At 44.4% G+C, this 276303-nt stretch overlaps 2 protein-coding genes and 3 pseudogenes across 12 annotated transcripts; 2 read left to right on the forward strand and 3 right to left on the reverse strand.

Moving 5' to 3' along the window:
• The first annotated feature begins 202 nt into the window (after window positions 1-202).
• Window positions 203-44011, forward strand: SRL (sarcalumenin). 7 transcript variants are annotated; one of them, XR_012493245.1, is made up of 8 exons: window positions 6642-6911; window positions 30481-31458; window positions 33882-33983; window positions 35033-35128; window positions 38122-38238; window positions 38952-39185; window positions 40757-43851; window positions 43939-44011. XR_012493245.1 is itself a non-coding variant. In XM_074323174.1 (7 exons), exons 3-7 carry the CDS (start codon window positions 33947-33949, stop codon window positions 41566-41568), a joined length of 1296 nt encoding a protein of 431 aa, XP_074179275.1. In that variant the 5' UTR covers window positions 203-373; window positions 5030-5208; window positions 33882-33946; the 3' UTR covers window positions 41569-44011. The 7 variants fall into 7 exon arrangements, 4 of the variants coding, with proteins under 4 accessions (XP_074179275.1, XP_019571036.1, XP_019571034.2 ...); XR_012493247.1 differs by having other exon boundaries at window positions 6841-6911; window positions 30481-32590; XM_074323174.1 differs by lacking the exons at window positions 6642-6911; window positions 30481-31458 and adding exons at window positions 203-373; window positions 5030-5208 and having other exon boundaries at window positions 40757-44011.
• A 5529-nt stretch (window positions 44012-49540) lies between these two features.
• Window positions 49541-213087, forward strand: ADCY9 (adenylate cyclase 9). 5 transcript variants are annotated; one of them, XM_074322811.1, is made up of 17 exons: window positions 49541-49916; window positions 51432-51469; window positions 51831-52297; window positions 52891-53012; window positions 53922-54007; window positions 54735-54871; window positions 82839-82916; window positions 98449-100185; window positions 178574-178764; window positions 190582-190686; window positions 191685-191902; window positions 194337-194439; window positions 195264-195472; window positions 199712-199871; window positions 200815-200963; window positions 203570-203611; window positions 208729-213087. In XM_074322811.1, the coding sequence occupies exons 8-17, from the start codon at window positions 98493-98495 to the stop codon at window positions 209918-209920; spliced, it is 4062 nt and encodes a 1353-aa protein (XP_074178912.1). In that variant the 5' UTR covers window positions 49541-49916; window positions 51432-51469; window positions 51831-52297; window positions 52891-53012; window positions 53922-54007; window positions 54735-54871; window positions 82839-82916; window positions 98449-98492; the 3' UTR covers window positions 209921-213087. The 5 variants fall into 5 exon arrangements, with proteins under 5 accessions (XP_074178912.1, XP_074178913.1, XP_019571024.2 ...); XM_074322812.1 differs by lacking the exon at window positions 54735-54871; XM_019715465.2 differs by lacking the exons at window positions 51831-52297; window positions 52891-53012; window positions 54735-54871.
• LOC109436707 (non-histone chromosomal protein HMG-14) lies at window positions 64124-67383 on the reverse strand (annotated as a pseudogene).
• Window positions 158150-159688, reverse strand: LOC109436704 (small ribosomal subunit protein uS10; annotated as a pseudogene).
• A 24370-nt stretch (window positions 213088-237457) lies between the features above and the next one.
• On the reverse strand, window positions 237458-238442 carry LOC109436706 (annexin A1; annotated as a pseudogene).
• Window positions 238443-276303: the final 37861 nt, after the last annotated feature.

Consider the following 276303-nt stretch of genomic DNA (forward strand, 5'->3'; position numbering starts at 1 on the left):
CACCAACAGGTGGCAGGAGTCAGGGGCGCAGCTCGGCCCCGCCCCTTCCAGGGCTGGCCCCACCCACACCCTCTTGGCGCGCATGCTCTGGCTCAGGCCCTCTTGCGCGCTCATTTGGCTCCGCCTCCACGCCAGGCGTCCGCGCGCGCACACGCATGCCTCGCGCGGAAACGCCTTAAACATGCGGCTCCAGTGTGTCTCCCGCGCCGAGGCGCTCGCCCACTTCCGCGGTTTTGGGTTCTGCCACCCCCGCCCTCGCACTCCGCCCGGCTACGCGGTGTGTAGCTCCAGGTGGTGCGGCCGCCGCTGCCAGGCGGAAGTCCAGCCCGCCGCGCACGTGACTTAGGACGGTCTGGAGGCCGCGGTAGAAAAGGTGACTAATTTTAAGAACGTGTTTAATTAATTTTAACCCATAGTACCCGAAACATTGTCATTTCAGTACAGATGAAGAAAGTAAGAAACAACGAACAAAGAGTTTTTTTCCTGCCTATCCTGGAAGCTGTAGAAGTGTTGCTATGGCCACACCTCCGTGGGGGCGCCACCGGTCCAGGGTCGGGAGCCAGGCGTAGGGCCGCCGGGTCCGGGTCGGTGGCAACGCGTGGAGTGGCGTGTGTCCAACCCCGGTGTTCTGCAGCAGTGTAGACACTGGCCTGGGAGGAGGAAGAAGTGAAGATGTGGGAATGGGCTCTTACAGGACTTCCAAGTCATGCTAAGAAGCGTGACTGTTTTTGTGAAAGGGAGGAGAGACGTGATCAACCCAATGTCAACAAACGCGTTTTAAAAACCTTTTTTATTGAAGTACTTCTGTATAACATAAAACTTAGAAGAGGGAGTATTTTCACAAACTGAATATACAACCATGTAGCCAACACCCCACCAAGTCACTCAGTGCTTTTTTTTTTCTTTCTTTTTTTGAAGATTTTATTGGGGAAGGGGAAGAGGACTTTATTGGGGAACAGTGTGTACTTCCAGGACTTTTTTCCAAGTCAAGTTGTTGTCCTTTCAGTCTTTGTTTGTGGAGGGCGAAGCTCAGCTCTAGGTCCAGTTGCCAAGTTGCTAGTTGTAGGGCGCGGAGCCCACCATCCATTGCGGGAGTCCAACCAGCAACCTTGTGGTTAAGAGCCCACTGGCCCATGTGGGAATCGAACCGGCAGCCTTCGGAGTTAGGAGCATGGAGCTCCAACCGCCTGAGCCACCGGGTGTCCCACTAAGTGTATTTTTTTTTAACTTAAAAAATTTTTTGGAAATACTTTTAGAAATGTACTGGGCGGTCCTGTGTACCCTTCACCCAGCCTCCCCGAGTGAACATCTTGCATATCTACATTACAACACGGAAACCAGGCAGTTGCTGTTGAGGCAGCCCATGAGGCTTATTCAGATCTTACCAGTGTTACATGCTCTCACTTAAGGGTGTGTACGTAGTTCTGTACCGTTTGCACCAGCAATGTGTGAGAATTTTGAGTATTCTCTGCATCCTCACCAGTACTTAATATTGTCAGATTATGTATTTTTTAGCCATTCTGGTAGGTATATAGTGGCATCTCACTGTGGGTTTAATTGTTATCTTAATGGATTCGTTTTGTATATTTTAGATGCTCATAAAAAAATCACACAGTACATAGTTAATTCTTGAACAACATGGAGGGTTAGTGATGCTGATCGCTCAAGCAGTCAAAATCCGTGTATAACTTTTTTTTAAAGATTTTATTGGGGAAGGGGAACAGGACTTTATTGGGGAACAGTGTGTACTTCCAGGACTTTTTTTTTTTTTTCCAAGTCAAGTGGTTTTCCTTTCCATCTTAGTTGTGGAGGGTGCAGCTGAACTCCAGGTCCAGTTGCTGGAGGGCACAGGTCCTAGTTGCAGAGGGCACAGCCCACCATCCCTTGCGGGACTCAGGAGTTGAACCAGCAACCTTGTGGTTGAGAGCCCATTGGCCCATGTGGGAATCGAACCAGCAGCCTTCGGAGTTAGGAGCACAGAGCTCCAACCTCTTGAGCCACCGGGCCGGCCCCATGTATAACTTTTGACTCCTCCAAAAATTAACTACTATTGTTCCTTGGTATCCATGGGGGTTTGGATACCAAAATCCGAAGATTATCAAGGCCCTTATACAAAATGGTGTAGAACAGGGATGGCCAGATGGCTCAGTTGGTTCAAGCACAAACTCTCAACAACAAGGTTGCCGGTTCAATTCCCGCAAGGGTTGGTGGGCTGCGCCCCCTGCAACTAACACTGAAAATGGCAACTGGACTTGGAGCTGAGCTGCGCCCTCCACAACTAGATTGAAGGACGACTTGGCGCTGATTGGTCCTGGGAAAAACACACAGTTTCCCTTCCCCAATAAAAATCTTAAAAAGAAAAGATAATAAAAATAAAAGGGTATAGAACAATGCCTGCAAGTCGACCCTCCACACCCTGGGATTCCCAATCTTGGATCGAACATACTGTCTTTGATTGTGGTTGGTTGAATCCAAGGAGGAGAAATCAGGATATTGGGGGGCTGATGGCGTATTAGGGCCAACAGTATATTTATTGAAAAAAAATCCGTGTGTAAGTGGATCTGTACAGTTAAAACCATGTTGTTTAACTATGTACTAGGGGTGCCAAAAAAATGTGGACACTTTGGTCAACGTTGCTCAAGCACTAGTTCACCATAATCAGAAGTATCTGGACGCTGACAGTAACCACTCTGAGCACCTCTTGTAATTGCAGAAATCAAACATGACTTGTATTCATCTTTGGTTATCGGTATATATTGAGTATTACAGTTTTACTACAGTTTTCCTTTCTTAAAATGTGTATATATATTTTTGGTACCCTCTGTATACTCTTTGGCTTTTGCTCACTGAGATTCATTTGTTGTTTTTGTTTATATCAGCAGTTTGTTTGTTTTTATTGTTAAGTATATTCCATTGTATGAATATACCACAGTTTGTTTAGCCATTCACCTAATGATGGACATTTAGGTTGTTTCCAATTTGTGGCCACTGGGAATATTTTAGTAGGTACTATTCCCGGAATAGATTGTGGCAATTCCCCCTCCGCTACCAGTGTGTGAGGTGGTCAGGTGGCAGTGGAGGAGAAGATATGTCCTAAGCATGTGGCCATTGACCGTCTTTGGTGGTGGTTTCTTTGGGAGGGGGCTGGACATTCTTGGTTCCTGGTGTCCTCCCTGCCCTATTTTAAGGGTCTTTCTTAGAGGTAAACCTTATGGGAAATGTCTGCTCCCATGTTCTCAAGGATGGTTACATTATACCATGTCCTCTTTAAGACGAGTCTCAGAAGAAATTCCTGTCGAGTCTCAGTAGCAGAAATAATTTCACTTCTCCTGAGCAGTTGGTTTGTTCTTATTTTAAGGACACTGAATTGGCAAGTGATCAAGTTACACACATGTGAGGGACTTACGTATGTAGTGCCATTTGCTTTTGTATCAGCCTTGTGAATGCCTCCAGTTTGTGTGCTTGCGTTTGCGTGGTTTTCTTCTACTGTTACTTCCAATGATTGCTTTCTTGCTGTACTTTATGAGTACTTGGGACCCATCTTTAATGCTTTTGTGGCACAGGGGGTTATAAATGAACGTCCCTTGTATTATGATTTGGGGTTGTCTTTGGCAGCTGAGTAGTTGCCCCAGTTCTGTGAGATGTTTAAAGGGCTGTCTAGTAGAATGGGGGCCCTTCTTGTGACCTTGGCCTCCTTAGTGGTTGATTAACTGGCCTCAGACCAGTATGGAAAGCACGTGCAAATCCTCCAGCTGCCTCTTGTTGCTGGCTGGCCGTGAAGTCCTGAGTCTCGGATTTTGTTGGCTCTGGCCCCACCTTGTCGCGCCTGAGTCCATCCCATTGTCCCTTTATCCAGCTGCCCCTCTATGCTTTCCTGGATGCTCCTGTCCCTGTGGCATTTGTCTTTTTCACTCTTGAATTCTGCTTGCCCTCTCATGCCCTAAAGTTTCTGGGCTGGGGTGGGGTTAGCACCATCCGCTGCCTTGGTCCCCTCTCTTTTCCTGCTCTGCTGAGTTGCGGGTTTCTTCTGTTGATTGACAAGAGCACGTGCTGACCTAGAGAGGGGGTAGGATTGGGGGCTGCTGAGCAGGACCAGTCCTAAGTCTCACAACTGTAGAAAGGAATGTGCTCCCACACCTGCTCTCCCAACACACCCCTGGTGTTGAAAAGGAGCTAAGAGTGACAGCTGCAGAGTTTCCTGAATTAGGGGGCTCAAGTCACAAGTCCCCCCCTGGGCGCAACCTGTCTCCGTGCACAGCCTCAAGATCAAATTAAAGAGGAAATGGAAAAGTGATCAGAGAAGGCCGCAGGTACTGCACATGTACCAGAGATTAGTTTGTTGATACTTCTCTCTCACATTGCCTCTCGCCCTATGGAAGACACAAAGGATGCTCTGAAAATTTCTGTTGCAAAGAGAATTGACAAAAATCTCCTGTTCCCTTGTAGGTAGAAGGAAATGTCAGTGGGTCTGGCTAGGCACTGGAAGTTATTAGGGGCCTGCTTATTTGAGATCAAGGGAGAGGCGGTCTCCATTACCCATGGGATCCTTGTGGTACGTGTTCCTGGCTTTGGGAAAGTGAGGTCGCAGGTGGAGAGGAACACTGGTTTGTTCTAGACCTCACGTCGTATTCAAAACAGCAGAGTTGGTACTCACTGGTAGTGAGTCCCCTGTCACTGGAGGTATACACAAGCTGGATACATACACAGTCTGACAATTAAGTTTGTGAACTTGTTACAATGGTGTTGCTAACCTTTTTGTGATATCAGAGGGATTATTCATTATGAATTTGTACCAACTGGACAAACAGTTAACCAAGTTTACTATTTGGAAGTGCTGAAAAGGCTGCGTGCAAAAGTTAGACGACCTGAACTTTTCGCCAACAGTTCATGGCTCTTGCATCACGACAATGCACCAGCTCACACGGCACTGTCTGTGAGGGAGTTTTTAGCCAGTAAACAAATCACTGTATTGGAACATCCTCCCTACTCACCTGATCTGGTCCCCAGTGACTTCTTTCTTTATCCAAAGATAAAGGAAATATTGAAAGGAAGACATTTTGATGACATTCAGGACATCAAGGGTCATACAATGACAGCTCTGATGGCCATTCCAGAAAAAGAGTTCCAACATTGAAGGGTGGACCAGGTGTTGGCATCGGTGCATAGCTTCCCAAGGGGAGAACTTCGAAGGTGATATTCAGCAATGAGGTATGTAGTACTTTTTCTAGGATGAGTTCGCGAATTTAATTGTCAGGCTTCATATAACAAAACCAGTTTCACCACAGGCTAATTGATACAAACAAAAGTTAAGTTCCTACGGCATGTTGTCAACATAACGAAACAACATTGAAGGAAACGTTATTTGAGGTCCTGCTGTATATCCAACACAATGGAATACTACTCAGAATAAAAAGGAATGAACTACTGATATATGCTACCACGTGACTAAATCTCGGCATAATTATGCTGAGTGAAAGAAGCCAGATAAAAAACACAACACGGGCATGATTCCATTTATATAAAAATCTAGGAACTGCACACTGTGTACTGACTGTCGCTCAGTGGTTGCCTGGGAGGGTAGAGGGAGGGACTATGAAGGGACAGGAAGAAAATTTGGGAGGAGGAATCTTTGTTATTTTGATTGTGGTTATACACACATGTGAAAATGTACCAAATTGTACACTTTGAATGTGTGTTATTTTCTGTATGTTGATTACAGGTCAATAAAGCTGTTTTAGAGGTAAAGCGCACAGACGATACCTTGGTGCTTTCCAAGGTGGCCGACTACTACCCGCACAGTGACACCCTCCCCCAGCCAGGCAAGCCAGTGTCTCCTTTCCCTCAGCCTCATACCCTGTTTCCCCGAAAATAAGACCTAGCCGGACCGTCACCTCTAATGCGTCTTTTGGGGCAAAAATTAATATAAGACCTGGTATTCTATTGTATTATATTATACAAGGTCTGGTATTGTATTATCTTATTATTATATTATGTTATGTTGTATTCTATTGTATTCTATTAGACCGGGTCTTATGTTAATTTTTGCTCCAAAAGACACATTAGAGCTGATGGTCTGGCTAGGTCTGATTTTCGGGGAAACACGGTAGAACTGGTTCTCAGGGGCCATCACATGCTCTTTGGAAAATTGCATCAAATAGTACATTGTAAAGGCAATGGAAGGTTTGGGAACCTCGCCACTGGAAATGGGTTTCTGTCCCTCCACCCTCTGACTTACATCACATCTTCAGACGGTCTCCTAGCTCCCCCGCTTTCCGCCCTCGTCAGCATTCTGTCTCTTCCAGAGACCTGGGAAGCTTAATCTAGCCATTGACCTCAAAAAACTTCGAGGGTTTTCCTTAACCATTAGGGCTTTACCCTCCTGACCTTTGGGGAGGGGCTGAAACAAGTCAGTGGCTCTCAAATAGGATCCTCGTTACTTGACTCTACAACTCCCTCGAGCAGAAAATGGAGGCATGTCAAGGTCACTGACTTGCTGCAGACTTTGGATCAGCTTCTTGCAGGTACTGCACTAGACTCACGCTCCTAATTCCCAGACCTAACTGAAGGGACGAACCGCTGCTCACCCCCCTCATCCCCCCACCCCGTGACCCATGTCATGTGACTCCAGGGCTGCTGGGGAAAAGACTCCAGCAGAGGCCCTGCCTTCTGGGGCCTGGCAGCTGGCACAGCAGTGACAGTGAGCCCCCGAGTGGCCTCGCAGGGTCGGCACTGCTTCCCCATCACGTCTGCCCAGTTGCCCTAGTGACTGTGTGACCCTTCTCCCCCGCCCTCGCTACCACCAGCCCTATAAATAGAGGCGAGGAGCAGCTGGGCTCTCTTGGCAGTCACCATGAGGGCACTGGTCCTGCTCTGCTGCTTCGTAGCGTCGCTCCTGCTCCCAGGACAAGCAGGTAAGACCCCACCCCGTCAGCCCGGTCAGACTGCAATCTCCAGTCCTGCTGTGGGGGGCTGGGTGGTCGGTGGAGGATGAGGCCTCTGATTCCTGGGGCTGATGGCTGGTCTCACGTCATTCCCTTTCTCTCCTCCCCGGGGGCCCAGGAGAAAGAACTGGGTGTGGAGAGAATCTGAGAGCAGTCAGGGGGCTCGTGGGGAGACCAGAGGAAGTGGAAGCAGTGAACTGAGGTGCAGGAAGCTGCAAAGCCTGAGTCAGGGGCCATAAAGAAGGTCTGGCCAGTAGATGCTGGGGAAGAGGACCCCAAAAGTCAAGACTAGAGGAGCTTCCTAGCTGGACAAAAGAAGCTGATCTTGGAGCTGGAGGGGCCCCTGGAGGTCGTAGAGTTGACCTCCCACCTGGTGGAGAGCTGGCGGGGCCTGGCTTTGCCTGACTGAGGACGGGGCTCCGCTGGGCGGTGTTGGGGGTCCTCTGGGGAGCAGTGGGACAGAGGGGGTTAGTTTAGGATGGGATGGAAATAGAGTCGGGGATTGGACTGGAAACTGAATTGGACACAAAGTTCAGAAGAGGAAAGAGGACTGTTCTGGAGTCAAACTGGGCTCGGCTGGGCTTGTTAGAAGGGGCTGGGGGATTGGGTGCCATGGTTTTCCTTTGACGTCTCAGCACTGTGTGTGGAAGAGGCAGCTCTGGTTACAGCACGGAGGTTATTTATAGGTGTGGAGGCGATACCAGAGCCATTTTGCCACCTTTCTGTTCCTGAGATTCCTGGGGTTCGGTTCCCCTTGGGGATGCTTCAGGGGTGCTCTGTGGACCCCTCCCCCCAGGAATCTGGGACTCTGCTTTGTCTTTTCATGACTCTGCAGCCTTCATCTGCACTGGGACCATGGGGGCCAGAGCCCCAGCCTCTCTGATCTTGGAGGTTCTGTTTCTTGAGGTCCCAGCCCTAGCCAGGAGAGCAGGTGTCGGGGGCAGCAGAAGCCATTACCGGGAGTTAGAGACCAAGGGAGGCTCCAGCTTCGCATGTGCTGCTGGGCCCTGACCTTGTCTGCCCTTGTGTTAATTTGGGCTCCACGGGGCTGCAGTGGCTGGAGTGGTGAGGATTCCAAGCGGCTGTCAGGTGGCTAAGTATGGAAACAGCCGTGTAATTGGATCCTGAGCCCCAGAGACACTGCCACCCTCTCCCCTGTGCAGCCCCTCCTCTGCTCCCAGCCTCAGCTGCCACCTCGCAGATTCCACACAACAGGCTCAGGAACTTTTAGCCTTTTAAGGACATCCTTATCTTTCCTCCTAACAAGGGAATTGGACATCTGGAATGTTCCGCAGGCCTCTTTGGGATCTTGCTTGGGGAAAGGAGGCAGGCAGGTGCTTTGTGCAAAGATCCTCTCTCTGAATGCTCTTTCCTTCCTGGACTCCTCAGTGTGCCATGGCCTGGCTTCCAGGGAAGGGTTGTCCATCAGCGGGCAAGGTTCCCTCCCTCCTCACCCTGCCCACACCTGGCTGTGGGTTCTTACCCATGTGGATTTGATCACTACTTCAGTTGTAGGTTGTATACTCCTGAAGACAGCTCTCATGCACTCACTGGGAGGTTCCAACCATCAGGATGGCTTCTGCCCACCCCCATAATGACAGTTCTTCCTACTGGTTGATTTCCCCCTAGAATTGTGCCACCCAGTAAGTGCCACCCTGCTCACAGCCAGCAGCTTTGCTCTTGGACCCCCCATCCCACCGCTGGGTCCTCATTTCCATGCCCGTGTCTGCTCCTCGCTGGGTGGCAGGCAGATGTTCTCTCTCCCCCACCATTCATGCTTCCTGGGGGGACCCTACAGAGCAGCTATTCCTTCGATTGTCCCCGTGTTGCTTCCATGACCCTCTGAGCCAGGACGATGGGGCTCACAGCCTCCTCTTTTCATCTTCAAGTGAGGGACCAAGCGCAAGGACGCAGATGGAGCCACCAGGCCCCTGTCACCAGATGCTTGCCGACCCCTTGCCCCCAGTACTTTGTAACCACTGGGGGGACCTGGCCTCTGGACAGGCCTGCTCAAGAACTAGGGACGGCAGCCATGAGGCGAGTTTTGTTTCTTCATTGTCCAGGTAAGGGAGCGAAAGCCAGAGGAATGAAGAGCTGTGTTCAAGGTCAGGCAGTGAGTTAGTGACAGGCACGCCCAGCCCAGGGCTGTCTTACCCCACCTGGGAGTTCCCATCGCCCCTGGCAGCCCTGAACTACTCTCTATCTGTTAGAGCCAGGGCGTGTGAGGGGTGGGGGAGCGGCTGGCCTCGGGCTGCTTCCCTCAGGATGCTGTTGGTTCTGTGACATCTCAGAGGGTGGGGTGGGATGGAGGTGGCTGAGAAAACGTTTATTTGGGTTGGAGCTGTTGGCACTGGTCAGGCTGAATTCAGGACATCTTTGCTTCCTGTGCCTGCTGGATGCAGAGATTAGGGACCGACAAGGCATGGGGGTGGCTGTTCTGAGTATGCGCATACTTCATCCTCCAGCCCAGCTCTGGTCGCAGATGTGCAAGGCTGCTCTGGCCCTGACCCTAAAATCCCAATGGTGAGAGGTTGGTGCACACTGGGGCTAACCCACCCCTTCTTGAGAAACCAGGGTCCATGGTGACCACCAGGAAAGGTGCCCTCTCACCCACCCCAGGCTCGTTATTTCTAGAAGGAGGCCCATTCATGCTTCTCAAACAGGTCTGTGTAGCAGCTGTGGTCCGCCATGGGGAGGGCTGCTGAGAGAAAGTCATGCGCTGAGGAGTCCTGGGGCAATAGCAGACCCCAAAGCCTTTCTAGCCCCCTGCAAGCTGCGTCCCCATCAGGCTCCCGATTCCTAGCTCATGTGTCTGAATGAGCCCATAGGGAGCATTTAGTCCACTCCCCCAGCAAATCTGCGCAGTGCTAGTGTGGGATTCGCTAATAGAGGCATCCGCTCAGACGTGGGCGCCTTGCTTGGTGGCCTGTGAAATGGCCTTTTGGAAATGCTGGTTTTGCCTCATGTCTGGGTATGACAGTGAAGGTCAAACAGCCAGTTCATGGCAGGGCCAGACTGGAATTCAGGTCCCCTCACTCCTCGTTCAGTGCTTTTGACCACTTGTACACTCAGGAGGAGGTCCCCAGTTGGTGCTCATTGAAGTGTGGTGGGCTGGGCTGGAGCCTACTCCCTGTGGACACAGGAGGAAGATGGCTGTTCCTCCGCTGATTTGGTCTGGGGCTGAGGACAAGGCCTGGGGTCTGTGCCTCCTGGCCTGGAAGGGATGGCGGCTGGGGGCGTGGGAAGTGTTGAGGTCTGCTGCTGTGGATGCTGGGCTTAGCTCTCCTGGGCACCTTTCTTGCTCCAGATCCAAATCCCAACCCACTCACAGCACAACCCCTTCATTGAAATATTGCTGGAGTGTGCGAAGCCCATTCATTCCAACACCTTGCCACCTCTTATCATTCATCCATCCATCCCAGATTTGTTGCATACCTGCGATTTTCTAGGTGTGGTACTGGGGCAATTGAGATAGGCATTTTGTCCTTGCTGGGCTTACAGTCTAATAGGGGACACGGTGTCTTCTGCCTCAGGGCTGTACACGCACAGGTCAGACACAGGTGTCAGGGAGGAACAGGTGAAGTGAGGTGGGATGAAAGGGAGTGGGGAGGTTATTTTTAACTGAGTGGATCAGGGACTGTTTTATAGATGAGGGAATGTTTGAGTTAGATCTTGAAGAAAGTAGATTGAGACATGAAAAGATCGAAGGAAGAGAATTCCATGTAAGGGAACAGGATGAACAAACGCACAGTCAGGAAAGAGTGGAGCTCCGGGGAGAACCAGGAAAGGACACGTTGTTCCGCCGGGGATAAGGGCAGGCAAGAGGAGTGGGGGTCATGGGGACTCTCTCTGGAACGCTAGTATGGGGCCAAAGTGGGAAGGGCCTCGAGTGTTGGACTAAGGACAGGGCTTTGTCCTGTGGGTGGTGGGTAACCACTGAAGGCTTCAGAAGACTCCATCTGGCAGTTTGTAGGGAGGAGTAGAAGAAGGGGAGACCGATCAGACAACCGTGTCAGAAATGCGAGTAAGAGGGTGTGAGCTCGGGCGAGGGAGCGGGAAGGAGCCCTTGTGGATGTGTGCAGGTCATGTGATCTCACCGGAGAAGAAAACCAGGAACATAAGAGAAAAGAACAGCGTAAAAAAGTTCAGTTTGGGGCATGAATTTCAGGTGGCAGTTGAACATCTGGATGGAAAGGTGGGACTGGAGCTGAGGAGGACAGTCAGGTCCGGGGATCCAGAAATGTGATTCGTTTGGGTAAAGGTGAGGGTGAGGCTGTGAGACGACTGAGGGAGCTGTCGATTTCGTGAGTGGGAAGAGGAAGAAGATAAAATCACTTCAGGAAGAGACGGTGACCTGGCAGCCATGGGAAAGGATGCCTCCTAGGAGGGGCGGCCAATAGGATTTGGTGCCAGAGGTGCTGAGGAAGAGGAGACTCTGGCTTTGCCGCGCAGGAGGTCACTGACCTTAGGAGGGGCGTTTGTGTGCTTACTGAGGGCATGGAGGTGGCATATGCAGAAGGTGAGACTGAACATTGAGCTTAGGGGCATGGAGGACGAGAGTAAATGTGGGGGTGATGGGTTCGCAGAGGTAGAAAGTTTCTAACACGAGAGAAGACAAAGTGTGTTTGTGGACCAATGGAAAGGGGGCAAGGAAGCAACCGGGATGTCGGACGCTTGAGGAGGGTGGACCAGGTCTGACATAGGTCTGAGGGGACAATGCCATGGCACTGGAGAGCCCTCAGAGGGACACTGCCCATTCGAGGTGAACTCAGTCGCTCTGGTGCCAGCCCCCTTGTTGACCTAGGGAGTAGGGATTCTGGTCTACACTGGGGATTGCCTAGGAGGGCCTGGAAGGCCACCGAGGGGAAGGAAGCAGACTAATCGCCCAAGAACCCTGAGAGGTGGAAAGCACTGGAGACCAGGCTGAGAAACACTGGGCAGAGCCTGAAAGGCCAGAGGCCCAGGGTCGAAGTCAGTGAATCAGCATTTTAGTCACAGTGAACGTATCTAGCTCGCTGTTGGAGAGGCCCCCGCCCATCCAAGCCAGAAGCTGCAGAGAAGTAGAGGGCAGGATCTGACCCCATCGAAGACATTCATTCAGCAGATGTCCATTGGGTCCATCGTGGGAAAGGCGCTAGGTTTGGACTCAAACAGAATTAGTGACTTCAGTGGAAGCTGACGTGGAAGCACATGGCTCGAGTTGGCCAGGTGACCTCGGTTCTCATTCTTCCTTGTGGAGTGGAGACGGCCCAGGCTGAGCTTCCCTCCTAGGTGTTTTCTTGGCTGTGAGGACCCCCTTTCCCCCCATCCCCCACCCTCCTCCCCCACCATGGCCCATGGGTGGAGCTCATTTGGGATGAGGCTGCTGAGTGAGAGGGGTGAGTCTAGCCGATGGGCCGGCTTGTATTCTCTCTCACTGCCTGCTTTGGGGGTCCAACAGGGGCCCTCAGACTTGAGAGTTGGAAGTCTGTCTTTAGACGCCTGTATCAGTCCTGTTGGGTTTTCTCCCTCTTGGTGGCTCCCTTCCCTCTTCCCACACTGGCCCTGCTCTGTCCCCCATCCGAAGACACTGCATCAGCAAAGGCCCTGAAACTCATTCTAATGAAGGCCACTGGCTCAACACATAGACTGTCACTTTGCCAAATTACTTTTTGTTTTAAGGGAGTCAGAAGATTTTAGCTAAAGGAATGCATCTCTAATGTGAATTTCCCATTGCTTTGGTGGGCAAGGTCTTACCCAAAGTCCCTAGTTACGGTATTGAGGCCATAAGCAGTCTGCTGGTTCCCACCACAGAGGGGCGGAGCTATGGAGTGGGGCTTTCTCTCCCTGGTCTTGAAGGCACGGAGTGAGTGAGTGAATGAATGAACTGGAGCCATGGCGGGCACAGCTGCAGGCCTGCCAGACAGGACTTGCCCAGTCCTCTGGAGGCCCCAAATCGTTCTGGCACTCCTAGCCTTGGTGTCCTCATCAGGAAGCGAAGGGGGCAGCATAATTTAGCAAATGGGATGGGTCAGATTTAGCCGAGTTTCGGAAAACATTCTCCTGCTCTGTGTTGCCATTATTGGTTTCAGCCTCATACCTCACTAGCCCCAAAGGTGGTTTTTTTGCTCAGTCAGGGTCCTAGACACCCCTTCGCCCAAGGGACATGCCTGTGCTTTTCACTTCCTCTTCCTCCCTCTCAGAGGACTGTGGAGCAGCCTTTCCTGAGCTGCTCAGCCTCACGGTGGGGGCTTGGGTGGCGGAATTGACTCCTGCCTCTTAAAGCGGGCAAGCGATTAGGTCAGCCATTCACACCCTCATCTGGGGCCTAAAGCAGCCTCCTCCCGCACAGCCTCCAGCTCTTCTCTAGCTGGTTTTGGAGGGCAGGCTGTCACTCGCTGCCCAGGTGGTGGGTGTGCCCAGATTCCTGATTCTGAAGACCATGAGACTATGGTACTGGTGGGAGCTCCTGCCTGGTGCCATCCCAGGAGCCTTTTTTCCTGGGATCATGCCGTTGGGATCAGAGGAAAACAGTCGCAGTGGCTCCATCTAGCTCCAAATCCTGGGGCCCAGAAGGATTTCAGGCGGATGTTGACCCAGCCGCGTAGGCTTTCCAGCTCATTGCACGGCCTTAAGGGATGACAGGAGGCTTTCTCCTTTGACTCGCGGGTGGATGCCCCGTCCAGGTGCCCTTGTCCTTTCGAACCTCGAGAATACTTGGTCTCCTAGTCCTGTGTCAACTCAGAGTGGGTAAGGGCACAGAACGAGTGGGCTGGGTGGTCAGCCTTGGGGAGAAGGAAGGCTCAGTGCAGAGTCCTGGAGAAGTGGGAGATGTGGCTGTCCTTGGGGAGCCCACCTTGGGTCGGGGATCCAGAATGGACTCATGGTTGGGGTGAGGGGCAGCACCTGATCAGCAGGAGGCAACACATAGGGGGACATTACAAGACCTTCGAGAGAGGAGTGAGGCTGAGGCTGGTTAATCACTCAAGGTGGGCACTTGAAAGAGAGGCGGGAAAGGTGAGGAGATTTGTATCCCTCTCTGAAGGGTCCAGCTCTCCAGCAGGAGGCCACACTATGCCTCTTGTGAGGTTCTGGCGAGCCACACCGTGCAAGCCGGGAACGGGCTATGTCTCTGCCCCTAGGAGCTGACCTTCTATTTGGGGAGATGACATGCACTGAAAAAAAAAAAATGTAACTAACACCTTGCAGCTCTGGTTGGAGTTCAGGGAAGGCTGGAATGTTGGCTTCATGGAGGGGCAGGGTTCCTGCTGGACCGGGTGGAAGGGGACGATCTCTGGACTGTCAGCTCTAAGGGGACAGGAGCTGTGTGTTTGTTTAATTTACTTGCTGCTGTGTCACCAACCCTTAGCACGTGTTTGGCTCATTGAAGGCTCTAAACAATGTAGATGATTTATGCAGGAAGAGATGGAAGAACATCTAAAATGGTAATCAGAGCCAGGAGTGGGGACGCTCAGAGCATTGCACTGGCAGGGAGTGGATGACACCAGCTCTGGCTAGAATGTGGGGCTCCTGTTCAGGGGAGATCAGACAACCCTGATGGTTTGGGGCCCACTGCGAAGGGCCTTGAGTGCCAAGCGGCTCTCTCCCTAGGCCCTCAGCCTGTGCCCCTTGCAGTCAGCCCCTCCTGCTACTCCTCCCTCTCAGATATTTTTGGATCCTTCTAGAGCAGGGACTATATTCTGAGCTCAAACAGGTGCAGGCAAAATCTGGCCTGGAGTTCTGGGCCCATAGAAAGTGGGTTGCACTGGGAGCTCAGCCCAGAACCAGGCCAGGGCAGAGCCCTAAGGTTTGGGAGCCCCTTCCCTCCCCTCAGCAGGTGGCTGCCAAAACTGTGGCCCCTGGTCCTCCTCCAAGTGGCCATTCAGTTAGGACCTCCGCCAGCTCTGTTGCCGCCCATAGACTTTTCCCTAGATGGCAATACTTGACAAAGTCGCTGCCTTGAAAACCATGTCTGATGTGTATCTAATTCCACAGCTGCCTTCCCTGGGCACCTGTACCCACCAGAGAGTCTTCTAGCCACTTTGGTTATTACTTTTTTTGTTTTCCTGCATTTCCTCCTACCCTTTATTCTAAGTGTCAGGTAGTAGAAGATCATTTATTTCTCTGGCTTATCCCGGGAGGTCAAGACACGGACTGTTCCCTGGGACCTGGAGAAGCATCTGGAAAAATTAGGGAAGGGTAACAGCGCTCCCCGTGGCCTGGGGGAGCCCATCCTAGCCTCAGTCGCCCAGCAGAATGAGCCTGGTTACAAGCTGTGACAGGAATAGCAGTCCAGTGGCGAATCTACCTCTTTTTCCTGTCTTTTTGTGCCTCAGTTTCCTTTCTGAATTGGTGCATATGCTGGAGGCATCGCCACTCAGACCCCCTCACCCAAGGCTGCCCACACAGAAGAGCAGCCAACCAGGAGTGGGTTGAGGTGGGCACACCGGGCTTGAGGACACATTTGCCACCAAGCCCCTTACCATCTTCGCACCTGTTTTTTCACCCATAAATTGGGATAATAATACTTTGCCCTATTTACAGCATGGGGTTCTGTGACTAAAATAAGCAAACGGCTATGGGATGCTTAAAATGTTTTTTGATATCAGATACTTTTTAAGGTTAAAAGGACTCTGACAGTAATTATAGGCTATCACTGCTGTCAGTATTCCTGAGGCTTGACATCTGCCACTGGTTTCCTCAAATATCATGAAACACGAACAACTGGGGGAATTCATCAACACAGCTGCCCCTTCTCAGGACGGTTAAATCCTCGGGATTCTCTGTCCTCAACGAGCTTACAAACTAGGAGGGGAGACAGTCCCCACTCATGATATGAGTAGGGAACCATATAAGGCAGGTGTAATCAGGGGCTAAAAATAAGCAGCCTGAGAGCTCAGAGAAATGGGGAGCAGGTGGGGCAGGATGGGGCCTCAGGCTGGTGAAAACACCACCCACATAGTGGGGGAGGTGTCGGGAAGATTGCATAGGGCCAGGCTTAGGTGTTAGTTCCTATACTGTTTTCTTGGGGCCGCCAACGTGGGTGACTGAAACAGCAGAAATTCATTCTGTCAGTCTGGAGGCTGGAAGTCTGAATTCAAGGTGTTGGAAGGGTCGTGTTCCCTCTGAAGGCTCCAGTGGAGGAGACGTCCTGGCTCTTCCAGCTTCTGGAAGATCCTGGCAGTCTTGGGAGCTCCTCGGCTTGTAGATGCAGCTCTCCAATCTCTGTCCTCACGTGGCCTCTTTGTGTGGCCTCTGTGTGTCTCTGTGCGTCCTTTTCTCTTCTGATAAGGACACCAATGATTGGCCTTAGGGTCCACCCTAATCCAGTATGACCTCATCTTAACTAATTATGTCTGCACAGACCCTATTTCCAAATAAGGTCACATTCTGAGCTTCTGGGAGGACATGAATTTTGGGGCACACTCTTCAGCCACAACCGTTCCTTAGCCTTGGACCCAGACTATTGAGCTCTGAATGGATAGTTCTTGTCTCTCTCCTGGGTGGTAGTCTTCTACCAGGCACAGATAGTACCTGTTTCCTCAGTTCTCTCTGGCCCGATCATCCATGCGATTGCCCCAGCAGCTAATTTGAAGCTCTGCTGACACACCCAGAGCAAGTGTGTTGAATGAATGGATGGACAGCTGGCCAGGGCCCGGGAATTACGGGAGCAGCCGCCTAGCCGAGTGCTGATGCTGGGGAGGACAGTGGGGAGAATTTTCCAGCTCCCTGTTGGGTGTGCTCAGGTGCAGATTGAGTTGGAATTGGCACGTCCTGAGGGCAGGGTGGTCTGGTTCCCAGCGGGTTTGTGATGGAGAGAGCAGCCGGCTGAGAACCCGGAAACTCAGGCCTGCTGTGCTGTGCGACCTTAGGTGCAGCTCTCCCCTGTGTACCTCCACACCCAGCCCTTCACAGTCTCCTGCCACGGGCACAGCGCACAGCGCGGGGTGGGCTGGGGGGTCAGCAGGACAGGAGGCGTCCCTGCGGAAGCCACTTGGAAGCCTCCGAGCGGACCTTTCTCTGGTCCTGGAGTTTCGCATCTTGGCACTGCTGCCTTTCTGCTCCCGCCCCAGCAGCAGGGGCCCGCACTAGATGGGCGGGTATGTGGGGCGCTTCATGGAGTCATTGGGGGTCCCCAACCTGGAGTCTAGGTGTTGGGGCAGCTGTGGAAGCTGGTGCTTGCGGCTCTTTGTGGTTCATCCCAGTTCTAGAGAGCAGGGAGGAGGGCACAAGTGTTCAGGGTCTGCTCGCCTTCCCAGAAACGCTCACCAGTGAACCCAGTCTGTACTCCATAGCCTGGTGTGCTGCTCTCCTCTGTCCGGTGTGTCCCCCTGATCACGGCCACTGCTCTCTGTACACACTTGGCTTGGCTCCGACCCCAAATGCCCCGCCACCCGGGAACTCCTATATGTGATGAGCTCTGGGTCCCCATCCCTCCAGAGGGCGGAGCCTGCTGCCAGGAGGCAGTGCTGTCTTCATGCTGCCTGCCTGCCCTGCAATTAGATGCTGATGTCTTGAAGGGTAGGATCTTCAATGCAGGAGCCCAGGTCAGGGTTATCGCTGCAACCTGAGCGCGCGAGGCAGCTACTTCTAATCCTTTGAGGACAAAGAAATAGGCCTGGGCAGATTAAGTCACTTGGCCCGTGGGTATTTTTCCGGTTCTGAATTCCAGTCCTGAATTTCTTCTCTCCTGGAACTCTTTGCCACTGAGTTGAGGGAAGGCCTTATATTGTGCTACCATTGTCCATCCATCCATCCCGTAGTTGTTCTAGATGCTGGAATACAAAATCCGTGACAAACAGGAAACCAAACAAGTTGTATAGTTTACTAGATGTTTATGGGTGCAATAGAGAAAAAGAGACTGGGGAAGGGAGGTGGGGAAGGCTGGTTGGAAGACAGCATCAGCAGGGTGGTCAGGGAAGGCCTGGAAGAGAAGGTTTTGGAGAAAGAAAAGAATCAAAGACACTTTATGGGTTTTTTTTCCTAACAGCCATATTGAGATACAATTAATATACCATATAATTCACCCATTTAAATTCAAGAATATTTAGAATATTAAATATTGTACAATTCAGTAATTTTTAGTGTATTTGTAGATATATGCAACCATCAACAGTCAACTTTAGAACATTTTCCATCTCAAAAAGAAACTGTGTACCTACTAGCACCCACTCCCCATCCGCCCCTTCCACCCCTAGCCCCTGGCAACCACTAATCTCTATAGATTTGTCGATTCTGAACGTTTCATAGAAATGGAATCATCAGTATGTGGCTTTTTTGACTGGCTTCTTTCACTTAGCATGTCTTCAAGGTTCATCCACATTGTAGCATGCGTGAGTTCTTCATTTGTTTTTATGGCTGGATAATATTCCATTGTGCGTATAGATTAGGTTTTGTTTATGCCCTCATCCTTTGATGGACACTTGCATCGTGTCCGTCCTTGGCTACGCGAGTGGTACTGCTGGGAACCTCACTGTACATGTTCTTATGTGGAGCTATGTTTTTGGGAGATTTTATCTTAACATTAGAAAGACCTTATATTTTTGTATTACCTTACGGCTTTCAGAATTCCATCACATGTCATTTGAGCCTCACATTATCTGACACATAGTAGGTACTCCGTCAATAGCAGTGGAATGAAGGCACAGCAGACCTAGAGGTGGGCAGCATGCGTATTTTTCTTTTCTGTTTTATTGCTGATGAAACAGGCACAGAAAAGCTGAAATACTTGCTCAAGGTCCCACTGCAGGCTGGGGAGTAAACTTGGGTTCCTGACTCTGTCCTCTCTGCCCCTTCCTCCCCCAGAGTCGCAGGGTCCCCAGAGCTGTCCCCCCTACGGTGTACGACTGGGCAGCTCTGCCTGACCCTCAGGGTTGCATCTCATGAACAGGTTCTGTGAGGGCCTCCCACCATGGCCAGTCCTTCCTCTTTGTACCCTCCTTCCGGAATACACCCTTTCAGGGTAGTAAGGCCAGCTAGACACCAGACCCACGACACCCCTAGAACTGATGAGCACCAGCCCCTTTTGGCCACCCATGGCTTTGGAGGTGGATCATAGCCTGGGCCGGGGGTGGCGGCTGGCTTGGTATAGCCTCCAATAGGCTGGCTCCACCTTTTGCAACCAGTAGGTCTCTGGGGATGGGTATATGTTGACTCCTGTGGTCAAGGCCAAGGACAGTGGTTCTCAGATACTAGTGTGTGATAAGCACGTGGGCTCCTGTTAAAAGGGCAGATTCCTCAGGCCTTGCCCACCTGAGTGTGATGCCGAGGGTCTGCGAACAGGACCAGGAATGGACCTTTTCACTAAGCTCCTCTGTGATCCTTTTGCAAATGGCCTCGAGCCATGCCTTGAGAAGGGCTGACCCAGGGCAGGAGGCTCATTACTGTCGGGTGCTCTCAGGTCATCCAGCAGATGTTTCCCTGGGCAGGGATATCTGCCAGGCCCCACTGTGTACCCGCAATCCCACTGGGAACAAGCTGCAGGCCCTGGCCTCAGATCATTTGTGGGCACACAGGTTAAATGAAAGGGGTGACGTGCTGTGGGAACACAGAGCAGAGGCACCTCACTACTGAGGGGTCAGGAGGCCCCCAGGGATTGGGCCTCAAACCTGAGATCTGAAGTGGACGTCAGAATTATCCAGGTCCAGGGTGTCGGGGAAAGAACAGCAGTAGGGCTGGAGCTCAAGGAAACTGATTGGAAATGCCACGTGGACTGAAAGGATTTCTTACAGAATTCTGCAGGTGTTTGCTGGGTGAGTCTTTTTTTTTTTTTTTTTAAGCTTTTTATTGGGGAAGGGGAACAGGACTTTATTGGGGAACAGTGTGTTTTTCCCACGACCCATCAGCTCCAAGTCAAATTGTTGTCCTTTCGATCTTAGTTGTGGAGGGTGCAGCTCAGCTCCAAGTCCAGTTGACGTTCAATCTTAGTTGCAGGGGGCGCAGCCCACCATCCCTTGCGGGAGTTGAACCAGCAACCCTGTGGTTGAGAGCACGCGCTCCAACCAACTGAGCTATCCAGCCACCTGGGAGCTCAGTGGCAGCTCAGCAACAGCTCATTGTCTTCATTCTAGTTGTGGAGGGCACAGCCCACTGGCCCATGTGGGAATCGAACCGGCAACCCTGTTGCCCAGAGCTCACACTCTAACCAACTGAGCCACCCCTGTGCCCCTGCTGTGTGAGTCTTGATGCTCACGCTTTTCTAGGCCCTGTGGGGACATAAAGAGGCATTAGGCCAACCTCCTGTCCTGGAGGAGATGACGACCTAGAAGGGAAGTTAGGATACACGCACATGCCCCGAAGGTCACAGCCACACAGAGCAGGGGCTGTGTCACTTTGCTCAGTGTGGATAGTTATGGACACTGAGTCAGTGGGAGTCAGTGAGGGGACCCATGTGGCCTGGAGGGGTGAGAACTGGAAGGCGTTATGGAGGGTGAGAGGGAACAGGTGAGGCTGGACGTACAGAGAAGCCCGAGGGCGTTCCACGCAGGGGGTGGTGTGCGTCCCTGGAAGAGTTATTCTGGGCTGGGTTATGTCCCCCCAAAAGAAATGCTGAAGTCCTAACCCCTAGTGCCTCCGAATGCGACCTTATTGGGAATAGAGTCATCACAGAAGTAATGAGTTAATCTGCTAATGCCCTTATAAGAAAAGGAGGAATCACTGAACAGAGGCACAGAGAGAAGGCCATGCGTGATGAACAGAGATTGGACATGTGCATCGACAAGCCAAGGATTGCTGGGAGCTACCGGGGCTGGGAGAAGCAGGCAGGAGCCTCCCCTACAGCCTTTTGGGGGAACTCGGCCCTGCTGACACCTTGATTTTGGACCTGTGGCCTTCAGAACTGAGAGAAAACATTTCTGTTGTTCTAAGCCACCCAGTTTGTGGTGCTTTGTTGTAGCAGTTCCAGGACACTAATACATGGCCAGGCTCAGGCTTTGGTGCAGGGACTTGGGGCTCTTGTCCAGTTGGGGTTTGGAGGCCCTTTGGGCATTTGGCCTGCTAGACCCTCAGAGTAGGGCCCTCAGCACTGACCGGGTCACCCTGGGGACAGTAAGTGCAGAATGTACACCTGCTCTGGCCCCACCCTCTGCTCTGCCCTTGGCTTTCCCCTTTCCCCAGGGGAACCCCATGGGAACCACGGACTAGATGCCTGCCCTGGCTTTCTGCGTGGCCACCAGGCTGCCAAGGAAAAGGAATCGCCTTGTCTGGTTTTAGTATTGAAGAGACGAGACAGAACTCAGGCTCTAGGTGCCACTAAACCCCCGAGAAGGAAGCTGCTCTTGGGTTTAATTGCCTGTAATGATTCTCCCCGGGTGGGGATGTGCCGAGAGGGAACCTGTGGGAGGGCTTAGTGGTCTGGCCTCTGGGAAAGACGGAGTCTGCCACTTACCCGGGAAATGGTGGCCCATGTATCTGAGGTTCAGGGTTCTAGGCCACTTAGGGATACAAACTGAGAGCGAGTCTGCTCCCAGGTGACATGAGGTTTCTAGAACATTGTACCACAGAGTGACCTGGGTGTTCTAGATGACTTTACGTATGGCGTTCTAGCTCTGGAGTGATAACAGAGTAATAGATGGATTTGCTGGGAGGCTGTGAGAGTTTGTCTCATTCATGGAGCAGCAGGCAGGGAGATAGTCTTCTTTCTTTTCTCCTGTGACCCAGACTCTGGAGCGCTCTTCTGGCCCAGACTTCTTGTGGCCTCTGCGCTTGGGAACCAACTGTCCTTTGTCTCCTGGTGACAGAGACAGTAAGCTCCTTCCTGCATTCTTCTCCTGGTGGCACCGAGAGTACCTCAGATTAATGGCGAACACAGGGCTGGCTGGGGCAGGTGGCCTCTGGGAGCTGAAACTCCATCCTGGTCCTTCCCCAAATCTCTGTACAGAGCCCTGTTCAGGAAACCAGCCTGATGTCAGAGCCTTCGGTGGGCACCTGGGGGAGGCCATGTTTTATAGGAACAACTCAGGGAGCGGATGGGTGGTCCCAGGAACGCTGGGTCCCAGGGATAGGGCAAGATGTGAGCACAGAGGGTTAGAAATGTCAGGGACATGAGGAAGTCATGGCTGTTTGGACCCCCATGAAAGACCCGGGTGAGGGGCCTGGGGACCTTGTGTATCCAGCTTTGCCCCAGCTTGTTGGGTGACTTGTCTCTCTCTCGGTCTCGTTCCCCTCATCTGTGAAATGAAAGAGTTGGGCTAGTTAAATTTCCTCCCAGTTCTAGAAGTCTCTACCAGAAAAATAACTATAGAGCTGAATAACAAGACAAAGTTTGGGGTCAGAATGTCAGGACCCAGAAGTGGAGCCCATCTGTCATGAATTTGGGGAAGCCTCTGGGAGAGAAGGTGGAAAGATCTGGCGTCTTGGCGCCTGGACAGCAGATTTTCTGGAAGGGTCTATGGACGAGAGCACACAGGGTGGAATATTTGCTATTGCGGCCCCAACCTCTGCCCTTGGCTTGACCATCTCGGAGCAGACTTGGGGATGTGCAGTTTCTTTGGTTTTCTTGGCAGTTGCAGGTGAGATCTGCTAAGGACACCTCACCACTGAGCAGGTGTGCGGGAAGGGCTGCTAACTGGGGTGAAGGGATGCCTGTGGTCATGCAGGCCCGTGTGTGAGGCCTTCCAAAGCCATGAAAACATTAGCTCTGATTTCAGCCGAGCTGGACAAGCAAAGCGCTGCTCGAATGGGAGCTAGAGCCATGCTGGCTCCATCTTTGTGGCACGGTCAAAGCTCCATTCTCAAGGCCTGAGCTGGTTCTGAAGGGTATATTGTCTCTCTGCTCACTTATCATAAGGACCTGAGGCCACGCTGACACTACAAGAGGCCACACTCTGGCTGTGTCGCCTTTTCCAAGAGTCATGAAGGGCCCTCATCACTCTGCCTCCAGCCCGGGCCCCTCACTCATTCTCACAGATGTGCCCTGACGAGTGGGTCTGTTTAGATGTCCCCCTGAGTGTGCATTTGTGTTCTGGTGAAGGGCAGGATCACCTCGCTTCAGTGGCTGCATGGAAAGGGTCTGGGTGGTAGAGAGGAAGCCATTTGAGGCCTCAGAAGTTTCTGGGTGAGTCAGGACTGACTGACACTGGGAGTCAGTGAGTATAGTAGTTAACTTGGGGCTCAGCAGTATGAGATCTGGGCCCAGGAGTGTTGACAGCTAAGGCCTCTTCCTGTCCCAGGCCAGCTGGAACCTCACACAGAGAGCAGGGCTATCCCACAAGCGCCCATAGCTCCTCGTTTGAGCTACGTATGGCTGGGAGAAGGGGAGACAGAGCCCCAGGAAGAAAGACCTCTCTTGGCTCACTCACTGACCCCCCCAGAAATAGAGGGTCAAAGTTGTAGAAAGAAGGTGAGCCAACTCGACTTCTGGCCAAAGCTGGTTCTGATTTGGCCTACTCAGTGAACTTGGGATTTGGCCTGGTATCTTTGCTCTTCTAGGAAATAATTATTATTATACCTGACATTCATAGAATGCTTTTAAACGTCACTTGCTGTTTAAAATACTCCAAAAGCGTTGGCAAAGCAGGTGCTGTTGCCTGCATTTTGTGTGGGTGAGTGGAGTTGGGTGTAGGCAGAGTGAGGAACAGTTCAAGGTCACATTGCTGATTAGTAAGAGTAATGAGCAGGGCCAGGCTCTCCTGACTTCTAGCTGCATCCAGAGAGACCAGTCTGGTTCTGGGACGTGTGGGAAAGGAAAGCCCTGAGATGTGATCCTTGCCCAGGCTAGGGAAGGTGTCAGATCTATTTCCGTGCTTGGAATCAAGCAGACATCCTCCAGCTTCCCTGGGTTGTGGGTGAGGGTCTAGTCTCATTGTTCCCTCCACCTGCCAAGCCCATGACAGCCCTGACCTGAGTCCACGGTTGGGACATTGGGGACCAGACTCCTTTGGCTCCCAGTGGTTCTCTCTCTGCCTGGTGCCCCAGAGTTAAATCATTGACCTCCCAGAGGTCATCCTCGCAGATCCCAGGGAGATTCTGTTTCTTTGAGTGGGAGGTGGGGGGAAGCCAGCCACCTGCCTCAGTCTGTCTCAGAATCCAGCCTGCATCTCTCCTTCCTTCCTTTCCTCTCCTGCCTACCTCAGCCCCTCCAGATGCAGGAGCTGTTGCCTCACACAGAGAGCTGGAACCTCAAGCTCCTGCAAGGATTTCTGTTCCCGGGAACATGGGGTGCTCCACAGGGTATCCCTTTAATAACTGAGTCACACCGAGGAGTTAGGGCTTTATGTGTCACTTCTCCCAAAGGTATTTGCCGTTTGAAATCCATGCTCACCCCCAGTCAGGAATCCCCTGGGCATCAATGACAAGCCTGTGAATATACAATGGTCAGGGATTGTGGGCACTTCCTCTGTGTCTCCCAGGAATTAGAGGTGGGACGGAGTGACGTTATCTGTCAGTTCTCTGGACTTTATGGGTTCAAAACAATTGTCTCGAAGTCTTGAGCGTTCTTTATCCAGGGAGGAAGGAGAGGACAGACTAAGAAGTCGCTGTCCCCAGGCACCTGTACCTCCTCGGATTTCTGGCGGGCAGTGGCCGTGTGCTGGGAAAGCTCTTGGGACTTAGGGTTGGTGGTGAGCTGGGTTCTAGAACTAGCCTGCTGCTTACTAGACTGACTACCGTGTTTCCCCGAAAATAAGACCTAGTGGACAGTCGGCTCTAATGCGTCGTTTGGAGCAAAAATTAATATAAGACCCGGTCTTATTTTACTGTAATATAAGACTGGGTCTTATATTAATTTTTGCTCCAAAAGACGCATTAGAGCTGATTGTTTGGCTAGGTCTTATTTTCGGGGAAACATGGTAGCTCTTGGGACAACCACTTATCAGGGTTTTAGGATCCTCATTGGTGAAATCAAACTAGCTGGTCTGCGAGGAGGTCCCTTTTGACTCTCAGCCCCATGTTCTCTCTGATGGGTGCCATTGTCATTGTATCCTAGCCACTGGGTGAATCATTGTTGGGCTCAAGTCCAGCCGGGGACAGGCTGTCCTGGTGGGATTAGCCTTGACTTTAGGAGCTTGGCAAGGAGGCCAAAGAACCTTCCAAGAGTGGCTGCCTTGTTCACTGCACCCTGGTCCTCTTGTCTGGGGAGAAGAGGTAAAGGCCAACAGAATGGCAAGAGAGAGGGCCTCAGGGGTCCTGGGAGGATGTGGGCAACCCGTGCCTCTTGCAAGCACTTCCTTTCTAAGGTCCTTTTCAGCATCAGCATCTGCAAAGCTATCTCAAGGCTCATCTAAGAAGTGAAAGAACAAGGGATTCTGAGTGGTGAGCATTTATTCTGTAAATAAGGGCAAGAAACAATGTGATGAAGAGACCGCTGACCATTTTCCCAGTCCAGGAGTGTTCAGAGACAAGATCTAGAAAATGCAAGGGTCAGTCTGCCCGCTCCGGCTCTGTGATCACTGTTTCTGAAGTGCTTGCAGTTGTATTTGAGGCATAGCTGACGAGATGTCCAAGTGTGAGTGGAGGACAGCTTGGTGACAGACGTGGGACCTCCTGGATGCCAAGACTGGGATCCCTGACTCCCTGAGACAGATATGTCCTGGGGTAGAACTAGAAAGTGATTGTCCCCCTGGAACTTTATTACTGATGACTCATTTGCATGATTGTGTGTGAATAACAGTCAGAGGTACTTTTTACCTGTGTGTGACTTTAGACTCAATAGTTTTAGTTCAAGTGTAGGAGAAGTCCTGTCTCAGCAGACCCTTAGAAGTGTGTGCTAAGGAGACTCGGACAGTTTGGAATTAAGTTTACATTCAGTTCCAGCAGGGTGGAATAAATTTCGGCACCTTGAGGTGGGCTCAAAACAGGTCAACAAAACTCTATTCTGAATAGACCTCTGCTGCCAGTTTTGTGACAGACTCCCTGATATTTGGTCCTGAGGGTGGTACAAGCCGTGGTTCTCCAGTGTCGGTGTTCCTCAGAATCACCTTGTGAAACACCACATTCACACTGACCTGGAGACTGGGCATCTGTCCTTGGAAAGTTCTCAGGTCTCGGATGCCACCCCCACGTGGGCCAGGGAGCTTTGTTTTTTTCTTGGCCTGAGTTCTAGCCCATCCTTAGAACAACTTGACTTTCCTGTATCTGCTTCCTCATCCTTGCATTCCCTGCCTCAGAGGACTGTTAGGAGGATGAAAGAAGAAGAACATGAAACTACTTTGGAAAACATGAAGTTCTGCATGAAGGCGAGACATGGTCTATCTCAGTGCCTGGCACGTGTTGATCAGCAAAGTGAAAAGATACTGTGAGGGTGGCTCCTTGGGATGTTGGAGAAGATGACCGAGAGGAGGCTAGAGGAATTTTTAGGGAGGAGGTGGGGGAAGCAGGAGCAGGGGTTGTCAACCACCCACCCCCTCCTTAAGCAGTGGGACAGACCCAAGTAGACCTGCTAGACAGGAAGTACAAAGGAGTTGGCTAAACCCCAGCTCCTTCATCTTCCCTCACCTCCTAGTCACTTCCATGGTCCCCTAGCCCTTCATGGGACATGGTTTGCAAACTACTTGGGAGCAGAAAGAACTCTAGACTAAGAGCCATGAACTTATGCTCTGTTTCAACCCTACCCCTGACCTTGGGCAAGTCTCTAAGGTTCCCCTGCCAGAGCATCTTCCTCTACAGTTGGACCCACTAAGGAAGGCCCTTGGAAACCCCACAGTTCTCTGAGTCTGTGTGAAAAGTGCTTTGGAATGAGTTAGGAAATGGGAAAATAATCAGGTGTTTGGTTGGTGGTGGAGAGAGGAAAAAGGGGACTGAACCTAGGGTTACTGCTGAGGCTGTGGGTGGGGGGAGAGGCTGAGGCTGACCCCAGAAGAAAGGCTGATGATAGAGAGGGAGCCCTCCACTGGGAGAGAAAGCGGAACTGGTATATGCTGTGCTCTACCCAGGGCAACAGCCTGTCAAGCATATGGTCCTTCGCGTGGCCTCTGGTGCTGAGCTGGGGGCTTGCTATTCATGTACCCTGATGTAAGCACCCAGGCTTGTGTGAGGCTGAGGTGGTGGCCCTGGCAGCAGCAAATACAGTACGGTACTGCATGTCCTGCGAGAGACCAAGACTTATCTTACCGGGCACTCAACCCATCCAGGGTATCCTGGGTCTTCTGGACCCTCCCTCACCTCCTCCCCCAGGGGCCAGTGGAGGGCTTCAGAGAGATGCCAGGGAGGTCAGGGAGGGAGGGAAGACACTAGATTTGATTTCACAGAATTGAACTGAGTTTAATCCGAGGCTCCTGAAGCCTCTAACTGTGCCTCCCAGAGGAGATTGAACCCAATGGCACAGCTGCTTCTTGAGAATTGAGCTCTGGGGCCCAATAGCACAGCGTGTTGCATTGAGAGACTTTGTGTCAGAGAAGTTATTTTTAGCCCAGGAAGGAAGGTCACAGGGCATGAAGCTAACACCCTCGGTCTTTTTCACTCCAAATTGCTTAGCAAGAGGTCAGGGGCAGCTTGGCACTAAATCATAAAAACCAGGGAAGAGTACAGATGTAAACATGTATACACACATGGACGCTTGACTTCCTTCCTGTCCAGGGCCTAGGAGTGGAAATATACAACACTGTGAAGGTCATGGTAAACCCCCCAAATCTGGGGTCCTCATTTCCCTTAGAACTATGTAGCCCTCTCACCCCCATCAGGATCAGACGTTGTCTTGAGAATATTGGAAATGCCATAGGTGATCAGATCCAGTCTGTCTGCCATCATCATCCATCATCATTACTATCATCACTATCACCATCACCACCATCACCACCACCACCACCAAAATCACCACCACCGCCACTGCCAACATCACCACCACCATTGCCACCAACACCGCCACCGCCAACATCACCATCACTACCACCACCGCCATTACCACTACCACCATCACTGCACTACCACCACCACCACCAACACCACCACCATCACCACCAACACCACTACTACCATCATCATCATCATCATCATCATCATCATCATCTGTGGAGGAAATGGGCCTGTGGAAGGTGCTGTGTTTCCCAGAGGAGAAGCCTTGACCACTGGCTATTCAAAGGCTAAGCCCTGGGTGACCCATCCAACTTGAGAGCCCCGAGTGGGCACACAAGTGTTGAGAGGCTGGGGTCAGGATTATTTGGCTTGTTTGCAGCTTTGGCTGCATGTTAGAATTACCCAATAATTTTTTGTTAAAGTCCTGATGTTGGGGATATACTCTAATTCAATCAGAACCTTTGAGGAAGAGGAGAGGAGTGGGACCCAAGAGCCTGGTGGTTCCAATATTCCGAGAACCACTGGTTTAGAGGCAGTTTTGTCAGGTAGTGTAGACCAGCGCCTCAAACTGTAATGTGAAAATGAATTGTTAAAATGCAGCTTCTGGTTCAGTTGGTCTGGGCTGGGGCCTGAGAATCTGCATCTCTACCAGGTTCCTGGCTGGTGCCAATGCTGTGGGTGCCAGGACCACATTCTGAGTAGAATGGGTATAGCACCCCCTTTTTTGTAGCTCTGGAGTTAAACGGCCTCAACCAGTTGCTGTGTGATGGGCGAGGCATTCAGTGTCTGATTCTGCTCCTCTCGTCTATAAAACACCTGGGTAAGAGTGAGACTTGTTTTACAGAAGCAAGTAAGATTCAGTAGGTTGAGCAAGATCAAGTAAATTAATGTTTTATATATAAAGTGCTTAAGCATTGCCTGGCACACTGAATAATTGTACAGATGTGTCTTATATGACATACATCTTGCTGCTCAGAGGACTTTTAGTCTCCTTGGGTTAAACCAAGTTCCTGCCATCAATTTTTCTCCAGAGGGTGGTGATGGGGGGATAGAGACGCAGGCAAAGGAATCAGTACATATAGGTGTTCAGGTGGTAATGAAAGAAAATTTTAATGAGTAGCCTCCAGCTCCCCCACTAAGGGACCACGAAGTCTTGTTGTACCCAGAGCTCACCACTGATCTCTTAGCATTTTCCGTGGGTCAGGCAGGGCCCCAGCCCTGGGAACAGAGGGAGGATTAAACTTTGGTTCACGATGCAGTGTGAGCCTGGAGAGAAGGTGCACGCAGGGAGGGGTGAGGTGCCTGTGGAAAGGGTGCCCGTGTGCTGCCCTACACAGTGGGGCATGGAAAGCTTGCACAAGGAATGGGTGGTTCTGGGTTCCAGTCGCCCATTAGCCAGACACCTGGTGTCTTGGGCAAGTCACGGACTTTCTCTTGACCTTCAGCTCTGAAATGTGGCTGACAGTAGTTTGAGGGAAGTTTGGATGCGGTCACACGCGGGAAAGTGCTTGGGGAAGTGTTTTATCGGCATACGGGGCTCCTTTATAATATAAGGCACCCAAAATTGCCATTCTTCTGAATTTGATAGCAGGTTGCATCTGTGGGGACTAATGGGAAAGCATTTGTTCCTGGTCCCTGGAGGCTGCCCCAGCTTTCAGGGCACAAGGTGTGTGGGTACCCTGAGGCAGAAGGGGTGCCCCAAGAAGTAGCTTTTCTTTGTTGAGGCAGAGATGGGAGGATAGGCTGTGGCCTGAGGGTGGGTGGGGGGTGTCTGTACCCAGCGGACTGGCGGGAGGCTGCTCCCTCAGAAAGAGTCCTTGTGAGTCAGGGAGCCTGGGGGCTGTCTCAGCTGCCCCAGGGCAGGCCCTGTGGCCCCTCATCCCCACGAGCCAGCAGTGTTTCCCCACCTTAAATAGGTCTCAGTCTGGTTGGGAGAGGGTGGAAGGGATAGGCTCAACCCTCTTCTGACCCCATTTTCCAAAGAAATTACACTTGTCTCTTGACAGAGGTCTCAGCACAGACTTGGCCCCTGCCTCTGCCTCTCCTGCTTTTTCCGCCCTGTGCCCTTAACTTCCTGGTAAAGCTGTCAGCCTTTAGAAGGGGATCCCCTCGGGAGGGGTTGGCTAAGGCCACCGGGAAGCCCTGGCCCTTCCCCTTTTGGATATCTCCTCCTCCTCAGGCCATGTCCCCTCTAATCTAAGGTAGCAAGGCCAGCAAATGCCTGCCCTTAAGGGAACAGAGTTGGATGTGTGACTTAGTAAGGCTGAGAGCCACAAGTAATCCCCTAAGTACTCTGCCGTGTAACCTGAGAGGACCTGGCCCGCACACGCCTGTTTGCACTCCTTTGCTGATAGCAGTATAAAAAGCACGCTGGTTAATGACTCTAGGAACTGACAGGGCATCTGTCCTATCTTGGAAAGATCTCCTGGTGAGCCCGGCGGCACGTGCCTGCATGCCTGTGGCAGGTTGAGGAAGGACTGGAAGGGCTCACCCAGGTGCCGTCCCTACAGTCATCAGGACCCAGCGGGAGGCGTAGTCGGGTCAGGGGCGGGACTCAGGAGTGGTCAGCTGCTCAGTCCTGCAGGGACAGGCAGTGGGTCTGTAACTCCCCCAGCCACAGGTCTTGGGAGGGAGCGGAATAACCCCGCCTCCCCCCCCCCCCCCGCCCCCACTACTTGCTGCACAGGGCAATTATGAAGACCTGGGAGGGTGGTGTATCTGACGTCAGGTCCACACCTCACTCCCGGAGGATGGGAGCTAGGCAGTTACGCTTTTGAGAAGCAAAGTTAGTGCCAACCCTGTGAAACTGACCAATCGTGTTCTAATCATTTAGAACTGCAAGTTTCTGCTTCGGGTGGCACAGAAGATGTTGGCAATTTGTTGGAGAATCATTTCTCTGCTGGAGACGCAAGTCTAGAGGAGAAGGAAAGGGCGCTTTATGCAGAGGCGGCCCCTCGAGAGAAGAACCTGCTCCTTCACTCCCCAGATGGCAGGGAGGCTGAGAGCTCGGAGAAGACTGCTGCTGGGGCCCCCACCGCCCCTGGCCAGGGCTCTGACCCCGAAGCCAGCCTCTCCAATGCCTCAGCCTCAGAGTCAGCTTCCTCCGGGGACCCTGCGGGGCCACGAGAAGCAAGTGCCCTCCTTTCAGAAGGGGAGGGGGAAACCGGGGAAGACAGGAGGCCTGAGCTCAGTGCAGGAGAGGGCCCTGCAGAGGAGGCAGAAGGACAGGCTGGGAGTGGTGCAGTCCCTGAGGAAGCTGAGAAATTCCTAGCGGACAGCCCCGTGCAGGGAGCAGCAGCAGGGGCCTCTCCTGACGCGGAGGCCGAGCAGGCCCACACGCCCGAGACAGCAGGCGAGGGCAGCCCAAGGCCTGATCAGGGGCCAGAAGGGCCAGATGGAGTCCTGAACATGAACACAGAAGCCAGGGAGGTGCCTGAGGACCAGGGGGAGCCGGGCCCCAGCCCAGCCACGGAGACAGGGGGTGCCCAGGAAGACCGCCCCCAAGAGGTCCAGGCGCCAGGGAGGTCCAAGGAGGACCCGGAGAAGGCCTCCTCTGAGGAAGAGGGTGGCAGCCACGACGAAGAGGAAGGAGGAGTTCCATCCCAAGAAGAGGCGGAGGACAGCAGCGACGGGGCTAGTTCAGAGGAAGCAGGGGCCTCCTCCGAGGAAGCGGGGGAATCCCAGGAAGCAGCAGAAACCCCAAGCGGTGGGGACGAGGGGGCCCAGCTGAGCTCAGAGGAACCGAATCCAGGGCCTCAGGGGGACGAGGCCCTGGAGGCCCAGGCAGAGGAGCCCGAGGAGGGACCTCAGGGTAGGGGACCCCGGAATTGCTCCGGCACTTGGGCAGCTGCGCTCTTCCTGGACGTCTTGTATGTAGTGGGACAGGCAGGGACAGGGTGGGGCGGGACAGCCCCAGCCAGCCTGGGTTTGTGGGTGGAGGCCCCATCCAGAGTACCCGGCCCAGGGGGGTGCCTTTGGGCTGCTTATGGCCTACTTCTTCCCAGTTTGGAGGGACCCAGTGAGAGGCCGCGCCATGGAGGGCCCTGAGGAACGTGGTCACTATGAGTTAAGCCCCACAGATGTACCCGTTAAGGTCCCTGGTGCCTTTCAATATGGCCCAGTGCCTTAGCCTGGAGGACAGGGACATGGTGGCAGGGTTTGAAGACCCGTACAGATTAGTGGAGAGATGGACGGGTGGGAGAGTGGTTTGGAAACCCTCATTGGTGGGCTAGTATCTGGGGCCTCCCTTAAAAGACTAGGCCATGCCAGGTGGAGTGAACTGGGACTAGGGTCAGGATCGCGGTAAGAAATCTCAGGCTGGCCATGACACCCATGTCCCACAGATATCCACTTGGAGCAGCAGCAGCCACCCACTCAGGACTGCGGGATGGGATGGGGGGAGGGCAGGGCCAAAACCACTGGGCAACATTGGCGATGTATCGAACCCTAGGCATGGCCCAGACACCCATGGCCGCATCTGCTTTGGATGCTGGCCTGGACCAAGAGCTGGGCTTTCAGGTGGAGCGACTGGGCTCAGTCTTCACCTTCCCATGTGGCTTCCTGTGGATTCCCCTGCGGCATTCAGTTTCCATACCACTCCTCAGCTATTTGCACCCTCCATAGTGGGAGGCCTGCAGGCAGCCAGCCCCTCCCCTCTTCCTGTCCTCCCTGTCGTGGGTCGGGTCAGGGCTGCCCGGGTCCTGAGCTGTTCCACGAGGCACATTAATTCTCTGCTTCCATCCCTGGTGGAACTAGTCTCCCTCTGCCCCACAGGCCTAAGTCCATCCCAGTTCTAATCACCTAAGATCCTTTGTGTAACCAACCCGGGTAGAAATGGCCTTTCCAGGAACCTGCAGGCGTTCATGGGCCTCTCTTGATGGTCAGAAGCAACAGTTGATCTCTCCCTGCAGCAGCTCCTCCAGCCCATGCCCTATGGCAGCCTTGTAAGTCTGATCAAATGCTCATTTGACCAGGTCAGGTGTTCGCTTAGACTCTCTCCCTGGTTTCTGGTGCTAGGATGAAATGCAGACCATACTGTTTCCCCCAAAATAAGACCGAGCCGGACAATCAGCTCTAATACGTCTTTTGGAGCAAAAATTAATATAAGACCCAATATATTATATTATATATTATATAAGACCCAGTCTTATACTATAGTAAAATAAGACTGGGTCTTATATTAATTTTTGCTCTAAAAGACGCATTAGAGCTGATTGTCCGGCTCAGTCTTATTGTCAGGGAGACACAGTAGGAATGGTCCTCTGAGGCCGTTCTTGGTCAGCCTCTGCAGAACTCCTGCTTCCCAGCCTGTACCCCTCACCCGCTGAGGCCCAGGCCCCCTTCCTGCTTCTTGCTAAACCACTCTCATCTCCTGTCCTGATCTTCATCTAATTAAGTCCTCACACTGTGTGTCTCAGCTCACACGTGGCCCCTCAGGGAAGTTTCCTGACCCCCTGCTAAGACTGACTTCCTAGGCACACTTCTTAGGCCCTCGTAGTTTCTGGAATCTTCCTTTCCATAGCCACATCACCGTTTGTCATTATTATATTACTTTTTTTGGGGGGTGGTGGTGTTAAAATTAATATGTTTAACCTAGTATTTCTAAAACATTATCTTTTAAGATGCAATCAATACAAAAATTATTGATGACATATTGATTATCTTTGTACTAAGTCTCTGAAATCCACTATGTACAACGCATCTCAATTCAGAGCAGCCACGTTTCCTATGCCCAACAGCCGCATGTGGCTTATGGCTGTCGTACTGGGAGCACCGCTCTGGATTTCTACCAGAGGCCTCTGATCATAAGCATTTAACTTCGACTCATTTCTCTCTATACTTACTTAGATAATCTTGCCAAACCCAGTCTTTAGCGGATTATTACATTACTTTTCAGAATATTTCTCCCCCTCTCCCCAGTAGACTATAACAAAATGCCACAAGGGTAGGAGCTGTGTCTCTTTGGGGCGTTGCTGTATTCCCAGCACAACGCTCGTTTCTTGGCACATCGCAGGTGCTCAGTATTTGTTGAATATATAGAATGGCTCGTGCTGCTTCACAGAAGTTGAGTTTGGATTCCAAAGTCCCTCCTACAGCCAGAACTCCGTTCATTTGAGCTTGGCAAGCCCTGGGCCAGCAATTCCCCAAGGCCCTGCCCTTGCCCATATTGAGGGGGCTTCGAGTCTAGCTGGCTCTTAGTAGTACCCTAACCCTGCTCTCTGCTTCTCTCCCCAGAAGAGGCGGAGGATGTGAGTGAAGACGCCCCATTGAGGGACCGCACCCACATCGAGAAAACTCTGATGCTGGACGAGGACAAGCCAGCTGATGATTACTCTGGTAACCAGAGGAAGAAGGAACCTGCTGGGGTTGGGGCTGGGGCTCTGAGGCAAGCGGGCACCCCAGGCAGGAGAGCCCTGGAGAGGGGGGGCTTCTTGGAGGAGGCTCTGTGAGCAGGGTCCACGGCTGGGGGGAGGAGGGACTCTAGATTCGCAGGGTGAGGTGATCCAAGCAGAGGGGCCAGCGAAAGGGTAGAGGGCAAATCCCAGCATTGCATACGGGGACAGTGCCAGCCTCCGGGGTGTGACCTGGAGGGGCCGTTAATAGAGTTCATCATATCTGCTTTGATTTTTAGTTTATAAAGCCCTTTCCTGCCCGGTATTTCATTTCAGCTTTGTAATAACCCAGGGCTTTCGGCGGGGCTTACCTGCTCCTCTTATGGAAGAGTTAGGGAAAGCTCAGAGCAAGGCAGTGCTTTGCTGTAGTGCACAGCTAGGAGGGGGCACGCAGGGCTGGGCTCTGGGAAGCCTGGCTCTCGGGCCCTCTCCCCACTCTGTGCCTCGCACTCTGGGACCCCCAGCCTCGCCTCTGTGAGTCGCTTCTTTCTGCAGTCATGCTCTTCCCAAGAAGACACTTGGGATGTGGCATCCTTCTGGGACACCAGGGGTTGTGGCCAGGGGCCAGGGAGGTGGTCCTTCAGGCCTGCTCAGCCCTCTGAGCCTAAGGCAAGCACAAGTAGAGGTGGGGCGCAGAGAGGAGAAGATGGGGTTCTCATCTGCCATAGAAAAAGCCTTCAGTTAGCTGCAGGCTGAGGCCGTGCTTCAGGATACACTACTGAGGAGGAGAGAGAGGACAGGGTCAGGTTGAAAAGAAGTATAGCCCAGGTGTTTCGGGGCTGGGAAGGGAAAGCCTCTGATTTAAAGATTTCTGAGGGTTGGGATGTGGACCAACTCCCTCCTCGAATGCTAATGTGTGGTACAGTTGCTGGGCTGCAGACAGCCCCGGCTCCCCACCAGGCAGGGCTGGAAGCTGCCCTGGGAGTGAGCTGGACCACAGGGGTTAGTCGTTAGCCTACCTGACACCCCCTCCCCCATCCCTCTCTGCCCCAGCGGTGCTGCAGCGGCTTCGAAAGATCTACCATTCGTCCATCAAGCCCCTGGAACAGTCTTACAGATACAATGAGCTTCGGCAGCATGAGATCACAGGTACAGCTCGTGCACCTCAAACGCACACCCTGTTTCCCTCCCCACCCCCCCCATGCCCACGTTGTTCCCGAGCTCCTTGCACACACGGAGCTGAGCTCTCCTTAGTTCTTGGAGAGCGGCAGAGACTTCAGCCACATGAGCCATCCTGTCACTGCAAGAGGGCCCCATAATTTGCACAGGGTTTTCCGGAGAGCATTTCATTTGTAAGGACTCACGCTTCAGTTTTGGTTTCCAAGGGCAGTGATGAGAACTTCAATCCGTTGTAGCTCAAGGGACCACAAGGCTCCCTGTTCATTTACGGATCGTCTCTTAAGTTCCCTGATTGGCCTGGATCCATTCTTCCTCCTGTTCACGCCTCCTAGTTGGCTTCCCTCGGGTCTGAATTCTTTTAAAATAATTAAGGTACACTTGTTGCCAAAAAAAAATAAAAATTTCAAATAGTGTAAAATAGTACATATTGAAAGATTAAAAACCCCTTTCCTGATTTCCAGTTTCTCTAATTCCACTCTGTGAGACTCCCACTGTGAAAATTTCTTGTGAATACATTTCTTCTGCATCCATTGAGCATATACAAGCATTTCTTGTCCTGTTCGTTTTATAGAGATGGGATCATATCATACAACTGTGTGTGTGTGTGTGTGTGTGTGTGTGTGTCTCCTCTTGCCCTTTCTAATCCTTGCGTGAATGTACCACACTGCACAACCACCACACTATGATGGAAAATGGGGTGTTGGCCATTTTCCATTTTTTTTTAATGTTATAAACACTACTATAATTGTTGCATATTACACGCAAATATATTTGTAGGATAAATTTTTAAAAGTGGAACACTGGAATTAAGCATTTTGATAGTGGTTGCCAAATTGCTTTTGGTTGCACCAATTTTCACTCACAGTGACAGTATATGAGAGCTCTTGTTTCCCCACTGGGATGCCTTTTTTAAGTGTTAGTTGTCCTTGAAAACACTAACAGTGGTATCTACTTGTTTGGATGGTGAGTAGCATTCCACATCTTTCTGTGTTAATTGGCTACTTCTCCATGATCTCACGTGATGCTCTTGATGGCTGTAAAGTGGGTAGGGCATTCTGGGGTTTCCCTTAGTCCTGCTTTCCAGAGGGACCTGTTGCTACCCAGGGTCACACAGCTGGAATTAGGGCTGTCATTCTCCCCTCCGGAGAATGCTCTGTTTCATGACTGTCTCTACTGTTTCTTGCAAGCTTAAGAGCAAACGATCCTCTTCGGCTTCGCAGAGGGAGTGCAGGTGTCGCTGTGAGGCTGCCGTGTCCCCTTTGCTTTCCTGTTCTTCACTCTTGCCTTCTCCCGCAGCCCTCAGACCTTGTGACTTGGCCCCAGAGGCTGCGGGGCTGCCCAGAGAATGGTGCTCTACAGGGAGGGTGTTTCTGCCTCCTGACTTCACTTTCCAGGCTTGGCTCCTCTCCCCTCATCTCCCGCCAGTGCCAGGACTCCGCTGTGCCCTTGGGCAGCCTCCTGTGTAACCTCCTCTCCTCAGGGTCTCACCTGCAGCCTCCTGCACGTACCAGTAACGCCCCCTGCTGCAGAGGGCTGAAACAGCAGCCAGGGAAAGCCCTGGTGGTGGTTTGTCTCAGCGGCCAGCTGAAGGTCCAGCTCCCTTTGGTGTCCCCTGGGCCAGGGTAAAAAAGACTTTTTGTAGAGTCTCTATGGCTATCCCTGGAGACTCCTGCCACCCCCTCAGCCTGCCTGACCCTCCCTGTCCCTGAGCTAGAAGTTGACACCCACAGAGATACCAGGGACTCGTGGGGCAGGGCCATGGTGTTACTTTCAGGCAATATATATGTGCCCATCATTTACGAGACACCATCTTGGTCTTGTAGGGCTTGGTTTCACCTTAGAGAAAGGAAACCAGCACATGAAGAAGCAAGGTGCAGAAAAGGAGGAATACTGTACTCCTTCTTCTCTGAAAAAGATGGGGAGTATTGCTTATACGTGCATAGACTGTCTGAAAGAATACGGAGCGGGTGTTACAGCCTAGGTAGAGTGCAGACAGGCGGGAGACTTTTCACTGTGTGTACCTTTTTATACTTTGATTTTTGAACCAAGAAATTACATAAAGTAAAATGGGAAAGACTAAATGAAAAACAAAATGGAGTGCCTACTGTTTTGAGGCCTGTCTGCCAGGATCAGAGAAACAAAAGGTCTGAGAACTTTAGGGACTAAATTATGCGGGGCTGAACCTGTATGGTTCAAAGAAGGGTTGAAATCGCTGGCACCTGAAAGCCAGCACCAAGGGTGTCTGCATCCCATGTCGCAAGCCTCTCCCCTTCCCCTTCCTGCCCCCTGGTTTTGAAAGCACTGGAGAATTCTGCTTTTTCTTCTTAGGGACCCCAACTGGAGTGGCCTATGCAGGTGTTCTCCCAAGAACCCAAGAATTGTCTGGTCAGTGCTTGGTCTTGGGACCTGGCAAACATGTCATGGACTTTGGAGGCTAATGTTAATATTTGAGACTGGCCCCAGAACCCAGGGTTGGGCTGAGGCTGAGGTGGGATTTCAAGAGACAGAGCTCAGGGGAGGGAGGCTGGGAATAGGCAGTGCCCAAGTCCAGGCCGCGAAGGTTGTATAAGCCTCTCTCATACCCTTTCTTCTGTTACCAAGCCAGATGGAAGCGTTTTCATGTGGCAGCTCTCTGCTCCCCTTTTATGAGCCCTTCTCTCCCAGATCTAAACCAGGAGGCCTCACCCAGAGTAAGCTCTGGGCTCACTTAGTGCCTCCTTCTAGTGCTGTGTGCCAAGGATCTGTGCAAGGCCCAAATGCTGTCTTCTGGTGTCTTTTAACTGGGTGATCACGTTTGCATAGCAAGAGATGTGCCACTGAATGCTACATGCTGTGCGGTCCAATGTAGAATCCCACAACTCAATTAGATGGACTGTCCTGGGATGCAATGTGAAGAACTGTTTCACTCCCACCATGAGAAACTTTGTTAGTTCACTGCCATCTCTGACTCCCACTGCCCACAGATGGGGAGATAACTTCTAAGCCAATGGTGCTGTTCCTGGGACCGTGGAGCGTCGGCAAATCCACCATGATAAACTACCTCCTTGGGTTGGAAGACACTCGCTACCAGCTCTATACAGGTAAGAGCGAGGTCTTCTTGTGTGTGATTCTTGGTATTCCGGTGTATGTCATATGGAGAAGCATTATGAAAAATCAAAACATTTACATATGTCTTCAATATAGTCATGAAAATCACATAAGAAACCAGCAGCTACACTTATGTTGATAGCAGCATTACTTACAATAGCCAAGAGGTGGACACAACCCAACATCCATCGAAAATGTAGCCCATCCATACAGTGAAATATTATTCAGCCTTCACAAGTAGTGAAGTTCTGATACACGCTACAACCTGGATGAATCTTGGGGACGTTATACTATGAAATAAACCGATCACAAAAGGATAAATATTGTATGATTCCACTTATAAGGCATCAAATTTGTAGAGACAGAAGGTAGAATGGTGGTTGCCAAGGAAGGTAAGAATCGGAAGTTAGTGTTTAATGGGCACAGAGATTAGTTTGCGGTGATGAGAAGGTTCTGGAGCTGGATGGTGGTCGTGGGTGAATGTGAATGTACTTCATGCTACTGAACTGTACACTTAAAAGTGGCTAAAATGGCAAATTTTATGTTACCTATGTTTTATTACAATAAAAAAAAGAAGTCACTAGCTTAGCAAACGTCATATCCGGTTCTTGTGGCAAACCCTCCCCGAAACATCCTGCTTACCCACTTGGCACCAGGTCTCTCCCCTGGAGGTACCTGTTTCCACTCACCTTGTGCCCGTGTGTAGGTGCTGAGCCCACCACTTCCGAGTTCACCGTCCTCATGCACGGGCCCAAACTGAAAACCATCGAGGGGATTGTCATGGCTGCTGACAGCACTCGGTCCTTCTCACCCCTCGAGAAGTTTGGCCAGAATTTCCTGGAGAAGCTGATTGGCATCGAGGTTCCCCACAAACTTCTGGAGCGGGTCACTTTTGTGGACACACCAGGCATCATCGAGAACCGCAAGCAGCAAGAAAGAGGTAGTTCAGTGCTCATTTCTGAACAGCGTGGGCTTTGTCTTAGAAAACTGTTTTCGACAGTGGGTGGTAGGCAGTCAAGAGAGAGGAAAAGTGGCCAGTGGTGCCCAAGACCAGGGGATGTGTTCTATGCTTCCAGCTCCTTCGCGTTGTCACCGGTACCACGTAGGTGTGGAGCACTTTGTCCTTTTACCTCCCCAAGGACTGATCTGCCTTGGAGATGATCATTATTTTCCCAAGAGGAAGCTGGTCTGTTAGTAGAACTCGAGGTCTGCTCGGGCTGAGCTGTCTTTGGGAGGCCCAGGCTGTCTTGTTTGATCAAGGGCTTGGATTAATTGGGTCCCAGTCCAGCTGTACTTGACTTCTGGCTAACCTGGACCTGGGTCGAACCTGACCTTCAATTCTTCCTACTTTACCAGGCCTGTTTCAACATAAGCCTGTATCAAAAGCCGTACTTGCCTTTAGATGGCAGGGGACTGCCACTTTGGACTTGGCAGGCACTAGGCTATGACCCAGAGCATTGACTGTTGCCATGACTCAGGGCTGTCTGCAGGAATGAGTCAGCACAGGGCATTTGTAGGAATATATGACCAGCTGGTTGATCTCAATTTATGGCTATCATTCCCATTTTGCTTATAACCTGACCCTGTTTTATGACTAGTAATAATATAATCACTAATAATTATAATAGTAAATTAACCTTTATTGCACTCATGTTATGCATTGGATAATTTTGTGCATTATTGGTTGGTTGTTGTAAAAAAATTCCCAAGACAGGTATTCCTAGTCTCTTCATTTGGAAATAAAGAGGGAGGGGGGATGGTAGAAGAAGGTAAAGGGGGTCACGTATATGGTGATGGAAGGAGAGCTGACTCTGCGTGGTGAGCACACAATGTGATATATAGATGATATGTTATAGAAATGTACACTTGAAACCTGTGTAATTTTACTACCGTTGTCACCCCAATACATTTAATTAAAAAAAAAAGAAGTTAAAGGAATGAAAATATATTGAGCACCTACTATGTGACTAGCAGTTTTAGTTAGGTGCTTTCCTGTATTTGTGGCAACGTAATAATCTTTATATCAACTTAGGCATCATTGGCATCTTGTCATTTTGTAGTTGAAATGCTACAGCTTGTAAGCATTCAGTATTCATCTGGCCAGTGACAAAGCCCAGCTCTCGCCTGGGTCTTATGCCAGGTCCGCATTTCTTTCCTAAATGATGATCCTGTCTTTCACGTCCTTCTAATTCCCTGACTTCTTTCCTTCAACGTCTTTGCCATTGCCCCGGATCTTCTTAGAGAGTAGGAAGATCTCCATTTAGAAAAACTATTTTGCTTCCCTGGAGCCTTGGATTCTCCTGTAGATTAAAGCAACGATCAGGCTGTTCTTGGTCAAGGTTGGCAACAGGCAGGAGATACGCAGTTAATTCTTTCAAAGTCTTTAGAAGCCCAGAAACTCCCTCATGCCGTTACTTCCTTGAACCTGCAGAATGGTTTGGTTCTGGAAAGAGGCACGAGGGGCCTGGGCTAATGCCTGCTCAGCCTGACCTCTTGCTCCCTCTCCCCAAGGTTACCCCTTCAACGACGTGTGCCAGTGGTTCATCGACAGAGCCGACCTCATTTTTGTCGTCTTTGACCCAACCAAGCTGGACGTGGGTCTGGAGCTGGAGATGCTGTTCCGCCAGCTGAAGGGGCGTGAATCCCAGATAAGGATCATCCTGAACAAGGCCGACAACCTGGCCACACAGATGCTCATGCGGGTCTACGGGGCTCTCTTCTGGAGCTTGGCCCCGCTCATCAATGTCACGGAGCCCCCAAGGGTCTACGTCAGCTCCTTCTGGCCGCAAGACTACAAGCCCGATACCCACCGGGACCTGTTTCTCAAGGAAGAGATCTCCCTCCTGGAAGACCTGAACCAGGTGATCGAGAACAGGCTGGAGAACAAGATCGCCTTCATCCGCCAGCATGCCATCCGCGTGCGCATCCACGCCCTCCTGGTCGACCGTTACCTGCAGACGTACAAGGACAAAATGACCTTCTTCAGTGACGGAGAGCTGGTCTTTAAGGACATTGTGGAAGATCCTGATAAGTTCTATATCTTCAAGACCATCCTGGCAAAGACCAACGTCAGCAAATTTGACCTTCCCAACCGCGAGGCCTATAAGGATTTCTTTGGGATCAACCCCATTTCCAGTTTCAAGCTGCTGTCCCAGCAGTGCTCCTACATGGGGGGCTGCTTTCTGGAGAAGATTGAGCGGGCCATCACCCACGAGCTCCCTGGTCTCCTGGGAAGCCTGGGGCTGGGGAAGAATCCAGGTGCTCTCAACTGTGACAAAACAGGGTGTGGCGAAACCCCGAAGAATCGCTATAAGAAACACTAGGTTGTTGCGTGGCCATTCTCGGGTTCCTGTTGGTGAATGAGCTTGTGTCCTGTCTGAGAAGTCCTGGTTTATTAACCCTCTGAGCCACACTGGCAAGAATCTTTATGCATCGGAGATTTGGGAGTTAATTTGAGGCCAGTGGTGGGGGAAGGTGTGGGTCGAGGGAGACGAGTGGAAACTGTGAATTATAGTATGCTTGTCTCGTTGCTTCCATTAGGGGGCCTGACTGAGGTAAGTCAGGCCACGCCTGCTTTTCCTGGGTCCTATCTCGGAGGGACAGAGAGCAGCTAAACTCTAGTGTATACTGAAGTAATGAGCGTTAATTAAGCTAAAAGTAGCGGAAATTCTTTTTTCCCCCATAAGCTGGGAAAATAGAGAAGACTTGAGTTCTGTAGGGCCACCCAGGTCCACTGTGGCCGCCTTCCACACACCCTTCTGTTTGTCCCCCAGCCCTCGGCTGTCTCCTCAGCTTGGGGTGACTTCAACAGGGGACAGTCTCTTGGGCCTGAATCACCCTGGGTTTTGAGCCTAACCCCGGGCCCTCTTCCCTGTTTCCTCAAGGGGTGAGGGGGATGGTTTAGGATGCCAGAACACTAAGAGAACAAGAGTTCCCAGGCTAGGAGAAGGATCTGCCTCCCAGTGCCATTTCTCTGGCGTGGCCTTTTAAGCCACCTGGGAAGCTCAGTCCCTGTACTGGCCCCAAGAGGAGGGTAAATGTTCCGTGTATTCAGGCAATTCACTGGAAGTGACTACAGTGAAAGTACTGGAAGGGCTCAGAGGGTTAATCGGTTTGCAGTGTGTCTTTGTCTATTGCATGTCTTGGAAAACTCGGACCCCAAAGGCGTTGGATTTCAGAGGGGACAATGGAGACCTTGCTCCTTTTCATCGGGGACTTCTCTGGGCAGCCCGCTTCTCCCAAATGTAAGAGGAGGCTGTTTCCACAGCTTCTCTGTGGAGACACTCAGCACAAGAGTCGTTCCTTCCTGGTTTTCATCACCATGACTTTTCCTTTCCCTTCTTCTCCATTCCCTGATGTGCCAACACTCAAAAAACTCAGAGTAATTTCCCAGGAGTCAGAACCAGCACCAGCCACTCGGTATCGGTGGCAACCAAGGCTGTACGTTCAGTTTCTCACCTGCACTTGGTGCTGATACCCACTGGATGCACCACAGGAAAGCCAGGGCCTTCAAATACCGACGAGTGTGGATGTGTGTGTATTATGTTGTCCAAGAGAGATTAGGGAGATAACAGATGCCACAGGGCAGAGCGAAAGAACTTGTGAGAGTCCTGCCTGGCGTGTGCCACCATGGAGGGCCGTGGGGGACAGAAGACGTGGGGGAAGACCCTGGAGTGAAGAAGCCAATTGATGAAAAGTAGGTGAGTGAACAGTCTGTGCAAATCCAGGAGACATGGCTCAGGGCTGCTCGGAGGGTCTCCTGCCTGGGAAGCCAGCCTCTCTCGGGAGCTTCACCAGGAGGCAGGGGTCAGGATCCGCCAGCACTAGGAAGTCATCCTGGACCAGAGGGAGAGGCACTTGGGATTAGGCAGTGGAAGCAAGTTGGTGATCGCGTTAGGTCCATGCGGAGAACTGCAACTTCGCAATTCCTGTTCCTCAGAATTATTAGCACTCTGGTGCGTGCTGCAACAGAGGCTGCTGCTTTTGGCTTTTTGGAGGACCTGGAACCTCCCACAAGAAAGCCAGAGGCCCCAAAGCCTCCAGGACATTGTTTCTAAGGACAGAACCAACCAGAGAAGAAAAGGGGTCTGCTAGGGACGTCCAAGGAGTCTGGTGACCAGGGCCTGACGAGCTGCTTTTCTTCTCATCAAAAACCAACCCTTGCCTCATCTCTCCATCATTTATCCTCTTGAGAGTCTGCCCTCCCACCTTGGTCCTTTAATGCCCCTTAATGCCCTCGAACTCCTCTTGGCATATCTGTGTTTCTTAGTGCAGTAGGGGAAATAAAATGTGCACAACTGTATGGGCATTTTTATAGCTGCTGATGTCACCATTGCTTTGGGGAAAGCAGGTGGAATGAGGCTAATACATTCATACAATATTTATATTTGCAGGGGTGACATTACCAGTGTGATCTTTTTTTTCCTTTTCTCCATTTTCCTTTTCTTACTCGTGTTCCTCTGCTCACTCCTTGACTCACGTTTTCTCTAACTGCTTGCAGGCTTGTCCGTCAGTCAGCTCGGGCTTTAAGAGCTGTTTTGTGCCCCGCGCTTTGGAGGATTTCAAACAGAATTCTGACTTTTGGGGGGATGGGGAGTGGGTTGGGAGCTGGGGGAAATTTAGGATCCAGAGATTCCCCCAAGAGGAGTATCTGTAAGTATTTGTGCCTGAACAGTTGCTGTTTCTCTCCAAAGCGGAACCTTTCCAATGTTTCCATTCTGATTTCATCAGGGAGAAAGTCTCAATAAAGTTCCAATCTCTCTTTAACACCTTTTACTCTCTGATTGTCTCCAGCCAGTTTAATCTCTTTATTTTCCTTTTATCTAGTAGAGTGTACTGATTTTCATCAAGACTTTTTAGAGGAGTTTTGGGTTCACAGCAAGACCAAGAGGAAGGCAGTGACTTTCCATATACCTCCAGCCCCCACATGTGCACAGCCTCCCCCGCTGTCAACACCCCCACAGAGTGGTACATTTGTCAGAATTTAGGAACCTACACTGACATGTCGTAGTAACTCAAAGTCCATAGTTTGCATTAGGGTTCACCCTTGATATACATTCTATGGGTTTGAACAAACGCATAATGACACGTGTCCACCATTATAGTGTCCTACAGAGGAATATCACAGCCTTAAAAATCCCATGACCCACCTGTTCATTCCTCCTGTCTCCTCCCACTCCTGTATAGTAATTTTTAAGTTACTTGGGGATAGACAGAAAATTTGAAAATTGCCCCCCCCACTTTCCTTCTTTTTTTAAAGATGTTTATTAAAATATAGCTAACATACAATATTATATCAGTTTCAGGTATACCCCTAGTTATTCAACATTTATGTACCTAAAGAAGTGGTCACCACGATAAGTCCAGCAGCCACCTGACACCGTCCCACGGTATCACACTGTTACTGACTACATTCCCTGTGCTGCATGTTACATCCCCCTGGCTTCATTTGGTTTATATCCCCTTGCCTTCTTTTCAGGTTTCCTCCTCCTAACCTCCCAGTGTCAAAGAGGACCCGTTCCCTCAGCGGCTATGAAATTAAGGCCTACTGCTGTATAATCGTAAACTCGAAGAAACACTCTTTAGCACCTGAGTTTGTCGCTCCCTCTGGCATCCCTACCAGTAGCCCATTAACAGGAGTTACTAAGATCTATCCTAAATCTCTCACAGAGGTCACTCAGGTTGTCACACCATTTGGGCCACGCCCTCAGCCACACAGCTGCCCACTTGGTACCTGAAGGCTCCAGTGGAGCAAGCCAGAAGGTCTGCCCTGAATTGAGGGATGGTGCCTCCCCTTGGTTGCTGCAGGAAGTGGTGCCGCCGTAGCATAACCCGGGCCTCCTGCCTGTACCTGTCATGAAACCTTCAGAGCAGAGCTCCTTTATTTTGAAGTTTTACCCCTGAGGTCCTCCAGAGGATATCACCACCCCAACCCCATGCTTGAGAGCATGTTTCCGAAAAGGAAAAGAGCTGGGTCCTGGGTTGGTGGGAGGTTGGACCACCACTGCTGGGCTCACATCAGAGGATGCAGGATTCCGAGGCCTGCCCACCTGCTCTGGGTTTTCCCAAGTCAGGAGGGGCTGAGCCTTGGGCTGGACGAATAGGGCAATGCAGTTCATTGCCTCCCTCTGTCTTGCTCTCCTCCTGATTAGGGGTACACAGTCCACAGTCTGAGCAGCAAGCAAGCTGACTTACCTAAGACCGCTGCTACCTGCCCACCACTGTCCCAGGCCACCTCTCCCACCCGGGACTGCAGCCAGCATTTTCCCTTGACTGGGAGAAGTAAGGAGCTTTTCCCTGGTAAAAGGGAAGGTAGGTGAGGTCTGTTTTGAAGGTAAATATAACATGCCAGAACCTGCTGGCATGATCAAAATTGGGGTATTTCAAAAGCCTCATACCCTACCATCTTTAGGTTAAGTCTGCTATCAAGGTGATAGGGAAACAACTTGGAGGAAGCAAAATCGACAACCTTTCTAAACAGGCAGGTGCTGTGAGGGGCTGAAGGAGCGTTTACGGGTACGTATGTGTATGTGCTCTCTGAATATATGGGGGTTGCATGTGTTTATACATATAGGGAGTATGCAAACACCTTCATGTAAAGTCTGTGTGTGTGGAAAGATGTGTATGTGAGTTTTTGTGCCCAAATGATGCCCGAGTACCCAGCACAGTGCCTGGGACGTAAGACTCATTACCTAGGTACCATCAGATGAATGAAAGTGGGTTTGGGGGGACTAGAAAGATGGGGTCTGTGCATTGTATGTTGTGTGGAGAGGGTCCGGGGGAACAGACATGTCGGGTGGGTGGGTGGGCATGGCTGTGAAGTAATTGTATGAATGATGTGGAAACTGATTAGGGGAGCATGTGTGTAGGCAGATGTGTGCGTAGGGTGAACCTGATACCCAGCCCAGGTGGAAACCCAGAAAGATTTCGGCCGTAGGAGGACATCCCGCCAGCCCCTAGGCTTTGCAGGAGTCAGATCCTACTTCAGGGAACTGAGGCTAAAGTCAGAGCCTTTGAAAACTTAAGTCCTGACAACATTGCATGCCAATTTCACTTTCTGTGACATTAGGCTCCGGCTTTTCCCAATCTAGGGAAAACTTAATTTTTCTTTAGAACACCATAAAAGCAATTAGAGAAGCATAAGAAAAAAAGTAAATGAGGGGCGGACGGGTGGCTCAGTTGGTTAGAGCAGAAGTTCTGGGCAATGGGGCAGGCGGTTCAATTCTCACATGGGCCAGCGAGCTACACCCTCCGCAACTAGAATGAAGTCAATGAGCTGCCGCTGAGCTCCTGGGTGGCTCGGTTGGAGCACATTCTCTCAACCACAGGGTTGCTGGTTCAACTCCTTGACTCCCGCAAGGGATGGTGGGCTGCGCCCCCTGCAACTAAGACTGAAAGAACAACAACTTGACTTGGATGGAGCTGCTGAGTCCTGGGAAAAACACACTACTGTTCGTTCCCCAGTAAAAAGTCCTGGAAATACACACTGTTCCCCAATAAAGTCCTGTTCCCCTTCCCTAATAAAATCTTTAAAAAATAAATGCTCACTTTAAAAAAAAAGTGAGAGCAGAGACATGAGTTCGCCTGTAGCAAAGGGGTATTCAGCAGGTTCTAAGGAATTCCCTGTGCCCACCTCTCATCTGGAAGATAAAATAATATGCATAAATGAGCATTTTCTGCATCTCCTGCCCTGTGTAACATGTTCTCTGTTTTCTCATCATATCAGTGGGAAAGGAACCGGCGTCTAGAGTACTCCCTCTGTGCCAGGAACTGGGCTATAGACTTACAGACATTACCGCAATTAAACCTTCAAAAATGCGATAATTCTAACAGCTGTGCTACAGGCCACACAGCGAGTGCCTTACGTGCATTATTTCATTTAATCCTCCCATTAACCCCACAGGGAGGGAGCCGTCCAGCAGAGACAAGAGCACAGACTCGAGTCACACTGCTTGGGATTCATCCTGGGCTCCACCACTCACTAGCTGGGCGGTTTAAGGCAAATGACTTCTCTGTGCTTCAGTTTCCTCACCTGTAAAACGGAAATACTAATAATCCCTCTCTCATGGTGTGGTTGTGAGGATTAACTGACAATATGCAACGTGCTTGAAATAGTACACAGCCCACAGAAAGCATTCAGTAAATGTTATTACTATTATTACTCATATTTTACTGATGAGGAGACCGACGGTCAGAGGGGTTGAGGTGATGGCATGTGTAAGTGGGAGGGTCAGAATTCTGTCTGCCGCCTGACTCACCCTACAGGTCATGCTAAGTTACCCAGGGTCATATTAGGTGACACTAGTCTCTCTGATCCCAAAGCCTTTCCCTCCTCTTCGCAAACTGGCAAAAATTCAGAATTGCCTGATTTTTAAAACAGTTGCTCAGCACCTTGAAGCTTGTTAGTAACAAAATTTAAACCACTTAAAAGTAATTTTCACTAGAACTGTTATTAAGGATTATTTTCTGAACAACAACAAAATACTTAAAAACGTAACTCCATTTCTCATTTGAGCTCCAGCACAATCATCTTATAAAATACATGGGGAATACATAGTATCCCTAAATCCAAATCCAATATGAGGAAACTGCATATCCAGAGAAATTGTCCATCCAAGTTCACTCAGCTGATACATGACAAACCAAACTAAAAGGCCACTTTGTTTTACCCATTCCACTATTTCTACTATATTCTATCACATTGATTTGTGTTAATCTGGGGCCTAGATGAAGTTGTAACAATACATTTTTCTGACACACTAAAAAGAGTGACTTTGTATTTGGAAGAGAACAAAAATAAGTGTTAGATATATTTCCATTTTCTCCAAACTTCTAGATTTTTTCCCACCACAACTTCAAAAGATTTGTAATTTTAACGAATTAATTCAGGCATAGTCTCTGCCCTAGGGGAGCTAACAATGGAATTAGGGATACAAGGCATGGAAATGCAGTGATCAGGGAAGTCCTCAGGGATGAAGCAACCACATTTTCCAAATGATAAATTGGGATACATGGTCTGGCAAAGGATTTTCTTTCTCATTTACCAATGCAAATATCTGAAAAGTCTGACCAATGCATATAGACTCTTAAATTTATGTAAACATTTAATAGATTGCCACTGTCAAGGAGAATTCACTTACATAACATCAGAACTCTCCTGAGAAAACTGAGACACCCAGGGGGTTATGAAGCTTGGGAAGGGTGTGGAATTCTAGCTCCACTTTGAAGGACGGGCAGGTTTGGAAGGTCAGAGACCAGGCGGATGGGTCATGGGAAAGATCAAGGACCCAGACTCAGAGAAAGAGACATCTGTGTGTCGCCGGTGAAAAATCAAGGTTTAGATGAGGTGAGTTTGGGAAAACCAGCACTTAAATGGAAGCCCAAGGAGTCTGGGATTGAGGTCACTGCAAGTTTCTGAAAGGAGGGGGCCATGAAGCGTCAGGGAAGGTCAGGCAGGCAGCAGACCTGGGGCTCACTGGAGAGGCGAGGACATGGCACCAAGGAGCCTATTTTGGCAACACTGACAGTGTCCCTCGGGCAGTACCCCTTAGATACGTGATCCAAACCGGCTGGATGGGGGCACTGGATTTCTGTCCTGCCCACTCCTAGGAGCTGGGAACCAGTTGCACGAGCCCCATAAGGCGGCAGCGGAAAGAAGCCCACCCTATTAGTCTGGCCCTACTGCTGGGCCCTGGGCAGACCCCAATCTGTGTACCTTCTCTAGACCCCTGGGACATTTAGGTCACTCCATCCCAGGTGGTCAGGGACAGCGGATGCGAGGACACGCAGGCTTGTGTGCCGGGGGCCAGATGACACGAGGCGGCTCCTGGCCCGCGGCCCCGGGTCTGTAATTGTCCGGGGCGGGCACCGGCTCCCGGCGGAGTCGGCATCCTGCGGGGTACGAGTCCCCGGGCCCGCGTCCCCACAGCGGCTGGGGGGCCTCATCCTTCCCGGATGAACTTTCACGCCTTCGAGGGGAAACGGAGGCCCCGTGCCGGGCAGTTCTTTCTGTACTAGGGTCGTGAGGGTGGGGGAGTCGGAAGCCTAGCCGAACTTGGCTTAGTCCCTCAAGCCCGACTCACGCACAAATGGCTATTCCTGGAGGGGCGGCGGTTCAACCGCTCGACTTTGCTTACCCATCAAACAACTACTGCAACCCCAACTCCGCACCGGGTCTCCTCTGCCGGAGCCCGCCCCGCGCATGCGCCCCGGCTCGCGGCCCCGGCCCCGGCCCCGCCCCCTGCCCTTCAGGGCTGCGCGCTCTCGAGACGGGCGCGCCAGGGCTCGCGCATGCGCACGCTCGCGGCGGCGCTTCCCGGGAACGTGGGTTATGCGCCCTGGGCAGGGGGACGGGGCGGAGGGGTCCCCTCGCCGCTGGCCCCAGGCTTCTCTCCCTCAGCTCTCACCGGCCTGGGCAGAGGCCGTCGCGAGGGCGAGGCTGCGGTGCGGACTCGCCACCCCAGCCCCTCTCTGTGCGCGTTTCGCCGCAGGACGCCCTGAGGGTGTCGGAAGTTTTGATTTGGGACCGGGAAAGGCCTTGAACTTGCTCTTTGTTGTTGTGTGATGTGAGGCCGCAGGTTTCTGGAGGCATTTGGGGAACGTGAAGAATGCCAAAGACAAATCGGGGCTGGCGGTGATTATGTTGTGGTTTGCACCTGCGGCCAGCCGTCAGGTAAAACAGGAACTGAGAATTTTAGGAGGTTACCCCGCCTCTCTTACTCCTTCAGAAACTCAGAGAAGCTGGAATCCAAACTGCCCTCCCCTCCTGCTGTTCAGGGCAGAAACCTAACCCTACCTTGCCCACTTTCCCCTACTTCTGGGTGCCAGTAGGTGGGAAAGCATTTAGGGCAGGTGAAACCCCTGATAAGTGGGGGCAGCAAGGGTGGTGTTAGAATGTCTTTCTGATGGCTCCTGGCTTTCCCTCAGTCACTCATTTCAGGAGCTAAAAGCACTTCAGAGATTCTTAATATCTCATCAAGTGGTTTTTAGCCTCTATTTGAAACATGTCCAATGACAGGGATCTCAGTCCAGGGCATTTGGCGTCTTCGGACAGGGTGCTGGTTTAGGTGGCTCCCTTTGCCCTAGTCGCTAGCTGTGGGATGGCATCAGCTTCCCCTTGCAGGCCTGTGGCGAAAGCCCTGAGGTCAGTGTGTACCTGCGTCCATGCTTGGACCCCCATCCGCTCATACTAGAACAGGGGAAGGGGCTTCTGTGGCTAAACCAGGTTTGACCAGTTAGTTGGTTAATGAAAGTAAAAGGAATTTAATTTTAATTTTGTGGGTTTTCTTGGCTCCTGCTTTGGAGTGGAGAGCTTTTGGGCATCTGATACCCAGGTGGCCCGAGAGGAAAAGGAAAGCCCTTGGAAAGGAGTTAGGTGATTCCTGGGAAAGAATGAATTTACATGGGGCTTCAGGCAAGCTGCTTAGCTGGTTAACCTGCCACCTGCACTAGGAAGCTTTATTCTCCTATTAGCATCCCTTTCCTGAGTTTAACTTCACAGAACACCCAGCAGTAGCAGGGAATTGTAGCATAAAAGAGCCATGAGGTCCAACCCATTTCTTTTTACACAAGAGGAAGCTGAGGCCTTCAAAAGGAAAGAGACTGGCCCACGGTCACAGAGCCAGCTAATGGCAGAGATGGGACTTGAATTCAGGTCTTCTGATTCCCAGGTATCCTCTTATTCTCCTACACGATGTATATTAGGGCCAGCAAAAAACATGGCACATTTTAGTTGGATAATTTGAGGCAAGGTACAGGGAAACGATAGTGAAATATTACGGGGTTAGTAACAGGAATCTTACCATCTCTATGCCTGGAGGCAGAGAGGCTGTGTGGAGGGTCATCTTCCTAGAACTGGGACTTTGGGTCAGGGGGCTCAGGAAGGCAGTTGGGGTTATAAAAACCTCACCTTCGCTTTCTCCCTACTGATCTGTCACGGCTCCCCGTGGACCAAACCCAATGGGAAGTAAGAGGGCAAGGGAGTCTTAGTCCATACAGGTCAATTTCTAGGGCACAGCACAGGGTGGAAAAAGAAGAATGTACTCGGAGGGGTAAATGAAAGATCTCCAGCATAACATGCAGTCTTCCTTCTGTTAATGATTTACACATCTTGCGCACTTACTGTGTGTCAAATATGTCCATTATCTCATTGCATCTTCCAATAAACCCCATTTTCTCCATTTGACAGATAAAGAAATGGACTAGTGAAACCACTTGAGGATGAAGGTATGAACCACCAAGCTGCCACCTGCCTCTCCAGAGTCTTGTGAATAGTATAGTATCTGTGGATGTTTGGGGAATGAATGAGGAGCAAACACAGGTAGGAGTCAATGAAAATCCTTTGCTGTGCCTCTTCTCCATGGGACCGAGAAGCTCAGCTGTTGGGATTGGAGGCTCTCTGCAGATGTGAGTCCCATGGCTGTTGGTATCTCTCCTGCCCGTTTGTAATAAGCCAGGTTATTCAGCTTAAAAGAGCAGGTATATAGATCTGATTAAAAAAAAAAAAAGAAGAAGAAACCTTTAGACTTTAGACTTCTTGGTTTTCCTAGTGGCGGATAGCTTTTAGAATTAAATTTTCTCCCTGCAGCCGTCTTCACCCACCCCCTGATTCCTGATGCCCCCATAATCTGGGCAGGGGCCCAAGGTGCTGCCTCGCTTCTCTGCTCTACTCCTCACAGCTCCACCCACCAGCTCAGTTCTGCTAATTGCATCACTGGTGCTGCTTCTGGAACACAGCGTTCTTCAGGGATGAACCAACGACCAGTGTGGTGGTGTTTTCCCAGCTCCCCTAAAATGGCCTGCTGTGGAGCAGAAGCTTCAGCTTAAAGGCACTGGGCTCTTTCCTCCATGCTTTCTCTTCCTTCACCATCTTTTCAGAGTCCCCTTTTACTGGCCTCTTCCTTCCTAGAGGGTCCCACAAAGTCTTTCATCTGTTGTTCACCACCCAAGCCCCTCAAGCATGGAAAAGGAATCTAATCATCACATGCTATGTGCCTGACAACTGCCGGATGCTTCATCTCTGTTATCTCACTTCATTCTGTAGCGATCTACTAGGTAGGGACCTCGCAGATGAGACAACCAAGACCTGAGATTACGTAACTTGTCCACACAACTATTCAGAGTAGAGCTGGCATGTGAACTCTGATCTAACTCCATGGCCCATCCTGGCACACTTCTCACCCGGAATAAACCCTGCTGCTCCAGTCTTGACATTCTTTTTGTCCTTTTGCTATTCAGAGCCTTTTTCTTGTGCCATGGAGTATGTCCCTGGGGCTTGGGCATGTTGAATGTTTCATTCCACCCTTGTGCATTTCCACACGGATCTGCCCAACATTTGATCCCATCCCTACTCCGTGTTCAGTCCTTTGCCGATGATGTCTCCTCCATCGGGAAGGCTATTTCACCTATTTCTGAATGGCTACATCCAACCCACTCTCTAAAGCCCAGCTCATATGCCACCTCCCCCATGATGTCCCTCCAAAGTTATCCACCTCCAGATTCCCAGACTCACCTTTGTGGGCCTCCCCTAAAGGATTTATCACATTATCTCCTGTATTTACAGTAATTTGGAAATGCACCTAATTTTCTCTGTTAGGGTCACAGATTATACCGCAGTAGCTTTTGTATCTCTCCACTTCCTAACACAGGCCCTTATATAGGCCAGCCATGATGAATGAACCAGGGGAGCTCGTTGTGGAAGAGTTTGTAACATGAAGATTTATCCCTCGGCTTCACATGCTGACTGCTTAAAACAAGATTCAGCTGTAAGGTAAATGTCCTGGTTTAGTCTGGGGGCCAAGTGGTGGAGGGCAGCTGCATTTTTCTTGAGGCGCTTTGAATGTGGGGAAATGAAGAGACACCAATGAGGGCAGGCAGTGGAGAACAGGCTATTTAGTGGAAAGCCCTCCACATCTCTCTCTCCAGATGGGGCCCACAGAGTGGAGGGCTGTGTATCTTGACCTTTATCATGGGCTGCAGCTTTTTGGAAACCATCTTCTGTGCTCCCTGAGTCCCTCTATGTTTGCTCCGGTAGACAAAGGTCATCCATCCTGCTTTTACCGCCAGAGGTGGGAGAGACTTTGGCCACAAAGGCAGCCTTCCCTCCCTGGGACCCGAGTCAGCTCAGAGAACACGTTTTCCATATCATCCAAGACAGACAGATGCTGGGGCCCTTCAGCAGAGAACGGTGTGGGCTGGAATGGTGACTCACCTGCTCTGTCGCCCGCCGCCGCCTACAAAGCCCTTCGGATTCAAAACACTTCCTTAGGAGAGGCACAGAAGGCTGTCCTTACAGACAGCAGCTTGGGTTCCTGCTGCTGCACAGGTCTGTCACTGCCCCAGTGTTTAGAAGTCTGGGTCAGTGAGGAGCCATCCATCCAACTGCAGGGTCATAGAAAACAGGTCGAAGAAGCCACCTAGAAAGAAATGCCCTGATCTGGGCATCAGACAACCTAGATTTTCACTGGGCTCAGCCAGGAGCTCCCTGTGTGTCTGTAAAGGAAAGGGGTTCATTCTTGCATTAAACCTACTCCGACTGTGCTAACTAAGGACAATGAAAAGTCAAAACATCCTCCTACCCCAATAGTCTCTCAGTCTCTGTAAATCAATGCAAGTCATGGGAATAAATGCTACACAGAGGTGTTTCTGGATGAACGAGAAACTAACTCATCTTTCCTAGGGGAAAGGAGTGAGTGAGGGGAGATTTAACTGAAGAAAGAACACTTGAGCTGGTCCTTGAAACTGGAATTCTCCCGGCAAACGAGAGTAAGTCTTGCACCTTTGGAGAATATTGCGCAGTATATCATCAGTGGCATAAAGTCAGTGGAATGTAGAGAGGGGTAAGGGTGCAGAGAAGGCATTAGATGTGAAAGCCTATCTGGGTCTAGCATGAGGGGCCTTTGTAGGTCGTGCATGCTTTGAGCCTTATCCCGAGCTGGAGGGGAAACTTTGAACCTCTTTCGGTTGTAGAAAGATCACTTTGGCAGCAAGGTGGAGGATGAATTGGAAGCATCAAAGATGAAGAAACGCTGGGTAGCAGAGGGTTAGACTATTACAGGCAGGAACATTTGAGGACCTCAACTGGGGGATTAGAGAAGAGGATCAGACTAGATAATCCCTCAAACTCGTTTTTTGCTATGACCTTGGGCCTTTGGTCCTTTTTGCACCTGCCCCCTCCCACCCTGCTCCTAGTTGATTACCTTTATTATTTGCTCATGCTCCATCCTTGGGGAGTGGGGGAATGTGGGGGGAAGGATGCAACCTGTTTGGGTTTTGTCCCTATCCAATTTCCCTGTTGGTCAGTTCTGTCCATCCAGCACTTCAGATGAGACCTCAGCTGCTTGGAGGCCAACTGGTAGGAAACTTACTCTGCCGTGGGCCCTTCCCACCCCCACTCTGGCCCTGACTCTGCTCTTTCCTCTGGCATTGCCAACTTGGGTCTCCAAATTGGCAATGGCAACTATGCTATCCTTCCCGTTACTCTTTCCAACAGGAAGGATGAAGTACCATGTCTCATTGGAAGATGTTGACAAGCATGAATGAGAAAAACAGATGAAAGGGACCTTGGAACTTGGTATAAGAGGAAGCTGACGGTGAAATACAGGGCAGTTCCAGAGAGTGACCCAACAGGTCTGAGCCTTGATTTAAATGGAGATCAGTTCTAGAAAATGTAACCCTAAAACCAGAAGTACACGTCTTCTCCTGATCCCTACCTTGTTATCCCAGGCTAGGGTTACAAGGACTGCCCCTTCTCGCTCTACTTGTTTGTAAAACTGTCATTTCATGATTCTTGGGCCTATAGACTTCAGCAACCAGTCCACAAATAGCTTGTCAGTACCTACAATGTGCGCAGGTTTGTGCTGGCTGGGATAGAATATAGACACCCTCTGGCTATGTTCTCAGGGAATCAGGAGACTGGTATTTTAGTTTGGTTGGGAAAGCAAAACACATGTCAGAACCAACTAGGGAACAGAAAAGATGGGCAGTTAAGGTCTGGTGGATCATGCTGCAAGTACCATAGAACCTGAGACGGAAGGGGCATGTGGTCGACGTCTGTTGGCTTCCCTCATGTTTGGGACAGGACCCAGCCTAGATCTAGCTGCAGGTCTCAGCTGGATCCCAACCAGCCTCAGTATGAGGTTGGGAGCCAAGTGGATTTTGTGCTGCCCTCATATGGGGCTGCGTCTCCCTGTTTCCCAAATCTTCATGCTGTCTCCTCAGATTGTACCTTCCCACTTGTCAAGATTCCCCATCCATTCTTCAGTGTCCGGCCCAAATGCCTCTTTTTTCATGAAGACTCTTTCTTTCCACAAGTCAGAATTGTCATAGATCCTCTACAGCCCTCTGCTTATAACTCTGTTGTGACATTTGTTCCATCTTGTCATGTATTTGTGAATGTCATGTATCTTGTCATGTATCTGTGTTTCCATCAGTCCTACTAGATGTGAGTTTCTTATTAGCAGGGACTATGTCTGACTTCTCTACCTCCCAGTCACTAGCCTAGAGGGTACCCAGCTTAGAAAATGTCTGTACCATGGTTGAACAACAGTTTAACCTATTCCATTCTCCCTGGTATATTAGTTATATAAAGTCAGTTCTGTACAAGTAATCCTAAACCCAGAAGGGGGAGGTACCTGCTTTCTGGGGCCAATTTCTGGCAGGGGAAACCACAGCTTGATGAAAGATCATTTTAAGTTGGACTTGTGTGGACACACGAGAGAAGGGTATCAAATCTTGGTCTTGACCTTTAGGGCCAAAGGTACAAATGTGGGGTATGAGTGGCAAGGATGCCCTCCCCTAGCTTATGGAAATAGTCTTGGAATCAGAAGAATTGATGACCAGTTCTGATCTAATCGCTGATGACGATATACTTGCCTTATTAACCTTATGCAATTCTTCTGGAGACCAAATGAGATAAGAAATATGTGAGTTCTTGGAAAAGTACAAAGTGTTAGTAGGATATTAAGCGTTCTTGTATTTTCCTCTTATCCCTAATCTCTACCTCTCCTTCATTCTTTCTATAAAGAAACTCTCAAATAACCAGCCACCAAGGCCAGCCTGGACAGCTTAGCCAGTCTTCGTTTGAGTTCCCATTTAGGCCGAAAGGCTAGATCCAGGTTGGTAGAGAGGGAAAAACATGGTTTGGGGGCATCCAAACCAGATGATTCTGGGTAAATCATTTCAACTCTCTGAGCCTCAGTTTCCTCGTCTGTAAAATGGAAATAATAATCTTGACCCCATCTACTTCCTAGGGCTCCTGGGAGGATCAGATGAGACAATGAATATGATAGTGCCTTGTAAACTGTAAAGGTCTGTTCAAATGCTGTGGATTTTCTTTTTAATCAGTGCTTCAGGGCTCTGGATGAAATTTGCCAAGACTGTTGCACATCTAGACAGTGACATCATATGTATGTTATTGGAGCCCAGGGTGGGGCAGAGACGGCAGGCCCAGAGAGTCACAGGGGCAGGGTAGAATTCAGAAGGGAACCCCACCCACTGCCTGTCTGTAGAGACCTGATTCTGTTGTCACTCATTTTTCTGACCTGAAGAAGTTCAATCTCTTGGTTTCCAAATTGTCAAAGACTCTGCCATGACCTCTGTGCTCCTAGGTTGAAGCTTAAGGGTCAGGGCCTCTCTTACTTAGTTCTCTGTCCCCACGGTGTCTTAGCCTGGACATAGCAGGCAGTCAGAATAAGTTAGTTGTTGAACAAAGTACAGGTAGTGCATTTTGGGAGACCTCTTTCATCCTTATTCTCACTTCCTTTGTGTTCGTAGATTCCAGTTGTAGAGAAACATTAAAAAGAAAACACAACAGAGTATGATTCAGAGAAATGGTAGTCCGACTCGTGCTTGAAACCATGACTGGCCGGTGTTAATGAAAGGTCAAGTTTCAGAAATGGGGTATCCCCACCTGGGTGCTTCATTAATCCCAGGAGGCTGTAGAGCCAGAGTTGAATGGCAAAGGCTCTCTGCATGCCTGTGGCCAGGTGGATTTTGGGTCCTTTCATTGACCCTGCTGGTCACTGGAGCTGAAAGAAAATGACTTAATCCACAAATACAGAGGGTGCCAAAAAAATGTGTACACATTTTAAGAAAGGAAAACAATCGTATTAAAATTACACTGACGGTAACCACTTTGAGCACCTCTTGTAATTGCAGCAGTCAAATGGGACTTGTATTCATCTTTTGTTGTCAGTATATGTTGAGTATGAGAATTTTAATACATTTGTTTCCTTTCTTAAAATGTGTGCATATGTTTTGGCACCCTCTGTATTTGTGAGTATTGATCGTGTGCTTGGCCCTGTCCTGGGTGCTTTGGGGACTATGAGAAAGGTCACGTTGTGGCTTCTGTGTTGGAAGTACTTAGGCCACAGTGGAGAAGATACGATGATGGTAAAGGAGCAGAGGATCCCACCGGCAGGCCGTGTGTGCGCAGGGCCCAGGGAGTGGTGGGTAACTACTGACAGATCCGTAAAGGCTGGCCAGGGTGGGGACAGCTTTCTAGACGAGGTAGAAACATGGGAAGAAGACAAAGCCAATCTTTAAGGCTCATCTCTATCCCCAAAATGACTTCCATGCTTTTCTGGCCCCAATTAGTAGATTGTATTAGTTTTCTATTGCTGCCTAACAAAGACCACAGATTTAGCAGCTTAAACAGCATCTGTCTGTGACAGCACCTCCTGTAGGCCTTACGTCCAGGCAGGATGTGCTGGCTGGCAGCTGGGGATTGCGCTCAGCTCCTAGCGGCCACTCCCTCACTGTTCCATGTGACCCTCTCCATCTTTAAGCTAGCAACATGCTCCAAATCCCCCTTGTATTTTGAGTCCCCGACTTCCTCTTCTGTTATCAGCTGGAGAAAACCTCCTGCTTTTAATTAATTAATTAATTAATTAGTTAATTAATTAATTATATTTGTTTCAGGTGTACAAAGCAACGTACTAGTTAAACATTCACACCCCTCACAGAGTGATAACCCCTCCCATCTACTACCCCTCTGACATCGTATACAGCTGTTACAGAACCACTGACTATATTCCCCATGGTGTACTTTACGTCCCGTGACTATATACATAAAATCATAGCTGACATTCACTGTTATTCTACTTCAGCTCCAGGTGTCCAGCGCAGTGGTCAGGCATCTACACTGTCTGTGAAGTGATCCCCCTGATAAGCCCAGTGCCCATCTGGCAGCCTACTATCTTTACAACATTAGTGATTATATTCCCCATCCTGTATTTCACATCCCTGTGACTACAAGGTTGGACAATTAAGTTCGCGAACTTGTTGCAACGACATTGCTAACCTTTTTTGATATCAGAGAGATTGTTCATTATGAATTTGTACCAACTTGACAAACAGTGAACCAAGTTTACTATGTGGAAGTGCTGAAAAGGCTACGTGAAAAAGTTAGGCAACCTCAACATTTCACCAATAATTCATGGCTCTTACTTCACAACAATGCACCAGCTCACACGGCACTGTCTGTGAAGGAGTTTTTAGCCAGTAAACAATTAACTGTATGGGAACACCCTCCCTACTCACCTGATCTGGCCTCCAATGACTTCTTTCTTTACCCGAAGATAAAGGAAATATTGAAAGGAAGACAGTTTAATGACACTTGGGATATCAAGGGTAATGTGACGACAGCTCTGATGGCCATTCCAGAAAAAGAGTTCCAAAATGGCTTTGAAGGGTGGACTAGGCATTGGCATCAGTGTGTAGCTTCCCAAGGGGAGCACTTCAAAAGTGACCATAGTGATATTCAGCAATGAGGTATGTAGTACTTTTTCTAGGATGAGTTCGCGAACTTAATTGTCAGACCTCGTACATTGTGACTGCCAATTTGTATTTTCTTTTTTTCCCCTCCACTTCTTCTGCCGGCCCACCCTGACTCCAGTTCAAGCCCAGGTGTGTAGGACACAGCTCCCTGGCCCATGCTGGTGTTACGAGGCTTGTGCTCCCACCCGGCTGAGGCAACTCGGTTGTCTGTCATCGGTCGGCTGCTCACAGCAGCTCCACTCACGCTAGCCGCCAACCAGCCACTCACAGCAGCACATGGTAGCCCACGGCAGCACTCAGCAGCCCACGGCAGCTTATGCCAATCTCCAGCTGTTCACGGCAGAGGGTGCAGCTCACTGGCCCATGTGGGAATCGAACCAGAGACCTCTGTGTTAGGAGCGCGGCACTCCAACCACCTGAGCCACCAGGCCGGCCCCAATTTGTACTTTCTAATTCCTTCACCTTCTCCCCCATCCCCACTCCCCCCCACCCCCCAGCAACCATCAGTTTTTTCTCTGTCTCTAATGAGTCTATTTCTGGAAAACCTTCTGCTTTTAAAGGATTCATGTGATTAGGTCAGGCCCATTTGGATGATCTCCTTTTGATTAGCTTAAAGTCAACTGATTAGTAACCTTAATTACATCTGCAAAATCCCCTTTGCCATGTGCTAGCATAATCACAGTCCTGGGGATTAATATGGGAAATCTTGGGGTGGAGAGTATTAAGATTCTGCCTACTACTGGTATATTAGTAGAAAAGGAGTGGGGGGGGGGCGCTAACCGCAGGCATTGGCAGGAAAGATGGAAGAGAGGAAAGAAGCTAAGGTGTGGCAAGAACTTGTTATATGGCAAACACCATACCAGGCATTTTCACAAATGTCATCTCCATTCTCACATGAAAGTTATAAAGTAGGTATTGTTATTATCCTCATTTTATTTGTGGGAACACTGAGGCTCAAGAAAAAGGCACAGCTACTAAATGGCAGGTCTAATTCCAAAGCCACTGGCTTGGAAAAGCGGAGCAGGTTGATACAACAGATATTGGGAGATAGGTGCACAGCTGGGGGCAAAGGAAAGAGAGGAATCTAAGATGATGTAAAGAACTGCCGGGGACCCCGGGTGGTGGTGGTATCAATAGAAACCCAAGGGCTAGTTCTGCCCGCATATAGGAAGGACAGTGAGTTTCTGAGTGGATTTCAAGTATTCAGTATCCCCAGGCTCTGTGAATTCATGCCTTTTACCTTCAGGGAAGCTGGTTCTCCCACCAATGAGACAGCAGGGCCCCTAGTCTGATGCCTGATGCCCAGTGTTAAGGCCTAGGCATACATGAGAACCCTGCAGGCACTACGTTCAAGGGGGACGAAGGGGTTGGGAGCACCGCTGGCCACGGGCAGCAGCGGAGCTGAACACAGAAACCCCTCTTTGCCAGGCGTCTGGGCAGCACTCGGTGTTCAGGCTGCCTTGACTTTTTTGGACTCTGACACTGAGATCGCACAGATGGGTCCTACTGTGACATTTGTGTGCAGATGGGGGAGTCAGCTACCACTTCTGATAAATTAGATGATTGGGAACTCGTATTTCATGGTCCCTGTCGCTCTGTCCCCATTCTGTTGCCAATGATGACAAAGGCGCTTTGATGGAAAACACGGGGCCCCTGTAAACGTCAGACTCTTCCGTGGAAGAGGCTTGGTGCACTAGGTAATGCCCGTGCCCGTGTGCTTCTGAGTTGTTTCCTCACTGTGGTTTCTCCGTACTGTGGGACTTTACCACTCTCAGGAGGACGGAGCTTCTCTGTGGTTTTGTCCTTGCCCTGTTTTCAAAGACTTCCAATCTTAATGATCCTAACATCCTCAGAGAAGTTGTTGTAATAATGAGCTTCAAAGGAGGACAGGTTGGGTGTTTTCTCTAAGGGTTATTCCAACTGTGATTCTCTGTGCTTTGGGAGTTTAGCTGAGACGAACATCTTCAGGGGCTGACAAGGCTGATGGCAGGGAGGAGGGGCACCTTCGTGGGGCATTAGAGGACGACGGGGTGAGTTGGTTGACAGAGGGGAAACCTTCCAGGCAGCAGAGAGAGTTGGGCAAAGACACGCAGGTTTGAGCAAAGATGGTGTATGTAGGGGATGTGAGCCCACGGGTCTGAACCGAGGGAGGCAGTGCTACCTCAATCTGAGAAAATAGCTCTCTGCCCTCTTCCTTCTCTCTTTCATTAAGACTTAGGGCTTTTTAGCTTCCCTCCCTGCCCTAGATATACAGCTGTGTTGACAGGTGACCATTCTTTCTGGCCCATTCTGAAGCGCGTGTCTGTAGAAGACGGCCTCCCTTCAGGCTCACTCCCGCCTCCCAGTCAGCATCCTTCCCTTGGTTCCACCCTAACTCTTCTTTAAAAAGTACTGTTTTAACCAAGGAACTTTACTTGCTTCGTGTTCAGTTTTTCAGACAAATGTAGCATTAAAGTCGAATGCATTTAAATGTCATTATATATCTTATCTAACACTATTGCCGCTCTCTGGCAACCAGGACTCCATTTCACATTGTACTGTTGCACATTTTCTGGAGGCACATACAGAGGCAGGGGTCTGTTTTTGGTCCTAATGATGTGGAGAGCTTTCCTCTTCAGGCGGGTGGGTGACACTGGGCTAGAGACCCCTTTGTCTTCTTTGAATCTGACTAGGAAACAATAACTCCAGTGATGATACAAATCACGAGGAAATGAGTTTATTACAGTATTAGTTAGGATTCTGTTACTACATGTGCAGAAAACAGCTGGAGTTAGTTTAAACCAAAGAGTGGAATCTATTTAAAAGACTCAGAGATATGAGATCAAAGGACAGGAACACCAGTGGGGCTCAGGAAAGGATTTGAACTGGGACATGGAGAACCATCCAGAAGCAACGTCTCAGCACCAACTCGGTGTGCTTACTTCAACGTGCACTGTGGTAGGTTGACTGTCCTACCTCCAGTTCACGCAGGAGGCAAAAAAGGGCCATCCCCATCTGCCCAAATGATAATTCCCTTCATTCAAGAGACCAGCCAAGACTCAGTGAGGATCTGTTAGTCCCAATTCCAAATATGTTCTGGAGAACCGCCCTTAGTCCAATCAACTGAGACCATTGTGGGGTCATGGACACAAACCCTGGCTGTTGGAGGTCTTGCCTGTGATGGGCCTAATTCATCAAAAGGGGCTTAACCCTGGTGCCAAACTAGACAGATGGTCCACAACTCATTGTTACTGGAATGGTTTTCATGTTTCACAATGAACTAGAGATTGTGTAGAGATGGTGGTGGTGATGGAGGTTGAGTGACAGGAGGAACTACATAAAAGAACTGAATCTGGCCTGTTTCTGGTCTTCACAGGTCATCCGATTTCATAGTAGAGGCCTTGAAAGTTGTAGGACTTGGCTAAGAAGTCATTCTACGTGTCTGTTCTCAAACCACATTCTATTAAAAAGAAGAGTGCTTAACTGAATCGTTGGAAGGTTTTTGTTGTGAGGGAAGAAGGCTTTTAAAAGAATGATTCTTGGAAGGTTAATTGGTGAGCTATTGGTAGAGAATTGCTGAGAAAAAATGGGTGCATTTTTTTAAATCGGTCCCTAACTGATGGGTGAATACATTTTCATGTTTTTTGAGAACTTTTGTTCTTTTTTTGAGGAGCGGAAGGGGAACAGGACTTTATTGGGGAACAGTGTGTACTTCCAGGACTTTTTTCCAAGTCAAGTTGTCCTTTCAGTCTTAGTTATGGAGGGTGCCGTTCAGCTTCAAGTTGTGGTCCTTTCAGTCTTAGTTGTGGAGGGCACAGCTCAGCTCCAGGTCCAGTTGCCGTTGCTAGTTGCAGGGGGCGCAGCCCACCATCCCTTGTGGGAGTCGAACCGGCAACCTTGTGGTTGAGAGCCTACGCTCCAACCAACTGAGCCATCCGGGAGCTCAGCAGCAGCTCAGCTCAAGGTGCCGTGTTCAATTTTAATTGCAGGGGGCGCTGCCCACCATTCCTTGCGGGACTCGAGGAATTGAACCAGCAACCTTGTGGTTGAGAGCCCACTGGCCCATGTGGGAATAGAGCCAGCAGCCTTCAGAGTTAGGAGCATGGAGCTCTAACTGCCTGAGCCACTGGGCTGGACCGGAACTTGAACTTTTGTTCTTTAACAGAAATAGCACTTGACACTGGGCTTGGGTACAGAAGACTGCATTGGGTATCTGGGCAAATTATTTAATATCTCTGAGCCTCAGTTATGCTTCTGTGAAATAGGATCAGTAATGATCTACTTTCCAAGAAGAATATGTGAATTAATGCATGTTATATGCTTGACATCCTTCTTTGCATATAAGCATTCAGTAAATGTGATCTTACAAAAATAATTGATTAAGCCTCTTTGCTAATAGTTAAGGATTAATGAGAAAAGAACAAATTATGCTTGTTTATTTTTTTAAAGCACACACTGTGAATAACATTTAAAAAATATTTGCTAAGTAGCTTATGTTTCGTTTGTAATAAAGGGTTATATTTTATTTTTAAAAGGAAGAAAAGTAGGCTTTTTGTGTGTCCTAATAAAGGCACCCCTTGGCGTAAGGCTTTTTGCATAGTTCATGAGATCTTGTTTTAGAAATTTCTTTTCTTTCTTTCGTAATCGAGATTTTATTGGTTGCTTTGAGGATAAGTACATTTCAATTTGTACACAATTCTTTTTTTTTAAATTTTATTAGTTTCAGGTGCACAAGACAAAGCAAAATTTAGACGTTTATCACAATTCTTAACGTACACACCAAAAACCTCCAAAGTCATGCCGTTGTGATCCTTTTCTAAACAGCTATTCCAGTGACTTTCCAGCCTCAAATTTGGAGGCTAATTTTCCTTAGCAGACTATTAAGTACCAATATCTTCAAATGTTGATATGCTGTTACATCAAAGTCTCCCTAATTCATAATTTAGTATCTTATACATCACATACTCAATTTTTTAATCTTTCACAGCACATTAACAAAATGACTAGGAAAACTGTACCAAAGATGGTACAGCGTGCACAAAATCCTTACAGGGAGAGCCAAGATCAAGGAGTGGTTTTGTTAGGAAACAATTCTACCAAAAACATGGGAATAGAAGTAATTTAAAATATTTAAGACATTTTAAATGCACAACTGACTCCAAATGGCCAGTTAGTTTGCTTTGTATTATAGGACATAAAAACTACCCCCATCTATGGAATGTGAAGCTGACACCCATGACAATCAAAGCCGCCCATACTCAATAGCCCACTGTTTTCTGGTTGTACCAAAAAATAAACAACCAGCACATGATTTCACCTCTTTAAAAAAAGCATTTACACTTATAAATGGGATGAGATGGAATTCCCTCCTCCTTAAAAACATTTCTAGAGCTACTAAAAAACTTGCTTTTACAAAATAGTTGACGAAAATCTTCCTCTGGATTGTGTAAGAAGGGAGACGGGGACCACTGATAAGACATGGTACGGTATTAATCAGACTTGGCTTCTTTCTCTCCTGCTTCCTCAGAGGCTGGACTCGCCTTGCTTTTAGTTTCTCTGTTTTCTGCAGGTAAATCTTTAGTTTCTTGGTGAGCCACTTTGACCTGTTTTCCCTTTGCTCCTCTTTCCCCTTTTATTTGTACATTTTTGTCTGCAGATTTATCCTTTGCTGCCACTTTTTTTGGCTTCATGTCCACTTTTGCAGGAGCAGGGTTAGCTGACAACCTCTCCGACCTCCTTTTGGGCGCCTCCTTCGCTGCCGCCTTGGTGGAGCCAACCTTCCTCTTGGGGTCGTGGTGACCGGGTGTGTGCAAGGCGGGTGCGGGTGCGGGTGGGAAGCTGGGCTGCTTGGCAGCTGCTGCTCCTCCCCCCGCGAGCTGCTGGGATCTGCTATAGGGGGTGGAACCCGTGATTTTTTTTTTTTTTTTTAAAATACACATAATATAAAATTTATCATCTTAAACATTTTTAAGTGTACAAGTGGTAGTAAGTACATTAATATTGTTGTGCAACCATCAATACCATCCTCTCCAGAACACTTTTTCATCTTTCAAAACTAAAACTCTGTACCCACTAAATGACAACTCTGCATTCCCCCTTCCCCAGCCCTTGGCAACCACCATTATACTTGCTGTCTCTATGAATTTGACTGTTCTAGGCACCTCATATAAGTGGACTCGTACCATATATATATATGTTTTGTGACTGGCTCATTTCACTTAGCATAATAGTTTCAAAGTTCATCCATGTTGTAGCATGTGTCACAATTTCTTTCCTTTTTAAGGCTGAATAATACTGCAGTATATTGAAAAGGCCATAGTTTTATTCTTTCATCAGTCAGTGGACACCTGGCTTGCTTCCATCTTTGGCTATTGAGAATAATTATGCCATGAACATAGATATGCAAATGTCTTCCTGAGACCCTGCTTTCAATTCTTTTGGGTTTATATCTAGAAGTGAACTGGCTGATAATTCTATTTTTAATTTTTTGAGGAACCACTGTACTATTTTTCGTAATGGCTGCACCATTTTACATTCCCACAAACAATGCACAAGCGTTTCAATTTTTCCACATCCTCTCCAACACTTGTGATTGATGATTGATTGATTGATTGATTGATTGAATAGTAGCTATCCTAATGAGTGGTTATATCATTGTAGTTTTGATTTGCATTTCCCTAATGAGCAGTAATGTTGAGCATCTTTTCTTGTGCTTTTTGGCCATTTGTAGATGGGTCATGAGACCTTGTTTAAGCCATGATTGCCGTCTGATGTAGGCCATATCCGAATTGCATGAAAGGTACCTAATGGGGCAAAGTGCAACCTTTTAAATCTACAGAGATGCAGGTGGATTAGTGGTTGCCTGAGGCTAGGCAGGGGAGGGGCAGAATGCGGATTGACTGCCAATGGGTGTGGGGTTTCTTTTTGAGGTAACGAAATATTCTAAAATTACATAGTGGTGATGGCTTCACAACTGTGAACATGCTATAAACCACTGAATTGTGCAATTTAAATGGGTGAATCTTACGCTTCTGAAGTACATCTCAATAAAGCTGTTTTTAAAATGCTGCATTTTGAAAGAACTAAAACGGTAATAGTGATAATAGTAAATGTTACTACTTACTAGGCAGCTCTATTGAGCAGAAGTGAATGTTACAAATTTTTGGTGCATTTGCATTCCTACCCAGAATTTCAGTCACCCTCTCTCTGTCTCCAGTTTCCCAAATCAGTTCAGAATTCCCAAATTCCTTCCGTCTGATTCTGTCTTACCTGAGTATACCTTAGGTTCTTCTAACCCAGGAAACCCCTTTATTTCATCTGAGGGGGCAAGCAAACCTCCTTTGGCAGATATACTAAGTTGGACAGGGAGGAGTCATCCAGCCTGGGGTATCTCTGAGTCTCACCCCCCTAACCCAGGATTTGCAGAGGCTGACCGGAGAGAAAATGCCATGTTTGGTGGGTCTTCTCAGGAGTTGGGTAAGCAATTGCCTAAGCTGTTTTATGTAGGGCCTTAATGGGGCCCTCCCAATTCCCACACCTCAGTTATTCCCCTTCATCTTCTGATGGCCTGCAGTCACACCATTAGATTCATAGCCCTGGACGTGTCACCATGGCATGTGGCTGGCCCCTAGACAGCCAAGAAACCCCATCAAAACCATGAGAGCATTTGGGCTTCAGTCATAGACTCGCATGTGTGTGAAGAGCTTTCCCAAGACTTCGCTCTGCGTGTATCCAACTTAGCAGGTCCCTCCTTGATAAATTTGGAGGGGTGCCCCCTTGCAAGCCCACTGGCCTGGTAAGAAAGATAAGTGGCTAAGAAAGCAAGAGGAAAGATGGCAAATAGTTTAAGGTTGGAGGTGCTAGAAACATATTTTGATAGAATTTGGTGGAGGTTTCTTAAGCCCTTCTCTTCTTCCAACAGGGATACTTTTATAGGCCTTAGGCATTACCAAAAAAGTGTGTTGCCCCTCCACCCACCATCCTTTTCAAGATGAGGGAATGGATCCAGAGAGAAGAAATGACTAGCTCAGGGCTGCATGGCCCCTTTGGTAGTAGAGCCAGAGCTCCCAGCTCTCCTGTCTGTGCATGTTCCATTCGAGCTCCACACATCTGAGCTAGCCCAGCCAATAGCCTCTGATCCCGGAGCCAGTGTTGCAAAGGCGGAGCCAGGACAGCGGACACCGGTGCAGCCCTGTCCAGGGGGCCTCTGCCCACCTGAGCTTCAAATGTCCACTTTTCCCCCATGTTGCTCCTGCGCCTTTCTTTGGAGGTGGCTTCTCTTCTGGTTTGCCTTTGGCTGCAGCCCCCTCAGTCTCCACGTCTGCACCATCTGGGATCGGAAGTCTGCTGAGGCTCTGCATAGCTTTGCCTACCCCCTCCGCCATGTTCTGCCGTGTGGGCCCACACCAACGCAGATTTACCAAGTACAGAGCGTTCTCCTTTTATTATTTCTGATTGCTTAGGGAGGAAAATGGTGCTTCTCAGATGCTTTAGCACTTAAGTAATGACAATTAAAACAAATGATTTGCAAAATCTATTTACTGTCGTCTCTCAGGCTCCCCTCCTCTGACTGGCATCGTAGACAAGGTCTGTGGCTTACACACGTTAGGTACCAGACCCAGCAGGTGTATTCCGTCCTCTTGGCCTCACAGCCTGCTCCTCTGCCATGGCCCAGATCTTATTCTCTGAGAGTCCTAGAACGCTCCCTGTACCTTGGAAAGTCTAGCCTGCACTCCTTGTACAAAGGGAGATGCCCATTCCTCCTTCTCTCCAACTCTATCTCCCTTTCTTCTTTCTTTCCTCCTTCACCCCGCTCTCCTTCCTTCCTCTTCTTCGTCTTCTTTCCATCTCCTGATTTTCTCACCTTTGTGACCAAACGTCATCCAGTTACTACCTGTCTCATGCTGCGATGCAGGCATGATGATACAGTTGGTTCATTCATTGTTGTTTGTGATATCAGCCATCTAGGAATGGCTCAGGCTAGAACCTAGCTCAAGAAGCCAGGCTATTCCCAGGGTGGGAATCTCTTCCTCTTTATTTTACTCATGACATGGGAAACTCTTGTTGCCTCTTGACACAGGGTATAACAGGAAGCCATGTACCCCGAGGTCTGTGCATGTTTCCACCTTTGGACCTTACCGCCCCCTCTGAGGCCGAAATTCCTGATTGGCAGAACTCAGACACCTCTCCGTTGTAACGACTCCCACGGTGCATTCTGATTCTTTGCTTGCGAGTTAGTCTGCCTGGGCGGGAGGGAGAGAGCATTTCAGTCCTGTGGCTGCGCCTGATTAATTATCGCATCCATTGTACTATCTCATTGGCACACAGCACGTGGGGACAGAAGGGTGTGAAGTGGCCTCTCTGCTCTTTGAACTTTCATGGCGTTCATGATCTGGAGCCTGCACTGGTCCAGCACTTAGTGTCTGTCACTTCATCTCATTAGTTGTTTTTTTTCTGCAGATGCCCTGCAGCCCACCCCTCACCCTGAAACCCAATTAGGACAGAGATATCCAGCCCCACACACAGGGTCTTATAACCACTAGACGGTCAAAAAGGTTGAGCAGAATGAAAACGCCACTGTTTGCTTTTTAACCTACAAAATGCTAAGAGTCTTTTGACAAGGGGACAAAGTATTCATTGCTCAGGGTGTCCTGATGCAATTGGTGGCAGAGTCCTCAGACCTCCTTCCTAGGAGGTTCTTCCCTCCTCCCTTCTGACATGGCCTCCCAGCAGAGGTTAAAAAAAAACCCCAAAACTTAAAAAAAAAATCAAACCTGATGTCAGTTTATCGATTTTCATCAAGAGCTAGAACTGCCAGGCTAACCAGTTATCACCTCCCTCCTGAAGCAGGAATATCCCCCTGTGAAGACAACTTGCTTGGTGGGCAGTGGACTCAGGTGCTCTCAATGGAGGGTGCTCAGATCAAGGGCCTGTGTGGGTCCGGGCCAGTCTGAGGCGGACGGCCCAGGCCCAGCTGACGGCCTTCTCCGGCAAGCCCACTGCACAAAGGGTGGGTTTTCTCTGCAGGACAGACTGCGTCTGGCAAAGGTGACGAGAACTGATTGGGGAGCACGCTAAGATAATGGCAGAGCCATGGGGGTGCAGTGCTTGATCCCCACTGTTTGCAACAGCCCGTGGGAGAAGCCAGTGGTGTGGACTTGGGTGATTCCCCAGGCCTCAAATAACCCACAACGGCTATGGCTAAAACCAGGAGGAATCACCTGTGTTTTCTCCTTCCCTCCCTTCCTATAGTCTCTCTCCCTCCTTTATTCTTTTTTTTCTTTCTCTCCCTCCTTTATTCTTTTCTTTCTGGATCTTTTTTTTTTTTTTTTTTTTTTTTTTATTATATAATTTTTCAACAAAATGCACATATTTTAAGTGTACAGTTCAATAATTTTTGACAAATATATGTACTTATATAATTACTGTGTCAGTCACCCCAGAAAGTTCCCTTGTGCCTTTTCCAGTCAAGTCCCTCCCCAAATGTCCTTTAACTGAAATGATAAATGAATGGATAAACAAAATGTGGGGCCAGGCTGGTGGCTCAGGCGGTTGGAGCTTCGTGCTCCTAACTCCGAAAGCTGCCGGTTCGATTCCCACATGGGCCAGTGGGCTCTCAACCACAAGGTTGCCGGTTCAACTCCTCGAGACCTGCAAGGGATGGTGGGTAGCGCCCTCTGCAACTAAGATTGAACACGGCACCTTGAGCTGAGCTGCCTCTGAACTCTGGGATTTCTCAGTTGGTTGGAAAGCATCCTCTCAACTGCAAGGTTGCCAGTTTGACTCCCGCAAGGGATGGTGGACTGTGCCCCCTGCAACTAGCGACAGTAACTGGACCTGGAGCTGAGCTGCGCCTTCCACAACTAAGACTGAAAGGACAACAACTTGAAGCTGAACGACACCCTCCACAACTAAGATTGAAAGGACAACTTGACTTGGAAAAAGTCCTAGAAGTACACACTGTTCCCCAATAAAGTCCTGTTCCCCTTCCCCAATAAAATCTTAAAAAAAAAAGATATAAAACATTTCTATTATTAAAAAAATGTGGTCTATCCATACAAAAGAAAAATTCAGCCATAAAAAGGAATGAAGTACTGACACATGCTACAACGTAGATGAAGTTTGAAAACGTTATGCTGAGTGAAAGAAAGCAGACACAAAAGGCCACATGTATGGTTCCATTGATATGAAGTGTCTATAATAGGCAAATCTATAGAGACAGAAAGTAGATTAGTGGTTGCCTGGGGCTGAGTGCTAATGGTATCAGGTTTCTTCTGGAATTAGGTAGTGGTGATAGTTGCGTAACTCTGAACATACTAAAAATCACCACATTGTACACTTTAAAAGGGTGAACTTTATGGCATATGGAATATATCTCAATAAAACTGTTATTTAAAAAAAGATGTATTCTTACCACCTCAGAAAGTGCCTTCACACCATTTCCCAGGCAATTCCCACCCTACTCATCCTAGAGGTAAGCGCAATTCTGTTTTTTTCCAACATATATTATTGGTGCCTGTTCTAGAATTTCATATAATTGGAATCATATGAGGTCTAACAATTAAGTTTGTGAATTCATCCTAGAAAAAGTGCTACATAACTCATTGCTAAATATCACTACGGTCACCTTCAAAGTACTCCCCTTGGGAAGCTATGCATCGATGCCAGCACCCTGTCCACCCTTCATAACAAGTTTAGAACTCTTTTTTCTAGAATGGCCATCAGAGCTATCGTATTACCCTTGATGTCCTAAATGTCATCAAAATGTCTTCCTTTCAATATTTCCTTTATCTTTGGGTAAAGAAAGAAGTCACTGGGGGCCGGATCAGGTGAGTAGGGAGGGTGCTCTTGGTGCATTGTTGTGATACAAGAGCCATGAATTGCTGGTGAAAAGTTCAGGTTGTTTTCATCTAATTTTTTCATGAAGCCTTTTCAGCACTTCCAAAGAGTAAACATGGTTAACTGTCCAGTTGGTATAAATTCATAATGAATAATCCCTCTGATATGAAAAAAGGTTAGCCACATCGTTTTGACTCGATTTGGACTGAAGGAACTTTTTTGGTCGTGGAGAATTGGCTGACTTCCATTGTGCACTTTGACACTTTGTTTCAAAGTTGTACTGGTACACCCATGTTTCTTTTTTTTTTTAATTGGGGAATATGGGGGAACAGTGTGTTTTTTCCAAGACCCATCAGCTCCATGTCAAGTCATTGTTTTCAATCTAGTTGTGGAGGGCGCAGCTCACTGGCCCATGTGGGAATCGAACTGGTGACCTGGGTGTTATGAGCACCGCACTCCAGTGTACTGGGCTGCTGGTATGCTCAGTGGTTGGAGTGTGGTGCTCATAACACCAAGGTGACCAGTTCGATTCCCACATGGGCCAGTGGGCTCTCAACCACAAGGTTGCCGGTTCAACTCCTCGAGACCTGCAAGGGATGGTGGGTAGCGCCCTCTGCAACTAAGATTGAACACGGCACCTTGAGCTGAGCTGCCTCTGAACTCTGGGATTTCTCAGTTGGTTGGAAAGCATCCTCTCAACTGCAAGGTTGCCAGTTTGACTCCCGCAAGGGATGGTGGACTGTGCCCCCTGCAACTAGCAACAGTAACTGGACCTGGAGCTGAGCTGCGCCTTCCACAACTAAGACTGAAAGGACAACAACTTGAAGCTGAACGACACCCTCCACAACTAAGATTGAAAGGACAACTTGACTTGGAAAAAGTCCTAGAAGTACACACTGTTCCCCAATAAAGTCCTGTTCCCCTTCCCCAATAAAATCTTAAAAAAAAAAGATATAAAACATTTCTATTATAAAAAAAATGTGGTCTATCCATACAAAAGAAAAATTCAGCCATAAAAAGGAATGAAGTACTGACACATGCTACAATGTAGATGAAGTTTGAAAACGTTATGCTGAGTGAAAGAAAGCAGACACAAAAGGCCACATGTATGGTTCCATTGATATGAAGTGTCTATAATAGGCAAATCTATAGAGACAGAAAGTAGATTAGTGGTTGCCTGGGGCTGAGTGCTAATGGTATCAGGTTTCTTCTGGAATTAGGTAGTGGTGATAGTTGCGTAACTCTGAACATACTAAAAATCACCACATTGTACACTTTAAAAGGGTGAACTTTATGGCATATGGAATATATCTCAATAAAACTGTTATTTAAAAAAAGATGTATTCTTACCACCTCAGAAAGTGCCTTCACACCATTTCCCAGGCAATTCCCACCCTACTCATCCTAGAGGTAAGCGCAATTCTGTTTTTTTCCAACATACATTATTGGTGCCTGTTCTAGAATTTCATATAATTGGAATCATATGAGGTCTAACAATTAAGTTTGCGAATTCATCCTAGAAAAAGTGCTACATAACTCATTGCTAAATATCACTATGGTCACCTTCAAAGTACTCCCCTTGGGAAGCTATGCATCGATGCCAGCACCCTGTCCACCCTTCATAACAAGTTTAGAACTCTTTTTTCTAGAATGGCCATCAGAGCTATCGTATTACCCTTGATGTCCTCCTAAATGTCATCAAAATGTCTTCCTTTCAATATTTCCTTTATCTTTGGGTAAAGAAAGAAGTCACTGGGGGCCGGATCAGGTGAGTAGGGAGGGTGCTCTTGGTGCATTGTTGTGATACAAGAGCCATGAATTGCTGGTGAAAAGTTCAGGTTGTTTTCATCTAATTTTTTCATGAAGCCTTTTCAGCACTTCCAAAGAGTAAACATGGTTAACTGTCCAGTTGGTATAAATTCATAATGAATAATCCCTCTGATATGAAAAAAGGTTAGCCACATCGTTTTGACTCTTGATTTGGACTGAAAGAACTTTTTTGGTCGTGGAGAATTGGCTGACTTCCATTGTGCACTTTGACACTTTGTTTCAAAGTTGTACTGGTACACCCATGTTTCTTTTTTTTTTAAATTGGGGAATATGGGGGAACAGTGTGTTTTTTCCAAGACCCATCAGCTCCATGTCAAGTCATTGTTTTCAATCTAGTTGTGGAGGGTACAGCTCAGCTCCAGGTCAAATCATTGTTTTTCAATCTAGTTGTAGAGGGCGCAGCTCAGCTCCAAGACAAATCAGTTGTTTGTCAACTAGTGTGTGGAGGGCACAGCTCAGCTCCAGGTCCATTTCTAGTTGCAGGGGGCACAGCCCACCATCCCTTGAGGGAGTCAAACTGGCAACCTTATGGTTGAGATCCCGTGCTCCAACCAACTGAGCCATTCGGGAGGCAGCTCAGCTAAGGTGCTATGTTCAATCTTAGTTGCAGGGGGCGGGGCCCCCCATCCCTTGCGGGACTTGAGGAATTGAACTGGCAACCTTGTGGTTGAGAGCCCACTGGCCCATGTGGGAATCGAACCGGCAGCCTTCGGAGTTAGGAGCATGGAGCTCTAACCGCCTGAGCCACCGGGCCAGCCCCCCTTTCAGGACCATTTTTGCAGACACCGTTCTTATGCCAAGATTTTCCTAACTATTTCTCTATCAATGTTTACTTGGTCTGCTTTGCTTCTTACAGCCATCCGACAATTTTGACGCACAATTCGACAAATTTTTGCAATGTTTTCGTTAGTTCTGCTCGTTACTGGCCGTCCTGACCTCTCTTCATCAGTGACACATTCTCTCCCCTCAGAAAAATGTTTAATCCATTTATACACTGCCGTTTTCTTCATGGCATTATCCCCATAAACTTGGACAAATAAGTCCCTGATTTCACTTCCACTCTTGCCAAGTTTAACGAGAAATTTAATGTTTGCTTGTTGCTCTAATTCAAGCTCAGACATTCTCATGATGGCACACAAAACAGACACAACAATAATGAATGCCACTCAGCAAGACAACGGCACATGTTGACATGAACACAGTTGTGAGACACTGATATACCAACGGTATGAAACCTTACTGAGCTGTTTGTACATTGCTGCCAGTGTAAACGTGTGATGGCAAGTTCGCGAACGTAATTGTCAGATCTCGTATATTTGGTACTCGTTTGTGTAAGGCTTCTTTCACTCAGCATGTTTTTGAGGTTTGCCTATGTGGCTGTGACAGTAGTTCATGCCCTTTTTTTTTTTTTTTTTTGCTGAGTAGTATGACTTTACTACAGTTTCCTTATTTATTTTGTTATAGATGGTTTTGGCTCTTATGAATAAAACTGTTATGGAGGGGTGGCCAGTTAGCTCAGTTGGTTAGAGCACGGTGCTCTTAACAATAAGGTTGCTGGTTCGATCTCCACGTGGGCCACTGTGGGATATAGGTCTGTTTATGGACTCTGTTTTATGTTCCAGTGATCTATTTATGTATGCTAATGCTATACTAAAGTGTCTTGATTACTGTTGTTTATAATAAGCCTTAAAATTAGCTAGGGTAAGTATTCCAACTTTGTTTTTTATTAAGATTATTTTGGCTATTCTAGGTCTTTTTCATTTCCACTTAAATTTTGGAATCTTTGTCAATTTCCAAAAAAAAAAACACCCCTTCTTGAATTTTGATTGGGATTATAGTGAATCTGTGGATCAATTTGGGAAGAATTAATATCTTAACAGTATTGAGTCTTCCAATCCATGAATATGGTACATCTCCTCATTTATTTAGGTGTTCTTTAATTTCTGTCAACAATATTTGGTAGACTTCAGTGTAGAAGTCTTGCACATCTTTCATTAAATTTATTCCTAAGTGGCATTTTTATTTTAATAGAGGAAGCTGGAAGCCCCAGAGAAGTGAAGGTGAAATGGTAGACAGATGGAAGGCTGATGTTTGGGGTTGGGGCCTTGTTAGGCACACCAAATAATCACCAGCAAGAAGCTGTTGGTCATACGAGTGATTCTCACTGAGTCCCCTCCGTCTGGAGATCAGAATCAAGCCAATTCTCTGTATGGAGACATGATAGCCACGAAGTATGTGTTTGTGTATTGCGTCTGTGCTTAGTCCTCCTTCTGGTCACCGAGTGTACTAGGTATGTTGGTCAGGCAAAGGCTGGTCCTGCTTCCCGTCGCATCCTGAGAGAAACTGCAGTGTCTTCAGCTCCCGATGAGTCTCCTCAGGCTGTTCCCTGAGCAGCAGTGGCCAGCGACCTCTGCGGGGCCTGGCTTGGAGAGCTGTGCTTTAGTGAGCTGGGAAATGTAGCAGAATCAACCGCACACTTGATAGAATGGAGAGAAAAAGAGATGAGAAGAGACGGAGTATGAGAGGGGAGCCGAATGACTTCAATAGCAGAGCACTGGCATGGGGGCCATGAGTACCTACTGCCTGAGGGTCTGCTCTCCCACACTGCTTTGGATTTCCAGTGGCTTTCCAGTTCCAGTGCCTGGGAGGCCTTGCTCTCCTGGCATTCCTGCACTTCCCACAAGGCTCAGGTGTTTAACTTTTCCAAGGGTCCTTGAAAGCTGGCTCCATGACGAAGATTCCTCTGTTTCTTATTTCAAGTGTCCTAATCGTGTTGCCCTCCCACTTGCGGGAACTAATGAGGGCACTGCTGCTTCCTGAATCCAGAAGTGCCCAACACACACATCTGAGAGTCCCCTTGGGTCTATTGTGTTACCTCAGTTTGGAGCATTTTGTTTTCCCCTCAATTGTGACGTTGTGTAAGTGTGTGCATGTGTACACAAAAAACGAGGACCCTACACTTTGTGGTTTTGTCACACACAGGCAGAGATCTTATTGATAATTTGGAATGAGTCCATCGGAGGCATCCTGGATAGGGGTGTGGGGGTTCTGAAAGGCATGCTACAAGGAAGACCTGAGAGAACTGGGTTTCTCCCGAGATGCTTGGGGGATTGCAAGACTGCCTGGAAGAAGGAGCACGTGTGTTCCTGACGTCATATGTGGAGGAAAAGAAGCTATAGGAAAAGCACTTTGGCTTAATGTAAAGAACTTATGAGAACTGTACAACCATGGAATAGGCTTCCTTGCCTGATTGTGATGTCCATATCCCTGGAATATACAAGCAGGTACTGTCAGAGATTCCTGCACTGGGCAGGATGTGACCTTCAAGAGCCATTTGATTCTGTGTCTAACACTTTACCAGGCCTTGATCAATGTTCTCCTCCCAAGAAGACTTCTCCCCGGGAGAGGAATACAAAGAAAGACATTGTTGAAAGTGAAATTTCAGGAGCAGTGACATCAAAGTGGAGAGGTGTTTTTGGCTGGGAACTCGGCACTGACCCTCAGATTAGACTGTAGCCGGTAAACAAGACCAGCCACGATCCATTCCACCACTTGGAAATGCCTCCCTTATCAACATCCTCACCAATCATTTGTTTGGCCAAAGTGAGCTCTCCCAAACCAGTTAGGCTAGGCTTCCTGCTTCTTTGCAGCCTCTATCCATGAGAAAGTGCCAGAAGGTGTGGCATCAGGGCTGCAGGAGAGAGTGGGGGATGCGGCTGCAGGAGACACCTACGCAGGCGTTTCATGGTGGGAATCCTCCCAGCATCAGCTTGGAGCCAACTTTTCTTTATTCTTATGACTCAATCCTCATTAAATAGAAAAGCTGCCTGAGCTTTCTTTATTTCAGCCAGAAGTCCTGCCCATGCTTAAGCTGTTGGTGCTGTAGGAATTTGCTCTTGTTTCATTTAAAGTCTCATAGGAGGTTTGTCCTTCCCAGATGGTCCTCTTTGGAGGGACCGCTCTGCCCAACCCCCTTCACGGTTTCTGCGGGTAGAGGATAACACCCTTTTCTTATGCTTTTGGCTGGTCCCACCATGGGTTTGTTTTCTCAAGATGTAAGTCTGGGGTCTTAAGTGAGATAGCAGTGTGGGGGCTAGAGATGAGGAATGCATCACTTCCCATCATGGAATGAGAAGTGTCATGGGCTAAAGAAAAGAGCCTTGAGGTTGGACAAGCCTAAATTTGTTTGAATTAGTTCTGACACTAGTTAACTGTGTGGACTTGGTTAGTGTATTAACTCATCTGAGCCTCAGTTTCTGCATCTATAAACACGAGGTGATGGCATCTCTTGTAATTGGGTGTTGAGATTGTTCAATGAGATACCGTGAGTGGAAGCACCGAGTGTAGTACTTGGTTTTGAGTTCAATGAATGCCAGCTCCCTTTCTCTAGTTTCCGTCACTTCCTGGAGCTCTGATCTTCATTCCTTCCAAGGTCTTCTTGGCAGCAGCACAGCAGGAATGCTGCTGGGCCTCGGTGTGAAGGAGCATCTTTTTGGATGGAAAATCTTGGTGCCTGTTAGAACTTTCAGAGAGATCCATAGACAAAGTAAGTGGCCACTGTATGCTATTCCAGGTATGACCTGAGGAGTCAATACTGGACTTCATCTGTTACTTGTTTGCCTACTGCCCTCCCATTAGTCATTTCCATTTTTAAGTTGCCTTCTGGAATCCATAGATTCACATGGAGAAATAGTGTATAGGCTGGAGTGTAGAAAGCCATTTTCAAGGGTGGAGAGGATGGCCACGTTTGTTGTCTGTCTCTCATCCAGTAGCATGTTGGACCCTTTAAAAATGAGATTCGTTGGCTGGCACCTTGGAGCAGAGACTCTGTCATTTACCTTTAAAAAACAACAACACCTGGATCCTGGAGTATGGTCCCCGCCAATCACAGAAGATCATCAACATTTTTTCATGATCCAGTGAATGTCTTTTAAAAATCATATGATTTTGACACCTGCTACAACATGTGTGGACCTTGAGGACAGATGCTCAGTGAAATAAGCCCGTCACAAAAAGACAAATACGGTGAGATTCCACTTAGGTGAGGTACCTAGACTCATCATATTCGCAGAGACAGAGAATGGAAGGGTGGGTGCCAGGGACTGAGGGAAGGGGCGATAGGGACTTGTTTAATGGGGCCCGAGTTCCATTTGAAGAGTGTGAAAAAGTTCCGGAGATGGATGGTGGCGAGGGCTGGACAACAATGTGAGGGGACTTAATGCCACTGAACTGTACGCTGAGAAATGGTTAAAATGGTACATTTCATGTTACTTATATTTTAGCACACTGAAAAATTGTGTGTGAGTAATCGGTATCTTGAATTTTAAAAATTGTGGTATAATCAATTACAGTAGTACCTCAGTTTTCGAACGTCTCTGCTGACGAACATTTTGGTTTACGAACGCTGTAAACCCAGAAGTAAATGCTTCGGTTTTCGAACATGCCTCGCAAGTCAAACATGTCACGCGGCTTCCGCTGAGTGCAAGATCCTGAGGCCTGGCTGTCGGCTGTTTTCCAACGTTTCAGGACTCGAATGGTCTTCTGGAACGGATTACGGTCGAAAACCGAGGTACCACTGTATTTCTGAAAGATGATACTCTGAAGTAACACTTGTGAGATATAAAAATATTGCTGGATTTGCTTGCTTATTCAACCAACACTCCTGGTGTCCTGCTCCATCTGAGCCCCCGAGCTCAGCGGGAGGCTCCCAAGGTTCAGTCCCAGGCTTACTCTTCCAGACCTAGATTCTGAGGGTGAAGAGGAAGACCTGGCCCGTGAACCCCGGATTCAATGAGTGAAGCTTGCACTCTGGCAGAGGAGATTCAGGAAGAACTGATTAATTTCCCCTGGTGTTGGAGGCAGGGTTAGGGGGCGGGGTGGTAGTGGTTTAGTTGGAGCCTGTTGAGGAAGGAGGGGCTCAGAGGATGGAAACGGTGCTGTGCTGGTGGGGTCAGCCCTGGGCGAAGACACGGAGTCGTGATAGCAGGGAAGTCTGAGCAATGGCAGGAAGTCCAGTGGGGCTCTCAGGGTGCAGTGAAAATGAGGGGGAAGGAGTACATTTGAGGACTTCTGAGCCTTGAAATCTTGTGCCAGCCTCACTCAAATCTGTCAGCTGGTGATCTTGGCTAAGTTAAAAAAAAAAATCTCTATAATTCTCAATTTTCTCATCAATAAAATACTTCTTCCCAAGTTGACAGGATTAAATGGGAAAGTGTGTACAGAGTATTTAACTGAGATATATCTATACCATCTATATCTACATTTATATCTTTATCATCTATGGATCTATATCACCTGTATCTATAACACATACACAAAAATAGGTCCTGGTGGGAGGACTCTGAAGGTCTGGAAACAAGCCTTGATTATGTATAGGTTTTGCTTCTCGGTTTTCAGTGGGGGTGTTTTGGCTCTGGGGTGTGGTGAGAACATCCTGGATCTGTCTGGTGCCTTTGGTCTCCCCACCTCCGCCTCTTTGTCAGAGTATGACTGGGAGTGTGGCACCCAGAGTGGAGGATTGGGTTGGAGCCTGGTTGTGTCGTGAGGGTGGGTGTTGAGGCTGTGGGAGCCTAAGGCGGGCACTTTTGTTGGTTACTGCGTTGAGGTTGAGGTCAGAAGTCCAGTCCCTTGGGTGAACCCGTTTGCTTTGCTGTCATGGAGACCACACTGTCTTGGCACAGAACCATCCTTCCTACTTCCTGGAGAAACAGGGAAGCCATGGGGTCAATGAAAGATGCTGCATTCACACACTCACATGCGTGGTGAGTATGGATGACGCAGTTGTGATACAGCCCAAAGAAACGATTTGTCTAAGATCAAACTTTGGAGGGAAGGGAAGGGAGAGAGGGAGCATGTGAGGCTCAGTTAGCCATTGATAACAGTTTGAGTCATCTGTCAGAGCTGTGGCAGGCCACCTAGGGGTAACCAAATAGTGGGACCTTGGGAGGACGGAGAGGAAGTCAGCACAGAAGGAAAAATGGAAAGCCTGTGAATTCTATCCACATTCACCAACAGTCCACTAATAATTATAATCACTAACATTTACTGAGTACCTACTATATGTCTGGAACTGAACAAAGTCTTTTATATCTATCCATCTTTATGGGCTTTTTTTAGATGGGAAAAAATTACATCTTTATTTTTATTCATTCCTGATGGATATTTAGTATTTCCTTCCATTATGAGTCTAGGCAACAGACCACAATATTATTATCAGGGCTGTGCCTTTGTCATCCGGGAACTCACATACATTGAATCAAAGAGGACCGACACTGCAAATCGATGAAAGGATCTAGGCTATTTTCTGGAGCCTAGGGGTGTTGCAAGCTCTGTGGCTACAAATGGCATTTTTTTCCATTGCTTTATGAGCCATGTCAAGATAACCACTGAGGGAAAATGCCTGGAATTCTGCCAAAGAGGATGCACTATGAGCAAAATGTTCAAGTTATCATTGGTGGAAATTTTCACAATGTGTCTTCTGGCTAAGAGGTCTATTTATTAGACTCATATGGAAGTCCAAAAAGGCTCTGATTAACTAGTGAGTCTCATTTACTTTTCTGTTTGCTGGTTTTGTTCTTTTTCCTCTTCATTTTACTCTTTTTAAAAAAGATTTTATTGGGTAAAAGGAACAGGACTTTATTGGGGAACAGTGTGTACTTCCAGGCCTTTTTTCCAAGTCAAGTTGTTGTCCTTTCAATCTTAGTTGTGGAGGGCGCAGCTCAGCTTCAAGTTGTTGTCTTTTCAATCTTAGTTGTGGAGGGTGCAGTTCAGCTCCAGGTCCAGTTGCCGTTTCTAGTTGCAGGGGGCACAGCCCACCATCCCTTGTGGGAGTCGAACCAGCAACCTTGTGGTTGAGAGGACAGGCTCCAACCAACTGAGCCATCCGGGAGCTCAGTGGCAGCTCAGCTCAAGGTGCTGTATTCAATTTTAGTTGCACGGGGCAGAGCCCACCATCCCTTGAGGGACTCAAGGAATCGAACTGGCAACCTTGTGGTTGAGAGCCTGCGCTCCAACCAACTGAGCCATCCGGGAGGCAGCTCAGCTCAAGGTGCCGTGTTCAATCTTAGTTGCAGGGGGCAGAGCCCGCCATCCCTTGCAGGACTCGAGGAATTTAACTGGCAACCTTGTGGTTGAGAGCCCACTGGGCCCATGTGGGAATCGAACCGGCAGCCTTTGGAGTTAGGAGCATGGAGCTCTTAACTGCCTGAGCCACTGGGCCGACCCTTCATTTTACTCTTGTTCTTGAGATATAATCCACATCTCCTGAAATTCACCCTTGTGTACAATTCAGTGGTGTTTGGTATGTCCTCCAAGTCATAAAACCATCACCCCTCTCTAATTCCAGAGCATATTCATCACCCCCAAAAGAAACCCCCATTCCTTAGTATTACCTCCCTACCCCCTCCCAATCTCTGGCCTGGTAACCACTAATCTACTTTCTGGTTCACAATATTTTGTAATTTTTATGGTACAAGTCTTGCACTTCTTTTGTTATATTCATTTACATTTAAGGGAAGTATTTGCCAAAGGACTTTTTCCAGTTAGGAAAGTTCCTTTTGACTGATAACCTTCTTTGTTTTAACAATAACATTATGATTTTTCATCACTTATGAAATGTATGAGGATTCTCAAATTACTCATAGTTCCCATGATTAACGTTTTTCAGCCAATCCTCAAACTTTAATTTCACTTCAACAATCTTATCTTGTCCAGTGAAGTAAAAGCCGTATTCCAGGGCCATATTCCACAGCTGTGCTCTGTAGGGACCAGAGTTAATGTAAATTAAGACAGTGTATCAGTTTGGAATGCATATGGATGCAAGTAACAGAAAATCCTGCTTTAGAGGCTAATGCCAATAAAGATTCATTTTTTATTATCTTTATTATTTTTTTATGTAGCAGAAAGTTCACAGGTAGACACTCTGGGGCTGGATCATCAGGAACCCAGTCTCTTTCCATTTTTCCATTCCTCTATTGTTATTTTATTTTAGTTTTTTAAAAGATTTTATTGGGGAAGGGGAACAAGACTTTTATTGGGGAACAGTGTGTACTTCCAGGCCTTTTTTCCAAGTCAAGTTGTTGTCCTTTCAGTCTTAGTTGTGGAGGGTGCAGCTCAGCTCCAGGTCCAGTTGCTGTTGCTAGTTGCAGGGGGTGCAGCCCACCATCCCTTGCAGGAGTCGAACCAGCAACCTTGTGGTTGAGAGCCCACTGGCCCATGTGGGAATCGAATCGGCAGCCTTCGGAGTTAGGAGCATGGAGCTCCAACCACCTGAGCCGGCCCTCCTCTATTGTTAATTGTAAACCTTCATTCTCAAGCCTCCTGTCTCATGGTTGCAAGGTGGCTGCTGTATCTCCAGGCCTCACGTTTATGTTCCACGCAAGAAGAAGGAAGAAGAAAAAGAAGAGGAAGGGCTTTCTCTTAGCAAGTCCTTCCGTTTTTATTTAGGAGGAGAAGCCCACCCCAAGGCTTGGGAAAGCCAATCAACAGTGTCTGCTTTATATTAGCTATTTGACTTAATCCCTATTTTGATTGTCCAAGATAGGTAATCTTTTCACTGCTTCACAGATGTGGAAACTTAAAGAACTTATGTAACTTGTCCAAGGTCTCACTGTCAGCGGCAGAGCTAAGACTAACAATAACATATTACATTTTCCTAGCCTATGTTTCATCCTTGTACATAATGCACTTTGTCACTCATTTTTTCATTTGGGTCTTGCCAAACTCTGTCAGACGGGCAAGGTGAGTATCCTTATTTTACAGAAGAGGAATTTGAGACCAGAGAGGTGAATAATGACTTGCCCCGAGCTGGCAACTTTCAGAGCAGGATTTAATCTCAGGTCTGGTGTCCTGTCTTCTGGATACACTGGCTGGGTGCAATTGAAAAGGTACAAACTGACTTCATATGCTTCAGTTGTGCTTCGGCCCAGCTTTTTGCTTTTCTGGCCCTTCCCTTGCAGGGGTGGGAGGGTGTGTCTGGACTGTGAGGTGATGAGCCCACACTTTGTCTTGGAATAAACCACACACACAAAGGTGGCTTGCACTGCCTTTCTAACCAACTGGTTTTACTCCTTTTGTGTGTGTGCTTCCAGACTATCTGCTGCCTGAAAGGGAGTTTTCTAGTCCTAAAAGTCAGACTTTATCCCAAGTATTATCTCTCTCTCCTTGAACACAGGTTACGCAGAGGAGTGGATGTTTCCTGACAACCCAGCCTGATTACATGCGAAAGGGAAGAAAAGAAAACCAAGTCCAAGTAAGTTTTCTGATGGCCTTGACTGAATTAATTATGGTTACAAAGCAAAACAGAAAACCTCAGCTCATCCGTTTTCTGAAAGCCTGTGTGTCTCATGACAAATGTGGCTCTGAACTCTGACCTCGGTGCCTGGGTCATGGGTCTTTGAGAAGACTCTGTAAGTGATTTATAGCAGAGCAGACACAAGCTCCAGTTAGAGTAAACAGGTGAGCACAATGGATCACAGCATTTGGATGTAAATAGGCCCATTTAAAAATAAAAGAGTCATATTCTAATGTTGTGTTAAGTAGGCAAATGTTGATAATCGCACTGTGAGTGGATTGGTATCATGATGAGGCCTCAACTTGGTCCTCAACAGTGAGGTCCACAGTAGGTGCTCAGTAAAGTAGTCGTTGAATAACTCTGGGGTCAAGCAGACTTACCGAATTGATCACTGGACTTTTGACACCACAATCAGATAAGCGATTCAAAAATGCCTTATGTGTTTTGTGGTTATCCCACGACACAAAATGATTCTTTAAAATAAACGGTTGTCGAAGTAGTGTTGCAAATTAGGAGACGAAAGCTGGAATTTAAATCTGCTTTCATCAAGGAAACATGTGGTAATCATTTCTTTCCCACTTTCGCTAGTGGTGTGAAATGTGAACAGCATTTGCTGCTGACGTAAGGTAAGCAGGTTGCCTGCTGGGTCCCACTCCGCTTTGTTGATCGGTGCAAGTCAAAGGGCTGCCCTGGGAGTTAATTCCACAGATATGTGATGTGGGCTGGCCAGCAGACCCTGCTGGATGGGAATCAAGAAGGAGACTTTTTAAGCGTCCCTAGCCACTCACTTTCATGGGTGTAGCGGAAGCAACCAGGACAGAGTCCCTCTTTTTTAGTAATGTCTTCTCCATCTTTCCTCCTTCCAGTTGCTCAGGCTAATAACCTTGGCGTCATCTTGATTCCTCTTTTAGCTTCCTTATCTGACCAATGTGCAAATCCTGTTGGCTCTACTTTGAGCGTGTACGGATAATGCCATCTCTTTGAACTACCTCCACTGGTGCTCTGCTAGGCCAAACTACCATCCTGTCACACCTGGGCGACTGAAACAGCTTCCTAGCTGGGTGTCCTGCTTCTGCTCTTGCCTTCTTATAAGCTACGCTCAACACAGTCAGTCGAGGCAGTCTTTTTAAAAATTTAAGACAAATCATGAGACTCCCCTCAATTCTTCTTAAAATTTTCCAGATGCCCATCCTGCTCAGAATAAATCCTCAAGTCCTCAGGGGGGCTTGGCCCCCAGGGCCTCTCTGAGTTCATCTGCCACTCGCCCCCTGGTTTCCTCCACTTCGACCACACTGGCTTCCTTTATGTTCCTGGAACACACCAGGTGGGCTCCCATGTCCACGCCATCCCTACTACGTGAGTCTTTACTCTTCCTGGAACATTGTTCCCCAGATATCCACATGGTCCCCTCTCCCACATCCTTCAAATCTTTGCCCAAAGGTTTCCTTCTCAGTGACACCTACCCTGATCACCCTATTTAAAATTTCAGCCATTCTCTCATCCCGTTACCAGCACTCCTGGACAATTTCACAGTTGCCATTCCCATAGGTTAGGAAGTGAATAGTGTTCCCTGAGCTTGTCTAAATCATGGCTCTGCTCTTCTACTTCCAGCTTTATTTTTCTCCACAGCACTTACCACCTTTTAGAAGACTACATAGTTTTCTTGGTTATTTATTTTGTTTATTGTCTGACTTTTCCCCACCTCTGACTTGAATGTAAGTTCCATAAGGGTAGGAATTTTCTTTTTTCCAGTAATATGTCTCTAGTGTCTAGAACAGTGCCCGGTACATAGTAAGTGCTGAATATTGATTTGTGAATGAATAACTGATAAACTTGTTTCCTCCTTTTCAATCTTACACCTTTAATTTTTCTAATTATATTATTATACTGATTGGAACATTCTGAATTATGTTGAATAGAAGCAGTGAAAGCTGTTATCATTGTTCTTCCTGATTTTCAAGTACTGTTATCTATTACGTTTGCTATAGAATTTTTTGTAGATACTTTTTATTAGATTAAGGAAGTTTCGATCCCTAACTTGCTGACAGTTTTTATTTTTATTGATTTTAATTTTTTTGTTTTTATAAATTTTATTGGGGAATATTGGGGAACAGTGTGTTTCTCCAGAGCCCATCAGCTCCGAGTCGTCCTTCAATCTAGTTGTAGAGGGCGCAGCTCAGCTCCAAATCCATTCGCTGTTTTCTATCTTTAGTTGCAGGGGGCACAGCCCACCATCCCATGCGGGAATTGAACCGGCAACCTTGTTGTTGAGAGCTCCTGCTCTAACCAACTGAGCCACCCGGCCGCCCTGCTGAAAAATTTTCAAAAATGATTGATAATTGTTGAATTTGATTGAATGATTTTTCTGCATCTGTCTACTGAGATTATCTTAATATGTTAATGTGGTTAATCACCTTAATAGATGTTCTAATATCAAACAAGCCTTACATTTCTGGAATACCCGACTGGCCACTGGGGGTAATTCAAGCAGAGCATGACAATCTCATCGAGCTGAGGAGACAAATGTAGGCATTTGGAGAGGCTAAAGCAATTGGAATTTGCAGAGAAGAGTCCCAGAGAGGAGGATCCTATGCAAAGAAAGAGTCCCAGAAATCTGGAGCCGCTTATACGTGGGGTGAAACTCCATGAGGCTGGTCAAAGGACAACTGGAGAACTGTAAACTTAACAATTGTAAGAGTTCACTTAGGCTTGGGAAATATTTTCGTTCCAACCAGCTAGAGGAGAGAATCCTCACTGAATACATACAGCATTCATAGAGACCTCAGAAGGGTCAGCCTTAGTAGTTGGGCTAAACTAGTTCTAGAGTAAAGACTTTAAAGACCTATCCAAACAAAGGTTAAGAACATGCCTCGAGACAATTAACTTAATCTGCAAGTAACCTAATTACCTGTTAGAACAAAGTATAATAGTCTTGAAAAGAGGGCAACAAAACCTAGCACTCAACAATGTAGAATTCACAACATCCAGCATCCAATAAAATATATTGGAAATGAGAACAGGCAGTAAGATGTGAGCCATGATCTGGAGTAAAATCAGTCAATAGAAACAGACTCAGAAATGAGACAGATGACATGATTAAAAGACAAAGACTTTAAAACACCTACTGTAAATATGCTCACAGACTCACAGGAAATCACTTAAGTAATGAGAAATGTAGGAAAAAAATAACCAAATGGATCTTGTAGAGCTGAAAAATTCCATATGTGAAATGCAAATTTCACCAGATGGAATTAATAGCAGATTAGACTCTACAGAAGAAAAGATCAGTGAACTTGTGAACATAGTAATAGATACGATCCACGCTAAAGCACAGAAGGAAGAACAACCCACCAGCGGGGCTGCCGGTTAGCTCAGTTGGTTAGAGTGCGGTGCTCTTAACAACAACGTTGCTGGTTTGATCCCCACATGGGCCACTGTGAGCTGCGTTCTCCATTACTAGATTGAAACAACTACTTGACTTGGAGCCGATGGGTCCTGGAAAAAACCACTTAAAATAAATTTTAAAAAGTTAAAAAAAAACAAAAACCCACCAGATCCTCTCTGATCTGTGGGAAAATATCAAGCAGTATGTATAACTATGTGTACGTGTAATTGTATATTGAAGTTCCAGTAGGGGGAGGGACAGGAAAGAAACATATTGGAAGAAATAATGGCCAAAATTCTTTCAAATTGGATGAAAACTATAAACCCGCAGATCTAAGCCACTCAAAGAATTGCAAGCAGAATAACCATAAAGAAAGCCAAACCCGGATGTATCATCACCAAATTGCTGAAAAACAGTGGTAATGAGAAAAAAAAACATTTAAAATTTCAGAGAAGAAAAAGATACATTAAATATAGGAGAACAAAGGTTAGAATTACCATAGATTTCTTGTCAGAAACAATGTAATTCAGAAGACATTAGAACATCATTAAAGCACTAAAAGAAAAAAAAAACCCCTGTCAATCTAAAATTCTATATCTAATGAAAATGTTCTTCAAAAAACATTTTCAAATACACAGAAGCTGAGAGAATTTGTTTTCTGTATATACACAGTATAAGAAATATTAGAGAATGTTCTTCAGTTAGAAGGAAAATGATACCAGATGGAAAATTGGATGTACATAAAGGAATGAAGACCACTGGAAAGGAGAAATAGAAAACAGTTTTTCTTTAAAATATAATTGACTGTTTTAAAGCAAAATAAACCTTGTATTGTGGAGTTTATAACATAATGAGATCTGACAAGTACACGAATTGGTTGCCACAATGTTGCTAAACTTTTTTCATGTCAGAAGGATTATTCATTATGAATTTGTATCAACTGGACAAACAGTTAACGAAGTTTACTATTTGGAAGTGCTGAAAAGGCTGCATGAGAAAGTTAGACAAAAACGACCTGAACTTTTCGCCAACAATTCATGGCTCTTGCATCACGACAATGGCACTGTCCGTGAGGGAGCTTTTAGCTAGTAAACAAATAACTGTATTGGAACTCCCTCCTTACTCTCCTGATCTCGCTCCCAATGACTTCTTTCTTTACCTGAAGATCAAGGAAATATTGAAAGGAAGACATTTTGATGACATTCAGGATATCAAGGGTAATACGATGACAGCTCTGATGGCCATTCCAGAAAAAGTGTTCCAAAATTGCTTTGAAGGGTGGACTAGGCACTGGTGTTGGTGCATAGCTTCCCAAGGGAGTACTTCGAAAGTGACCATAGTGACATTCAACGATGAGGTATGTAGCACTTTTTCTAGGATGAGTTCGCAAACTTAATTGTCAGACTTCATACATCAATGTAAAATATAGGACAGCAATAGCATAATGGTTTGGAGAGGAAAAAACAAGAAAACAACGTTTCCTTGAGTGTCTTGCAAGTTGACTGGCTATTTGACTGTGTTCTGGTCAATGAGATGTGAGCAGAAGTGGTGTGTGAAACTCTCAGGAGCTAGAAAGAGAGAAGGCATACCTTTCTTCTCTTCCTTCGCCCCCCACCCCCCGCCTGGAATTCTGGCTGAAGCTCCAGAACTATCTTGGACAAAAGGGTGACCTTTGGATATTGGACAGTGACTTTTCCTTCCTTGGACGATGAAGGAGCAATAAGATCAAAGGAACCTGGTTCTTTGACCTCATGAATTGCCGAATCAACCCTGGATTGAGCCTTCTGGACATTTTACAGAGAAAGAAGAATTTACCTTGTTAAGCCACTGTTATTTGGAGGTTTTCTCCAACCCAGAGCTAAACCCAATTCTAACTAATGTGGATAGCTATTTGAAAGAGTAATGTAGTTTGTAAATCTCTGACAAGATAATCTAGAAAAAAGAAGACACAAATAATATGAAGATTTAAAAAGCAGACATATCATAAATGCAGCAGAGATTACCAAGATAGTAAGAGGTTTTGAGAAATCTTATATCAATAATTTTCATACTCAGAAAAAAATAAATTTCTAGAAAATATCATCAAAACTAAGTCAAGAGGGCTGGCCCGGTGGCTCAGGCGGTTAGAGCTCCATGCTCCTAACTCCGAAGGCTGCCGGTTCGATTCCCACATGGGCCAGTGGGCTCTCAACCACAAGGTTGCTGGTTCAATTCCTCGACTCCCGCAAGGGATGTTGCGCCCCCTGCAACTAGAAAACGGCAACTGGACCTGGAGCTGAGCTGCGCCCTCCACAACTAAGACTGAAAGGACAACAACTTGAAGCTGAACGGCACCCTCCACAACTAAGATTGAAAGGACAACAACTTGACTTGGAAAAAAGGCCTGAAGTACACACTGTTCCCCAATAAAGTCCTGTTCCCCTTCCCCAATAAAATCTTAAAAAAAAATAAAAAAAAAATAAAAAAAATACTAAGTCAAGAAAAAGCAGGGACTTAAGCAAATACTTATACACCGATATTCATAAGATCTTTATTCCCAATAGCCAAAAAGTTGAAACAACCCAAATGTCCATTGAGGAAGAATGTGGTTTATCTGTATACCATGGCATATTATTCAGCCTTAAAAAGGAATGAAATTCTGACACATGCAACATTGATATACCTTGAAGACATGCTTAGTACAACATACCAGACACAAAAGGATAAACAGAGACAGAAAGTACATTAGAGATTATCCAAGGACTGGGGACAAGGAAGAAACTGAAAATTATTGTTTAATAGGCAAAGAGTTTCAGCTTGGGAAGATGAAAAAGTTCTGGAGATATCTGGTGGTGATAGTTGCAACAGTACAACAATATGAATGTACTTAATGCCACTGAACTATACACTTAAACTGGTTAAAATGGTAAAATTTTTTTTGTTTGTTTGTAAATTTTGTTATATATGTTTTACCAGAATAAATTTTTTTTTCTTTTTAGGTGTTTTGGAGCAGAAGGATTTTTCAATACAGCTAGGCTTCAATGTTGCTAGAAATGGAACACTGGCCCTGACATTCTCGAGTGTCTAGACGGATGACTTCTGCTCCATCCTTGTTCTATCTTGGTGTTTGTATCATTGGAAGAAAGAATGGGTACAGACACACAATTTTATAGCAATCAGCAGGAAGCTGATTTATTTTTAATAAAAAGAGAGAAGTCCCTGGAACTCAGTGACTCTCCCTTGTTACCAGGAAGGAAGCCCTGGCCATTTTCTCACGTGAACTGGCAAGTGAAGGCTTTACTAACCTAGGTCAGCTTTTAGAACTTCTGGTGGGGATGACATCCATTTGGCACCAGGCTGTGAGCAGGGCTCCTGGGTGGAACCAGCTCCCGCTACCCACCTTTCAGAGCCTCTGTCTACAGAATGCTGTTTTTTTTCCGGACGGCCCCTACCTTCAAAATCACCTGAGTCTCAAAAATGCACCAGGAATCCACTTTGCAGCACCGCACATTCCAGATCCCTGTGTAGGGCAACCGCGCCCAGATTCCACATGAGAACCTCAGCAGACCCGGCTCCTTCTACACGCCCTTTCCACCTTCTCACATGTTTCTTCCTCGTGATTTTGAGCCGTGGTGCTGTCAGGCAGGGATGTGTCTGCATTTGTGCATGACATCATTGGTCCCAGACAAGAGGTAGATTTCTTCTTCATCCCAAGCACATTTCTGCAACTGGCCTGGTTCCACCTTCGGAAGCAGATACAATAGGAGGAGTCTGCCTGTGGCTCTGTGCTGTGCCTCTTCTGCAAGGGCAGCTCCAGGCACCCACACTCTGCCTCACGAGTCTTCCAAAGTCTTCTGAGCCTCCTCTCCATGTGGCCCCAACTTGCCTGACCTGCTTCATTGCCTCATATTCCCTCTGCACTACAGCCCAGCTGGCCTGCTCAGCCTCCCCAGCCCAGCCCAGGCCCTCAGGTCTCTGTCTAGGACATTTGTCCTTGTGGGTCCTGACCACGGCCCTAATGCCCAGTCTGTTAGAGTTCTCCAGAGAAACAGAACCAATAGATGCGTATATACTAAGTAGATAGATTGGTGATAGATAGATAGATAGATAGGCGGACCTCGATTGATTTATCAATCTGTCAGATGTCTCTATCTATCTATCTATCTATCTATCTATCTATCTATCTATCTATCTAGAGAGATTTATTTTAAGGAATTGGCATGCACAATCATGCGGGATGACAAGTCTGAAATCTGCAGGGCAAGTGGCGGCTGAAACCCAGGGAAGAGCTGATGGTGAGTCCAAGTGATATCTTTCAATCAAATGCAGTTAACCCTCTAAATAGTGCTGGGCTCCCCCTTTCCCTTCCTACATGGGTTGGGGTTCTGTGGCTTTCTCTGACCCTTCAGCCTGTGCCCTTTCTCTGCCCCCACGCCTCCTCCACAGCCTCCCACCCTTTTCCCTGACGTGCTGATTCCTCTGTTCCCCTGACAGTGCTCGTTTGGACTGATGGGAAAAGTCACGGGTTTGTGAGTCAGATCCGGGTTCTAATGCAGGCAGCTCCATTCCTCGTTGGTGATATTGAACAGGTCACTACAGCTATCTGAGCCTCGGTCTTCTCGTTGTGAAATGTTGACGTGTGCCCAGCTCTCATCACACGTGAAGCACTCAGCACAGAGTGGGCGCGTCACTGACTTTGCTGTGCTTTTCTGTCCGTGACCAAGTGCTGCCTCCTGCCCTCACGTTGGCCCCTCTCCCCAGCCATGAACGTGGATTGGAAGACTCAATATTGGTGTGTTAGTCAGGGTTTTCCTGAGAAACAGAACCGATAGGATGTGTATTTATAGACTGGAAAGCCTGAAATCCATAGGGGAAGCTGGCAGGCTGGAAATTCTTTCCTCCTTGTGGAACCTCAGGCTTTTCTCTTTGACTCGATAAGGCCCACCATGTTACGGAGGGTGAACTGTTTTTCTCAAAGTCAACTGTTTTAAATGTTAATCACATCTAAAAATACCTTTACAACAACATCCAGACTGATGTTTGACCAAACAGCTGGGCACCATAGCTTGGCCAAGTTAACACATAAAATGAACCTTCACATCTGCCATCAAGGTTCACCTTCAATGTTGATGGCTTATAATGGGTGGCATTAGTTGAGTATTTACTACAGGCCAAGTACTGTGCCAAGTGCTTTCTTTGGCTTGTTTGATTTAATCCTCATAACAGCCACATGAAATGGATTCTGTTTTGATTCTCAGTTTGTAGAGAAGAAAGTTTAGGTTGAGAGAGGTTAAGTAACTAGCCTAAGGTTGCACAGCGAGTTATGGAGCTGGGGTTTGAAGGCAGGCGGTCCCACTGCACAGCCCACTTATTTAGCCTCACACAATCTTGCTTCCTCTTCCAGAATCTGGAAGAGACCCTGTCCCCGTTCCCTGGGTCCTACTGGGACTTGCAGGTCTCTGGGGCATTTTCCCTTCTCTGCTCATGTCTTATACCCCTTTCTGCTTATTGGGAGCCAGGTAGAGGGTTTGTTGAATATCAATGAAGTCAAGAATTGCATGGGGCGGCCGGGTGGCTCAGTTGGTTAGAGCGCGAGCTCTGAGCGACAGGGTTGTTGGTTCGATTCCCACATGGGCCAGTGGGCTGTGCCCTCCACAATTAGATTGAGCTGCTGTTGAGCTTCCAGGAGGGGCGGCCGGATGGCTCAGTTGGTTAGAGCATGAGCTCTCAAAAATAAGGATGCCGGTTCAATTCCCGCATGGGATGGTGGGCTGCACCCCCTGCAACTAAAGATTGAAAATGGCAACTGGACTTGGAACTGAGCTGCGCCCTCCACAACTGGATTGAAAGACAACGACTTGGAGCCGATGGGCCCTGGAGAAACACACTGTTCCCCAATATTCCCCAATTAAAAAAAATTACTTAAAAAAAGAATTCCATGTGGCCCGGTGTCTCTGAGCCAGTGAGGAAGGAGATCAGTCAGCTCCCCACCATGTAGCCAGTCCCCACCTTGTAGTCCATCTTGGTAGCCAGGACACTCCTGCATGGCTACTGTTCCTGGCTGGGTCCTGGTAGGGCCACACCTGCAAGTAGGGCCACACCTACAAACAGCACTGTGACCACAGGCTCCGCTGATAAGGAATCTGGGCTATGAAGGCAAATGAGGTTAGCACCCAGCAGGGCACCTGGCCTGGCTGTCTGGCTGCAGCAGAGGCAATGAACACAACTTCTGCCTTCTTGGGATACTTGGAGCAACCCAGGTATGTGATTGTAGGCTGTCCTGCCAACACTGCTCTGGCCCTTTAGGATTAGCATTCTTTCCCTACCTCCCTGACTCTCAGGAACCGCTTTTTCTACCTTGCCCAGCCTGGTGCTGTGCTCACGCACTGCCCTGGGAACCAGCAGCGGGCCTGCACTGTTTCCTGATTCCTGGATGACAGCTGCCTGGTCTTGGCCCCACCACCTACCTGCCTGCAGGAGCAGCTACCTCTGTACCCCTTTCCTCATGGAAGAACAGGGTGATACTAGGCCTAAACCCGCTTCTTTCCTGTGGTGGGTTGTAGTGTCCCCCCCAAAAGATATGTCCAACTCCTGACCCCTAGTACCTGTGTATCTGACCTTATTTGGAAAAGTGGTCTTTGTAGATGTCATTAACATAAGAATTTCGAGACGACATCATCCTGGATTGCTTGGGTGGGCCCTAAATCCACTGACAACTGTCCTTATGAAAGTGAAGTGGAGGGAGATTAAAGGTGGCAGAATTGGAGCCATGCAGCTTCTGAGCCAAGGACTGTCAGAGCCCCCAAAAGCTGGAAAAGACAAGCAAGGATCGTCCCCTAGAGCCTCCAGAGAGAGCACGGCCCTGCAACACCTTGATCTTGGACTTCTGGCCTCCAGAACTGGGAGACAATATATTCTGTTGTCTTAAGCCAACAAAGTTGTGGTAGTTTATTACAGCAGCAGCAGGAAACTAACACATCCCTTAATCATGGGTGTGGGGCCCGGGAAACAAGACAAACCTTACCCTGGCCTGGAAGCCTGACCCTGGCCAGCCTGTGGTCTGGCTGCACAGCACCCTGTATGTACCAGGGACCCAGTACAAATGAGCAGGAGGGGCTGGATGGAACAGGAGTAAATTGAATACAGCTAGTTAGAAGATAGCATTCGGGGACTCGAATTCAAAGCCTTCCTCTAGTATTTGTTGGCTAAACCTTGGTTTCCTCAAAGGATAGTCAAGGATTGAATGAAATAATAAATGGGAAATGCCAGACACAGAGGAAGCGAGCAGAGAGAATAGCTACGGTAGCTGGGAAGCCTGGGATTCTAGGGCACTTCCGGCATAAAATGGTTCTGTGACCTCCAGGATCCACCTCTCAGCACTGTTGTGAGAATCAAAGGAAAGAGTACAGGTACAAACCGTACTTGCAGACCGTAAAAGTATTTCGTAAACCCAAGATGTTTGTATTATGATTTACACGGTGATTATCTGTGTCCTGATGCATTTATACCCTAGTCCACTTGAATGTGCCTTTTGTGTCACTTAACAAACGAGGCGGGGGAGGTGGTTTACAAGCTACTTATCTTAAAGCCAGTAATGGTGGTCACTTTGTATAACTCAGAGCTGAGGCCTTCACTGATTGGGTGAACCTGCCTGTGAGGGAGGCGAGGATGAGATGATAAGGCTGGTGCGGCTTTCTGAGAGCTCTTGCAGAGTTTGTACCGTGTTTCCCAGAAAATAAGACCGAGCCAGACAATCAGCTCTAATGCATCTTTTGGAGCAAAAATTAATATAAGGCCCCGTCTTATTTTACTATAATATAAGACCAGATGTTATGTTAATTTTTCCTCCAAAAGACACATTAGAGCTAATTGTCCGGCTAGGTCTTATTTTCAGGGAAACAGGGTATGAACATCTGACTCGTGCTGCATCTAGATGGAAGTTCAATGCATATCACAGATGGAGAGAACCCTGCAGATATGGCAGCAGCCTGGGTTGGATAATTGGAGAAAGCTGTTAATCTATCCTGTATCTGCTGGGTATATTAGGTATCATTATGCTTCCTAGGGGTCTAGGAGAAGGGCCACAGGACCCTCCCATGACTCCTCTCCAGGTCTTGGCATTATGAGAACATATTTAACTTCCTTTGTAGGGCTGTTACCCAGCCTAATTGATTCTATTTTTCCTACCCCATCCCCTTCCCACAGCATCTTTCCCAGCTACTATACGCCCCTTAAAGACAGAGATGCTGTATGATTGTGCACCCATGGCCTAACGCACAGTGCCAGGCACATCATCCCCAATCCCAAGGGTTTATGGAATGACTCACTTTAACCTGGAGATCAAGGAGGCTCTGGCAGTTTATAGTTTTCAACAGCCCGGAATGCAGCCCAACTGCTTCCCAAAGACATACAACAGAAAAGGAGCAGGGTTGGGGGTGGGGGTGGGTATGTCATTACTCACGTCTAAATCTGATGACTAATTAATTTACAAAAGCCAAGTCACCACAAACAGCATGTGGACTCAACTGATTTGGGGAAGGGAGGAAAAGTGCAGACAGGCTGTCTTTCAGATTTTTGAGGGAAACCAGGAAGTGGGGAGCGCAGGGTTGCATTAACTGGGGGAAATGTAAACGGTGAGCGCTATCTCCAAGGGCTTCCTGTGTACCTGGGTCAATTGACAACGATGTAGGAGACAGTGGAGTATGTGAAGGGCCATCGTAAAGTTGACAGAGGGTGGTGCCAAGGCTGTTCAGAGCATCATGGCAGCAGGAGTCCCATCTGGTTTTGAATCTGAACTCCATCCCTAGCCTTTGTGTGACTTTGGGCACGTCACTCTTCAACCCTTGGTTTCATATCTCTAAAATAGGGACAATAATCTCTACTCAGAGGGTTGTGGTAAGGACCAAGTAGATCACAAGTGAAAGCATCTGGTGGTTTCTGGCATTTATGACATGTTTAATCAGTGTAAGTTTATTATTATTATCTCACTGCAGTGTACTCTTCTGAACCTGTTTCTTCGTATCTAAGAATGGAATACAGGAGTGACTGGCACATAGTTGATACTCAGGGAAGGTTTATTTTTAACTTTTTTTACTTGTATTTTGAAACAATTTTAGACTTCAAGTTGCAAAAATATTAGAGAGTTCCCCTATAATTTACACCCAAGCTTCCTCTAAAATTAACATAGCACATAATGATCAAAACCAGGGAATTAACATATGCACTATGTGATGCTATTAACTAAGCTGCAGACCTTATTATAATTTCCCTTAATGTCCTTTTCTGTTCCAGGTTCCAAATCAGAATCTTGTGTTCCATTTAGTTGTTGTATCCCTTATTTTTTTCCAATTTAACAGCTCCTCAGTCTTTGTTTTTCATGACCTTGACATTCTTTTTTTTCTTTTAATTTTTTTTTTTTTATTGGGGAAGGGGAACAGGACTTTATTGGGGAACAGTGTGTACTTCCAGGCCTTTTTTCCAAGTGAAGTTGTTGTCCTTTCAATCTTAGCTGTGGAGGATGCCGTTCAGCCTCAAGTTGTCCCTTCAGTCTTAGTTGTGGAGGGTGCAGCTCAGCTCCAGGTCCAGGTCCAGTTGCTAGTTGCAGAGGGCGGAGCCCACCATCCCTTGTGGGAGTCTAACCAGCAACCTTGTGGTTGAGAGGAGGCGCTCCAACCAACTGAGCCATCCGGGAGGCAGCTCAGCTCAAGGTGCTGTGTTCAATCTAAGTTGCAGGGGGCCGAGCCCACCATCCCTTGCGGGACTGGAGGAGTTGAACCGGCAAACTTGTGGTTGAGAGCCCGCTGGCCCATGTGGGAATTGAACCAGCAACCTTCGGAGTTAGGAGCATGGAGCTCTAACTGCCTGAGCCACTGGGCCAGCCCCGAACTTGACATTCTTGATGAGTACTGGTCAATTACTTGGAAGAAATATTTCTCAATTTGGGTTACTCTGATGTTTTCTCATGATTAAATTGAGGTTATGCACTTTAGGGAGAAATACCACAGCAATCTTATACAATCCAGTGGCATTTAGTGCATTCACAGTGTTGTACAACCACAACCTCCATCTAGTTCTAGAACATTTCCATCACCCCCAAAAGAAGCCCCTTATCCATTAGCAGTCACTCCCTATCCCCATTCCCCAGCAATCACTAATCTGCTTTGCATCTCTATGGATTTTCCTATTCTGAACATAGAAATGGAATCACATAATATATTACGTTTTGTGGTTCTTTTGGGTTTCTTTCATTTAGCATAATGTTTCAAGGTATATCCATGTTGTAGCATGAATCAGTATTTCATTCCTTTTTATGGCCGAATAATATTCCGTTATGTGGACAGACCACATTTTATTCCATTTTCTAATTCAACAGTGGAGCCTGGCACAGGTGAGGGGCCGGCCCTGGGAGGTGAGGGAAGGAAGGAGACCCCTGTGCCTGGCAGGAGGTACCTACTGTTAAGTATGGGGAGAACAGCCAGGATTGGCACACTGCGACGTATAGGGCTGTATTTATTTACACGGTGCTTATGGAGGCCACTGCGGGACTGTCGCCTGGGTAGCAGATTGCTTTGAAACCTTCATTTGTGGAAAAGGAAAAACAGTTGTTCTTGAGGAGAGGGAGATGACCCAAGGATGGGAGAAGGGAAACAATCTGGGGTTGGGGAGAAACTGGTTCTCAGTGGCACCAGCTTTCTAGGGGCAACCACGGTCGCCTGGAGGCCTGCCCACCGGGCCACCAGAGGCTGGGGCTCAGACTGTGGTGGTAGCCGGAGGAGCACGCTCAGGAAGGAGCGTGTACCCCCGGGGACACGTGCTCACTGTTTATAGAGAAAGGGGCGTCTCCCTCTGGGCAAATACCATAGTTGCAAACTTCTATTTATAAAAAAGGTGTGCTGAGGTGGAGAGCAAACATTTTCATTTCTTCAACGTCGTACGTACGCCAGCTGTTCCTTAACTAGCAGGCCCCTTTAGTTTCCCTCTATTGGGTGTGGGTTTCGAACCCCGCGGAGACGCGGTCTCCCAGCCTGCCAACTGGCCGGGCCGGCCCCGTCCTCCCCGCAGCGTGCCCAGCGGGCAGCGGGGAGCGGCGCTGCCTTGGGCGGAGGGCGGAGCTGCAGCGCGCGCCTGCCCCCGCCCCGCAGCCCGGCGCGCGCACCGTGCGCGTGCCCGGGGCTGGCAGCGGCGGCGGCGTGCGCGGGCCGCGCGTGCGCGCTGCAGCGGGGCGAGGGGCGGCGCGGGCGCGAGTCTGTCAGTGACAGCGGGAGGGGGAGGGGGTTGGAGATAGTGGCGGCGGTGGCTGTGGCAGCTCCTCCGACATGAGGCAGCGGTACCAAGGGGCTCGGCGGTGGCCGCAGCCGCGGCGGCATCTCTAGCTCGGGAGGCTGTCCCGGGCGTGGGCGGGCGTCCCGGGCCGGCGTCGCGGGAGCGGGCTCTGCGGCAGCGCCGCGCACGGGCCGCCGGCTGAGGGGCCAGCGCCCTACGCTTGGCGGCTCCGGGGCCCGAGGCATCCCCGCCCGTTGGGTCGGCCCCAGCAGCCGGGAGAGGGCGGGCGGGGCTGGGAGCAGGCCCCGCTAGAAGGGCCGCGCCGACGGGGGTGGCCGCAGCGCCGCGGGCTCCGCAAACTCGCTGCCCGCCTCCCGCGGGGCCGCTGAGCGCGGGGCGGGACTGAGGGGTCCGGCCGGCGGCCTGACGCAGTGGAGGCGCCGCGCTCTGCGCAGCATGAGGGGCCCGCCGCCGTCGCCGCCGCCGCCGGGAAAGCCGCGTTTACCAGAGCCGCGGGCGGCGTGAGAGTGCTCGGGGCCGGACTCCCCTCCGCCGCCGCGGCGGGCGCTGCAGGCGAGTGTGCACGAGGGTACGCGCCGCGGGCTGTGGCGGCGCCGAGGGCTCGGGTGGCCGCCGCCTCGCGGACCCTGGGCGTTCTGGCCGCTCCCTGGTGTCGGGGGTCGGCCTCGAGGTGGGACGGTGGAAGAGCTGCTTAGACATGACCGCGGTTTTGTGAGCATATAGTGCCTTTGCAAGCGGACCGCAGGGGCCGCCACTTAGGAAGTGGATAGAGCTCAGGGCCTTCAGGTGCGTGTACCTGGGTGAGAATAAACACCAGCTTAACTCTGCTTGTCTCACTGACAGGTACCGGTGACCCCTGTTGGGGAAGGCTCCGAGCGCGCGGCAACATGGCTTCCCCGCCCCACCAGCAACTGCTGCAGCACCACAGCACCGAGGTGAGTTGTGACTCCAGCGGAGACAGCAACAGCGTGAGGGTCAAAATCAACCCCAAGCAACTGTCGTCCAATAGCCACCCCAAACACTGCAAGTATAGCATCTCTTCCAGCTGTAGCAGCTCGGGGGACTCAGGGGGTGTCCCCCGGAGAGTAGGCGCCGGAGGTCGCCTGCGCAGGCAGAAGAAGTTGCCCCAGTTGTTCGAGAGGGCCTCCAGCCGGTGGTGGGACCCCAAGTTCGACTCGGTGAACCTGGAGGAGGCTTGCCTGGAGCGCTGCTTCCCGCAGACCCAGCGCCGCTTCCGGTACGCCCTCTTCTACATCGGCTTCGCATGTCTGCTCTGGAGCATCTATTTTGGGGTCCACATGAGATCCAAACTGATTGTCATGGCAGTTCCTGCTCTGTGCTTCCTCGTGGTGTGTGTGGGTTTTTTCCTGTTTACCTTCACCAAGCTGTATGCCCGACATTACGTGTGGACCTCGCTGGTTCTCACCCTTCTGGTGTTCGCCCTGACCCTGGCTGCCCAGTTTCAGGTTCTGACGCCTGTCTCAGGACGTGTTGACAGCTCCAATCATACTCCCGCTGCCAAGCCCACAGACACCTGCTTATCCCAAGTGGGGAGCTTTTCCATGTGCATCGAAGTGCTCTTTTTGCTCTACACCGTCATGCACTTACCTTTGTACTTGAGCTTGTTTTTGGGAGTGGCCTATTCTGTTCTTTTTGAGACCTTTGGTTATCATTTCCGAGATGAAAACTGCTTCCCCTCACCTGGAGCAGGGCCCCCGCACTGGGAGCTGCTGAGCCGAGCCCTGCTCCACATCTGCATTCATGCCATTGGGATCCACCTATTCATCATGTCCCAGGTGAGATCCAGGAGCACCTTCCTCAAGGTGGGACAGTCAATTATGCACGGAAAGGATCTGGAAGTGGAAAAAGCCCTGAAAGAGAGGATGATTCATTCTGTGATGCCAAGAATCATAGCTGATGACTTGATGAAACAGGGGGATGAGGAGAGTGAGAATTCTGTGAAAAGGCATGCTACCTCCAGCCCCAAAAACAGGAAGAAAAAGTCTTCCATACAGAAAGCCCCTATAGCATTCCGCCCATTTAAGATGCAGCAGATTGAAGAGGTCAGTATTTTATTTGCAGACATTGTGGGCTTCACCAAGATGAGTGCCAACAAGTCCGCTCACGCCCTGGTGGGTCTCCTCAATGATCTGTTCGGTCGCTTTGACCGGTTGTGCGAAGAGACCAAGTGTGAGAAAATCAGCACCCTGGGAGACTGCTACTACTGTGTGGCAGGGTGCCCTGAGCCCCGCGCTGACCATGCCTATTGCTGCATTGAAATGGGCTTGGGCATGATAAGAGCCATTGAGCACTTCTGCCAGGAGAAGAAAGAGATGGTGAACATGCGTGTTGGGGTTCACACGGGGACCGTCTTGTGTGGCATCTTGGGCATGAGGCGGTTTAAATTTGATGTGTGGTCCAATGATGTGAACCTGGCCAATCTCATGGAGCAGCTGGGAGTGGCTGGCAAAGTTCATATTTCTGAGGCCACTGCAAAATATCTAGATGATCGGTACGAAATGGAAGATGGGAGAGTTACTGAACGCCTCGGCCCGAGCGTTGTTGTTGACCAGTTGAAAGGTACGTGCATTTGTTTGCCTTGTCATCTCCCTCCCCAATCCTGTTTGTGTTGAAAAAACCAAACAGTCTCTTTCTAGCATCAGTATCTGGAGGCAGATCAGTTGTTGTCTCCGGACACCTTACCGTGGGGGCATCTCAGGGCCAGTGGGACTTTTGCTCCGATGAGTCAGATATTACAGATCTGTTCACACCGCGGCAGTGTTGACCTAGATGAGACCTTTAGAAAGGAAAACTTTGAAAATGCATCTCCTACCAGTTGGCTGTTAGTATTTCTGAAATTCTGGGGGCAGTCTGATGAATGTAAGGCAGAGAGAACTCTGAGGCACTTTAAGAAATTGCCTTTGCATTTCGTTTGGTTGCCCTTAAGTCCCATCAAAATGTTTCTTTATGCCTTTTCCCAACAATGTGAAGAATAAAACCTTTCTCCTGTCTAGACCTCCCTTTGCTGGGAGAAGGAAGTTGGCTCAGCCTTGTAGGACTCTTGAGAATTAGATGGAATTGTATACCGCTAAGTGTACACTGCCTTTGCCTGGGTCTCTTTTAAAAAAAAGTTTGCATTTTCAGCTTTCAACTTTATTTAATGATACTTTCTTATCATGATACTTGACTTACCACATAGACCACAGCATTTTAGAACGTTGAATGTCTCAAGCCACCAGGTGATTTGAAAGTGAGCAATGCACCCAGAGCAGTGTTTCGACTCCCCACCCCCAGTTCCTCTGATTTGTATCTGGTCCCTTGTCTCAATCTTAAGCTCCTTCTGCTATTCTTAATGTTTGCACTGCGCTTCTTCTTTTATTTTATTTTTCTTATTTTTCATATAGGACAAAAATCTTTGAGATCTGGGAAGTGATGTTTAAATAAGTGGGACCAAAAGTAAGGATTCTAAATAACTAGCACTTTTTAAAAACAGTCCTTATGTTTTACTAAAATCTTCCAGATGGAGGGGAACATCTATTTTGGAAGTATATAGAGAAAATTGCATTGATTTTTAAAAGCCTAAATTTGTAAAGCTATATTTGTGGTGCCCACACATTGCATAATTACACAGTGAAAAGCCTCTGGAAAGGTAATCCTCAGAAGGAGAAGTAACAGCTTAAATCAGAGATGGAGGAAGTACTAGTGTAAATCAGCAACGGTAAGTGATTGAATTCAAGGGCCGGAATAGGTTGTCAGCTTTAACATAATCCTGTCTGCTCAATTGGTATTTTCTTTTTCTGCTTATGATCCGAGTGCTCCATGTCAGTTGCTTATTGGTTATCTGGTGAGGGTGCTTTATCCTTCTCCTGAATTTTCTTTGTTATGTTAATTTTGCTAGTGGTCGAAGAAGTCATGGATATAGTAGAAAAATATTTTCACCTGATAATTCCCTCTACCTAGAGAGCTCTAAATGCCACATTGATGAGGTCAGAAACTACACTTTGAGATTCAGTCATAGCAAATGTCGTTCTCTGTAGGAGGGTGGTCCCTGCTCTTGACTCTGAAGGTGCCAGTGGAGTGGAATGTGGGTGTAATTTCTGCTAGACATTTTGGCATCTTTAGGATCCGAGTGTTGCAGGCTCTGTCCTCAGGGATAGAGGGACAGATTCCAGAGAATGGAGCTGTGCTGCATGACGTTAAATTAAGTATGACAATGATAGCAATTCTGTAAGTAGTACTTTGAACAGGATATTACTTGAATTTCAAAAATAAAAACATAATCATTAAGTGTATCTGGAAATCGCTAAGTCTTTGACCTTTTGGCAATATCCATTTTTGTTAATTTATAGGTAATTTTATTTTGAATTTATAGATCAAAGGTCTAAAGACACTGACAGAAATGCTAGAGTGGGTTTGATTTTTTTTTTTTACCTCAAATAATGTAAATTTGGTAAACTCATTTTTTCTTTAAATTTTGTACATTTTGTAAATTTTGTAAATTTTTCTTTAAATTTTGTAAGGAAAAGGTTTAGTACTGGATGGGAGGTAGGAAAAGATAGAAGGCTTAGCTGAAATGGTGATTGTTTAAAATATGGTATTCCCTTTTTTAACTGTTTACCTGAGACCATGATTTTTGCTTTATTCAGCTCATTTTGAAAAGCTCTGAGGACAGGACTCCACTAATAGAGGAGATCTACACAACTTCTTGACCCTTTTTGAAATTACGCAGTTCACTTCTCTAGACATTTGCACAAATCTGCTAAATTGAGATGATCACGTAGTTTGTAAAGACCCTTTTCATATATGGGGCTAAGGTTATAGATGTAAGATTTCTTTTAGCCTTTGTTTATGGCAGATATTTTCTCTGTACAGTGTTGGGCATTAGCCTTTACCTCTCATTCCCTTTTCTGATAACAGGGTAAACAATACCCAGAAGAGGACTCTGTAGAAATGAACTGTGGTAGAGTAAACTGGGGAATTCCAGAACTCGCCTGGCATGTGAAAGGAGGCCCTTCCGGGGTAATGTATCTGCACAGGCTTTGTGGAAGGGTGGACTTTCGTTGTTTCTGCACGTTCACTCCCTCTTTGAAAATCTTTACTGTGCTCTTACAACGTGCCTGGAACTGACGATGCACAGATGGTGTCATGACAGTTCCTGGTCTCGGAGAGCTCACAGGTCTGAATGGAGTAGAGTATGTAGAATCAGGAATGCTTTTGAGAGGTGCCTGTACTTAAGGTGGTTTTACGATCGAGCAGTGGTTCTCCAGGTGGATGGAAGAGCATTCGGTGCAATGGGAATAGCTTGGGCAAGGGCTTAGAGCTGTGTTTCTTGGTGGGTTGGGCGACTAGGACAAGGAAGCCTGTGGGTCACACAGGAAGGAGTTTGGATTCAATCCTGGAGGAAATGGGGAGCCACTGATAGGCTTTATGCAGGAGGCTTAGATGATCTGATTTACAGTTTTAGAAAGCTTACTCTTTCGGTTCTAGGAACTATGGGTTGGAAGGGTATGAGACTGGAGATTAATGAGCTGTTTCAAAAAGATCCCAGGCAGGATTGATGGCAGCTTGAACCGAGGTAACAACAGTGGCGATGGAGATGATGGGACAAGTATAACAGTCGTAAGGTCAACTTGATAGGACTTAGAACCAGATTTAAACAGATGACTGGGGGAGGTGAACAGCTTGATGGTTTGAATGCGGATGGCATTTCAAGTTTCTGGAATGGACCTGGGGACAATTTGGAGTCAAGAATGGGGGACATTTCTGTGGATGGAGAATGTAGGATTGAGTTGCAGAATATGACAGACCAGGAACCCCTGGCTTATTCATTTATTCACTAACAAATTATTTTGTGCTGGGCACAGTTCTAGGTGCTCAGGAAATAGCAAGTGAACAAAACAGACAAAAATTCCTGCCTTTATGGTGTTTCTGTTCCTATATAGCAGTCAGACAGTTACAAATAAATAAAATACAAAGTTTTTTGTGTGTGTTGTGTTCTAAAGAGAAAACGTAAAGCAGGAAGAAGTATATGGAATGTGTGTGTGTGAAATTTTAGATAGGATGGCCAATCACTGAGAGAGAAGGTTAAAAGAATTTTCAGTATAGGACTAGGATTTTGGAAATGATCCAAAAAGTGAGGGGCAGTTATTATTAAATAGGGAGAAATAGTCTGATTTGAGTGATGGGAAGAAGGTTCCTTTCACTGGAACCAAAAGGGTACTGGCTGTTCTGTTGTGTCTTGGGCCACAAGCAAAAAGGTGAGACATATTGTCTAGAACTGTAGGTTTTTCCTATCATGGATAGAGAGTCACACAGACAGAAGGTGAAACTGTCAGAGAATACCTGCAGACATCTTATTTCCCCTCTTAAATATTAGGGAAGATAAAACAAAGGTGCTTAGTTACTCCAGATTCATCCCCACAACCATGTCTTTGTAGAAGGGAATCCCCGGTAGCTAGTGCATTGAGAAATCCAGAAATAAAACAAGATTTCCCCCCAAAAAAGCCAAGCTTTTAAGCTCATGGAGCAACTGGGGGAAAGATCCTCAGATGTGCATTGGGACAGATCGTCACCCACTGGCCACCTCAGACCGAGACTTTCACCATGTGCTAATAGGTGGCACTCAGACGAGTTCCTGTCTAGCCCCTTTCTGGAGCCACTCCCCAAACTGACGAGGACTCAGTGCTTTAGCCTTGGCCCACAGCTGTCCCAGTCTGAGAGTCTGGGCTCCCTAGCTCCCTGCCAGCTAGGAGCCCCGGCCAAGTACCAGTGTTGGGTGCAGTTTGCTTGCTCAAGTGCATTCCTTGCTTCACCTGATGGGTTGGCTAGCTTATCCCGCCTAAGCATGTGACCCTTGCCACTGTAGCTCTAGCCTGTAGTTTACAGCTCAGTCCCCCTCTTAAATCATGTCGAAGAGACCTTTCATGCTCACCTGTGTTCTTGCGCGGGCTCTCTTGGGCACGTGGAAACATAGCTTCTTGGGTAGCAAATGGCAGAGACAAGATGAAGCAGAAAATCTGGCCTGACAGCTGGGATTGGAGATGACAAACAGCTGTGGAGTCTGCTCAGGCAGCCCCTGATGACAATTTATTCAGGCTCCTTCAGACCAAATTACTATATGGCTTCCAGCAAGGAGCACACAGCTGTTAATTCTGAGGAGCAGCCTTTGAGTAGGATTAGCCTTTGGCAAGGGATGTTAAAGATAAAGTTTTCTGAACCGCAGGTAGAATGAGGAAGGAAGGAGGGTAGTCGTTTTAGGTGGAGTCACTGAGAAAGGGAAAAATTAAAAAGCAGCAAATAGAGTAAGCAAGGAAATTTCAGTTTTCAGCCTGGTGCAAATAATAATTGTGTTTCTGTCTCATGGTCATTGTTGCTGGTGTACTTTGCTATGGTATGATAATCTTGGGGGAAAAAAGCTATCATGTGTATATGTGCCTGAATTTTCCTTTTATTGTTGATTGGTGATTTCGGTATTGGTATTTCTGCTGGGATTTCGCTATTGTAAGCGTATGGTCATTAATCATTAATTTCTGCAGGGCTGCTCTCCTGGTGGTGGTAGGAAACTGCTGACCACCAGGCAACCTGGATAAGGACGTGAGTGGCTCCTTATCCATGTGGCTCGTGGCATCATTTGTACGTTGCATATGAGACACCTAAAGACCTTTTTCCCAACAGGAACTAGCTAGCATCTTGGGAGGGAATTTTATAAAGAGGTGAGAGTTTTTGAAACAAGAAGGGAACTGCTATTTGAGGTCTAGACCAGCCAGGCTAAGACATTAATGCAGGATGGAGGTGAAGGGACTGAGCACATCACAGGCTGGCGGGGGCTACCACAGACAGAGGAATGGGCCAAGGGCACAGGTCATCTTCCCTAGGAAAACGAGATGGCTGTGACATTCCTCAGTCCTGTTCATGTTCCTTGTAAACTGCAGCAGCCAAGCCAACCTGTGGCTAAAGTTGGGTCACCTTTGGTGAAGGAAACTGTACTCTGTAAAACTTGCTTGCTCTTGTAAGTCAGGTTTTGCTGTGTTTCCCCCAGCATTTGCTGGCATTGTATTTGTAGTAAATGCTCTGTTGAGGTAAGAGAGGCTCATTCCCTTAGAATAGGCTGGAAGGTCAAGCTCCCCAAAGGCTGGTGGTGGTGGTGGCAGGAGCCAGAGCAGAGGGTGGGAGGGAGGACAAAAACAGATTTGAGAAGCCGGTGGAATTCTGGGACTAGGATGTCCAGGAACAGCTGTAACTGACTCCTGAGCCTCAAGCCAGTGACTCCACAAGCCAGTGGTTCTCCGGCGTTTTGGTCTCAGGACCCCTTTACACTCCTAAAAATTATTGCAGAAGCTAAAGAGCTTGTGTTTATGTAAGTTATCTATTGATATTTACCTTACTAGAAACTGAAACAGACTGAGAAGTTTTAAATTCTTTTCCTTAATTCATTTCAAAGTAGTAACCTGTTTACTAATTGATATAAACACCCATTGCATGTTAATATAAATAACATTTTATAAAAATAACTACATTTAAAAAAATTATTTTCATAAACAAAAAAATTTGGTGAGAAGTGTGGCACTACAAGGTGTGATAAAAAATGTTTAAATTTAAAAAATTATTACGGTAAAAGACGTATTGCCATTAATCCCCCTCAAAATACTGCCCCTTGCTTCAAACACACTTATTCAATCATTCTTGCCACTTTCTGAAGCAGTTCTCGAAGTCCTCTTTTGTGAGTGTCTTTAGTTGCACTGTCATGGCTGCCTTGATGTCCTAAATCGATTCAAAACATTTACCTTTCATGGTCATTTTGACTTTGGGGAAGAGCCAGAAGTCACACTGTGCCTGATCCGGTGAATAGGGTGGATGAGGACACACTGTAATGTTTTTATTTGGGAGAAATTGCCATACCAGAAATGATGTGTGACGGAGCATTGTCCTGATGGAGGATGAAGTATTGGGAAGATGTCAGCTTCACAGTAGCAGATAAAAGTTTTCCAGAATTCTAGTTTTCACTTAACAGTTTGAATTTTATCATTGGCAACAAATACTATCAGTTGTTTTCCTTGAAGTGACAGACTCGTTTTGTTCATTTTTAAGGAGCAGTCTGCCAGATCATCAAGTCTGAATGACCATAGTTTGTCTGTAGGTCAAGTCTAAATGAGTTCCATCAAAAAAGCAGCTAGTTCAGCTTGCAATCCAAACAGTTGCACAGGTACTTTTCTTGATACCCATGGTACTTTGGTGTGCAATGGAAGTGCTCTGGGCATGTTTCCCATTTTGTCACACAGAATATTAAAAAGACAACTCAAGGGTGAGATTTAACACAATTACCCATTTTTACTGCTTTCTCAAAGGACATTCTTAAGCGAAATTGACTGGTTTTTTCCTTTGCAAGTCTGTGGTAGTAAAGAACATGTCAGTGACTAGGATGGTTTGGTATCACTGCCTTCACTCACCGTCACGCACCGGTAGTTTTACCCACGATTGCTTTTGCACCATCAACTCCAATGTCAGCATTGAAAAAGGCAGATAATGTCCTAGTGTTATTATGGAAACAGTTTTGACCTCGCAGATGCCCTGCAAAAGTCTCAGGGACCCCTACGGGTCTGGGTACCACACTTTGAGAACTGCTTCCCTAAGCTGTACGTAAGATAGGAGGACTGAGAGTTTTGTACCTGCCACCCAAACACGCCTTTGCATGTAAACAACTCATGTGGAACAGTGACAGACATGTTACATTTATTGTGGAAGCAGCAAGTGACTTTAGCAAGTTCAGTGTATGAAGTAGCAAGTTCAGACATGTACTTTTTCTCAAAACCCTTGTGATTCTGCCAAATGGTTGTTGCTGGTGTTAAGAGTTCATGATGAAGACCATCAACTTTGTCTTTTTAATTTATTTTTACAGGGCTCGTCCTTTGGGAGTATAGCTTAGTGGTTGAGTGCATGGATTTTGTTTTCCAGTATGTTTGGCCTCAGTTTTGAGTTCTGCAATTTCTGAACTGTGGAGCCTTGGGCAAACTATGTAGGGACTCTCCAATTTATCAGAATGACAGAACCTCTGTCAGAGGGTTATTGGGAGAGTCAAATGAGAAGATGATTCAAGATAAGCACTTATTAGCATAGTGACTCGATCACAACAGCTGTTCAATAAATAATAACCACCTCTTCTCTCTGGTGAGTCACATTTTGTACTGCACTCAAGGGTGTTTTCTTTTTTCCTACACTCTATTTGGTGCACATCTTGTATAATTTGGTACTGAAACCCAGAACACACCAGGGACTGTGATTGTGTCAGTTTCTCGAATTAAAAAGGGCAAGTGTCCAAAATACAAAACACTGATAGCAACTTGCCCTGGTTAAACTGTAGCTGCCAAGTTTGGCAGCTTCTTTACTGAAAACCCCGGGGAGTTCGGGCAGTATTGTTCTTGCGCTGCTTCTAGTCCTCAGAGCTTAGAGTTACTTAACGCGATGTGGCCCTTGATAGTTGAGGAATTATGGGGAAATCTTCACTTTGCAATTCTGGAGATATAGGCTGAGTTTTGAACTAGAGCAGTTACTCAGCTCTATTGTATTCTACTGTAAACTCACTTATTCAGTAAATATCAAATGAGTTCCTACTATTTGCTAGGCCTGCACTAGGTTCTGGAGATAGAGCCCTCTGCCCTCTTGGAGCCTAGAAGGGGAAGTAGATGTAAATCAAATAATTAAATAAACAAATATGCACTAGACCTACTTATCGTATTGCAAATAGGGCTGGGAGGTGAGGACATTTATCATCTCTATTTTATACATGAGGGAACTGAAGCACAGAGAGATTAAATAATGGGATGGTCACACAGCTAGAAAGAGCTGCTAAGTGGTAGAGCCAGTATAGTAGTCCCCTATTATCCGTGGTTTCACTTTCCACGGTTTCAGTTACCTATTGTCAACTATGGTCCAAAAATATTAAATGGAAAATTCTAGAAATAATTCATAAGGGTGTGTGTGTGTGTGTGTGTGTGTTTAGGAGCCTCTATATTCTTTTTCATAATGGCTGTAACCAGTTTACATTCCCATCAACAGTGCACAAGTGTTCCCTATTCTCCACATCCTTGCCAACAATTCATAAGTTTTATTAGGTTGGTGCAAAAGTAATTGCAGTTTAAAAGGTTAAAAATAATTGCAAAACCCGCAATTACTTTTGTACCAACCTAATAACTAGTGCGCTGTTCTGAGTAGCGTGATGAAATCTCGCACCATCCGCTCCATCCTACCCTGGATGTGAACCGTCGCTTTGTTCAGCGTATTCACGCTGTGTAACTACCCAGATCGACTGTCATGGTATCAGTGCTTGTGTTCAAATAACCCTCATTTTACTTAATAATGGCCCCCAAACTATTCACCTAACTTTTATTGCAGTATATTGTTATAATTGTTATTAGTTATTATTCTCTTAATATTTATAAATTCTCCAATTTATAAATTAATCTTGATCATAGATTTATGATGTATAAGAAAAAACTAGTACAGCAGGTTTTTAAATACTGTTATTTTGTTCAGTATCTTTTCATTCTAATATTGATGAGATGCTGTAGGAACTTAACTCGTTTATATCAATTGGTCTGTGGTGAAATTGGTTTCAACATATGTCATTTTGCCTAAAGTCACAGAATCTATGATGTTAAGTGAGGACTTATATGTAGTTGATCCTTGAACAACTTGGAGGTTAGGGACACTGGCCTCCCTCGCAGTTGAAAATCTGTTTAACTATAGTTGGCCCTCAGCTTGCACGGATTCCCAACCCTGGAGATGACCTTTGAACAGCACGGGTTTGAACTTCAAAGATCAGTTGGAAAAAAATCAGCGTATAAGTGGACCTGCGCAGTTCAAACCTGTGTTGTCCAGGGTCAACTGTATATAAGGTTTGGTACAATCTGAGGTTTTAGGTATCCACTAGGGGTCTTGGAACATAGTTCCGGAGGATAAGGGGAGACTACTGTATTTAAATGCAAAGGCCTGTATTAGAAAACACTATTTCCCACTGCATAGAATTATTGTAAGGATTAAAGGAGAAAATAATGTTAAGTACTTAGAAAAGTACTTGGCACATAGGTCACTCGAGAGATTAGATTCATGAGCTAGTGTTATCAAAAGTGGGGACAATTTTCTAGCAGCAGCAATAGCAGAAACAACAGCTATACCTTTGTTTAGCTCTTCCCAGTTCAGAGTGTTTTCATGCACATTGTAATCTCAACCATTGTGAAATCTTAGGATCGTGGGAACTGTGTATGTTTAGGAGTTTATATTTTATTTGTTTGGTTCTTTCCATTTGTATATCAGTTTTCAGGCTAAATTGGTTTCTTAATATCTTCTGAAGGTGACCAGTGACTTTTCAAGACTTAATATACAAACCCTTGGATTTTAGCTTTTTTGATGTATTTCATTCCGTTACAGATATATATATTTTTTGATGCTCATATTGTCCCGTCTTGGGCCGGTGGGATCCCCTTCAGGTTGTCCCCTGAGTCCTTTTCATACAGCCCAATAGTCTTTGATAACTTTCTTACTCATTTAGTAATGTTTTTAAGGAATAGAGAAATTATAGGTATTAAAATATCATTAATTCTGTTTGGTATATTTATTTGGAGAGACTGAGCTAAAGTTTACTCTTTCCTTGTTTTGAAAAGAAAATTAGTAGTCTGTGCTCATTTATGTGATGAAATAGCGCCACAGAAGAAACAGTTCGTGCTTCTTAAGCTCTTTGGAAGGTTTAATTTGCTTTCTTACAATTGACAGTTATAGAGCAATGCAGCATTTTCTATTACAAAATCTTCTCACCAATGCCTGTTAAGGGGCAAGTGCCGGTGAATGTTGGTAACTAGGGATAAAGAACAACAAAATGAAAGAAATCCTAAACCAAAATGTGCATTATCTGTTTGCAGACTAAGAGTGCCCCTAACCCAGCAAGCCCCATCCCCTAGGACAGCTGTGGAAGGTTCCAGAATGCCCAACGCCAGGAATTCCCTTCTTAGGAACCTTACTTTGAATAGCTCTTCCTGGAATGGCTACCCAGCCACTCTCCTTCCTATCTTGCATAGTGTGCATTTGACTTAATTTATTTTTATGATCTGTCTCCACTCTGCTAACATGGGTCTTGAGAGCAGGAATTTTTGCATGTTTTATTTACGGCTGTATTCCTAGTGCCAGGAACATAGCCTAGCGTATATAGTGAGTAGATGCTCAATAACATTTGTGGCATGAATGAATGAATGAATGAATGAATATTATAACTATTCACACAGAACAAACCGGAAGGCAGAAAACTGGTTTTCTAGGAATACTTGAGTGGTTTATTGAATAGAGACTACACATCCGGTCTTGAAAGGGGAAGGAGACAGACAGCTGCAAATGCGCAGTGCCTGGGAAAGTGAAGTAGGCCGGTGGTTGCAGGAGAGTGGAGGGATAGCCTCAGGGCTCGAGGGGGCTGTCAGGAACACAGATGATTAAACACCCGTGTTTGTTTAGGGCCCAGCAAATACCTGTCGAATGGCTTAGTTTAGGCAATCATTTTAAGCTTTTTTAAAATGGAGATTTCAAGTAGTGTGTTTACCATTAGTAATACTGTAGCTCCTTATAATTCTTATTGTCTCATGCACATGAAAAACGAGCATACCCTTTTTTTGGGCAAAGCTCCTAGATAGTCTTTGTGCATAATTTCCAGGATTTTTATGTAATGCTATTAAATTCTGTTCTTTTTTTGTCCCTTGCAAAGAAAAATCTGCTGAAAACAGCTTTTGAATAATTTATATTTGTGTTTGAATTGTTTGGGAAATGTTAAATTAGGTTTTTTACCATGTAGTTTGTAGAGAGGAAGAAACCCCACATGCGTGTGATTTACTATCTTGTTTATGTATATTAAAATATAATATACCATTAAGGCTTTGACATTTTTAAGTAAAAGAGTCTATTGCACATTGATTCAGTTAGTTTTATCCTATTAAGTGGCTCATATTCAAAGTGTAGATTACACTTTATAAATTCTGTAGCTTCATAAAGGAGTTCTTTTCTTCATGAGAAAGTTATTCTTATGGTTATCAGTATTAATTTTTGTTTTGTGAATGAGCTGTCCAAAATCTGGGGGAGGGGGGATGTGCGATGGTTGGGGGATGTTTCTGAAAGGAAGAACTTTCATAGAATTATCTTATTATTTGTAAAAATGAATTTGTTCAGTAGATTAGCTTTTCATCTTAAGGCGTTTTCTCCACTAAATAGTTAAATACTTTTGGGAAAATAATTTAATCTCTCTGTTTCTCAGTTTCCTCATATTTGTTAAACGTAAAGTTTGAACTGAATGTGCTTTAAATTCCCCACCATTCTCTAAGAATAGCTGAGTTTCTCATATGATTTGGAAATAATATGTGTTCCTAATATGAAGAAGTGGTTTCTTCTTTGTCCATTTGCTTAAACTATGAACCCTCATTTTGTTAAATTTAGTATATGGAAGCTCAGATTTACAAAACCGCTAAATTGCAGGACACGTGTGAGATTCTTAACTTCCCAAAGGATTTTTATTTCCTTTAAATATAAATAACTAAGAAAGAGTTAAAGTATAATTTACGCATTTTTTTTTTTTTGATTACATTTGTTGTATAAAGCAAAGGTATCTTTAGGGGAATCCCATTTAATTTTGAAAGTTTGAAAAACTTTTGAAATTGTTTGGAGAAAATGCAGTGATTAATTTTATTTTAAATGTGCTTCAGTTCCTGTTTGAACATTATTTTGGAGAGACATTGAAAGGTTAGTTGCCAATAAAATGAATTTCACTGCGTTGGCAAGTTTTTCACTAGTAGAACAGCAAATATTGGATTAATAATGTTCTTACTGATTACTCCATGAATAAAAGACTCACTTGCTCCTGAATTCTTGGATCTGCTGACTATATGTTTAGTGTGCCGGGGTCATATATATTTACTGTATATTTAGTATGACTCTAGAAGTCCAAAAATTGGTGCATCTGGAAAGTGTCTACCTTAGACCTTGTAATTATAAATTAGAGGTCACCAATGATAAACTGAAACCCTTGGATTTCATTATAAAGGATTTATGAAAGATTTGAATGGTTTTCTTATCCTTTTTTACGAACAGCAAAGCAGCTCATGGAAAGTAATATAACATTTGCTGTGATTTGCATGGCTGGTGAAACAAAGTAGAAAAGGAAAAAAACTCTACTTTGTTTTGAAAGACAGTGTTGTCATTGGGTACATATGTCATCCAACCTGAGAGAAAATTTCACCTCAACAAAGACCCAACTTGTGAAACTGTAGCTTCCCTTGGAGAAACTGTTATTCACAGCCTGTTAGAGTCATATGTTTCCTGCCGACTAAAGTGACTGACTCAGTGTGTAAATCATTGCAGAAGGTTAAAAACTTAGAACTACCAGGCAAACAGAACAATTTCAAAGGACTTTTCTCGTTTTTAACATAGATTTTGTAGTGAGTTTCTCAGCTATAATAACTTAATTAACTCTGTGTTCTTTCTGGCTCCTGAAAGAAATTGTGATTATGGACACTTTCAGAACTGGCGATTCTAAGATATCAACTTTGTCCTTCTGCCATTTGAAGTTCAGATGGAATTGTTTGCTTTTATAACTCTAGTCATGATGTTACTTTATTTAGTAGCTATTAAATTTCCAATTCCATATACTCCTCTGGAGGTGTTCCAGTTTGCACTAAGGTTTCTGTTCCTTTCAACAGCATTGCTTATGGAGTATGGAACTTTCCTGAACAAGGAATATGAACCAAGTTCTTAGCGTGGATGATTTTAAGCTTTTATTTTTTTAATAGCAGCTTTTTTGAGATTTAATTCACATACCATATAGTTCACTCATTTAAAGTATGCAATTCAGTGATTTTTAGTGTATTCACAGATATGTGCCACCATTACCACCGTCAATTTTAGAACAATTTTATCACCCTAAAAAGGAACTCTATATTCATTAGCAGTTACTCCCCAAACCTCCCAGCCCCTGACAACCACAAATCTACTTTCTGTCTCTATAGATTTGCCTACCTGCACATTTCATATAAATGGAATCATACAATATACAGACTGTTGTGACTGACTTCTTTCACTTAGCATATTGTTTTCAAGGTTCATCCATGTTATAGCATGTGTCAGTAAGTACCTCATCCCTTTTTATGGTTGCATAATAGTCCATCGTGTGGATAGACCATATTTTATCCATTCATCAGTTGATGGAAGCAATTCTTTTTTTTTTTTTTTAAATTAACAATCAAGCTGATTGTTTGAAAATAAGTTGAAATGGTAGAAAATCTTTTTTTATTTAATGATATTCTTTAACAAAAATTATCATTTTATTTTCACTAGTGTTTAGTTTTCCTGAAAGGCATGATTAAATGAGATTTAATACAATCATTTAGTGTAAATGTTTTACATAATCAGTTTAGTATTTTTTTTTTTTTTAAACAGCTATCTGCTTTTCTAAGCTTCATCCATCCAGGTTGACTAAATATTAAATTCTCTGATCCTCCCCTTTCTCCTAGACAGTTCCTTAACAGACAGCTTTAGGGGCAGCTATGGTTAAATATGAAACCAGCCTCATTTGATATGTTGTTAGATAGAAATATCAATTATAGTAAGTCTTTATGGATGGTTGAGTTTTCTGAAGAGGTGAGGATTTTCCCTTTCACTCAGACATTTTTCTGTTTTAACTAGTTTATATTTCTGAAATGTGTAAAATACTCTCTCACCTTCATAAAAATGAAATATACCAAATAAAATTTAATTTTCTTGATGACTCAGTTATTTATATTGCCTGTTATTTGGCTTTTACTGATACAGTAATTTCCCTATAAAAACAGGAATTTTTGCTTTACTTTAAATAAACCAAGACTGCTGTTTTTTCAGTACTTACGTATTAAAATAATTTTTCTGCTTGCTCTCTTGCTATCAATTTATGTAGCTATTAGTATGCTTTCCTGTAATAGCTTTGCTCCTGGGTTTCATTTCATTCCATTAAAAAAAAAACCAAAACCACATAATCAAGCTTGTTAACCCTATAAAGGTAGTTCGATTAAAAGGACTAAGAATTCAGTCTTTGTGCAATTTTTGGTTGTCAGCTATATTCTGAATAAGTGAGGTTGCTAAGTATTGCGTTCAGGATGAGTAAGATGTTATTACAGTTATTTTTAGTATATTTTTAAAGGGGAGGAGAAAGGAAATTTGAATCAAATTTGTGTCTTAGTAGACAGAGCATGTTTTCCACAAGATCAAAGTAGATTTCTTTCGAGTATATATAGATGTAGAAAATGGGACTTAGAGATTAGATTCTATAACTAATGAAGAATTAATTAATGAGTCTATAACTAATTTTATTATAAAACTACAATGTTAATGTTAAATTAGGAAAGTTTTTTTTTATTGCTAGTTTCAGGTATACAAAACAATGTAATAGTTAGACATTTTACCCCTCACAAAGTGATAACCCCCTCCCCCAATCTATTGCCCCTCTGACATTGTATATATCTATTACAATTCTATTGACTCTATTCCCTATGCTGTACTCCATGTCCTGTGACTATCTATCTATCTATCTATATATACACACACGCATATATACATATATACATATATGTACATATATATATAAAATTATAGTTGACGTACAATATTATTCAGCTTCAGCTTCAGGTGTACAATGTAGTGGTCACGCATCTACACAGTCTGTGAAGAGGTCTCCCTAATAAATCAAGTGCCCATCTGACACCCTATAAAATCTTTACATTATTGATTATATTCCCCAAACTGTCTTTCATATCCCCATGGCAATATTGTAGTTACCAATTTATGCCATCTAATTCCTTCCCTTTCTCCCTCATCCCCACCCCCCTCCCATCTAGCAACCATCAGTTTTTCCTCTATATCTCTGAGACTACTTCTGTTTACTTTGCTCATTCAGTTCTTTACATTCCACATATAAGTGAGATCATATGGTATTTGTCTTTCTCCGACTGACTTATTTCACTTAGCATGATGTTCTCTAGGTCCATCCATATCATTGCAAATGGTAAGATTTCATTCTTCTTTATGGCTGTGTAATACTCCATTGTATAAATGTACCACAGTTTCTTAACCCAGTAATCTACTGATGGGCATTTTGGTTGTTTCTAAGTCTTGGCTATTGTAAATAGCACTGAGGAAAGGATTGATTTTTGTTGAAATTTACCAGAATTTTGGGAAAGAGCTTTGCAGATTTTCCCAAGAAACACCTGGTGAACGAACTGTAGAAATTTTGTGTGTTGTGTGTTCTCTAATAGACTGCCAAGGAACAACGTGCCACATTTCTTCCCCTTTGGTCTAAACGGAAGGTGTGCATGCATTTTCTTCCTAGAAATTTATTAGTCTGGCATTCAGTAGTGCTGAAACGGTGCTAGTTTGTTATTGTTTGTTGTTTGTTTTTGGAAGGTTTGTTCTTCCTGAAGGGCCTTGTCAGGTGCCAGACTGCCTAGTGCGTGCCCAGCTGGTTCGTAAGTTACATGGTCTGCGTGCTGACCCTCACTCCACAGGCTGTGTCCCTACGTCTGCCAAGTCTGCTAAGGCATCAGCCTTCCAGTTTTGTAAGGTTGTTCTCTTCAGTTAAAAATTAAAGTAGATTTATCGCTTCTCGGACTTTTGGCTAAGATCAAGTGTAAAAATTAAAGTAGGTTCAATTCTTAGCAGTGTGGGTTATCAATGTCTTAATTTTCAAAATGATCAATATGTGGTTAGTTAATAAATGGTGCATAGTTTGCTCAAAAATGTCAGTCTGAGCGTCGGTTTTCTCTTAGGGGAAGCGAGTTGCCTAACCTAAAGAGTTTGGGTTAGGATTAAATGAGATAATGCAAATAAGAACACCTGGCACATGGTGGGTGTTTAGAAATGTTGTTGGTTTCCACCCTATTCCCCTACCCCCATACCTGTTTTCATCAGTGTTGAGACCCACGTAATTGATGGTACCCCAGGAACAGCTATGAAGAAGCAGGGGCACAGGGGGAACATGAGCTCTGTAATGCTGAAACCTCACGTCAGACCCGTGCTAGCAGCAGAGAGCTCAGGGGTCCCCCACTTAGATTTAAGGAAGGAGTCAGATGCAGGCTTCCTAATATCCAGGCAGAAATTACCTTTTGTCTTTGGTGTTTACCTGCCCTTTGCATGTGCTTCCTCCAGCCCTGATCTCAGCCTCCCCGCTGGGTATATTAGTGTAGGTAGTACAGCATGATTACAGTAAGGAACGCTGTGAAAAACAGACGCACAGAAGCTGGACACAGTGTCCTATAGCCAGGGGGCTGTGCAAAAAAATAAAGCAAGGTGAGAACACAGACACTGATATCAGTGGCTTTATATCTGGTGGGCAAAAGGTGCATTAATCTCTCTGAATGACTGTTTTAATACCATGAATGCAGCACTTGAATTCCTGCTTCCCCCCCCCCTTTTACAGATAAAGAAACATGTATTTTCACATGTCACGTGCTCAGTTCACACTTCTCTATAGGGAATCACTAGGGTGTCGATATTTCTTATAATAGTCTTTGTAAAATTGTCATGAAAATTCCTTGGGTAGGGACTTAGGATTTACCTAAACCTAACTTGCCTCCCAGTCCCTCGCAGGCCTAATGGTGCTGTCCCGATTGCTTTTGTAAACTTTCTCTGATACTGGGCCACTGATGTCAGGCTTCTTGTACCATATCTAGAACTTTCTAAGGGCTCATATCCTGCCACTTTTCCCCTACTTGCTGCTATCCTGCAGTTTCCTGATGTTCTACTTTAAAAAAAAAAAATCGGTGTAAAATTCACATAACAGAAAATTAACCATTTTAAACTTAATTCAGTGGCGTTTAGTTCTTTTACAATGTTGTACAACTATCATTTCTTATTCCAAAGCATTTTCATCAACACAAAAGAAAACCTGCCTCCTAAGCAGTCATTGCCCATTCCTCCCTCCTCCCATCAGCTGACAACCACTAATCTACTTTCCTTCTCTATGGATTTGCCTATCCTGGATATTGCCTATGAATGAATTATACAGTGTGTGGCCTTTGTGTCTGGCTTCTCTCACTGAGCATCATGTTTTCAAGGTTCATCCAGATTGTAGCCTGTGTCAGTGCTTCATTCCTTTTTATGGCCGTATCACACACCCTTGCGTAGATAGACCAGACCACATTTTGTTTATCTGTTCGTCTGTTGAAGGACATTTGGGTTGTTTCCACCTTTTGACTATTGTGAATGATGCTGCTGCGAACACTTGTGTACAAGTTTTTGTTTGAGCACAAGTTTTCCATTCTTTTGGGTGTATGCCTGGGAGTGGAATTGCTGGGTCATGTGGTAACTCTATGTTGAACTTTTTGATTAAAGTGAGAGACTTGTGAAAGGTCACATTTGGTAGTCAGATGTTTCAGGAAACACTGTTGAAGTTGAGAGTCAGGCTGGTAATAATAGGTAAGGCTGTGAATTACGTGTCTTGTTTGAAATGACTTTGTTCACCCTAAGTTGGAACGGTGTTGTGATTAGGATAAAATTATAATGTAGATATAATATGTTTAGAGACCTTTTCCTTTTTGATAAACTTACGGGTTTCGGCTGTCTCCTTCAGCCTGGCAATGGATTTGGCAACTTTGGAATCATGTGTTAGATAAACAGTTGGTATCTAGAGCAAGCTTTAAACAAAGTACTATTTAAATATTGACAAGAAAAAAAAGCCCAAAACAACTCTAGGAACTTTCTCGTTCAAATGAATTTGAGCTGTCTAAATACAGCATGGTTAAATTAGGCTTCCCCTTGGGTTTCCGTGGGGCCGCGTGAGCCTGTGGGCCTCTTGTGCCCGTCTGGGACACTCACTGCTTGTTAGCTATCCTTAGAGCGCGGGAATGTGGGCTACTGTCCACAGCCAGCAGTGTTCCCACAATGCTGCCTTAATATAGAACATTTTTCTGAAAAAACTTGGCTCCCGAAAGAGCTCCACTCCCAAACATGGGCATCAGTTCAGAGTTCATTTTTGTTTGTTTTTATGTAGTTAAAACAAGAAAGGGTATGTAAACTTGTCAGTGTTAACAAATGTCAGTATTACTTAGGGTAGAGGAGGAGAAAACCAAGTTTCTAATCAGAAAAACACTGTTCTTACTTTAGGGCAAAGGAAGAGGCAGTGGTCCTTCTGTGGCCGCGTGGGGGAGGTTGGAGATGGGCGAGGCTCAGGCTGCCATTTCCTGAGAAGGTGGGTGGGTGGGAAATGTTCACGGGTGTGAGGGCGACACTGGGAACAGCCTCAGCCCTCCCCTCTGGCGAGTGGTATCTCTCCCCAACTGTTTTTATCAATCCTCTTGAAAAGTGGCCCTTACGGAATAGCTTGGGACCCCCCATAGGGCAGCTGTTAGGATGGCCACGACAGATGAGCGCCAGAACAGCTAGGCAGCCCTCTGACCCAGAGTCCGAGCAAATGTCAGTCACCTGTTGTTAGGGTATTTTTCAAGCCTGTAGGTGGGTAGGTAAAACTATTCAGGACTCGTCCAGGTAGCTTCTCCAGGAGATACGAGGAGCATACAGTGTATGTCAGGGTCCCATCAGGGAGAAAACTGTGCCTTGAAAGTGCCCTGCTAGTCTGCTGTCGGACTGCATTTTGTTTTCTCTCTTTTTTTGGGGGAGGGGAACAGGACTTTATTGGGGAACAGTGTGTACTTCCAGGCCTTTTTTTCCAAGTCAAGTTGTTGTCCTTTCAATCTTAGTTGTGGAGGGCGCAGCTCAGCTCCAGGTCCAGTTGCCGTTTTCTAGTTGCAGAGGGCGCAGCCCACCATCCCTTGTGGGAGTTGATCCAGCAGCCTTGTGGTTGAGAGGACGCGCTCCAACCAACTGAGCCATCTGGGAGGCAGCTCAGTTTAAGGTGCTGTGTTCAATCTTAGTTGCAGGGTGCACTGCCCACCATCCCTTGCGGGACTCGAGGAATTGAATCGGCAACCTTGTGGTTAAGAGCCCACTGGCCCATGTGGGAATCGAACTGGCAGCCTTCGGAGTTAGGAGCATGGAGCTCCAACCAACTGAGCCACCGGGCCGGCCCCCTGCTTTCTCTTTTTAAAGCCACCTTTGTTTGCATTCTTTTGTTGAATACAGTTTTTGAGTACCTACTAGAGATCGAGGATACGAGGACAAATAAACTATAGTCCTTGTCTCAAAAATGTCCCAGTTCCCCCTTCTTGCTGGTGGGAGTGTGACGTGGAGCACACTCGGGCTGTGGGAAACAGCCTGGCTGCTCCTCTGAAGATTAAACAGAGTCACCATGTGACCCAGCAATTCCACTCCTAGGTGTACAGCCAAAAGAGTGGGAGACTCCCACCCAAAATATTTGTAGGTGTATGTTCACAGCAGCATTATTCATAATAGCCAAAAGGTGGAAACACCCAAATGTCCATCCATTTGATGGAATATTATTTAGCCATAAAAAGGAATGAAGTACTGACACATTCCTTTTTCTGCCATGTTTCCCCCAAAATAAGACCTAGCCGGACAATCAGCTCTAATGCATCTTTTGGAGCAAAAATTAATATAAGACTGGGTCTATATAATATAATATAATATAATATAATATAATATAATATAATATAATATAATATATAATATAATATGATATAATACCGGGTCTTATATTAATTTCTGCTCCAAAAGATGCATTATAGCTGATTGTCCGGCTAGGTCTTATTTTCGGGGAAACACGATACAACCTGGATGAACCTGGCAAACCTATGGTAAATGAAAGAAGCCTGACACAAAAGGCCACATATTAAATGATTCCTTTTTAAGTGTCTAGAACAGGTAAATTCATTGAAACAGAAAGTAAATTAGTGGTTGCTTGGGGCTGGGGGAGTTGAGGGGAAATGGAGAGTGGCTGCTAATGGTACTGGGTTTCTTTTTGAGGTGATGAAAATGTTCTGAAATTGATTGTGGTGATGGATGCACAACTCTGGGAATATACAAAAATCACTGAATTGTCTCCTATAAATGGATGAATTGTATGGTGTGTGAGTCATATCTCAATAAAGCTGTTACGGAAAACAAATAAACCTCCCAGACAAGCATTAACTGACATTGACCATTAATTAGAGTATATTGTAGTATAAGACAGTAGGATTGGAAAGAGATTTTGTAGTTCATCTCCACAGAGCAGAGAGATTGGGCGGATGGTGCTGTTGCAGCCTCTCAGGGGAGACGGAGGTCTTTAGGGAATCTGTGAGCTTTGGGGATCTGGGTCACAACTTTGGAGATTCAGAATCTTCATTTCCATCAATGTTCAGAGTTGTACAGGTTTCAGAGGACTGATTCATGCTAATCGTGAGACTGATATATAAATCAGGTACCAGTGTATTAGTTTACACTGGGTATATGGTGTACTTTTCCAGTGGCTAGATTATTCATATCTACTGCCCAGGGCACTGCCTCCATGATATCAAGACATGTGGGAGGCCTAATTCATAGTAACAAGGTTGCTTAAGGAGTGTAGTATTCAAGCAAAGGATCCCAAAGCATGTGATATGGGGAAAGCCCAGTGAGAACACTTTACCAGGGACTAGAGGACTTACACTTATATTCACAGACCGAGTGCCTTCCCTGGACTGTAAACATCACCAAAGCTCTCACCTTGTGCTTTCCTTTAAAGAAGAGATGTTACAAAGCAAACAAAAAGTATACAAAAAATAAAACCTAATCATGAAGTAGGAATCTCTGCTTCAGAAGGGATGCAAACATACGCAGAAATGCTTACAGAAAAAGCCAAGATGGTTTCAAATTAGTAGTGTGTTAGTTAATGAAGACATAACTAAAAGTTGCTTAAAAAAAAGGGAATTTACTATTTCACATAAAAAGTATGGCATTCCCAGGGTTGATTAAGTCAGAGATTTGATGATACTTTCAAGGACCCAGCTGCCTTCTATCTTTGCTCTCTGCCGTCCTGGCTATGTGGGAGATGTCCTCCCTGCGGCACATTCCAGGTAACACAGCCATTCCAGGTAACACAGTGAGACCCAGTGAAGAAGAAAGACTTTTCCTCTCACACATGTCTTATTAGCAAGGAAACTTTTCCTAGCGGTCCCTGAGCAGACCTTTGGCCAGGGTAGGACCCTGTGCCATGCCCGCACCAGTTACCAGCAAGGGGACGGAGGCCCCTTTGTCCTAGACTTACCTCGCTCCATCCTCGCTCCATGCTTACCCAACATCCACTGGGGTAGGTGGGGTGGGATTTTCTTCCTGAGCAAGTGGGAGGGAGATCCCCCAAAGAAAATCAAGCTTCTGCTATGGAAGAAGTTTAGGGGTGAGGGCGTGAAGAGAGAAAATGGCCCTGAGGGATGGAAAGCGTTAAGGCTGTGACTTTAGTTAAAACATGCAGTGTTTTAAAAAGGAAGATTTAGATACTCGTTCTTAGGAGAAACTTGTGAACTTGGATTATGCAACCCTCTCAGCCTTTGCATGTCTCTTCTCCATTCCTCCCAGTTGGTCCTAGCCCCTTACACCTTGCACACACACACCTGGCCCGGTTGTCCCTTCCACCTAGAATCCACACCCCACCAGCTGAGTTTGCTCAAAGAGCAGCGCCTCGCTGCAGCCCTCCCCTCTCCTCAGCCTTCTGAGTGGATGGGCTTGCACCTTCCCCTTGCCCTCCTGGCGCCTTCCATTAGCTGTTACACCCTCCTCCACACACACACACACACACACACACACACACACACACACACACGACTGATGTTCCCTGCTTGGGTGTGCATAAATGAAAGGGAGACATTTAGACTTGAGGTGGGTGGTAAAGCCCTCGAAGGGCTTTGAGACATGCTATTAATGTCAAGATGAATGTGGTTTTAACGTGTTCCAGAGATTTATTCCTTAATCACCTGTTAAGTGTCTTAGATTTCATTACTGTGTCTTTTTTAAAAACCTTGGAACAAACATATTTCTTCAGTTTTCATCTAGAGCTCTGAAAAGTAATGGTCGTCCTGCAAGGCTGGTGAAGTACGTGGAGCATAACCAGCTCTTGTGGACTCGGGAGCACACCAATCGGAAGGCGGGCGATAGAAGGTGGTAGAGATGGTCTCATGGTCTGGTGTGAGCTATTTATAGCACTTTCTTTAATGTTAAGTGAATAGAGTTCTCAAATACTAAATAATTATTGGTTCTCATTCATTTTCCATGAGAGAAAATATGGGAAGTGCCAGCGGTTCCTGAAATATAAACATGCAGTGAAAGTATTTTCTCTCCCTGAGTCTCCTATCCCTGCCCCAGGCTGTTCCATCGACATACGTTAGCGCCGGTCTTCCTTTTCCATAAAGCACGGGCCTATAAATATTTCTCAGTTTAAAAATAGTGTTTTCCCTACCGTGAGTCAAGGTTCAGTTCTTGTCTATCTAATTTTAGTTCCTTGTTTTTATGAACTTGAAAATGTTTTCCTTAACCAGAAAACAGAAAAAAGCACACTCAGAGATGGAGGAAACTTCTTGCTATGTTTTTCCCTGTAGCACAGACATTTCTATGTGAGATTTTTTTCTTTTTTGTCGAACAGGTTATTGAAGAACAAAAGTGTGAAGTAAGACAGGAGTTGAGAGAAGGTCCAAGCGGAACAGAGCGCTGTCTGTTGGCCTCTTGTTGCTCTGTGGGATGTTTTTGGAGTGACATTGGTGACCTATAGCACACTGTAGTGGTTCTGAAAGTGTGTACCTTTTTTAACCGCCTTTATGAAATTAATTTTATATGAAAAATTAATGAAATGGTCAAATAGACTTTGAAACTTCTTCATATTCTTAGGTACAAATAGGAATTTTTTCTTGGTCCCAATTGATGTCAACCAATTTGTATTTTCATTTTCTGATGCTATTTTATGTAGATTTTTCTTTGCATCTACATAATTCATATATTTTTTATGTACAATATAATGTACAAAAATGTACAATTTTTTATGTACAATATAATGTACAAAAAATGTACAATTTTTTATGTACAATATAACAGGAGAATATAATGTTACTTTGAGTTAATGTACTATTTCCTGTCTGAGCTTTTGGATTGCTTCAAATTTTTTTTTTCCTTGTAAATATTGCAGCTTTAAAGAATGTGTGACATCCCCCCTTCTTCCGCCTCCCCCTCCTTCCCCTCCCTCTCCCCTCCAGTTCAAGCCGTTGTTTCTCAGTCTAGTTGTGTAGGACGCAGCTCCCTGGCCCATGCTGGTTTTATGAGCCTTGTGCTCCCCCTGGCTGAGACAGTTGGCTACCGATCGTTGGTCGGCCACTCACAGCAGCTCACGGCAGCTCTCGCCGGCCACCGGACGCTCACAGCATCACACACCCACCTGCGGCTGCTCAGGGCAGCCCAGCTCCAGGGAGAGCTGTTGTGCACAATCTTAGCTATAGAGGGCGCAGCTCACAGGCCCATGTGGGAATCGAACCGGTGACCTTGGCGTTAAGAGCACGGTGCTCCAACCACCTGAGCCACTGGGCTGTCCCCGAATGTGTGACTTTTGAAGCTTTGTGTTTAGACAAATCACACCCTATTTTTATTTATTTTTTATCATAAAAGTGAAACATGTTTGTGGTCTAACTTTCAGAAAAGGCAGGTAAGCAAAAAGAAGATCAAAAATGCTTATCACTTAGAGTTAGCCATTGTGAAAGTGTTGATATAAAGCTTTTAGACTTTTCCAATGCAGATATACATATCAATGATTGTCTTTTAACAAAAATGGTGTCATGTTAAACATTGTTTTATAACCTCCTTTTTCATCTAATAGATCACGGACATCTTTCCACTGTGTGTGTGTGTGTGTGTGTGTGTCTCATCATTTAAAATGACTATAATATTTTATTATAGGGATGTAGTATAATTTATTTGGGAAATAGCCCTTGTTGGAAATTTAGATTGTTCCCAGTTTTGTATGACTATATATCATGATACTAAGATGTACATTTTCCAGATATCCATCCCTAAAATCAGGATGCATTATACAATTTAATGTATGTCATAGTTTAGTTGTAGCACTATCTTTTATTTCATAGAACAAAGAGTAATGATACATCTTATAATCACTGGCATCTCAGCATTGATGAAATATAGTACTGTAAGTTATGAGGATGTGGCAAACATCCTTATTGGTAATTGTCTTTGTCCCCATGAATTAATAGTGAGGCTGAACCCTTTTTCATATGTGTTTTGATTGCTCTCTTTGTATTTCTTCTTTTATGAGTTGCCTTTGAATTGAGGTGTTTTGTCTTTTCCTTATTAATTTGTAAAGTCTCTTTGTATAAGTATCTTTCATCTTTGTCTTTTTGTTGTAAAATTTCCCCCAGTGTGAAATTTGCCTTTCGAGCGTGATACTTTTTGGCATGTGGATATTTAAAATGTTTGTATTGGGCATATCTATATCACTGTTTCCTTTTATGGTTTCTACCTTTGGTGACATGGTTAAGCGTTCCTCACTCGAGGATTATGTAAAATATTAACCTATATTTTCCTCTAATGCTTTTATATTTTTTCTATTTGCATACCAATATCTTTAAGCGATCTAACATTTATTTTAGTGTGGGGTATAGGCAGTTATTTTATACTGTTTGTTGATATATACAGTATATATATATCACATATTGATATATACCATTTATGGATAGCATATAGAATTCTGATTTATATGTGAGTCTGTTCTTGCAGGTCTTTTTGTCTTTCTGTTTTTATATATTTATTCTTCCAGTTATAATAGACTTGTTTCCTCACAAATTCCCCTTGGCATTTTGATTCAAGCTCTTCCAGGTTACAGATTAATTTGATACCTTTACAATTTTGAGGCTTCTCATTCCTCAAGCTGGTATATATAATATATATCTTTATTTATACAAGTACTTTTTATGTTAGTAAAGTTTTATAGTGTTTTCATGAGCGTATTTCTGAAATTAAGTTTTACGATTTTTCATTGCTTTGACCAACAAATAGGATCTTTTTTGATTATATTTTCTAGCTTGTTTCTGTTGGTATGTAGGAAAGCTGCCAATTTTTATAATTTGCATTTTAGGTGCACAGTTCAGTAAGTTTTAACAAATGTTTGCAGTTATGTAACTACTACCACACTTGATACAGCATGTTTCCATCAGCCCTAAAAATTCCTTCGAGCCCCACTACAGTCAGTCCCTTCCCTGTCCCCAGCTCCTGGTGACCACACTGATAGGCTTGCTGTCACTATAGTTTTGCCATTTACAGAATGTCATAGAAATGGAATCACACAATATGAAGTTTTTAGTGACTAGTTTCTTTCACTTAGAATAATGCTTTTGAGATTCATCCATGTTGTTGCATGTGTCAGTAATTTATTCCTTTTTATTGATACATAGTATTCCTTTGCACGGAAGTACCACAACTTTTACAAATCTACTTATCAATTGGTGGATGTTTGGATTGTTTCCAGTTCTTGGCTGTGATGAATAAAGCTGCTGTGAATATTCACAAGCCTTTTGTGGACATATGTCTTCATTTCTCTTGGTTAAATACATAGGTGTGGAATTACTGTGTTATATAGTGTGTGTTTAACTTTATATGGAACTATAAAGCTGAAAATGTTACTTTTTGTGTGTGTCACTGGCTACTTAATTGAATGCTTATTGGTTCTAATTTTTTAAAATCTGATAGTCTTAGGTTTTCTTGTTAGAAAATCATATAAATTTAAAATCCCTTCTTTTTTAGTCTTTATATGTCTTATAACTTTTTATTGAACTGAAATAGAAAGGTCAAAAATATGTCTTTTCTCTGCTTAGAGTAACAAATTACTCTATTTTGTGTGTGTTTTCCCTTCCTAAGAAAAGAAAGGGTGATGTAAATTGCAGGAAATAATCATAATAAAGGAAATGCTGGCCTGTTTCTTAAGTGTTCATTGCCACTAAGCTGGTCATTTAATTCCTGAAGTACTTCGGGGAAAAGTGTTTCATGTCTCTACAGCCCAAAAGACCTCCTAAGCAGGCCAGAAACAAAACTGTCCTTCTGAATGTTGTCCCCGGTACTCAGGTGGCACTAGGAATTGGACAGTGCAATTTCTCTAGATGTGAATGAGTCTCTACTTGGGCCTTCAGTTGTGATCTCAGGCCATTTCCTGTGGGAGTGAGTTTTGAACAAAACTAAAACTCCCCTGAATAAGTCTCTGAATTTTGGCTCCATTTTGTACCCCATAGTCCAATCAACTGAGCTAGCTTGTCCTCGTGCCAGCTGTGGAAAGCATCTATAGAAAGGATGGGGGAAGGTGGTAGATGCGGGTAAAGGGGATCAAATATATGATGATGGAAAGAGAACTGACTCTGGGTGGTGAGTGCACATGTGATATATATAGATGATGTATTACAGAATTGTACACCTGAAATCTGTGTAACTTTGCTAACAATTATCACCCCAATAAACTTTAATTTAAAAAAACTTTTGAAAAAAAAAAAAGGGGGGAGTGATACATAATTATCTCATCCTTTGGAGCTCTTTGGGGCATTACCAATAGATGTCTCCTTAATTCGTCAATGAGTTTAGATCAAATGCATTGAGGTCCCTTGGCAACTGCAGCTACTGACTGAGCACACTTCTTCTTTCCTGTAACCATTTCAGGTATTTTCTTCTCAAATCCCCAGTGTGCCTCACCTCTTGGCAATATCCACTGAGACCATAGAGGTGGAGCTTGAACATTTCTCATCTGCACAGTGGATCACTCACCCCTCTCTGTGACTTGGCAGATGATACAAACCCATGGAATGGGAGGTAGAAAAGCGGAACTCTTGTCGTTTGGACAGAAAAGATGCAAACTCTAAATCTCTTTTCTGTTGAATTTTTCAATCGAAAAGTTTATAGATTTACCACTTACCCAGGATAAGTCCTGGGTTTGACTTTTGCATTTCTCTTTTTAGCTCTGTTAGCTTTTCCAGCAGAGACGTCATAGATGAAACAGCGAAGCAGAAACCCAAGGGACTGGGCTCTGATTCTGTTCTGCTTTTGATTTGTCATCACTTAGTGCTTTTGTGCTTTTCTCTTCTCCTCACTAACTGGTATCCGTCACTTAAAGGAATAACAGCAAAGTAAATTTCTTGTAAATACCTCCAGTTGTCCTTCATCACTTCTGCTATAGATCAGGAATCCTCTGGGGTTTAAAATGCTAAGTTAGGGATTAAAATAAAGCATTAACAGTGTTCAAAACATCATCATTCTTTATTTTCTTTAAATTGCACAAATAATAATAAAAACAAGCACTGGTGACACGCTTCTCAACACTGGCAGTGCGATCTTTTGACTCACTTTGTTGATATTCTACATAAAGTCTTTTTTTTTTTAAATTAGTTTCAGGTGTACAAAACAGCATAGTGTTTAAATATTTATATACTTAACAAAGTGATAACCCCAATAAGTCTATTACCCATCTGACACTATGCATAGTTATTATAATATTATTGACTATATTCCCAATGCTGTACCTGACATCCCCGAGACTATATTTCGTAACTACCAATTTGTACTTCTTAATCCCTTCACTTTTCTCACCCAGCCCCCCAGCCCTCCTCCCATCTAGTAACCATCAGTTTGTTCTCTGTATCTATGAGTCTGTTTCTGTTTTGTTTGCATAAAGTTGTTCTTAAAAGCTTAACAGTTTTACTAAGTTTTTGTTAGTTTCAAAGTAATCTTTTGGTTTTCCATACAAAGAAATATTTAACTTCTCTTTTTCTTCTGTCATTTTTTAACCTTCCTCTTAGTAGACAATCTGCTGGTATGTTTTCTTCTCATGTCCTTGGACGAGAGGGAAGGTACAGGAGGCTGGCGATCAGTGCCCACTCCTGGTGGGGAGGGTGCCTCCCTCCGTGTCTGGGAGACAAGTTCTCCAGCAACAAGGGAACATCTGACAGCAGTTACCTACATGTGCCTGTTAACTGGTGTTAACTGGTCTGTTCCCAATCTCCTGTCTTGTTTGTTCAACTGACAGCTGGGCACTCCATTAGGACAACCAGTGTACCAGAGCATTGGCAAAGTGCTAAGCACACAAGCATTCCCAATGCTAGTATCAGGGCAAAGAATCATGAAAGACCCCACCCTGTTTTAGCAAGAGCTGGCTCTTAAATGCATTTGTGACTCAACTCATAAACTCTTCAAATTCAGAATCCTGTTGGATTTAGTGCAGTGACTAAATGGATGGACTTTAATTGGATTTAAATTGTATTCTACCTAGCTTTACTGCTTGTAAGCTCTGTGGTCACCAGCAAGAAACACCTGTATTTGCACACATCCTAGGCATTTTGCAGTCAGTGAGGCAGCCCAGCACTTCTTAAATATGAAATGATTCTATATATAGTGAAATAAGTATTAAATCTTATACCTCTGTTGTGGGGCCAAATTTAATTCATTTAGTAAGACCAAGACTCCATAGTTATTTTTTCCCCTAAAAATAAAACAGTCAGGTTTAGTGAGGCATAATTTACATACACTAAAATTCAGCCTTTTAGGTGTATAGTCTGGCTGTTGGTAACATGTATCCCTGCCGTGTGTGTTCTTTGTTCCTTTCCCCTCTTTTTCTCTTTCCTTTTGGATTATTTTTTTATGATTCCATTTTTGTCTCCTCTATTAACTTATTGGTTATATCTCTTGTTCTAACCTATTTTAGTAATTGCCCAAAGTGTACAACATACATCTTTAACCTATCACAGTCTGCCTTCAGATATTATACTACTTCATCTGTTGTGTAAGAACCTTGTAAGAATACTTAATGCTATTAGTTTCAGACATAATACTGTATTTTACATATGTTATAAACCCCGTAATACATTGTTGTTACGTATTTTTGCTTTAGACACTAAACCTTGTAGAGCGGTGTTCTCCTATTGAACTTTTCTGCAATAACAGAAATCGTTATATCTGCCATGTTCAATATAATAGCTACCAGCCACATGTGACTATGGAGTACTTGAAAAGTGGCTACTTGTGACTGATGAACTGAATTTTACATTTTAACTTAATTTATTTTGTACTTACTTTCTTCTTTTTAAACCGTTTCAGGAACTCTTAGTTTCTTGTGTAGATTGAGGTTTCTTTCCCATATCATCTTCTGACCGAAGAACTGCCTTTAACATTTCTTATGGCACAGGTTTTCTAGGGATGAATCCTCTCAGCTTTTGTCTGAAAAACTCGATATCTCACATTCATTTTACAAAGATATTTTTTTCAGGGTATAGAATTTTGTGTTGAATCTTTTTCTTTCAGTACTTTAAAGATGCTACACCGTTGTCTTCTAGCTTGCATTGTTTTTGATGAGAAGTCTTCTGTAATTCTTTCCTTTGTTCTTCTGAATATAATGTGTGTCCCCAGTTCCCACCTCCACGTTGGCAGCTTTTAAGGTTTTCTCCTTCTTTTTAGTTGTTAGCAATTTGGACGTGATGTGATTTTGGTATTTATCTTACTTTGGGTCCTCTGCACTTCTTGGATCTGTGGTTTCATGTCTTTCATTAGGTTTGAAAAATTCTCGGCTATTATCTCTTCAAATCATTCCTTCCATTCCTCTTTTTTTCTTCTGGAATTCTGTTGACCTGTTCTTAACTTCACTGACTCTTACCTCAGCTGTGGTAAGTCTGTCTCTGGTATTATCTCTGATACCATGTTTTTTTATTTCTATCATTTTCACTTGATTCTTTCTCATCTTCTGTATCTCTCTGCTCTAATTTTGAATATATTCATGCATGTTGTCAACCTGTCCCACTGATCCTATTTGTATGGTAGGCATGTCTTTATCTTGGGCTGTGCCACTGTTGGGAGAGTCCACATGTCCCTTCTCTTTTTGTGTGAAAGTTTATTTACCACCTTGGGTTACTTGGTTGCTTGTGGCCTTAGCTCTTTGTTAGATTCAAGAAAAGTTGTGATTTTTTAAAAAAAATTTTTGTTGGAAAATATTGGGGAACAGTGTGTTTCTCCAGGGCCCATCAGCTCCAAGTCGTTGTCCTTCAATCTAGTTGTGGAGGGAGCTGCTCAGCTCCAAGTCCAGTCACTGTTTTTAATCTTTAGTTGCAGGGGGCACAGCCCACCGCCCATGCGGAAATTGAACCGGCAACTTTGTTGTTAAGAGCTTGTGCTCTAACCTACTGAGCCATACGGCCGCCCCTCTGGAAGCTCAGTGGCAGCTCATTGTCTTCAGTCTAGTTGTGGAGGATTCCCACTGGCCCATGTGGGAATCGAACTGGCAACTCTATTGTTCAGAGCTTGCGCTCTAACCAACTGAGCCATCTGGCCGCCCGAAAAGTTGTGATTTTGTAGCTTATCTTGATTTTAATTTTTATGAAGTGGGGTAACACCTTTCTAGCTTTCTAAAAATAACTTCTCCTTGGTTATATTTCAGAAATTCGATTGAGCTCAGTTATAAAAGCTTTATAAGATAATGTAATTTTAAACTTTTATTCATGTCTTATTTTTTACTGGTAGAGAAAAGTCACATATAAGAAATATGTGTGTTTATTTATAAGTATATGATGCTCAATTTTTCAGTTACTCCTTGTAAAATAACTTTATTTCAGGTTATAACTTGTGGAAACATATGAAAATTATAATTGCTAAAGTTTATTTTCCAAATTACAAATAGTGAATATAGAAAATGTATATCCTTACTACTAGTTTAAAAAGTACAAATGAGAATGCTTTCAAGTACCATTATTTAGTTTTTAAGTTGAAAAAAGTCATAATTGATGTATAGCATATTGTTGCTAGTTCACTTTTTCTAAAGAATACCGTGTTTCCCCAAAAATAAGACCTAGCCAGACAATCAGCTCTAATGCATCTTTTGGAGCAAAAATTAATATATGACCTGGTTTTATTTTACTATAATATAAGACCGGGCCTTATATAATATGATATGATATAATATGATATAATACAATACAATACAATACAATACAATATATATAATATAATAAGACTGGGTCTTATATTAATTTTTGCTCCAAAAGACACATTAGAGCTGATTGTCCGGCTAGGTCTTCTTTTCGAGGAGACAGGGTAGAAGCAAGGACTATAATACTCTTCAAATCCTGGGAGAATAGCCTTAAATGATGATCCTAAAGAAAACAAAGAGCAATTTATTCAAAGATAATAATGCAATTGATAAAAGCAAAAATTGAATAGTGCTCAGATTCCCAGCAATGGTGATTGCTGGGTAACTATGGTAAGTCTGCCTGACAGAATGTTATATTTATTCATTGTTCCACAAACCTTTGTTGAATTCCTACTGTGTGCCAAGCTTCATGCTAAGTGTCCTGGATGCCTTACCTCCTTAGATCTTCACAATTCCTCCAGGAGGGGGACATCACTTTTATCCCCATTTTACAAACAAGGAAGCAAAGGCATGGAGAGATTAATGACTTTCCCATGGTCGCCCAGCTGGTAACATGAGGGTTAAATGCACAACCTTCCTGATAAAAGAGTAGATTAAAATGAGAATGATAAAAAAAATTTTTTTTTAATTTCTTTCATTTGCAGAGATGGGAGAGATTGGTTATAGTTGTTGGTGGTGAGGGGGCAGGGAAACCAGGAAATACTATTGGCGTTTGAGAATACAAATTGAGAAAACCTTTTTGGAGGGCTTTTAGCAATATCTGTCAAGCATTTTACATGTTGCATCATTTCACCAAGCCATTCTACTCTTAGGAATTTACCCTAAGAAAATATTTGCATACGTGTGAAAAGACGACTTTAGGAATATTTTGGTTACCATCTTACTTGTGATAACAGAAAACTAGAAATTGCTTGAATATCTGTCAAGTGTGAATTACAGTTGGTCTATCCATATAGTGGAATACTTGTCAATAGTTGTAATAGAGAGGCAGATTTGTGTGTCCCAACACGAGCAAAATAGCTGTCATTGTTAATTGAAGAAAGTAACTGTATTGTATGTGAAACATGATTTCATTTTCCAGATGTATTTGAGAGTATGTGTACATATAGATAATGGTATATGCATTAAAGGTTGTACACAAATCTATAAATAGCGGTTGTCATTAGGGTGGGATTAGAGGAACTTCTAATTTTATACTTAACACTTTTTGTTCAGTTTTTTCTACAACAGATATGTATTTTCTTAGCAAAAAAACTATTAAAAAATTTAAAAAGCCATTATATGAGTTATCCTAATTGGCAGAAATGCATGTTGAAGGCACTTAACTGAATAAATGCAAAATAAACTCTGGCTGTACACTGGGTGCAGATTGGGTGTAGCCTTGTCTTGGTGTGAGAATATCACATTCTGTACATTCTTTATTATTTAAGCAGCTTAAAGTATAAATCATCATATTAAAATACTTCGTTTTTCCCACAAATAGGAAAACTCTTATTTAAAGACCTTCAAATCCCAAAAGTAAAAGAGGAAAAAAATGTTTCTGCTACTTCCCTCCCCCCAGCCTATTTAATTAAAAGGAATCAAGTTTTCACCAAAAAGTGCAACTGCAGAGTTAGTTCAATCGTGGAAAAAAGGTTCAGAGAGTTGATTCTGCTGACTTAATGAAGACGTACAAATTCACAAAGTAAATGTTTGCGTACATTAGCTCACCGTGGGAGAGTGTGCCTAGGGAGACTGCATTGCAACTGCTGGTGACAGAGAGCTTGTCCTCTTGGTCAGCTCAGGCCCTGACTTAAACTGCTCCTGAGGGTCCCCTGGAGGCTATGTTGGTTTTGGAACTCCTCAGGGGGTCCAGTTCTGTTTAGGACAGACCATAAAATACAGCCCTCTGGGATGCACAGGGTTACTCCAGAGCAGGCATTTAGCCTTGAAATCGACTCAGCCCCTGTTGCAGGATGACTCAGTTGATCCAAAACTATCTTAACTTGATAACTATCCTAATTTGAACCAGAAGTCTTGGGTTTGACCCAGAACCATCTTGGTCTGCAGTGGAGTTGTGGTGTGTCTCATGCTGTCAGATTATGTTCATTGTTAGAAGCCTGGGGAAAGGAAGTGACTTACTTGGCCAACACAAAAATAGCCATAGAACAAGAGGAAGGATTTAAAAATTAGGATTTTACTATAGTTGTGAAGTAATTTTGGTTATAAATATTATTTCAGTCTGTTTCATAAAAAACCTGCACTTTGAGCAGGAGTTCATGTTTCTAACTTGGGATGCATTTTTTTCTCTCTCATCCCTTCTCCCGCATCGTTATTTAATGGTTTTTTAAAAGTTGTCATTTTAGTTCTTAAAACTCTTGCGTAAGAGCTGGGCATCAGCATCAGTTTTCTCTAGTTCTGTCTCAGATGAGGATTTGCAGGTTAATTGGATAACAGATGAAGAAACTGAATAGTAAAGTTGCATTTGCTTTGATGTAATAAAAGAATCTTTCCTGTATTAAAGAAAATGGAAATTTATGGAAAAACAAATTCTTTCTTTGAACTGTATCTACATGAGAAAGTTAGGATGGACAATTATATGTTTAACTGGGCATTTTGAATTTCTGATTGTTCCTACAAGTGGAAATCTTCTAAAGCTAAGTGTTTTGATATGAATTATTTGTTCTAAAGAGTGATATTCACCTTTTTCTTGGGTCTTATGGAAATGATATTGGACATATGATCTGCCTCATTAGAAATAATTAAAATTGTTGCTCTAGGCTAGGAAGAGGAGAGAGAAAATTAAATACAGTCAAAGAGTAGGAGGGAGTTTGTAGTAGTAGATCAACATGAGAAAACCAGACAAAAGATTAATGGGGTATTATATATTAGAACTATTTAATGCTTCTTAAAACCTCAGAATTATATGTTTTTACACATTTTGCTGGGATTCCATGATGATGTGTAGATGGAATTCCCAATTGCCCATCATAGGCTATTCAGGCAAATGCTTACCCGTTCCTAGAATAGGGTTTCTTCTCTGTTGCTAGGAAGTGCCTCTGTGCCTTAAGAGGAAGCAGCAGGAAGTGGAAAAAATTACATCCCACTGAAAGTCCTGGGCCTGGATGGGAGGCTGGATGCTGTTATGTGACATTGGACTTCTACCATTATTTCAGACTTAATACCTGCACTCCTTTTCTTGGTGGTGGTGTAAGACTCTTAGGGGATGAATGCTTTACAAATGTAAAGTAGTATTCCATTAGGGAAGAAAGGAATAAAACTGGAAAGCACCGGATATTTGGAAGGAAACGAAACTAGGGTTTACTTTCCCTTTCGGCCAGGGCTTTAACAGTGTGCACTTGGGACTAGAAAGTGAAAGGAATGGGCAGGTGTTCCAGACAGGATGGGAGGGGTGGGGCAGTGAGGGTGGCAACTGTAAAGACCTGCTGCTTTGATCTTGAGCACCACTAATTTGTACTCAGCGCACATCCAAGTAAATTACTGTGCAGTTGACATAACAATAGAAGGGTGTTTTGTAACGGTACTCTGGTCGCTTCCAGATTGACACGTGTAGTTGTAGAGTTGCTGTAAACTGCCAAAAATTTAAACCTGGTGGTGGATTAGACTACAGGAAAGGCTGTAGCTGATGCTCATGATTTTTCACTTAGTCTTCCTTTGTCATCCACTCACTAGCCACGTGTACTAAGAATGGACTCTGAGCAAGGATCAACCTGTAGGTGAGTGATGTACGTAGAAGATGAAGAGTGAGGAATGTTACGGCAGCCCTCGACATAGTTGTTGGTTTTTACTTTCCTTCAATACTTTTTTTTTTTTTTTTTTTTTAACAAAACACACTTTATTGTGGATAATTTCAAACATACGAAAGCCAAGAGAGTAGTAGACTGAACATCAGGTGCCCATAACACAGCTTCAACAAATTATCTACTCATGGCCATTTTTGTCCATTTGTATTAAAAACTTACTGGATTGTGTTGATTCTGGAGCTCTGTTTGGGGTGAAATATCATCTTAATATTGAGTCCTCCAATCCAAGAACGTAGTATATATCTCCTTCCAGTTATTTATTATTTAATATCTCAACAGTGTTATATAATTTTCAGTGTACAGCCATTTTGCATTTCTTTTGTTAAATTTATTCCTAAACATTTATTTTTATGCTGTTGTGAATGGAATTGTTTCTTACTTTCATTTTTGGATAGTTCATTGCTGGTATAAAGAAATACAGTTGATTTTTGGCTATTTATCTTGTGTCTTGTGAACTTGCTAAACTCACTTATTCTAGTAGGTTTGTTTTTTTTAGACTCATGTTTTCTGTATACAAGATCATGTCTTCTGTGAATACAGTTTTACTTCTTCTTTTCCACTCCGTATATTTAAAGTTTTCTTTTCTTGCCACATTGCACTGACTAGAACCTCCAGGACAGTGTTGACCTGAGGTGTGTTCATACCTGCAGACCTAGGGAAGCGCCCTGAGGCTGAAATGCTACCTCCACAAGTGGGGGGCGGGGAAGGGCGGAAGAAAGAGGCTGGCCACTCCAGTCAGGTAATTAATAGAGTTTATTAAGGGAAATTTACATATACGAAGTATCTTGAGTGGCTGCAAAACAAAGCAGATATTCTCTGCCCTGCTTGGCAGGTGCCAAAGAATTATATAGGGCAATAAGAAGAGATAGTCACAGGTACTAATACCTGAATGCTACCACGTAAGGGAAATTACTTTACATCTTGACCAGGTCAGGACAGCGACCTATTCCAGGAACCAGCACGTAGTGGGAGGCAGGAGGGGTGTTTATTTATGTCAAAATGGACATCGATTATGATTAGACAATCTATAAGGGGGATTTGTGGGAAGATCTCCCCCTTCTGGCCTGGGTCCAGCGCGCAGGTCAGACAGTGGTCATGGCATGGAACTGTCTTTCCTCCACAAGCAGTGAGAATGAACATTCTTGCCTTGGTCCTGGTTAGAGGATGAACTTTTGGTTCTATTGATTTTCTCTATTTTTTCTTAATTCATTGATTTCTACTCTGGTATTTATTATTGCCTTCCTTCTGCTTATTTTGGGTTTTATTTACGCTTTTTCTAGTTTCTTAAGGGGGAAGTTTATGTTACTGATTTGGGATTTTTCTTTTTTTTCCTACAGACTTTTTTCAGTTATAAATTTCCCTCTAAGCACTTTCCATAACTGTATCCCATAATTTTGATCTGCTGTGTGTTTATTTCATTCAGTTTGAAGTATTTTCCACCTTCCCTTGTGATTTCTACTTTGACTCTTGAATTATTTAGATATATTTCCTAATTAGCAAATATTTGGGGATTCCAAATTTTCTGTTCTTGATTTCTAATTTAATACCATTGTGCTGGAGAGCATACTTTATATGATTTTAATCTTTTAAAATTTGTTACATTTGTTTTGGCTTAGCCAATTGTCTGTCCTGGAGAATATTACATGTGTGTGCAAAAAGAATGTGTATTCTGCTATTGTTGCTGGAAGCATTCTGTAGATGTCAGGTCAAGTTGATTGACAGTGTTGTTCGAGCCTTGGCTAGCCTTGCTGATTTTCTGTTTAGTTATATCAATTACTGAGAGTGAGATTGTGAAGTCTCCAAATATTATTTTGAGTTGTCTATTTCTCCCTTCAGTTCTGTCAGTTTTTGCTTCATGTATTTTGTGTTTCTGTTAAATGCTTATATGTATATAATTGTTATATTTTCCTAATGAATTGACCCTTTTTTCGTTATACAATTTTTCTCTTTTCCTCTAGTAATTTTTTTGTTTTATTTTAAAGTTTATTTTGTTTGGTATTAGTATAGCTATTGCAGTTTTCTTATGGTTTTGTTTGCATAGTATATCTTTTCCATCGCTTTACTTTTTAGTATTTCTAGTAAGGCAGGCCTGCTAGCAACACATTCTCCCAGTCTCTGTTTACCTAGGGATGTCTTTATTTCTACTTTATTTTCGACATATAGTTTTATGGGATATAGAATTCTTTGTTGTTGTTGTTGTTGTTGTTGTTGTTGTTTGTTGGGGAAGGGGAACAGGACTTTATTGGGGAACAGTGTGTACTTCCAGGCCTTTTTTCCAAGTCAAGTTGTTGTCCTTCCAGTCTTAGTTGTGGAGGGCGCAGCTCAGCTCCAGGTCCAGTTGCCATTTTCTAGTTGCGGGGCCGCAGCCCACCATCCCTTGCGGGAATCGAACTGGCAACCTTGTGGTTGAGAGCCCACGCTCCAACCAACTGAGTCATTCAGGAGGCAGCTCAGCTCAAGGTGCCGTGTTCAATCTTAGTTGCAGGGGGCGCTGCCCACCATCCCTTGCGGGACTGGAGGAATTGAACTGGCAACCTTGTGGTTGAGAGCCTGCGTTCCAACCAACTGAGCCATCTGGGAGCTCAGTGGCAGCTCAGCTCAAGGTGCCGCATTCAATTTTAGTTGCAGGGGGCAGAGCCCACCATCCCTTGAGGGACTCAAGGAATCGACCTGGCAACCTTGTGGTTAAGAGCCCACTGGCCCATGTGGAAATCGAACCGGCAGCCTTCAGAGTTAGGAGCTTGGAGCTCTAACCGTCTGAGCCACCGGGCCGGCTTTGTTGTTTTTTTTAAAGCACTTAGAACATGTCTTGGCACTGCCTTCTGGTTTCCTTCATTTCTAATGTGAAGTTAGCTGTTAATCTTACTGTGGTTCCCCTTTATGTGGGGTCAGTAATCGTCCTTGCTGTACTGGGTTGTGATAAGGATGTCATAGCATACTCTGTGTAATGTGCGTTAGAACAGTGCTTAGTACCTTGGGAGCACACAGTCAGTGCTTCCCCTGGTCCTCCTCCTGTCACTGATACCATATGATTATTACCGACAAGGACGCACCCCTTAATGTGACATTCCAGGTTGGAGAGACGATTTTGAATGGGACCTCTTCTCTGCTAAGTGAGAGAAGCTTTGGTAGTAGTTACACTACTGAGTGGAGTCAGGAGTTTCCTACAGTGTGCGGGACGTGGAGCTGGCTGGGAGATGGTAGGCTGAGAAGAGAGGCTGATGTTGAGAAGAAAACAGAACAGGACAGTGGCTGGACAGGCACAGAAGAACACAAGCCGAGATGATGGAGTGACTGCTGACGGCTGTGGAGTTTCTTTTTAGGGTGACGAAATGTTCTAGATTGATTGTGCTGGTGGTGGTACAGCTCTGTGAATATACTAAAAACACTGAATTGTACACTTTGAATGGGTCAATTGTATGGTATGTTAATTATATCTCAATAAAAGTCATTATTAAAAAATAGTGGAAAGGAAATAAAGATGTTAACAGCCGTTGATCTCTCCAGTTGGGGTTAGTGATCATCCTTTTTCTTCATTACACTACACTTTCAGCTCTTTTAGATATTTCCAGCAAAAATACTTATTGCTTTTAAGATGAAAAAACAAGTATAAGTTAAAAAACAAGAATGTTATTGTATTTGCCAAAATGTATTATAATAGTAGCAGAATAAGATTGAGGTGCGTTCCGTCAGTGCACGTGGCCCTAAGTCAAAGGACTGGGTGCTTAGGCAGAGCTCTGCTGGGACCAGCCATGCGTCAGCACCAGGTTTGGCCCCCGGAGGAGAGTTTCAGCGAGTTGTGCTCGCCAGATCCCAGGGCCTGACTGGGTGGTGTTGCCGTGGTGAGGCAGCTTCGGAAATCACAGTGGTCGGGATGGGCACGCGGGCTGTGGCCGCCTTGTCAGTGGGAGCTGGTAAGAATGCACGTCACACTCAGCACGTCTCGGCTTCGCCGTGCTCCGCTATAATGAGGAAGCATATTTCTGAGAACCCGTTATGTGCCACGTGTGGCACTGTGTGCTCTTGATGCAGAGGTGAGTTGGGGTGTCTGTCGGTTGGTCCGTGCAGGCCATATGTTGCCTCCCAGTGTCCCCAGAAGACCAATTTTGAGGTCAGAATTCTGTTTTTTACATTAAAATCTGGTTCTGACTCCTGGGAGGTCTACTGCCTCCTTTAAACTTGCTTTTATACACATAAATTTTAAAGACAACGTCTGAGGGGGGAAGTCATCTTGCTGTTGTACCTGCAGGGGCTTTGTTGTTCATGCAGGCGTTTTAATAAGGAGTAACTCACGTAGGAAGCGGCACCTTTATTCTGCTAGTGAAGGGTTCCCAAAAAGCATTTCTAAGGCTGCTTCACTTGTGAATTCTGCTGATTGAACCAGCTTTCTGAGTGTGGCCCGCTCTATCCCGCCCCTCCGCACATCTCTGTACTGTGTGGAATAAAGACTTTGCAGAGTTTACCTGCTCAGCCCCTGACCCCTTCCCCACTTGCTCTCCTGCCTCTCTTTGCCCTCTTCCCCTTTTATTGGGGTCCTGTTCTCTGCTTCTTTGTCCTTCCAGAATTTCTGAGTGGTGGGTGTATCATTGAATTTTATTTATCTAAAATAATTAGTTATGTTTTCATGATATATTGATGTAAAACCCTGAAAAAAACTAAAATCTCAAGAATTTTTGTACACAGTCCAGTACATTTTCTTTTGCATAACTTTATGGTATTTTAATCCTCATTTAATTAGGGCTACACTTTTCATTAGCTCAGGTGCTTCCTATATCTAATCTCCAGCAGATTTGGCAGATGGACAGTGATCTGAAGAGTTCCAGAGGTACAATGTGAATGAATATTATTTCAGAATTGAGCCTTGTGAGGTCGTAGTCCTTTCAGTCTACCACAGTTTTGGAAAATCAGGTATTAGATCCATTTCTATTTTTGCATGTCATAAATATGTGAGCAAAAGCCGACGCTGGGTGTGTGGTGGGAGGAGAGGGGGACAGAGTTCTGGAATCTGGTCCTGGTCGTCGGTATTCCCATGTGTTTCCTGAAACCATTGTCTCTGTTATTTAAGTAATTCCACAAGTATGTGCTCAGTGACTACTATGTGCCAGGCACGAGTCTCAGTTCTATGGCTACATCAGTGAACAAAAACACACCAAGTCCTGCTGTTGTAGACCATATATGATAAAGTGGGGCAGTCAAAAATTGACACATATATTAAAAAACCATAATAGTAAGTATGTCCATGGTAAATGCTTTGAGAAAAACTCAGCAGGGAAGGGCAGGGGTTTTGGGGTGCTGTGGGTTGAAGGCAGCAGAGAGACCTGGTCGTGGTTACAATTGTATTAGTAAAGAAGGTGGTCAGGGAAATCCTTGTTTCTTTGGATATTCTCTGTCAGGGAGACCCTCTGCAAATGTATAAAACAAGGTTTTATTACCAGGGAGGAGTAGTCTGTGAGCTCTCCGAAGCAAAGAACTTTTGAAGTTGGCATTGGCAGGATGTTGTGCAATCAGGCTTGTTGGCCGAGGCCCAGACGCCCGCATCTGAAGTGAACCACAAGTTTGCAATCATTCCCTGTGCCATCCAAAAATATTTTGTGACCTTGCTGGTTGGCAGTTTTTAAAATGTTATTTTAAATCTCCCCAAAAGGGAAACATCAGCGTGCAGGCTGTACATGGCTGCCCTTTTCGATACACACAAACAGCTGCACAGTACAATCAACCATTGTAGTGACATGTGTCCAGCCATTATAAATAGACACAAGGCTTGAATGTGAAACGCTCCAGAGGAAGGGCAAGTGCCTTCTTGATGAACACACACTGCTGTTCCCATCGAAAGCCCTTCTCAGACATCATCAACATTATTTTATGTTTCACTGACTAAATTAAAAAACAACAAGTGTGTTTTCTGCAGAGGCACTGCATAATTTAAATATTTCCAATATTGCAATCCAAAGTACTTTCTCTCCTTGCTGTTAATTACAGATATTTCTTGTGTTTATTTAGTAATGATTGCCTGATGGCCCACTTCACTGCATTTTAAAATTTCATATGGCCCAATTTTAAGTGATAGATTTATGGATAATTGTGCTGTGTAAGTGGTATGATTCATGGCTGGAAAGTCATGCCTATTTAGCATCCTGTTCATTTCCATATTTTTAGGCCCTATTCCATAAAATTTTTGTTGTAGTTTATTTGTGACATGTCATAACATCTGAAACTATGCATTTGTATAGTAGGTTGTCAGTAATTTAAAAATAAGCTTGTCTCTCAAGGAAAAAATACACAGTGTGCAGCTCGTGTTAGTCTCTGACAATCTCCTGTTCCTCATATGATTAAGAGCAGCTAAATGGCGTGAAGAAACTATGTCTGTGCAGTGTGTGGCTTAAGGTGTTAAGTCACATCCATTTAGTTGAAATATGAATATGTTAAAGTGAGTTACCTTAGTTAACATGTTAAGTGAGGTTTTAGTGTTGTTGAAAAGCCATTTTAAATATTCTTTGAGTAGTATAATCATTTCCTAGGGCTACTGTAATAAAGCACCACAAACCAGGTAGCTTCACACAACAGTAATTTATTGTCTCACAGTTCTGGAGGCCAGGAGTCCAAAATCAAGGTGTAGACAGGTGATTCCTTCTGGAGGTTCTGAGGGGGAATCCATCCTATGCCTCTCCCGCAGCTTCTGGTGCTGCCGGCCGTGCTCGGTGTTCCTGGGCTCCAGCCTTTGCCTCCGTCTTTCACGTTGCCTTCCCTGTGACTCTGTCCTTTTCTGTCTCTTGTAAGGACACTTGTTGGAAGTAGGGCCCATCCGAATCCAGTGTGATCTCATCTTGATCCTTAACTTACGTCTGCAATGACCCTATTTCCAAAGAGGGCCACATTCTGAGGTGCTGGTGGATGTGAATTTTGGGGGGACACTATTCCACCCACTATAAGTGGCTTGCATTCAACATGTATTTATTGAGCACCCTGTTTGAATATTTACAAGGCACTAAAAGTGGCCTGGGGGTGGGGATTCGTCAATAAATGACACAGCCTTTCCCTCAAGGAGTTTGTGATGTCCGATTCTTCACTCTTGGCATCGATCAAACACCATTTAGTATTTAAAGTGAGAGAGACCCCATAAACATGCCTTTCTGTGTGGTCATCCAATCCAAGCTGATTGTCTTAAGAGTTGCCCCCTGGGGTGTGTGACCAGAACTGTGTAGTTGGCGTGTCAGGCGTACCCAGCAATCCTGTGCCAACCCTTTACCCAGATTCTCTAAATGGTTAACATTCTACTACATGTGTCTCTCTCTGTCTCTACAACACACACACACACACGTTTACTTTTCCTGAACCATTTGAGAATAGACTGCAGACAGTGTCCCTAAATCCTTCTGTGTATATTTCTTAAAAATGAGGACATGTTCCTGCGTGGCCACCATATACCCACCCATATCAGGATATTAACATTGTCGCCGTGCACTTCTTCACCATAGGCCCCCTCTGCATTTTGCTGGGCGTCCAGCAATGTCCTTTCCAGGCACGGGGCCAGTCCAGGATCACATGTGCATTAGTGGTCATAGCTCTTTAGTCTCCTTCAGCCTGGAACAGTTCCTTAGTCTTTGTGTTTCATGACCTTGACATTTTTTAAGAGAATAGTCCTGTTACTTTGTAGAATGTCCCTCGCTGTGGGTTTGTCTGATGTTCCCTCATGATTAGATTCAGGTTATACATTTTTGGCAGCAGGAATGCAGAAGTGGGGCTGTGCCCTCGCCGTGCATCACAACAGGAGGGCACACGGTTGGTCCCATTTCCAGAGATGTTAACTTTTATTACAGGATTGACAAAGTATCTACTAGATTTCTTCACGGTGAAATTAATTAGCATTTTCTAATTTTTAAGTAAGTATTTTGTGGGGAAGTGTTTTGAGACCGTGTGAATATCCTGCTCCTCATTAAACTCTCACCTGCTAGTTTTAGCATCCTTTGATGATTCCTGAGTCAGTTCATATGATAGTTGCCAGGTGGTAGTTCTCTAATAGCATCTTTTATTTTACATTTCTTAGTTGGTATCCCACTATAAGGTAGCGCTGTCTGTCTCCTTCCCTTCTTCTCTTCCTAACAGTAGACTCATCGATCCCTGTCTTATTCATGGGGTTATAGTCCGTTGCTGTCATTCTCTACTTTGATGCTCAGATTGTCCCAGATCAGGCTGCCGGGAACCATTTCAAGCTAGTTCTCGTGTCCTTTGACATGTCTACATTATGCTCTGAGCGCTTCCTTACTTCTTGGAACAACGCATTCAGGACTGTCTTGAACTGTCCTTGCCCCAGCCCTGGAATTCGCCATTTCTCCAGTCAGCCTTGGTTCCTTGTAGTGGAGAGTGGGTTTTAGGAACAAGATCTGAGTGCCAGGTGTGTCCATTGCTATTGGGACGTCGTGGCTACTAGGCCTTCTCAGGGTGTAGTTAGGAAACTAAATATATGTGTGTACGAGTACTTCTCAACACAGGTGCACGCACACAGAAGTATGTACATATATGCAGATATACACACGTACATTTGTATTTTCTGTCCTTTTATATACGCAGTGTGCAATTGAAGCCGTGATGTGTTCAATTAGTCAGTTCATGTTTCATCTTGGCTTTCCTCTTTTCCCCGGTCATACCTCTCTTCTCCAACAATAAGACTATCCCATGGCTCCCAGCATCTGTGACAAACAAATATTTATTTGGTCATTCCCCTTGTATGTACAGTCTTCCCACCCGCGGGCCGTTATGTCTTGGCACTTTCCCCAGCCCTAGGAGCGTCCATTCCCCCATCGGTGGGCAGGCTCATGTCAGCCTGTGTCAGCATAATGCACTTCTAAATCTACACTTTTGCCTTAAAAAGACATGTAATTAGTCTGTAGATAGTTCTTTATAGCAACAGCCTAAACAGAACAACATAGCCAGGCAGAAAGCATCCAGTGTTTTGTTAGCTGATCACCGTGGGCTTGGCTTGCGTCCGATGGGTCCAGGAATGCTGAGGGGCTGTGTTCAGTGTCATCGGGGCGCCTTTGCCCGGTTGTCTAAGACCGGCCAGCCCTTGTTCTCTTCGGACAGTGCCTTTATTGCAGGGAAAACCTGCAGCTGTGTTTCCCCAGCCTTTCGCGTGTGGCCGCAGGTTAGGCTCTGCTCAGCTGTGGAAGGCAGGGAGAAGTTGCCGTGTGTGCACGGTGTTTGAGGCAGACACACCACAGGTGCTTGGCAGACGCTCTCCTGGAAGCTCCTCTGGCAACGCCTTCTGCTGAATGCCATGAGTCACTTGCTTCAGTCTTGGTCTCCTGACCTCTACTCCGCGGCCCTGTGCTTCCCTGTTTTTAAAAGCTTTCTGATCTTGGATTACTGTTTCCTTATTGGAGCTGTGACTGATACAGGCCCCTTGGTCAATGCAAGTCCTGATGGCCCCAGGAACTTTCTAGTCACTTGTTTGGACTTTGAGTCATGTTCTGGAGACTGGGGGTTTCAGTTGATGGAGACATTATGGGGTTTTCTCCGGTGAGTGACTAGAGGCCCTGCCTGGGTGGCTCCTTGAGAGGACCAGCGTTCTGAGTGGTCTGGGAACTGGAGCCGCCCTGCTCGAGGGTGGTCGTGGGGACACTCAGGAATGTTGACGTTATTGAGCACCAGCTCTGGGGGGACACTGAGTCAGGCTCTGTGGAAGAGAGAGTAGTGAATAAGGATGACACTTGTTCCCAACTGCAAGGAGTTTCCACTATATCTAGAAAGGGCAGAAATGGGCAACCCTTAGGAAGGTAGGGAGCTGGAAATGGTCATACTCCGTTGTGACTCTTTTGATCTTCCAGTGGAGGTGGATGGAGACGCCAGTCTGAGTGGTTCTTGAGGGCCCTGATGTTTCCTTCTACCTCACCATGCCCTTTGCAAGTAGTGGAGTTGTAGCGTCCTGTTAATTCTTAGGTAGGCTTTACCAGATCCATTTTAGGTAGGCTTTACTGCCATTTGTTGAACAAAGAGAAGTTATATAAACTACAGAAGGGCGTGACAGAGGTGAACGAATGTGTTTCACAGTAAGAGTGTGTAACTAATTGAGGATGATTTTTCATTGTCGAACAAAGAAGTAATTGAAATTTGATCAATATGTAGTCCCTTTCTTTTAACAGACTTCATGTTAATATTATTAGCGTTATCTACTTTTAAAATGGCAGTGCAAATACAATTTCAAAATAGTGTTTATGATTGATTAAATCTCTTTTATGTGTGCTTGACAATTTCTGATTGTTGGGTGTTTCCTTTTCCCTGCAAAATGACAGGGAACAGAAACCAATGAAAAGACCTCTGTTGGCGCCCTTCCCAGCCTCAGACCTGTTTCCGCCCAGGATGAGCACAGTGGAGAACTGGGTTCTCTCGTGGGGCTGAAGGGAGGATGGCATTACAAGTCCAAGTGGGTCAGGGTGGGGCCCCAGCGAGAACAGAAGTACAGCTCAAGAGCCACTCTCACCAAGAGGCCTTATTGCTGCCAGGGGTAAGTTAGGGGATATCTGCAGTTAAAACAACAGCAAACATTTGAGGGGATGCGAGTTCATGCAAAAACAAAGATCATTCATTTTCTGTTCTCAGAATACTTTGCAAATTTCAGGCACTGTCAGCACGGTCTGTGGGTAACCTTGGACTAGACCTGCAGCTTACTGTTCAGGAAAATCTGCTGTCTGCCAGTCCTTGAGCCAGCTGTGTGTGTAGTGTTGGAAGAAAAAAGAATGAAAAATATCCAAAATTCTGTTTATTAAAAAAAATGTGTGTGGAAGTAGATAGAACTTGATCATTTAGTTACCATCGCCGTGAAACATTTCAACCAGAAGCAGCTTCTTGGTGACACGCAGGCAGAGCTTTAAAGACTCTTTGCAGCATCCGCGTTGTGTTGCTTTCCATCCTGAATGAACACCAGCGTGTGTCTCAGGGTCCACACATAAGTGAATCGGTTGCAAAGGAAGCCTCTTGGTCGATTCAATACCCCCCACCCAAAAGAACTGAAGATTTTTTTTACATTGTGACTTTGTAACAAATATGTAAATCCAGTCATTAACTGGAGAGAAATGTTACCTTGATAAGGGAGAAAATGTTGGTTTAAGATTATCAACCTTGAGGTCTAGAATTTTTAGAGAATCTTATTTTCTTTAGAGCTCACCTAGAGAAGCACACTTTCTAGATTTAAATGAAAGGGCATTGAAACAGCCACAATACAGTTTCCGTGGAGTCTCCACGTTTAACATTGCCTTAGAAATATCTACTAGCTCACCCATTCAGAATTTGTGATTCCTTCTGGATGAGTGGAAATGTTGTTGGTTTCTCCATCTACATCCTTAGTACTTAAAACACACATAACAAAGTTTCCTGGCCAATATCACTTTTTCCTTATTTCCAAAGCTAGTATGAGAATTGTAGCTGAGCTCACATGTGAATCTGTACTAAATATATTGATCAATATGAATTTCAGAAATATGGGGAAATGCACGTGCTGTGGTTCAAGCTAAGCCCTGCCACTTACTACTGATGTAACCTTGGACAGTTACTTAAAGCCTAGCGTCAGGCTCATCACTAAAATGAATTGTAAATTCGTAAATATTTTCAAGGCTAGTTATTATCTGAGCTCTTTTCTTCCTCTTGGATGAATCAAGAAAACTGGGAAGCAAAATTATTTGGCTCCTCCTTAATTAAAACAGATCAAACTGCTTTTTCTTACGTAGGCTTCCGTTTTTTCTCAGTAGCCACTTATTTCCACCCTCAGCCTCCACTCAAAGCATCAAAGTGTCTAAAACTGGAACAGGGCTCTTCAGTTCAGGACTTTATCCTGAGTCACTTATAATGCTTTTGTAATTTGTAGTTATGCCCATAAATTAAGATTATATTATCAGTTTGTTTTAACAAATACGTATTGCATGCTTGCTTCATGAACAACGCCACGCCAGCACAGTCTTAGAGAATTTACACTCGGTTAGGGAAGCTGGGAGCTCCTCACTGTAACGTGGAGAAGTGGAATATTTGTCTGAGGAAAGATTTATTGCCCTGGGGGCGACAGAAGCAGGATGGAGCGAGTTCATCTGCCTTTGCAGAGGGCTGGAGCAGCCTCCGGGCTGGGTCCTGGAAAATTGGTAGGATTTTGATGCAGGCGCTCAACTTCGAGACATTATTTATGTGCATTAAGGTTCAAAAGCGATACCCGTTGCTGTGTGGCTCTTAAAACAGATCATCCTTCTGAATTGGGGCTTACGAATATCCAGAGACAAAGCCAATTTACATGAAAAACAGCTGTATACCTCTGTTTTCAAGATTAAATGCAAATATGTGTGTTGATATTAAACTGCTGTCACTGGTGGTAGGTAGATTTTAAACAATTTGACTCCGTAGGTTTATGACTGAGAAGTCCAAGTCTCTAAAACATAAGTCTTGTTTCGGAACCTCTTTTTAGATTTCCTTTGCCAGGCATTGCTAAACATTTTGGACAAAATGGCTCTATCAAATCATAGAAATTTATTTTATAAATCTAATACTTTAGAATTAATAAAAGGCACTTTATCATTTAGATGATTCTAGTTAAACGATCTCATTTTTTAAAAAAGATGAAACCAAAGTCCCTGGAACTTGAGTACGCTGCCACCAAGGTCCCAAAGGTATTTGGCCACTTCATTATTTGAACTGCTTAATGTGCTCATTTTTGCAATGTACAGAAAATTCTAGGCAAAGAATAAAAGACTCAAAATTATTAGAAAATGAGGAATTCTTCTTTTGATTTTGTTCCATTGGAACACTCTGTTGTCTTAAAATGAAGCTTTATGTTTATATATTAGAAATTATATGATTCTCAAAGCAAAACTTGTGGGGTAGTTTTGATATTCTTAATCCTATTTTATAAAAGAGAGAAATGAAGCGCAGAAACATTAGTCACATAGTTGGTAGGTTAAAAGACCAAAACTAGATTCGTCCAAAACAGTGTATCCAAATGGTGTTGTGTCCAGAAAGCCCAGAAAAAGCAAGTATTAAAGGTGAAGAAGTCACATCATATACTGTAAAAAAGACCATTGTAGCACAGAGTTCAATGGGTGACTGTGGCTTTTGGCTCAGCACTGGTCTGGTCCAGTTTTCTAGGTGTCTTTTGATATCACATTATACTTTTAAAAAACCCCAAAACTACATGTTCATTCTCTTTCAGATAATTAATTTCAGATAATTACAGATCCCCGTAACTATGAATTCAGTTAAACTAACTGAATGCAGGGCCTCTGGGAAGTTACCTACATTCAATTCTATTTTAACAGAATCAGTTAGATTAAGGTCCTGGTGTAAAAATGAATTTCTTGGAAAGAAATAGGGAAAATATTGCAAGAATTCAGCTTATAAAATAATCTAATCAAATAGTAATGGTGGGAGGGGGCATATTTTTTCCTTTCTCTTTTTTTTTTAAATGGATACAGATAAATAAAACAAAAATAAACTTTGAATTTAAACTCATGAGCCATCAACTTTTTCTTTTCTTTTTAAGGTACTAACATGACAGTAAAATGATAGTATGTAAAGATGAAGTTTGCTAGTACTTTGTGATTTCAGATTTGCATGCTATTGCAATCAAGTGTTCCTTGAGTTTGACAGTAAATCTAAAAATTTAGAAAGGAGTTTAGCTTTTTAAGGAAAAAAGTAAGGGTAGAAACACAGAGAATTATGAATGGGTCCCTTACTGAGAGTGATCTCCTACCCAAACTTAACTTTGTTCTAGAACCTACTGTTCCTCGAGCAGTCTTCTGACATTGCTGGTGTTTAGTGATCTTCCTCTCTGATCTTTGATATTTTGCCTTGTCTTGTGTGATCTGTTCCATCCTGAAGTTTTGGATGGATATTTACCTCCCACTTGAAACTGAACCGTGCAGTTAAGTACAGCCCCTCCCACTTCCATGAACCCATCTCTTTTGGAGGCAGAATTATTTCACCTGTCTCATCGGAAAATCAAATGAGGTAATGGAAATGTAAAGAAGTACAGTTATTAAAGACAGTTTAATCAGCAGGTAGAAAGACTCGTTTTAATACTTTATTTAACCTGGAATCAGTATCGTACACTCACTAGACACTCGTTAAATGTTTGTTTAATTGAATGTCATTTTAATGAGCAATTCCTTTTTTAAGTAAGAAAGAAACCAGGAAATATGATAGCGATCATCAACTTCACCAAGTCTTTGTCTTAAAAGCAGCGATTCACAGAACCAGAGTTCCAGAGAATATTACTTTGCAACTTCCTTGCTTCTACAGAGGCTATCTTAAGTAAAACTGAACAAAAGAGAAAAAGCCTCAGCAACACACAACAAACCACCATAGTTTGAGTTAATTGCATAGCTTATGTCCTAAAACCTAGATTTTTTTCCCCAGATACTTTCAGTTTCGGTAGCTCTATCTGCCTTGGAGCATAAGAGACCTTTCAATGATTAGTAAAATATTGTGTTCATAGAAAGAAAAATTTTAGACTAGATTAAAGCGATAAGTGGAGCTATTTGCATGGAAGAACATTAAGTTTAGTTGTTTCATTTAGTAAAAGTAAAATTTTAATTTTCAAATGTGAAATCCTGCACTAATTTTTAAGTGTAATTGGAACACTTAAAAAGAAAAGAATTGGGACTTTAGTGGAACACCTAAAAAGGCAAGGCGACAACACGAGGGCATGTAAGTGTGACATGTGGGATGTTTGGGTACTTGCACTACAGGTACATGGGGACGTGGGAGCTGGGGTTGAGTGACAGTCTGTGCCTCACTGGGGTGTATGCTTTGTCGTTACGAGCAATTGGTGTTGGTACCTACTTCATTGGACCTGTGATAATGATGCATGTAGAGTGCTGAGCTCAGTTTTGACACACAGCAAGTGTTCTCTAAGTGGGAGTTGTACTAGTTGTTGCTATTATTTTTCTTTTTATCAGAGGACAACTACGGGAGGTTTTAGAGCAAGATATGTTGGGTGACAGTATAGGGAATGAATTGGAAGAGGAGAAAGTGGAAGGCAGTAGACTGGTTAAAAAGCTGTTTGCCAGTACTCAAGGCAAGTGAAGGAGACTGACAGGGCTTGATGGTGAGAGAGAAGCAAGGGGACAAAGTTACATGGAGTCCTCTGGTTTGGATGATGGAGGAATGAATGCCCCAGAGAACGGGAGAAAAGCAGCTTTGGGGCTAGGAACTAACTATTCTGTTCATCCTTTCCAAAATGACACTATGGAGACTTCATACTGTAAAGATGGTATTGTTACATAGGTTTTAAAAATGAGGAAAAACCTTAAATCTATTGTTTCCTTTCCAGCGCCAGTTGATAGTTCTCATGTCGGTTCCCTTGCATTCTAGTACATGTATGGTCTCCGGTAGTGCAGGTCTCTTTGCTTGAAGACAGTCGCTAGATGTGGCCAAACACATATGCACAAAACTCGTACCTTTGTGAGTTCTCAGAGAAGTTGGAGAGGACCAGAGGTTACTATGACATGATCGTGAGAAACACCATCTCCTGGGTTGCGTTCCAAGATTTTCTGTCCATCTGAGGATGAAAACCAACCTACTGAGAGATATGGAAGATAAAGGCACTTATCCTGTGTGCTGAGAAGAGGTCAAGGTCTAATCCTGACATCACCGATGATGAGGAGCTGGCTTGTGTTTGGTGAAGACAAAGGGGACTGGGGTCCCATGGAATCTTTATGGCCACGATCTGGGAGGTTGGAGATCTGGTGAGGCAATCATGAAATGAAGTCAGAACAAAGCCAGGAGAAATGAGTCTCCCGGACAAGGAAGAAAGAAATGAGGGTTCCATGAGAGAGTGAAGCTGCTCAGTGTTCCTTTCTTTCCTCGTGTGTGACTGGTTTCTCACATACACGGGCTTTGCAGGGTAATCTGAGCATGTTTTTATGTGTGTTTTGTGTTTTTGTCTGTAATGAATAGGTATGGCCAGCTTTTGAGTGAGCATACATAATCACTCCGCGTTACACTTATGTCAACTTACTCTCATCAATTTCAGAATAATTACTAATATATAATATTCAATACCCATACCTTATTGCACATTATATATCAAGTAATTTTGAAAATATTATTACCTATCCTGTGGTTCCTTCTCGAGTTCTAGAAAGCATAACAGAAACATACATACTCAGCAACTGGCAGAACTCTGACATTGGCTCCCTGTAGTGACGGCTGTTATGGTGTGAAAGGCCGAGTGGAAGCCGCTAGAACTGCCTCTACCTATCAAGATAGCGCACCAGAAGCAATGTCATATTCCTGGAGGGAGAGCAGAGCTTAGTGCCACCATCTAGGACTTGAAAGATGCACGGGTGGTGGTTCCTGCCACATCTCCATCCATCCCACTGCTCATTGGCCTGTGGAGGATGGATCTCGGAGGTTGGCAGTGGGTTACATAAACTTAAGTAGCTGGTGGCTCCTGTGGCAGCTGCTGGGCCAGATGTGGTTTTGTTGCTGGGACAAATCAGCATATTTCCTGGCACCTGGTATGCTGGCGGAAGGTTTTGTCTTCTGTACCTGGCAGGGTCAGCAGTTACCTTCACGGTTATGCCTTAGGGTTCTCTCAGCTCTCCAGCCTTATGTCAGAACATTGATCGCTCTCTTCATTCCACAGGCTATCAAAGGGGAAATGACTCAGCTAGAAGAGAAATGAGCACACAGGGACTTTGGATCCTCTTTTGGACAGAGGTTTAGCATGTTTTTGGTTGTATGAAGGGATGGTTGCATTATATTAGGTGGGAGCCTGATTTTTACAATTGACTTTATTTGGAAATTAAGTATGGTTAAAAAGATATATCTACATACCTATATGTATATATCTATATATAGATCTATAGATAGAGATATATAAATATAGATATATATCTATATACTATATGTAGGTCTATATATAGATATATATATATAGATGTAAATATAGCTATAGATACATATGGCAAGTTGACAGGGATGGATTGTGCTTGATTCATACTGTGTCAGCTTGGCTAAATGGGAACTCTGTATATAGCTTGGGCCACAAGAGATAATGCACAAGATGTAGGAGGCAGAAGTGAAGCAGCAGCCACATTCTTTTCACACCCAGAAAGTCAGTGCAGGGGCCTCAGGAACTGCTACAGCTCGAGCACATTGTCTCTGATCTGCTGGCTGACTTTGTTGGCATGGGGCAGCCGTCAGGCCTGCAGCTGCTCCAACACCGTCGCTGCAGATGTGGCAAACAGATGTGTCTTCATCTAAATTATTGACCAAATGATAATATAATATTTGAAGAGACCAGAATCAGTACACAGCCCTATTATTTTATAGGGCAGCATAGCACAAATACACTGGTGTGGTGGTAGTAAACATTTATTGAGTTCTTCCTATGTGCTAGGCATTTTTCATGTATTATCTAATTCTCACAACAATCCTGTAAGCTAGTAACTTTTGTTGTTCCAATTTTAGAAACCAGTAAAGTAGGGCACAGATTGTTAAATCATAGCTGGTTTTAAGGCAGTAAGATTGGTACCTAAAGCCAGACAGCCTGGCAGTAGAACCTATGTTCTTAAATTCTAGAGCAGTTTGTTTCTGTCTCAATCCCATTCCTTTCTTTCTGCTTGACCCTTTCAACCACATTCTCTGCGCGTGGTTGTTTAGCCAGATGATTTCTCTGCACCACCGTTTCCTTCATTTTTTTGAATACTGACTTTCAAGAAACACTTATACGATGCTTGCAAGTGCCTGGCACAGTTCTAAGCACTTTATGGATATTTACTCAAGCCTCATAACAACTATATAAGGGAGGTGATATTATCATTTCCTTTCAGATTATGAAACTGAGGCACAAAGAGGGTAAGTAATTTGCTGTAGGCTACACAGGCTGTGTGTGGAGAAATTGGGGTCTGAACCCAGGCAGTTTGGCTTTGGAGCCCATAAGTTGAATATAACATAGATACTGTCGTCAGCTTGTCACGAATGACTTCAATGAGAGGCTGTCAAGGGTTCCTCCGTCCTGTGTGTGGAGAGAATTTGTCCTCAACTTGGAATCTTGCATATTTAGTTCTGCAATAAATGAGTCTACTGACCAAGTTGTTTGGAATTAAATTCCAAGCAGCTGTAAACAATAAATATTTTGTTTCCGTTATCTTTGTAGCAATAGCAGGAGAAAAGAATTTAGGACCAAAACCTATGGGAGTTTTAAATATTTTTTGGTAAGTGTTTATATGTGACTTGTGGGAAAGGAACTTCCTGGAAAACATCTTTGTTTCATAAAAAACAACCATCTTGCAACACCTTTAATAAATCAATCTGCAGTATAAGTTAGGTGTGTTTTCATAGCAACCAAATTGTGAGAACATTTGGCAGCTAAGAGACAGCAGCGCTGTCATGATTATGTAACCACGCCAGAAGCTACGCAGTGGGGCTGGCAGAGTGTGGTGGCAAATCCATGGCAGCCTGGTGCTCAAGAGCTGGGCTGATCTCTCTCCCTCCTATAAAACTGCACACAAAACTCTACTTTGCGCAGTCTGTTTGTTCTTTGTAAAGCCACAATTTTATAAAATTGTGAAATAGTATGCAGAAGACCGCATAAACAGATGTACAGCCTGATAATTGTAAAGTGTACATCCTTGTATCTACCAGCCAAATTGAAAAAGCGAATACTGCCAGCCACTCAGGTGCACCCCTCCGTGTCCCCTCCCTGCCACGTGACCATGGTCTTTCCCTGACCTGGGGTCACATCCCTCTCTTCTTATGGTGTGCCTCCTCAATCTCCTGGCTTAAGTTGTTTGGTTTTATCAGATTTTTGGTTTGTTTTTGTTTTTTCCCAACTTTTTATTTGGAAATTTCAGACCTATAGAAAAGTTGAAAGTATAGTGCAGTGAACACTAATACGGCCTTCATCTGGATTCACCAGTTAACATTGCCAAATTTGCTTTCTCTTTCTAAATGTATGTGTATATTAATACATACATGCATACACATATGTGTATGTATATATATATCCTTTATATCCATATATATGTGTGTGTATATGTATATCTCTGTGTGTGTATCTTTTTCTTTCTCCTGAGCCATTGAATCATTAGAAAGTAAGTTGCAAGCATCATAGCCTTGAACCCTTACATTCTCCAGCATGTATTTCCTAAGAACAAGGACATTCTCCCATATAGACAAAATAAATTATCATATTCAAGAAATTTAACAGTAACAAAATGCTCTTATCAAATATATAGTTTATATTCAAGTTCCCCCGGTTGTCCAATAGTATCCTTTAGAGGTTTTCTTCTTTTCATTTAGGATCCAATCAGGGATCGTCTGTTGTATTTAGTTATCACATCTGTGTTGTCTCCTTTGAGCTAGAACTATTCCCCAGCCTCTTTTGTCTTTAATGATGTTGGCATTTTTGAAGAATTTGGATCCCTGTTTTTTAAAAGAAATTTTTGCATTGTGTAATACACATAAACAAAAGTGCAGGAGTGCATAAGTGTGCATTTGAAGAATCATCACAGCATGAACACATCCATATAACCAGCACCCAGATGAAATAGAACATTGCTCACATCCCAGAAGCCCCCCTCCTTGTGTACCCCTCCTCTTATAGGTAGCCACCTTCTGACTTCTGGCCCCATCAATTCATTTTGCCTGTGTTTGGATTTCTTATCAATGAAACCTGCAATATGTATTCATTTAGGGCTGCTCCTGTCACTCAGTATTATGCTTGTGAGATTCGTTTCCTGTTGCTTTTAGTTGGAGTTTGTTCATTTTCATTGCTGTAACATACTCTCTGTTTCACTGTATGGCAATCTGTCTGTCCATCCTACTGTTGATGGACATGTGGCTTGTTCCCATCTTAGCTTCTGCAGAATTCCTATGAGTAGGTAGGTACTGTATCCTGATGCACACTTGCATGTAATTCTGGGTAAGTAAATGTCTAGGAGTGGAATTGGTGGGCCATAGAGTATGAGTATCTTCAACATTGACAGATAATACCAAACTGTTTACCAGTGGCTTTGCCGGTTATTGCCTCCCACCAGCAGGGGATGAATGAGTCTGTTGCTCTGCATCCAGCACTTGTGAGTCTGTCACATTTTAGCCACTCTGGTGGGTTTGTGGAGTTTCTTTTGGTAGCTTTCATTTTGATTTCCTGATTTGATTTGCATTTCCCTGGTTGAGTGCCTTTTCTTAGTCTTTTGGCCATCTGGATTTGTTCTTTTGTGAAGTGCCTGTTCAAGTTCTTGCACATTTTTCTACTGAGTGATCTGTTTTTGTTTGTTTTGCTTTCTTCTTGACTTTTAGGAGCTCTTTATAATTCGACTACCAGTCCTCTGTCAGTTGTATGTGAGGCAAATACTTTTTCCCACTCTGGTTTTGCTTTCTTAACTATGAAAGTGCCATTTTTGTAGATCAGAATGGTCAAATGTTGGCAGTTTCATATGGTTCAACCTAATATGCAATAGTCTTTTTCTTTGTTAGGTTAATACTTTTTGTGTCCTATTTAGGATACCTTACTCTACCTCTGAGGTCATGAAATTATACTTCTGTATTATTTCCTAAATACATTATTGTTTAGCTTTTCAAATTTATGTCTATAGTCCATGTGGAATTAATTTTTTTGTGTATTCTGTGAGGTTGGGTCAAGTTTTCATTTAAAAAGTATGGCTATCTAATTGTCTAAGCACTGTTTATTTTTAACATTTTTATTAAGGTATAATTTACACATCATAAAATCACCTCATGAAAGTGTACTTATTTTTAGAAAATTTACAGAGCCAACTAAGCATCACCATAAGCTGGTTTTAGAGCATTTCCATCACCCCACAAGGCCCATCGTGCTCATTTGCCGGCAATACCTGTTTCCAAACCAACAACCAGGAAGCTGCTTTCTGACCTTACATATTTGCCTTTTCTAGACATTTCGTTTAGCTAGAACTATGCAATATGTGGTCTTTTGCATCTGGCTTCTTTCACTTAGCATATTGTTTTTGAGGTTCATTTGTATTGTAGCGTGGATTGGTATTCAGTTTCTATTAATAAGTCAAATTGCATTGTATGGCTAGACCACTGTGTTTTTCCATTCACCAGCTGGTGCCCATTTGGATTATTTCCACATCTTGGCTATAATAAATAAAGCTCTCTGGACACTTGTATACAAGTCTTGGTGTAGATAGATGTTTTCATTTCTCATGAGTGGAGACTTGGATTGGGATTGCAAGGTTGTGTGGTAATTTCTGTATAATTTTATTTTTTAAATTATCCTTTGTAAATTAACAAAGGATAATTTTTTTGGTGTATAGTTCTATGAATTTTTTGAACAAATGTATAGATTTTGTAGCCACCAGTACAATTAGGATACAGAACAGATCAATTCTCCCCGCCAGTCTTTTCCGTATGTTGATCCTTTTATAGACACACCTCTTGTCCTCTCCCATCCCCTTGGCAATAACTAATCTGCTATTTATCCTTATAGTTTTGCCTTTGGGAGCATGTCATTAAAATGGAACTATGCAGTGTGTAAACTTTTAAGACTGGTTTCTTTCACTTAGTAGAAGTAAAAGATTGAGAGTCGTCCTAGTTGTGGATCTGTAGTTCGTTCCTCCTAATGCCGAACAGTATTCCATCCTGTGGCTGTACTACTGTGTGTTTATTCACCCACTGAAGGACATTTAGGTTGTTTCCAGGTTTTGGCAATTATGAATAGGGTTGCTGCAAATATTTGTGTAAAGCATTTTGTGTGAACATAAGGTTTAATTTCTCCAAGGTAAATATCCAGGATTGGAGTTGCTGGGGCATATGGTCAGTGTATGTTTAGCTTTGTAAGTAACTGCTGAAGATTTTTCCAGAGTGGTTATACCATTTTTAATTGCCACCAGCAATGTATAAATGTTCCTCATCCTCTTCAGCACTTGATATTGTCAGTGTTTTTCATTTTAGTCATACTGCTAGTTGTGTAGTGACATCTCTTGATTTTAATTTGCATTTTCTAAATGGCTAATGATGTTGAATATTTTCTCATGTGCATATTTACCAGCCCAGGACCTGGGGGTGGCTGCAAAGAAAGCATCAGATGTCCACTCTGAGCTGAGCACAATTTTTTAAAAGGCCTTCCTTTCCTATGCTCTGTAGTGTCGCTTTTGTCACAAATAGTGTCCGTATGTGTGAGTCTGTTTCTGAACTCTTCCCTCTTTATTTGCCCTTCCTACGGCAGTAACCACAGTCTTAACCACTATAACTCTGTGAGAGTATTGGAATCTTGCAACACAAGTCTTCCTGCTTGTTTTTATTTTTCAGGACATTTCATAGAAATGGAATCATACAATGTGTGATCTTTTGTGACTGCCATCATGATCATTGAGCATAAGGTTCAAGGTCCATCCATGTTGTGGTGTGAATCAAAACTTCATGCCTTTATGTGGCTGAATAATCATATTTCATTGTACGGATAGACCGTGCTGGACCTTTGGGATGTTTCCGCTTTTTGGCTGTTACAAATAATGCTGTTATGAATATTAGAAATGAATATTAGTATACAAATTTTTGCTTGGAAATATGTTTTTATTTCTCTGTGGTAGATACCTAGGAACAGACTCACTGGTAACTCATTTGGTAACTGTGTTTAGCATGTTAAAGAACTGCCAGCGTGTTTTCTGTCGTGGCCGCACCATGTTACATTCCCAGCAGCAGGGTATGAAGATGGCAGTTCTCTCTTCATCTCTGCTAACCCTTGTTGTTATCTGTCTTTTTAATTATAGCCATCTTAGTTGGTGTGAAGTGGTATCTTATTGTGATTTCGATTTGCAGTTTCCTTGATGGGTAAGTTGAGCATCTTTTCATGTGCTTTATTGGCCATTTGTGTGTCTTCTTTGGAGAAATGTCTAGTCAGACCTTTTGCCTTTTTTTTTTTTTAACAACTGATAGTCAGTTTATTAGAAAGGTCGATGTAAGCGTCTGCAGTGGTGACTTCACCCTAAATCCTGCTCTGTACTGATGGACGCCATCTGCTTCACGATCTCAAAAGCGCTATGCAAGTCGGTGAGTCGCTTGTGGATGGATCCTCGTCTGAAAACGATCCCAAGTCTTAGAACCTTCCTCGCAGGGCGTTTTTCTTGTCGTGATTCTCAGAGTCTTGGTAGGCGTCCGAATGGTCCTTTGACTTTGAGATTCGTTTCCTTTGCACCTCTGATGAAGTCAGCACAACCTTCTCCAAGGATTTTGTGTTGTGGCTGGTTAGACTAATTCCAATTTGGTGAATCACCACCTCTGGTTCCTCGGGTGTCTTTCTGGTATCTTTTTTTTTCTTCCCCTTCTTCCGCCTTCCCCCTGCCCCCACTTCGGTTCAAGCCATTGTTTCTCAGTCTAGTTGTGTAGGACACAGCTCCCTGGCCCACGCTGGTATTATGAGCCTTGCACTGTCCCCGGCTGAGGCTGTTGGTCGTCGGTCAGCCGCTCACAGCAGCTCACGACAGCTCTCACCTGTTGCCAGTCACTCACGCTGGCCACCGGCCTCTCATGGCAGCACACGGCAGCACACGGTAGCTCACCTCCAGGGAGAGCCATTGTTCACAATCTTAGCTGTAGAGGGTGCAGCTCACTGGCCCATGCGGGAATCAGACCTGCAACCTCGGCGTTAGGAGCACGGCTCTCTAACCACCTGAGCCACCGGGCCGGCCCCTTTCCGGTATCTTTAAAGCCATGGTTGCAGTGTGTCTTTCTAAAAAAAACCCTTTGCCTTTTTTTAAATTGGGTTATTTGTGTTTATTGTTCATCATAAGAATTCTTTATGTACTTCATCTCCAGGTGTTCACAGCATATCTCATTATTCCACTCTCCTCTTGCTCTACCTTCTTAATATGCTTTAATTTGTGAGTTGATTAATTGGTGCATCTATTCATTCATATATATATATATATATATATATATATATATATATATATATATATATATATATATATTCAACAGCTATTTGAGTGCCTTAGTTGTGCCTTTGCTGCTCCTTTGCCTTCTGAGTACTGTTGTGGCAAAGCTAGCTCCCACTGTCATATGTCCAGCTGGTAGCACCAGGTACTTTCCCTTGAGAGCATCTGTACCAGTCTGAACCTCACATCACCTGATGTGACCCTCTCAGCCGCAGCCATACCTTAAGAGTCCTACATTCCTGCCCCTACTCGCACCAAATCAAACGCATCCCGCCTCCCCATAAGTCTACATAGACGTGTGTTTTTCTCGTCTTTCCTTTACAGAAGATTGCCTCCTTCTGTCTCTGCCCTCCACAAATCCTCCCATCACCCCCATTTCTCTGCCACACTTCATGGTCAGAGTTCTCCGAAGGATTGACCACATGTGCTTTCTCCATTTCTCCACTCACATGTCAGCGGGCCCAACCTGGCCTGTGCTGTCCCCTCCCCAGTGCACCCCTACTTGCAGTAGTGCTGACGATCTTCATACTGCCAAATGTAGGGTCACTTTTCTGGCCACATCGCACTCAGCTCTCAGCAGCATCGACATGGTGGCCGTTCCTTCTTCTTGAGACACTTGCTGCTCTTGGCTTCCTTAGAGTCCTATTTGTATGACTATCTTCTGAACCCTCATGTCCTCCTCCGACTTCTTTGCTGGGTCCCCTCCTGCACTGTTTCTTAACAGTGAAGGCCCTTAGGCTTACTTCCTGGCCCCCTCCCTTCTGTCATCCTCTCCAGCGACATCCCATCTCTAGCCTAGATTTCCCTTCTGATGGGATGATGCCTCCTTCACATCTTCACTTGGGGATTTTCCAGGCATCTTCCACTTAAAGGGTTCAAAACTGAGCTTCTGATCTTGTCCTCCGAACCGTTACCTTCCCCGGTCTTATTTACCAAGTAAACATAGCATCATCCATCCATTTACTAAAGGCAGAACCTGGGGAGCCCTTGTTCCCTTTCCTCACCCACATCCAGTCTGTGGGCATGTCCTATCAGTTCTGCCCAGGCGTTACATCCTGAATCTGCCTGTTTCCGTCCTGCTGTCACCCCAGTTCAGGCCACTCTCACCCTTGGCCTAGACCACAGCGACAATCTCAGAATGAGTCCCTGCTACTACTCTTGATGCCTCCCAAGCCATTCACCACCTACAGCTGAGTGGGTTTTTAAAAACGCCAGCCAGCCGTGTGGAATCCTGGGTAGGATCCTGGAACTGAAATCAGACAAAAAATTGGTGACATTTGAATAAAGTCTGTAGTCTAGTTAATAATATTGTACTGATGTGAATTTTCTGTTCTTGATTATTGCTCTGTGCTTGATATAATACAGTAAGATGTAAACATTAGGACAAGTGGGGTGAGGAATATAAGGGAACTCCTTGTACTGTATTTGCAATTTTCTTGTATGTCTAAAATTGAAATTTAAAAGTTTTTTAAAAATTAAGACGCAAAAAATGAAAGTAAATCCAATTATGTCCTCCCATGCTTAAAACTCTGCTGAGGCCTTCTGACCTAGCACGGAACTCAGACTGCTCTGGATGGCTCCCTGGCCGTGCGCACCCTCCAGCCTCCTGGAATGCCACACGTATTCCCTCACTTTGCTTCGGAGACAGCGGCCCTCTTTCAGCCAGGTGAAGGTGTGACGATCTTTTCCACACAGATCCCTCCATCCAGTGAGGCCTTCCCTAGGCCCACGCCATGATCAGCACCTTCTCACCACTGAGGTCTCCACTTCAACACCATTTCTTCTGAGAGGCCTTCCCTGACTCCCATATTCAAACTAGGCCCCTCCCCCATCACTACTGTTCTCTGTTGCAGAAACCTTCAGTTTTTTTCATGGTCCTTATCCACAGCTGGTGTTTAGTTTCATGTGGTCAGGGATGGTGAATGTCATTCTCACAGTTTTATCATTAGTGTCTAGCCTGGCATCTAGCCAGTGCTCAGATGGAATCAATAAACAAATAACAACTTGTTCCATATTGTGTAAGGCGTTTACTGTATAACTCGGTCTCCAGAGAAGTTCCAGTACTTGCAGGCTTCATTCTGCCCTTCCTTGATGTCCATGCTATTTGCAGAAGGACCACAGCTCTAGAGATTGATTCTGTTCTTCGTGTATTTGAGTGGCCTTTGTGCTAGGCTTTCAGCTAGGTATTGTAGGTAGTAAGATGAGCAAAACATAGTCAAACGTAAGGTATGATAAGCATTTTCAGTAGGCCTAGCATCATTCTTGGCAGATTTCAGGAGCTCACTATCTGTTGAAAGAAAGAATAGAATCAGAAATCTTTTCCTTTTAAATTGCTGCAGATATATATACACATCTTCATATATAAACAATTATGTCATAGATATACACACAGCATTGTGGAATCTTTAGCCTTTCAGATATGCTTCAAGCTGGTTCTCTCTTGGCAGGGAGAAGGATGGGCAGAGGGCTGTGGGACTTCGGCTGCTCTTACAGTATCGGGCTCTGCCACTGCCCGCCTTGGCCAACCCCCCACTGGTGTACCCCAAGGTGGCTGGATGAGAGGCTACGCAAAGGGCGTTTGGGAAATTGGTAGAGGCGTTTTTGATGGTTTTAGTGATGAAGGTTTATATGTTGTCCATGAATTTAATTTTATTCAGCATAGTAAAGAGGACATTACAAATTAAGTAACAAAATGTAATAGGAAGGAGCCATTGGGTCAATTGGGTTGAGAACCCGTAGTTCACTGTCTGGCTTCCAGAAGGTATTATTATGGGCCCTCAAGGAATTCAAAGTATTTCAAAGAACCAACAGGAATGTCATGATTCATTCTGATCCCCAGGTGAGGCAGAACTTTCTGCTGGGACCTGCCACTTAGGTGCAGAGGCACCAGCGTGCAGTGCCTTGCAGAAACTTTGGGTGTTGGTGATACAGGAATTTCTGGGCTACGACGGGGGGACCAGATGTTGTATTCACGTCAGGAAGATACGATATGCAATCAGTCAGCTGCAGGGGTGAATTCCCTGTCCACTTGTGGCTTGTGGGAGCAGTGGGCAGGGTGAGGCCCTCGTGCTCGCAGCATGTCACGCATGATTTCACAGCGCTCACAAGACCTGCGAGCACGTGGACTGCTAGTAGACATGCAGACAGTAGGTGGGCAGGCCAGAGGGCACCCTGGAGGTAGTGGGATCCTGGAGGGGCAGAAAGAGGGGAGGTTGGCAGAGGTGACCAGAATGAGTTTACCTGCTTCAAGAATTTGCCTGGGGCTGAGGCCTCAGCAGAAGGGGCAGTACAGTAACGCTGCTCCTGAAAAACCTTCTCCTAAGCCGGCCTCGTGGGTTTGTGCCAAATCCTGTTAGCATGGTGGCTGTGTGCCTAGTTAAACATTCAAGTCAGAGAGAACCCCCACGAAATGGTAATTTGTTCAGTCGTGTGTTTTACTACATGTGTTGTTTTTAATGAGTGTGAAAGATCAGAGAGTTCGGTGTTCGTTTTACATACTGCTTTTAGGAATCATGTAGTAAAATTTAAAGTGTATAAAAAGTGGAAAATATGGCATGTCTTATAAATATTCATATTAAAAACATTTTTAGGAATAATATATGTCAAGCAAGGTTGAGCTATATACAGATGGGCTTTGAGTTAGATTTTTGAACCACTTTTTCAACCCATTTTAAGTTTTTAAAAAATATGTTCAATGTTTCCAAGCTCTTCTGTTTTCTTATTCTTAGCGATTATCTACCATTTTGTTTGATGGAGTAACTGTTTCTATCCTATTTTCCAATTGGCTGTTCCTGCTATTAGTATGCAGGGTAATTTCACCCTTGTATTTGCTACTAAATGTCATCTATAATGAATGAAAATTAATACTTCCTGGGTTCATTTAGTTTTCCTCTTTATCCTACCTATTCTTCTTTTAATAGTTCTTACACCTCTTCTGTGTTTAATAAAGGAAAGAGAGAGCTTTCTGTTGCTAATTCATTCCTTTCCTTCAATAAGGAAGGCTCTATTATCTAGATCGTCACTGTTTAATGTGGTAGCAGCTAGCCCCATGTAGCTATTTAAAATTTAAGTTACAACAAAAAACATTAGAAATTCAGTTCTTCATGTGTACTAGCTGCATTTTGAGTGTTCGGTAGCCACAAATGGCTTGTGGCTGCTGAACTGGCAGCTAACATTATCACACATTTCCATTTTCACCGAAAGTTCTCTTGGGCAGCCCAGGTCTAGATTCTTTATACATTCCAGTAACCCACTTCCTGTATTATCGCATCACTTACAGTTGCTTTCGGGGGGTTGATGAAAGCCTCTCCAGTTTTCTGGAACCATCTGGAACTTTCTCCTCTCATACTCCTCTGAGCCCAGCTGTGTGTGGCTGAAATATCAAGGCCTAACCATAATGCTGAGTCCTTGACCTGATTGGGCCGATATTTGCCCTTTACCTGCCCATGAGTCAGCCTGATCCTGCTTTATTCCCTGGGACCCCCTGTCCATTTTATAATTGCAGTAAGTGGCAGGCGAATTGGCCTAATCTACAGCAGGCATGAGGATTTCCTTAACCAGGGATAACCAGGGATTGTCCACTCTCAGCCTTGTTAACTAATAATTTGAAGACCTCTATATGCCTTTTATTTTATTTCTCTATTTTGTTTTTTTTCCATTTTAATGTGATTTTGTGATGCCTGGCCTGCCACCTTCTTTGAGTGTGATTTCTTTGATTTTTTTTCAGCAACTTTTCTTTCTTCTTTGAGCTCCTCTCCTAACTTTTTTTTTTTTTCTGGTCTCCACAAGTTCCATTTCTTTCTTAAATTTCTATTTATGATGTATTCTTTGAATCAGTGGTAATTTTGTGTTAAATATATCTTTACCCTATTTATTATATTTCTTTCTTATTTTTAGCAGAACACAGAGTTCATAGTTGGTGTTAATTTAATCTTTCAGTTTTTCTTTTTTGAATTGTGGTATATTTATTCAGTGGGAAACTTTATAGTTTTGAAAATAAATGAACGAAGATCATGCATATCAATGTGGATGAATCTCACACATTGCTGGACACAACAATGTAACTTTCAGAAGAATACTTGTAACATGATGTCATGTATGTAAATTTTAAAAGCATATTTTTAAAAAGCTGTGTATTGTTTAACTATATATATACGTATATATATATATATACATATATATGTATAGATAGATAGATAGATAGATAGATAGATAGATAGATAGATACACATATATAGATGTAGTGAAAACCTGAAGAAATGTATGGGAAGGAGCAACATGGCAGTGGCATTCAGGATAGTCACCCACTGTGTGGGGGAAAAGGGTTTGCAGTGGGGAAAGGCCCACAGGGAACCTGAAAGCAGGTGACATTTTGTTTCTTAGGTGGGGTCACGAGTCTTCAGCCTGTTTTTTCTTTCGTGTTTTTATGTCTGAAATATTTTGTAATCAAATATAGTTACAAGAAGCGGAGTACAGCATTAGGAATAGAGACAGTGGAAATGTAATGGCTGCGATGTCAGAGGGGTAGTGGATGGGGGAGGGGGGTTGCCACTGTGTGAGGGATATAAATGATAAGTATCTAACTATTCTATTGTTTTGTACACCTGAAACTAATAAAAAAAATTCATGCTTATTTTAAACATAAAGTAAATTTTAAAATATCTAATATAGAAAGTGAAAATAAATGAGGGAAATTTCTTTTTTTGTTTCGTTTTTGTTTTTCTTTTTTTTCAGTTTCTTTTTTTTTTGTTTTTTTAATTAAAGTTTATTGGGGTGACAATTGTTAGTAAAGTTACATAGATTTCAGGTGTATAATTCTGTATTACATTATCTATAAATCACATTGTGTGTTCACTACCCAGAGTCAGTTCTTCCATCACCGTATACTTGGGGAAAATTTCTAATATAGAAAGTGAATATTTTCCATAGTCCTATTGTCCTAAAATAGTCAAAGTGAACATTGCAATTTTAAATACTATACAGTGTTAACCTCCATCTGGTTAACACTTATGCAAAGCACTCATCAAAAGAGAGAAAACCTTGATGTGAGTTGAAAACTGGTTAACTTGAAAAGTGAGGAACTTAACTTCCATCACATCACATCACCACTCTTTTTCATGTGTATGGGAACATTTAAGCTCTAGTATCTTAGCAAATTTCAATTATCCTATAAATCAGTGTTATCAACTATAGTCACCAAGTTTTACTCTAGATCCTCAGACCTTGTGTTCTTACGTAGTCTGATGTTGTTCACAGTAGCACTTTGTTTCTTCCCCAGAATGTTAGCTGCTCTTGTGTCTTCTCTTCTCCAAAGACTCATCTGCCATGTTTGGGGCCAGCACCTCTACTGGTCCAGGGACCTGCTTGTTAGAGGGGCTGGAACCTTTCTTCCCGGGGAGTCTGAATGCATGTGCCTTCTGTTCACTTCCATCTGTCTTTTAGGGTCTAGCAGAGCTCCACTTTCCATCCTAAGACAGGGAAATTCTGAAGACTCATCCTCCCTTTTTGTGACTGAGGGGCTGTTGACTGCAGCTCCAGGTCACATTTTCATTCAAGCCACATCTCTGTGTGTTGATGGCCTTGGGACTCCAGTCCCTCCTCGTCTGCTCATATACAGGCACTCACTACTCACTGCCTGGGGTTCGCTTGCAGGTTTGCTTATCTGAGGGTCTTCAACATGGCTGTGACTTTCTTGAGGCATAAAGGACATGCTGGCACGGTGTGAGGCTAGCGTGGGAAAGCGAATCACCCAGCCAGTGACCTCTGCAGTGGCAGAGTGGCTCTGCCCTTGACTTCTCGTCTGATGCCCATTAAGACTTTTAAGGTTATTAAAAATATACTACCTAAACACAACTTTGATTCTTCTGAGAAAGGTCTGAAAAAGAAAGAAAGACCACCTCCAGAGCTGAAATGAAATTAGAGAAATTGGCGCTATCTAAGAAGATAGTGCTTCTTGATCAGAAAATAGAGGTTTGGGGTTTCTCAGTTCATGGCTTGAGCAAGGCTGCCATGTGCACTATAGGAATAAGAAAATGCACTTTGGGGAACTGCTCTGGTCAGCGCTCCAGCCAATATGCAAAACGTTCATCAAAAGAGAAAAGGCCTTAATTTAAATTGAAAACTGGTGGATTTGAAAAGTGAGGAAATTCGCAGCAAGCATGTGACTTGTGCTGGAAATGTGATTCGGGAGCAAGCCAGAAGCCGGGATAAACATTTCCACGAAGTAACAGGTGGTGAAGGCATTGGAAAGACCAGTCAGGAATTATGAAGAATTGCGTATTTTGCTTTGTATAATATGAAGTTTCCAGGTGAGGGAAGGTGAGGTGGGCTTTGTTGTCTTTCTTCCCAGCTGAAAGTGCTCACAGGAAATGTCATTGTGGGTAGCACTGCCCCTGCATCAGAAGAAAATGCCTTTGCAAATAAGTGTCCTCATGGATGAAAAGGAAACAGCGTTGTTGCAGGCAGCCAGGGAAAGCCTGAGCCTTCTGCTCTATATAGGCAGCCTTGCTGTGCTATACGTTGAACTCTTGCCGTCAAGGAGAATTGGGTTTGCAATCTAAGAAGACAGCTTGGGTGTCAGCCCAGCTCTCTTGGACTAGACTGCAGCAGTGAGAGTTGCAAATTTGATGATTCTTGGAGATATCTCGTGAAGGTCAAACTTTTGTTTAATTTCTCCCAGACTTCTGAACTCTGGCCATGTTCAATTTTTAGTCCTTCAAGGTTATTTAGCCTCATTTCTTATTTATATGTTTTTCCATCCTCACTCTACCACATTATCTATTACCAAGCCTTTATTTTTCAATATTTTTCTTTTACCTGCCACTGCCCATTCCTTTACCTTGAAGTCCCCCAAATAGTGTATTATTTACTGGCTTTATTTTATTTCTTCTCCAAATCTGAGAACTGTTGCATCTTGTTGAAGTTCACATAGTTTTATTTTTTTAAGAAACAGCTTGGTTGAGGTATAATTCACATACTATAAAATTCACCCCTCCAAAGTATACAATTCAGTGGTTTTTCAAAAGTATGTCCACAGAGTTGTGCAACCATCACCACAACCTACTTTTAGAACATTTTCATCACCCCCCAAAGAAACCCTGTCCCATTAGCAGTTGCTGTTTCTACCCGCCCCGTCCAACCTCTGGCAACTACTAGTCTACTTTCTGTCTGTATGGATTTGCCTGTCCTGGACGTTTCATATAAATGGAGTCATACAGTATGTGGCCTTTTGTGACTGACTTCTTTCACTGAGCATAATGTAACTAGTTCTATTTTCAGTGAATTCCCCTTTTTTGGTTTTATTTTTCAATTATTTAGCTGCCACCTATACACAGATTTTAAATTGAGTCTTTCATTTATCTTTTTTCTAGGATCTATTTTCCATTGTCTATGTTCGTACTTAAATCTGTAATTCTTAAAATTATTGATTTGTAAACTATTAGTTTAACAGTCAACTATTAAACTCTTAAAATTAACTATTATTTCTCAGTTCTCTAGGGAAAAGAAGACAGTCTGTATTCTTCTTATACCTACTTCGTATGTAACCCGACGCACTCTCTTCTGTGTGGTGGCTTTCCATGTTGTCATCTGGTGAATACTAGTTGTTAGTTGTTGGTCTGTCTTAGTTCCGGACACCTTTCCTTCTAGCTCTCTTGTTTCATAGCCTCTTCTGATTATTTAAACTCTGTTGTTATAGTATTCCAAAATAGTTATCGTAGACCGTAATTTTTTTTTGGTTTTTTAAAACTCACGGTAAAATTCCTTTTGTCACTTATGAACATCCTGTCAGCATATAGACTTGAACTCATGTAATTCTCTTTTTGTAGATGTGTGTCGTCACTTACTTATTGTCCTCACATTCACTGCCATCCTTTCTAATTTAATTTTTATGAGCATTACTTTATGCCCTTCCTCCATTTACTGAGTTACTCGTAAAGACTAAGGAAAAGCGCTGCCTTTCCCTTTTTACGTGCATTATCTCATGTAATCCTCGCAACAGTCCTATGAAATGGCATTATTATGTTACTAATGTTTCCATGTTATAGACGAGGGAACTGAAGCTGCGTGTTTAAGTCAGTTTTCATTAATACTTAGTTTCTGAGACTGGAGGACTTTTTTTTCCCTATCATTTCTTTCAACATTAAGCCCGTGTCCTAACCCTCAGTAAATATTCAATTAATATTTAATTCGTTGGTAGGTGAATGAGCAAATGAATGCGTGAGATACTATCTGTTAGGCTGTTCATGGGTGTGCCAAATGTTATCTTTCAAAGAATTCGCTTCTGCAGCCTTTGTGAAGGTCTGTGGTATTAAAACATAATGCAGGAGATTTTTAATGGTGGGAGGAGTGGGTCTCTGAAGTTTGTTACCACTGGACTCTCCCAGTGTTAATATTCAATAACATATAGCAAGGCAGCGTTTATTAATGCCAAATAGGTGAGCTAAGAAGACTGTGCCCGGGACCGTGCTCACTAAGTGGTTACTTGACCACTCACCGTGGGCTGTCATGGCAGCACATTACCCTTTACTGGTAGAGACAGGGACCTGGGTACAGACAGCACCATTTCAGGAGCAGGGTGCAGACGTGTGTGTGTGTGTGTGTGTGTGTGTGTGTGTGTGTGTTCTTTAAAGTTAGTTTCATTTGGCAAAAGTTTGAATCAATATCAAGCATGGTGACCACCTTTGTTTCTTTCATCCACTTGGGCAAATCTGTCTCATTATGTTGTTTGGGACTTCATTTTTTAGAGATGTTTCACCAACAGCCATTTGCTGAAAGAACTTGTGATTTATTGTCAAGTGTGGGGACAACCAGGATGAATCAGTCTTTGTGATTAGTTGTTTTATGTAGGAGTAGAAAGGACTTAAACCCATCCAGGCTGTTTTAATGTCAACAAGGTGAAAAATGTTTATTTTTTTCCACCCAAACTTTAGGTCTTTTTAATCAGGAGCAATAGGTAACTATGAAATACCCTCTTTATAATTTTGTACACTTGGGTTATTTGGTAGATTAAGATTAAGAGTACTTTTCATTTTTATTTTCCTTATTGACTGACTACATTTTAGTTTAAATAATCCGTGTGCTACTCATACTACATACCTAGTTATGAGGAAAAATGCAGGACAAAGTGAAATAACTTTTTAGAATGTGTATGAACTAGACCAAACTGATCGCCTCTTGTATGTTTATTGTTTCAAATCACTGGTGATACAAGCTTCTAGGTGTTTGTTACGTTATGCTGCTAGCTCCCGAGGCCGTGTCTCCAAACTTTCTTTCCTTCCTGATTATTCTCCTCTTTCTGTTGAGTTGACAGTCAGGTCCTTGATTCTCGTTGCTTGAGGAAGTCTCACTCCAAAGCAAGTGTCCCGCAGAAAAAAGACTGCAATATAGAAAGGAGGCCAAAATAGTCTTTTCTTTTCCAAACTAGACTATGACACTCACTCAGATTCTACTCAGTTCATCAAAACTAAGCACCGGTTGTGTGCAAGGCACAGGTTTTGTCCTCAGATAATTGATGATACACTTAAGAAGCCTTAAGACTATTAATCACGCACTCTCCTGGACTTGAGCAGCCACATGCAAGCTCCTCCGTCAGTTAGGAGCCCAGTATAGGAAATGTGTATTCTGCCCCCAGCCTCTGTGAAATTAAGCTGATAAAAGGCATCAGTGCTGGTGAGGTTTAAAATCAATTATCAGGAAAGAATATAAGAAATCTTATTAATCATTCTCCTGTTTACACTACTTAACAAAATAAATCATTTAGCTGCCATGTTTTGACCTTCTGCTCCTAAAGAGTCATTCTAATGAACTTGGACCCCGGGGTCCATGTGTGTGGTTACTCATTAAATCCTTATCTCTTATAAACTCTCTTGACTTACACTTGACAAGCCTGGATGGAGCTCAGTCACCCCAGTCCTGATATATTTCCCTGGTATTTCACATCAGGCAGCTCAGCCTTACTTTATCATGCTGATGTCCCTCCAGTTTGGGCAAAATTTTCGCTTTAAATTGAGCCTTCCATATCAAAACATAAATACAAAGATACTTAATTTGTTCACCAGTTTTGCTTGCTATGGACACATGTACATTCGACCCTGGGAACACTAGCGGTAGTGTGTTATTAATACAAGTTGGTCATTGTGGGCTCCCTAAAGAAAAATGCAAGTTAGAAACAAACTCGGAGCAATTATTGATTTAACCGTTTGGCAAATGCTTTTAAACATAGAAGGAGCATGAAAAAGACTCCAGTGACAAGCAGGTCAGGCATCCACATTGATAATAGTGAGTGGTGTCGCTGAGTTTTCACATGTGCCAGCCATTGTTGTAAAGCCTTCATGAGTGTTAATTGTTTAATGCTCACGTCAGATTTGTGGCGTGAGCCCTGTTGTTAGCCTTACTTCACAATGAGGAAACCCAGATGCAGAGCGCTAGGGCACTTTATACAGGACCTGCAGTGAGCAGGGTGGAGCCTGAATCAGCTGCTCTGCAGAAACCGTGCCCTTACCCATCTGCCCACGGCCTGGCGTGGAAGCATCGCTATTGCCACCACATCGGGGGAGAGCAGGTTCCCCTTCCCACCATTCCTTCCCGCCTCCCGTTTCCCCTAACTCCCTTCCCACCCACTGTAGCTGGCAGTTGCACAGCTCCAGGGCCTTTCCTGAGCCTTGTGCCAACACACCACTTACCCCACCATCCCCATCACTGTCCGCAGCATGAAGACGCCTGGAGCTGGTCTACATTGTGCTTGCACAGCCCCCGTTCATCTCTGGCCAGCCCCCCCCCCCCACACACACATTCTCTGTTGCGACCACACTAAACTCATTTGCATGCCAAAGGCTTCCTTCTGGAGGGCCTGTTCGTGGATTGTTTTAGTAGTGCTCACGGCCTGATGATGGCTGCCCCAGCCCCTGGCCCTGCTGCCTTTCACTGGGCCCTCTCTTCGTCTTTAGTCCTTAGTTTGGAGGGCACTTCATCCAGGAGGCCTTCCCTAACCCCCCGAGGCTTTGCCGGGCACCACCCTCTGCACTTCCCAGAGCACCCTCACTACCTCATCCCGGGACTGTGGTCACACCGGCCTGCTGTCTAGATCCCTCTTCAGGTGATGGCCCCAGACAGGTAGGGTCGTGGCTGACATGTTCACGCCTGTCCTCTCAGCACCCACTACAGTGCATGGTAAACAGGAAGTGCTTAATAAGTGATGAATGCACAGGGCCTCAGTTGTCATTGTTCATGGCAGCAGCAATAAACCTCAGGAGTGTGCGCCCCAAGGCCATGTCAGAGCTTGTGACTGCAGAGCTGGCGTTGTTGCTTCGCCCTCCCGGAGGAGGGCGTGCTCCTGCTTGGAAGCGCTGGCTTCAGCGTCACGCATGTCCTGGTAGGACTCAGGCTGTGGTCCTTCAGATGTGCTGGCTCAGCTTGGTCTCTGCTTTGGCAGTCACACCTCCGTCAGTGGCTCTTGCAGGTCCCGAGCTGCACAGGGAGGGGACAGGCAGTTACCTGAGTTTGAGGGCTGAAAGCAGGGTCTCTCTCTGGCTTCCACAGCTCCCAGGGGAGCCCAGAGCCAGCGGCATCTCATAGGGAACGCTATTCTGGGGTCAGGGCCAGCTGCAGATATAACAGAGAACCTCTCCCTTCAGCGGCAGCTTCTCACCCTCTGCAATCAAAAAATGATCTTTCTCCTTCTGGTCTCCCAGGTGGCCCTCTGCAGTGGCAGCATGTGTTCCTGAGCTCCCTCGGGCCCCTCTCCCCACCCACTGCTGGGTGACTTACCTGCCTTACTGGGGAGTCAGGGGAGAGATCATTAGAGCAGCTCCAGGGACTGGCCTCTCCATGCACTTCTCTGATCAACCCGGAATAAACCGTGGCAGCCCGGAGACTCCAAGAAAGGCCAAAAATAGGACATTTCTCTGGTTAGCTCACAGAGGTTGTGTTTTTCAACTCTCCCAAGGCAAAGTGACATAATCAATTCAGTGTTGTCTGTGACAGGAGCCTGAGAAATTCATACAAAGGTGCTTTTACTTTTCCATTATATTCCAGTTCATGTATCCAATTCAGGATTATGCATGTAATTAGTTATAACTGTGGTTGGTCCTATACATAAATTGGGATGTGTGTTTTTGTTGGAGAAAAAAAGGAACTTCAGGACCTTAGTTAAGAGTGATCATGTAACGATCTTCTTTGGGGTCAGTTAGTATCTAAAATTATTTATCTAAGTCTTCTGATTCCCACCTGGGATTTGACTATACTCTAGCATTCCCTAGGTGCCTTAAGGACTCATGCCAAATTCTCAGAACAGTTGACTTAAAAAGATACACCGTGTAGTATTTTTGTGAGGAGAGAGGAGATGAAGAAAGATTAAGTGATGAAATGGTGGTGTGATTATAAAGTGATTAAGGATTATTAAGTAGTTCTTTGGTTATTTGATTAATTATTTTTAAAGCATTTATTAAATATGTACTGAGTGTAAGAAATTATGCAGGTTCAGCAGTGTAGACACATCACCTCTTGATTGAATCTTTCCATGATGGCTTTTTAAAAATTATTATGTGTAAGATTTTATTTTAGAAACATATTCCTACTGGCAAACAACTTAGTTTTTTCGATACATTCACTTGGTATCCAATAAATGTCTCCCATTGCTATTAGGTACAGTCTTTTCAAAAAGATTTTTATTCAAATACAGCTAACACACAATATTCTATTAGTTTTAGGAGTATATCATAGTTATTCAACATTTTTTATTAATTAATTAATTAATTATTTTAATATCAATTTTTTTTTAAAAGATTTTATTGGGGAAGGGGAACAGGACTTTATTGGGGCACAGTGCACACTTCCAGGACTTTTTTTTCCAAGTCACGTTGTTGTCCCTTCAATCTTAGTTGTGGAGGGTGCCGTTCAGCTTCAAGTTGTTGCCCTCTCAGTCTTAGTTGTGGAGGGTGCAGCTCAGCTCCAGGTCCAGTTGCCGTTGCCAGCCGCAAGGGGCGCAGCCCCCCATCCCTTGTAAGAGTTGAACCGGCAACCTTGTGGTTGAGAGGACTCGCTCCAACCAACTGAGCCATCCGGGAGCTCAGCGGCAGCTCAGCTCAAGGTGCCGTGTTCAATCTTAGTTGCAGGGGGCGCTGCCCACCATCCCTTGCAGAACTCGAGGAATCGAACTGGCAACCTTGTGGTTGAGAGCCCGCGCTCCAACCAACTGAGCCATCCGGTAGGCAGCTCAGCTCAGGGTGCCGTGTTCAATCTTAGTTGCAGGGGGCCAAGCCCACCATCTCTTGCGGGACTCGAGGGACTGAACTGGCAACCTTGTGGTTGAGAGCCCACTGGCCCATGTGGGAATCAAACTGGCAGCCTTCAGAGTTAGGAGCACAGAGCTCCAACCGCCTGAGCCATTGGGCCGGCCCTATTCAACATTTTTATACCTAAAGAAGTGATCACCATGATAAGTCCAGCAACCATCTGACACTGTACCATGTTATCACAATATTACTGACTATGTTCACTATGTTGTATTTTACATCCCCATGACTTATTTGTTTTATACCTGGAAATTTGAACCTCTTATCCCCATTCACCTTTCCCTCTCCTTTTAAATTTTTCAGTTATAGCGGACATTCAGTATTATTTCATATTAATTTTAGATGTACAGCACAGTGGTTAGACATTTATATAACTTAAGAAGTGAGCCTCTTGACTGGTCTAGTACCCACCTGGCATTATACATAGTTAACATATAGACTATATTTTGCTTTACATCCTCATGACTATGTTATAACTACCAATTTGTACTGCTTAATTCCATCCCCTTTTTCACATCCCCACCTGGTGGCCCTCTTCCCATCTGGCAACCATCAAAATGTTTTCTGTACTCATATTTATGCGTTTGTTTCTGTTTTATTTGTTTATTTAGTTCTTTATATTCCACAAATAAGCAAAATCACACTGCATCTGTCTTTCTCTGTCTGACACTCCACTCAGCACAGTATCCTCCAGGTCCATCCACGTTGCCACAGATGGCAAAAACCCATTCCGTTCTCTGGTCGAGCAATATTCCATTGTATAATACATATGTAGCACCTCCTCTTTATCCATTCATCCATCGATGGACACCCAGGCTGCCTCTACATCTTGGCCATTGTAAACAATGCTGCAATGAACATATGGATGATGCTCACATCCCCTCAAAGTAGCATTTTGGGTTTCTTCACATAAATACCCTGAAGTGGGATTACTGGGTCCTTCTTTGTCTCTTGTTATAGCCTTTGTTTTAAAATTTATTTTGTCTAGTGTAAGTATTGCTTTCCCGTTTTGTTTACTTGTTTTCATTTTCATTAAATATCTTTCCAATCTGTTTACTTTTAGTCTGTGTGTCTTTCGATCTGAAGTGAGTCTCTTGTAGGCACCATATGTGAGGGTCTTATTTTTTTATCTATTCAGCCACCCTATCTTTTGATTGGAGCACTTAATCCATTTACATTGAAAGAATTATTGATAGATATGTAGTTATTGTAATTTTATTATTTATACTTTTTATCTTTTTTGTGTCTTAAGTCCCTCTAAGATTCCTTATAATATTGGTTTAATGGTGATGAACTCCTTTAGCTTTTTCTTGTCTGGGAAGATCTTTATCTGTCCTTTGATTTTAATTGACAGCTTTGCTGGGTAGAGTCATCTTGATTGTAGGTCATTGCTTTTCATCACTTTGAATATTTCATGCCAGTCCCTTCTGGCCTGCAAAGTTTCTGTTGAGAAATCTACTGACAGTCTTATGGGAGTTCACTTGTAGGTAACTAACTGCTTTTCTCTCTTGCTGCTTTTGAGATTCTCTCTTTGTCTTAACCTTGGGATTTTAATTATAATATGTCTTGGTGTAGGCCTCTTTGGATTCATCTTGTTTGGGACTCTGCCCTTTTATGCCTATTACATACAAGGGCTTGTATGTCTATTTCCTTCACTAGGTTAGGGAAGTTTTCTGTCATCAAATAGCTTTTCAATTCCTTATTCTCTCTCTTCTCCTTCTGATATCCCTATGATGCGAATGTTGGTACATGCTTGATGTTGTCCCAGTGCCTCCTTAAACTATCCTCATTTTTTTGGATTGTTTTTTGGCTGTTTTGATTGGATGTTTTCTGCTACCTTATCCTCTAAATCACTGATTTGATCCTCTGCCTTTTCTAATCTGTTGATTCTCTCTAATGTATTCTTCATTACAGTTAAATTGTATTCTGACTGGTTCTTTTTTTATGTTTTCTATCTCCATTTTTATGTTTCCTATTTCTTTGTTGAAGTTCTCCCTGAGATCATTGAGCATCCTTATAGCCAGTGTTTCAAGCTCTGCATCTGGTAGATTGCTTGTCTCTGTTTTGCTTGGTTCTTTTTCTGGAGCTTTGTTCTGTTCTTTTATTTGGGACATGTTTCTTTGTCTCCCCGTTTTGGCTGCCTCCCTGTGTTAGTTTCTATGTATTAGGTAGGGCTGCTATGTCTCCTGGTCTTAGTAGCATGGCCTTATGTAGTAGGTGTCCTGTGGGGCCCAATGGCTCGGTCTCCCTGGTCAAAAGAGCCAGATGTTCCAGGTGTGTCCCTTGTGTGGGTTGTGTGTGCCCTCCCATTGTACTTGAGCTTTGGTTGCTGTTTGCACATCAATGGGAGGGATTGACCCTTGGGCTGATTGGTTGTGCGGACCGGCCATGACTACAGTGGAGGAGCTGTGGTGCAGGGACTGACCCTACAGAGCAGGATTTACTTCAGCAGGGTTCTGGTGCCTTCGCAGTCTGCCCTTTGTTTGTGTCGTCCTTAGAGGTGGCCAGGTAATGCTTTGGCTGGGTCTGAAGCTGGCCGCTGGGCGTGCTAGCCCTGAGGCCTCCTGGGAGGGGCCCCACCACAGGCAAAGTTCAGCCACAGCCTGTGTCCTGCCTGGGGCCACCTGGCATGAGCTACAAAGCAATCTGCAGATGACTGCTGCCTGCCCCAGGCTTGGAAGTGCTTTGAGAGGCCAAGTCACGAACTGAGGCTGACTGTCACTAGTGCCAGGCTTAGGGCTGCTCAGAAAGAGATACAGGACATGACGAAGCCAGATGCTGCTTGTTTGGGTTTTGTGAACCTCTGAAAAATTTTAGGAAAGTCCACAGCATGAACCAAAACAAGCCGTTCATATGGAAAAGCCACTGGAAGCTGCTCGGGTGGGCCTGAAAGTTGGGTGGGGTGGGGTCTCAGGGAATCAGAGCAAAGGATTCAGGTTGACAGGGATTCAGATATGGCAGCCACCTGCGTCTGCACACCTGGAGTGGGAGAGCTCAACAAAGAAACTGGCTTCTGCCAGTTCCTCCATCTGGGAGAAAGCTGCCCCTCTAGCCCTCCCCCTGGAGCCAGACAACTCAGTTCCTCCCTGTATGTCCCTGGCACCTTTTGGGCTACTGCCCTAGTGCTGGAGCTCAGAGTGAATGAGTCCATCAGCAAGTAAGTCCATGCACGGGCCCTTTAAGAGCAGTGCCTGAGAGTGCAGCTGCTCTCATCTCACTCAGCCACAGTTTCCACTGGTTTTCACAGCTAAAAGTTGTGGGGACTTCTCTCCCCACCAATGAGACCCTGGGCTGGGAAGCATGGTGTAGGGCTGGCACCCCTCACTCCTGGTGGTGGGGTCCTCTGCAGCCAAGTTATCCTTCCCGATTTTTAATGGTCACACGTAGATGTGGGACCAGCCTGTTCCACATCTCTGCCCTTCCTACCAGTCTTGAGGTGGCTTGTTCTGCATGTCCTTAGTTGTAGGGCTTTGGTTCAGCTAGAATTTAGGCTATTCTCAAGAATGGCTATTCTGTAGTTTAGTTGTAATTTTGATATGGTCATGCAAAGTGGTAAGCACAGCGTTTACCTACTCCACCATCGTGACTAGCTCTCCCATGATGGCATTTCATTACCACCTTCTGCTGGAGCTTAAACTCTCTAAGAGAGGGACCTTGTTTTGTCCTTTATTATATTCTCCATGTATAGCATACACCAGGCCTGAAATAAATGTTTATTGAATAAATTACATCATTACCCCCCTTCAGTACATTTGTAGTTTGGTTAAATTCCAGTAAGGATTAACAGTGAATTTCTTTGAATAATGTCTACTTCTTTTTCAGAAATTCCTTGAGTTCTGTCTGGAAAAGCTGCTCCTCATTATTTTCCCAGTGATAATTCTTCTGAATACCTAGAGCAGGGACCTACCCACCTGTTACAGCTACTTAACAGTGTAGAATACAGTTGTGTGTTTTTATAGCCTTTAATGAAAATCATAAAGATGGAGGTTAATTGTCCATTTAACCAACTTTTTTTTTTTCTTTTAAGATTTTATTGGGGAAGGGGAACAGGACTCCATTGGAGAACAGTGTGTACTTCCAGGACCCTTTTCCAAGTCAGGTTGTCCCTTCAATCTTAGTTGTGGAGGGTGCCATTCAGCTTCAAGTTGTTGTCCTTTCAGTCTTAGTTGTGGAGGGCACAGCTCAGCTCCAGGTCCAGCCACCACTGCCAGTTGCAGGGTGCACAGCCCACCATCCCTTGTGTGAGTCGAACCAGCCACCTTGTGGTTGAGAGGACGTGCTCCAACTAACTGAGCCATCCAGGAGGCAGCTCAGCTCAAGGTGCCGTGTTCAATCTTAGTTGCAGGTGGCAGAGCCCACCATCCCTTGCGGGAGTCGAGGAGTTGAACCGGCAACCGTGTGGTTGAGAGCCCACTGGCCCATGTGGGAATCAAACCAGCAGCCTTCAGTTAGGAGCCTGGAGCTCCAACCACCTGAGCCACCGGGCCAGCCCCAACTTTTTTTTTTTTTTTTTATGAAGGTTTTGTGAAAGAATAAAATTCACGTAGACTAGAGCTGGACAAAAGCTGAATGTTTTTGCTGTGAATATTTGATACAACAGAAAGTAGATACTTGATAAATCTGAATCAAGGGAGGTTTTAATTACCCCTGTTGGTGATATAATGGTTTCACTTTTCACGGTAGTTTTGCCTTCTCTGACATAGGTAAAATGGTCCATACTCTACATCACCCAGCATCTGTTATACATGTCAGTGACTGGTATTGACAGATCAAAATAAACCCAAGAAATGTATAGGACCCACCATCAGTCGGCTCTGCTGCCATCAAAAAGAAGTCAGTGTGACCCTTTCAAGGAGAAACTTTTTAATGTTCATTTCAGCCCCCAAAGGTAAAACATGTAGCCATTATTTAGAGAAAATGTAATGTGTGTCTTGGAGGCGTACATTTTCCTTGAGGCAATGTGTCTCTGAAAAGATGGAAGTCCATAGTAAAATATGATATATTCACATTTTCACTTTACTCTCAACTTTTCAGGAACATGTGCTGCACCAAGAACAAGATGGAGCTGCATTTCAACCAACGGTGGTTTCAACCTGTGCTGACTGTAATTTTTATCCATAGGTTTGAAGACATACCTGATAGCGGGTCAGAGAGCGAAGGAGTCTCATTGCACCTGTTCAGAGGCCTTGCTTTCTGGCTTTGAGGTCATTGACGGCTCCCGGGTGTCCTCAGGCCCTAGGGGACAGGGGACAGCATCGCCAGGGAGTGTCAGTGACTTGGCGCAGACTGTCAAAACCTTTGATAACCTTAAGGTTAGTTTTTTTTTTTTTCCTACTTCTAAAACTTTATATTAATCCTGCAGTAGAACATGTGAAATAATAAACAGCCTTCGGGTCTGTGGCGGATTTGGAATGCCCTTCAATTTGGTTTTTATTATTTTTTAATGTAGTGTAAAGATAGCAGCATTTTACATTTTTAATCTTTGCTTCTTTCGACATTCTGCACCTCCATTTTCTTTCTGTCCTACATAACAATGCTTCTCACTTGAGTTGTTTTTTTTTCCTGAGACATGATGTCTTGGAATTTCTAAAACCTAATCATAAATGATAGTAAAGGTGATTCTCCTCACGTCTTGCCAGAGTGCTAGTTGGTGACTTATTTCAGAGACCACTTTCTCAAGTATTCCTACGTCTCCTATAATAAATAGTTTTATGATTATGTTAAATTTTGTTGGTGTGGGTAAAACTTATGATGCAGCTTACTGAAAGAGTGCAGTCTTGCCAAGAACACTGCAGTATTTCATTGTAGGAACAGAGATCTGGTGGCTATCCAGAAGTACCGCTTTGTATCTTAATAGCCTACCAAGGAATTAGCGTGATGGACCTTGGGCATGTGAAGTCTCTAGTTTATGAGCTGTTCCTCAGTTTCACATTTGCCTTAGTTCTCCTACTGGTACCTCTTGTTTATTTTTACAGTTTAAATATTTGCCATTTGCATTTTTATTTAAAGAAATAGTTTTAAGATATATGCACTTCATTGTTTTGTGCTTTCAAGTAACACAGTGATGTATTGATCAGGATGATGGCCTGTTGTTATGGCTTTAGTCCAGCACGTTCCTTCGTATTCACATTCAGTAACAGATTCGAAAACTAGTTATGCTGGAATTTAAGCTTAAGTGGCATCATAACGTGGCAATCAACTGGGGTATCCAGATTATTTCACTGTGTCACCCATAGTGCCTATCATCCCGTTGCTTTGTGTAATTATTGCGTTCAGGTTTATTGACAGCACTCATATATCATTTTCATTGTTTGCTTTGTCAACTTAGTGCAGGATTTCTCAACCTCGGCACTATTCACATTTTGAGCCGGACAACTGTGGTGGGGGCCACCCGGTGCACTGTGGGATGTTGATCAGCATCCCTGGCCTCCACCCACTGGATGCAAGTAGCACCTCCTCTACCCATTGTGACAATCAAGAGTGTCTCCAGACATCGTTCAGTGTACCCTGAGGGCTGCGGAGGGTAAAATCACCCTAGGCTGAGGACCAGTGGTGTAGGTATCAGACCTTGTCTTCCCCGCAGGCTCTGGCACATGCGTAACGGCTGACAGACCTGAAATTTCCTTAATGCTGGCGCACATTCACGACAGCCTCTGTGCTGGGCTGAGGTTTTGCAGCTGCCGGAAAGGAGCTCTCAGTGCATTGACTGTCACTGAGCCTGGCAGGGAAGAATCCTGTGGGGAGGGGCACAAAAAACATGGCTTTCCAAATACGGTTTCATTACCTGGGGAGAAATGATTTCTACCAGGCTTCAAACAGCTGCATTTAAGTAGAGAAATAGAGCCCAATGCCAAAAATAAATGACTTGTTGTGTTTGCTGCCATTTTAGATTATGTGCATGTATGTTTCTATCCATTAGGGAGCACAGTTGCTGACTTTACTTTTTTTAATCTGGATGGACAAAAACTATTTATATAGTATATTCTATTGCCTTGTATACATTTTCCAAATAATCATTGAAAGTTTTCTGAAAATCTTGTGATCTGTTAAGTTACCCGTGTTTGCCAAAAGGAATTTGAGCAAAAAATTTAAAAAAGGACCTTTGTGCCCCTTCCAGAAGGGGTACGTGAGTTGGATCTTGAAGAATAGTTTCTGGGATATTTTGATGGCGTTGGGAGGATAACAGGACATCTGCGACCAGGGCTGTCCCAGAAAGTTAGCACTCCTTGGCTTCGCAGTTGGAATGGCAGGAGCAGGAAGAGATAAGAGACCTGGCCTCCACTCCAGGCTTTGCCACGTTGGGAAGCCCTTGCCACACTCTTGCCTGCTGTGCTTCTAGTGCCTGTGGTGACAATCAGCTGAGAGCAGGGCTCTGTGGTGCCTGTGGACCCTACGCACTGAGTGACTGAGGGAATTGTTGTGCGCTAGCAGCACAACAACTGTGAAAGGCAGAAAACCGAGGTCTGCCTCAAAGGTTACACACATAGACGCTCTCTCAACTTCTCAGGCCTTCCCTCAAGTAACAATTGTAGAATAATAGAAATGCAAAATACTGTTGCTTGTTCACACGTTACTTGGGTGGTTTGTCCTCTAACCTTGTCAGTGCCTCACTGGTTTGTTGCCTTATATTGTCTGAGCTACAGCCAGCTCTTCTCGTTAGCGAGAATCAGACTAGCTCCTCCTAATTCTGCTCAGTCTGGTGACTCTTCCTGTCAGCAGGCTTCAGTCTCCTTTGTTGCTGCCGTCACCTCATCCAGCTAGAGGTAGCTCCCAACTGGCTTTGACACCAACCTCACATTTCCCCCTTCCCCTGATGTAAAGCGGTCTTTCCCTTGAGCAGTAGTTTCTCAGGATGGAAATGAGTGTCAAGTGTAGAAAAAGGGTTCTGTGGTCAAGTACACTGGGGAAATTCTAGGTCAAACAGCACTGACGTTTTCTTTACTGCGGGACTTCTCAGAGCCTTTGGTACGCTAATGTGCGTCCTTAGGTCTCTAAAAACGGATGTGCTCTGCAGCATTCTCAGGCCTCTGATCACAGATTTCTTTTTTCAAGCTATGCCGTTTGGGGGAGTGCTTGTCTAGCGGAAGGAGCTTCAAGCAAGAACCAAGACATTAGAGAAAAGGTGTTCAGTAAATATTCATGAAATGAGTACATGCATATCTTGGTCCTGTTGTCCCTCTCACCTGCAGGACTCTCTGCTTCCCTTTTCCCTAAAAACGCTTTTCCTTTCACGATCAGCTTCATTACAGCTTCCTCTGCCTCCTCTGCCTCATAACGCTGTAATATCAGTGCTGTAATGAACGCAGTCTTCAGTGTTTGCCTTATGCTTGTGACGCGCCTTCCTATGAGCTCTTTGAATGCAGGCCAGGCCCATATGTTAAATAACAGACTTCCCAAGTGCCCAGGGTGGTGCCTGGCATATGTTAGATAATTACAACTTTCCTTTGACTTAAGTTTTTAATTCTTTAATGACACCCAGAAAGACAGAGCTCTGCACAGGCAGACTAAGAAGGATGGACCTTAGAAGCCTGAATAGAACTAAATAGGACTAAGGTAGTGTCTAGGCAGCATTTGTTTTGCCTTTTAGCACGTGTGTCCTGTGTGTCTGTAAGTTGTCTCATAGCTGGAAAATTCTTACCTAATATTTCGTAACAGTCTGAGTCCTGGGATAACCTACCAAGAAACAGTAGTGATGTCAAAGGGCAAGGGCTTTGGCCCCGAAGTCAAGGTCAGAGAGCTGCCCACACCCAAGCCTTGGCTTCTTGAGTGACTGGCAGTGAGAGTTTCTCATCAGAAGCCCTGGCATTGCATAATGGGGGGCCGGGGCAGGGCACTCAGCTCTCTGAGCCCTATGGTTTGGGGTGGGGGAAGGAGGAGTCAAGAAGGCAGCCTGGGAAGGAGCCCAGGGCTCTAACGTCACAGCCATGGAAGGCAGCGTCAGTGCTGTGGGCGGGCCGGAACTCAAAATCCAGGAACTCAAAATCCAGGATGCTTGGCAAAGCCTTGGCTTTGGGACTGGAGCAAGTCACCTAACTCCTCAGTGAAACGGTGATGATGAGGCGGTCTCTCAGGGTGTTGTAAAGGTGAACTGACGTAATGCCCACAAATGCTACGTTCGTAGTAGACAGTAAACACCAGGACACTGGTTCACTGGCTGGCACGCAGAGATGGACAGGGACATGGTGGGAGGAAAGAAGGGCAGGAGGAGACAGAGGTACTGTTGATTTGCCCACAGGAGTCCTTGACTGTTTTGGGAAGATCTCGCCTTCTCCGCTCGTTCTGACTTGAGGGAGGTTCTTTGGTTATTGCCATTGGTTGTTCCTGTGGGGGATGTCACCACGACACAAATGTGACATCGGAGCATGGGCACTTGGCCTGTTTAGTGGGACCTCAGGTCTGCAGCAGAGGTCTGCTCTCGTTTGTCATGAAGCTGCTGGTGATGGATGGGTCAAGACTACACATGCGAATAACAATAGCTGCTCTAATGTCTTTGTGAAGAACAAAGAAATGAAATCTAAAGATGTGGATGGTTTTTAATCGCATCAGTCCTAATAAGTGAACTGTGTAAGCTGTGACAGCATCTTAGTTCATCTCTGAAAGACATCACTGGAAATGCACCTGCATGGCTGTCTCTGTGAGTTTACCTTCATCTGTATTCAGAACCCCGGGGCTGCGTGCTCGCCGGGTGTTTCTACATGTTTACAGCCCATGATGAAGCTAGTGGTGTGGATTTGCCCCATGGGGCAATTCAGAGAGGACCTATCCTGTTTTCAAAAGGCTTCTACTTTCCTTCTAAGGTCACTAGCCCTAGGGACCCTCCTTCTGTGACAGTTGCTGTGACTTTTTTAATGACTCTAAATAAATGATCATTTCTTTTATTATCTTCTTGTTATTTGAATGTAAAATCATTATGAATAGACTCAGTTGGCTCAGTTTGAGGAAGCAGAAGGCCCCTGCTTTTAATTTCAATTCATTATAGAAATGGAAAAGGTAGTAGATATCTTTCTCTCTCTATATATATACACACACACACACACACACACACACACACACACACACATATGTATACACATATATGTATATATACATATACACACATATACAGTTCAGAAATTAAGTATTTATTATAAATGGTGTTCTAAATTGATAGTGGTGATGATTGTAGAATTCTGTGAATATACTTAAAACCATTGAATTATATACTTTGATCAGTGAATTGTATGGTATGTTAATTATATCTCAGTAAAACTGTTATAAAAATAGATAAATAGTAATGTGGCTGCTGGCTCTGAAATGTAGCTATAAAGTAAGTTTTTTAAAAAAGGACTTTTCAAGTTTTACCTGTATTTTAAATTGTGTATGTGTTTCCTTCAATTAAGAGACAGCATATCACATATAAATTGACATGTCTTCCTTACAGAATTTCAGCTAATAGATCTAGAAGGAATGAGGCAAAGAGACTCACCATTTAGAACATCACAGCAATGTCGCTTCAGGCAAGATCCATCAATGAATTCTAAAATTTGTGGGTATAAGTTTAAGGAGAAACAGGATGTTTGCATAGCCTCCAAGTATGTCTCCCCTATCAGATATTTATTCATTATAAAGGGAAGAATAATACCAGGTCTGACAATTAAGTTTGCGAACTTGTTGCAATGATGTTGCTCACCTTTTTTGATATCAGAAGGAGTATTCATTATGAATTTGTAACAACTGGACCAACAGTTAACCAAGTTTACTATGTGGAAGTGCTGAAAATGCTGCGTGAAAAAGTGAGACAAAAACCACCTGAACTTTTCACCAACAGTTCATGGCTCTTGCATCAGGACAATGCACCAGCTCACACGGCACTGCCTGTGAGGGAGTTTTTAGCCAGCAAACAAATAACTGTATTGGAACATCCTCCCTACTCACCTGATCTGGCCCCCAATGACTTCTTTCTTTATCTGAAGATAAAGAAAATATTGAAAGGAAGACATTTTGATGACATTCAGGACATAAGGGTAATACAATGACAGCTCTGATGGCCATTCCAGAAAAAGAGTTCCAACATTGCTTTGAAGGGTGGATTAGGCGCTGGCATTGGTACATAGCTTCCCAAGGGGAGTATTTTGAAGGTGACCGTAGTGATAGTTAGCAATGAGGTATGTAACACTTTTTCTAGGATGAGTTCGTGAAATTAATTGCTGGAAAATCTCGCAGGCCCCACCTTCACCAGATTATGTAGTATCATGGTTTATAAGACTAATGGTATCGTGTATCCCCTGATGTGAGGTGCTGAGAAGGGCACATCACCTCTGTGGGGTTCTTCCCCAAATTCTAAACCTCAGTCAACTCATGCAAAGCATCAGATAAATCCAAATTCAAGGCAGTCCGCAAAATACCTAACCAGGATACTTCAAAAGTGACAAGGTCATTGAAGACAAGGAAAGACTGAGGACCTGCCACAGACAGAAGGAGACGAAGGAAATACAACAAGTAATTGGAACATGAGATCCCGGAACAGAAATAGGACGTCACGGGGGAAACTGGGAAATCTGAATAAAGTCTCTAGTTATGAATTGAAATGGGAAGATAAGTCCAACATCGTTTAATTGTCAGCGTCAGATATTGGACATAAATGAAATTTATAGTATTGGACATAAATGAAATTTCCCAAAATATCAAATACTTTCTTTTTCTGACTTTCTGATGGGATGTTTCCCTAACAATCTTCTTGCCTTATTGGCCTCAGTTATTAAATGCAGTAGCCATTTAGGACTCAGGAATCTGAGAAGGGTTCTATGATTCTCCATTTCATGACTCTTGAGATCTTGTGCCTGATTTTGACAGGTTTTTGTTTTGTTTGTTTGTTGTTTTGCCTCTAGTATCCTCAGTATTCTCAGTCTGTCTGCTTCCTGTTCTTATTGCTTCGGGGTTGCTGTTCTTTTTCTGTAACAATTACTGCTTCTATTTCCTCTAATATTTTGCTCCTCTTTTTCTCTAGTATTTGGTTAGCAGAAATCACCTATTTGGAAGTATTCACACCTGTGCCTAATCCATTACCTTAAGTGGTGATGGGCTGGCCTGTCAGTGGCATGTAGTAGCGAGGGTGACTTCTGCCTACATTGCAGGCAATTCATGTTCACTTGGCGATGTCACATGCATGGTTAGGGTTGAGGGCTCTGCTACCTGGCCTTAAACTCTCCCTGCTGTTTTTTTTTTTTTTTTTTTTTTTTTTAAAGATTTTATTGGGGAAGGGGAACAGGACTTTATTGGGGAACAGTGTGTATTTCCAGGACTTTTCTCCAGTCAAGTTGTTGTCCTTTCAATCTTAGTTGTTGAGGGCTCAGTTCAGCTCCAGGTCCAGTTGCCGTTGCTAGTTGCAGGGGGCGCTGCCCAACATCCCTTGTGGGAGTCGAGGAATTGAACTGGCAACCTTGTGGTTGAGAGCCCACTGGCCCATGTGGGAATCGAATCGGCAGCCTTCGGAGTTAGGAGCACGGAGCTCCAACCACCTGAGCCACCGGGCCGGCCCCCCTCCTTTTTTTTTAAGGAGGGCGCAGCTCACAGTGGCCCATGTGGAGATCAAACTGACAACCTTGGTGTTATTAGCACCACGCTCTAACCAACTGAGCTAACTGACCACCCAATCTCCCTGCCATTTTCTAATTGTGTGACTCGGGCAAGTCCCTTCTCTTGTCTGCCTCAGTTTCCTCCTGTGTAGAATGAGGTTAATCATAGTGTCAGCTTCATGCATGCTGCTGAGGACTAAATGAAGTGATACAGGCAAAGAGCCTGGAACTTGGGAAGTGCCTCAGTGAGCCGCGTTTGCTCCTACTGCTCTTACTGCACGTTCCTGTCTGCCATATTCACCTTGAGTGTGGGGAGCAAGAGGTAGTTCTGGTCGCAGGACAGCTTGCTAAAAAGTCATGCTCAGCAGACTAAACAGTTAAAGCCAGGGCTTTTCTGATGTTTCCTCCTCTTTTCTCAGAAAAGAGGCTTCCCTGCTCCCTCCCTTGACAGTTATGAAAAAGGACAGCTGTTGGTTTAGAAATGATTTATCTTGTGAAGAGAAATGGCCTTGAAAAAAAACTATAGCTCTGTGCCATGTGTTCTGAACAGAATGTAGGGTGCATGTATGGAAATGTGTTAGAAACAAATGCAAATGAGCCCAAGTGTGTTAGAGAAATAGTTACAATCTGCTGTCCGAGCCCACATCCGCGCTGGGGAAGGAGCACAGATAATCTGGGGAAATGCGGAGCTTGCTCTTGGGCATTCTCCAGGGAACTCAGGTTTCCCAGGCAACGGCCAGCACATGACTTGGCCTGCAGAGTACTCTGTTTTGGGGACCTTAGCTGCTCTTGAAGCTTCCCTTGGTCCCAATGTGCCAATTAAAACTGCCACTTAAAAGAACCAGGAGGTGGTCCCAACTGCGTGGGTCACTCAGGGAATGAGGCAGAGGAGGTCAGAGTGCCAGGATCATTGCTGGGTCCTCCTGTGCCAGGCAGAGCCGGAGAGGCTGCGTGGTAGTCAAGGGCCAGGAGCCCCGCATGACCACTTCTGCCTCACAGTATTATGAGGATTCACTGAGCTCAAGTCCACGAGACTGCAGACATCGCCTGGATAAGGACCTGATTGTCGTTCACTGATGTGCCCTCTGCACCCTGCCATTTCTAAACCAGAGAAGCTGCTATCATTACAGTAGCGCTTTTTATCTAATGTACCTTCCATCATTGCCTCTGTCCAAGTCAGTTGCTCAGGCCTGCTGCCCGAGGTGGCAGGGTACCCCAACAAGTCCCCGGACCGCCCTGAGTACAGACTCCTGGACCATTTACAAACATTTGGGCTCTGACAGTGTATGTCTGCACCTTCACTCCCTGAGGTTCTTTTGTGGGCAGCTCTACGAGACCTTACCTCCACATTAGCACATTGTATCACAGCAGTGTGCAGGTCACGTAGCCTCTCTTTATCAAAGGGACGTCACTTTGACTTGCCCATCTGTGAAGACCACTCCCCCCAGTTCCCTGGGGTCAGCCAGCCCCCACGGGCACCCCTAGTCTCCACTAGCCTTCCAACCCCTTCACAGCCAAGACCTGCACAGAGAGCGTGCAAAATCTGACTTACGTGGGCTTGATTTCTATCGAGGGAATCCTTTACAGAGGGTGTGTGCCCTCTGCTGTCCAGTAGGTTCAGTAGTCACTGTTGTATATTTGTGGCTTTAAATGTATAAAACATCTGTACATAAAGCCGGTGTGCTATGGGAATTCCTAAGAAGCAGATGGCCTGTTCTTAAAGTGCATCAGGTGTAGTTGAGGAGAGAAAAATACTTGGAAACAAACTGATGTCAAGAGATACCTAAAAAAGAAATGGCTATGCGAGAATAGATACCACGGATGGCTGTCCTGTCTGTGATCAAGGCCATTAAGTTACCAGATGAACTATCTTCACAACCAGAGAGAACAGTGACCACAGTTTTAATATTAAGTACCAACAGTTACTGAACACTCTCTAACAGTTCAAGCATTGTGTGGCGCCAAGTGTGATCAGCGCATGCGTGCCTCCACTCGTCCGACCCTTACCCATGGCAGAAATCACCAGTCAATCACAGTTCTCCTCCCATTGGGCCAGGGCGGGACCTCATCATCCTCAGTTCACTGTTGTAGGAAGTCAGTGCCTTGGGATTAGACTCAGTGCACAAAACGAAGCTGGTTTAAAATACCTCTGACATGCTTTACTTGTATTTCCTCAGTTTGCCCTTATAAGAATTCTTCAAGGTAGATACAATTCCATTTTACAAAGGAGGAAAATGAGACTCAGAGAGATTCCCTAGTAAGTGGTAGAACCAGAATTTAGTCCATGACAGTTTGATTTCACAGCCAGTGCCTTTAATCACTACTATTGCACTAGTTCTCCAGTCTTAATGTTTAAAACGTAGTCAGAGAAATAGCTGTTTACTGTTTTATCGTGTCTTTACGAGATTGGTGAAAATCTCTGGACCTTGTTTGGTATGAATTTGAAATCAGAGTCTCTCAAACCGTCCCAACACTTCCAAGCTGTATCCACTTCATCCCCAGGCCGCCACTTGGCCCGGGAAAAGGATGGTGTTCCCTTAGAGAAGCAAACTCGCCACCACTGCCACCACCAAAGCCATTGACGCCCATCCCAGCAAGAGTGTGTCCTTGGGATCTTGCTGGGTGTGTCTTGGGCACATATACAGAGGGTGCACATTTTAAGAAAGGAAAACTGTATTAAAATTGTAATACTCAATATATACCGATAACAAAAGATGGGTACCAATCACGTTTGACTTCTGCCATGACGAGCGGTGCTCAGAGTGGTTACCATCAGCATCCAGACACTTCTGATTACAGCGAACTACTGCTTGAGCAACGCTGACCAAAGTGTCCACTTATATACATTTTTTTGGCACCCCCGGTACTTTACTCCTCTCATGGGGGCTGGGCGGGTCACTCTGTGTATGTGGTATTAGTTGTTTTTTCTGTTGAAAAGATCAGTGGCCCCACTGGTAAAATGTTTTGAAGTTTAACTCAGTCAATACCAAGAGGTGCTTTAAAATCATTTTATTGTTTGTCACTGACAACTAGAACATTTGACAAAAAAAGATGTCAATTTTTGCATAGCTATAAATGAATTTTACCTAGGTGCTACTGTTTGCTCAGGTATGTTAATGATTTGGCTAGCTCTTTTTGGTATGTATATTTTCATTTTTCAAATGAATACTAATATTCAAACTTAGTATGTGTATTACATCAGATTCCCAAATTACACATCTTTATAGAGTCTTTATTTCTTTTATTTAATACAGTATACACCTGAAATCTTACTTGGGATGTGATCATAGCCTTGCCTTTAGGCAGTAAGTGGTACTTATTTTAAATTTCTGAAGTACTATCTGGCCTCCTATAATGTTGTCCAATGGTTAACAATGCTTATGCATGGATAGTTTTTGAGTCCTAATAAATCTTTCCTGCTACAGTTTGTCTTCTCCACTGGAAGCAGTTAGTTGCTATCTCAGTGACAGTTCCTAGTTCACTGGATCACATTAATAATAATAGTAAATTTATTAAGGATACAATGAGAGCCAAGAATGATGCTAGGCTATCTATACACGTATTCATTTAATCCTATGACAGATCTTCAAGAAAAGTGTTATCCCTCTCGTTTTACAGATGAGAGAAGTGAGGTGAGTGATTTGAACAGGACTCTCCAAACAAGTAAGGAATCGAGATGGGATTTGAACCCTGGTTTATGAGAAACAAAAGCTTGCCTTTTCTACTCTGTCAGTATTGTCTTGCCTTTTCTTTTCTAGGTCAGCTAATTCCTGCAAGCTTTTAAGAATTCCTAGGTCTGTAAACAGGTCATTCTGATTAGTCAGCCTGTTTTATAGAAACAGCTCACCTTCACACAGAGCTCGAGGCCCTTGGCTTGGTGCGCTCAGATAGGGTAGCGGCCAGGTTGTCTGTTCAATAGCAGCTTTATTGAGATGTAATTCACATACCAGAAAACTTAGCCTTTTAAAGTGTACAATTCAGTGGTTTTTAGTATATTTGCAGGTTGTGCAACCATTACCACAATCCATTTTATAACATTTTCATCACCCAAAAAGAAATCCCTTAGATCACTCCCCATTCTCATATCCGTCATCCCTGGCAACACCCAATCTCCTTCCCAACTCTATGGATTTGTCTTTTCTGGACATTTTATATAGATGGAATCATAGAATATGCGGCCTTTGGTGTCTGGTTTCTTTCACTGAATGTAATGTTTTCACGATTCATCCATGTTGCACCCTGAGTCACTACTTCATTCCTTTGGATGGCTGGATAATATTGTCCGTTGTGTGGATAGACTGCCTTTTGTTGATCTATTCATCCATTGATGGACATTTGAGCTGTTTCTACTTTGTGGCTCTTATGGAACATTCATTACAGGTCTTTGTGTGGATGTGTTTCCGTTTTCTCTTTGCCAGTTTCTCTTTAACTCAGCCTTGAATGGTTCAGTAAGCCTTCCGTTTGGTTACAGCCATTCTCCGTGACAGCAAATTGCAACAATAGCAGGCTTGTTTGAATTACATATTGTGGTCGTGTTTCCTAGGTGAGTTCCTATGATCTGTGTTTTTCTTGTAGACCTGCCCTTCGTGCGGAATCACGTTTGCTCCCAAATCGGAAGCTGGCACAGAAGGAGGAGCAGTGCAAAACGGCTGTCAAGAGGAGCATAAAAATAACACCAAGGTAGCAAGCTCCTGGCTGTCATTCCTGTCACCTCCTCTCTTGGCTCACCCACCTGAAATGACACTCCTATTTTGTCATCATCTCAGTTCTGGGACTAACTCCTCTTAGGTGATAGCATTCCATACCTTAGAGTCCTTTGGCTTTGAACAAACCAATAAAGAACAGGGTGGAGAGTCAGAACTAACCCATGAGAAGCAGAGTAATCACACGCTGAACTGGATGAGACCCCTAAGGGGCAATAGGGTTTGAAGATGTGTGGATTAGAGTAGTTAGGGGAGGTTTGTGGGGCTGGACGCTGGGCTCAAGAGATGGTGGAATGTGGATGTGCGGAGAAGAGGGGCCTCCTCGGGATGAGAGATGCACCACGAAGAGAGGCATGGGGTGAGAGACAGCAGCAAGGAAGCTGCCAGAGAAGTCTCACTTGGAAGCCAGAGCCAGGACTGGGGTGGAAAGCAGAATAAAGACCAAACACAAGAGCCCTTCAAGAGCTTCTGCAGGCTGACCCTCCAGGGAAGCCTCCGTCTGCCATCCTTTACCCTCGCGTCATCTGCCCGTGGACTTGTATGATGCTGGGTCAGTTTGTGTCACTTATAGCTAGTCACCCCTTCTTGAGTCACTGCCCTTATGGCTCTGGGTTTACATTTCCTGGATCCACCCTTGTACTTCCCATGTCCAAACCTTCCCCCGGGCCGCCTGGAACCCTGGTTCTGTGGTCAGCAAACTCTGAGAGCCTCAGCGCTTCCCTTAGCCTTCTCTCCACCTCCTACTGGCCATGAAATCACCTCCCTTGTTGCCTGAACGCCTGGAGGTGCATTTGTCAAACTAGGGGGATGGGAAGAAGCAAATGGGTGGAGAGATTTAAGCATTCGGATTAGACAGAGATTTGAAGGTACAGCATGCAGTCCATTGGCACCCTAGCATGGCAGAAAGGTCAGGTGGAATAGCACTGTTACACATCCCTGGGTCACCTCTGTGTCTGTTTCCCTGGCTTGAGACAGGGTTCTGGAGGACCTCATGCCAAAGCACAAAATGGACTTCTGAGCCCTCCCCAAGAGGAGAAGCTCACCAACAGCCAGACCTCCCTGTGTGAGATCCTACAGGAAAAGGGAAAGTGGGCAGGTGTCAGCTTGGACCAGTCTGCTCTCCTTCCACTGAGGTTCAAGAACATCCGGGAGAAAACAGACGCCCATTTCGTTGATGTTATCAAAGAAGACAGGTAAGAGTGGAGCCATGGGCACTAGAGTCAAGTTTGCATGTGGAAGCTGCTCCCCTTTTCCAAATTAACTTATCCCTCACGTGTTTGCCCTCTGGTATGAGTATATTACTCTGTTTTGAAATAATTTGAAACTTATAGAAATGTCGCATGAATAATACAAAAAATTCCCTTTATACCCTTTGCCCGATTTTCCAACTTTTAACACTTAACTCTGCTTGCTTTAGTCTCCTCTCTTTCTCTGAAATTTATTTTTCATTTTTTCTGAACCATTTGATAGTAAGTTGGATACATCCCTCTTTATCTCTAGTAGTATTTCCTAAAAACAAGAGTGTTCTTTTTATAATCATAGTTATCAAATTCAGGAAATGTAGCATTGATCTAATATTTGATCTAATCTGCCATACGTGTTCCAGTTTTGTCACTGGGTCCAGGATGTTCGTGATAGCACTTCCTTTCCAGGATCCCAGACCGCATTATGTCGTTGTCAAGTCTTTTTAGGCTTTTTCAATCTGAGACACTTCTGCAGCCATTTGGTGTCTTTCATGACATTGAAATTTTTGGAAAATACAGGCCCAGTTCTTTTATAAAATATTCCTGAAGTTGGATTTGTGTGATGTTTCCTTGTGATTACATTCAGGCTGGACAGACCCTACAGAAGGGGTGTGTCCTTCTCAGGTATCATATCCAGAAGTAACAGGTGCCCATTTGTCCTTCATCTGCGATAGTAAGTTTGATCAACCAGGCAAGTGTTGCCAACTTCTCCAATCTGTGGTTATGATTTTCTCCTTGTGCCTAATAAGCAGTCTGTGGGAAGATCCTTTAAGATCATGTAATTATCCCATTCCTCATCAACCTCCCCTAGATGTAATCACTGATGGCTCTTGCCTGAAACAATCTTTATTCTGATGGTTCAGAACAGTGATTTTCCTACTCCTGCACCAACAGCACAGTTACCATTTGGCACCTGGCATTCTACTGTGAAGAAAAGCCCTTCCCCATTTATTCCCTTATCTACCCAACTATGATCAACCTGGACTCATGGAGTCCTGTTTTACTTAATAGTTTATAGTCCATCGCTGCCCTTACTCTCCTTTGATCCTCTAGTTTTCCTGAATCTAGCCATTGGGAGCCCCGCTTCAGGCTGGCTCCGGTGTCCTTTTGACATGGCTCCATCATTGGTTTTGAGCAATTTCTTACATTCTAGCACAACAGGATATTCCAGGCTCATTTTGTATCTTCCCTCCCCCAGCTCAGGAGTCAGCCATTTCTTGAAAGAGCCCTTGCTCCTTTCAGTGATGAATGGGATTTAAATGTGTCAGTTATTTTGTCTAATTTAATGTCATCATAGTCAAAGATCTAGTCTGTGTGGTTTTAGTCCTTTTACATTTATTGAGACTTGTTTTGTGGCCTCACATGTGTTCTTTTTTGGTGAACATACCGTGTGCACTTGGAAAAACATATTTAGCATTCATAGGGTGTTGTCATGGGGAGGTCAACATCAGGGGGTAGAATTTTCACTCTTCCGAGTCTGAGAATGCAGTAAGGTATTGCACACTTAACAAAAAAAAAAAACGAGAGTCCACTGTGCTGCAAGGTCAGCAGGGAGCATATGTACAGTGAACCCTACTGTGTGTCAAGCACATACTAGGCACTTTACCTATTTCATCTGATTTAATTCTAGTAGTTGTTCTATTAGGGGGAGAGACTATACATCCCACGGCTATATTTGCCTCCTGAAATGAAATTAACATTCCCTTAAACTTATAGTAATTTTCTGCAGTAGAAAAAGGATATTACTATTTGCTAGCAATCTATAAAAGAATGAGTCACATAAAACAGGTTTGATTTCTCTGCTATTAAAGTCATTGAGCATTATCATCGTTCAGGTTTCACACGCAGTTTGCATTTGCGACAATAGCACCAAAATGATATTAACTGTAAACACAGTTTTGTAATAACAACCTGTTAGCTTTCCCAGTGGTGATTACTGTCTGTACTCTGAATGACAGGACAGCCAGCTCTGAATTATGTTTTCACTGGAAGCCTCCAAATCAGCTTAAGTACTGTCAGTGCACGGATCTGCTGGTCCTTCAGAAGGATGGTTTCATGGAACAAAAAGGCTGCTTTCTTCTCAGTCTGGACATCAGGAAGATGTTTTCAGAAGCAGGGTTCTAATGATGAGTGTTACAGATATGGTGAATGGTCATTCTTTCGTGGAGGGGAAACATAAAACGTGGTTATGTTTGGAAACACTTTGCAGAGACATGTTCCAAAAAGAGCGGTGGAGCCACATCTCTAACATAGTGACTTTTAGATGCAACATTTTTGACGTGCTTAATGAATGGTGTTTCGATAGCTAATTGGCAATCTTCTGATAAAAGGAATATAATGATTGTGTTGCATGTTGACCGATTGCATTTTCCGTCTCTTACAGCCTGATGAAAGATTATTTTTTTAAGCCACCCATTAATCAGTTCAGCTTGAACTTCCTGGATCAGGAACTCGAACAAGCCTACAGGACCAGCTATCAAGAAGAGGTGTGTGTTCCATATAATGTCTGTTTACGATTAGTTTTGTGCTTTGGCAGCCTTTGTTGTTTTCCTGACTGACAGGAAAATGAAGACTCATATTAATTTCCCACAATCATTAAGCCCTAAAATTGCATCTCTATGTGAATTTATCTACACAAGGGAGAAAAATCCAAATCTTTCTGTGCTCCTTTATCTAACCACCCAGGCCTGTCATTTCCTGGTCCCTTTCCTCTGAGGGTGGTGCATCCACCGTTAGGCTGTGAGCTCCCCTAGGGCCATGTTTCGTGCCTGCCCCTAGCACCCCCAAAGATCCAGGCCCAGAGCATGCTTCTGGGTGAAGGCATGCGCATCTCTTCCTGTCAGTTGACACACCCTTGTTTTCATGTGCTGCTTCAATCCCTGCCTGTTATTTCCGGCATAAACCAAGCTTTCACATGTTCTGAACTTGGGACCCAGCCATTCAGTGGAAGCTTCCAGCACATGGCTTTTGTGTGACTACCTGTACAGAGAGCAGATTCGTTGACTTTGCTAGTTGCTAACTCACCTTTCAGGCTCAGTAAGAACCTGAAGGCTGTGAGAATTTACTGGTTTATAATCAGTTGCTGTATGACTTTGGACAAGTTTCTTTTTTAACTTCTCTGTTCTGTAGCTTCCTCTGTTCTTTAGTTTTTAAGTGGAGTGCTATTAGGGAGCTGACCACCTACAGTACTTATCACCCTGTGCTTGGTCTGGGACAGGCAAGTGCTCAGGAAACATTTGGGTTTTTCCACCTAAATCCTACTCCGCGGCTGTCTGTCATGCTCCTCCACCTTCCCTCCTACCCCCAACAGGTTATGAAGAATTCTCCCGTAAAGACTTTCGCCAGTGCTACCTTCAGCTCCCTCCTGGATGTGTTTCTGTCGACAACAGTGTTTCTGATTCTCTCCATCACCTGCTTCCTGAAGTACGGGGCTGCCGCCACGCCTCCCCCGCCCGCCGCACTGGCTGTGTTCAGCGCGGCCCTGCTGCTGGAGGTGCTGTCTCTGGTGGTCTCTGTCAGGTAAAGCCTCCCGGGCACGGTGGGTCTCAGCTTTTAGCCTTTAGCTCCCTCTGCTGGCTCAACAGTTTATGACTGAACAGTTGGTGGCACAACTGACCAACAGTCTGCAATGACGCCAGCTCTCTGAGCTCATTTCAGGACAAGTCCTCTTTCCTTCCCGCCCCCAGCCCGGCTTCCCAGGTTCCTCCCTCGCCGACCCTGGCCCTTGGCACAGGCAGGCACCCTCTTTACCAGAGGGTCAGTGTCCTCTGCAGCCCGATGCCACCGGCTAGTCTCTGGATCTGCCAAGTCAGAGACTTAAAAAGAAAAAGTGGGAAGACGGAATAAGAAAGGGAAGAGAAAAAAGAAAAGAACCGTATAGGGTGCAAATGCGAGGTAGGGGCCGCCAGCAGAGCAGCAGGTACCTTTCCCAGACGTAAGAGCGAAACTGTAAAAGGAGACATCATAGACACGAGTCTGTGAGCTTGGATCAAACTATGGTTCCTTAGATGTGACACAAAAAGTACAAGTAGCCCAAGGAAAAAATAGATAAGTTGGACTTTGGTTGAAATTCAAAGCTTTTAAGTTCAAAGAACACCCTGGTCATGAAAGTGAAAGGGAGCCTCCCGAGTGGGAGAGAGTATTTGCAGGTCATATCTATGTCCAGGGTCTAATAGCTATGCTGTCAGCTCAATAATAAAAAGACCACCCATTTACAAATAGACAGAGGGTCTGAATAAACAGCAGTGGCCCCTCAGGACCGGCCTTGCCTGATATTGGGGTTCCACCCGGCACGGAGGAAACTCACAGCTGCTCTGCACATGTCTGGCCGGGTGTGAAGGCACAGGGCACTCCGCTCACACGCACGCAGACCCCCTGTGCCATCTGCCTCCTGGACACCTGCCACTGGGCCTTGTGCCTAGCCACCTCCGCTGTCCCAACAGGGCAGCCCTTCGGCCTCGCAGGGTCCCACTAGTAATTGCTCCCAGAAGCTGGGGGTAAAACAGAAACGGAGAAGGGCCCTGACCTTGAGTTTCTGCTCCTCTTCCCCAACATCCCAGATGGAGCAGTCGCTTCAGGTGTAGCCCCGAGGCTGTATGCCTGCCCCTGCCCTTCTACGCTCGCCACCCCACCCCACCCCACCCTGAGGCCCCTCGAGTGGGCTCTTTGTGGAGGGCTGTCTCCCTGCTGCCAGAGGCCACACCCTCATCTCCCTTCCCTGGTTGAGGTAACTCTGAGGTATGTCCTTGCTGTCTCCCCGAATTCCCCTCTAGCTGCAGGGAGCTACGTTGCCCACAGCAAGTGACTTCTTCATAACATAGCCCTACCTATGGGCCCGCCCCTTGGTGTCCCTGCACTGCACCCCTCACCTGGCTGCCTGGGACCCACTCCCGAAGCAGCTGTGCTTCTGGGGAACCCAAGCCAGGCATTCTCAGGCTCCTCTTTCCTTTTATTTTATTTTTGTCCATTACATCTCAGTTTTTTTGTTTGTTTGTTTGTTTTCCCAAGTCAAGTTGTTGTCCTTTTGATCTTAGTTGTGGAGGGTGCAGCTCAGTTCCAGGTTCAGTTGCCGTTGCTAGTTGCAGGGGGGCACAACCCACCATCCCTTGGTTGCCGGGAGTCGAACCGGCAACCTTGTGGTTGAGAGCCCACTGGCCCATGTGGGAATCGAACCGGCAGCCTTCGAAGTTAGGAGCATGGAGCTCTAACTGCCTGAGCCACCAGGCCAGCCCCCTCCTCTTTCCTTTTTAAGATTAGTTTTATTGTGATATAACACATATAATAAACTCACTTATTTAAGTGTACGATGCAGTGATTTTTAGTAAACTTAGAGTTGTGCAAACATCACCATGTAATTTTAGAACATTTCTATCATCCCAAAGAAAGCACAGTCCCCATTTGCTCCCCTCCCTCGCTCTCCCCGCCCCCGCCCCCGCCCCAGGTTTCTGTCTAGCACAGAGCCTACCACTATATAAGGCCCTTGGTCTCTCTGAGGCTAGCATTGTCTCCATACATTTTTTTTAAAAAACTTTTATACCGTGGTTCTCTGTTCCTTTAGACTTAATTCTGCAGTGTCTGTGCTAACCCAGGTTTAAAGACTGCAGATGCCAGGCCTGGCTTTGCCCAGGTGTTGGGGTGCTGGGCTAGGCGAATGAGGTGGCCACTGTTCTCCTGAATGACCTCCGGTGCGACTTTAAAAGTTCACTTTCAAAGCCTGGGGGAGGTCAGGACCCCAAGGGCATATTTATATTTAGGATCCCTGACCAACAAGAACCTACGACCAACAAGAACCTACTCGTAGGTGCCCAGGAAGGCCGGTTCTGCGGCTGCTTCCGTGGCCAGCCCTGAGCTTGGCACCTCGTCCTCAGGTTGCCTGTATCTCGGCTTGGGCTCTTGTCCCTCCACTTCAGCTGTTTGCGCTGTACCCTAGGCAGGCACAAGAACAGGGTCTCATGCTTGGAACTCTGCAGTCCTGGGACCCACGTGGAGGGCCTCTCAGTCCTGCCTTCTGGCTGGGACTCAGCTCCCTCTGTCTCCTTGTAGGGCTTATGCAGACTGCCTTTGAGCATATTTGTGGTTATTCTTGGAAATATTCCAAGGATTTTATTATCCTTTAACATCAGGAGGCCAGAAACATCCGGGACCTAAAAGGGTCAGATGGGACCTGGCTCCGCATGGGAGGTGGCCAAGATTGGGGTTTCCTTTTGGAGGCCAGAGCGTTCGCACACTGCAGGTGTCCAGGCCTGCAGGCACGGGCGCCTGTGTGTGACGGAGGCTCCAGCAGGACTTTGTGTTCTTGAAGCTCCGCAGCGGCTCTGGCCCCTCCAGCGGGCCTGGCCCCCTTCTACTCTCCCCGGGGGCTGGCTGCAGAGAGGGACTGTGTGCGTGGGTCTCCCTCCCGAAAGAGATCCCTGCTGCCCTGTCCCTCATCTCCCAGGAGGCGCAGGCCCCTCCTGACCCTGGGATCTCTTGCTTAGCCAAGGCCGTTCTTCCTTTAGGACGGGGTGTCCAAACTTTTTTCAACGCTTTTTACCAAGGGTCATATGCGGTAAAATACACAAACAGCCAGGCCACTCACTCGAGGTGAAGTACATATTGCCTCACCGGGTTTATTTAAGTAAACTAAATATATTTTTGGAATTTGCTGCAGGCCAATTAAAAATGGATTGCGGACCGCAGTTGGCCCGCGGGCCGCAGTTTGGACACCCCTGCTCTAGGACCACAGTTCTCAGCCCCACACACTCAGCTCCTTTTGTGAAAAATATTTTATGATGTCCACGTCACTATCCTGAAATAGCCCACCTATGCAAAGCCTCAAAGAGAACCAGTGAAATGCCGTCACTCCACTATGAAGGAGAAACAACAGGAAAGGGACTTATAATAAAATAAATCACGCAGTACTTCACCTCGACTGTGCCGGGGTACCCCCATGGAGTCGTCAGCTGTCTGCCCTCGTGCATAATCTGCCAATGTGACAGCTCCAAACGTGGACCATCAGCTGTGCAGGTTTGGTGGCACAAGCACCATGAGCTGGGTTTCAGCCTGCGACATGATTTCTGAAATGCCAAATGACTCTTGGTGACATCCCAGACAAAACACTAGGTAATCTTATTTGTTTCACACAGTAGTTTATTCTTGGAAAAGTGTATGTCAATACCATGTAGAAACCAATTCCTGTTTGTAAGTGAAATGCAACTAACCTCTAGGCTGAGGTCATTGTCAGCAGGTGTTTCTCCTCAGTGCGTGTCCAGGGGGCAAGTGGCAGTCGTGTGGGGTGCAGGGCAGAACGCCTCCATCCCTGGCTTCTGCCCACTAGATGCCAGTAGCACCCCCAATCACTGGGGCAACCAAAAAGTCCCCACAGAATTCCAGAATGCCTCCTGAACTGTCCACTCGAGACCTCGTGCCCCAGAGCAGACGACAGCAAGGTGGCCACGTTTCACAAGGCCTGTTAGTATCTGTGTGCCTACTACTTACCTGTTCCGGTTAGAGCCATAGAGGCTGATGCTTGGCTTTTTACAAGCACCTATATCAGAACGCAGCAAGTGACCTTCAGGAATGATAGGCTGAGTGAGACCAGTGTACTTGCCATCGACCAAAAGTGAGGGACCTGGGAGCTCTGCCTGCAGTTCACGCCCTGGCAGCAGCATGGATGAGAGTGGGGCCTGGCGCAGGCTGCGGGTCCTCCACCCCCGTCTTCCCTGGCACACTGACCTACCCACAGACACCCCGTTTCTCCTTTTCCCCTCCCTGTCACAGGATGGTGTTTTTCCTGGAGGATGTAATGACGTGTACCAAGCGCCTGCTGGAGTGGATAGCCGGCTGGCTCCCACGCCACTTCATCGGGGCCATTCTGGTGTCACTGCCCGCTCTCGCAGTCTATTCACATGTCACCTCGGAATTTGAGACAAACATACATGTACGTAAAGGCTTGACAATTTTATTTCTGTGTTGTCTGGACTCTCTCATCACTTAAAAAAAAATAAGCCTGATGACTTGGGACACTTATATAGGCCCTGAAGGAGGTGCGACCTCTTTGTCACTCCTGTGAGCTTGTATTTTTAAAAGACTTGCCTGGGACAGAGGCGCGGGCAGGGGGGTTAGCACGCAGCCTGCCCAGATGCCCGCGCCTATCTTGACCGTACTCACGAATGCTGATTAGATGCTGCCCTGCCCCGGGGAGAGTTCCCAGTGGACACGTGTCCTGTCCAGCCTTTCTTGGTGTCCGCCAAGGTCCAAATCAGTTATTTTCTTAGGTGTCTTACAACATAAAGAAATGTTCTAAGGGATACAAGATAATGTGCTGGCCTGCGGGTCTGGCTCAGATAACTGGCTTGCGCCTGCATCTGCTGCTGGTGATGAGGGGAGGAGCTTCAGAGTTGAACCCCACAAGAGTAAATTAATGCTGTTGTGGAAGATTATATTTTGGGTGAAAGTGACTGTAACATGAACCGCCAGGGCAGGCTGACTACGTTTGATACTTTAACACCAAATTACATTTCCGCTGACCCACAGCAGGTGCCAGAAGGAAAGGCCTTTTGAAGGTAACTGATTACACAGTGGTAGTTCTCAAACAGGGCAGCTTACTTTCCCTTTCCTCCAAAATGCGATTTCCACACATCTGGAGAATGTTAGTGCCGGCGTGAACTTGCACCCTCAAGTTCTGGGTAATTAGCCTAATCATTCACGATCTGTCCTGGAAACTGCTGGGGATTTTGTTAATATTTTTATATTAAATGGAAACACAGATAAGTGAGCGAATCATTTGGTCTCACTGTGCTCGGGTGGCAGGTGGCGAGTGGGCTCACCAGCCGGGCCGGTGGGTGGGTTCCTAACGGAGCCTCCGCCTGCCCTTGTTGCAGTTCACGGTGTTCACGGGCTCGGCTGTCCTGATCGCCGTCGTGCACTACTGTAACTTCTGCCAGCTCAGCTCCTGGATGCGGTCTTCCTTAGCCACTGTCGTTGGGGCCGGGCCCCTGTTTCTACTCTACGTCTCCCTGTGCCCCGACAGGTACGTAGGCCCCCGCGGTCCCGGGCTGGCCACCTCTCTCTAAGTCACTTATGTCTCTCTCACTGCATTTTCGCATCAGCACTAATACCTTCTGCCCTAACAGATCTTCACTGTCACAGCATGAGATAGCTCTCAACACACGTAATGTCAACATGTAATGAAATGCCCAATGAGTAGTACGCAAAAGAAAGAAAAGGATAGTAATTTTAATAAAGTAACATGCATTTGCATAGAGACACTCATGGGTGACTACCCCTGAGGGACAAAATGCAGTTACTTATAATGAAGACGTTTGTGTTTAGAACTGTAGGACCAGAAGCCAATTCATACAAGAGGATCACGAAAGTGAAGGGATAGAGGCGCAGTACACAAGTAAAATGAGGAAGCGGGTTCCAACCTTATTTGAAGTGAGGTTGATGTACCGAGACAGACTGCAGTTTGCTGAAGTGGAGGAAATGAAGAGGGTGATGGTCTTGCAAGTGACCTGGGCGTTATTTATAAATATTGTGTGAAAGTAGTCCCCACGTTCTGACCTGAAACATTAGAATTAGAATAATGATGAATCACTGGAAATACATCTCTTATCTTGAAACCCCCCACATATCAAAGAATTACATTCAGTCCCTAGAACTCATATAGCCTTCAAAGGCGTGTCACTGAAAAGTGCCAAGGATCGAGTGGATGGGAAGGGAAGAGGAGTAGGAGCCGCGTGGGAGACCCCTGGGGACAGGACCAGTTCTTACTGCTATGCACAGACTTCTCCTAAATATTGGACTTTTTGTGCAACTGCTTATAAAAACCTGTTACTATTACCACGTACTGAAGGACCACTTATTTATCATCACAGTGGGTTTAGGCTAGCAGCTTATTCAGAGTTAGATGGGACATTTTTTCAGCGTGCTTTGCAGGACGGCTAACATTCCTGGCTCCCCAGATTATTATGACAACCAGAAACAACCCCAATGTTTCCGAAATACCCCTCAGGAATGGTATTACTGTTGCTGAGAACCATTGCTTTAGCAAATTCAAAAGTAGGAAATGATCCAATTTGTCACGGTATCAATATCAAGTGAAGTCGTCATAATATGTATCTTTGGGTATGACCAAAGCAGTGGTCGGAAATAGACAAAGTATCCTTCCTCAATTTACTTAATAAAATAGTAACGACATGAAAGATATTCAGGTTCTCTGCAAATTAAGATCAAAAGGGGATATAAAGTAGAAGTATCATTCAGTATTTGAAAGGAAACTTTAATGAGTAGTTAAATTACTTTAAGCAAAACAAAGCCTACTTTTTCCTTTCTGAAGATGCAGCCATCTGGAATTATGGTCATTAGAAAGCTTTTTCCCAAGAGCCTGAAATTCAACAATCTGCCTTTTAACCATTTAGATCTATCACAGATACCTCATCAGCCATTCACAGTATCATTCAGTCACTGGCGTGGGGCTTTTCCACTTGGGTCTAGAGAGCCACTGTAACGGGGGACCTCCTTATTACCTCTTTGTCCAGAATTCAAATAGTTGGGGTAGGGCTGTCAGTTAAATCCCCCCTTGACCCAGTACTTCTCCATACACACAAGTTCCTTTGAGCCCGGTCAGCCCTTTGTCATTGCTGAGTCTGTCCAGTGTAGGGAGGATGTAGGGTGATGAGCAAAAACAAATCAACTCCTTTAAAGGGGAGGGGACTCTTTGAGAACTGTGGCAAGCTCTGAGGGGACATAGAGATGTGGCTTATAGTGCTGTCACAATTGTGTCTGGACAGGGCATGACAAGGAAGTGACGTCTTATAGTTTGTGTGTTGTGTACCTCTTGCTTTTCTTTCCTTTTCTGTAAAGTCACTTAATACCTCATGTGATCATAAAAGCCGCTCTGAGCCCTCACCTGGCCTTTGCTGCCCAGGAGAGCTGCTCACAGATGCTGTGCCACATCTGCCTTCGCGATGAGCATAGCTGCTGGGTCTTGACGACTAAAAAGGGTCGGGGCATGAGGCTCCCTGGGTGGGGAAGTTCCTGTTGAGTGCAGGACTGGGTGGGTTGTGGGTGTAATATGACCCCAAAAGAAGCTGCTAAGAATGTGGAGCGTACCTTCCCTAACACCAAGAGAGCGTTCTTTAATTATGGGTGGTTTTGATGCCCCCAAATTGGAAGGTGATGGCCTTGAACACCACCAGTAGCAAAGTCTGGCTTTATGGTAAGATGTAGCCTGCCAAGGCCTGTAGCAGTTCCTTTCAAAATTGACCCTTGGTCAGTAGGCATTGCTGTTTGAACATGACCACAGTTTCTATTCTATAGGGCACCATGGATAAGTCCTCACAGTAAAATGAGTGCCTGAGAGAATTTTCCTGTTGGATTGTGCTCTTTGGCCTTGTATCTACTTCCCACAGCTGATGTGAAGGCTTTTCAGCTATATCATTGTTCTTACCTTTTGTTATGCTTAATCAACGCACAGTAGCAAATTATAGTAAAAAGTTACCTATCCCTAACTGTCTAACTGGATCGATCTCCACATAAAAAAAGAAAAATTGTTTATTTAATCTCTTCTCACACTGCTTTATGTAATGCATTCTTTGCTTTTTATAATAATATTTTTCTGCATTTTAATTTCAGTTCCATAGTAATGTCACACCTTGACGCAGTACAGAATTTCAGGTAAGCTTTTAACATTGTGCCTATATCTGAATAAACGAGAGTAACTATATTATTACTGTGCGTCCCTAAGCTTCCTAAAAACAGTTGTATCTTGAATAAAAAGAGCAATATATATATTTTGAAAAGAGTAAGTGGAAAATATCTACTCGTTAAAATATCAGATCATAGTTATAATATCTTATTGGGAAAATGAAATGATTGTTAAGACATATTAGATTTGGTTTAATTTTATATAAGACTTAGCGTGTTTCAAAGGAAGTCTCACCAAAGAAAAGTACTTATTCCCTAAAATATTTTGAAATAACTGACTAGAAATCTGAAATAATAAATGTTAGACCCTGCTTTATTATAAACATCACACTAAATTCTAAATAGTCAAAACTAAAAATTAAATTATATAAAACTATATAAAAATCTGGAAAAAATAAAATTAAAGTTTTCAAGCTTCTAAGACAGAACTAACTTTCCAATCTTACAAATAATAATAGAACCACACACACAGGTAAAATTTACAGATTAATTGGTGGGGAGATCAAAGCAGACTGAGAAAAATATTTGTGGGACTGTTATAAGAAAAGATAATAAAGGACAAAATAAGACAAAAGATTCACAAGAGGAAATGGAGGTAGTAGGTAAAGATGTTACTACTGAAGTCATTGTACGTTAAAATAACTACAAAATTTCTTGTGGTCTTTTAAATTAGATCTTTAAAAAGTTACAATGGGGTTACCCAGGAGGGGGTGTGGCACATTCATAAATTGCTAGTGGTGTTTGATTTTGTTGAGCTGCCAGGCACATACAAAATATAAGTTTATTTAACCCTCACAATAACATGACAAATTAGGTGACTTTGTCCCATTCTCCAGAGTGGAAACTGAAGTTCAGAGAAGTTAGAGAACCTGCCTGTGGTGGCAGCCAGGGTTTAAACCCTGGCCTCTCTCGCTACCAGACCACGCTCTTCCTGCCTGCCTCGTTACTCCTTAGAATGGTACAGTTGTTTTGGAAAGTAATTTGACAATCTATAAAAATGTTCATGGCCTTTAAACTAGTAATTCTATTTTTGCTTACCTGCTGAGGAGTTAATTCAGCATATGATAACGGCTGCATGCCCCAAAATATCCATCACAATCATTGATAATCTTGAAAATTCATCAGCATCTTCAGTTTCCAGTAAAAAAGAAATCAGTTATGATACATGTACTCAAATATTGCAACTGTTAAAATGCAGCATTATGGGAAACATTTATGGTTTTCATTTTCATTGTGAAATTGCATATGCTGTGTAGCTACAGGTAGGTAATTTATATAGATGAGAAAAATGTAAGATGTGATAGTTATGATTTAGTAATGAGTGATGGATGACATTTTTATGTTTCTGCAATTAAAAAATTCAGTATCTGTGGACATGTAGACATTGAAAGGAGAATTAAAGTGACTGTGGAACAAAGGCAGAATGTGAATGTGTTTCTACGTGTGATTACAACTATAGTATTTAAAAGCAAAGCAGCTTTTTCTAACTTTTTATTGATATATAGCATATGCAAAGAAAAGTACCCAGATCATAAGAATACAGTTCAATGAATTTTCACAAGTGATCACACCCATTTAACAACCACTCAGACCAAGAAAAAGAACATTACCAGGACCCCAAAAGCCCCCCTTGTGTCCCCTCCAGGTGACCCCCCCACACACCTGCATCCTAGGCATAGATTTTAAATGGCACTGAAATACACCCAAATGTTAACAAATCCTGTGTTTAGCTGGTTAGGACCATGAGTGATCTTTGTTTTCTATTTTTCTCTATGTTTCAATCCTTGTTGATGGTAATAAACCATACTGTGTTTTACTCTAATTTTCATTTATGATTTGATGTCCAACTATGAAATCATAAATTTACTCTTCCATTTAGCTACATAAACTCTTCCTTTTGGACCTGGCCTCTGCTATTTGGATTTAGGAATAGGGCCATCACCTTTGTTCCTTCTGTAGTAAAATAAGAAAATCGCATTACAGATCGGAAGTAATTCTCCCACCTGCGTGTTACGGATCTCTGCTGTTGCAGGGCAGCCCATGGGTACTAACTGTAACTGTGTATGAGGACTCGTCCTCGTAAGCAAAAAGGTAAAAGCAAACAGTGCAGTCTGTTCCCCTTTCCCTCTCATCCCCGCTTTTTGCTGCTCCTCTCCTCCGTCCAGAGGGGGCTGGCCGGCGCCCGGCTCCAGAGTCAGGCCGCACTGCTGGCTTTGGCCATAACACAGCAAGAAAAGCGACAAGAGCAGGAGAACTACTGAGGAAACGCAGACACATCACCCATTTTTACCGCAGGATTGACAATGCCTTGTCACTAAGGCTTGGTGACATCTGCTCATAAAGAGGGCTGTTCCTCAGTGTCACCACTTTGAAGAAACAGAAAGAAAGGTCCTAACCCAATGAGATGGACTCACACAGAGAAGGCATATTTTCTCCTGTTCCAGATTCTCTCCCTACTCTAAAGCCAGCCACAGGCTTGAGGGGCCAGACATAAATCTGTTGTAGTCATCTAAAATAAATAGTTATTTTGTTTAGTACTTGAGATTCATAATATGTACTGCCATTTGTTTAAATGACGGTTGGTAAAATAAATAAGTGAAGCGTGGTGTATCTTACCATAAACATCTTTTTGGGTTCCTAGTTCACAGGCACTGAGTCATGGAACCTCTCAGGAATCCCCAAAACTTGCCCAGGTCTGATAAGGTCGCTAGGGCAACTCAGGACTCGCACATAGTCACACTCATAGCTATGGTTTAGTACAGCAAAAGGACACACAGCAAAATCAGAGAGAAAAGGCACATGAGACAGAGTCCAGAAGACACTAGGCGTCAGCTTTGAAGAGCCCTCTCCCAGTGGAGTCATACAGGACACGCTTAATTCCTCCAGCAATGAGCTGTGACAGTGCGTGTGAAATGTCCTCCAGGGAAGCCCTTTAGATACTCAGCCCAGGGTTTTTATTGGATGATGGACACATAGGCACCCTCTGCCTAGCATGTACCCAAAGTGCAGGCTTTCAGAAGGAAGGCGGGTACTCAACATAAACTGTGTTGTTTGTGCAGACAGTCTAGGCATAGTGAGCCCCTCACCACGGAATGTTGGGCACCTCCCCACATCCAAGTTGTCTGATACCAGCCTAGGGCACCGTTGGAGCAGGTTTTTCTACAGATGACAGCCTCAGGCCTGCTATGTTTACTGCTTTCTGCACAGCTATATTCCAGCCCCAGCCCGTCTTCAGTTTACATGTTAGGAAACTGAGATCTGGAAAGGACATGATTTGCCCAAGGTTCTAGGACCCTGCAGTGGGCCAGCCAGGACAGAGCCCAAGTGTCATCATTCCAAGGCCAGGGATTTTGTGACACCTTTATAGAGGGTCAATTTCATTATTTTTTAATTTCCTTAGGTTACAGGAAACAGTGAAACTCATAAACACTTTGATTAAAGAACTCAGCTTTTCGTGCCATGGAGCTATCTAAACTGAGGACCTACCCGTTTTATATATAATTGTGTTTATATGGTGACCCAGCCCATTGTTCTATAAAACCTAGTAGCCCACTCTGTGTACTTTAGAAATACATCAGGTACAAAACTTACATGAACAGAACAATCATAGTGTTGTGAACAAATAAAAGAAAGACGAGAAGGAACTTCAACAAACATTAACAGTGATTGACTCTGGATGGTAGGACGACAGGTGAATCTTCTTTTTCCTTTCTACTTTTTTCTCTAAATTTTGTATGATGAGTATATAGTATTTTTAAATGAAAAAAATTTATATTTAAAAAACAAACTTTAGAAGACGATGTGTTCCTTGTGCTAATCTTCAGTCTTCCAGTCACAGCTGTCTCCCCTCAGCTCTGTGGAACCAGAGAACAACCCCTGAAAGCACGCTTGGCTCGGGAATAGAAATGAGTTCAGCCCTTGGAAGGGCAATTTGGAAATTTCTAGTGGAATTGCAAATGTGCAGTGTTTTAAATGACTCAGCAATTGCACTTCCAGAAGTGTATCCCACAGACAGACTCGTTCCTATGCCCAGTGATTCTGTGCAGAACTATTGCTGCAACATTGTTCCCAGTAGTGAAAGGACACAGCCTATGGCCCGGGGGAGACTGGTTGTTACTGTACATCCATGTATTAGAATAATGCACAACGTCAAGAAAATGACGTGTTGGTTACCTTGGAGGAAAGACACGAAGTTTCCATTGTTTATACTGGTTGACTGGTTGAGATTCTGACAGTGTGTTACTCCTAAAGGTACACATTTTATATTCTTTTAAAAAATGTTAAAATTGTCTTAAATAACTTTGACAAAACAGAACTAACCCAGACTGGGGGAAATGCTATTTTGCCAAACATTTATACAGGTAGAAAGTAGAGAACTTAGAAAAATTCTTTGTAAAATTACACATCTTTTAAAACTAAAGTTGAATTCAGAATCTAAAAGGTAAGTATACCAGAGACTGTTAAATTTCTCGGGTATGATAATCTTGGGTTATGTAGGGAGATGTCCTTATTTGTAGGCGATATGTACTGAGAGATTCAGGATTGAAGTGTCACAATGTCTGCAGCTTTCAGAATGCTCAGCAAAAATGTGTGTGCACGTGTGGTGCATGCAGGGATGATGAGTGTGTGTGTGTGTGTGTGTGTGTGTGTGTGTGTGTGTGTTGACAGAGAAACAAATGTTAACAATGTTGAATCCAGGAGAAGGATGTATGAATGTTTGTTTTGCTGCAGTCTCTTAACTTCTCTATGGGTTTGAGTTTTTTCAAAATACAAAATTGGGAAAAAAGAAAATATACATAATTTTTTAAATCAAGGAGCCAAACTTCTGAAAAATAAAGCAATTACAAAGCACTTATTAAAGAAATCAGTTACAGCAGTTAGTCTTTATCTCTCCACATCTTCAGCCAGCCAACTAAACAGAAACAGGTTGCTGTGCGGCTGCAGGTTGTTGAAGGTTTGAGCTCAACAAAACTTTGTGCAGGATGCTGGTTAGCTGGGCTGTCTCAGAACCTGGAAGTACTGAGCAACCTTTTCTTTAAAAGATGCATTTAAGAAGGTCGGTCCTTTCTCTTCTCTTTCCTCTTCAGTTCCGAGGGGCACCCCTGCAATAGTTCCCTGCTGCAGGACAGCAAGAAACCAGCCAGCCTGATTGGCCAGGAGGTGGTTCTTGTCTTCTTTCTCCTGCTGTTGTTGGTCTGGTTCCTGAACCGAGAGTTTGAGGTCAGCTACCGCCTTCACTACCACGGGGACGTGGAGGCGGACCTGCACCGCACCAAGATCCAGAGTATGCGGGACCAGGCCGACTGGCTGCTGAGGAACATCATCCCCTACCACGTGGCCGAGCAGCTGAAGGTGTCGCAGACCTACTCCAAGAACCATGACAGTGGGGGCGTCATCTTCGCCAGCATTGTCAACTTCAGCGAGTTCTATGAGGAGAACTACGAGGGCGGCAAGGAGTGCTACCGGGTCCTCAACGAGCTGATCGGGGACTTTGACGAGCTCCTGAGCAAGCCAGACTACAGCAGCATCGAGAAGATCAAGACCATTGGCGCCACGTACATGGCTGCGTCGGGGCTGAACGCCACCCAGTGCCAGGACGGCAGCCACCCACAGGAGCACCTGCAGCTCCTGTTCGAGTTCGCCAAGGAGATGATGCGTGTGGTGGACGATTTCAACAACAACATGCTGTGGTTCAACTTCAAGCTCCGCGTCGGCTTCAACCACGGGCCGCTGACGGCGGGGGTCATCGGCACCACCAAGCTGCTGTACGACATCTGGGGGGACACCGTCAACATCGCCAGCAGGATGGACACCACGGGCGTGGAGTGTCGCATCCAGGTGAGTGAGGAGAGCTACCGCGTCCTCAGCAAGATGGGCTACGACTTCGACTACAGGGGCACGGTGAACGTCAAGGGCAAAGGGCAGATGAAGACCTACCTATACCCGAAGTGCACGGACAACGGGGTCGTGCCGCAGCACCAGCTGTCCATCTCCCCGGACATCCGGGTCCAGGTGGACGGCAGCATCGGACGGTCTCCCACGGACGAGATTGCCAACCTGGTGCCTTCTGCCCAGAACGCGGACAAGACATCTCTGGGTTCTGAGAACAATGCACAGGCCAAGGACACTCACGTGTCTTCAAAGAGACTCTGGAAAGAGCCTGTCAAAGCTGAAGAACGGTGTCGATTTGGCAAAGCCATAGAGAAAAGCGACTGTGAAGAAATGGGGATGGAAGAAGCCAATGAACTCACCAAGCTCAATGTCTCAAAGAGTATGTGACGCAGCGCCCGAATGCTGCCCGCGGTGCTCTGTTCCTCGAAACACAATAATATTTGTATTTGGCTGTTATGCGTTCCAGGCGCCACAGTTTCCGTCCCTGGATGTGGTGTCATGTGGTCATTGCAGCCCTAACTTCTGTGTGGATCACAGTTATTCAGGGTTCATTTTCATCCATTGCTTTCCTTCTTCTCCCCCCTGGAACCCTCTCCCCTTGGTGTAACCGTTTAGCAGCGTGGAGAACAAGTGCCTTCAGGGGCTGGCCATGGCTTTGGAGTCTAGGGACAGAGGCCGCAGGTGGAGATCATGGCATCGGGTGTCGTTGGACTTTGAAAACAAAAACTGTGGTTAAGATATCATTTTTATTGCTTTTTCTCACAAGACACTTTTTTTCGCTAATACAATGTTTTTGAGGTTTGTTTTTTTCTATATACATAGTAGAGTTTTCCAATGACCTGACCTTTCTATGTAAACACATACACGCACACACACTTGCTTTATGAATCTGAGATCAAGTGCCAGTAACTCCCTGAGAGAGGGTGTCAAGGGCGGGGTGTGGACTGAGAACAGCGGTCAGCGGTCAGCCAGGACGGCCCGGCGCCCCTCCCTCCCTGCGCCTTCCAGAGCATCGGGGCCCTTGTGGGCTGTGGGTGCCCCACGCCCCACGTGTCCACACACAGGCCAGGATTCCAAATGCTAACCAGTAACTAAGCTTGTGAACCCAGGCCTCAGGGATTTAAAAGCTGTTCTCAGTCTGCCCCTGTGCCAAGGGGTCTTCCAGCTGGGAGCGAGGTGTTTGGCTTTGAGTCTGACTCGTCTGAGAGGGAAATGAAAATAAACGTCTGAGGGTTGCATTTATTTATTTATTTATTAATCAGGAAACGTGTGTTTCAGGAAGGGGGTGGGGGGAGCTGGGTCATTCTGGTGAAGGGAAATAGGCTCTGGGGGGCGTGGGGGGGAAGCAGAGGGCCCACAGCAGAGGATGGGAACATGTCTGTTAGTGCTTTAGCCACTTTGGGGGCCAAGCAGGACCCCAACGGACACGGCCAGTGCTCTGGGTCAGAGAAGCCCTCTGCCACCGTTTTTAAACCGAACGCCGCTCCTTCTGCCCCGCGTGCCACTGCAGGGTTGGCATCCGAACCCTGCTGGGTGTGAAGCAGGAGGCCTGGGCAGAGCTCAGGGTGGCAAGCAGTGCCGGCGCTGTCTCGGCCTTGACACAGTCAAGAAGTTTCTCCGTCCTTCCCATTCTTGCCCTGCACAGGGCCTATTTCTGACAGGACTGGACCAGGTGAGCGAATGCCAGCCCTCTTTAAATGGAGTTTTTGCACTGTATGTGGGGACAGAACTGTCTGGATGCAAATAAGGTGTTGAACCATGGGCCGTATAGAAAACCTAGGAAACTCACTTCTGTGCCCTTCATTGCCAATCCTGCTTATAATTACATTTTGCCACGTGGAGTCTGAAGTTGATGTAGAACTGAACTCAGGCTAGAGTTGCCCTGCCATAGTCCCAGTTATTTTTAAGGTGACGCTGATATACAGCTCATGGGATAATTTGCGGACTAGCTCCTTCTCTGTTTAAGGTCTTCACCGACGTGCCCTGTGCATTTGTTTTTCACTGATAAATCTGTGTAACTTTCACATCTGCGTTAAGTCCCGTTATCACTCCTCCTGCCCAAATATGTACAGAATCTGCCATTTCCAGCATCATGAAATATTGATTCTGATCAGCCATCTTTCCAGGGGACGTGCATGGGACGAGCACCTCGCTGTGCTGCCATAGCCAGGATCTCAACACCCTGGGGAATTGAGAGCATTCTCAGTAACTAAGATATTCCTTCAGGTTCTACTGTCACTTTGTTGTTCTTCCAATGCCGGAGAAAGGATGGTTGTGACAATACCTCTTGCTTCTAAAGAATGTATTCTTAGAAAATACTGCAGAATTTTTATTTTTATTTTTTCTTGAAAACTCTACCTGATGCCCTCTTGGTCTGTAGGACTGTGGGTGCGTTCGGGGTTTCTTCCATCAGTATTAAGATGTGTGTTGGAGTGTCGCCCTGTCCCTTTGCCTTCTTGCTCCAGGCTCTGTAGCTTTGGTGGCACCTAAGGGGCTGGGCAGTTGCCCATGAGTTACCGGCGTCTCTGCTGTTCCGTTCAAAACGTGCTCAACAAAGTTCATCTCTGCACACACTTCCTTCCTGCCAAACTCTTCTTTTTCCTTCCCCTCCTACAAAGGTGTTTATGATTCCTGACCCTGGGAACCCGAGAAGCTGCAAACCACAGGGAGAGAATCATGCCATCTGATGGTCTGGTTCAGCATTGTGCAAACTGGAGCCTTTAATGGGCGGCTCACCCAGAGTTCAAAATTGTCTTTAAGAAACGCCCTGAACCTTCCTAAGTAACCAGTCCAGATGTGCTCGCTGGTCCTTCCCAGTTCCCCACTCTGAAGTATACCTCAACGCGGAACCACAGAATCTCTGCAATGGAAATGCAGTGCGTCTCACCCTGTTGGCATTGAACAGCTAGTTGCGGAGGACAGATGGGTTTCTAAGCAGCAGGTTCAAGCGCTACCAACATGATGGATGCATTCTTCAGAGTGGCAATACCTCTTCTGAACTTAGGGCAGGAAGCAATACTTCAGAATTGAATGTGTGTAAATAGTTGCTTTGAGTTGCAATTGCTATTTTCTTGGCCCCAGGTCAGATCAAATTATATATATGTATAAACAAGCACATAATTTTATTCAATGCAAACAAATGTAGAGCATCAGTTATGAAACCCTTAAGTAGCTTGAAGAGTCACACAGATTATGCAACACGTGCACACGACTCCATTAACACTGACTTCACTCGTGGAGATGACACCTGCACATTTGCACATGACATCGAGAGCCAGAGGGCCTCATGCTTCCCGTTACGTGGGCTGTAATAATTTGTAGTTTCCAAAGATCCATCTGCGTTTGCATTTTTGGAGTTTTGAGGTAAGCATTTTTTGGTTGGTTGGTTCAGAAAATCACATCATGTCTAGAATCTGAAATTGATTTAGCAAGAACCAACTGTTTGCATTTTCCAGCTTTCCTTTGCTTGCTCTACTCTTTTTAAATTGTTAATTCTAATAATTTCAAAATGCATCCACTGAAGAAATGGACATTAAAATATTCTAAAATCTAAATATTTGATGCCTGGTATTTCCTCATTGAAAAGATAAGTACCGCTTCAGAGATTGGGGCACCCCTCGTTTCCTGCAATTTGTGGCTGAAATAGGAAGATTGACTTTTCTTTCACGTCATGACTTTGAAAACAAGGCAACTAAAAAACAAAACAAAACAAAAAAAACCCTATATGTGTATGTGTTTTGGGGGTTTTTATGGACATATTTGCTATAGTTAACTTTGGAGGAGAAGTATTTATGTTTACATGGAACTTAAAAAAAAAGAAAAAGCAGGTTGCAGGACTAGTTTTGCTTGCGTCAACATCCCTGTTAGGTCTTCTAAGTAGTTTTTTCTGCAATATCTTAAGAGAGGAATTGACTGAGAAAATGAAGTCGATTTCCTGAAAAGATGTGCCACGTAGCTTCTCCCTTGCAGAGTTTCTGGGGATGCCCGTATCACAGGGAAGTAAGTCACAAAGCCATTTCAGAATCTGTTTGAAGTCACAGAGCCTCTTCCCAGAAACACAACATGGCCTTTATACATACCCTAGGTTTTCACAGCACCTCCAGAGTTGGAGCCAAACTGGATCTGCTGGTGTTGAGAGCCTTTTCCAAGAAAGGATTTTTCCTGGTGGGTCCAGTATTTCTGAGCAATCAACACTCAGGTCATCTTGTAGACTCAGAGAAGGGAGATAAAGGTGTGGGCCCATCCATCCTTGCTCATCAGCTCACAGCGATGGAGCTTCGAGGTGATTCTCTGCTGGGACCTGATGCCAGTGAGGACACTATTCCTTGATGAGGGTATTCTTTCCTCCCCTGGCTGTGCTGCAGGCATCCCTAGGGACCTTTCCAGATGTTAGGGAATGGCGGTCTTTGCTGCATGGAAGGTCTGATGAGAACGTGGGTCTCTCGGCTAGAAAGGGCACCCAGGAACTTAGAGAATTTCTCAAACAGCCCTGAAAGGCAACATCTAATCTTGACACCAGCCTCAGAACTTACTATTTTTGGTTTCTCTTTCGTGTAAAATCTCTTTCACACGTGGTTACTTTGTTCTGCTGTGGGAATCTATCCTGGCCACCTGGAATAGATCCCAAGTTCCAGGAAAGGGAAGCTAACTGGGGAAAGAGATAAGTGACAGGAAGTGATTAAGGAAAAGTACACACTTGCACGCCATATACGTGTAAGTTTAAAATCTCCCGAGCGTCTATTTTTATATGGTTCTTTTGTAAAAGTTTTTTTTTTTTTTTTTTTAAATAACATGACTCCAGAGAGTTGTTACTATGTATTAGAGTAATTTAAGCTTGGGGAATTCTCATATTCCTGCTGGGCCTGAAAGTCAGAAGGAGAAGTGAATTAAGCAATGATGTATTGAGCAATCTTACTGCCTCCTGCTATCTGTCACCAACAGCAGCAATTCTTAACCTTTTTCTGGCTCACAAAGCCTTTGATAATTTGATGAAAGTTGTGGCTCCTTTCTCTAGAAGAAAATGCACATAAAAATAAACCCTCTTAATGCCGCACACAATTTCAGGAGTTCCTGGATCCAAATAAAATACCCTTGATCTGCAATAACTAGACAAATGATGATTTTCAGTTGTAACTATCTGCAGACCCCGGTTTCCAAGCATTTCTGGGCTCTCCATTGGGAACTTGATTAAACATGTTAATGCTGTTTATTTATACTTCTCCAACCAAAATTCTGTTTTAGAGTTTTACATCTGAGTTATCTAATATATTTGAAGAACCACTCAACGAGCTTTTCAATATATAAAGTTAGTCAAACTCTTCCCAACAGATAAGTAATATTTATCCAGTATTTACTGGTAACTACTATGCCAAATAATGCCAAAGTTCCCTTTATTTAGGTTGTTAAATTTACCGTGATACTTGAGACTATTTGAGGGACAGATGTGATTGGACACTGCTTTTAATGATGACTTTACTGTTATGAATTCCACTAGTAAACTGCAGGGAAGTTTGAGATACTTGTGGTTATATAGTGACATCCCTCTCCTTACTGATGTTTTAAAACACTGACTCCTTAGTGTCTTCTATAACCCATTAGAAATTATTTTCATGTTTATGGTCTTATGGATTGTTTAGTCTCTCAAAAAAGCAACAGATGAGAAATGTTCAGAAAAAACAGCTACAGCAATATTGTGTTGGACCCTCAACTAGACAGGTGCCACTCCGCATACTACTCATAAGATCAGACGTTTTATTTTTAAAACAGTCCTCTCCTCATGGTGATTGGGGTCCTAGCACAATGGTCTCAGAGCAGGACAAGGCACTGCCTTGGACTGATTTGGCTGGTGGGCGCCCTTCAGGAATAACACCACCCAGGAAAGCGTGTCCTGCTCTCGGAGAGAAGCATGCTGGTTGGAAGTCTCTGCTGATCCCATCTCCACCCTGTGCCAGCCATGAGGTAAGACAGCCAGGCTTCCAGCAGTCTTTTGACAGAGTTACTCTTCTTTCCATCTTCCTCTGACCTTGATCTTCCGAACAAACAAAAACTCTTGCCCTGTAGGTTGGGAGGGTAAGGAATGGTATCAAAAAAGAGGAACTGTTGGAACTTGTCCATGTGATTCTGGGAAAGAGCAGAATGGGAAAGGAGAGTGAGGTTGACATGCTCGTTCTGCTTGGACTCCTGTGGGCGTGGGTAGACACACATCCTCGTGCTCAAGTCGGGCCTCAGCGGCTCACCACGCCTTCCTTCTTAGGACTGCCATCTCTCGTTCTTCCCAGCTCCCCAGCCTCTGTGGTCTCTAGAACTGGCCTTGGAATCTTCCAGCCAAGGACCAGCTCTGCCCTTTTCTGTCTCTATGTGTCATGGATGGCCATTCTTCTCCAAGGACACGTATGCCCCCAGCCCCATGCCACCATCATCTTTGACCTGCCAAGTAGGTTTCAGTGCCATGCCATCCTCATTCCCTAACTTCAGGAATATAGATAAAACTACAGCAACTTTATTAATTGACTCCTTATTGATTTAAAGAAAGCAACTTTTTAGCCACTAAATTCACTTCTCACGTATGCATATATGCCTCTACATGTAAAGTGGTTTCTCATTATATGATACATTTCTACCAACGAAATCTAAAACACCTGGAACCCCTATTGTCCTCATGATGCCTTATCAAAGTAGGTAGGCAGAGGTGTTTTTTCCCAACAGATTGGAAAAATCAGGTTCAGAGCCACTGAGGAGCTTTCCTAAGTTCAGCCCATTGTCCCTGATTTCCAACTACACAGCCAGAAAACAGCATGCCGCAAACCCAAATGATCTAACTTCTTGGCCTCCCCCTTCTTTTGCCAGGAAAGAACAAAGAATCCAGGTGGTGAAGTGGGACATTGTGCATTTAAATGGTGAGAGTAGACGGTAGTGAGCAAGTGACCAACAAGGTAACATACATCTTCCCTTCTCTCCCTCTCCCCTTCTTTTTGTAAATTTGAGTTATGTGTTTGGACATTTAAGTTATTCTCTAGTGTGTGCTTATAATGGAGACTTTTTACATTATTCAAGTGTTCGTATGGACTTGTGTCCACGTGTTAACAAAGACCATCAGGGAAGAGAGGCAAAGTTCACAATACGTGGTGCCTTCAGAAAGATCAGCATAAAACACAAATTATGTTGGTGTCCTGTGTTACCCGCCAATGTAACAGAAATGGGTCATGTAACTTTAACACAAAGTCGAGTTGTTTCCTGTTAATCATACATTTTTTATTCTGTATAATGTTAGGTCATTTTTTAACCACCTTTATTATATATCTGTACATCTCCAGTATTTCAGGAAAATATTAGAGGGAAAGAAAAAAAACTTGACTATTGGCCATTTAACTTGAAATAAATAGCATAGAACAGAATTTGCAAGTTCCACACCATTTTGGGGATCTTGGGTAAAAAACTGACTGCTCACTATTTACAGAGGACTGAAGAAGCCCAGAGTTTGCTTTTTAGAAGCAAAGATTTAGATTTCTGCCAAGGAAATCGAAAACACCTGTTTTATAACATGGTGTGTTGGCGGAACTTTTTTTGGTAATTTTGGTTTGCCAAATGATAGCCCTTCTTCCTCAAGAATAAAGATGTCTGATGATCAGAGATATATTTAGAAAGTGCATTTAGCACAGAAGAATACGTGTGAATATGTTCCTTGGTCTCCTACTTGTATTAATTGCATGCTAAGTTGTACTTCCCCCAAATTTCAAAGACTTCCATAGACTTCTCAAGAATCCTAATCTACCAGGAAGAATGTTCAAATTTGTTTGAAGAATGTCATTTATATGAACTTACAGGAAATTAATTTAGTAAAGCCTAAGAAGATAAACTATTTGAAAAAAAAGAGAGATTTGAAGCAGTTATCCAGATAATTTAGGATAAAAGCATCATTTTTTTCTAAAATATTTCAAATGGGACAAAATGTATTGAATGCATTTATTGCATGAATCACATGGCTAGTGAGCCAAATTCTTCAATTCACTTACGTAGCCAACACAACGGGCTGCTTCAATCCTTTTAACATCTGATTTCCAAACTTCCTCACCTCCTTCAACTGTCCATTTTGTTGGCAGAATTACAGTAGGCTCAGACCTGCGTGCTTTGAGAGAAAACCTCACGTGTGCTAGTGAATTAGCCATTCGATGGTTACCAGAAATCCAAAAGAGTTTCCCAACTGGTGGCTTTTGTCACCACCATGCAAACACAAGACCTTGGACATCTGTGCCCATAGCAGCAGCCCTGAGGATGACCGCGCAGGAGCTCCGTCTGTGCCGTGTGAGCATCCAGTGTGCCCTGAGGCCAGCTGACAGCAGGGAGGAGACTGGTCCTCCCTCCAGTTCCTCTGAGCCCCAACATAGCACCAACCGTCCTGCTGCCTCTCTGGCTTCTTGGTGAACTCTGGTGACCTCATGTCTGCTTGTAACACTTTTCCTCGTCCGCACGTCATGCACTGGCCCAGTTTGAGATGCTCCAAGCCCATTGCCATAAACTACCACCAGGTCCTGGGCAAGCCTGTGGCACCCACCACCCTTCAAATTGTCTGCAAGCCCCTTCCAGTTTCAGCCCCAAGAAGCTGCCAGAGTGGCAAGCTGGGTGTACTGGGCCTGACCTGGGCTTAGAAGACGATCTTCATTCTTCTGCTCCTGGCTGGCCCCTCAGCAGTGCGCCAGACTCTCAGGCCAGCATGGAACCCACAGAGACCCCAGCCAATTCCACCAATGGTCCTGGGGTCCTCAAAGCTGTCCTTGGAGTTGGATGGGGACAAGCTGTCCTGGACTTGGGCAGGAACAGAGCAGAGGACCAGCTGGGAATGTCACAGTAAGTGCAGTTCACCAACATTCAGTGACAATGCAGCTAGGTTCAGCTCCCAGTCAGCCCTTAGCCACCTCTGCGCCCCTCAAGTGCCACAGCTGCAGGCGCACCATAAGCCATCAGATAGGGTGTGCCAGCAGGGCTTCCAGCTGCACCCTCTTCACGCTACAGCATTAAACCGAAGCACCAATAACAAGCCACAGATGAGCACCGAGTGAAAAACCCAAAGCCTTAACATCCTCTTGGAAAGCCTGTGTCAATTGCATGATTTGTAACAGACAGCATTCTAGGATTTAACTGTCCCTGAGACGATCCAGTTACTAAAATGAACTTCCACTGTCAGTCCATGCAGTTAGCCTCATACCAAAACCGATTCTGTGAGACGCGAGCGGTGGTGTAACATGACACAGTCACATCCCCCCGTCCAGCTTTGTCCTGACAGGTTGCCAGAGCATGTTTTCCTTGTTTTGGTGGTATATCACTGTGCAGGGGTAACATGGTTTGTTCAAGCCGACTTTGGACTTGCGGGTGGTTATGTGTTCTATCCGAAAACTGACATTCTGTCACACAAGCTGACTGAGGCTTCCTACGCCTGGGCATTGCACCCTGCTTATCATGAAATACAGAAAGACACCACAGAAGAGTATAACAATCTTTCCATTCCAAAGCATGGATACTTTTCTTTTTTAATCATTGTATTTTGTAGAAAGTGCTGTGGTTCTTTCTTTCCTCCCCTCCAACCTTTTTCTCATTTACACTTAACTATCTTCTCTTTTCCAGAAGATAAAAGCACTGCTGAGAGAGGAACTCAAAGTTTCCTTTCAGTTAAAGGGAAAGAGCCTCGTTGTAAATAAAGAAATAAGAAACTGCTTATCCTCTGTCAACCAAAACCAGGAAGAATTGTATCTGTGAAATATTAAACTATCTCTGTATATAGATAAAAGCACATTATCTTTCATTCGTTACTACAGACCTTGTAATCTGTTGTATATTAAAATGTTTTACTGTATCAGAAAACTGCATACTATCGATCAAGAAAAGCTGGGGAAATAATTCAAAATACAGTATAATTAACTCAAATGTTGTTGTTTATTTATTCTGGGCTTGGCACAATTTCAAGTAAAAACTGTGCTCAATATAAATTATCAACCAGAGAATGAGTTTACCTGGAAGCCTCCTGAAACCGATTCACGTAGAGCTTACCCATAGGTGTGCATGGTGTAATCCAACGGGGTCGCAGACTGGTTTAATCCAGATGCAGATGCTTCAGGGAGAAGGTGCTGCAGCCCGTGATCCAGCCCGCCTTCCGCTGGACCGCCATCAGTTCCCCTAAGCTGGAGAAGAAATGTCCAGAACACACTGTGTGGCTGCAAGTTTTCAGGGCGTTGAATGCCACCCTTGAGATTGGATGGTTCAGTGGCCCCTTTCCTCTAGGAGGAACACGTGCAGACAGGAAAATACAGAAAGTGAGCAAAGAAGCACCCTCTCCCCAGGGCCTCCCTCCCCAAGCCGAAGGGGAAAATGAAACCCCTACATTAAGGAGCACGAATGGGATGCACTGCTATATAACATGTCTGGTGCCAATTTTCTCTGATTTCGCTGGAGTTTGTTCAACACTGAGCTGAGCTCATGGACAGGAGTGAACCAACACTTGTTTTCTTTGGACGACTTCAAGCAAAAACAGAAGAAAAGGGCTCATTTTTTCCAATGACTGTTTTTTTGGATCCAATAGTACAGATCCAAAGTAAGTATTTATTCACTGGCCCAGTTTCCCAATCTTTTAAGTTGGAAGTGTGACTGCCAGTTCCCTGGGTTGTAAGAATATGCTGAAAATGAGCCGACAAGCTTAGGCGCCCGGGAGTCAGAGACCGCTCTTTTTACGTGCGCGGTTGGGTCAGATTTCCTGCACGGATTGTGGGACTGTCCTGGGTGTAGTTTTTCCCTCAGAGTTTGACTTTTTAGCTGGTGTTAGGTAAACAGGTTTGCAAAGCTGATTAGCAAACACAATACAAAGAGAAGCTGCGCTCCCCTGGGGAGAAGATTGGGCTTTGTGTTTTTGTTCTCAAATTCAGCCCAACTGTCTAGAAAGAACAGTTTTGCTCGCCACACCACTGAGTGATGTGCAGGGGGGTGAGGATAGAGGTCTTTAGCTGTGCATATGAACAAATGCCTGATGGGCATTTTGGTCCATGAAGGAGACCTTGTTCACCTTCTGTTTTTATCAAGCACGTGTGAAAATAAAAAAGCATCTCTTTCAATAGAACCATGCCCTTTGCAGCCCAGTGGCTTTCCTGCAATTGAGCTAGTCACCCCAGGTAGCACCTCGGACGTGCCTGGTGTGGTGAGAGACAGGGCATACCTAGCCCATTACCATCTGGAGAGAGCCTTCCATTGACTCCACCAGAGTACCCGGGTTATCACATTCTTTAGAAAAATAAGAAACCACCTTGTATAACAAACTCTTACAGCCAAAGGGAACTGTGAGCAAACGTTGAAATTCAGGGATATCATTCTCCATTTTTAAAAGGGTATTCATTTTAGTTTGGATTTATCAATTAGTCTTTCTGGAGTGCTTTTTCTTTTTTTTTCTTTTTTCAATTAACTTAGTCACGCTGGTATTGTTGTGAGTCAGTCATTTAATTTCATGGCTTTCATAAGTTTATAGGAACATAAAAATTTGATGCCAATGAAATTCATTAGAATTCTCCATTATCTTGTGGATTTGGTGCCCATCTGTCTTGCATATGTTTCCAGCGGTGGCTTACAATGGTCCTCACCATATACTGGCCATATGCCTATTTACTGTGCACGTGTGACAACGCACATGCGTCTAGACCCAAGGCTGGTCGTAAAATAAGGCCGTCTCTGACTTGGATTCTAAAGCCCCATAAAGGAAAGTCGCCCAGAAAAGCGCACCAACGTTGGTGCGCTCTTGAGAATAGATTTAGGAACAGTCCTTCCAGCTCAGCAAATGTCATTTTGTTTCTGTCTGCTCACCCTTTCATTTGCAATAAACCTGACAAAAACTTCCAGAATGGAAATGAGAATGTGCGTATTTGAAGGAAACATTGGCAGGCAGCCACAGACTCAAAGGACGCAAACTAATTTTGCTCTTGTTTTTCTGCCAATAACGCCTTGGCCCCGCACGCTGTGCGCAGGCAGTGCCTCAGGGGGGATTCTGATCCATCCACTGCACGCAGGCCACCGAAAACCCTGGACCTACGGAGGTGGTGGCTCATAGCAAAGTGAACTCTGCTCCTGAACAGGTTAGCCTGGTAGTCCCACCTCTCAGCCCATTAGATGGGGGAGTCCCACCATCCAGGGGGCAGGCAATTCGCTCAGCTTGTCAGTTAAGAGAATGGACCTTAGGCCTTTCGCCAGTGCAGTGAAGTCCATTTAAATCTGGTTTACCTGACCTCCCTTCCCAGTTAGAGGGGATCCTTCAGTTGACTGAGGGAGGGAGGGAGGGAGAGAGGGACTGAGGAAGAAGAAGGAGGAAAGGAAGGGAGGGAGGGAGGGAGGAAGGAAGGAAGGAAAAGGAGCAGGCAGGCAAATACCTTTACTACTTTTAAATGGATTTGATTTTTAAGCCCATTTCCAGATGACATTTTCAGAACATGTCTCCTGCAGTAAGTGCCCTTCCTCTAGGAACATGAGAGAGCTGAGGTTTTATACCTTATGCCCAGGGAGTGGGCTTCCCCACAGGGTTTTCAGCTAAACAGTGGAAAGCATGGGGTCTGGTTTGTTCTCCTCGTGGCTGGTGAGGTGGCTAGCCAACCACCCTTCCGATCTGGGGCAGGGGTGGGAGCATCCTGATTTTCTGAAATAAGAAACAAGACTAACTTGGGGCCCAATGGGGCTTAGAGAAAAAATTCAAGTTTCCTGAAGGATGCTGCCATCGGTCCCCACTGGTAGAGGGATGGGGAGGAGGGACGAGAGTTCAGTCCCTTGTAAATTGTCCTGGAGGGGGGTGGTCTCAGAACCAGGAATGCCAGGTCTCTGGGAGGCCTGCACCAGGCATAAGGGAAGCGTGATGGACAGAGGCTAGATGGCCTCTTTAGCCAGGAGGCCCAGGAGATCCTGAGGAGGCGAGGCCAGGGCCACCGTCATGCTTCCCAGGAAGGGAATGAACCCTCCTCCTGAGCCTCTGAATGAGTGTTCACCCACAGAGACAGCATGGCAGCTGAATGCCCAAGACCCTTGGGCCTGGCCTGAGTCTGGTGAGAAATAAAATCTCTTGTCTCACCCAAAAGCCCTTCAGAGAGTTGAGGTCACTTCAGGAGAGTCCTAGAGGTGAGCCCCAGGAATTAGCTCCACAGAAAAGGCCCCTCACCACAGTAATACATAGCCCAGCAGTGGGCCCTGGAATGTTCCAGAAACATGAAAGCCTGGGGGTGGGGTGGGGAGAGAAGTGCTCAGAAGCAAGGTCAATGGAAGGAGGAAAGAGCTGCTGAGTGAGGCTCCTTTCATGCAGAGCCCCAAGGCTATAAATAACCAGGCAGCTGCTTAACAGCTGGTGTAGAGAATGGTCTGGGCAGGGGCAGCGCTGGGGAAGAGCTCACTAAGAGAGCAACCCAACAGGGTGCACCTCTGAGTGTGAGGAAGAACCCTAGACAGCCCGGGAGGGAGCTGTGAGCCTTCCCTCCTAGGCCTCCCCTCCTTATAAATGGAACCCACAGCTACTTCAAAACCAGATGAAAGAGACACAGGGTCTGCACGTGACTCATCAGAGCTAAGAAGACTGCCGCCTGTTGCCCTGGCCATGTCATTAGCACGTTAGTGGTGGCTTTTTTTTTTTTTTTTTTAATCTTTTTCCTTTTTGTTGAGCTATAACTTACATCAGTGAAGCACACATAGCTCGATGACTTTTTGTGTATTTATAGACCAATGTAACTATCACCCAGACCAAGGTGGAGGACATTTTCAGCGTCTCGGGACTCTCCTGCGCCCACGTAGTCAATACCCCCACCATCCGCGGCTAACCGCAGTTTTCACCTCTGTCACCATAGATTGCATCTTCCTCTTAACTTCATGATTGATTCGTGTCACTGGAATCCCACAGTAAGCCCTGTTTTGTGTCTGGCTTCTTTCACTCAGTGACATGCCTGTGAGATTCCTCCACATGGTAGGTCGCAGAGGTTTGTTCTTTTTCATTACTTTGTAGTATTCCAGTGTATGATGAGACCATGATTTATATATCCATTCTCTTGTTGAGAGGGTCTTTGGGTTGTTTTCCAGTTTGGAGCTATTATGAATAACACTGCCATGAGCAGTCTGGTCAGTGTCAGCATATTTCAGAGTAGGTTTGGAAATGAATTCTGGCAGGAAACTAAACTGGTACACCCTCAACAGAGGACAATTTGGCAATAGCTGTCAAAATTTAAAAAGTACTTGTCCTTCTGGGGAATTTATTCTACAGATCTGCTCAAACATGCAAAATGTCTTCTGCACAAGGTTCTTCATTATAGCATTTATTTGTAAAAGCTAAAGTTTGGCCATTTTTTTGTTGAGTTGTTGGTGTTCTTTATATATTCTCTATACTAAACCCTTACCAGATACATAATTCGTAAATATTTTCTCCCATTCTGTAGGTTGTCTTTTCACTTTCCTGATAACATCCTCTGATAACAGTTTTTCATTTTGATAAAATCCAATTTATCTATTTTTTTTCTTTTGTTGCTAGTGCTTTAAGTGTCATATCTAAGATTCTATTGCCAAAACCAAGGTCATGAAGACTTACCCCTGTGTTTCTTCTAAGAGTTTTACGGAACATAATCCCCACCCCTTACAAAAGAATGGAATAACTTTACAGTGGAGAAATTTGAAAAACATACCTCAGCCAGGTAACCCAGGTCAACAGCAACAGTGATAATTCAGGTTGATAACACAGACCCTTGATATGATGAGAATGGCATTCTTATGGGCTGAATTGTGTCCCCCCCTCCCCCCCCAAAAAATGTAAATGTTGAAGTCCTAACTCTCAGTACCTCAGAATGTGACTGTATTTGGAGTTAGAATCTTTAAAATGGTAATTGAAGTTAAATGAGGTCATTGGAGTGGGCCCTAAGCCAATATGACTGGTGTCCTTATAAGAAGAAGAGAGTAAGAGACAGGCATGGAGGGAGGACCATGTGAGGCCACAGGGAGACGGCAGCCATCTGCAAACCAAGGAGAGAGGACTCAGAAGAAACCAACCCTGCTGACACCTTGATCTTGGACTTCCAGCCTCCAGACTGTGAGAGAATAAATCTCTGTTGTTTAAGCTGATCTGTCTGTGGTGTTTTTTATGGCAGCCCTGAGCAGACTAATACTACAGGCATTTTACCTCTGCGTTCTTCTCTGAAAAACTCATAATCCCATTCCAATCATGAGAAAAACATCTAGAAATCCCAATTAAGGGACGTTCTACAAAATACCTGACCAGTCCTCCTCAAAACTGCTAAGGTCATCAAAGGTCAAGGTACAAAAAAGTCTGAGAAACTGTCACAGCCAAGAGGAGCCTAAGGAGACATGACAGCTAATTGCCATGTGCTGGATAGAACCTGGAACAGAAAAAGGGCATTAGGTAAAAAACTAATGACATCTGAACAAAGTGTGGACTTCGGTTAACTGTGACAAAAGCACACACTCTTGTCAGATGTTAATAATGGGTAAACTAGATGTGAGAGAGAAGGAGAGTCTGTACTCTCTTCACAATTTTTCCGTAAAGCTGAAACTGTAATTAAAAAAGTTTATTTTAAAAAGTAGCCTAAAGGTTTGAATGGACATTTCAACAAAAATATGCAAATGGCCAATAAGCACATTAAAAGAGGCTCAACATTATTATTCATTAGGGAAATGCAAATTAAAACTACAACTACGGAGATGCTACTTCATACCCACTGGAGTGGCTATAATCAAAAAGAAATAAGTGTTGGCAAGGAGGTGGAGAAATTGGAATCCTTCTACATTGCTGATGGGAATTTAAAATGGAATATTCACTTTGGGGGAAAATTTGGCAGTTTCTTTAAATGTTAAGCATAAACTTACCATAAATATCCAGTAATTCTACTCCGATATACCTACCAACGAGACATGAAAATATATATCCACTCAAGTACTTGAATGTGAATATTCATAAACATGTTTTTCATACTCACCAAAAAGTGGAAATAACCCAAATGTGTCATCAACTAATAACGGCTAAATAAGATGTGGTATATTCGTACAATGGAATATCACTCAGCAATAAAAAGGAATGAAGTTCTGATACATGTTACAACATGGATGAACCTTGAAAATATTGTGCTCAATGAAAGAAGCCAGACGCAAAGGACTACATATTATATATTTCCATTAATATAAAATGTCCAGAAAAGGTAAATCAGTAGAGACAGAAAGAAGATCAATGGTTACTTAGGGCTAGGGATAGAATGAGAATTGACTGCAAATAGACAGGAGCAAAATTTTGGGGATAGTAAAAATGTTCTAAACTTGTATTGTGATGATGGTTGCACAACTGTAAAGTTACTAAAAATCATTGCACTACACTCATACATTTAGAGTGGATGAATTTTATGGCTTGTAATTATACCTTAATAACATTGTTAACAAAAATAGCCAGCATGGTGGTGAGGCATAGATGAAACAAGATTGGCAAAATGTTGATATTTTTGTAAGTTGAGTGACAGAGAGGATTCATATACTATTCCTCTTTCTTTTGTTTCTGTTTCAAATTCTTCATAATACAAAATTTTAAAAAATTAATGAATTGCTTCTTTATGCTTCTCCTGAACACACAGATTTCCATAAAATCCCTGAACACACGGTGTTGGCCTTATTTGCATACCTTCCTTTCTCCCCATAGATGGTGAGTTTCCGAGGGGTAGGGATGGTTTTTTTATGTTGTTTTTGTTTATTATTATTATTATTGTTGTTATTATTATTATTATATTTCCAGGGTCTGACTCAGAGACTGGCAAATAAATGTTAGTTTAAGAAAGCTTTTAAATAAAATAGGGAAGGAGAAAAAGAAATAATTGGTAACAATGGGAAAGACCATTTTGCAGAAGCTAGCTAACTCAAGTTTCTAAAAAGGAAATATTTTAAGTACTCAGAACTGCAAGATGACACCATCAAAATACGTTTGGCTGTTGGATTTTCTGTGGTGTTCTGTGTTAGGGAGGGCTACCATTGGTAGTAGCCTCAGGGTTAGGTCCCTGGTTCTAACATTGTTATAAAATATTTAAAGCACGCTACATGAAATAACGCTGAACAAAACTAGATTCTTTATGAGTCGGGATTTATAGTGACTCAGGGTCCTCACCGTGACTTTACTGTCCCATCAGATTAGGGTAGAAAATATGTTCTTTGACTCTATTCTGATAAATTGCCTGTTTTTAAAAAATGTGCTTTCCTTGCCAATAGACCATCCTCTGAGGCACGCACTGAGCAGGAAAACTTTGAAGACTATTCCAGATTTGCTAACAACATGCACAACTCACCTGGAGAACCAGGCCCGTCTGTCTAGTGAGAGAAGGCAAGAGGGAAGGTAGGTACCCTCCGTTACACAGTGTAGGGGCCGGACCAGTGGTAGGTCTTGAGAAGTTCTATTACAGGTAATTCGCCTGACAGTCCTGTGAAAGAGGCAAGGAAACGGGGCCACACAAGGGGCGATGCTCTGCGCCTAGAGCAGCAGAACCCCCAGGACTCCGGGGAGCGTAGCAGGTCCGGCTCTCGGGCGCCACCTAGCGTTTGCCGCTCCCGGAGCCGCCCCCCCACCCCGCCCCGCCCCTAGATAAAATAAAGCTGGAGGGACACCTGGATGTCATGGCCAGCCCTGGCATTCGCAGGCTCCTCCGCGCAGCGTTCTGTAAGCATAGAGGCGCGCTCGCTTTGGGGTTTCAGGCGTCCACGTGCCTAGGGTAGTGGAAGCGGGGACAGGGTCCTAGTCCCATCTTAGTCTTCCCGGAATCCATTTCTTCTTGTGTGACAGCAGGCAGGAGAGGCCCTGAGCACATCCAGGGCGCTTCCAGCTTTGAGAGTCGGAGTCCAAGCGCACAGAGGACCCGCAGCCCCTAATCCATCCATGGAAATCTTCCAGACGCCCCTGTAGTCCCTTAACCTTGCTGGGTCATTAGAATCACAGGGGAACTTCTTAGTATCTGGGCCCCACCCCAGACCCATGGAACTGGGGGAGGGTGGGGCATCAATAGTTTCCACTTTTGCCGGCTGATGCTGTGGTACCATACAGCTAAGGGTTAAGAACGTAGTCTTACACTTGGAGTGAGCCCCGCGCCCCTTTGCATCCGCATTCTCTGAATTGCTTCCTGTGCCCACACCCCCTCTTTGAACGAATTTATCCATAGGCTTGGTATACAACTCTGGTGGTGTCCTCTCCTGTGCTCTCCTGTCTCCCTAGATGCGGGGAGGGAGGACTGAGAAGCAGTAACCTGCCTTTGCACAGACGGAACCCCCGGCAGAATCAGGACTAGAGGGTGAGAGGCAGAGAGCAGCAGTGTCACCAGGGCCCCAGCGTGTGGGGCACTGGCTATAGAGAACCAGTTTCAGAGAGGTGGCGGGAGGCGAGATCACAGGTGGGCCAGGCTCTGAGCCCACAGGGCACGTCACAGTGTCCCATCACTTACTAAACACGAGTTGAAAGATAAAGTTATGATGAATTTCAAGCTGTCCACAGCAAAACTTTGAACCAAAGCTCCTATGTGACCGCAGAAGCCGGCGCCCATGATGCCAGCCCTGCCTGCGACCCTGACTAAATATACGGGTTTCTGGGATCAGAATCCCCAGGAAAGATGTTCAGCCATCTCTACATTTAAAGAGTTTCCAGGGTGGTTCTTATGAGGAAGTTGGGAACCACTGTCCTAGGTTTCCAAACCTGGCCCATCATTGGATTCCTGGGCCCCTCCCCTAGAGACTCAAACTGAAAACTCCAAATTCTGCTCTTCTCCTTTCCCCACCACATGGAATTCTTCTAGATTTTTGCAACCACTTTGCTTGGGTTCAAATCCCACCCCCACCATCCACTAGCTGTATGATCAGGAACAAGCTTCTTAACCTCCCTGTGCCTCACTTTTCTCATCTGTAAAACGGGGTGGTTGTGAGGATTCAATGAGTTAATAGCCACAAAGTGCTTAGAGCAGTGTCTGGAACACAGTGAAGACAAAATAATAGTTTGCCCTTATTAATCCATAGTTCTTAGCCCTGAGCTACATATGAGAAAAAACTTTGTTTGCTTTTAGTTAGTTTGTTTTTAAATACCAGTGCCAGCTGGGTGAGAATCCACAGTGATTCTGATGCAGGAGAGCTGAGGCCCACTGATACTGCATTGGAATTTGCTTTGCTCATTCAGTTGTGTATCATGGAGCTTCTTTATACGCAGATATATACAGGTCTATGCTATCATTCTTTTAAACTTTCTACTTTGAGGTAATTACCCTATCATTTCAATAGCTGTGTTGTTACATGGTACAGATATGGCCTGATCCAGTTAATTCCATGTCAAGTGTCATTCCATGTGCTCTTCCCAATAACCCTATGAGATAAGACTATATCCCCTTTTAGTGCGGTCAAGTTCAGAGACTTTAAGTGTCACATCCATGGTCCTGCAGCTGTAAAATGGCAAAACGGATAGCCGATCTGGTCTTTCTATCGATTGTTCTGAGCTGCCTCTCTACTAGCCGAGGATAAAGGTCCTGTTCTTGGATAGGACATTCCTATCCAAGATGGTTCAAACCTGGATTCATGCTATTCCAGGCTGAATTGTGTCCCCCCCCACCCACCCCCCAAATTCCTATGTTGAAGTCCTAACCCCCAGGACCTCCGAATGTGACTGCATTTAGAGATAGGGCCTTTAAAGAGGTGATTAATTTGCAAAGAGGCCATCAGGGTGGGTCCTAATCCAATCTGACTGGGGTCCTTAGAAGAGAGAAAGACAGATACGTGCACAGAGGGAAGATATATGTGAGGATGCAGCAAGAAGATGCCATCTGTAAACCAATGGGAGAGGCCTCAGGAAAAACTAAAGCTACCAGCACCTTGATCTTGAACTTCCAGCCTCCAGAACTATGAAAAGATAAATTTCTGTTGCTTAAAGTACCTAGTTTGTGGTATTTTGTTATGGCAGCCCTAGCTGCCAAAACAAATACACCTCTACCCCAAGCCCATCCCTAGAGTTCAAGGCTGACAAAGTAGCCCAGGAACCTGGTGCACACATTTCTTCTCCCCCTCCACTTGGTTGCCCTTTTGTGCAAACTGCTCAACACAGTGCTCGGCACATAGCACAGAGTTGTTCTTAATGCACATACAACATCTGGATACAACAGGTGTATCTTCCCTCCTACATCTGAGTGACACCCCCATTCTCCAGATGAGGAAACTGAGGCTTAGAAAGGATATGTAACTTGTCCAAGGTCACACAGCTTTTGAACTGTGGAGCCAGAGAGAAAGACTCAAACCCAGGTAGTTTATTTCCAGATCCCATACTCTTTTATATTTGTTTATTCAAGTTTACTGAATAAACTTGAGGTATAATTTATATATATTAAAATACATAGATTTTAAGTCTACAATCTGATGAGTTTTGACTAATGTATACCCCCACAGAACCACCATGATATAGAACATTTTCATCTTTCCAGAAACTTCCCTCATTCTCCTTTATAGTCACTTCCCCAACCCCTACCCCTGCTCCAGGCAACTACTGATCTGATTTCTATTGCCTGTTCTAGAACTTTGTGTAACTGCAATCATTCCATGAATACCCTTTTGGGTCCAGCTTCTTTTGCTCAACATAATGCCTCTCAGATCCAACCACGTTTTTTGGTCCTTTTATGATGCGAATGTTGTTACGCTGGATGTTGTCCCAGAGGTCCCTTAAATTATCCTCTTTTTTTTTTTTTTTCATTCTTTTTTCTTTTTGTTGGTAAGAGTGGGTGTTTTCTGTTACCGTGTCTTCCAGATCATTGATTCAGTCCTCTGCTTCATGTAATCTGATATCGATGCCTTCTAGTGTATTCTTCATTTCAGTTATGGCATTCTTTATTTCTGACTGTCTTTTGTTTTATGGTTTCTAGGCATGTCCTTTTTTATTCTTACTATCTCTTTTGTTGAAGTTCTCTCTAAGTTCCTTGAACATCCTTATGACCAGTTTTGAACTCTGTCCCTGGTAGTTGCTTGCCTCGATTTCATTTAGTTCTTTTTCTGTAGTTTTCTCCTATTCTTTCATTTCAGATATGTTTCTTTGTTTCCTGATTTTGGCTGCCTCTCTGTGTTTGTTTCTATGTATTAGGTAGATCTCCTATGTCTCTCAGTCTTCATCGGGTGGCCTGATGTAGTAGGTGTCCTGTGTGTGTGTGGGCAGTTTCCCTGATCACCTGAGCCAGTGCTCCAGGAGTGACCCTTCTGTCGGGTGTGTTATACTCTCCTGTTGTAGTTGAGCTTTGATTATTGTTGGCACATCAGTGGATGGGGTTGCCTCTCATGCTGACTGGCTGACAGGACTGGCCACACCCACAGCATATGAACTGCTGTGTGGGGGCCAACCCCACAGAGTGAAATTCGCCCTGGTGGGCTCATGTGCCTGTTGAGACCACCTTTTGGGTGTGCCACTTGTGGGACTAATTGAGTAGTGCTCTGTTGTGGTCTGAAGCCAGCTTCTGGGTGTGTTGGTTCCGGGGAGGGGCTTTTGTGCCAGCCAAGGTCACCCACTGCCTGTGCCTGGCCCGGGGCTACCTGGTAGGAACTACACAGTTATCCGTGGTCCAATCATGTTTTTTTGTGTGTATCAGCTGTTCTTCCCTTTTTATTGCTGAGTAGAATTCTGTTGTAATGATAGGTCACAATTTGTTTATCTATTCATCAGCTGATGGACTTTTGGGCTGTTTCCACTCTTCAGTTATTATGAGTAATGCTCCTGTGAACATTTGTGTACAAATCTCTTTGTGTCTGTGTTCATGATGGATATTAGTCTATCGTTTTCTTTTTTATAATGTCTTTTTACAGAGCCCTACTTCCTTCTTAAATAAAATGTGAAGGTTAGGGAAGTCCTCCCCACAGAAATGATTTCCAAGTCCGGGATCCTGTCTGGATAGAGTCTTGCTCCCAAGTATACCTCCTGTAATAATCAGCCAATGATGATGAGATGAGATAAGATAATCTGGCTGAAAGTTCCACCTGGGTCTCTTAGTTAGTACGTACATTTGGTGGGTAAATCTGGAACCACGGTCTGAGCTTCTGCTATACAGGTGTAAGAACTCAATTTTATCAGATCACCCAAAGATGATAATTACCTAGGGAATTGCGTCATACTGTACAAGCCTGTAGAGACTACATGATTATATCAGGGTGTCATTTTATTAATTTATAATGGAAGCATACCTTTCTTGAAATCTGAATATTCATGCCTTTTATTCAAGGAATCCACTTCCACCTTCGTCTCTAAATACTCAAGAAACCGAATTAGTCATGAGAAGGCTTCTTAGTGAGCCTAGAGGCAGAGCACAGGGAGCGGGGCAATGCAGCGTTTGTTCTGTCCAGACTGAGGTGGAACATGGACTCAGCCCTGTTCCTGGCTGGTGAGCCTGTGCCACTCAGCGTCCCTCTGCCATTGTTAGTGCTGAACAAACAACAGCAATTTCTTAGCCTTTGGCAACCTTTTTCCTAGACTTGTCCAGGCCACTACTTTCCCTTATGGCCTTTGTCATATTGCAGTTCATTAAACAACTGCTTATTTTGCATTCACTTTCGGTTTGTCTCTGCAACAGAGACTTAAGACACCCTGGTTCTAAGAGTAGAAAACAAATATTCTATATGTTTCAAAAATCATTGTGAAACATGACACCTATACAGAAAAGTGCACAAAATAAAAAAGTACTACCCGATGGTTAATCATAAAGCAAATACTTGTTCAACCACTACCCAAATCAAGAAATGGAATGCTGCCAGCATCCCAGAACCTACTATATGCCCTTTCTTGTCACAAATATCCACTCCCATACAACTTTTTATTTAATCACTTCCTTGTGTTTACCTATAATTTCTCACCAAAACATGCATTCCTAAATCCTATGGCTACGTGTGTGTGGTGTGTGTGTATGTGTCTTGCTTCTCAAGAGTCATTCATATTGTTGCATGTTGTTAACACATTTTAATTCCATCCTCTGGACATACCACTATTTGTTTATCCATTCTACTGTTGGTAGACTTTCGAGTTGTTTCCATTTTTTGGAATCAGTTTGTCAAGTTCTATTTTTTGAAATCTTTGAGGTTTTGATTAGGATTGCCTTGTATCTGTAGATCAGTTTGAGAATTGATATACTTACGTTATTGAGTCTTCTTATCCACGCATGTATTTATCTCTCCATTTATTTAAGTCTTCTGAAATTTCTTGCAATTAATTTTTTTTTTTTTAGCTTTCTGTTTGGATGTCTTTGCATATCTTTTTCTAATTTTATTCTTTAGGCATTGATTTGTTTAAGCTATTGTAGATGGTATCTTTTATTCTGTTTACTATTGGCACACTCTTGATTTTCATATATTGATTCTATATCCAGTAACCTTGCTAAAATCTCTTATTAGTTCTAATATTTATCAGTAGTCTTTTGGATTGTCTTATCTGAGAATAATGGCTGCCTTAGGTTTCTTTTTTTCCCCTTTCCAACTCTTATACCTTTTATATCTTTTTCTTACCTACTGTACTGTCTAAAGCCTCCAGTACAATGCTGAATAGAAATAATAGTAGTGGAACTTCCTTATCTCATCCACAATCTCAAGCTGAAAGCTTTCAACTTTTTACCAAGTATAATGTTTGCTGTAGGTTTTCTATTGACGTCTCTTATTCAATTCAGGAAGTTTCATTCTTTCCTATGAGTTTTTATTGTATATGGATATCGAGTTTTATCAAACACTTTTCCTGCCAAACTTGAGATGATCATGAATTTTCTATGTTAATGTATTAATTTGGTGAATTCTATTAATTGATTTCCTAATGTTAAATCAATGTGCATTCCTAGGATAAATTCAATTTGGTCGTTGTGTATTATCCTTTTATATATTGCTTGATTCGGCTTTTTAAATTTTGTTTAAGAGTTTTGCACCTATATTTATGAATGATATTGGCCTGTGTCTTCTCTTTCTAGTACTATTCTTCTTGGGTGTTAGTGTAAAAGTTATACTAGCTTCACAAAATTTGTTTGTGAATCTTGTTCTACTTTCTGGAAGAGATATATAAGTAAACATTTTTTTCTTTCTTCACTGTTTGGTAGGATTTCCCAGTGAAGCCATCTGCGTCCTGAATTTTCATCATCAGATGTTTTTAAATAGATTGAATTTCTTTAATAATTATAGGACTAATATTTTCTGTTTCGTTTTCTGTTGGTTAGCTTGTATTTATCTCTGGATCTTTCCATTTCACCTAAATTTTCAAGTTTATTTGCATAAAGTTGTTAATAATATCCTCTTATTTTTGTGGGGAAGTCTTTTTTCATTTCTTATACTTGCTATTCATGCCTTGTCTTTTCTTTTAGTCATTCTCACTGGAGGGTTATTAATTTTGTTAGTCTTTTCAGGTATGGCTTTGTTGATTCTCTCAGCTGTGTGTTTTCTTTTACATTTATTTATACTTTTAAATTTGGTGGGTTTATTTTCTGTTCTTTTCCTAACTTCTTTATTTTTTTAAGATTTTATTGGGGAAGGGGAACAGGACTTTATTGGGGAACCGTGTGTACTTCCAGGACTTTTTCCCAAGTCAAGTTGTTGTCCTTTCAGCCTTAGTTGTGGAGGGCGCAGCTCAGCTCCAGGTCCAGGTCCAGTTGCCGTTGCTAGTTGCAGGGGGCGCTGCCCACCATCCCTTGTGGGACTCAAGGAATCGAACTGGCAACCTTGTGGTTGAGAGGCCATGCTCCAAACAATTGAGCCATTCGGGAGTCAGCTCAGCTCAAGGTTCCCTGTTCAATCTTAGTTGCAGGGGGCGGAGCCCACCATCCCTTGTGGGACTTTGAACCGGCAACCTGTGGTTGAGAGCCCACTGGCCTATGTGGGAATCGAACCGGCAGCCTTTGGAGTTAGGAGCACAGAGCTCCAACTTCCTGAGCCACCGGGCAGGCCCCCTTTTCCTAACTCCTTAAAATGAATGCTTACCTCATTTATTTCAGACTTTTTTCTTCCCTAAAATATGCAATTAAGGCTATAAATTTCTCTTCAAATGCTGCTTTAGCTGTATTCCATAAATTTTGTGCTGTATTTTTCATTATATATCATTTAGTTAAAAATAATTTCTATTTTCCATTTTTATTTCTTCTTAGACAATGCATTATTTAAAAGGGCATTTTGGAACATATTACTCAAAAATTTAGTTTTCAAAATACAGAGATATTTCCAATTATATTTTTGTTATTGGTTCTTAGCCTGTTTACAATGTAGTTAGAGAACATTATCTGTTTTATATCAATCCTTTGAAATTTGTTGGAACTTGTATTTGGCCCAGCATATATTCAAATTTTAAAATGGATTGTATAGTCTTGAAAATAATGTATTCTGCAGCTGTTGGGTGCTCCATTCTACATATATATCCATAAATTCAAGTTTGTTAATTACATTGTTTCCAATCTTCTACAGTGTTATTGATTTCTTATCTACTTGTTCCATTAATTACTGAAAAAAGTACATCATAATATCCCACTATGAATATGGATTTGTCTGTTTCTCCATATAATTCTCTCTACATATGCTCTATATATCTGTTATTAGGTTTATACAAATTTAGAATAATCTTTTTTTTTTTTTTGGCGCAGCTCACAGGGGCCCATGCAGGGATCGAACCGGCAACCTTGGTGTTATCAGCACCATACTCTAAGCAACTGAGCTAACCAGCCACCCCAGAATAATCTTTTATTATTGAAAATGACCCTCTTTATTCTAGTGATGCTTTTTATTTTAATGTTTCATTTTTTGTTTTTGGGGTTTATTTTTAGGATTGCTACACCAGTTGTCCTAATAGTATTTCAATGGTATATAATTTTTCATAATTTTCCTTTCAGTCTTTTTTATCCCTATGTTTTAGACATGTCTCTTGTCCTTAGCATATATCAGATTTTGTATCTATCTAGTGTGACAAATTTTTGTCTTTTAGCTGGAGCAGTTGACCCTCTTATATTTAATTTAATTATTGATCTTACTGTCTTACCATGATGGGCTTTCTGTTCACCACATCTGTTCTTTGTTCCGTTATCTCTTTATTGCATTGGTTTAATTTGATTGAGTTTTTTATATTTCATTTTGTCCATCTGTTAGTTTGATAGTTATTCAGGCTTTTACCATTGTCTTTAATGATTATAGTCTAGAAATTACAATATGCAACCTTGACCTATCACCATCAAATAGGGGTTACTACCTTTACTCCTCTCCTAGAAAAATCAAGGAATTTAGGATATTTACATTTCTCTTTTGTTGTTTTGAATTTTATTTTTCTATATATCACAAACCCAACAAGACATTATTTTATAAAGTCAATGTTCATTTGGATTTACCCTCGCGTTTGACACTTCATTCCTCTTCTATCCCCGATCTCCTTCCTGGGACAATTTTTCTCCTGCCTGAAAAACACCCTAGAATACCCTTTAATACAGGATTTTTTCCCCTGAGGAGAAGTCTAGTTTGACAAGTTTACTATTGTTGTGTTGTTTAGTTTTCCTTCCAACACATCAAAGATATAATTCTAGTACTTCTGGCTTCCATTGTTTCAGCTGAAAAGTAAACACAACTTTTGAAAGTCACCCTTTGGCTACTTTTTAAATTCCTTGTTTGGGGCATTTCTGTAGTAGGTATGGATTTCTATTTATCCTGCTTGAGATTTATTTGACTCATTGAATTTGTAGAGTGATGTGTTCATCAGTCTTGCAAAATTTTCAGCTTGTTTATTCAAACATTGCTTCTGCCTTATTCTTTCGCTCCTTTCTTCCTGAAACTCACATTAAACCTGTTAGATATTCTTTCCAAATAATTTATCTTAGCTATTCTATTATATTTTCTGTTCTTTTGTCTCTTCATATTTCACTCTAGATTGTTTTGTTGTGAGTATTAACTCAGGGTTTACCATAAAAACTTAAGCTGTGTATGTCAAAGGTTACACAATACTGAGGGAAGTTACTGATCTCACACACACACACATGCACACACTCACACTCACACTCACACACCTTCACCTAAGAAGGGAGCAAGTCAGTGGGGAGGAAAATGAGGTAACAGGCAGGTACATATGACCTTATCAGAATCACTCAGTCTTTTTCAGCCACTGCTGACTCAATGGGTGCATCAGTGGCCTTTGCTAGCCATGCGGGTGGAGTATCCTGACAGTCTCTGTGTTGTGGCCAGCAAAATACCCAGTTAAATGTTCTCCAGAGAGATGTGGGAAGATTGTTACTCAGTGCCCAGTGGCATTAGAGTGGGCTGAGAATTTATGCTAAAATTTCTACTAGGAGCTTAGAGGTTATATTAACCAGGAGTATTAGCACAGATTGTTTTTGTTTCCTTAGGCTTTATTACAAATGCAAGCCACTTTTTTACATTAGAAAGAGTTTTCTCAAGAATATCACGTTCAAAAACAAGTTTCACATAAACATGTTTATGACCTTTTGTAAGAACAAGGTGTTTACAGTTGAACGAAGTGAGGTAAAACATCAAAAGAAGTTTACTTTTGGGAGGGAAATGAGACATCCCTCACAAATTGTTATACCACGCACAGAACACAGAACTTCCATTTTATTAATTCTCTCTTTAGCTGTGTTTAATTTCCTGTTAGACCATTCCATTGAGCTTTGTTTGTTTTGGGGGTTGGGGGATTTTTTTGTCCTAGAAAATCATTTTATTTTCTGTTACATAAACATCTTTTTTGGGTAATATTACTAGAACAACCTGTGTATGGGGTTCAATAGTTGGGGTAAATATATTATTTAAAAGTTTATCTCTATTATACAGAGTTGTGATACAAAAATTATTTATAGGCTATAGTTTCCAGAAAGCAGTTAGCTAGACTAATCCTGCTGAAGAAAGTTTCCTATTCAAGTCTATAATATAGAATGAAAAGATATGATTTTAAAATTTTCTGAGAAAAAAGCTTGAGATCATCAAAGGAATGTTTACTGTCCTCCACAGAGAGCCACCATACAACTTGTGAAAGCATGCTTTGATATCATTCATGTCGACTTCAGGACAGGAAACCATAATTCTGATCAATGTCTTATGATGTGTTTCAGCACCCTTCATGGCCTGTTGAGACTTATCAGCAAAGAACATTGATTTGTTTGCGGCACACTTCACGGTCATTGTGAAGCATTTCTTGATGTTATCTCTCATTCCAGAACTTTGTGCGTGTCATGCTGATTGTACTTGATGTACTTCTGCAGTACATCTGCAGAGTGTTTCTGGTGGTAGGAATGGTATTGAACACATTCACATCTGTCCCTTTCCTCCCTTCTCCTGCTTCATGTAATGTCCTGGCATCTGAGACAGCCCCGTCATTTACGCCCAGGCCCTCAGATCGGTCACCCTTAGCAAGAGAAAGCAAAGCCTCCTGATTCTCCCCAGATGTGTCTGAGGTGATGTCTTTAGCCAGATCTCTGTTCAGTTCTTCTCTATAGACTGTTATTTTCTCTATTAGTTCTTGATGCCAACATTTCATTCAGAGTGTCTTCATCAGTTCCAAGGCCCTTCATGGCAACGTGGAGTTCATCAGCATCCAATTGGGCTGGAGTTCTTAATAGAGACAAAGCAGCTTCCTTGAGGTGACCTGTAAGAGCTTTCTTCAGAGCTCCATCGGGGCCTTTCCTTTATCCTGAAGATATGCTGCTTTCATCTGTTGACGCTGTGCATTGTTTCTCTTAGTTAGAATGTCAATTATAGTTGTTTCATCCACACCTTTGACTGTTATTTATACAACATCTGAGGATGGATGGAAGCTGGGATAGGGGCTCATTGCTGACCCAGGACCACCTTTGGATCCTTTCACAGTTTTAATGTATTCCTGCTCTCCATTTTCAATAAACAAGGTCTGCTTGAGGAATTCTGATACTATTGCCATTTTTAAAGAAGTTTCTTTTTTTTTCACCTTCTTCCAAGAACTAAAGAGAGCTTCTTCTCTGATCATTTCACACTCTCCATTGAGTTTTTAATTTTGATCATGATATAGTCTTTTAGTTCTAAAATTCCTATAGATTCTCTTCCCAAACTTTTCAAAATATAGTTTCCACTTTCTTGCCAAAATTTTCAAGCTCGGTTTTTATCTTCTTGAATATAGCAAGCAGAATTGTTTTATAGTCTGTGTCTGATTCTAATACCTGGGAGCCCTGTAGAGCTAGTTCTGTGGTCTGTTGTTCCTGTTGGTTCTTGTTCTGTCAAGTCACCATATGAGCCTAACTATCTCTGAGCTGGACGTTGTGTTTTGTTTTGTTTTGTTTTGTTTTGTTTTGTTTTGTTTTATTTTTCTGTAGGATAATCTGAGGCCTGGTATAATGCCATCTTACTCCAGAGAGGATTTCATTTTCTTTGGCCAAGAGTCTGGGGACATTAGCAATGTGGGAACCTCCTTCATCCTATTTCAGGACTGGGTATTTTCTGGGCTACTTGATCACTTGCAGCTGTGCTGCAGTAATGCAGCAACTTTTTTCTCATAGCCCCATGAAGCTTGAAAACATGAAGCTCAGCTTTTTGGCCGTCCTTTCAGGTCAGCAAACAGTCCTGATGCTGTTGGACAGAGAGTATCCATAATGTGGAACCCACCTCTGGAAAGCTCTGCCCTGCCTACATTTTGGCCCACTAGTTCTCATGATCTTGCTCGCTCTTTTCTATTTTCAATGTTTTGTCCAGTCTTTTTAGTTGTTTCCAGTGTCCTGGTTGGTACCAATTACCTATACCATTGTTACTAGAAATAGAAGTACCCACTTCACTTTTTTTTTTAAAGCAAATATTTTTGTGTGTGTGCCTACTCTATGTAAGTTACTATTTTAGAGACATTAAGTATTCAAAGAGAAGTAAACAAGAAATCTCTGTCTTAAAGGAGCTCAGAGCCTCCTGGGGAAGACATCTTGCATGTAGTGTATCCATGAGCCAGACACCAGGACACATATTGAGCTGTAATGCAGGGAACACAGGGACCTACAGGGCTGCAGGGAAGGTGCAGTCCACCAGACAGAGATTTCAAAACAAGCCAGCGCTCTCTTTCATGGCTGTGGATTGCTGCACTCATTATTCTGTGTTGATTCTTGTTAGTTCTGGATTTTCAGGATGCCATTTTCTTTTCTAATCCTTACATTCTATGAGTGTCTCAGGGTGGAATCTACCCCTTATCTTATACATTTATTATAATAAGGAAGTTCTTTATTGTTTGCCCTGTCTGGCTCAGATGGTCGTTTCACAGACCCAGTGGTGGCTGGCAGGATTACAAGCGCCCCCCGCCCCCACCTCAGGCTGAGAAGAGACTCACCAGCCCACCAAAATCCTTTTTCTTTAAATGGCTTTATTGAAATATCTTTCCCATACCATACAGTTCACTCTCATTTATAGCATACAGTTCAGCGACTTTTTCAGTATCTTCACAAAGTTGTGCGTCTGTCATGACAATCAACTTTGGTACATTTCATCACCCCAAAAAGAAACATCACACGCCTTAATCATCATTTCCCTAATCCTCCCATGTTTGCAATCCCAACTCTAGACAACCACTAATCTACTTTCTGTCTCTATGGATTTGCCAGTTCTGGACATTTCATGTCAATGGAATCATTCATCATGTGGCCTTTTATGTCTGGCTTCTTTCACTGGGCATCATGTTTCCAAGGTTCATCCGTTGTAGCCTGTGTCAGCACTTCATTCCTTTCATGACTGAATAATATTCCCTTGTATGGATAGACCACGTCTTGTTATCCATTCGCCAGTCTATGGACATTTGAGTTGTTTCCACTCTGGGCTATTATAAATAACGCTGCTATGAACATTCATGGACAAGTTTTTGTGTGGATGCAAGGTTTTATTTCTCTTTACCCAGAAGTGGAATTGCTGGGTCATATGGTAACTCTATGTTTAACCTCTTGAGAAACTGCCGCATTGTTTTTCACAGCAGCTGCACCAGTTTGTATTCCCACCAGCAGTGTGTGAGGGTTCCAGTTCCTCCATATTCTCGCCAACACTTGCTATTACCGGCGTTTTTTATTACAGCCATCCTAGTGGGTATGAAGTGGTGTATCAGTGGCTTTGGTTCACAGCTCCCCCTATGATGATGAATAATGCCACCATATCTTGACCTGCCCGGAAAAGCAATGCTGTCTTTCATTTTCACTTCCGGTTCTGTTTTCAGCTTCCTTGCATCACCTTCATCCTCCGGATGGAGATGAACCCATTGAGCTCATTCTGCAGAAAGAAAGCCGTTTCCAAATCTTTGTCAGCGAGACTGGCAAACGCTTAATTCCATCTTTGTTAGGATTTTCCCTCTACTGCAGCTTTTCCACTAAGGGTCAGATTTCACAGCTGTTCTTTAACTCTTAGAGTCGCTCGCCTCATCTCTTCCCCCCTTTCCCAATTAAACAATGCATCTTACCCAATTTATATACAAGTTTTTAAAAATCTCCCTGCCAGGGATCCATTCAAGGTTTGTAAAGACCATCCAGGGCCTCCCCTAATGTCTCCTGCTGGCTCAGCTCCTTGATGAGGGCTCGCTGTGTGCACAGCGCCTCCCACACCAGAACAGGTTTTCCTAGTTGTGTGAGCCGGCTTCCTCCCTGCCCTCTCTATGGTCTGGACACTGGCGCTGCTCCCCCCCATGTATGCAGGGGGTCGGCCAGCAAGTTGACTTCCTGTTGCTGATTGACAGCATGTGGACCCGGTGGCTCTGCCCAGGGCTGTGCAGGGCAAGGGACCCATCACAAGTAGGTGAGGATCATCCAGTTTCCAACAGCTCAGGGGCGGGAAAGCTACAGCATGTGCATTGCACCCCGAGCGGACTTGCCTCCAGCTCCTATCCTGGGAAATGTCTGGCCGAAACCTTCCCAGTTGAGGCCACCAAAGAATTGAGTAAGGGAAGCTCTCTGCTCTCCCACCTACTACCCTTAGTGTGGTGCTAAGGAAAGGATGAAATGTCACAGCTTTTTGGTTTAGCCCATGTCCTTTCATTAAATCCCTTTTTACCACTCTTTTTGTTTGTGTTACCACCTTTCCAGCCAGTCAGGGCAGAATGAAATATTTCCAGAGGGGAAAAAAATCCTAGTAGAATTGTCAGACAGAATGGAGAGTGAAATTTAATAGTGATTTGTTCTTTGGTCCATGGCAATGCCAACAATGTTTCAAAAATAGCGATCTCGCCTATGTGCCATGAGACAGGCTCAAAGGTGAGCCCACGGGAGGAGATGTCTGTGCTGAAAAGATCGCATCAGCACAGCAGTGTGCATCTTAGGCAATCCTCCACTGTGCTCAGCCCAGACTTCAAAGATCCAACCCCTGGGGATTGCAACTTTGCCCTCAGATTACCTGGCAGGATCTTGTGTCCCTCACAGCCAGCCTATGTGGGCTCTCTTTGGGGTGAGGGGACCCCTAAGATCTCAGCATCCTCACAGAACCCACATTTTCCTGACCACACAAGTGGTACCCTCTACCTGAATTCAGAGCCAAGGAAGGGGATCACGGGATCCATAAGAGGGTGTGCATTTTCAGTCCACTCATTCATTCGCTCATCCATCCAGCAGATATTAAACAAGAAATTGATAGAGACACAACCCAAGACTTGCCTGAACTTTCTTCACCTAGGTCTCCAGCCCCAATTGTCATTTTCATTACGCTTCCAATGATGCCTCAATGACCCCGACCCTGAGAGCCTTCCTGTTCACTAAATATGTTCTGCGGGTCTACTGAGTGTCAGGGACTCCCCTGGGCATCCCCTTTGGGTGCAGTGGTGGGTAGGACAGACAACATTCCTGCTCTCCAGGGAGTCCACTGCAGCCAGGGCAGCAGGCAGTAATCAAGAACACACTTCAGAGCCGAGAGTGTGGCAGTGCTGTGCCCACACAGAACAGGGAGGAGTAGGAGACAGATTGGACTGGCCAGGAGAGCCTGGGTGGTCTCTTTCAGGAGACGGCTGGAGGAGGTGAGAATCAGTGTGGAGATGGGTCTGTATCTTGAAAACGGGGGGAGCACCTCCAGCAGAGGAATGATGTGATCTTATTTATAGAAGATGACTCTGTTGGTGTTCAAGCACCAAGAAAAGCAAGGAGACTAGTTTGTACAACTCCCAGGTACTGGAAGCAGGAACAAGCAGAGTCGTCTACCAGTTGGCCCTGGAGGCCATGGCCACCTCATCTGCTGGCCCTTATAACTGGGGGATGGCCCTGTAGTCTGTCTCTCTGGCAGAGTGGGTCCCACTCAGTCCGATGCTGGGGCCCACTTGTTCCTTTCTCTTTTCCATCTTCGATCCTCTAGGATCTCAGAACATTCTGGCTTCTTCATGTCACCTTTGCTCAGTTCCTGCCCTCCTGGTGGGTGGGGAGGTGTGCACGTGAGGCCCTGAGATACTCAGAATCCTTCCTGCTCTCTGCAGAGGGACAGCTGGCCTGGCAAACCTCACATGAACACCCAGCCAAGGGGAAATCATCAGCATGTTCCAGTTCACATATGTTTCCTGGAACCAAATCAAAGAAAGATTTCCTCCCCTTATAACACCAGTGTTTCAAAATCCCTATCAAGACCCTTCCTGGATTAAAATGATTATGATGCAGATATGACCCACTGTTAGAAAGTTTGAAAGTGATTTATTTCCTTTATGGAAGGATTTTCCAGAGCATTCCTCATGAAAAAAGCTGCCTCCAAAGCTTTCAAAAGGGAATTTGATTGATTTTCAAAAAGCCATGTGGCCCACAAACATTCATCCAAGTGTCTCTTAGGTGCTGGGCACCATTCTAGCTCCCAAAGTAAGCACAGCATAGCTCTGCTCTGCAGGAGTGTCCACTCCAGTGTAGGCTTCAGGAAATATATAAGCCCATAGGTTATTTTAGCTGGTGATAAAAAGGATAAAATAATATGGTGGAGAGGAACTGGGGTGGGGTTTGAGCTCTGAGGAAGTGACACTGAGTCAAGCTCAAAATCTCAAAATAATAGGAAGGAGACAGCCTTGTGAGGGTCTGGCAGGAGACTGTTTCACATGGAAGAAACAAAGTGCAGAAGTTTTGCATGGTTGAGAGGCATGCGGAAGACGGGAACCTGGAGCATAATAAATGGTTATACAATGGGGGTGGGGCATATCACAAGTTTTATAGCCATGGTAGCAGGTTAGGAGTTTTACTCTGAGGTTAAAGGGAAGCCACTGGAGGGTTTTAAGTGAGAAGTGGTGTGAACTGATTTTCAATTTGGGCATCCAAATTGTGTTGCTGTACAGAAGATAAATCTGGGAAGAGACCTTGGTGTACAATATTGCCACAGGATTTGGATTAAACTGGATGCCAACCAATTTCTTTCATCCTTTGTATAAAAGAGAGAGCCAGCCTCCCTCAGTATGACAGTGTCTCTGGCGGGCAAGCCATGCTGGGGAAAGGGAAAGGAAGCCAGGAACCTGGCTGGAAGGGCAGGCCCAGCAGGGACATAACCCACAGTGCAAACCTTATCCCCGCCCCGGGGGGGGGGGGGGGCTGCTGAAACCTCACAGTTGAAAGGAGCTAATCAGACAGAGTATCCATCAGGCATCTGGTCCTTTGTGTATGTTATCCTAGAGAATCTTGATAAATACCTTGAGATAGGTGTATCAGTTATCTATTGCCATAAAATAAATCACCCCACCACTACTACCAAAATGTACTGACTTAAGCAACGAACATTTATATCTCCCAGTTTCCGTGGGTCAGGAATTGAGAATCAGCTTCACTAGGTGGTTCTTGTTCAGGGTCTCTCATGAGTTGCAGTCGAGATATTGGCTGGCACTGCCATCATCTGAAGGCTTGACTGGGGCTGGAGGACCCACTTCCAAGATGGCACCATCACATAACTGTTGACTGGAGGCCTTTCAGTTCTTCATAGGTGGGCCTCTCTTCATAACATAGCAACTGGCTTCCCCCAGAATGAGGGATCCAAGAGCAAGAGAGGGAACAGGCAGGAAGCCACAGTGCCTTTTAGGACCAGGTCTCCAAGGTTGCACAGGGTCACTTCTGTTTTATTCTAAAAGCGAATCGCTAAGTTTGGCCCACACTCAAGGGTAGGGGAACTAGGCTCCACCTCTTGAAGAAAGGAATATCAAAGAATTTGCAGACAGACCACTGCAATGGGCAGCATCATTCCCACCCCAGATTGAGAGTCCTTAATTAACATGCCCTACATCATACTTCAAGGAAGTGGCAGGAGTGGGATTAGAACCCAGAGCCTGGGTCCTTCCTCTGATGCCGTGCTGCTGAGAGAGGTGGTCACAGACCAGGAAGCTGCCGCATTAGTGGAGTCCACAGGCCTCGTCACAGCCCCTGAAGAGACGTCTGTATCTGAGAGTATGTTCAAACAAGTTGGCTTCTGCTGCTTTGCTCGATCTTGTCTGCTCTCTCTAGGCATGGTGGCTGCTCTAACCGCCAGAGCAGTGCCTGCACCCAGTTTTAGATGGTCAACTAGTCCCAGTTTGTTTGTATTTATGGCTCTCCCTTTCCTCCAGCTCTGTGAGTACCTCATACAAGTCGCCCAGGTGCTGGGTCAGCTCTCTGGGCCTGGCTACTTCCTTCCTCAGGTGAGGTATTTTCCAGACCCACCAGCTCAATTTGCATTTCCAAAATTGTCAGAATCCAGCCATGGGCCAAATCAAAGCCTCAACCTAGTGTTACCCTACTGGAAAACCAAGACAGTACAGTAAGGGCCAGAGGGAGTGTGTGCCCAGGGTACTCACTAGGCTCAGACACAAACTGGAGTCCAGACGGTACCTCCTGTGCTGCCTGAGTCAGGGCTGGATCAAGGCCTGGAGGGGCCAACCCACCAGGTGGATGGCAGGGCTCTCGGTAGAGTGGGGCTGGGAAGGTGGGACCAGAGGCCTCCTCTCTCTGCTCTTGGTCCATCACCAGGAGGTGCTTTGGAGTCTTGCAAGAGCCGGAGGGGATGTGGTGACGGTATGTGATAGAACTTGTTTGATCACTCCCAGCTATGCAATTAAGGGCAGATGGACGCTGTGGGGAATGCAGGGCCAGCCGCCTCTCTGCAGTACGGGGATAAATATTCTGACTTCTGAGCTTTGGGTGATCCATTTGTAAAATGGGAGGAATAAGAACAGCATCCACTTGCCAGGGCTGTGGACAGGATTAAACAAGATAATGTATGGAAAGCTCTTGGCTCAGCCTTGGCACGTAGTAAGCACTCAGAGGACATTAGCTGTCCAAGTTTGTTATCACCATTCAGCAGGGTGGCTCCATTTCATACAGTTGGTGTGTTGGTGCTGGCCTAGGAACGTTTACATGGAGCTGCCCTGCTCTCCATCAGTGCTCTGGCTCATCAAAAGGAGTGTTGGGATCCCATTGACATTGACTCTCTTACTCCAATGGCCTTTGGTTTGCATTCTGCAAGTCAGACTCCTGAGGGGTCTGGATGCGGAGGGATGGAGGGGTCAGGACAAAAACCTCCTTGGGTCAGGAGAGAGAGGGGCCCACCTGCATCAGACCCACCAATGTCCCAAAGGCTGGTCTTGTGCATTTGCCCTGGAACCATTTCTGCTCCAAGATTCATCTCACTATGTAAGTAGGTGAAGTATTGTTATCTTTGACAGATCGTATACTTGTATGTCACCGTTTACTGGTGGGCTGGTTTGGAAGTGTTAAGAGTAGCAAATGGGGGACAAAAGCATCCATCAAAGTTCGTGACTGGACATGTGCTGGCACACGTGGAGGGGTAGAGATAAATGGAAAGAGGAACAGAAGGATGTAAGGGGAAAGAAGAGGCCACCAGGTAGCAGGAGAGTGTGACCAAGGATGCAGAAGTTCTGGATCCTGGTCCTGGCTCCACCTCCTGTGGAGAAGTGAAACCCCCAGTGCCTGTAACTCTCAGCACCTTTTCTACAAGGCAGCTCCACTGTCCCCTGACCCCTGCAGCAAACCAGCCTGTGTTTGGGGTGCCGAGGCTTAGTGCAACTTCACAGAGTATGACATCAGCATTCCTGCTCATCTGTTATTTGCCAGTAAGCCTTTACTATTTATCTCAGAGACAGTCCATGAACCTATACAGGGACATATAAATGCACACAACCACATATGCAGCATTTAAGGGCTTCTGTGTGTCATGAGTCATGTGGCCCAAACACGGTTCTATCCCTTATTTAGAACCCCACAGTAGTAGGACGTGGTGGTTTTCGCTGGAGCTAGCCTTAGGCAAGTCATTAAACACCCGTGTGCCTCAAAGTGAGTAAAATTCATAAATATGCAGAGAGGTGATGATCTGATCAAGGCACACCTCACGGATTCCCAGCCCCCCGTGGGACATAAAGGCAGGCAGCCCTCATCCCGTGGAGTCCTATGTGGAGTTCCCTCTGTGTGCCAGGCTTTCTCAGTGGCTGCAGCTTGGGGGTGCTGGTGTGGAGGATGAGGTCTAAGTCTCCCTGCTGCACACTCTGTGTTACTCTCAGCACCAGCTCTACAGGCCAGTGGCAGGTGGGGCTGTTCACTCCATCTCCCCTTCTGAGGGGCCTCTGGAGGCCCAGAGACAATGCAGCAGAGTTCCCTGCCCTCCTGGAGCTCACAGTTTGCTCTCACTGTTGCCATAGTAACATAAGCCTGGGCTGCTACTGTATATTTAGTTGGGGCCCCCCAAAGTTGTCTCCACCTGGAATATCAGAATGGGACCTTATTTGGAATAAGGATCTCTGCAGATGACATTAGGGTAAGGATCTCAAGATGAGATCATCCTGGATTATCTGGGTGGGCCTGAAATCCAATGACAAGTGTCCTTAAAACAAAGGAGGGGAATTTGAGACAGGGGAGGTGGGCGTGTGAAGATGTGAAGATGGAGGCAGGACTGGAATGATACAGCAACAAGCCAACGCATGCCAGGAGCCACCAGAAGCTGGAAAAGACAGGAAGTATCCTCTCCTAGAGCCTCTGGCGGGAGCATGGCCCTGCAACACCTTGATTTCAGACTTCTGATCTCCAGAACTGCAAAATTGTAAATTTCTGTTGCTCTAAGCACTAAATTTCTATTGTTTTACCCAATTTGTGGTAAATTGTCATGGCAGCCACAGGAAACTAATACAAGTGCTGTTGTCGAAGGCTGAGCTCCCTGGGAGGCAGATTCTGAGATGGAGATGAGCATGCAGGAGGTGTATTAGGGGTGCCCTTGTGGGGAAAGTAAGGAAGCAGGATCGGGCAGAGGGCAAAGTTGGGTTAGATGTCAGGATGGCCCTTCAGAGTCGGGTTAGGGCGAGCGGCTGGGCCTTCTATCCCTGCATCTATCACCTGAAACACAGACCCCCAGGAAGGGGACATGACCTTGGATGAGGCAAGTCTCCTCAACCAAGGGCAATTCAGAGCACCGCCCCAGTTGGGGGATGAGATCCTTCAACCCTTAGGATCTACCAGTTGGGGAGAGTCATTGCAGTGTCCCTGCAGCTCTGATCACTTTTTGGCCAACAATGAGCAGAGGGCTCCTCCACTTCAGGAGAAAGAGGGCTGCCTCAGCCCCATCCAATGCAACCTGGAACACAGCACCCACCTTGTGCCTTTCCCAGCTCAAGGGGGACCAACCCAACTGTCAGCATGAGGCTTCATGGATATCTCCTGTGGGGGAACCACCTGAGTCACAGTGAGTTGCAGTCACAGGGACTTAAGAGGGGCCTCAGCACATATTTCTGTCCCCCCCCTCCAGTTCTCCCCGTGGTTGACCAGGGTATGCTTGGTCAACCACCAGCAATATCACTAATTACACATGCTCGCCACGGATGCTGATGGTATGTTACCCAGCAAGGATTATGCATAGTAACAAGTACGTGGCAGAATCTTGTTGCAAGTGTATTTGCTCACAACTCAACTCCCCTCCACGCTCAGTCTATGTTGTATTGTATGGTCATCCGCTCTTAACATTGAGACAAAGCACTGTCTTTCAGGTTCCTGCTGATGGCTCCATGGGAGCTGCTGAAGCCCCAGCGATGGCTGAACTGAGCTCAGCCCCACTCTGGTGTCTGTACTCAACCCACTCACTTACAGGCCTTGTGTACACATGAGTCATCTGTAGGTCCCGGTGACTCCTTTGAGGCCTTTGGCCCTTCCTCAAAGCTAATGATGTTCTTCAGTAGGTTTTAATCCTTCCCTGACAGTGGTTCCTTTGGTTATTGAGGTTTTTCTCATGATTTTTTAAAAACAATTTTCGAAAATTATACAAGTTATACATGAATTTGTATTTAGTCTTCCCCCCCCCCTCTAGTTTACTACTGACCTAGGCACAGAGGATTAAGTGACGTATGCTCTTTGGTTCTTCCTTCCATCTCAGCATTGGTCTGTGCAAGGCCTCGCTTTAATTTTGTAAAGATGTAGCTGGCATGGGGCCTGCCAGCTGGTCACAATACCTCCCACCTCTGACGCTATGGTTTCTGCTTTCCCCGTGGCAGAAACCCAGATGTGGGTGGGGGTCAATGGCGGCACTGGCCCAATGGGCAGCCATGACACCGAGCTTCTGGAGCAGAGGCCAAGCATGGAAGCCTGTTGCTAGGAAACAGAAATTCCCAGGCCACCTTTCATATCCAGAGACTCTGACTTGACAGATCTCTGGCTTCTGTTACTCCAGCCTGTGGAAGTAGCAGGATGTAATAGATAGAACGCTGAGCTAGGCCTTCAGGGTCTTTGTCCCCAGAAAAATCCCAAATCTGGCTGACAGAAGTGGGCGATTTCTTATATTCTGCGTGCTCTCTCATGCCAATGAGAAGTGGCCTGTTGAAAATATGCAGGCTCCTGAAGGGACACTCTCCCCAATAGCCAACTTAGGTGTTTCCACAACGGACCACACCACACCCTGAGAGAGCAAGGGCTATGGGAAGTCCTTGCAGAGAACAGAATGGGGGTGGGGGTTGGGGTGGGGGCACTGAACGTCAGAATGTATGTGCCATGGACTGGTGAGGAGTCTTTCACAATCTCCCCTCTCCAAGTAAGAGGGGTGGTTTTACAGATCTCTTTCTAGAATACCCTATTCATGTGCTGAGGTTGGTCAAATTCATCATTCAGCCATAGCCAGCCAGACTATGAGGACCCACATCCCAGTCCTGGCAGAAAGTACAGCAAATCCCCAGAGATTATGGTTTTAGAGTAGGATACTGTGACTGGATAAACGTTGAGTTGTCTGCCCTGAGGGAGAGAATAAACACATTTTATGTATATAGGCAAATGTATCTTTGTAGCTGTAAGTGAGGAAAGAGGGTGTGTAAGGAGAGAGGGCCTGTGTGGCTATTAGGCATCCAGGAAGGACTTGAACCCCTTTGCTCATCTCGGGTCACTGTATCCTGATTTTCTGGTGCAGATCCACCCCTTCCCCATTCTCAGCTCAGATGAGACTCAGTGAATCAGGATGAAGCTTATCTGGGCATCACACCTCCCAATAGGAGTGATGGGCCTCAGGAAAACACGAGGCCCATGGAAACTCAAGGAGACTTTTGCTGGGGCTTCTGGGGAAGAGCCTTCAACTGTTAGTGTTGGAGCTACCGCCTCTGTCCTGCCACCACTTGAGACCTGAGACTGAAGCCAGCACGAGGAAGGCCAGGGCTGAGGGACAGAGAGAAGCCAAGTTTTGATTGTTATCATTTGAAATCCTGAAGCCAGAGGCATCTAAAGCCAGACCTACTTACAGACTCAGGCCTGGCTACATCATTTGCAGGGTCTGATGCAAAATAAAAATACGGGCCCCTTGTTCCAAACGCAGGAGCAAAGTGCCGTTAAAGAAACTAAAATATAAAGCTTTTTTCTCTCTTCCAGGCTCTCTCTGTCAACTTTTTGTGGTATTTTTTAAAAATTTGCTATTGAATGTCATTCTAAGTCAAGAGAAATTAAAATTGTAAATTATTAGATGAATTTTGCCCTTAATCTTGACATTGTACAATGCCAGTTTTAAACGCAGGTATGAGAGCCTTCACTCATATGTGGAATTACCAAAATCACACAGTTTGGACTACATAGCACAGCACATGCATATATTTTGTTCTTTCCAGAACAGAAGAAATACAGTACAAAAAACTAACTCAGCTATTTTATTTCACTTTTTGATAGGAGCACATTTTACTGACACTCTCAACCTCCAGCTTACTGATCTGTAAGGAAGGACGGAAAGGGAGAGGAACTACCACGGCATTGTCTGTCCCTTTCCTTCTGCGTCCTCGTTTTCAGTGTAATTGGTCGGTGGATGCAAGGATGTGACATGCAATTCTGAAAGGTAGGAGAGAGTTCCTTGATAATTCTGTGTCTTAAAACACCATTGCCTTCTTTCTGCATTTGAAGCAAGTTCTGGTCCGAATGGAAGGTGTGGTCTCTTGGGGGTGTCAGCGCTGCCCAATTACTCAGTCATAGGCCTCACATACTTTCTGTTCACTTTGAATCTTGCTGAAATTCCACACATCGTGGGTCTCCTGAATTCTGTGCTCGTGGGGCATCTCCACGTTTTATGTGAATGAGAATCAAGGAAAAGCAGACTTGCATGTTATTGCTCTTCCGCCCCCACACGTGCTCTGTTGTCCCACCAGACTTGACTTACAAAACACAAGTTCAAAGGCATTATAAAGAATTGCAACACAGTCATAGCAGACCATTGCCTCAAGCCGCTCACAGGCCCCTGAAGCCAGCCTTGCCCAGACTTTACAGCTCATGGTATGTGAGCCCATAACTTCCCTTTGGGTAAGACAGCGTGGCTGTGTTTTCGGTCGCTTGCAACGAAAAGAATCCTAACCGATAAGGGTCTCCCAAACACAGCATCTGTTTATTCGTTCGTTCAGCATGCATTTTCTAACCGTCAGGCTTCACAATGCGGTACTTTCTCCGATTTCAAGGGGTCCATGGTGCCGTAAGAGAGGAGTCAGTGTGATGGCTGCAGTGAATTTGAGGGACTTGAAGTAGGAATTTCTTGGGCGCGGGGGGGGGGCGGGGGGAGTCAGTGCAGCAGATAAAATTGGAGGAGGAAATGTGTGGTTTGGGGGGGACAGTGGATAAGGGCTGTAGGCAGTTTGATATTATACAACTAACACACAGCTTACACTTAGGACAACGATTGTCAAGAATGTGCAGAGGTAGGTAGACAGGGCCTTGTGTTCTGTGCTGAAGATTTTAGATCTTACCCTGTAGTCAACTAGAGGAGGCTGAAGGACTTTTAAACCTTTGTTTGTTTGTTTGTTTGTTTGTTTGTTTGAAGGATCTTTCTGGAAGTGGTGCATAGGACCAATTGGAGCGAATAAGAAATAAGATGAGGACACTATATTAGATATGTGATCCTCGAGAGTGGCAATAGGGCTGAAGGTAAAGTTGATTCAGTGTGGGGTGAGGGGCCAGGGGGAATCTGGAACCCTTTGGTGTCTCTGGCTTGAACACCTGGGCAGGTGCACTGAGCCAAGAAACACAGGTGCAGGTTTGGGGTGAGGTTGGGAGCCAGGGAAAACGGACAGGTTGGACGACTTGAGGTGAAGGTGCTGTGGGTCTGCCAGGTGGAGATGTCCAGGAAGCATTTTGTTGCACAGTAGACCTTGGGGGAAAGGTGAGAAGTTGGGAGTCTCCAGCAAATAAGCAAGAGGTGAAGCCACAGGTAGTTAAGACTATGTAGGTAACAACAAGAGAAGAGAGCTGAGTTTAAAGTTTTCTAAAATTTCACCTTTTTAAATTAAATTTTAATTTTTTTCTGAGATACACCTGAACATAAAGAGTCAAGGAATTCACCAAGATTCGTGACAAAGCAGGTCATTCCCTGCGCACACACCTCACTTTTATGTCTTTTAGCTGACTTTCCCCCCACTACGAACCTCACTGTCACTAAATATAGCAAACTTATGTTCCTTCTTCTTAACTTTTAAATTAGAGACACTTTCTACTGTGGTAGATGAGCATTGCACTCTTCTCTTCCAACACACACTTTCTCTCCCTTAATCCTCCAATATTAGATAAATGGGGTTTTTTGGTTAGATCAATAGTTGGGTTTTCGCTATTATGACTATGTCATAATATGCGCACCATTCAAACCTCTGAGCCACATAGAAGCTATGATTACTTTTTCTTTCCTGAGCAACATTTTATTTTCCAGAAAGTTATTAGTTGTCTCATTTCTCCTTCCTGGTTTACTCCCTTGTTTAAGTTAGGCACATCCACCCGGAGCTTCTAAAGAAAGGTGCGTGGGAGGAAATTTGAATGTCTATAATTGCCTTTATTCAATACTCACACTTAATTGAAAGTTTAGCTGGATATAGACTTCTAGGTTAGGAACCATTTTCCTCAGAATTTTGAAAGTGTTGCTTCCTTGTCTTCTACTTTTTCTAGTGTTGGTGTTGAAAAGTCCTTTGTCACTGTGATAGTTGGCTCTCTCTCTGTAAGTTTTTAGAATCTTCTCTTTGTCCCAGTGTTCTGAAATTTCACAGTGATGTGCCTTGGTGTGGGTCTCTTTTCATCCATCAGGCTGGGAAGGGCCATCCTGGGACGTGGGCAAGAGTATTCCCTGTTCTAGGCCCATCAGAGAGCCCCTCTCTGGCTGTCCTTCAGCCACGCTTCTTCCCAAAGGACAAAGAGTCTCCTGGGCAACTCAGAGCCCACACTCTGACAATAACCAAGGTACATACATACCTGGAAACCTGGAATTCCTTGCCCAAATAGGCCGAAGCCCATTTCTAAGACCCATTTGGGCATATTCCCTAGGTCTGTCCTGAGGACAAACCACACCGTTGTGGGCTTATGCTATGGAGTGGCCAATAGTCCCCATCCCTCCATCTTCTGGAGCAGAACTCCAAAGAGCCTGAATATTCTATATCAGAACCTGGCCTTCCAAGTCGTTCTGAAGATATATTTCTCAAGGTAGGAGGACCGAACATATTTTACTTACTAGTTTGTTAACTTCATAACTTAAAAAAATTTAGACATGTGGCATATTAGCCTCCATTTATACTCCTGCCCAAGATCCCAAAGTGTTTGGAGTGGGCACTGGGCACTGGTGGGTATCGGCTCATCTGGAAATTCATGTCTATCTATTCTGGGAAATTCTCTTGAGTTACTTCTTAGATGATTTCCTCTCTGCCGCCTTCTCTCTTCTTTCCTTCTGGAGCTCTCATTACTCGTCAGTTGGACCTTCTATGTCAGTCTCCTAATTTTCTTAGCTTTTCTCTTATTTCCTTTTCCTTCTTTCTGTTTCCATCCTTCTTTCCTCCCTCCCTCCCTTCCTTTCCTCCCTTTTATTTTTCTGCTGTTTTTCCCTCCTCCAACCTTTCCACTTAAAATTGTTCATTTTTGCTATCATAGTTTTAGTTTCCAAAAGCTTTTTAAAATGTCCTTTGAATGTTCCTCTTTAAAATACAGTTTCTTCTTTTTATTTAATGTGCTATTTTATCTTCTCCCTGCATGGTCTGTATTCCCTCCAGGTTGTTCATTTTGTTTGTTTGTTTGTTTGTTTGTTTGTTTGCATGGTTTTCTTTTGTAGGTGGTGCAATTAGATGTGTTTCTCAAATGTCTGATTATCCTTGACCACCCACTCTTATTTGAGAGTGGGCTGCTAGAAGGCAGACTAGAAGCTCTGTCTGTGCATGTGGTAAGGACTTGTCCATCTGCCTGGAATTGTGGCAAGTAGAACTCCATCTGTGAACATCTTGAGATCTGTTATCTTAGTCTGGTCAGGATCCCCAGAAAAGACCTTCCCATCTCCTGCCTGGAGAGTCTGGGCCTGAGTACCACTGTCATGGGATCTGAATTGGGAGAGAGCCACTGAGAGTCTCTGCATTCGTTTGCAAACTTGCATTTAATCCTTATATTTTCAGCAACCGTCCTTTGCCCTTACTGCGTCTGGTATTTCCCAGTTCAGAGACCCTGTCTTTGACCCTCTCCAGCATCGGGCTTCTTTAACTTATCACAATATTTGAGTTTCATTCATATCATAGCATATATCAATAGTTCATTCCCTTTTATTGCTGAATAGTATTCTGTTGCATGGATATAATCCATTTTGTCCAGTCGATAGACCTTTAAGTTGTGTCCAGTTTGGGGCTATTGTGAATAATGCTGCCGAGCATTTGTGTGCAAGTCCATGTGTGGACCTATGTTTCCATTTTGCCACTATTCATCTCCAGAACTTTTTCATCACCCCAAACTGAAACTCTGTACTCATTAAACAATAACTCCCCATTCCCCTCTCTACCCAGGCCCTGGTAACCACTTTTCAACTTTCAGTCTCTATGAATTTGATGTTGTAGGTATATAAGTGAAGGCGTACAGTATTTGTCCTTTTGCCTCTGGCTTATCTCACTTAGAACAATGGTTTCAAGGTTCGTTCATGCTGTAGTATGTGTCAAAATTTCCTTCCTTTTGAAAGCTGAATAATATTCCACTGAATAATATATACTACATTTAAAAATGTTTAGTCACTACGTTATACACCTGAAACTAATATAATATTGTATGTCAACTTTAATTAAAAAATACATTAAAATAATAATATACACCACATTTTGTTTATCCATTCATCTGTTGTTGGACCCTTAGGTTGCTTCCACATTTTGGCTATTGTGAATAATGCTTCTATGAACATGAATATACAAATAACTGAGCCTTGCTTTGACTTTTGGGGGTTTATATACAGAAATGGAATTGCTGGGCCATATGGTAATTCTTTGTTTAATTTTCTGAAGAAATACGATACTGTTTTCCACAGCTGCTGCACCATTTTGGATTCCCACCAGCAAGGTTGCACAGGGGTTCCAATTTCTCCACATTCTCACTGACATTCGTTATTTTCTGTTTTTATTTTGTTTTGTCTTCTGTTTGTTGTTGTTGTTGTTGTTGTTGTTGTTTTGAGGAGGGCGCAGCTCATAGTGGCCCATGCAGGGATTGAACTGGCCATCTTGGTGTTGTTGGCGCCACGCTCTAACCAATTGAGCTAACCGGCCAGCCCTGTTTTGTCTTTTGGAGATATATATATGCCATCCTAATAAGCGTGAACTGATGTCTCACTGTGGTTTTGATTTGCATTTCCCTAATTCTTGGTGATGACGAGCATCTTTTCATGTGTTTATTGGCTATTTGTATATCTTCTTTGGAGAAATGTCTGTTCAAATCCTTTGCCCATTTCTTAATTGGGTTGTTTGTTTTATTGTTGCTGAGTTTCAGGATTTTTTAATGTATTCTGGAGGTTACCACCTACAGATAAATCATTTGCAAATATTTTTCCCCATTCTGTGGGTTGCCTTTTAATCTATTGATGGTGTTCTTTATGCATAAAACTTTTCGGTTTTAATGAAGTTCGTTTCATCTATTTTTTTTCTTTTGCCACTTGTGCTTCTGGTGTCATATCAAAGAAAGTTTAACTTTTTATGAAATTGACAAACTATTTTTCCAAAGTGGCTGCACTATTTTATATTCCCACCAGCAATGCATGAGTCCTGTTTCTTTGTATGCTTGCCAACATTTGTTATTATCTGGGTTTCTTTTATTTCAGTTTTTTATTGTAGCCATTCTCGTGGGTATGAATTGTTTCTCATTGTGGCTTTAATTTGCATTTCCCTAATGATTGATTTTGAGCATCTTTCCATGTACTCATTTGCTATTTATATATTTTATTTAGTGAAGGCCTAATTAAATCTTTTCCCAATTTTTTGACTGGATTGTTTGTCTTATTTAGTTGTAAAAATTATTTATATATTCTGGGGGGTACAAATCTTTGAACAGATATGTGTTTGGGAAAGATTTTCTCCCAGCGTGTTACTTGCCTTTCCATTTTCTTAATGGTGTCTTATGAAATACAAAAGATGCACATTTTGATGAGATCCAATTGATCAATTTTTTCTTTTATGTTATTATGCTTTTGTTGTCATATATAAGAACTCTGACTAACCCAAGGTCACAAAATTTTCTCCCATTTTTCTTCTAAAAGTGTTATTGAATTTATGCATTTTTAATTTAAAAAAAATGACTTCATTGGGTGAAATGCCACCACTTAAAATTTTGAAAAATTAAATGTATTATAAGATACTTCAGTGGGAAAAGAAGAAAAACAAATATAGTATGACGTGAATAAGTGTTAAATCTAGATAACGAGTGAGTGGGAATTCATTATACTTTTTGTAGGTTTGGAATTTTTAATAATAAGTATATCTTCTTAGTATCATTTTTAGTAGGGTATTTTGAGGAGGTAGAACTAAATGCATATGTTTGATTTGCCATCTTCAAATGGCAGTCTTAAACGCATATATCAATGATTGTTATATCTTTCTAATGAGTTGACCCTTTAATCGTTATAAAATAGCCCTCTTTTTTTCTGGTAACAATTTGTGTCTTGAAGTCTAAAAATAGGCATTAATATAACCACTGCATCCTATGTCTACTGCTTGTATGGCATATCTTTTCCCATCCATTTACTTTTCTTTTTTTTAATTTATTGGGGTGAAAATTGTTAGGGAAATTACATAGATTTCAGGTGTACAATTCTGTATTACATCATCTATAAATCCCATTGTGTGTTCACCACCCAGAGTCAGTTCTCCTTCCATCACCATATATTTGAACCATCCATTTACTTTTAACCTGTCTTTTTATTTAAAGTTAATTGTTCATAGACAGCAGTGGGGTTTGCTTTTAAAAAAAATCCAATCCAATAATTCTTGCCTTTTAATTGGAGTGCTTAGCTCATTGACATACAGTGTAGTTATTTCCGTGGTTGGATTCAGGTTTACCATTTAATTGCTGTTTGCTCTCTTTATTTTTGTTCCAGTGTTCCTCCTTTCCTGCCATCTTTTGCGTTAATTGAATACTTTTAGCAATACCTCTGTAGAATATTTCTTTAGTAATTGCTCTAGGAATTGCAATGTAGCTCCTTAATTTTTCCCTAGTCTACTTAGAGTTAATATTATGCTATTGCACCCAAAATGTAGACGCCTTGTAACTGTACCAGTCCATTTACTCCTTACCCCATCCTTTTATGCTATTGTTGTCCTATATATTCTATCTACATCTATTTTTTAACTTTTATTTTAAACAGTTATATGTATTTTAACAAAATTAAGGAAAAATATTATTTTACATTTATCCACATATTTACCGTTTTCAATATTGTTTGTTTCTTCCTTGAAAATTCATTTTCCTAGTAATATAACGTCTCTTCAGTCTTTATAGAAAGAACTTCCTTTAGCATTTTACAAGTAAAGGTTTGCTGGCAATAGATTCTCTTAATTTTATCTGAAAATGTTTTTATTTCACCGTAAATGTTGAATATCACTGGATACAATGTTTTAGGATGATAGATTTTTTTCCCTTTTACAATTTTAAAGGTGTTGTTCCGTTGTGCTCCGGCCTCCACTGTTTCTGATGAGAAGTCAGTATCATCCAGATCCTTGTTGCCTTGTATCGATTGTTTCACTTTTCTCTTGTCTGCTTTCAAGATTGTCTCTTTATATTTGGTTTTCAGCAGTTTAACTATGAAGTGTCTGGAGGTGGTTCTGTTTGTGTTTATCCAGCTTGGGATTTTCTGAGTGATTTGAATCTGTAAGTGTATTTTGCCAAACAGGGAAATTCTATCCATTATTTCTTCAAATAGTTTTTTTCTGTCCTTTTTTTTCTTTCCTTTCCTTCTAGGACTCCAACCACTCATCTGTTAGACCATTGGATCTTGTCCCACAAGTCACTGAGGCTATTCTTCTTCTTCTTTTTTTTTTTTCATGCTTTTTTTTCTCTCTAAGCTTCAATCTGGATAGTTTTTGTTGTCCTGTCATCTAGTTCACTGATTTTTGTTTCTACATTGTCTAATCTGCTATTAAGTCCATCCAATGAATATTTTTATTAAAGATATTTTTTCTAGAATTTCCATTTTGTTCTTTTCATTGGTTTCTGTTTCTATCCCCTTTCCTGAAATATTCTATATCCTAACTTTGTGTGTATCTGTGTATCTGCATCTCTCTCTCTCTCTCTCCATATATATATATATATATCACACACACATATGTAATATCTTTGAGAACAGTTATGTTATGGACTAAATTGTGCCCCCCCATTTATATGTTAAAGCCCTAATCCCCGATGTGACAGTGTTTAGATATGGGTCCTTTAAAGAGGTAAGTAAGGTTAAATGAAGTTATAATGGTGGGGTCCTAATCCCACATGATAATGTCTTTGTAAAAAGAGAAAGAGGTCTCAAGATGTGTGTGCACAGAGGAAAAGCCATGTGAGGATATGGAGACAAGGTGGCCATCTGCAAGCCAAATAGAGAGGCCTCAGGAGAAACCAACCCTGTTGGCACCTTGATCGTGGGCTTCCAACCTCCTGATATGTGAGAAAATAAATTTCTATAGTTTAAGTCATCCCATCTGTGGTATTGTGTTATGGCCGCTCTAGGATGCCAATATAAGTGATAATAGCTGCTGTACTAGCCTTGTCTGCTAATTCGAACATCTTGCTTATCATAGGGTCAGTCTCCATTGTCCTTGCTCTTGAGAGTAGGACACATTTTCCTAGGTCCTTGTATGTCTGTCTGTACTGAGTTGTGAATGACACATTGCAGAGACTCTGAATCCTGTTATTCTCCCAAGAGTGTTCATTATTATTATTGTTTTTAGCAGGCACTTAACTTGGTTGTACTCAGTTTGCAAATTCTGTCTTTGCCATAATGAGCAGCAGTTGAAACCTCGGGTCAGTTTTTTAGCCTTGGCTTGGTGCCATGTGCATGCATTGTTCATGAGTCAACTAGATATTTTTTCCGAGTTTATAGAATTTGGAGCACTCCATCTGTTTCTGTTCTTTCCAGGTTTTCCCTTCCTTTCCCGCAGCTCTGCTTGTCACAAATTGTCCTCTGGTTCTTCATACCCATAAAGCTATGAGTTTTCTACTGGAGTTTTAGCCATCTGGAGTGGCAGTTATTGCGGCCTTCCCTCAGGCTAGAAACCATAAAAAATGTGAAACATCTAAAGCAGTTTCATTCTTTCAAGTGTTAATGCCCCTCCAGTATTGCTTTAGATTTCTCTCCAGGGCCTTTAGGTAGTTGTGTTTTAATATTTGGTCTAAAATTTGTAGTTGCGAGCTTTAAAAGGGTTGATCCACTAGAAGCTCCTTGCCCATGCCTGAATAGAAGTCCTAAATATCACTGGAATCAATCCAAGTGTTTCTACTTTCACTTCCTCTGCCTTGGTCTAAACCGCCACAGCAGCAACAAGTCTAAAGCAGTGACTTCCAAACCAGTCTCTCCCAATACACAGCTCATCTTCCACATGCTGAGAACACTTCAGTGGGTTGACCTTGGTTCGTACACTACACACCACCTGGGATATTTCATCCACTTCTGTCTTCAGTTGCCATCTCTTTGCTGATAACTCCTGAAAGTGCACCTCCAGTCCCCAGCGACACCTACTAATGCAGCTACCTGCTGGACATGTCCTTTTGCTTATGTCGTAGGATCTTTTAACTTATCACGTCCTGAACTAATATTATCATTTCTCCTCTCCAAATTAGTTTTCTGTGTGCCCTGTCACAATGAATACCTCCACCATCTACCCAATTTCCCATATCAGAAATCTGGGAGTCCTTCTTGACTGCCCAACCCCCCAACACACACACACACACACACACACACACACACACACACACACACACACTTCAACATTTAATCTCCATAACCGCGGTCTTTCTCTCTTTAATTTCTCCCAAAACCATCCACTTTTCTCCGTCTCCATTGTCACTGTTGCCAGTTTCTAGCCAGGGTTAGCAAGCAGCGGTCTCCTAACTGGCCTTCCTACTTCTGGTCTTGTCCCTCCAATCTGTTCTATGTACACTATGAATGTACATACTTCATAGCCAGAATGGCCTTTTTGTACTTCTTGGTCCCTGACTTTTCCATATACATTTTTCAGTCAACGTGTGAGTTTCTTTAAAACAAAATCCTGCTGGGATTTTGACTGAGATTGCATTGAATCCAGAGATCAACTTGGGGGAAATTGCCATGTTAATAGTGAGTCTTCCAATTCTTGAACATGGTATCTGTCTTTCCATTCAGGCGACTATAATACAATAGCGTAGACTGTGTGGCTTATAAACAACAGAAATTGATTTCTCACAGTTCTGGAGGCTGGACGTCGAAATCAGGGTGCCAGCATGGCCGGGCAAGGGCCCTCTGCCAGGTCACAGACTTCTCATTGTATCCCCACATAGAAGAACAGGCTGAGGAACTCTCTGGGGTCTCTTTTATAAGGCACTAATCCCATTCATTAGGATCCTGCTCTCATGACTTAATCACCCCCCAAAGCCCCTACTTCCTAATGCCATCACATTGGACATTAGGTTTTCAATAAATGACTTGGGAACGACATACTCAGACCACAACAGTATCACCCCTCATTTATTGGGGTCTTCAATTTTTCAGAAATATTTTGCCATTTATAGGGTACAGGTCTTGCTTATCTTTTGTTAAATTTATTACTAAACATTTCATATTTTTATGCTCTTTTAGATGTTATTGTTAATTAATAGAAATTTCTAAATTTTTGTTACCAGTATGTAGAAATGCTATTGATTTTTATGTCCTATAATGTGTCCTATAATCTTGATAAACTCACATATTAGTTCTATAGTTTTTTCTAGATTCCTTAGAATTTTGTATAGAGGCAATTATGTTATCTGTGAATAAAGATACTTTTACTTCCTCCTTCACTTTGTGTTTCCATTTTATTTCCTGTTCATGCTTTGTTGCACTGGATAGGACCTCCATTGCAATGTTGAATAAGATGGGTGAAACTGGTATCTTTGCCTTGTTTCTAATCTTAGGGGGAAATAATTTAATCTTTCTCTTTTAAATGTGATGTTAGCTGTAGGTTTCCTGTAGATGCCTCTTATCCGAGTTAAGAAGTTCCCTTCTATTTCTATTCAATGAGAGGTTTTTTTGTTTTTGTTTTGCTTTTCTTTTTTAAAAATCATGAATAGGTTTTGCTTTTGTCAAATTTGGGGATTTTTTTTTTGCCTCAAAAGAGATGATCACAGGTTTTTCAGTGTATTAGTGTCCTGAGGCTGCCATAACAAATTACCACCAATTGGGTGGCTTAAAACAATAGCATTTTATTTTCTTACTTTGTTCTGGAGACCAGAAGTCTGAAACCAAGGTGTCACACTCCCTCTGAAGGCACCAGGGGAGGATCCTTCCTGCTTCCTCCAGCTTCTGGCGGCCCCAGGGCGTTCCTCACTGGGAACTGAGTTACTCAAATCTGCCTCTGTCTTCACAAGCCTTCCCTCAAGTCTGTGCCTTTTCTGTCTCAAATATCCCTCTGGCTTTCTCTTATAAGGACACTTGTCATTGGATGTAGGAGGCACCTGAATAACCCAGGATTATCTCCTCATCTCAAATTTTGTAACCTAATCACATCTGCAAAGACCCTTTTTCCAAATAAGGTCACTTTACAGTCCCAGGGATTTCACATGGATATCTTTTGGGGAGCCATTTGTAGGTTACCACAGTCAGCTAATATGTTTAATTGCAGTGATTGGTTTTCAAGTGTTAAACAAACACGGCATTCTTGGGGTAAACCTCACTTGGTCATGATGCATTAAATTTGCTTTTTGTGTGCGTGTTCATTAGGAACAGTGGTCTGCAGGTTTTTTGTAATCTTTGTTTGCTTTTGGTGTAGAGGAATGCAGGCCTCGTAAAATGAAATCATAAGTGTTCCCTCCTCTCCTGTTTTCTGGAAAACATTGTTTAGATTTAGATTTATTTTCTTTCTTAAATGTTTGGTCAAATTCATGGGCCCAGAATGTTCTCTGTTGGAAGGTTTTTAAGTACAAATGTAATGTCTTTAATAGACATAAAAAGTAAATCTATTTCTTCCTGAGTGAGCTTTGGTAGTTTGTGTCAAGGAATTCATCCATTTCATCTAAGTTTTTGGATTTGTTGGCATAAAGTTGTTCATAGTATTCTTTTATTACCCCTCCCACCAGGGTAGGTAAGGTTTCTCCTCTTTAATTCCTGATATTGGAAATTTTAATTTTTTCCTAGAAGTTTATCAATTTTATTGATATTTTCAAAGAACCAGCTGTTTGGTGTCAGTGATTTTACTCTGTTGTTTTTCTGTGTTCTTTCGCTGATTTCCACTATTGTCTTTTTATTTCTTTCTTTCTCATTATTTTGTTATTAATTTGCTCTTTTGCTTCTAGTTTCAAAACCTATAAACTTAGATCATTGATTTGAGACCTTTTTCTTTTTTAAAATTTAGTTACTTAATGCTAAAAAATTCCTTTTAAGCCCTGCTTTAGGTACTTCTCACACATTTTGATGTGTTGTAATTTTTCATTCAGTGCAAAATATTTTCCAATATCTCTGTTGTTTTTTTCTTTGAACAATAGGTTGTTTAGAATCATGTTACTTAATTTCCAAACATCCGGTTATTCTTCAGATAGCTTTCTTTTATTTTTTTCAGTTTCCATTATGGTCAGGAGACATATTTTATGTGATTTAAATCCTCTGATATTTATTCAAACTTGTTTTATGACCCAGAATATGGCCTATCTTGGTAAGTGTTTCATGGGTGTTTTAAAACAATGTATACAGCAGGTGCCAAAAATGTATACACATTTTAAGAAAGGAAAACTATTAAAATTGCAATACTCACTATATACTGATAACAAAAGATGAATACAAGTCACATTAGATTTCTGCAATTACAAGAGGTGCTCAAAGTGGTTACCATCAGTGTCCAGACACTTCTGATTATGGTGAACTACTGCTTGAGCAACGCTGACCAAAGTGTCCACTTGTATACATATTTTTGGCACCCCCAGTGTTCTATAGTTGTTAGGTATAGAGCTCTATAAATGTCAATTTAGTCAAATGGGTTGACCAAGTTTTTTAAGTCTATATCCGTATTGAGTCTCTGTCCACTTATGCTATCAGTGGACAGAAAGGAAAGTTGAAATCTCCAAGTCTAGCTGTGGAGTTTTCTATTTATTCTTTCAGTTTTATCAGTTTTTGCTTCATGTGTTTTGAAGCTCTGCTATTAGGTATATGTACTTTTAGTTTTATTATGAACTTTTAATTGACCTCTTTAACGTCAATATAAAATATTCCTTTATCTCTGCTGATATTCCTGTTTTTGAAACCACTTTGTCTGGTATTAATATAGTCACTGTAGCTTGCTTTTGATTAGTGTTTACATTACTTTTTTCTTTTTAACTATCTGTGTCTTTATAATTAATGTACAATTAGAAATTAAAATTTCTTGTAGATAGCATATAGTTGTATCTTGTTTTTACATCCAACATGTCAATTTCTTCCTTTCTATTGGGGTGTTGAGGCCATTTACATTGATATAGTTCTATAGAGCAGGAATTAATGAAATAGAAAACAAGGAACCAATAAAGTGGATCAACAAAAACAAAAGTTCCCTTTATAAAAAGAAAAACAGACAAACTCTGGAGAAACCTATAGACAAAAAGATAGGGAAAACACAAATCAACAAGATAGCTGCAGATATAGCAGGTGTTTTAAAAATGAGATATTTCTATGAACATCTTTTTACCAATACTTTTCAAAACAGATAAAATAGACTTTTTTTTTTTAAAAAAATGGCTTAATACATGCATTAACTTATAGCCATAAAAACATTTAATTCAGTAGTTAAAGTTCTATCCATAAAAGTAAAAGGTCAAACACAACAACAAAAACCACACACACAAAGGTTATCCTATTGGTGAATTCTACTGAACATTCAAAGACTAATTATATCCTATCCCATACAAACTGTTCCAGAAAAGAAAAAAGAAAAATGAAGGAAAGCAATTCATCTAATTCTATGACACAAGGACAATTTGAATAGAGGAAATTACAAGCCAATCTCATTTATGAAACTAGATGCAAAATCCTAAATAAATATTAACAAACCAAATTCAGCAACATATTAAAAATGGTAACAGGAAAACAAATAAACAAACTCATAATTTCATTAGGATCATGTAAGGTGTGTCCCGGGAATAGAATGGAGGTTTATTATTAGAAAATCTCCTAGTGTATTTCATAGCATTAACAGATCAAGGAGAAAATATATAGTTTCATCTTAAATTCTGAAAAACTATTTGATAAACTTCAACACTCTTTTTGGTAATTCTTAGTGAACAAAGATGAGAGGGGTGACTTCCTCAGCCATCTCCACTGTTAGCTCTAGTCCAAGCCACCGCCACCTGGCTCAATGTGCCAATCTCCTTCCTGGCATTTTTGCTTCCAGCTTGGCCCACTATCCCCCATCCCCACCCCACCCAGTATTTACTCTCAGTGCAGCATACAAAGGGATCCTTTTTTTTTTTTTAACATGGTTTTGTTGAGATGGGACTCCCTTAGAATACAATTCACCCATATAAAGGACACAATTCGATGGCCTTTAAGGTAGTCACAGAGCTTGTGCCTCTGTTATCACAATCGATTTTAGAACATTCTCCTTACCCAAAAAGAAATCATGCACCCCTAAGTCAATAACCACCAATTCCCCCATGCCTCCCCCGCCTTCTCTCCCCGCAATCCTAGGCAACTTACTGATAAATTTTCTATAGATTTGCCTCTTCTGGGCATTTCATATAAATAAAATCATATAATATGTCATCCTATGTGACTGGCTTCTTTCGCTTTGCACATTGTTTTCAAGATTGATCCATGTTGTAGCATGTATCTGTACTTCAGTCCTTTTATTGCTGAATAATATTACATTGTATAAATAGACCATGTTTTGTTTATCCATTCATTAGTTGGTGGACATTTGGGCTGTTTCCACTTTTTGGCCATTACTTGGAATAATGCTGCTATGAACGTTCATGTGAAAGTTTTTGTGTGGACATATGTTTTCATTTCTCTTGGGGATATTCTTAGGAGTAGAACTGGTGGGTCAAATGGTTACTCTGTGTTTAACCTTTTGAAGAACTGCCAGACTGTTCCAAAGTGGCTGCACGATTTTACATTTTGAATTTCTCCACATCTTGCCAACACTTGTATGTTCTGTCTTTTTTATTATAGCCATCCTGGTGGGTGTGGAGTGGTATTTCACTGTAGTTTGATTTGTATTTCCCTGATGGCTAATGACGCTGAGCATCTTTTCATGTGCTTATTGGCCATTTGTATATGCTCTTTGAAGAACGGTCTATTTAAATCCTTCACCCATTTTTAAATTGGGTTATTTATCTTTTAATATGGAGTTGTAATAGTACTTTATATATTCCAGATACAAGTCACTTACCTAATATATGATTTGCAACTAAAGGGATTCTTTTAAAACTTAATTCAGATTACATCATTCCTCAGCTTTGGAATTTTCCAACAGCTCCCATCTCACTCAGAGTAAAAGGCAAACTCCTTACACTGCCCTACATAACACTACAAGGTCCACCATTATGTCTCTGACCTCATCTTCTACCACTCTCTCTCTCACTCCCTCCTTCCCAGCCATTTATCTCCTTGCTGTTTCTAGAACATATCTAGTCTGCTGTTGCTTTTGACCTTTGTCATCTGTTCCCTCTGCCTGGAGGGCCATTCCTCCCAGAAGCCCTCACAGCTAACCTCTTAGCCTCTGCTCAAACCTCACTCTCTCAATGAGCTCTACCTTGACACTCTTATTTAAAAATTTCCCTTGCCGCACATTCCCAACTTGTTTTTACCCTTTACCCTGCCCTATATCTTTTTTCAGTAGACACTTATTCTTTTCTAATACACTGTAGAATTTATTTGTTGTTTATTGCTTATTAACTGTCTCCCTATATTAGACTCTCTCTATAAGGACAGGAACTTTTTTTTTTTAATTGGGGAAGGAGAACAGGACTTTATTGGGGAACAATGTGTACTTTCATAACTTTTTCCAAGTCAAGTTGTTGTCCTTTCAATCGTAGTTGTGGAGGGTGCAGCTCAGCTCCAGGTCCAGTTGCCGTTGTTAGTTGCAGGGGGGCGACATCCCTTGCGGGAGTCGAACCAGCAACCTTGTGGTTGAGAGCCGATGCTCCAACCAACTGAGCTATCCTGGAGCTCAGCAGCAGCTCAGCTCAAGGTGCCATGTTCAATCTTAGTTGCAGGGGGTGGAGTCCACCATCCCTTGTGGGACACGAGGAATCCACCTGGCAACCTTGTGGTTGAGAGCCCACTGGCCCATGTGGGAATCGAACCAGCAGCCTTCAGAGTTAGGAGCACCGAGCTCCAACCGCCTGAGCCACCGGGCCAGCCCACGACAGGAACTTTTTATTGTTTTGTTCCCTGATGTACTCAAGTTCCTAGGAAAGTGCTTGGCCCATAAAAGGCTCACAATAAATATTTTTTAAATGAATGAATGATTATAAAAATGGGAGAGCCATGGATAGTTTCAAGCAAAGGCGTGTGGTCTGATTCATATTTTTAAAAATATTATTGCGAACAGTGTTTTGACTATAGACTGTAGTAGGGCAAGGAAGAAGCAAGAAGACCAGCTAGGAGAGTATTGTAATAATCTAGGCAAGAGCTGTTAGTGCCCTTGAACTAGAGAGGTAGCAGCAAAGTGATGAAGAGGGTTGAGTTTTGGATATGTTTCTGAGGTAGAGCCTAGAGGATGTTTTTAATGAGTTGGATGTGGGGTGAGAGAAATAGAAGAATCAAGAATGACTACATTTTTTGGCCAAAGTACCTGGAAAAAGCTGAGTTGTAATCACCAAGAAGGAAAAGACATTGGGTGGAACAGGTTTTATGGAGGGACTTATTAGGTCAGTTTTGGAATTTGTTAATTTTGAGATATCTATTTGATCTGTATCTGTTGTTTAGTAGCAAGGTCTGGGATAGAGATATCAATTTGGAAGTCATGGGCATTTAGGTGGTTTTTAAAGCCATGAGAACTGATAAAACTACCAAGAACATAAGTGAAGATAGACAAATCCAAGGAAAAGGACCGAGCCCTCTGACATTCCATCAAGAACTCAGAAGAGAAGGAACCAGCAGAGGAGACCGCGAAGGAGAGACCAGTAAAGCTAGAAAGAAAACTAAGAGTGTGGTGTCCTCAGGGCTAAGTAAAGAAAGTAAATCCAGAGAGAGGGAGTCATTAGCTGTGTCTGATGCAGCTGATAGGCCAAGAAAGATGAGAACTGTGGATTAACTATTGCATTTGGCAACTTTGAGGTTGATGGTGCCCTTGACAAGTGTAGTTTTCAGTGGAATGGTGGGGATGAAATCCGATCTGGAATGGGTTTAAGAAAATATGTGGAGCTTCTGCTTCTTGCCATGATATAAATGTTTGTTGGACTAGCCCTGCAAACATAACTGCCTATAAAACTGGAGACATATACGAGGCAACAGTTTTCAGGTACTGTATACCAGGCGGTGCAAGACTGTGACCCCCAAGAGAAGGGAAATTCATGAGTGAGTCCCACCATTGACCAGCTCTCTGCCTCAGGACCACTTCTCAACCTAGTCAAAGAGCCAGATTCTGAAAAAAGCATGGAGGCCACACTAAAATGAGGAAGCAGAAATTAGGGTTCAGCACATCTAAAGTAGCTGAAATCAGTGGGGTGAGACATTAGAAAGGAGCTCTGGAGAGAGGTGGCCCCTGTAAGACTTGGGGGTCCCCTATGAGTCCATGACTGGGGGCAGGGCTGAAACCACCCCAGGCTTATTAGAAAGTGGTTGTTCCAAACAGGAGGATCAAGCAGAGCTGGAGGAAGAGCATTGGAGTTCTGGTCCTGCTAGAGCAGAGAGACTATGTGAACATTTCATCAAGACTCCTGGCACTCAGCTAAGACGTGGGCCTCAGGAGTAAGACCACACCCTACAGCAGGTATCAGCAAACTTTTTCTGAGAAGGGACAGATATTAAACATTTTTAAGCTTTGTGGGCTACCTGATCTCTGCCACAACTTCTCAGCTCTGCTGTTGTATTGTGAAAGCAGCCACAGACATACGTAATGAATGGATATGGTTCCAATAAAAACTAATTCACAAAAACCAGGTAAAGATGGGAGGATTGGGCCCACATGTTGTAGTTTGCCAAAACCTGCCCTAGAATAATATGTACCCTAGACTCATTCTAACAAAGTCTAACACGATACCACAAAAAGATCCACAGCAGAGGCAGATTGGAAGGTTGAGTCCCTCCAAGTCAGAGGCACTGGAGAAAACCCTGAGTTTCTATAGATCTACGTTAACAAGTGTGTAGACAAGCCTACAGAAGTTCAAAGTGATCAGCCAGTCGTAGAACTAGCTGAGAGAATAAGAATCAATACTTTGTAGAGAAAAATAACAGACTCCATCACCTCTACAATGTGTTAATAAAAATATCTATAATTCAATCAAAAGTCACTAGACATACAAAAAAAAAAAAAAAAGGAAAGGAAAATGTGATCCAAAGTGAAGAAAAAAAGCAGTCAATAGAAACTGAATCAAACATGGCCCAGATATTAGGCTTAGCAGACAAATATTTTCAAGCAGCTATTATGTGTATATTTTTTAAAGGAAAATGAGTTCAACGAATTAAAAGAAAATGTGGTCTTTAATAGTGAACCAATAGAATTTCAGCAGAGAAATCGAAAATATAAAAGAGAACTAAATGGAAATTCGAGAACTGAAAAATAAAATAACAGAAGTGAAAAAAAATCACTGGATGAACTTAAAGTAGGTTGAATATGGCAGAAGAGTCAGTCAACATGAAGACACATCAATAGAAATTATTCACTCTGAAGAACAGAGAGAAAATTATTGCAGAAAAATGAGCAAAGCTTCAGGGACAATATCAAGCAATTGGATATCCATGTAATTGGAATCCCAGAAAGAGAATCATATGAGGACAAAAACATTTAAGAAAATAATGGTGGAAAATTTCCCAAGGTTGATGACAAATAAAGAATACACTTAACATTTGTCCCAAAAGCAGGAATAAATGAAAGGAGAACTATACCTAGTGCATTACGGTGACATTGCTGAACAACAAGGATTAAAAAAAAAAGTCTTGAAAACATCAAGAGAACAAAGACATATTACATAGTTGGAAACTCTGAATGCCTGTTAATGACTTAATAATAGCAATAGAGCCCAGAGTACTATGCAACACTATGGGAAGACATCTTTCAAGTGCTGAAAGAAAGAAAAAAGAACCCCACCAGCCTTAAATTTTATATCCATAAAAATATCCTTCAAAAATTGAGGGTGAAATAAATTCATTTTCAGATCAACAAAAGCTGGGAAACTTTGTTGCCAAGTAGACCAGCAATGTTAAATGCTAAAGCGTACCCTTCAGGCTGAGGGAAAATGATTCTCCATGGGAACCCAGATCTACAGGAAGAAATGAAGAACAGTAGAAACAGTGAATAAGTAGGTAAAACATAACAGATCTTGTTTTTTCTTATAATTCACTTAAAAACAATTGACTGTTTAAATAATAACATGGTTAGATGAGGTATATTAATGCGTGTTGAAGTAAAAGATATGACAGTCACAGTGGAAGGAGGACAGGTAAATGGAATTTAAAAAAAAAAAAACTGGAGGAAAGAAATAGGAGACGACATGTACAGACAAATCTTAAAAGTTCTGCAGTAAAATGGAGCTGAGACATGGGGTGGTAACTGACAGGGGAAATGGGGTCAAGAGAAGGGTGTTTTTTTTTTCTTTTTAAGATCAGAGAAGTAAGAGCATATTTATACGCTGAAGGGAATGATCTAATAAAGGGGGACATTGATGGCATAAGTCAGAGAGTGTTCTTGGAGATAGGAGCTTGGACAGGCAAAAGGAAGGTGGATCTTGTGAGTTCAGAGGTGGGGGGATTGGTTTTAGGTATCAGCACCAGAAAGAAGGCTGATAGGTATATAGGCACCAGTGCAAGTTCATGGGTAGATGTGCCTCGGGGAGTGTGTAGAAGTTCTCTGTCTTGTGATTGGTTCAATTTTTTCAGCAAAATAAGAAGAAGTCATCCAGCTGAGAGTGAGGATGGGGAAGGAGATGTTCGAGTTGGGAGGAAAGTGGGAAAGCAAATGACTGTAGAATTACAGTATGGTTGCCCAGTGGCAGTAAGCACCCATTCAAGATTTGTGATCATTAGTTTAAGTGACACCAGTCAGTGTGGTCATGTGCTTTTTTCCAGCCATGTTCAACGCTTGGGTGTAAATAAAGAGTAGGTAGGGAGCTGGAGTTACTCAGGGTGGTGGTTTTGCCAAACAAGTACAATAATGTGAGAGTGGAAAATTGAGCCTGTATGCAGGACAGTTGACCATGGAATTTCAGCTGGGTAAGAAAGGAAAAGGGAGTCTTGGGGCTGAGGCACAATGGAAAGGGACAGTATTCATGGATTGACGGTCCCCAGAGGGTCTAAGTATTGTTGAATTCAGGATGCTATAGAGAATGAGATTTTTTTTAAATAAAATAAAAACTAGGAGGAGGTCCAAGAATGGAGTGAACACCTCCACCATCCGCTCCCACCCTTGTCCATTTCCTCTGTAAGCTCACCTCCTCCTCTCGCAGCCTGCCTAGGCTCTCCAGTCTCACTTGCCTCCTTTCTCATCTTCAGACAGCCAAGGACATTAGTGCTGTAGGGCCATCAGCTGACTGAGCCCTAGGCATGGAGAACTCTTCTTTGCTCCAGTATCATTTTCTCAGCGAGGTTTGACTCCATCATTTTATTTAAATTTACACCTATCTCCTCACTGACACTCTGAACCCTCCTTAAGCTACTCTCTTTTCTCCATAGTACTTATCACCTTCTCACATATATTGTGGATTTACTCATTGATTGTGTTCACCTTCTCTCTCTGCCTACTGGAATGTAGGTCTGTGAGGGCTGGGACCTTTGTTTTGGTCACTGTTATATCCTGAGTGTCTAGTACAGTGCCTGGCACATCATAGGTGCTCAACGAATATTTGCAGAATGAATGAACGAACCTACAAAAGCCATCATTCTTACTCAAGTCAGTAACAAGACGTAGATACATCTGTCACTATCTGTATTCAACATTATTCTGGAGGCTTTAGCCAGCAGTGTATAAGAAGACAAAGAAATGGAAATTACAAGTATTGGACAGGAGAAACAAAATTTCTTTCTTTTGTTTTTTAACTCATGAACTGATGGCCTACATAGAAAATCCAGAGATTCTGGAGAAAAATTATTAGTGTCAGAAATAATAAGACAGTTTTAGTAAATTTGTCGGATCAGCCAAAGATGTGCATTTTTATGAAACGATTATAAAACTTTATTGCAAGACAAGAAAATTTAAATAAATAAACAGGAATTTGTGGATGGAGATACTCAATATTTCAATAGTTTAGAAAATTTTTCTTATGGGAAGTTTAAAAATACACAAAATACACAGAACCGTATAATGAATCCCATCGAATCATGTTCCCATCACTCGACTTGTTCCAAACGTTTCCCCATCTACTCCTCCCACGCATCATATTATCCCACCTACAAATACCTCGGCCTGTGCCTCTAAAATCTAAGGACTATTTGAAAATATATAATTATCACACCTAATAAAATGCACAGGAATTTCTTAGTATCATTCCATACCAGTCAATTTTCAATTGTCTCATTATTTTAATTTGTTGGAATCAGGGTCCATACATCATTCACATGCAGTAGTTGTTATGTTGGACAGGATCAAAAACTGTCAAATATTGGCAGTTTCATACGGTTCGACTTAACAAAAATCCACATTTTACAGGGTAATGATACACACCAACTTCAGTAGAGTGGTGACTTTGGTGGAGGGAGGCAGGAAATAGGGGGGAGCTTCAGCTCTGTCTCTGACATGTTATTTCTTAAATAAGTGAAATAAAGATCTGAAGCTGGTGTGGCAAAAGGTTAACATTGTGTACCTTAGTCACGTGGACAGAGCGTCTATGGATTATTTTCTACTTGTTTGGAATTTTTCTTTTGTTTTCTTTTTTTTTTAATTAAAGTTTATTGGGGTGACAATTGTTAGTAAAGTTACATAGATTTCAGGTATACAATTCTGTATTGCATCATCTATAAATCACATTGTGTGTTCATCACCCAGAATGAAATTTTTCATGAGTAAAAATCAAAACCGTGAATGGTAGCAAAGGAAGCAAGTTGAGTCAGTATAGACAACTTGGTCAAGCAGTTTGTCTGGGAATGAAAGAGATGGAGCCGTGTAAGGGTTCCCTGTGGAGGGTAATAAACCCTCCAGAGGAGTCATTGGGGGGAGGGGGTAAAGGTTCTAGACAGGGGAGGTGGGAAGGTAGGCCACAGAAGAGAGGGGGTGTTCCTGGGATGGGGAGTACGTGAGGAGGAGCTGGTGTGGGAAGAGGGTTGTGGCCTCTGTTTGCGGCCCACTGGGTGTGAGGTGTCCACTGGGGTCCAAAGCAGGAGGCAGCTGGTTGTGCAACTGGAGTGTGGGGGAAAAGCCTCTCTTCTTCAGTTACCTCTCTTTCTAGTTCAGTCTGTGAATCTCGGTCTTCGTTTACTGTTTGCCAGTTCATCCCTCAGCCCCCAGTTGGGAAATCCCAGTCACATCAAATCTAACCCTCCTGGAGCCTTCCTCTTGGCCCCACCATGCAGCGGGCCCCTTGACTTGTTTCCCTCTGCTGGGAGCCCCTGCCTCCCTCCGTCATTCCTGGTCTCTCTTCCTTCTTTCTAAATTGATATGTTAAAAACAAGCTTTATTGAGATATAATTCACATACCATACAATCCACCCATTCAAAGTGTAAGTTTCGATGGTTTTTGGTATGTTCAGAGTTGTTCAACTATCATCATCATTAATTTGAGAACATTTCATCACCCCAATATCCTTTAGCTACTGCCATCCACTATCTCCCCTCTCTCCTCAGCCCCTGCCCCCACCCCTGCCCCCGCAACCACTACTTTACCTTCTGTCTCTGTGAATTTGCCTATTCTGGACATTTCATATAAATGGAAACATATAATATGTGGTCGTTGGTGACTGGCATCTTTCACTGAGCATAACGTTTTCAAGGTTCATTCAGGTTGTAGCCTGCGTCGCGTCAGTGTTTCATTCCTTGTATGCCTGAATACTATTCCATTGTGTGGATATAACACAGTAGATGTATCCATTCACCGGCTGATGGATTCAAATGGACTTCTCTCAGGAAATCTTTCCTGATTGATTTCTACCTTCTGTTCCTCTGCTGGCCCCTCCTCACCTCATTCTCTTGGCCCCTAAGCATTCTGTAAGTGGGGTTCCTCGGTCCTGTAGCCTCTGAGACGGACTGGAGAGGGTGAGGTCTGTGGAAAGAGCAGGCAGCCTTAGGTTTGCAATCCAGTTGAGCCTAGGGTTTCCGGGTGGGAATTCCCGCCCATTCTCATGAAATTTTTTCACTTGCCCGTTCCCAAATCCCGAGAAAAGTTGGTCGGGAAATTGGGAAAATCGGGCTCCTTGAACCCAGGTGGTTGGTAGTATTGGCTGTCACTTTGTGGAAACGATTCATCGTGGAGAACAGAAAACAGTTTATATCTTGGGATTCGGGAAGGGGAAAGTGAAAAAAATTGCTGAGAATGGGCAGGAATTCCTGCCTGGAAACCCTAGTTGAGCCTCTTAGTAACTGAGTGACTTGCCCTCCTCTGGGCTTTATTTCCTCATCTATAAAATGAAGACAATGACATTTCCTTCCAGGATTGTGGGAAGTGCTGATCCGAGTGCAGCATGTCGCACAGTGGCCTGACATACAGAAGGCACTCGGCAGTGTTGGGTCCCTTTCATCTATGTTGACCTTGGTCCCCAGCTAAGGATGAGCAGGCAGGCAGCTAACTTCCGTGCTATTCCCCGATCGATTCTGAGCACAACGTTTTTGGAAGAGTCAAAACAAGGGGAGAAGAAATAGGAAAGAAAAAGCAGATGTCAGGAAATACCAGAGGAATTGATCAAAATGATACAAATGAGACATGGTTTAATGTTGAACATGGTCAGGGAGGAGCATGTGACTGGAGTTTGAAGACCTGTGTTTCTGCCTTGGCTCTGACATACCCAGGTCATTTACCTCTGGGTCATTCGAACTGGGTCTCTTCAGTTTCCCTCTCTGTAAAATGGGGCATGACCTGTGTCATAGTCGCCCATGGATGGGGGTATGTGCACATGGCTGTGTAAATAATTTACTGAGGGACCGTGAGGGCCAGGTGGTAACCCTACCAAACCAAGGTAGACCCTGACTGAGGCTTCTCAGTGACCTGACGTGTTGTCTCCTCTGTGGGGTAGTGGCCTGGAACTGCCTTTGGCTGGAGCCCACCTTTCTCAGGAGCCTGGAGGCGGACTCAGGGGGCACTGAAAGCCTTGGGGAGTCAGGGGTACCTGACAGTCTTTATTCATTTTCATTCACTCATTCATTCATTCATTCACTTTACCAACCTACTTCTTGGAGGGCACTGTACATACTAAGACATGGCCCTTTCTCTCAAAGGGCCCACAGACTCATCGTGAGAGGGACACACATGGTACATTCAGGTACAGGATGCTGCCAGCCCTATGTTACTCTGTGACTCCATACACTTCCTGCCTGGCTCTGCAAATTGACTTCTTACATACTTCTGTTTATGGTTTCCAAGGCTTGCTACTTGGCATCCTTGAATATATAGGGATTCCTTTCTTTCTTCTTTACTCAAACGATTAGCCCAACGGCAGTGACCTCAGGAGTTTCTCCAGGATATTTGATGGATAAATAAAACATGAATGGATAAAAAAAATAATGGCATACTGTGGGATGTGCCCTCATAGAGGTATGCCCAGAGTGCTGTGGGAGTCTTTAAGTGGGCTAGGAGGGCTTCCTGGAGCAGGTAACACTTGAACTGGGTCTTGGAGGATGAGTTAGAGTTTGCCAGGCATATGTATTCTCAGCACAGGAAACAGTATTTGCAAAAGTACATAAAGGCCTGAATGATGAGAACTTCCTAGTGGCTGAGCGGGTGAAGGGAGGTGATGGCGGAATGAGAGATGGAAAGACAGATGCAAGGGGTGGGGGCAGTACAAGATTTTGAGCAATGTAAATAGAAAAAAATAGAAAGATCACTGTCTTGACACTCGAAGACAATCTCTTTTGGTATATATATTTTAAAGACTATACACATGTTCTTTTTTTAATTTTTTAAAGACTATATATATAGTTTTTTTTGTGTGTTTTGTTTTTCCCTATGTGTAGGAGTTATTTATTTTAAACAGAGTTCTTTCCGTCTTTTTCCAGGAAGTTAACTCTGGTGCTGCGTGGGGAGAAATGTAGAGCTCAAGGGACGTTTAAATGGGAAGCTGCCACCCGGGCGATGCTGAACGACTCTGGGACAGTGGGATGGGGAGGAAGGGCCGTTTCCCCAGGTAAAGGACATGGGGAGACTGGCTGCACGGTGGGTGGAGAGAGAGGGAGGAGTCTGAGCTGACTCACAGGTTTCTGGCTTAGGAAACAGGGTTGCTGGTGATACCTTTCAGATAAGGACTTCGGGATGAGGCGCCAGGCAAGTTCTGAGAAACAGATCAAACTGGGATGCGAACCTTAGATTTTTGTGGAACTGTCCCGCGGGGAGTGGCTATACCAGCCGGACCCCACACCTGTCTGGGGCACCTGCGGAGTTCCAAGGTGGTTGTCAAGGCCCAAGCCCGGATGTAAGGGGCCATTTGGGCCTGGCACAGGCTGGCCGCGCCCCAGCCCGGGGTAGGGGCAGCGCTCACCACCTCCCCTTGTAGGTGAGGTGTCGGCCCCTGGGACCCCGTCGCATTGGGCTGGGGAGCAGGGGCTCAGGAGTCTTGCGTCCCCTTCATTTTACTTTGATAGCGGAAGTTCGAATCCCGGCCCTGCCACTTCCTGCCTCAGTTTCCCCATTTGCACAAGCTCGCAGGCGGACCTAGGG

This window comes from Rhinolophus sinicus, linkage group LG18 (genome assembly GCF_036562045.2).
Source record: "Rhinolophus sinicus isolate RSC01 linkage group LG18, ASM3656204v1, whole genome shotgun sequence".
In the NCBI taxonomy this organism is placed as follows: Eukaryota; Metazoa; Chordata; class Mammalia; order Chiroptera; family Rhinolophidae; genus Rhinolophus; species Rhinolophus sinicus.

Excerpts from the sequence above, each read along its gene's own strand:
- ADCY9 (XM_074322811.1), top strand. The coding sequence starts at position 98,493 with ATGGCTTCCCCGCCCCACCAGCAACTGCTGCAGCACCACAGCACCGAG. Across the intron at positions 191,903-194,336 it reads GATGTTATCAAAGAAGACAG|CCTGATGAAAGATTATTTTT; the intron begins GTAAGAGTGGAG and ends CGTCTCTTACAG. Across the intron at positions 200,964-203,569 it reads GTCTCCCTGTGCCCCGACAG|TTCCATAGTAATGTCACACC; the intron begins GTACGTAGGCCC and ends TTTTAATTTCAG.
- SRL (XM_019715475.2), top strand. The coding sequence starts at position 6,851 with ATGAGGGCACTGGTCCTGCTCTGCTGCTTCGTAGCGTCGCTCCTGCTC. Across the intron at positions 35,129-38,121 it reads TCGGCAGCATGAGATCACAG|ATGGGGAGATAACTTCTAAG; the intron begins GTACAGCTCGTG and ends CACTGCCCACAG. Across the intron at positions 39,186-40,756 it reads CCGCAAGCAGCAAGAAAGAG|GTTACCCCTTCAACGACGTG; the intron begins GTAGTTCAGTGC and ends CCTCTCCCCAAG.